We start from the raw sequence: 269870 nt of genomic DNA on the forward strand, positions 1-269870 counted from the left end.
TGGAGCACAAACCCGGGAGGAGATTTAAGAGTCTCCTGAAATTAGTGTCCCTCACTGCAGTGTAGCCGGGAGTGGGCCTAATCCTTGGTGACCTCCTAGTCCTGGCACTGTTGGCACAGTCTGCTATTCATGGGAACATACATCTGTCTGTGCCGGCCGGACTCCATGGAAAGGTTGTGGGTGCTCAGTCTGTAGCAGCTCTGGAACTGTTGGTATCTGGGGTCTGGTAGATTCTCCAGGTATGGGCGAAGTTTGTAGTCTCTCTGAAGACTCTGGTAGATGGTCAGCTTCTGGGATCACTCTATGTGGTCCTATAGTCACTGACATGTTCCTCCTTGGCCTTGTTTATCAGCCTTGATTGGTCCATGTTTGTGTCTGGCTGTGTTTGGATTCCCAAGTTTCCAGGAACCCCTGCTGCTGCAATGCTTTATGGTGGAAGTAACCTGAATTGCTGTTCTATGGGTGAGACAGGAATGATAGTGCCTCTTCTGGACTGTATATTTTCTATTATCTTTTAGAAAGGCATCCAGCACTCATAGGGTCCAATCGAAACAGCTTTATTCCATTAAAATCCGCAGAACATACATGGGTGCAGAGTTATTAGTCAAACTTTAGTCGCAGGTTCCTTAATTACGCGTTTCGCTATAGAAGCTTAATCATAGTCTGATCCAGACCATGACTTAGCTTCTATAGCGAAACGTGTAGGTCAGAAACCTGTGCCTAAAATTTTACTAATATCTCTGCACCCATGTATGTTCTGCGGACTTTTTACTTTACAAATCTTCTATTATCTATCTAGTTATCTATATATAATCTACTTTATATTTATGCATCTATAAATCTATCTATCATCTGTCTATAAATTTATATCATCTTTCATATTTATCTTCTATCATCTTTCTACCTATCATCTGACTCCCATAAGATTCTCCTACAGTCCCATGTTACAGATTGTCTTACCATACTGCTGTTTGGAAAGTATTATTAATGTGCAAAAGAGAGAGCATTAAGACTAAAGAGAGCATCTTTCTGAATGTGACTGATAATAAAATAGCTTTATTTTGGGGTTTCCCTTTTAGTTTTGCCTAAAAACCAATCCTAAAACCGATCTAAAACCGATCCTAGGCGTATGGTCTTAATTTTGTAGACACATGAGGTGCATTCATCAATTTTGGTTCAAGGTGCATGTTTTTGGTGAACAATAATTTAGACTGGGATGTTAGAGAATTTAATGAGTTGGTGCACGACTGAAAGGGTTCTGAACTTTTTCCACATTCATGAAGGTGAAATAGAACTCCGTAGAGCAGCTTTTTGCAGCTCTAAATGTGCCAAAAAAAAGTGCCGGGAAACTAGAAGCACAGGAAAAAAGTTGGGATTCAGCGTGGGGGGCAAAACCCACCAAGTGGGCCCCCAATCCAGGTATACCGGTATTGGCACCATACAGTAATCATATATTGCAGATACTGGTTCTGCATTTTATACATTTATACAATCACAGTAGTGGATTATAATAAATTCTGTTTGGGCGGTAGCCCAGGGCTAACAAATGTTATTCTCAGAAGAACCTTCAACAATAAAATCCTCACACATCTGTTCTTGCTCTCAATACACATGTACACAAGATTCATTTCAGCACCTTTGAAGGTTCTCCAAAGGTCCTGGAAACAGAGTTTGAAAGCAGGTAGAAGGTATGTATCCGGTCTTGTAGGGGCTATAATATTCATACAGCCCAGGGCCCATGGCATTCATTACAGATATGAAAATAAAATCTTCCATTTATATCTATCAACCTGACATTCTTATTATTATAACTATGCAGTGCCCATACATACAGGATAGGAGTAGTAGTACTATGCTATGCACATAAATACATGATATAAATAATATCACTTTGCTGTGCCCATGTATACAGGATAGTTGTAGTGATAGCAGGATAGGAAGAGTAGTTCTGTGCTGTGCCCATATATACAGGATAGGGGTAGTAGTTCTGTGCAATAGCCCAAAGTAAGATTAGTGCAGTAGTGATGTTCTATGCCAAAAATAGAAAGAGTTACAAAGCGCTCAACTTACTAAGACTTTGCCAATTAATGACCTAACCCTACTTAAAATATGTGAAATGTAGCCAACACAAATTTCTTTAAGCCTGGGTTCACATTAGGTTTTTGTGCACACGTTGTAAGGACACGTCAAGTGGATTCTGATGTGTCCTTAAACATATGGCACAGATGTATCCCACTGTATCCTCATTCCTCGTGACATCATCGGGGGAGCAGTGCTCCATTGCTATGGCAGCCTCGGGTCACACAAAGACCCAAAGCTGTCTTGTTTCAAACCATTTATTTAAATGTGCAATTTGCACATTGTAGTAGATGATGTGGAAAATCCCCATACACTGGCATTCTGTAGTATGGCAGTATATGGTAGGATAAATCAGGGGTTTGAAAATTTGTAAAAAAAATAAATTTAAAAAGTTACAAAATAAATTAAATAAAAAACTTTACATTTGAAAACACTTTTTCCCCTAGAACTGATATAAATAAACAGTAAAAACATAAACATGTTAGGTATAGCCACATCCCAAAAAGTCCAATCTATACCCCATAAGGGAAAATAGCGCCCAAATTCAAAAATGCCAATTTTGAAAAATAATTTTTTGAAGAAAAAAAAATTCTATAAAAAGTGATCAAAAGGCAGTACAGTCACAGCATTAGAAAGGTTGAGAACCACTGATCTAGAGTCTAAGGCTCCACCTCGTTCAGTGGACTCACTAGGTGTAGTTTTGTGACATTTGCACCTTTATTAAGTTTTATTGTAATGCTTGGGAAAAAATAAGAGTCTAATATTTGTAAGCTGTTGTCACCTTCCACCATCCCAGTACTTTTACCCCCTGTTGCCTTTTTTCTACATTGGGAGAAAGCTGTCATACAGCAGCATGAGCGGACAGATCCAAAATTAATTAACACATATATTACAGATGATGAAGCTATATCGAAAATATATAGCAATATAAACATTTAAGCACTTGATCTACTTTACTAAATTACTCTGAATAAAGTAATAATAATAATAACGATAAGACTTTATTATCCCCTAATGGAAAATCGTAGTGTCAAGACAGCTCAAATAAACAATACATCACATAAAAACATACATTAAAAAACATAGACACAAGTATAAGTCACACGAGCCTAACACTATAAGACACCCTCCTTTTTTTGCAACATGTTCATGTGTCTTATAGCCATTGGAATAAAAGAACCTTACATCTCAATTGAATTCACCTTCCACTAAAAGAAATTTGTAGACTTTCTACAACATTATGAAATGTACTTATTATTTTCCTAGAACAAATGATTACCCTCCTAACCAACATAATGTCCCAAATTACTCTCCACAACACTTATAAAAATCCACTAATAATCTATTAAAAACATTAAAAGATTGTGTTCTTAATAAATATAATCTACTTGCACTCTTTTTTAGCTGAGCATTTATATGATGACAGTTTAATTTTTTTTTATCTACATGGATCCCCAAGTACCTAAATTCAGAAACCACCTCTATTGCTTTTCCATTTATTTACAACTCGACCGCCTAAATTGCATGTTTTTTCTTAATCATCTCTTAATTTGTGAGGTTGCCAATATTACAGTATAGCTTGTTTAAGTTTACTTCCCTTATTGACAGTGGGTACGGAAATTATTCAGACCCCTTTAGATTTTTCAGTCTTTGGGGGACATCTAACATTATTTCTGCTAGTCAAATTATCTCATTTTTGTGACTTTTGTCGTATTTTTGATTTTTTTCACTTATGTATCACTTTTTTTGCTTATTTTTGGGACTTTTTAGGCACTAATCTGCATCTGGTCCAGGGCAGGTGCAAAGGAAGGGTTTTTTTTTCATGGACCCTATTTTAACATGTAAATTGGAATTATTTCCCATGCATTAAATGTTTAACATTTTGCACATTTTAACCTGTTTTTTGAGAATTTAGACATTTTTGCATTAACAAAAGGGTGAGGTCACACGTAGCATTTTAATTGTATTTTGAAACTTATTACAACAGCTGCCTGTTAGCAATTGCGTTTACTAAGCGCAATATATAAACGCAATGTCTCAAGTCACATGACCTGAAGCTGCTGGATTCCTACAATGGATGCCTCCTGTGAGTTATGCTGGGGGATGTTTTACACAGAAGATTTAATAGTGTGTGTGGGGGGCAGAGGGGATGGAGAGCTGATGGTGTGTAAGGGAGCAGAGGGGATGGGGAGCTGATGATGTGTGGGGGCTGAGGGGATGGGGAGCTGATGGTGTGTAAGGGAGAAGGGGGGATGGGGCGTTGATGATGTGTGGGGAGGGCAGAGGGGATAGGGAGCTGTTGATGTGTGGGGAGCAGTGGGGATAGGGAGCTGATGATGTGTGGGGGAGCAGAGGGGATGGGGAGCTGATGGTGTTTGGGGGCGCTGAGGAGATGGGGAGCTGATGATGTGTGGGGGGGGCTGAAGGGAAAGGGAGCTGAGGATATGTGGGGGGTGAGGGGATAGGGAGCTAAAGAAAGGAAATATTACATTTGAACTGAGATGGAAGCGACAGGGGCAGAACTGGACAGTGAAAATAATGGTGGAGGATGGCATTAATCCAATGTGGGAGCAAATTAATGAGTGCTAAATTTAAAAAATAGTGGGACACTAAAGTCCCAAGATTGCAGAGGGTGTACTCACCTTATGATGCAGGGGTTAACTAAATTTTGGTAGTTGGGGGCCCCTTTAAGAATTTTGTCCCGGGGCCCAGTGGACTCTAGTTACTCCACTGATACTGCCACCACCATGTTTCACTGTTGACATTGGGGCAAATTTATCAAGCTGTCTGAAAGTCAGAATATTTCTAGTTGCACATGGCAACCAATCACAGCTCCCCATTAAAATATTCATGAGCTATGGAAAAATGAAAGCTGAGCTGTGATTGGTTGCCATGGGCAACTAGACATATTCTGACTTTCAGACAGCTTGATAAATTTGCCCCATTGTATTTGATAGGTGATGTGCAATGTTTGGGTTTCCACACACATACAGCTTAGAATTAACACCATAAAGTTCGATATTCATTTCATCAGACCAAAGAATCTTATTTCTCATAGTCTGGGCATTCTTCGTGTGGTTTTTTTGCAAACTGTATGTGGCTTTCATGTGTTTTGCACTGAGGACATAGGCACACTCTGCCATAAAGCCCTGACTGGTGGATGGCTGCAGTGATAGTTGACTTTGTAGAGCTTTCTCTATCTTTCTACTGAATCTCTGGAGCTCAGCCTCAGTGCTCTGATGGTTATTCTTTACCTCTCTCACCAAGGTTCTTCTCCCATGATTGCTTAGTTTGGCTGGATGGCCAGGATGAGGAAGAGTGTTGTCCCAAACTTCTTTGTTTAGGGATTATGAAGGCCACTAAGCTCCTAGGAACCTTGGCAAAATCTGTGCCTTGCCACAATTCTGTCTCTGAGCTTCTTGGGCAGTTCCTTAGAACTCTTGATTCTCATGTGTTCTGACATGCAATGTGAGCTCTGAGGTCTTATATAGACAGCTTTCCTAATGATATCCAATCAGTTTAATTAAATACAGATGGATTCTAATAAAGGAGTATAACCATCTCATGACAATATGATATTTAAATTTTTCTTGTTTTATAATTTTGCAAAAATATCTACATTTCAGTTTTTTTCTGTGAAAATGGGACGCAGAGTGTCAATTAATGACCAAATAAATAAGTTTTGTTTGATCTTACAACTTTTCTGCAATGAAACAAAGAGTTAAAAATTTAAATGGGGTCTGAATACTTTTCGTATCCACTGTACAACAATAGCAATGTTGTTTAAATGCATTTAGATAGCTGCAGAGCTAGAATATTTGCCATGTAACAGAAACTCTTTGCTTTTTAATCAGATCAAAACACTTTGACACGCCAGCTGTGTGAAGCCATAATAAATGAATACTAAGGGAGAGCAATATAGTTGTCAGGTGACACAAAAAGGGACATTCATCCTCTCCTTGTAATGTGCTTTGAAGTACTACGTTGTGTGCAGAATGGATTTCATGATCACCATTCTTTCTGCCCAGCCATGTTTTCTTCTTACTTTCATTCCATTAGTCTTGTTGCAAGAAGACTTGTTATAAATTGATAAAATTGTACAGCAACAGAGAGAAGTGAATAAAAGGTATCATTTTATATTTGGTAGGTGGTAAATGTCAGGTTATTCAGGATCTTCTGAATATGTCTGGGCAGTGTCTCAGCACACCAGACAGTCTGTCAGCAGTTACTGTCTCCATTTCTTCACCTCAGTTCAGCTTTGAGGTGAATCTGAACAATTTGCATTCTTTGAACATTTTGCGAAACAGAAAGAAGTCATTGTTGTAATAATCATGAGCCTTTCTTGAATGCAAATATGATTGTACCTGGGTTAGGTTAAGATAAAAAAATGTTTGTAACTTTCTCTTAGCCTACTCTCCAATTCTCCTAGCTTTGTAAAAGCTGTTGTTTCATTAAAGGGAAATTATCGCCAATTTTCTTTTTTACTTTTTTACTTTTAAAACCAGATCATTTATATATGTTAATAAAAAAAAAGTTTCAGTCTGATATTTAGGCTAACGGCCAACTGTGGACGGTCCATCAATCATGTTTACAGTTCAGTGCTACTGTTTTGTAGGTTCTATACCTGGCATTGTTGTCTATGTCATTAAGATACAGATGCTATTGATCGGCTACAATACAGGCCATGGACGAGTTATATAGACACTGGGCCCTAATGATAAACCCACTTTACAGCTGTCCCTTTCTATTGCCTGTTCCACCAAAGTTGGGTGTAGACAACTTGAAGACATTCCCTCCCTAAACCAAATTGTAGAACAAAACAAGACAGACAGCACAAACACTGAAGAATTGTCGCAGTAGAGATAGCAATAAAAAACCAAATCGCATAAGAAGACGGGTGGTCAAGCAATCAAATATATACTAAAACCTGAACTGAATGTAAACCAAACATATACACTCACCGGCCACTTTATTAGGTACACCATGCTAGTAACGGGTTGGACCCCCTTTTGCCTTCAGAACTGCCTCAATTCTTCTTGGCATAGATTCGACAAGGTGCTGGAAGCATTCCTCAGAGATTTTGGTCCATATTGACATGATGGCATCACACAGTTGCCGCAGATTTGTCGGCTGCACATCCATGATGCGAATCTCCCGTTCCACCACATCCCAAAGATGCTCTATTGGATTGAGATCTGGTGACTGTGGAGGCCATTTGAGTACAGTGAACTCATTGTCATGTTCAAGAAACCAGTCTGAGATGATTCCAGCTTTATGACATGGCGCATTATCCTGCTGAAAGTAGCCATCAGATGTTGGGTACATTGTGGTCATAAAGGGATGGACATGGTCAGCAACAATACTCAGGTAGGCTGTGGCGTTGCAACGATGCTCAATTGGTACCAAGGGGCCAAGAGTGCCAAGAAAATATTCCCCACACCATGACACCACCACCACCAGCCTCAACCGTTGATATAAGGCAGGATGGATCCATGCTTTCATGTTGTTGACGCCAAATTCTGACCCTACCATCCAAATGTTGCAGCAGAAATCGAGACTCATTAGACCAGGCAACGTTTTTCCAATCTTCTACTGTCCAATTTCGATGAGCTTGTGCAAATTGTAGCCTCAGTTTCCTGTTCTTATCTGAAAGGAGTGGCACCCGGTGTGGTCTTCTGCTGCTGTAGCCCATCTGCCTCAAAGTTCGACGTACTGTGCGTTCAGAGATGCTCTTCTGCCAACCTTGGTTGTAACGGGTGGCGATTTGAGTCACTGTTGCCTTTCTATCAGATCGAACCAGTCTGCCCATTCTCCTCTGACCTCTGGCATCAACAAGGCATTTCCGCCCACAGAACTGCCGCTCACTGGATGTTTTTTCTTTTTCGGACCATTCTCTGTAAACCCTAGAGATGGTTGTGGATGAAAATCCCAGTAGATCAGCAGTTTCTGAAATACTCAGACCAGCCCTTCTGGCACCAACAACCATGCCACGTTCAAAGGCACTCAAATCACCCTTCTTCCCCACAATGATGCTCGGTTTGAACTTCAGGAGATTGTCTTGACCATGTCTACATGCCTAAATGAACTGAGTTGCCGCCATGTGATTGGCTGATTAGAAATTAAGTGTTAACGAACAGTTGGACAGGTGTACCTAATAAAGTGGCCGGTGAGTGTATAATAGACTAAAACCACTGCTTCGGGCAATTGAAACAGAACTATTGCTAGACCTGAGCAGACTACAGGAGGATAAGGCTAAGTGCACGTTTACGGCTAGCTTCATGGGGCATTTCATCAGAAGGGGCTAACTGAAAAAACGTCAATACAACTTTAACACTGTTTGATGTGTATTAAAAAGTATACTTCCCTTGACTAAATTCTAAATTCTAAATTTTCTACAATGTTTTCAACACATAGTCATAACACCAAAATATTTTGATAACTAACATTTACCGAATGTTTGCTTTATGTTGGAATGTTTTTTTATGGTTCCTCCCATTTTTGTAGGATGTTATGAAGGTTAGAACTTTAGGTGTGATTTTTCACATTTTCATTCAAAAAGCAAAATCATGCTTTTGAGGGACCTGCTCAGCTTTTGAGTGATGGTGAGAGGCCTAAATAATAGTAAAACCCCATAAAGTACCATCATTATAGAAACTACACCCTCAATGTATGTAAACCAACTTTTATCAAGTTTGTTAACTTTTATGAAGTTTCAAAAAAGTTACACAATTGCAATGGATAAAACAATGTTTGATACCCAATTTCTTCTGAGTATGCTAATTCTCTATATGTGGTGGTAAACTACTGTATGGGTACAGGCCATGACATTGAAGTGAAGCTGCGCCATTCAGATCAATTTTTTGGCAATTTGGCCATTTGAGGGCTTATTTTTTGTGGAATGATATGTACTTTACAAATACTTCATTTTTGAACAGCTATATGATTAAATTTCAGCGCTGGGGACTTGCATACTAGTCCCAGGTCAACATCTGCAAAGAGTTGTATGTTCTCTCCGTGTTTGCGTGGGTATCCTCCGGAGTCTCTGGTTTTCTCCCACACACCAAAACATACTGGTAAGTTGATTAGCTTGTGAGACCCATGGGAACAGGGACCGATTTGGCAAGCTCTGTGCAGCGCTGCGTGATCTGTGTGGGCTATATAAATAAAGGAATTATTATTATTATTATTATTATTAACTCTTTAATATGTGGAAAAAAGAAAATCATCTATTCTTGTTTCAGATTTTTAGCATTCTTTGGGGGGGGGGGGCTGTTCAATGTACCATAAAATTAAAATATACCAGGCAGGTGCAGGACATGTGATGTGGACATGTGACCGGCTGCCATCTTCTGTCCTGTGTCTCCTCCAAAGAGACAATCACGTGACTGATTTAAAGGGCCGGTAGCATTTTCATTCTCCATTATATTGTATGTCCACAGCATTTTTCTGCTATGGGGAGCAAAATGTTAAAGCGTGACTGTAAAGTTATAATGACTTTACCAAATTATTATATGTGATTCCTTATTTAAAATCAAACAGAACAATGCCCATATTCTGTTGCTCACCCTTTTCTTTCCAAAGTTATAGCATTTTTCGTTCTGAAAGTGTTGACAAAAATCTTTCTCACCAGAGGTAAAGTGGGTAGAAACTAATGTCTGTCTGTGTATGCCCTCAAGGCCAGTAAGCTTGCCCACAGATCCCATGATGCCAGACTAAATTCATTTAGTTTTCCACAAGTAAATCCACTTAACACTGCACAGTGATGTATAATGTACAGGATTTATATGGTGACAGCCGGGCAGCTTCCTTCACATGGAGGAGCAGGGAACATGTAATATGTGGAAGAAATCATAAGTAAACCAGTTACATGAAGTCTATAGCCTGTGCTGTGTGAGCAATAAGGGTTAGTAGCTTCTCTGCACAGAGCTGATAGGGCTGATGACAAGGTGGGGGAGGAAAGCAGCATGAGGTGCAGGTAGAGACAGAGAAGGTTTATAGAATCACAGACTGGGATGTAGGGACTGATAGGGAACAGGGGAGATCTTGTGCCTCACTATTCTGTGCAGGAGACATCTGTATCCACTGTTCTGAACAGCTTTGTCACATGACCTTCTCCTCGGTGAGCAGGGAGCAGAAGCCCCTCCCCTCCCATGAAACAGACAGTTAAACTATAAACAAACTATGGACTCACAAAGCTTATCAGCACAGACAGAGGAACCAGATACTGCAGCGATTGGATAATCTGAGGGGTGTAGCAAAGAAACTACTGGACATAGTTGACAAAGATTATAGTCAAAGTTGTTCTTCATCCCAACAGCTAGTGATTTGAGGGGAAAATAAATTACAGTTACTCTTTAGAGTCAATAAACATTTATTGAAACATACAAAATACAGTAAACCAAAACACAGTTTGTCATAAAATGGAAGCAAATGCAATATGAATTATACAGACGATTGGCGGCCCGGAATCATATGAGCAGTGGAATGACAGGCCACCTGAACCAGATTACATAGAGTCAATTAACATGCGAAATCTAATCATGGCCATAATGCTTCCAAAAAACAGTTTGACGGCAAAGACATAGGGGTAGGGTAGCACGAGAGGCCATAAAACAAAAAGGATAGGAATGGGTATTTGGTAGGAAAGCATAGAAGAAGTAAGTTAAGGAGAAGGGGGTAAAAGATAAGAATAAAGAGAGACCTGTGTCAGGCCACCTCAGGAAATGGCTCCGGATGTGATCCATGCAGAGAAGGACGGAGACTCCCTGAAGGTCACACATGGTGACCATGTACTATGGAACTGCGTGATTCTGACGTTGTCAATAGCCCTCAATTCTTCCATTCTAAATATGTGGTTCAGGGCAGCCACTCAGTCAGCTCTGGAAGGAGGAGTTGAGGATCTTCAATAGCAGGGAATAATCTGGCGAGTAGCCACCAGGAAATGTCTCAGTAAGCCCATTTTGATTTTAGAGATAGGTCCTGGGAGGGCAGAGAGAAGGGCTTGTTCCAGAGTGAATGTTATCTGGGATTTGCTCAATACATTATATAGCTGTTTAACATTCTGCCACAGGAGGGCAATGAGAGGGCAGCTCCACCAAATATGTAGCATGGAGCCAATATCGCCCTCACAACGCCAGCACTGGTCTGTAATCTGAGGATCAATTTGTCTCAGTTAAACCGGAGTGCGGTACCATTGTGAGAGTATCTTAAAGTTCCGTTCCTGGAGTCTGCAGGAGGAAGAAAGAACATGAGTTAGCAGAAATACGTTAGACCACTGCTCCGTGGTCAGTTTTTTATCCAGAGCCGTTTCCCACGCCCTGGAGTAGTACGGCTTTGAGTCCCCTGTCTCCTTCGCCAAACAACAAGCCGTACAAAAGTGAAATGGTATGAGTCAGCTGAGTGCTAGTGAGGCATAGCTCTTCAAATGTGGTGAGAGTGGCTGTGAGAGTTGATATGGGTGCCAGAGACGATATGAAATGTCGGAGTTGTAGGTAAGTGAGTCAAGATCCTGGCGTGTTCCCAGTGCCTATTTCCACAAGGGGACAGAGCCTGTTTTCATCCACCACATCTCTGATTCTAGGTAATGCACTATCCATCCCCAAGAGGGACCGGGCACTGAGCCCCGAAGGGAATTGTGGATTGCCCAGAATTGGAGTCATAGGGCCCGGTACGGCTACTATTTGCAGTTTAAATGCAAATTTTCTCCAAATCTGTAGGATAGTCTTGAGAGCATATGGTAAGTGAAGAGATTTCAAAGTAACGGATTGTGGTAACCTAAACGAGCCCAACGCCTGTGGGGGGAGAGATCTCCAGTTCTGATTTGACCCTTAATTTCCTTGTTTTGTGATGGAAAAGATCCAAAAAACACGTACCTATGGCTGCTCTATGATTGGATATAAAATCTAGCATCCCCATCCCTCCGTTTATTTTGGGTCGTACAAGAAGAGTTCTTCTTATACCGGGTAAGGAACCCCGCCATACAAAGTGGCGAGCAATTTTTTGGAGGGATATAAAATAAGATCGGAGTATATCCCAGGGAACAGTCTGGAAAAGGTACAAAAGTCGGGGGAGGATGTCCATTTTTAGCACATTGATTCTCCCAAACCAGGATAGGGCCAATGGTTGCATTTTAGTCAGATCAGCCGCTATGGCTTTCAACAGTGGTTCATGATTGAGAGAGTATAAGCGGGAAAGATGCAAGGGAATGTGGACACCCAAATACTTAATGGACGTATCCATCCAGCGGAAAGGAAACACCGATGCCAAGTGTGAAGCCTCCACTTGGGGAAGTGACACATTCAGCATCTCCGACTTCTGTAGATTAACTTTGAAATTACTGAGTCTTCCAAAGGCGTCAAATTCTTTCAGTATTGCTGGGAGAGAAATTCAACGGTTGGTGACATAGAGGAGCAAGTCGTCCGCGAACAGGAACATTTTATGATGGGTCTGTCCTATCTGTAATCCCTGTACGTCAGGATTGTTACGAAGCACAACGGCCAGGGACTCCATTACTAGGAGATATAGAAACGGCGACAGGGGGCATCCCTGTCTTGGCCCGTTGGATATGGACAGTGGCAATGAAAGTGCACCGTTGACCTTAACCCTGGCCAATGGGTTTCGATATAGGGCCATGATTCTTCCTCTCATGTGAAGGCCGAGGCCAACTGAGCAGAAGGTCGCCTCCAGGAACCCCCAGTGTACTCGATCAAAAGCTAGAAGCTTGGAAAATATTTTGGTGTCCACATTCAACAAGGATATCCGGCGGAAATTCCCACAATGTGTCTGGTCCCTTCCTAGTTTAGGGATCACTGTGATGTAAGCTTGTATGGCTTGACTCGAAAGGGGGCAATTCTCAGAGATGGTGTTAAAGGCTTTGGTTAATAGGGGAACCAACTCTAATTTACACTTTTTGTAAAATCTATGTGTGAAGCCGTCTGGGCCTGGGCTTTTACCGGGTTTAAGGTTCTTAATGACATATGCCACTTCCTCTTTTCCGAGAAATCCTCCTCATGGGATGAAGGCCTCAGTATCTGGGATAGTGGGTAAAGAATTTGTTTCTAAGTAACTGTCAACTGCCTCTGTGGAGGATTTGGAGGACCCGAGTTGGCTGTCTCCAATGTTATACAACTCGGAATAGAATTTGGAAAATTCATCTAGAATTCCTAGTGTACTAGTCCCTTTTCCGGGGAGTTTATAGTAAAAATGTGAGTGGTCGGATTGCGGGGATGGAGTGCTTTGGCCAACCAGGCTCCGCATTTGTCGCCATATTCGAAGAAGCCCCTCTGCATCCGTTCCCTAGCACAACGATACTTTTGGTCAAGGATGGACAAAATCTCCTGGCGGATGGAGGAGATAACAGCACAGTTACTCTTTAAATATCAACTAATGAAATATTAGCTAATGTTTTAATGACACATTTGAATATGAAACTTTATGAATCACTATGTTTACAGTGATACCTCATTTATACAGTTTATTTAATATTTGTCTAGTTTTACTGAAGAAACACTACAATTGAGACTTTTACGTTTGTTTTTGCATTGACATTTTCTCAGAGGCATAACTTTTCAAAATTTTTTTTGTTGACAGAGCTGATTGAGCGTTTTTCTTTTGCTTGGAAAGTTGTTCTTTTCAGTGGTACCATTTTGCTGCTCATTACTTTGCCTTAACCCCTTAAAAGGGTTTGCCCATGAAAGAAAATTAGCAAATTTCAATCCCCTAGTGATGTTTACACAGGAAAAATCATTTTTAACCCTTTACTTTACAATTTTATTCAGTTTTATTGCTGTTTTAGCTCCTATCCCTCCATAGGCTGGTCAGTGTAGAATTCTAAATGGTGAATTTAGCAGTGAGCATGGTATGGGAAACTGCAAATATTTTTAGACACCATGTTCTGCATTGGCTAAGCCTCTGACAATAGGCGGAAAAAGTTTGGGCAACGATTTTACTTTTGGAAGGCGGTAGCTTTAAATCAATGCTGCACATCTCAACAAAGACACAGGGGCACATTTACTAAGGGTCCGCAGACGCGAATCCGTCTGGTTTTTCCCGAATATTTCCACTTTGCGCTGTATTTCACGGGATTGTGGCGCATGCGATCGATTTTTGGCGCAATCGCGCCAACTTCCGCACGACAGAAATCGGGGGCCGTGGCCACCGGACAATCCGAAGGATTCGGAAAAACCGCAGAATTTAAAAAGCCATTTGTGTCGCAAGATCAAGCACTCACATACACCAGAAAAAAGCAGGTGAACTTCGGCGGACCTCGGCGCAGCAGCGACACCTGGTGAATATCAGCGCACGGACCTTAGTGAATCCCGGCAGAACCCGAATCAGCATCAGAGAACCCGCCGCTGGATCGCGACTGGACCGGGTAAGTAAATGTGCCCCACAGTGTGGGGTGAGGTGAGTTTGGTTAATTGAACCTGGTCTTCATGACAAGTTAACCTTTTACAAGTCAACCTTAAAGGTTTTGTTAAGAGGGTTCATGGGCACATTGTGGGTGTTAACCATTTAATTGCTGTAAAAAATAAAAGTTCAAATCAACCTTTCCCTAGAACACATATAAAAATAATTAACTCCTCTCTGCTCGCCCGCTGACTTTAGACGTCAGCAGGCACAGGTCCGGGGCTTTAGATGCTGCTGCAGTTATCTACTGCTCCCCTGCCAACCACGGGAGCAGGACCCATTCTCCGGGTGTCAAAGGCACCCGAAGTCCCTAGGGAGAAGGGAGATGTGGTTCATTACCGCTTCTCTCTTCTCCACTGTTCACAGCATCACGCTGAATGAACGTGATGCAAAGAAGAGCTGAGCTGGTGCGCCTGCATAGACTCGGCGGTCACGTCAACGCCGGGTCTAAAGGGGTTAAACAGAGCTGCTGGGTATAATTAGAAAAAATTTGAAAAATTGTCAAAAGTAAAATAATTAAAAAAAATTATGACAAAAATTATGACACTTGCTCTATGTGTCCCGGAAAAAAACACTGCAAAAGTTTTAAAGGTAGTATGCCAAAAAATAAAGTTATAGCCCTTAAACCTGTGCTTACGAAAATTCTCTGAAAATGCCCAGTCAGGCAGTCACTATAGCCTTTTTCGGCTGCTTCACTAAGGGGTTAAACAAATAAAATCAGAAACAAGTAAGGTTGGGTTCACATTGGTTTATGTATACGTTCAGCAGAAAGGCACAGTTTTTTGCCTCATCTGACCACTATGGGGCACACTTACTAAGGGTCACACGCTGCACTCTTGTCGAACTGTAAAAAGGACATAGCAGCATTAAAGGAAACCTAGCACCAAGGATCTAGCTTTTAAGGTAAATCGGGTGGTAGATGCCTCTATTGTACGTGATTATAGCCCTTTTAGGGGCTAATCCTCACGTCCCCTGTATCTCTTTACGGCTTTCACTGTGCGCCCCAAATGACATGTCCACTTTATTCTTTGGGACAGTACGATCACGGGGATAACAAATTTGTATAGGTTTTAAAATGTTTTCATACATTTAAAAAAATTAAAACCTCCTGTACAAAAATTTTTTTTATTTATTTTGCCATCTTCTGGCGGCAATAACTTTTTCATACTTTGGTGTACAGAGCTGCGGGTGGTGTCATTTTTTGCAACTTTTGATGGCGTTTTCATTGCTATCATTTTTAGGACTGTGCGACCTTTTGATCACTTTTTATTATTTTTTTTATATTTTTCAAAATGGCAAAAAAATTTAATTTTTGACTTTGGGCGCTATTTTCCGTTACGGGGTTAAACGCAGTGAAAAACCGTTATTATATTTTGATAGATAGGACATTTTCGGACACGGCGATACCTAATGTGTTTACGATTTTTACTGTTTATTAATATTAATATAAGTTCTAGGGAAAGGGGGGTGCTTTGAAATTTTAGGTTTTTTATTATAATTTTTTTTTTTTTTTACTTTTTTTTACTTTTACTATTTATCAGACTCCCTAGGGTACTTTAACCCTAGGTTGTCTGATCGATCCTACCATATACTGCCATACTACTGTATAACAGTATATGGGGATTTTCCTCCTCATTCATTATAATGTGCTGATAGCACATTGTAATGAATGGGTTAAAACGAGACAGCTGCGGGCCTTCGTGAGACCCGAAGCTGTCATGGCAACGAATCCCCGCTCCCCGTGACGTCATCGGGGGAGCGAAGATCTGCGGCAAGATGGCGGCGCCCATGCGGCGCCACCTTTCTGAAGCCTCCGGCAGCATTGCCGGCGGCGAAAGCCGTGAAAGCACCCACGATCGGTGCTAGCACCGTTTGCGGGTGTTACCGGAAGCCTTTGCTGCAATATATATCGCGGGCCGAGCCCTCTTCTTGCACCGGGACCCGGCGTGCGCCGTACTAGTACGGCACGCGTCGGGAAGGGGTTAAGTATCACATGCATAGGAAGATATTTCTGAAGTTTGCATTTTAAAAGAATGTTGCAAGGTTAATTTATCAATTTATTAGTGATTTTGTGTCATTACATGAAACAATAAGGTTACTAAATGTTAACCCCTTAAGGATGTAGCCATTTTGTAGCTTAAAGGAAACCTACCACTTCGGGTAGGGCTTATAAGCAGGGTGAGCTGGTGCCGGCGCTTATCTCCGTTATGTTTGAAAGTGTTTTAACAGTTTATTAATGTTTATATCCTTACTATCTTCCCCGCACCGGGGTCCGCGCTCGGCGCACCATGCGCACCATGCGCGCTACCACTTCCTATTCAGATGCACGCACGGTCGCGCGCATGGTGCGCCGAGCGCGGACCCCGGTGCGGGGAAGATAGTAAGGATATAAACATTAATAAACTTGATATAAAAGTGATTATAAGTAGTACAGTTTGGTTGATATGTTTAGCATTTATTTTTGTAAAAATAAAACCACACACATTTTCTTAAAATTAAGAAAAAATAATTAATTTCAAAATTATAAATAATCTCTTTTACAGACAGTTTTACCACCCAAATTAGTTACCAACTAACATTTCCCACATTTCTGCTTTTATGTTTATGAATTGCTTTCACCGATTTTCTAGATTTTCAAATAGATTTCAGAATTCACTTTTTGGGGATCATTTTTGTTTTAAATGAACTTTAAAATATATCATATTAGAGTATTACCCATATTAAGGGGTTAAGGTCATTTTTAGTATGTGCCTGTTCATTAAAAAAAAACTTTACATGAGTTGTCTACTTGTTTATATGATTCTAAAACAAGTCATGACAATTTGGTGCCAGCACTGGGCATACCTGGGAAAGTGGCGAGGCCCAGAGCTGCTTGGGGGGCCCACAAAAGACTGTACATAAGGAATCTATGGAGGTTAGGGGGGGTTATATATAAAGAATCCATAGGGTGTGATGGGGGGCTTATATAAAACAACCATGAGGCAGTTGTTTTGTATGATAAACTAGGGAACAGGAGACTGTTTTAGTTTGTGACTTTGCCACACTAGTTCACTCCAAAGGGGCCTACTGAAGCCTGAAGCCAACCCTGCAATTTGGGAATGTGTTTATGATATAATTCCTAACAGTACCACTAAATAGAGGGGAGGAAATAAACCACCCAAAATTAATAATAATAACAATAAAAATATTTATTAATTCATCTTATTAAAATATGTACATTAAACAATACCAATTGCCTTTTGCCAATTTTGCAACCAGTTAATTCCTTAACTACTTCCATAACTAGGGTACACCAAAAGGCTTGGAAAAGATACAAAACAAATAGAAAACACTAGTAAAATGATATACTTTATTGAAACAGAATATAATAACAAAAAAGAACAATAATGATGGACCACAATGGACTTAAAAAGCGTTTGTACAATGTGACAGTCTGTGGGTAGAAGGTAGGTGAACAGTCAATTAGAAAGTAGAGTCACTTTGGAAATAAATAAGTACATAGCAGCAATGAATCAAATGAGGGGACCCGATAGGGCCACCAACACAGCCCCACATCAAAGACTAAAATACCATACCAGTATGCAAGAAACCCCGACACGTGTTTCGCTATCGCTTCATCAAGGGGAGTGTCTAGAATGAGAAACAATCGCTTTTTATACTGTCGCAGACCAATAGTAAAGGACCTACCATGTTAATCAGCTGGTCCCCTGGATGCTAAGGTGAGCATCAGCATAGTGTGCGCATCATGGCGCCTGAAATTGGCGTCTAGGAAGACACTGACAGCCTGTCCGGATGTGAAAGTCCACTGCGCATGCGTGAGAAGGTGATGGTCTTGCAGGACCATCAGCTGCCGGAGACGCAATCAGGCCAAGGTAATGAGAGTGCACCAGAGTTGACACCGTACTACGACTGCGCATGCGTATACAGCGCAGAGGTGAATCCAACCATGGCAGACAGATAAGTAGAAATGAGAAATATTGCATGATCCCGGAGCAAGAAAATAGATATTGCACGCAAGAAAATAATTCATACCACATCAGCCCCGCTACTCAAGTAAAATGTAAATCTGTATCCTAACAATACAGGTATGTAAAGGGACATAGTGTAATGATCACAGTGAACATGGCATACAGAAATATGAAAAAAATAAATAAATAAAATACATCATTAAAAATAGTGCATAATAGTACAAATAGTGATACATGTGTATAAAGTGACCTAGTGTAATAAGCATTGCATGCAAGTATCAAAAAGATTACATCAATAAAATACATCAATAAGACTAACCAAATGATACATGTGAAATCTGGCAATGATAAACAGGTCCCAGGTAAATTACAGAATAAAATGTAAATGTGATATGAATACAGGTATCAAATAACACTATAAAATTATGAGAATAAAAAAGTATTTAAAAAGGTGAAGCAAACGTGAGTGAAAGTGCAACCCAGTGCAAGGTGACCACACAGTGCATAAAAATAATTGAACGCAGGACGGAGGGCTAGCCATGGACAAATAACTCATAACTTACATAACTAGTAGGAGGCTATTACTGCCGAAAAAATCAAGAAGGCATCAGTGTATAGGTAAATTTTGTCCTCTGTCCCTGCAACTCCAAAGCCAACAACGTCCTTATTTCTTCTAACCTGTACACATATGCTAGGGCAAAGAGTAAGGCTACATTCACATAACCATGGGCCCGCCATACCAGGCAGGGCCTGGCATAGAGATAAACGCTGTGCAGGTCCCTGACGGAGGCCGAAGCCTCTTGATATATCCGGCTGCGCCCGCTGGAGCATTGGCTGGCCTATCGTACCTATGAAAAATAACCCCCAATGTTTGTATCAACTACATTATTATTGTATCAAATATTTTTTTTCCTGCAATAACATGCACATTTTTTTTTTTTACAAATCATACAATGTGATTTTAGAAGAAATAGTATTTTGTTTCCTCTCTTAGTTTCTAGACCAGTAGGAGAGATGCCCTCTTAAGTATGTCAACATGAAAATTTCCCCAGGTCAACACTATGGTCTCTAATTTGTAGATGCTATACAGGCGGATACAAGAAGTTTTGGGGGAAAACAAGTAATATGGATTCCAACATATGGTACAGTTTTAAACTGTCATTGAAATGGAAATTTCATGGATCATAAAGGGTGGTGGTGCATTTCGAGAGCAACTCCAAGCATTTGAAATCCCGTAATAGATGCTACCCTACTGATACTGAGGTTGTTGCAGTTTTCCAAAAAGCCATCCTCACACCACGATGATGACCCAAATGACAACCTAATTAGTATATTGGGTACTGAAACTACTCTAAAACTATACTAATTAGTTTTTCTACTGTGGACTGATCCCACGCTAGAGCATAATGTTGGGCACCATCCAAATATAATGTAATTGATTTCTCAGGACAGTGGGGGCTACAGGGGCAATTACAAATGTCATACAATCAGTGGGACAGTGACTGCAAATTAAATGACTAGTAGGCCTGGAGATGCCCCTGGCTGTCACTGTAACTTATTACTTTGGCGAGGATGGCAATCATTCCCGATATGGTGATGCCTATGCATCTCAACTATTTAGGTGCTTTGGTAGCATTTGATTGCAAATGTTAAAAAGTTAAAGCTACAACCTTATCACTTCTTCCATATAAGACTATATGATTGTATTCATCTGATTACTTAACACATTCAATTCTGACACCTGTTCCGTATTTTAAATACCTCATACTAAAAAGTCAGCATAGCAGCAATAATAATATAACATAAACTATATTTGTATGCAGGAGCTAAGTGTATCATAAGAATGTTGGTAAAGTATGGAAGCGCTATTTTACATCATTTACCACTCATACTAATGACACCTAAATTAAAATAAGGAACTTGGGACCAATTTTTGCATATGCAGTTACAAACTATATTTGATTATATTCATTTAAATATTAAAGTTACTTCAGAAAATTCATACCTTGAAGATGGTGAAGCAGCCTTTGCAGAAAATGACAATTTAAATGTAGCACCTCAGCACTTCTACATATGCATGAACTTCATATAATTATCTTTATGAATTATATTAAATCCTATGATGGTTTGCTGGCTGGCTGATTCTTATATAATCACTCTAGTGACAATTTAATGCCACGCTTTCTATATAAGAAATAAAATATGTTTCTGTATTTAAAATATGTCACATTTTTTATCAACAGACAATATATGCCAATACTGCTGTGATCACATGACTTTGTAAGCCATTAAGTTCCTACCATAGATGCATACATAGGGGGTCATTTACTAAGGGCCTGATTCGCGTTTTCCCAACGTGTTACCCCTATATTTGCGCCGATTTCCCCTGAATTGCCCCGGGATTTTGGCGCACGCGATCAGATTGTGGCGCATCGGCGCTGGCATGCACGCGACGGAAATCAGGGGGCGTGGCCAAACAAAAACCTGACGGATTCGGAAAAACCGCCGCATTTAAAAAAAAAATGTGTCGCAGATCTTGCACTTACCTTCACTCAGCCCAGCTCGGTGTACTCCAGTGCGTTCCGATGCTCTTCAGCGCAGCAGCACCACCTGGTGGACGGCGGAGGAACTACCTTAATGAATCCCAGCCGGACCTGAATCCACCGCAGAGAACGCGCCGCTGGATCGCGAATGGACCGGGTAAGTAAATCTGCCCCATAGTGTTTAATTTCTTATTGGGTAGGTTAGTAATATTATTTTAACCCGTTAACGACACGTGACGATCTACCCAAGAAACAGGGGCATAACTACAGGGGTTGCAGCCATAGCAGCATCTATGGGGCCCTCAGTATCAGGGGGCCCCAGCATCTGATATATTTGGTGTGTATATGCTGTATGTGTGTGTATATGCTGTATGTCTGTATATGGTATTGTATGTATCTGTGTATTTGTGTATGTATATGTGTGTATATTCTGTATATCTGTATATATAATGCATGGGTGTATTTGGTACTGAATGCATGTATATATGGTGTGTATATATTGTGTCTGATTGTAACTCACATGTGTAAGTATGCAAATATGTATATTTTTTAAGGGGGAAGGGGCCCCATTCATAAGTCTGCTATGGGGCCCTACATCTCATGGTTATCCATGGTAAAGTCTAGCATTAAATTGAGATAGCCACACAGTATCTTAGGGGTAATATCGACCAGACATTTTGAGAGGTGTCCCTCTTGGCCCTTGTTAGGTACATAAACATGAACAATGGTAAAGGTGTGACCACTAATTTCAACAGTTAAAAGAACGTATCTGATGGTGGGATCCACCATACAGTCTACTACTTAATGGGGGAGGGATTTGTGAATGGCTATTGACTTGCCACGGGAGTGGAATTGAGGGTTATTTGCAAAGTGCCTCAATATATAATATTTGCCTTTGAAAGTAGGGGTGTGCCAAGTCTTAAAGGGAACTTGTCACCAGACCCATTTTTAGCACCCCCCTAGAGCATCAGAGTTTTTGTATACAAAATAGCTGTTACAAAAAAAAAAGATATGTTATATAGTAGCTTTTAATGCCATATGCTCTGTGACTAGGTATTTGTCCCCTGGGAGTGGCTATAGAGGAGCAGGGGGCGTTGCTAAGCCGGGTGGCGTTTTCATATATTTGAAAAGGACACACAGAGGTATCCTCTATAGCTCCTCTATAGCCACTCCCAGGGGAAAAGTGCCTATTCACAGAGCACATGGCATTGAAAGTTACTGTATAACATGTCTTTTTTTCCATTAAACTTATTTTTTATACAAAAACTCTTTGGTGGTTGCTAGAATGGGTCTCCTGGTGACAGACTCCCTTTAAAGTGTGTTTCCTGTAAGCAAAGAATTTGTACCTTATGTCTGTAAAAATGATGAAGTACCTGTGCTCTCTTCACCGGGGAGTTCTGTCCCTGACCATTGAAGGTAGTTATCTCCCACACTGGTGCATGAGACAATGGGTATGGAAGGTCCTCTATGACCCGAGAACTAGAGAGAGAGATAAAGAGGGAAGGAGAAGATGGAAGTAAAATAAGGGAGGGAAGAGAAAAAAAAGAGATAAGAAATAAAATCAAACACCAGCGACATAAACAAGGAGCTGGAGCTTAAATTATGTAGCAACAGCTATAGAGGATATCCGGCAGACAGCTTGTGTCGTCCGAAATCCACAAACTACTGGGGGGGTGAAGTATGAGGTCAGGTAAGTCATATCTGATAGCACTATCATTAGAGTACGGTAAATGAGGTGCATTCATTACAGAAGCAGCTAAGGTGGTCCCGAGGTCCCGAGAGGTCCTTAGAGAGAGAGAGAGCAGCAAGCAGATCAATCAGGGGTGAGATAGCTGGGGAAGGGTGGAGGGACAATGGTCAGAACATCATTAAAGCAGCTCAAGCAAAGAGGCCTCCTCGGCTTCAATTCTGCAAGTATTGGTCTCAGTATGTCAGACAGAAGGCAGAAACTCTTGGAAGCCTAGAATGTAGGAACGTTTTCTAGGGCTTCTTCTTGATAGGCCTAATGGTGTCAGGTTAGCTGAGGATGGACTGATGCCTCTTTTAGGTGGGTGTACAAAGGAGTGCCATGCAGAGAGTTGTAATGCAGGTAGATTTAAATTACGTAGGAGTGAAGGTAGGTCTTCAGGGGTAGAGGGTGAATTCTTTGCCAAACCTGGAGCATGGCCTCTGGTGGGTATTTATTGGTGTGATAGGTGCTAGCCTGGAAAGATTTCTAGGACACCCTGCATGAATGGCTTAAGTGGTATTAGTATGTGATCTGTATATAGTATGTGATACTATATACAATGGTCTCCCTTTTCAGATATCGTCACACTGTCTGTTATTTTTTTTTCTTTTTATTTGTGTCACTTAATGGGGTGTTCAATGTATTAATAAAGATTGGATTTTTGTACCAGATTATGTAAAAAATTGAAATAATTGTGTGTTCTGACAAGGTTGGATAAGGTAGTGTTTCGGTTTTCAGCTTCTCTTTCTACAGAGCTGAATTGTTTCTAATATAGGATTAATTCAATTTGCAGTGGTTGATGTTATTTTGGTATTCATGTTGTTGGATTTTAGTAGGGCCTCTATTGGTGGGTTTCCCTGTATTGAGAAGCAGGTGGTCTGTGAATTAGAAGGGGAGCAATCTTCCATAGCTGGCCACACGCCCCTCAAAGAGCCAATTGTTTAATGATTGCTAGTGTTTTTCAGCATCAGACTTACCTTTCCCAGAAATATTCTTCTGCCAGATGATTACATTTCCTTGCATTTATTCTATTTATAAAGTGATGGATATTTTGCTTAATAAATCTCAGCCATATGAAATGTGTTCTACATTAAGTTGACTATCGGATTTCTCTTCCTGGGCTTGCCATTTAAAAACCAGAACACCTCATACAATATGTATAGTCCACAGTTCAATGCTTCTAAGCAGACGATTAAAGCCAAGGGCACAGAGAACTGTTTGTTCCTGTTTACTTATACCTGAAAAAGACGAGTCAGTTTACTTACCCCTACCAGCTCAAAGCTTCGGCAGTGTCATACTATGAGCTATGGCCCACATTTATTTAAGCGTTTGCGACAGTATTCTGCCTGACTTTGCACTGAAAAGAACGTGCAAACTGCATGTTTGTGTCGCAGCTGTGCTGAGTCAGACAAGACAGAAAAAATGTGCACCTTAAAGAGAACCCGTCAGGCAAATTAACCCTCTAAACTAAATATATTTTCATAAACTGCCATTAGAGAGCATTGCCTCTATCCCTTCATTGTCCCTCTACATGCCTGTAAACTTAAGCAATGAGGTCCTAAAGCTGTATGCAAATGACCTGTGAAATGTCCAGTGAGTCATTATCATATTCAAGCTGTCCAGCTTATTCATGATTGGGAGGCACAGCCACACCCCCAGTGCTTGACTGACAGCCTGTATAATGGTGTGAGGTTTAATGGTGTAATGGCTCCTCCATGTGCTCCTTGTTGCTGGTGGCCCCTGCAGCCTGTGTGTGTGTATGATATACTCCTATACACATGACTGACAGCCTGTATAATGGTGTGAGGTATATTGGTATAATGGCTTCTCCATGTGCTTCCTGGTGCTGGTGGCCCCTGCAGCCTGTGTGTATGAGATACTCCTATAAACATGACTGACAGCCTGTATAATGGTGTGAGGTTTAATGGTGTAATGGCTCCTCCATGTGCTCCCTGTTGCTGGTGGCCCCTGCAGCCTGTGTGTGTGTATGAGATACTCCTATACACATGACTGACAGCCTGTATAATGGTGTGAGATATAATGGTGTAATGGCTCCTCCATGTGCTTCCTGCAGCCTGTGTGTGTATAGCAGAAATGCAACAGCTCCAGGCAGCCATATTATAGCAGAACATGTCAGGTACTTGTGTAGCTGATGTCTGTGTATCACACATGTGTATTAGGAGGGAGAGCATGTCAGCAGGTAAAGCACAGACACTAGCAATGCTTTACTAGACATTTCACACGGACCAGAGCAGGGGGAGGAGAGGGGAGGGGTAACAAGGGTGACATCACTGCCTCTGACCATGTGAACAGCCTCATTTACATAATAAAGAAAATATGATTTTATAATGATTAATGTATGAATTGACTAGATAAAAGGTTGGGTTGGAATCCTTGTGAGCTGCTCCGACAGGTAGAGGTGATAGAAATAGTGACAGAGACCTGATGACAGGTGTCCTTTAAGGGGCGAGTTTGTGTTTAGTTGTACCGCAATTCTGTAACATAATCTAAGAGCACAAAAAAAGGTGCCAACTTCCCGGGCAGTGCAGCTTGCACCAGTTTTGATTTGGCGCACTCTCCACACTACTTTTGATAAATGTGGGCCATTGTCTTATGCATAGGGTCCTGAAGTGACGGTAGAAGATATGTTACAGTGCAGTGCTATCCTGGTTTGCTATATAAATTTAAATTTATATTGCTTAACCTTCTTAAGTCTATTATTGCATCAATATCTGTACCCACCAGAGGATCATATAATACTGAACTGCCTGTTAAATACAAAGGGGGAATTTATCATACATCAGAGCTCCGTGTGGCCACAATGCCAGGCAATTCTATGCCAAGTTTTGTCTGGCGTAGTTTTGGTGTAAAACCTGTGAGTGCACAGGTGCGGGCTGGGAACGGCCCATGTCAGCCCACTTTGATGCTGGCCCTGCCTCCTCCATAGATAGAGGCGGCTTTCAAAAAATTTTTTAAAAGTGATTGAATATAAAACAGTCTTTTAGGGAAGGGGTCTTCTGGAGAGGTTAACAATAAAGCTTAATTGCAGACACATTTTATAACTCCTACAGCTCATTATTATATCCTAGGGCTAAAGTACATTGAATTACCAACATCCAGAGGTCCGTTTGTAACTAGGGGTCATCTGTAAGTCGAGTGTTCTTAAGTAGGGGACAGCCTGTATATTTATATGTGTACAAATACTGTGATGTTGCCATGTGTTCATCTTTTTATTCCTATGTAGGTGTTTTAAAGTGTAGGTGTACATGTTATAAGTGTGTTCACACTTATCATTATATTATTATAATAATGCACCAAAACAGCTGAGAAGAGGAGATTTGCCTCATTACATAGCTGTTAACATTGCGTTAAAGTTATGATAAAACTATTTTACCATACATTAACATATGTGTTAGCATTGTGTTAACACATGTATTTTTTAAACAAAATGTTAACATATATGTAATCAGGCAAGTCTCCTCTTTTCAGCTGCTCTGATGCGATTATGATGTAGTAAATAGCTGTATGATTCAGCGATCCAGTTCTCTGTGTCTCCCCTGCCTTCCTCTGCACTAGATCTCTGTACAATCAGTAGCACGGATTGGCTGAGCGGTTTGTGCACGTTCTTGTGGTTGCCCTGAGTGATATAGGCATCATTGCCCATAGCTGATGTCAGGAAGTCCTGTCCACTTCAGGAATGGCTGAGAGTGTTTTATAGATAGCCTCATATATCTATCAGCCCTATATCTCAGGATAGGAAGAAGCCAGAAGCAGGATATAGGAATTGTTGTCAGAGGCTCTCTCCAGCTGTGCTAAAACTATTTTTGGCAGAAACCTTACAGTTACTCTTTAACCCTTTTCTGACAAGGCCTTGAAAGGCTTTACTGACTGGAGAATTTCTAACAAATTTTCCTACCTATTGGTTTAAGGGCCATAACTTCTTTCTTTGTGTAATACTGTAAACATAGTTTAAAAAGTTAACAAAATTTAAGTTTTTTGGGAAGTTTAAAGTTACTATATATATATATATATATATATATATATATATATATATATATGTATTTAGTTATATTTTTTAAGTTTTCAAATTAACTCAAAAACGACCATTTTGACCATTCATTCCCTAGTGTGTGACCGTTGTTTTGATATATAAAATGTATAGTCTGGGGCAAATGAGGTGACTCGGGCAATGTTTTTTATAGTGCAGCAGGGGATTATTTTATTTTATTGGGAAATATTAATGTTTATTTTTACATATTTATTTATGAGTAATAAGTGTATGTGTGTTTTAACTTTATTTGTCCACCAAAAGGTCACAAAAGATTTTTACTTTAAAAAACACCTTTTTTAACTTTTATTAAATTCTGTTTTTCACCTGTAACTGGGGTATCTTTTTTGTCTTAGAAAAAGATGGTGTAATTTTGGAACGTGGTTTGAGGTTAGTCAGTGGTGGTTTAATGGGTTGTGGTCCCACTATATTCTCATCTTCTAGAGTCACTAGGGCTTCCAAGGCTAATGTCACACTTTGTGCAGCCTTTTTATTTTCAGTGTCCTCCTCTTTATGCAATTTACGAAGTGCTAATTTGCTAGCGAAAAGGTTAACATTCTTGATCCACAAGAGGCCCTTCTGTAAGAGACTCAAAGTATTGGTGTCCATTAATAAAGAGGAAAGATTGATTACGCTGTTATCAATGTGATTGAGCTCAGGGTTAGGAGCAGAAGGGATCATTTCCCTTTGTAACCCCATTATTCTCGGTCCCTTAATTGGACTCCAGGATTTGGCAGAGGTGTGCCTAAAAAAGGTGTTTGTGATGAAACATGCGGGAGAGTGGTTGTGAAGTGGGGTAATAAACCGGTCCTGCTCCTGCAAACTCGGGACCCGTGCCTGCTAACATCTTTTGTCAGTGGGCAGTTGGGGACAAGTTTATAAATTTGGTGTATGTATAGGAAGCGCCAGTCTAAATAAATCTATCTCACCCATTGTAAAACTGATGGCGCTGATGCCACTATGTTATAGATTGGTGCTATATGAACAGTGGAAAATAAATACAAAGTTGTTACATAGAATTTCTGACATTCCTATTCCCATATTAATCATTGAGATATTAAAATATGTTCTAACTCTCTGCATGTTGTAATATATTCTGATGACCAAACTTCAAGTACTTCTGCGGTTTATCTCCGTGTGATCTGTACAGATGCCTCAATTTGGAGGTGAGAATAGATCTGACACATTTTCCCTTTAATCAGGATCTTGTGCTATGAAGTTACAAACATGTGCAGACTTAAACATGTCTTTTGTAAGCACTAATAAAAAGCAATCTGACAAAAGTGATGAAGAGAAACCTGCAGCAGCAAATATGTAAAATGCATACTTAGCATCTGAATTAGCTACTTATAAATGTCAAAAAACACACAAAGCCAGGCAAAGATGGATGCCCGTCAGACGTAACGGTTGCCCCACTGGAAGTGTCCCTGGGCTTTCAACTTCCACCAATATTGTATAATACTAACATAGCACGTGCTATGTTAGTATTATAAATGTCACCCAGCATACATTATTCCAGCTTTATTGTGTTTGTATTACAGTTAATGGTTAAAATGTAACCACAAGCCAAGGATAGAGCATTCTGGGCATGGAGAGATACCATGGTGGCATCCATGACTATAGGCTGAGCTCTTCCACCACATAGAGGGGGGAATGTCAATGCCTGTCCTAGGGCACGCGGTACAGATTTTATATTGGGGTCTAAAAGTGTAAAGGGCTTTCTAAGATAGGTCAGAAATATCAGATCAGTAAAGGTCTATCACACCAAACTCCTGCTTATCAACTGATGCAGGCAGCAGTGCAGAGCTTAGCTCCTATTGAAATGAGACTGCTTGTACTAACTAACTTATAGTAAGAGACTTCTACCACTCTTATATTCATCACTTATACTGTGGAAAGGTCATCAGTATCATGATCTCAGAAAACCCCTTTAAAGGTAACCTGTCAAAAGGATGCTCATTTTTCAACAGTGTCAGGTTCCCAGAGCCCATAACATAACAATAGTTACAAGGCTGTTCGTATCAAATTTCTGAATAGTGTAGTTTCTTTATAATCAATTACTTTTGTTTAGATTGTTTCCTTTCTAGAATCAAGTGCTGAGTACCGGGGAAGGGGCCTGCTACTGGATCCCATTCCTGCACTTGCACATTCTCTATCATGCACACTGAGAAGTAAAGACATGTTGCTCCAACTACACTCTCCGTACCTATATCTTGCCCTACACGTCCGGTTGCTAGACAGTGAGTAGTTACACAAACTCTGTAGTGAGTTGTGTATCTTGAATTAATGCACTGAGAGTGTTGACTTCCCCATAATTCAAACTCTGCAAGTGCAGGAGTAGCTTGCTGCATGAGCTGACGTTAGCGACGAGAGGGAGCATTAGAGAGCCTGTGTGAGGAAGAGGGAGGGCCTGGAGCATGTAAGAACAGAGGAAGGACCCTGGAACCAACAGCTGTTTAGTTTTGAACAACCCCCCCCCCCCCCCGGGACTCAGCAGTGACAGGTTCCCTTTAACTAACAAGCATGATTACAGATATCACAATGGACATCAATTACGTTTGAAATGGAGGTCTGCTGTCATACTCTTACAGGAAATCAATGGGATCATTTATCTTTAGTCAGGACATTTGTTTTTTCGGGGGGGGGGGTGGACTTGTCTGATTTATCTTAAAAAATACTACATTTGACATTTGAGTTTGATGATTTTTGCATCTTCTTTTAAAAAAAGTTGTACAAGAGTCTTGAGCCACCTATACCATTCTATTGCTTGTGTCTGCTTGGGCTGGAGTTTTTTTTTAGAAAAACTTGTGAATTTTTAAAAATCCACATCTAGATTTTCATGATATATGAGGTGCAACACTGAAAAAAGGTTGTGGCGAACTTTGCTATGTGGCTAAAAAATACAAAAATCTTTGCAAAAATATTCACATGTGACTTCACGTAAACCCCCTCACTTAAAGAGGACCTGTCACCCCACGAAAAATACCCCCACCAAATATGTTCCCCCTAATTCTTACAGGTCCCTGTCTGACAGGGGCGTAAAGGGGGTTTGTCGGCCGGCCCCTCATGAATACGGCCCACTGCTAGGGGACCTGTACGACGATCCGACCTTGATTAAAACTAAGTTTGCACACACAAATTTTAATAAAAATTTAATAAATATAAAGGGGCTGGGGACAGGATTAGGGGGAACATATTTGGTGGGGGTATTTTTTGTGGGTGACAGGTCCTCTTTAATGCCTTAAGAGCAAATCACACATGCACTATGATTTGTATGTTGCTCAACTGAAGAGTATAATGGAAACTAAATCCCGAAGGTGAATGGAAGGTGCTCTATTTCCCATGGAGGTATATTTATGGAAGGGTAGCTTCTCAGGATTCCATTATTTATGGTGGGAAAAAGTAATGTCAGCTGAAGCACTTCTATTTCCTCTATTACGAAATGACATAAATGGGAATGACAGAAATGTGATACAGATGTAAAGTTACATTGCACTGTTATCTACCTGTACTACATGTACTAGCTATACTGCTTAGAGCAGACTGCTATACTACACATCCTGCAATGATACATCTACTTTATTCTTTGGTTCGGTACGATCATGATGATACCAAATTTATATAGGTTTTATTGTGTTTTAATACATTTTCAAAAATGAAAACAATGTATATGAAAAAATGTTGTTTTGCCATCTTCTGACACTATTAACTTTTGCATAATTTGGTGTACGTAGCCGTGCAAAATGTAATTTTTTGCGAGACGATGTTTTCATTGCTACTATTTTGAAGACTGTGTGATCTTTTTATCACTTTTTATTACATTTTAATGTGATATAAAATGTGGTGTAATAGTTGCATTTCAGACATTTAGGCGGTATTTTCTGTTAAGGGGTTCACCGCCATCTGTAACCATTTTTATATTTTGATAGAATGGGCATTTTGGGATACCGTGTTTGTGATTTTTACTGTTTATTTAGTTTTAATCAGTTCCAGGGAAAGGGGGGTGATTTGAATTTTTATTTTTAACAATTTTTTTAGACCTTCTAGGGTACTTTAACTATAGACAGTCTGATCGTTCCTACCATATACAGCAATATTTCTCTATTGCAGTATGTGGTGTTCTTACACAGTATTCATTACAATGTGCCACTGGCACATTGTAACAAATCTGTAGAAGCCATACAGCTTCGGGTATTACATAGACTAACTTCTGCTCCCCAATGACGTCATGTTGAGCGACAATCTCAACAAAGATGGCACCGCCCATGCCTCTTAAATGTCACCGGTGGCTCCGCCAGCAGTGATTAAGTAGTTAACACTCGGAATTGGTGGGAATTAAAGGTGGGTGTTCGCAGCAAACACCACCTCTGTATGAAGAGTATACAGTATTAACAGCTCGGAACGCTAAGAGGTTAAATCTCATTAACTATTTCTCTGCCCATTCCTCCAGCTTCCACAAATCAAATGCCTTGGAAAAGTCTTGATACACAACATCCACAGCCTCCTCCAAGGTACAGACTAGAACTATCCTCCTCCTAGAAGCCAATCAGATTAGTCTGACAGGACTGATTACTCATAAAACCATGCTGATGCTTGGTTATAAGACAGTACAGTGAGATACTCCAGGATACTCTCCTCAAATATTTTCCCCACGACCGAAGTTAAGCTCACAGGTCTGTAGTTTCCAGGATCGTTTTTTGATACTTTTTTGGCACCATTTGCTATACGCCAGTACTTTGGAACAGAACCTGTCCTTAAGGAATCTTCAAATATTAAAAATAACGGTTTGTCAATCCCAGTACATAATTCATGCAGTACACGGGGGTGTATGCCATCTGGTCCTGGCGGTTTGTCTATTTTAGTGGTTGTGAGGAGGCAATGTACCTTTTCCTGGGTTAATTTACATTATTTCTTATCATGTCTTCCAACAGGGGATTTTCCTGGGTAAAGACAGTTGAGAAGGCGACATTCAATAGATTTTCCCTTTCCGCATCTCCCTTCACCAAGACCCCCAAGTACAAGTTAACCACATTGGCATTTTCTTGTCTCTCTTATGCTTTTCTCTGTATGGTATGTGTTTTTCACAGGACTTTCACAGAACGAATCACAAAAATATGAGTCCATTGTACCCCTGTTGTACCCCAGATGAACAGAGCATCTAGGCACACATGCACCAGCTTGGAGATAGCCAAGTACAGTGCTGGGCTATCACCATCAGCGCCATAGAGATAAATTGGCTTGGTTCTATTTTCATATACTTTGCTGGGCTCCCATGCTTCATTTACTTACTGAATTGGGTTTTGGTGCTGCTTTTTCCTTCTGATCACAGTTCTAGTGCTGTTGTTATGTAATGAACTTGGTTCTGGTTCTACAAATAAATAAGAACTTGATTTATGTGCTGTATTTATTGTAAGTACTTGGCTTGATTCTGGTGCTGTATTTATGTTTAGTACTTGGTCATGCGACTGTATTTCTGCTATGATTTTGGCTCTGGTGCTACGTTTAACTTGATTTTGATGTTGTTAGTGTTCTACCGTCTAGATCTATGCAGTTGACACAACATTTTAGTATTTATTGTTTGGTAAAGGGACTGTCTTTGTCTATATATGAATTAATTTGTTAATGAAATAATTTTAGATACAAAATGGTTAATTTAAATAGTAGTGTATTTTAAGTGCATAAATATTGTAATTGTTAATTTGAATAGGTGTAATTCTTTCTCATGCTACACTAACGGATGGACTTTTCACTCCAAAATTAGGGAGCTTGTTGTTAAAAATTGAAATCCCACCCCTGTATATATTTTACTTGTTTTATTTGTCTGCATTTATTTTACTGCTCATTACTATGGACACACATACTGCCTTCTGCTCTATACATGGATGATCTCCACCTCTGGACACCAGGTCAAGGAAGCTCTACTGCTGGTACAATAGGGCCTTGGTGACACTCCTGTTCTTTACATCAAATGTGATTTTTCAGCATAACATTCTGATTTGTGTTTTCTATATTACCTTTTAATGTTTTTCTGGCTTTAAAACATTTTCCTGCTTTCTATAGAGCTATGGGCTTAGCTCTAAATGGTTGTCCTGAGCGAATTTTATTATAATTTGAAAGATACGTGGGATTTGACTTAATCCTGTGTTACTCATGACATCAATAAGAATAAAGAGAATGGAATGATAAGGTCTTAAATTAAAGGTTGACAGTCTGACTATTGCAAGGACTGACAACATATAACTAGAACTATTATCATGCTCCTGACATGAGCTTTAGAGGCATGTAGCTAGGCTTGATCTAACGTTTCCAGCTGTGAATCAGAGACTTTGATGATTACAGAATCTCTCAGTCATTTCTAGTGACGGGACACATATTCAGTGCACCATAGTAACAGTATGCTAATACAGTTCTCCTATGGCTCTTTTTTCTCTTTCAGTCAATCGCATCTCAATGATTACTACTCCCAAGTTAATCTTTTTGCATCAAGTCAACCAACATTTTAGGATATTTTGCTCACCTGCAACCAATTTTCTATTTTAGTGGTGTTATTGGTGAATGTTTTTGTACAATATATTGAAGCTGATGGGCTCCAATGCAAAGTCTGTGCAGGGCCCATGACTACCTTATGGGCTCCCTAAGCCTTTTGGGCACAGTTGCACACTCTGCACTCCCTCAAGTTACACCCATGGTAATTGTTATATGCCAGTGTTTTTGACTCAATTTTTACTAAGATCTGTAATTTTTATCAAAATAAAATCTATAGACAAATTCTGTTGAGAAATATCATTGCTGATGGTTGAAGTCAAAGACTTCAAGAACATCATACATAAGTGTAGAGCAAAGTAACAAAGTGAAGGGGAGAAAAGAGGAAAATAATTCTTTGGCAAATTCAAGTACCTATTCTGTGTCCCCCTTGAGGCAAGTAGATTGCACTTTGTTTCATTTTGTAGACAGCATGTACAATGGCTGATTTAACTTGGCATGTTATGGAGACTTTGCCTTTGAAGCCATTGATGTGGAGATGTACAGCCATTGTAAGTTCTCTGGGGAGTTCTGGGAAATATGAAATAATATATATGAAATTATAAATATGAAAATTATTTTCCAGGAAGGGATAAGGAAATATTGCATATTTGCAACCTTGTAAGGCAGCCACCTCTAACATTGAGCATGGCTTTAAAAAAAAAAAAAAAAAAAAAAAAAGGCCTAATGACATGATGCGGGCTAATAGCCAAACCAGTATATCTATTTCATAAGGAATAGACACCCACCTTTAGAGAGCGCTGTTTCAATGCAGTTGTTTCAAGCTGCAATGTTTCCTTATCCCATTCTGTAAAACATAATTGCCTCTTTCCCAGTGGAGCATCAATCTCCACACACCTGCAGAAGTGATCTTCAATGGCAAAGTCTCCATAAAGAGTACCTCTCTGACCTCCCACTTGGCCAAACCAATTACCTACATTGTGCTGAAGAGACGAACCACATTGAAACAGCTCTGTGCACAGGTGGAAATCTGTTCCTTAGGGAATAGATATGATGGTTTGTCTATTATTCTGCATCATGTCTTTAGGCCTTATGAAAAGTCATACTTGACAGTAAAGAAGGCTGGCTTACAAGGTAGCTAAGAGGCAGTATTTTCCTTATCTCTTCCTGGAAAATGTATTTGCTTCTTCCAACTAGGCATGGCAGATACATCAGGAGATGCTAGAAAAAAGGTGTGACTCTTCTCCGTCAGAGTAAAAAATTGTGAAGTGAAATGGGCCACCAAGATGACTGTGCTTACCTGGTTTGGGGCCCTGTATCACAAGGACATGATGCTGGTTTTCAATTTTGTATACACTTTGAATTAATCTCGACTATAATAGATTCTGATATTGAAGCCCTAGAACTAGTAAGGCATATTTCAGATTCTTCACTTTGGCTTTGAGAAGACTAAAAGGACAAAAATGTTGTAGGCCTACAGCAAGTCTGCATTATACTGGATTCAATTCTGTGTGCTAAATATACTGACAAACCTATAATATGTTAGCTTCTAGTTTATCAATGGAGGTGAAATATGCCATACTACAGGAATGGGGGCAATGAATTCCCAGAACAGAACAATATCTCTTAATGGCTATGCAGCATGGTTATTTCCTCTTAATATTTCTACTCAATAAGTGTTATTAATGATGTGGAAAATACTGGATAGTACTGTATCGGCACAGGACGATGATGTGATTTTCTACTCGAATATAGTGACAAAGGTGGGCCTAGTGAAGCATAACATATTGCATTAAAATGTACAAATTTCACAACCTTGTAACATACCGTATCTGAAACATACCGTATCTGAAACAAATCTCAGGAATAATAATTCTTATATTCACTTTCAGACATTTCAAGGAGAAATGTTAACATGTACAATTTCTTATAACAGAAATTATTTCAACAAAATGTTTCATCCTTGAAGCTATGGCCACCTAATACATATTTTAATAACAAGATATCTTGGGTTATCTTATTGGTTAATCTGAGAGTGCAACATCATTGTTTGTGCCTTTCTGCATTTTTTGTGTTCTTTTCAATTGAATGGATATTTTTAGAGTTATATTTATAAGCAAAAATATGCAGCTTTCCGCAAGAATTGTGCCCAATAACAGACTGCACAACTGTTCAGAAAATGACTGACATATCCAGAAATCTGGCCAATGATAGACTATATAGCATATATGATTAGCCTTTCCTAAGTTTCTATGAGAGTAAATATGCAACTAGCCATGAATTTTATAAGTTATATAAATTTAAGGGGTTCTCCAGTGATATGCAAGTTAGCACCTATCCACAGGATGTTGCTAACCTGCTGGTCGGTGGGGTCTCAGTTATGAGACCCCCATGGATCACAAGAATGAGGGTCTGTTGTACCCTGTCACATCCCGAGATGGGGAGAGCAGCTGGTTGTGCATGCTCTGGCTGCTCTATTCCTTGCTATGGTGCTGACAGAAATTGCTAGGTACAACGCTTAGCAAATTCCATCAGCGCCATAGAGATTAGCCGACCAGCAGGGGTACAATATACCCATTACTGAGACCCCCCAACAATCAGTAAGTTAGCCCCATGTGATATAAAATAGTTTTACTGTAAAGCCAAATTTAAAGTTACTATTTTTGACTCAACCAACTCCAGATCTCAGTTTCCAACATGGCCAGGACTTATAACGCCACCCACACCAGTTAAGAGAATAAGGCACTGTTCAGACCTTTGTCGCAATGGGTTTTTTCCTACTCCAGACTATATTTGACCTATACAGATAATCTTTGGAACAATTTCTACAGAGGATATTGAGAATACATAGCAGAACTCGCATAGTATAAAATCTTTTTAAGGGGTTGTCAAAGGTTTGATAAACATGGTTGCTTTCTCCCAAAAACAGTGCCACATCTGATCAAGGGTAGTACTTGGTAGGTCAAATAAGCTCCATTTATTTCTATACAGTTGAGCTGCAATACCAGCACTAACCATGGTCATGTGTGCCACAGTTTTTGGAAGAAAGCAGCCATGTTTTTAAAAAAAAACAGGACAACCCCTTTAATGTATTTTACTTAGGATTTTATGTGATTAAGGCTACATTCACACGACCGTATGATTTCTCCAGTCCTGTATTTACAGGCCGTATGAGCCCGTATATACGTGACGTTTTTCATCCGTATACAGCACGTATTTAACCCGTATTTTAAGGGCATACAGAACTGAAATACGGGAGAAAATAGGACATGCTCTATATTTTTATACGGCCAGTATACGATACGTACACTCCAGTGTCAAAAACGGCAATATAAATGGTTGAACGTATTGTCCATTGAAATGAATGTGGCCGTATGTAACCCGTAAAAAAACGGTACGTATACAGCCGTTTTTATACGTCCGTGTGAATGTAGCCTAACATTGTTGAAATGCAAGTAAAATGCTTTAAAAGTATTTTGTACTGTGCTATATTCTATGTAATTTTGGTATCCTCCATAGACATTACACCTGCAGTCATCCATATAAGTAAAACATGATGGCCGAAGGAATATATAAGCTCCATCTGAAGGTTTTCATGTGACAAGATTTTAATTTTTAACAGTGGGAATACAGGGGCTTGTATGTTCTCCTGTGCGTTCAACTGTTTTCTTAAAAATATTACAATATTTACATTGATCGGCCGTAAACGGATGTATGCAGAGGGCTCATGGACATGGCCCTCGCCATACTCGGTGGTTATCAGCTGTATTACATAGCTGACAGCTGACGGAACTTGCCATGTGGGCACCGATCGGGGCAGTTAATATATCAGTTTTTAAAAATATGAAAAATCATGTCACCCCTCCTTTCCCTAGAACACATATTAAAATAAATTTTTATTTAAAGTAAAATCATAAACAATAACTGAAAATAGTGCCTAAATGTCTGAATTGCAACTTTTTTGCCATTTTGGCTCCAATAAAATTTAAATTAAAAAGTGATCAAAAGGTTGTACAGTGCAAACCTCCCAACTTACCGCACACATTGACACCTTATCCGGCTGCGTACACCAAGGTATAACTTTACAGTGGGTATTGAAAGCATTAAGACCCCTTTAAATTTTCCACTATTTCTTTCATTACAGCCAATTGCGAGAGAGGGGTGGGTAATAGGATAAATGCACTACCACACTCTATTCAATAAAAATGCACATTTATTGTCTAAAATACAATCAGGGTTGGATCGACCCACTGGTGGACCAGTGGTTCCACCCGTGGGCCATGATTCCTGTCCCGACAGTGAGCCCTGGCAGAGGCCTGTGCCCTATCCCTGTGCCAAACAGGCAATGCATCTACTTCCTTAAGACACAACTGCATTATCAGTGAGTGTGAAGTGGACAGAAGACTTCCTGGCACACATCACACTCTGACCAGAGATGCACACCCACACGATGACATCATCAGGCGGCTGCACTTCCTGTTCCCTTCTGTCCAGCTGCAACGAGGAGGAAAGAATGCAGGAGCCGACTGAGGTGAGTAAATGTTTTTATTGTTTTTAACAGGCACAGTTTGGGGGTCTTACCTTAGAAACTTTTACTGCTGTGTGGTAAAGGGGGCCTAAATGAAAAATAACAATTTGGGGGGTCTACATGTAATGAACTAATATGGAGTGGGGGCTATGTATGTAACGTGTTAACTTTGGGGGGCTATATGCAATGTAACAAATTTGGGAGGCTTATTTGTATTGTAACAATTTGGGGGCCTATATGTAATGAACTAACTTGGGAGTGAACTATATATCATGTATAAATTGTATGTATAACTCTTGGAGGCTTTATATGTAATGTAACAATTTTGGGGGAGTCTTATTTTTTATGTAATGATTTGGGGGCTTACATGTAATGATATTTTGTAGAGGGCTATATGTAATGTACTAATTTGAGGGGGCCTAAATATAAATGTAATGATTTGGGGGGCCTATATGTAATGTATTAATTTGAAGGGGCCTTTATGTAATGTACTAATGTGGTGGGGGCTATATGTATAGTATTGATTTTTTTTTTGGGGGGGGGGGTGAATTAACATTTTGGAGGGAGCTATATTTTTGGTGCTGCCAACCTGCCTTTGATCGTCAGTTTAATCCAAGTTGCATTTTTTCAATAATTTCACTTAATTTGAATTTTTCCCTGCTTCCCAGTACACGGCATGGAATATTAAATACCGTCACTATGATGTGCAATTTGCTACTCAGAAAACAAGCCCACATACAGCTCTTTACTTTAAAAATAACAAAGTTCTAGATTTTGAAGGTGGAGAGTAAAAAAAGAAAACTCAAAAACCAAAAGTCGTTAGACATAATAGTTATTAATGGTGGCAAAATCTCTAAAAATAATATTTAAATGGATTGCAGCCATTTTACATAAAATAATTGTCAGAAGTGCAATATCTATTAAAAAGAATATGGGATTATCTTAAACATTAATTTTTAGGGGGCTTTATATAAATTAAATAATTCATTAACATATATTGAGGGTTGATGCTGCCCCCACCATGTTTCACTAATGGGATTGTATTTGGTAGGTGATGAGCAATGCTTGGTTTTCTACACACATACCGCTTAGAATTAACACCAAATAGTTCAATTTGAGAATGTTATTTTTATTGCCTGGGAGTCCTTCATGCGTTTTTATGCAAACTGCATGCAGGGTTTTATATGTCTTACGCTGATGAGAGGCTTCCATCGGCACACTCTGCCATAAAGCCCAAACTGATAGAGGGCTGCAGTGATAATTGCCTTTGTGGAACTTTCTCCCATCTCCCTACTGCATCTTTGGAGCTCAGCCACAGTGATCATGGGGTTCTTCTTTACCTTTCACCAAGGCTCTTCTTGCACAATTGCTTAGTGTGGCTTAATTGCAAAGTCGAGGAAGAGTTGTGGTTGTCCCAAATATCTTCCATTTAAGGATTATGGAGGCCATTGTTCTCTTAGAAACCTTGTCTTCTGCAGAAATTCTTTTACAACCTTGGCCAGACATGTCCCTTACCACAATTCTGTCTCTGAGCTCCTCGGCCAGTTCCTTAGACCTCATGACTCGCACTGTGAGGATTGGTGCGTGCCTTTCCTAATCAATTGCAATCAGTTTAATTAAACACAGCTAGACTTCAATGAAGGAGTAGAACTGTCTCAAGGAGGATCAAAAGGAAATGGACAGCATGTGGGTTAAATGTAAGTGTCATAGGAAAGGGTGTGAATACTTATGACCATGCAAAATTTAAGTTTTTCTTGTTTAACAAATTAGCAAACATATCTACATTTCTGTTTTTTTTTCTGTTGGGTGCAGTGTGTAGATTAACAAACAAAAAAACATTTTTGATCTTTCCTATTGGCTGCAATGAAACAAAGAGTGAAAAATTTATTAAAAAAAAATCTGAAATTATTTTTAGCTTTCCAGTACATCACACAGTACAGTTGTTTCACAGATAACAAGCCCACATATAAGAATTTTAAATGAAAAAAATATATATATATACATGGCTAGTGAATGGACCGAAAAGCAAAAAATCCAGGTTTTGAAGGGGTTTCCCATAAAAAAACAAACAACCAAAAGGTAGACTGAATTCCTATTAACAATGATATTTCTTCAGTCCATGTCTCAAGATACAGAAATAAGCACACTGTAAGCACAGTTTGGTATTGAACTCAATCATGACAATCTCTGTGCAGAACTGAGGAATATGAATTGGAAATAAATGACATCTAATGTCTACCTCATCTGTAAAGATACTTTTAATTGTTGCTTACTGTATCTTTAAATTACACATTTGGCTTGGAAAAAATGACAAAAAGAAAATGTCAAAATATATAATAAATAATGGAACATGATTTAATCAATTAACAAAAAAAAAAAATTTGTTCAATTGTGTAAAGAGTTCAGCTGCAGTAGTAGAAGTGACATCATAACATTTCACAAAGTACATGAAGTAGTACCGGTGACCACAGAGCAGTACCTTAATTCTAAAAATAGAATTGCACATTAAATGCAAGTTTGGCAAGTATGTATAGCTTTATAAAGTAGTGCAACAATACAATGCATATTGACAAATGACAGCAGATGGTCTTCACAATACATTAACTCAACTAATAGCTTCTTGTGCTTAAACAGTTTGGCACATAAGACTCCTTTTTGCTGTTTAATGTTCTTTTAACATACTTGATAGAAGACTTTCTTCCAGAATAACATACACAAGCGATAATAAATTATAGCAGTATTTATTTATTTTTAAAATAACCAGTGCCTTATTCTTGCCATGAAAGTGCTGGTATTGTATCTTGCTACAACGAATGACAAAATTATGACAATATTTGATCTGTCTGAGCAGTCAGAGCATACATTTTTGTTTAAAGAAGGACCAGGCAAATAAGCCCATGGCAGTCAAATGGTAAAAAGGCCATAATTATAATTTTCTTGTTACTGTATAAGGCTACATTCACAAGAACGTATGGGGGATGTATATACAGCGTATATATACGCCCCCCATACACTTCTATGGCCGCACAATGTCGTATGGAAGCGTAGCCCGTAGAAAGATAGGACATCTATCCCCCGCGGGCATACAACGTGTGAATGTAGCCTTAGTGAGGATTGTTTAGGTCTAAAGTTGATGGTTTATACTTCGAAACATACCCAATATATCAATAGGTATTGTCCAAATCTTGTACCAAGCAATCTTGTACATGCACCAGAATTGTGTACATGTACAATAGCACAAACAGTGTAAGTTTACATTTAAAGGGAACCTGTCACAATATAAATCCAATCCAATCTGCAGGGAGCATCTTATAGAGTAGCAGGTGCTGAGCTGTATTTTAGTGGTGTCACATATGTCCTATGTTATCAAAATCAGAAAAATTTCAGCAAACATATTTTTCAATATTTCCATAGAAATTGCCCTTCCCCTGGGAAAGAAAACTAAGTTGTTGTCTTATTCAAAGACAGTACCTAATTTATTCAATGTACGGGTTTAAAAGGATTAATATTAAGTCTAAAATTCAGTGCAGCATAATTTAGTATGTTATTGAGCGGACATTTAACTAGTCACTGACAGCCCATTGACTAAAGACGTCAGTGGGAACGGGCCCCGAGTCCCGAGTTTCTCTTTCTGCTTTGTTGATTGTGGGAGCAGGACCTGTTCTCCATTTGTAAGACAGCCAGAGACTCTTGAGAAAAGTTTGTTATCACTTCTCCCTTCACTGCATAGCACTAAAGTAGCATTGCCTCTGGGTCTGAAAGAGTAAAGCAGAGCTACCGTTTCAGACGTTTCCCCCCCACAGGACAAAGTTTTCCCCAGTGGTAAACTTGTAAGATTAAAAAAATCCCCCCAAAAAACCACCTATTAAAATGTTAATAAATATTTAAAATGAAACAATAATATTTCAATACATATATAATAAAAAAAATTCCTCTCTACACTATAAAAAAACATCGCCATAGTTGTTTTGTTTGCCTGAGACTACTCATATATCCCAACATTTTTGTGGTGTTTTTCTCATGACACATAGGGCTAGTTAAAAATTGAAAAATGTTAAAAGCCTATTTTTTTTTTTTTGGGGGGGGGGGGGGAGTTTATAGATACAAGTAGTATAAACAACCATCACACACTTGGGATTTTAATTTATAATTAATTTATGATAATTTATGCTATTTGTATCTTAACCCCCCCAAAAAAAAAATTAAATAAGGCTTTTAACATTTTTCATTTTTTTTTAACTAACCCTATGTGTCATGAGAAAAACACCACAAAAGTTTTTAAGTTATTGAACAAAAAAAAGAAGTTATGGCCCTCCGACCAATATGCATGAAAATTCATTAAAATGTCCATGCATTAAAGACTTTTAAGGCCTGGTACTCTGTGGTGCTAGGGAAGCAGCCGCTACCCAGGAGAGGAAAGCACAGGTATTTATACTAATATGCAAAAGATATATTCCAACTTAAATCCACCGAACATAGGCGTCAGTTTAACTTCATGTTAAAATCATGGACAATTACATGATTTTAACATGAAGTAAATAAAGAAAACATTTTTTTACTGATGCCTATGTTCGGTGGATTTGAGCTGGAGTATATTGTTTGCATGTTTGTCACGCTCAAGTGGAGTGAGGACCCCTTGACCCCCCTCTCCCCGCCAGGCGTTTTCACGTGGGGGAAGCTGAGAATTTATCCAGTGGCATTTATACCTATATACCTGAAGTATGAAATGCTCATGAATATTAAATGTAAATGTGCAAATGCATACCTATATACAGCCTAAAATCTGCAATTTGTAACAATGAAATGCATAAGAGAAAAAACTATGAGCTCAAGCACCAGGGGATGTTCATGTATATCTGATTCATTGTAACTGAACCTGAAAAATCCCTTCCATAGAACCATATGGGACTATTTCTGCATCCTACATTTCTACAACCCCCATACAGATAATATAATACATGGTAAGTGATTGAACTTATACAATTATGTTCAGACTAGCTGGCCAGTGTCTCCCTATTTTTGAAATACTTTTTTTTATAAATAAACTTACGTAAAGTACAGGAGAAAACACTACCTGTACTTATGGTAGTCTCAGGAGGGGATATATTTGCAGGATATTTGAAAAGAAAAAACAATAATTCACTTAGTCGAAGAGTGAGAATAAACAGTTGGCACTAACCAGGAAGTTTGTTCACTCACTCACATGGATGTTTTGCGCATGATTGTTTGAGCAAGTGTACTGGCATAAAATGATCCATTTCTGAGGCATGACTGGCAGTGTGCTGCTTGTTGAAATAAAACAAAATGAAATCTTAATAAGAGAAACTGAACAAGAAGTCCACTAAGTGTCACTGGTCCCTAAGACTAAATAAACGTTTTTCTCTCAACATTGGTCAGCACCTATTTGATTACATTATTTGGCATTAATACACAATTTTTCAAGGTGCACTTAATGTGTGAAATGAATGGAGCAACTGATTTTCTTCTTTCTTTCGTCAAGATGATCAAATTGACTAAAAACTGGGCACTGTTTTTTAAGAGACGTTGAGGTCATTAATCTTTAGTCTTGACATCTGAATCTGTCTTTTGTTTGTTTGTTTTTTTATGTTTTGAACTTGTGTGATTTATATAAGAGGGTGATATATCAATAATGTGAGTCCGTTGGATTTCGAAAAAAAAGGTACCATAAAAGTTTAAAAACTTCCTCTGCAATCCCTTCTTTTCCTACATTTGCTTGGGAGCGGAGTAAATTTTTAAATACACAACAGCTGTATTCTAAAGATATATTAAGTACAACATTAAAAAACTTGAAAGAACTTTGCTAGGTGAGTGAAAATGTGGGTGCAAATATGCAAATGCACAAAAGAATTGCAAAAAAAAAAAACACACAAAAAAAGAAGAATAGATAAATGACCGCATAGTTTATCATAAGAAAGAAGGAAGAGAAGGACAAATTTAGGGTGCAAATAATTGGCTGCTCATTCATCTAGAGGTGTGCAACTTTAATTAAACCAGGTACAGTTCTCCTCGTCTTCCCCCTACAAACATACACCACTATGTGAAATACACCTTTCTTAGTAAGTGTGGGCCTTGACTGCCTGTCAATAGCAAGCATAACCTGTGCTTTAGAAATGTCATATTTTCTGGTGCTGTGCAATCTTAAAATGAACCTTTTCTCAAAGAGACTTTAACAATTTTTTAGTACAAAATAAGCAAACAAAACAACTCAGATTTACATATCTCTTAGTAGTCTATGCAGCATTTCTCCTCTGTGGATATGCTGGATGTAAACAAAGACATCAAAGCCTGTAGATTCTGTCCTTGAAATGTCTCCTAGGGACCAAATTGCTGCAGGATAATATTCCAGACAATGTCTATCCTACAATATGTCAGGGAACAGCAACTGTAGAGTCTTTAGAGTCTGCACATGAATTTATTTACAGCTTTTTATCTGCTAATACCTATTCTCAATTGGTGAGTCAAAAGCTATGTGATGGTGGCTAAATTCATATGCATTCTATGACATCAATGTGACATGATCAGTAAAAGTATAGAGGACCTGCCAGGGCGATGTGGGACCTTATGAACCAGTGGTTTAGTGTCCTAAAACGCCCTTTACCAAGTCCCTCTATGGCCACTATAAAAAACAAAAAACAAAAATGTTATACCTACCTAGAGATGAGCCCGGCATGAACTTCACAGTTCTTAAAAAAAAAGCTGGACCACTATATCCTGGCTTCATTGTGCAAGCGCTGGCACATGTCCAATTAAACCGGGGTGTAGTACGCCAAAATAGTAACAAAATGATGACTCCAGTGTTGATGCAAAAAATATCAGGACAAAATAAGAAAGAACATTAAAATCTAACTTTTAATGGAAGCCGTTAAAAAGCCATGTGCACATAAAAGGAAAAGGGTAGAAGCCATTGATGCATTTCAGAACTCATCCTTAGTCATAGTGGAGTGTACAAATGGAGGAGCAGAAGACATTTAACAAGTAAAGAATGCCCATGAAGGGAGGACCTAGAAACTGATGTGATAAAGGGAAGGTCACAAACCAAAAGGAAAACAAGCAAATGGAAATTGAAAAAAAAGAGGAAAACCAAATTGAAAAACATGCAATATGTAGTGAAGGAAACTATGTTACAGATGACCAATTTAAATATTAATAAAAATGCATTAAATCGGATCTGAGACTCAAGGCTTGTATTTAAGGTACGTATCCAAAAGGCTTCATGGGTGAGCAGTATTTTTCTCCACTCTCCCCCACGCTTTGGTGCAAATACTTTTTCTATAATTATTGCATACATATGATTAGATGAAATGTTTAGCTACATTGGACATATTACGAAAAGATGTTTTGTTTACATCATTCTATGTTCATACAAACGGGTCTTGAATTTTCTGACTGTACAGCCCATATACTAAACATGACACTGGGTGCTGCTAATGAGGTATACTACATGGTGACTATTGCAATTGACATATTTGTTTATACTGTAAGGAGTACGGTTGGGAGTAGTGTAAATATAAAACGTGGTCATTTTTTGCATGGATTTGCATGAACTGCATCTGTGTTGACCACATTTATAGTTGCCTTTAAGATGTAACCATGTATTTGTGCTTTTACTGTATATTCATTATTAGATGATATAATGTTTCCGATAGTGGGGGCTCGTTTAGCAACGTATTGCACACCATTAGCCAAAATTTGTTTAACAATGGGATCTTGATAAAGAAGTGGCAAATTATTTTGAATGATATTTTTAATCATCAAAAAATCAGAACTATATGTGGTGCTAAAAACAACACCTCTGGATGTAGAGACACATTGCAGACTGTTGCAATTTTTCCTGAGAAAAAAGATTTTCAGAGATGGTTTGGATGCTACTATGTTTTTACCTTGTTCTAATGTATATGTGCCATAGCCCCTGTCCCTTAGGGGATTGTCCATGGTGTTAATTTCTGCTGTGTAGGATTCTAATGTGGAGCAGGAGCGGCATGCTCTGATATATGTGCCTACCTGTAAGTTTCTAGGATGTGTTTGTGGCGGCATGACATAGCATGGAGGGTGGTGTTTCCTGATGTGGGTTTTCGGTACAGATTTGTATAAACTGAATGAGAAGAGCTGTGACCAGTTAGCGTGATGTCTAAGAAATTAATGTTTTTGGTATCAAAATGGTAGGTAAACAAAAGGTTTAGAGTATTGTTGTTAGTGTAGTCTATAAATTTGGAAATATTGGAAACAACATCAGACCACACCAGAATGCAATCATCAATATGTCTTTCATACCATTTGATAGAATTTACATAGGGGTTTAGATTAGAAAAAAATAAAAGATTACTGCCACCATGCCATATAAAGGTTGACCAATGATGGAGAGAATTTATCCCCCATTGGACAACCTTGTACCTGCAAGTAAAAATTGTTATTGAATGCAAAGAAATGATGTGACAAAAAAAATCTAAATACCTCAAGAATGAACTCCTGTAAAATTCGAGTATCTCATCCTGTAGATATAGCTAAAGCCTTTAGTGAATTTTACACCTAAAAGAAGACCCCAACACGACAGCTCCTGAACCCGCACTAATTAATGAATTCCTTCAAAAGATCATATTCCACCAACTTCTGAACCACAACTCCAATCTCTAAACTCCCCTATTACAGAAGAAGAATTACATAAAATCATCCTTCTTACCAAGAAACAAAAACAGGTTCCTTAATGAATATTACTAGCATTTTAACAACCCATTTCTTTCCCAAATACATAAGCACCAAACCAAGACATTTCAACAGGGAAACTACCAGCAGAAAAGCTGCAAGCTACCGTAGTAGCTATTCCAAAATCCAACAAAGAAACCAACACCCTGACTAACTTCCGTCCTATTTAACCAAAATATATGCTAAGTCTCATAGACTTTTAGACGTTATACTGATGTTAATAAATAATGAACAGGTCGGATTTACCAAAGGAAGACATGCAACAGATGGCACAAGGCGCATGATAGACCTGATAAGTGTCATGGAGTCCTTTCGGATGCCTTCCCTGCTCCTTACCATGGAAGCGGAGAAGGCAATCGACAGGATAAATTGGAATTTCGCTTTCTTCACTCTAGAAAAATTTGGCTTTTCAGCAAACATTTTATCAGCTATTAAAGCTCTAAATGGAACACCATCAACTAGAATTTTAATAAATGGCACTATTTCAAATCCCTTTACCATCACCAATGGAACCTGACAGGGCTGCTCCCTCTCCCCGCTCATATTTATCTTAATAGTAGAAACCTTTGCAGAACTAATCAGGACTAATCGTAAAATAAATCGTATATCAGCAGGCACATGTCAGCATAAAATAGGATTATTTGCAGACAATACCATCTTATCCCTCACCAACTCATTGTCTTCTCTTAGAGAAGTGATGGAAATAATCAAAAGATTTGTGGAAGTTTCTTACTATAATATAAATGTCACCAAATCATTACTCCTGAGATTTAGTATCCCCCTTTATTAAAACAACAAATTTCCCAAGAATTCCCATTCAAATGGGAAACAGAAGCAATTCCCTACCTGGGTATAAAGCTTACAAACCCTATTAAAAATCTAGTGAAAATCAACATGAATTGTATCTCCTAACTAACCTTCTCTCATGGATGGGAAGAATAATAATCTATGAAATGCTTATACTACCCAAAATTGTATACCAGTTTAGAACCATATTCACCCCAATTCCAAAACTTTACATATCTAAACTACAGAAACAAATGCTTTGGGAGCCAAAAAACCCAGAATCTCCACAACGATTCTCCACTCCAAAGGAGGTTTAGTAATATCTAATCTCATGAGATATACAACAGATTTAAACAACAATTATCACCAAAAGAAATTTAATGTCAACCACAGATATTATGACCTCTTTTCAGCTCCCAGATTATATGAAAAATCCCATAACACAATTTAGGAAACCATATTAAATTTCTCATTACAAAATCCACAAGTACCTACCTCAAACACAAGCAAACACACAATCTTCTTAAAACTAAAAAAATTTCTATTCTCAGTTTTGTTGGAAAACTTTGCTGAGGTACCACTAAAGAGTTTGCACCTAATAAAATGGGAGCAGGATTTCAATGTGAACATCCCATGGGAACAATGGGAAGAAGCATTCTTGTGGGCATCTAAAGCTTCTAAATGTGCAAACCTATGGGAGGTTCATGTAAAAATTCTTTCCAGATGGTACTACAATCCCGGCCATTCAGCAAGAACATTCCAAGGCACTTCAGACAGATGCTGGAGGCCCTGTGGACATAAAGGTCCCCTACTACATATATTTGGTACATGCCCTATTGTTCAGCAATTTTGGAAAAGAGTTTTTAACATCACATCCATTACAATGGAAAATCAAACACAACCTGATATGGCTTTAGCTATTTTAAGGCAAGGCATAAACAAAATTCCCCTCAGATGCCATAATTTAGAAGGGTATATTCTGTGAGCAACAAAACTCCTAATAGCTAGAGCATGGAAATCTCCTCAATCCCGGAACATAACTGACCTATATGAACTCTTGCTCTCACAAATAAAACCCTAAGGAACCACTGTAAAATGTTTGGATTCATGATACAAAAACACTGGTTTGAACCCGGATTGAGGTCAGACTTTATTCTTCAATACTGTATTCCCCACATCCCTCCTACCTCACTTTATCCACAATAAGGAATATACATCATTCCCTGAACATTACTGGCACTATTTACCCAACTGTTGTTGTTGTTGTTAAGATGTTGTAGCTTTCTTTATGTTAATATCAACATTTTCGGATAATACCTTTAAATGTAAAATGAGTCTAATGATTTACACTAAATGAATATTTGTAAAATTTAATGTATGACTCAAAAGAAATATTTGAAAGAGAAGAATGAACTCCTGCAGTTCTGATGAATTATTGCTATATTTACACATATGGTGGCATACCGCTATAATAGCTAAGTTGTGAGGAAAAGATGTATAAAGGGAAGATGCATCACATGTCGCCCAACATAAACTATTTTCCCATTGAAAATTGGTCATGATTTTAAGTACTTCTTGGCTATTCTTAATGTAGCCTGGGATACGTTATGGTACCCATACATTAGAATGAGCTAGACACATAGTAGCTTCCAAACCACGCTCTGAATATCTTTTCTCTCAGAAAAATCACAACAGTTTGCATATGAATGTATCTCTACATCCAGAGGTGTTGTTTTTAGCAACACATATAGTTCTGATTTTTTGATGATTAAAAACATAATTCAATAATTTGCCACTTCTTTATCAAGATCCCATTGTGAAACAAATTTTGGCTAATGGTGTGCAATATTTTGCTAAACAAGCCCCCACCATCGGAAACATTATATCATCTAATAATGAATATACAGTAAAAGCACAAATACTTGGTTAAATCTTAAAGGCAACTATAAATGTGGTCAACACAGATGCAGTTCTTGCAAATTCATGCAAAAAATGATGTTTTATATTTACACTACTCCCAACCGTACTCCTTACAGTATAAACAAATATGTCAATTGCAATAGTCACCATGCAGTATACCTCATTAGCACCACCCAGTGTCGTGTTTAGTATATGGGCTGTACAGTCAGAAAATTCAAGACCCGTTTGTATGAACACAGAATGATGTAAACAAAACATCTTTTCGTAATATGTCCAATGTAGCTAAACATTTCATTTAATCATATGTATGCAATAATTATAGAAAAAGTATTTGCACCAAAACGTGGGGGAGAGTGTAGAAAATATTGCTCACCTGTGAAGCCTTTTGGATACTTACCTTTAATACTAGCCATCCACATGGCTTGAATCTCAGATCCAATTTAATGCAGTTTTATTAATATTTACACCAGTCATCTGTAGTCATCTTCACTACTTATTGCATGTTTTTCTCTCATTATCCATTTGTTTGTTTTCCTTTTGGTTTGTGTCCTTCCCATCAGTTCCTAAGTCCTCCCTTTGTGGGCGTTCTTTACCTGGTAAATGTCTTCTGCTCCTCCACATGTACACTCCACTATGGCTAAGGATTAGTTCCGAAACATGTCAGTGGCTTCCCCCCTTTTCCATAGACACATGGATTTTTAACAGCTTCCATTAAAAGTTAGGTTTTAAAGTTTTTTTCTTATTTTTTCTTGATCAATGCTATAGTCATCATTTTGTTACTATTTCCCTCATCTCGGAGCGGCCTGACCTCTTTTTATGCTATTTCTGTAGTACGCTGACTTCACTGCATGGGGAGCACTGGATTAAGATGAACATTTTTTATATTATTATCGGCCACATAGAGACTTGGTAAAGAATGATTTGAGACACTAAACCACTGGTCCATAAGCTGTTTATTTAAGCTGGTTTGCGATGTACTCTGAATAAGAATGAGCCGGATCAAAATGAATAGGTATCGTCAGTGTGACCAAGACGTCTTCACAGCTTTTTAAACTACTATGAAAATAAAGTTTCGATGTTTTATGGAAGTGCCGCAGCTCAAGGCACATTTTTTTGAGATGTACATTATGATATATATATGTTAGGATGTGAGAGCCATGGCCACTCATTCTAAGCCCGGAGTTAAAAGAAGGTGCAGCACAGTGTAAAAAATGGACTTCAATCAAAAGCCTTTGACACCACATCTCAGCAGGGTTGTGCTCCTGCATGAAACCGACCTATGTCCTATCATGTATCAGCATTTGACTGGATACTAACCAGGTCCAGTCTAACCCTATTCTTATGGAGAATTATAGAACAAGGTCATTGATTATCATTATGCTATGTCACCTATGCGCATGTTAAATTATTCACTTATATTTTGTAAAGATGGCTTAGGTCAATGTTATCATGATGCCCTTGCAGCTAGGTTCGGAGGATAGAGCAGACTGGCTTATCTGGGAGTGACCATAATTAGGTGGCAGATGGCATGCTGTTATTTTGTGCTTTAAAGAATTATTTAATGCCTTCTTCATGCTACCCAGAATGGCGAAGCTTTCTCTAAACAGCACAGCAACAAATCATTTGGAAATAAATGACACTTTAAAGAGGCCATTTACTCTTCTATTCTCATCTATGAAACTAGGTCACATTTGAGCACTGGCACTGAGACCAATTCATAAAAAATACAGGACATTATTTAGTATATAATATACAGTAGACTGAGCTGATGTAGACCCCAAATCATGTGCAGTAATGGCAGGTATTTTACATACAATGTAAAATGTACAGTAAATATCAGCTTTTCTAGAGGAAATTAAGCTATTATAAAATATGTGCTTTGTGCAGGATTAAATGGAATATAATGGAACCCATTTGATTGCTTGGATAACTACAGGATGAGCTAAGCATAAACATGTAAGTTAAAAAAACAAACAAACATATAACTAGGGCCTTTGCATGTGATGTGAGTAACTGTCCTCTATATTTCATTTAAGTTGAAAGAAGGATTGGAATGGTGCATAAATAAGAGAAACATTCTCAAAGGAATATTCCACCCACCTTTCAATCCACAATGGTGTATGGAAGAAAAGAGTCCTGAACGTGATGAATTAATACCTGACACTGTACTATTTATATACTTCGTTGAGGAGAAGTCAGGTGTCACATGCTGTAAGGCAAATCAGACAATCACATTGTATGCTATTATAAACATGTTTTTAGAAAATATCCTTATGATTTCTGGGAATTCCTCCACACACAGAACAGGGAAATGCCCATTTGCACATGACATTGTGGCCAAGAATTTTATATCTGCTAATATTTTGAAGGTTTTATCTCATGGAATACTCTTCTACTGAGCAGTGTTGACCTCTAAATCATGTCCTGTGCCTACTGGCTTCTGGTGGTCCACACACTACCTTTTTACAGCAGTCCAATGCACACCCCTTCAACCACTGATATGGGAGTGGTTACAATGTTGGAGGTGTTCATACAGTAATGTCACAAAAGTCCAGAATCCTGGTAAAGTTTCGTTTTCTGGCAAACTAAAACCAGGAAAGTGTTACTATTATAAACTCTGTCATATTACTGTAATATCTGGCTACCGTCTGCTAATTGCATTTTTAACAGTAAAGGACAGACAGTTGAACTGCTGCACAGAAACTTTAAAGGGGTTGTCCACTTTCAGAAAATAATTGATATGGTTTGTATAAGGAAAAATTATGCAATTTTCCAATATACTTTCTGTATTGATTCCTTGTGGTTTTCTATGTCTCTGCTTGCTGTACTTTTTAGAAAGCTTAAATGTTTACTTCCAGGGGATAGACCTGTCCATGGTCATGTGATGGACACGCAGGTGCACGAGTTGTTAGTGTAACAGGTCTCTGCTTACTCTCTGTGAAATGAGCGGCTTGTGCATCTGCATGTTCATCACATGACCATTGACATATTTATATCCACTAAAAGTAGACATAGAAGTTTTCTATAGAAGGACAGCAAGCAGAGAACTACAAAACTGCAAGGAACTGATACAGTATAGTATATTGCAAAATTTAATTTCACAAACAATATCAATGATTTGTTGAAAGTGGACAACCCATTTAAGGCACATTTTATATAAGATAACCACATCTTTTTGGAACTATTATTTTGATTGTTTTCAGAAGATCGGTTACCTAAACTGTTTCCATTTTTTTAGGGAAGGTTCAACCCTTGCAAAACAAATGACACTGGTTGAAGCACTAGAGTAAAAAGTTCAGTGTACCTCTCCTCTGTAGCTTTTAAGCCCTCTAAGAAGCTGCGTATGATAGTTTGATCCCACCCAGAATCATAAAAATATATATTTTTAATACACCCCCATCATAGTGTATTTCTCCTAAATAGCTAGTGGAATGACTATATAAATATGATTAATGTAGAAATGTTGACTGTGCCATAAACCGCTTTGCCATAACTGCACCCTCTTCGTAAATGACAGTAGAAAAGTTGTCAATCTATTTGCCAGTTCTATGCTATACAGCAGAGTGCTGCTCAGTGTGCAAGTCAAGCACAGTAACAAATACAATAGGGCATTTACAACAGTGCTGGCGTTTTTGTATATAGCGCATGAAAATGACATTGACTTCCTTCAAATAAATTATTGCTGCATGACCCTCAATGACGCATTCCTTTTACCTCTATGCATGTAAAAGTGCATGCAGTAGTGTAAACTTAACTGTAGCAATGTTAGTTAATATTAATTCTGTGTTTCTGTATACCTATAAAAGAACCTGCAGAAATTTGCTCCAAAAATCCCTCTTTAAGACCTCTTGTTTTCTGGGATAATATGTCATATAGTACTATAATAGTATTTTATTCCAACATTACCATTTCCATATTAATGAAAATGGAAGAAATATTCTGAATTTGAATCACTGTAATTGAGTGTGTGAGATTTGTGCTGAAATCTATACTGCTTCCTCATTATAGAATATAATACTTCAATTTAGACTCTTGTCGATTACATCACATTGCATTGTAAAAAATAATGTGACTATGTGACACATAAGCTGCCAAAAAGGTAATGTCCTTTAAAAATACTACTAGATGTCCAGTGTAAGCCCGGACTGTCAGAGAACTATTGTGGCCAGTTAGCAGCCTGGGGCCAGCCACAAAAAATGCTCAACTTTCTCACAAATACAACACAGAAGGGTGATTATGTGATTAATTACCAATAGGAAAATAAAGGTCTTTCTTCTTAAAAAAAAATATTGAAAATAGCATGTGAATCTAAAACAAACATTAGGTCACATCTGATCAATATGATCGTAAAAGTGAGACTTCTAAATACAGAACCACATTGTGAGATTGTTTCAAAGGTGAGAAATGGCTTAAAAGTGTTACTTGCAGGCTCAGCTGATCCTAGGAAAACAGGAAAATGAGATGAAAAATCTACATGTCTCTGAAAAAGTTACACGTCTCTTATTTCTCACCCCGTAATGTTTTTGTTCTTCCAACTCAACATTATGGATGTGTAGCTCTTGAAATGTGTCATTATACTCTCCAGATGGATTTCATGACACCCACATGACAATGATGGAGAGCAGAATCTGCTACATACAGTAATATGGAGACTAAGTTCTCTAAAAAGGAGTTATGTAATATGGTTAATGCTCAGAGTAAGGAACTCCCTTTGATGTAGAGAAATTGCTGCTACATGTGGAGTGTCAGAAAAAGATGATACTGATGCTGGAAAGAGATTTTCATGTCTGACAAAGTTTATGTTAAATTATGCATTCAACAGAGCAGTAAACGGTGAGACAAAGCAGTAAATTTTTATCTTGATGCAAGTAACTGTTGTAATGTCATCCCAGAAAGTGCTTGAACATGAAAGGGGAGGCTTAGTTCCAAAACCACTTCTCCAAATTACTGACAGATTTGTACTCCCGGTGTCTTTTAACATGGTCACATGCTAGGCAAGCATGAGATTCCCAGAAATGGGACAAGTTCACGGTGTAGTGTTTCCTCCAGTTAAAATATGCCAGGTACCGCTCAGTATCTTTGTTCAGCATTAACAGATAATCTGCCAACTCTCTTGGAGAAAGAAAATCTTCAACGTGAATAAAAGAATCTGCTGGTATGTAGTTTTCGTAGTTTTCCCTTGAAGGTCCCAGCACAATAGGCACAGATCCAGCAAGTAGTGCATTGTAAAGTTTCTCAGTAATATAGTCTTTGTGGATAGAGTTTTCAAAGGACAAATAAAATTTACAAGCAGAGATGGTTGGAATCAAGCTTTTATCATTCAAGTATTCACCAAATGCCTGGCCATACGTTAGAATTTCAATGTATTTGGTAAGTTCATTATAGTACTTTACTCTAACATGATCTGGATTCCAGTTGCTTACAACCCAACAGACCAGCTTATCTTTGCTTGGCACTTCAAATTCAAAGGGTTTTGTGCTTACGACCATAAAGCCATAAGGCACTTGAATGTCTGAGTCACGTCTGTAAGTTAATGTTAGATTAAATAAATGTTCAATGCCACTTTTTTGAGGTGTGTGAGTTGGAGATTCGAGATTCATCCAAATCCATTTCTGGAAGGGTGGCCTTGTTTGCACTGGTAGATTAGTCAGATCCCAGTTTATGTCTCTGTGATGTATTAACACTGCGTGGGATTTATTGTACAGAGCACGATCTGTCGTCAGATGGCACCCATGGATATTAAAAAGAGACTCGCAGGACTGCAATTCAAATGTCTGTCCAAAAGGCCACACCCAAATGAGAATGATGGTATCATTATAATAATCTTTTTTTGAGGAAAAAAAATTCTTCATTTTCAGCACAGAATTAGCCGACTCAATAGGACTGGAGATCCAGTTGTTTGTTGGTTTGACATATATCAGCAAACATACTGTGAAGCAAATCAACACAATGCAGACAACTAGAAATGGTCTGAAGATGCCTTTAGATGTTGATGTCATAATTTGCCCTGAAAAACAAAAAATACAAAATTGTATTTATGCCTGTTACATAACTATATTCAATACATCAAGAAATAGTATAGGTTCCAAGTGTTTGTATAAATCATGTATATATCTAATGGAAATCAGGATCAAGTATTGTACACCAAACACTTACATGCCGGTGTATGACCCTTTGGCAGGATCTGCACTTTTTAAGCTTCTTATGCCATTGTTTTTTAAGAAAAAAGGCTTTAAAGTTATTCAAATGAGCCTGAGAGACTCCATAACGTGACTCCATAAACACCTGTGGAGCCCGGATCCCTCAGGCTATTATGCATAATTTTAAAAACCTTTTTGTAAAAAAAAATAGGCATAAGAAGCTAAAAGAAGAGGGGATCCTGAGAGAGGGGGCATACACCAGTATGTCATTGTGCTTAGGTTCCAATCCTGGATCCTAGTAGTAGATGTTCTTTAACATTATTTTAAACTTTTTGATTGGTGATTTACCATACATTCATTTTTCAGTTTTCATACTGGCTACTAGAGCAGTCACACCAAGCTGACTGATTTCTACAGCTTAGGCTAGATTCTCACTTGTGCTGAGCGGGTTCTGTTCCCCCTTCCATTATCAAATAGCAGAAAAAATATTGTAGAAGAATCCACTCTTAATAACAGAAAGTTTATCAGTACAAATATCATATAACAGTGGTGGCGAACCTATGGCACGGGTGCCAGAGGTGGCACTCGGAGCCCTGTCTGTGGGCACTCGGGCCATCACCAAAGAGGACACAAGGTATCTTCATGGATTCCCAGACAGCCCAGGACTTCCTGCGCTCAGTGCTTTCTTAAAGCGACATTGCTGCCTGTGACTACAGGAGGAATGGGAAGGTGTGGGCAGATCTGGATGATCATTGTAACTTCAGCTCCAGGCACGAAAATGTCCCCCTGGTCATCATGCCCCTTTTCATTTTGCCCATAGTCATTTATTCTTCTCTCATTATGCCACTGCTCATTGTAAGTTTGTGCAAGTTTAAAAATAAATTATGCTCACCTCCTTTCCCCTGATGCGTCCCCTGATGCGTCTCCTTTTCTGACGTCTGCTGTGCAGTAAGGCGCTCAGCTCCAGTGACGCAATGACTGCATTGTGCCACCTGCGCCGAGTGCGGTTAACTACATATTGGCAGAACGGGAACTATTGCCATAGAACACTGGCAAAGGGATGCAGAGCTCTTAGGTAGCTAGTTAGCTGCAGAAACAGTGTGAACCCGGAGCAATGCATCTGACTCATTTGCTACTACAGGGGCCTATGGCTGTCACGGAAACATAACAGCCGCAGGCCCTTCGCTACCAACCGGACCGCACAACCTGTGACCGCGATGGTTTCACCTCTGGTTAAAGTCCAGCTCTCCCTGCATCAGAATGTCCTCTTCACTGTAACTGGTGGTCCTACGTACAACAACCAAACCTCCCAAATTCTGGTGCATGACATCAATCAAAGTGGAGGGGGCATTGGAATACTGGGCAGCTTGACTTCATTGCTAAACTCTCTGCTTCTGTGACCTTATACAACCAATTCAAAATCAACATCAAAGTTGATTTTCTGGATGATTCCACCAAACTTGCCATGAAATACATGATCTGAAGATGTTAAGCTACTTGACAACATTGGTTTATTAGGTGAATTTCTTCTGGTAGGTATAATAAGTTAATTGCCAAAACACTATTCAAGACACCATATAAGAGACATTATACAATCCATAAATAGATAGACAATATATATATATATATATATATATATATATATATATATATATATATATATATAATATACCAAATCTATAGAAAATATTTCTGTCCATCTTATCCTGTCCAAAGAAATAAGGAATCCTCACCAGAATTATGTATTACTTTATAATGAATTGTCTTCTATACCGATTAGAATAAGACCTTAAGGTACAGTAAAAACAGAGTCTCAGGAATATTCTTATGTGCAAATGTAATGATATAAAGAAAGTGAAGGGGATGCCTAGGTAAGGCTACCATTCTACTGCTGTTTTCTAACACCAGACTATATATGGTACACATGGTACTTTAATATACAGAACTTTGTAAAGTGTCATTTTTTTTGCAGAAGAAGGCAGCCTCTTTAAAACCTGTTGGATTCAGTCTGCTGCTATCTGGGATACCGTATACTTGGGCATCTAAATCAATCTATTTTGAAATGTGTGAAAATAAAATGTTTGACTTTTTAAAAGAAAGGAGACACTATGTTTTGTGTGGTTTTTATGACTGTAAGTGATCATTGAGATTACCATTGCCATTCTCTGCAATTTATGGACTTTATTGAGTTGGTCATTTTCTTCTCAGCCTTACTGTGGTCCGATTTTTATGTTTGTTTAGTTCTAGATGTGACTTTTATAATAAATATAGATTTTTACTTCTAGAGTATGAGCTCTCCTGCGGTATAATGGGACATCTCTATATCATACATCCTTTTTTGTAGATACATACATTTTCTCTCTGTTACTATCTGGAGAAGAGATAGCAGCAAGCTTCCATCTTAAGCACATACAGAGCTAGATTGAATCAGCCAGAGATAAAGAATTTCATAACACAAAGCCTCATATCTCACTTTTGCGAAAGACTTAGGAAAAGATGTTACAGACTTAAAAAATAACCTGCTGACAAGGATTTTAAATTACTTCAGAATGTGGGAAGGCAAAAAATTGTACAAATATTATAGTATGATTATATCAAGGTAGTAATAACAGTATTTTAAAGATGGACAAATTAATATACCGTAGTTTCTTGACGGTTATGATTAAATAATGCATGGCATTTTTAAAGAGAAATGTACACACTATTTATGGTTTAATAAACCTATTCATTTTATAATTTTCGTTAGCATCTGCTGCCTTGGATTGCCATGTCTAAAGCTTTTGGTTTCCTATCGAATACATACAATTGATTTCTCTATTTTACATTCCGTTCCTACATACCTTAATTTCCTGTTGCAAATGAAATGTCTATTTTTTCCAATGCATAAAAATTGTAGGTGATGTCATAATTCCCTAGAGTTTCAGTTCTATTAAGAAGCACAAAAGGGATAAATTCTCAATGACACATAAGGTATGTTACCTTCTCAATACCGCTAAATAATCTTTATTTAAGATATAACTTTATAATCCAGTGGATAGTGGGTAAAACAAATAAACTAAATGTTATTCCCTGTAGCTTTAGTTTAAAATGTTTTAGTGCATCAATCTAAGCTAGAAGTTGGGTGAAACACTAGACAAATATTGCTTCATGCTCAAATACTGCCAGATTCCTCCCTTCCGTCCCCATTTACCTTGTCTCAAATTAATACTCCTCTTAGTTAACTTTTGCAGGTTATGATTAATGTGTAACTGAATAATGTTCAATCTTGTTCAGACATGATCTAATGGTATCAAAATCTATCTGTTACTGTGCATTAACAGCACGGGGGACTAGAATAGTAACAAAACTCTGTACAAGCTATTGTTATTATTATTTATTGTTTTTTCCATGAAAATGATTACAGGCGGTCCCCTACTTAAGGACACCCGACATAAAGACAACCCATAGTTACAGACGGACCCCTCTGCCCACTGTGACCTCTTGTGAAGCTCTCTGGATGCTATTACTATAGTCCCAGACTGCAATAATCAGCTGTACGGTGTCTGTAATGAAGCTTTATTGTTAATCCTTGGTCCAATTACAGCAAAAATTTTGAAACTCCAATTGTCACTGGGACAAAAGAAAAAAATTTCTCTAGAACTTCACTTATAAAATATACAGTTTCGACTTGCATAAATTCAACTTAAGAACAAACCTCCGGACCCTATCTTGTATGTAACCCGGGGACTGCCTGTACATTATATGTAATGATATGTCAATACTGAGTATTGTGCATGTGCATCAATAAAACACATTTTAAACAAGCAAATACTGCTAGATTCTGGACATAAGGTGCAGTAACAGAACATCAAGTGAGCTACATGTGCAGCTGTACACCAAGGTAAGTATAAGTGTTTATTTTTTTAAATTGCAAATCCTAGAGGTGATATAGGGCGAGGTGGGACACTAAACCCCAGTTCCATAAGGCCACGAGGATGGTATGGTTTCCCAAATCGCCATGACAGGAAACAAGCAGCTGTTTCCACAACTTCCATTTGTTTCCTCTTTAAATGTTTGGTATGTTGTAGTCACTACCTCCCATTTTCCTGTTCTCTACCCAGGTGTGGATCTTAGAGTTGAGTAGATATGCCGAAAATATAATAGGTGAGTATACCTGTTAAACACGGTGTATAAAGTTCAGCCTAATGAACAGATAACATTAATCGATACCAATAAGTCAAATATAGTTCACTATAAAGGGCCTTCAATAACCACGGCCAGAGGTGGCACTCAGAGCCATTTCTGTGGGCACTCAGACCATCACCCCAGGACAGAGTTCACCAAATAGGACCAAATCTTCCTGCAGTCCCAGGCAACTTTAGTGACACTTCTTTGGAACTGCGGGAAAAGTGAGAAGGTGTTGACAGAACTGCAATGTCTTTGGAGGTCATCCAACTGGACCCATCATTCTTTATCTACAGAGAGACCCTGGAGGGAAGCTACAGGGTCTCTTTCAGCTGTATTGGTGGCCTCAGGGGGCCAATACAATTAAAATATGTGGAAGAACGGGTAGCAATGTCATGCCATGTTGGCACTTCACAGTAAATAAGTGGATTTTGGTTGTACTTTGGGCACTTGGTCCCCAAAAGGTCCGCCATCACTGATCTATAAGATAACAAAATGAAATCTAATGGTAACTGCCCAAGAATTACATGCCTTTGTCTCAAACACAAACCTCTATCACACTGATACTTACAATGATGATTTTACAGGCTTCTGACACACAGTTATTAAGTGCAGTATCTCTGAATCTCAATACTTCTGATCTAAAAATTTTTTTAGGAGACTATAAAAAAGGATAGCTACTGTCCTGCTAGCAGACGTAGTTTGTACTGTCTTAAGCTGTCAAACTGCCCAGTTATGGACCTGGCTGACTGCCTAGCAACACTGCATGATATGTGGCACATGCACAGATAGCAGTGGAGACCTGCCGGCTGTCTACACTGTATCTGTGAAAAGAGGAAACAGAGGCGGGGGCAAGGAGTGACTGGAAAGAGGATGCAGAGGAGTAGGAGTATGGCTAAATACGCCATAGGGACCTTGTACAGGGGCTGTTAGGAAGAAAGGTAAACTTTAATATATGTTATCATTGTAACTACAAATGCAGAAATGTTATAAAAAACTGTTAAGGGACATGCTATTTATTGTTTGTATACTCACATTTAATTTAACCCCTTAACGCCGAAGCCACTTTTCACCTTCCTGACACGGCCCATTTTTTCAAATCTGCCCTTTGTCACTATAAGTGGTTATAACTTTGGAACGCTTTAACATATCCAAGTGGTTTTGAAATTGTTTTCTCGTGACACATTGTACTTCATGTTAGTTAAAAAATTTTGGTGGAATGTTTTGCATTTATTTATGAGAAAATCATATATTTGGTGAAAATTTGGAAAAATTCGCAATTTTCGAAATTCAAAATGTTCTACTTTTTCCACACATGAGTTATAACACCAAAAAACGTAATAACTAACATTCACGAATGTCTTCTTTATGCCTCAGTGCTTTTTTATGCATAGTCTCATTTTTGTAAGATGTTATGGGGCTTTGAACGTCAGGTGCAATTTTTCACAATTTCATAAAAAAAGCTAAATCCTTTGAAAGGCCAAAATAAAAGTAAAACCCCATAAATTACTCCATTATAGAAACTACACACCTCAACGTACGTAAAACAACTTTTATGAAGTTTGTTAACCCTTTAATTGGTTTACAGGGGTTAAAACAAAATCGGATGCAATTTCGAAATTACATTTTTTTTGGCTAAATGAAAGTGTGTTTCAAAAAATGTACAAATTCTCAGTGGATAAAATACCAAAACGCTCCACAAAATTTGATACCCAATCCCTCCCCCGTATAACAATACCACATATGTGGTGTCCACCGGCTGTATGGGCACACGCCAGGGCATTGAGGGGGGAGCTGCGCCGTTCAGAGCAGATAATGCATTGTCACATTATAATGGCTAAACAATCTTTATTTTTTTTGGCAATTTGGACATATAAGGGCTTATTTTTTGCGACATGCACTTTACAAATACTTCATTTAAGTGGGGCTGCAGCTTTTTGATGAGATTTTATTAACTCTTTAATGTATGGAGGAAAACAAAATTGGGTTTCTTTATTTTTGTATATTTTGGGGGTCGTACACCATACACTAAAAATACTATAATATTTTTATTCTATAGATCACTACGATTACGGTGATACCTAATTTATATAGTTCTAGTTTACAGGAAAAAAACGAATATAAAGAAAATCTCATTTGTTTTTGCATCGCCATCTTTTCAGAGATATAACTTTAATATTTTTTGGTTGACAAAGCTGGTTTAAGGCTTATTTTTTACGTGTTGAGTTGTCGTTTTCAGTGGTACCATTTTGGTGCACATTACTTTTTTTTATCACTTTTTGGAACATTTTTGTAAAGGGATTTTATGAAAATTAAAATTTTTGGCAAGTTTTTCAGGTTTTGTGTTTACGGCGTTCACTGTACGGGTCCAATAATGTTTCTGACTAATTGTAAAGATTGTTACGGACGCGGCGATACCAAATATGTGGGGGTTTTGGTGATTTTCCGTTTTTTTTTTTTACTTTATTAGATGTGTATAGGGAATGTTTGTGTTTAGGGGACTTTATTTAATTAATTCTTTTTATTAAAAAGTGTGTTGATTTAGTGCTTTTAACAATTTTTTTTACTTTACTTTCACAGGTTAGCTTGAACAAGCGATCCACTGGTTGCTTGTTCAAGCTATTCTTCACCTAATACAGTGTAATACAGATGTATTACACTGGCACAAGTACATAAAGACAAAAAAGGCAAAATCCAGCTCACCAGTCAGACGACATCTTCCAGCGCACGGGCATAAGGAGATCCCCCATGGACTCGGGGCAATGGCACATTTGTAGAAAAGACCAGCGCTTCAGAAGAACGTAGCAGTAAAAATAGTAATTTCTTTATTCGTACCTCTTTAAAAGCATAAGTGGTGGCAGAGTGCACAGCACAATGGAAACACAGGGTAAATCCAACGCGTTTCGCTCAAATGAGCTTAGTATCCATGACTAAGCTCATTTGAGCGAAACGCGTTGGATGTGCTTTTAAAGAGGTACGAATAAAGAAATTACTATTTTTACTGCTACGTTCTTCTGAAGCGCTGGTCTTTTCTACAGATGTATTACACTGTATTATGTGACACACTGAGCATGCTGCGCATGCTCAGTGTGTCACAGCCGGGTCCTGCCAGAAGGCAGGACCCGGCTCCCCGGAAGGAGATCGCGCAGTCCCGGGGCTGCGATCGGAGGCACTTACACCCCCCCGGTAAGCGCTGCGGGGGGAACCGATTACAGTCAAATGCCCCTGACAAGCCGTGGTCAGCGCGACAGCGGAGAAATCTCTGATCGCGGGTGTTAGAGACGGGAGTTGGCTATAGTATATAGCCGACACCCGCAGCTTCTGGCGTGTGCTCCGTTTAGGAGCCGGCGCCAGAAGCATGGCGTACTATTACTGCATTTTGCGGGAACGCACCTCCCGCCATGTAGTAATAGTACTCCAAATGTCGGGAAGGAGTTAAAGAAAATCTAGCATCAAAATGAAAGGGGCATTCCGGGAATATGAACGTCTGATACAAAAACCCATAATGATATAAATGAATACAGCAAAAAGTAACACAAAAGATGGCCACCACTGGAAATTACAAGTCCAATGATCCTTTACTTCTCAGTAACTTCTCCTCCTTCTTATGCTCTGATGATATAACAGACTTTCTTGCTCTGTTACTATAGCAATGATGTGCATAACTGCCATTACCTCACTGAGATGACATCTCACCACAATACTGGCCATACTGGATGCAATGCAACTAACCAAATACAGCCAAATGTAGTGATGATCACATGACCTGCCCAGGCAAGTGCAGGACATGTGATGTGGACATGTGACCAGCGGCCATCTTCTGTCCTGTGGCTGCTCCGTGCGGAGAAAGTAAACAAACTGATTAACCCCTACGGGACTCAGCCTCTTTTGGCCTTTAGGACGCGGTCCCATTATTCAAATCTGGCCTGTGTCACTATAAGTGGTTATAGCTTTGGAACGATATAAAATATCCAAGGGATTTTGAAATTGTTTTCTCGTGACACATTGTACTTCAAATTAGTTTAAAAATTTGGACCATATCTTTTGTGGTTAGTTATGAAAAAAAAACTAAATTTGGCAAAAATTTGGAAAAATTCTTTATTTTCAAAGTTCTAAATTCTCTACTTTTGATGCAGATAGTCACAGCACCCAAATAAATTCATAACTTACATTTCCCAAATGCCTGCTTTATGTTGGCATGGTTTTTTAAGATTCCACATATTTTACTAGAATGTTATGAGGCTCAGAATTTGGGTGCTATTTTTCAAATTTTTGGGAAAATCACCAAAACTAATATTTAGATGGACCTGCTCAACTTTTAATCGACTGTGAGAGGCCTAAGTAATAGGTAGGATTGTGAATGACCCTATTATGGAAACTACACCCCTCAACGTATGAAAAAGCACTTTTAAGAAGTTTGTTAACACTTTAGGTGTTTTATAGGGGTTAAAACAAAATGGAGGTGTGGTCTACAAATTGTAATATTTTTTGACAATACATTCATTTTGGGTGGGAAATTAAACATATGTAATGGATTAAATGAAAAAAGGCTCCACAAAGTTTGATACCCAATTTCTCCCGAGTACACCGATACCCTATATGTGGTGGTAACCTGCTGTATGGGCACACGGCCGGGCATAGAAGGGAAGGAGGCGCCATACAGAGCAGATTTGCTATGTCACATTGTACAGGCTATAATTTTTTTTGTTTTTTTATTGTGGACCTATAGGGGCTTATTTTTTTGCCACATGAGATGCACTTTTCTGGTACATAATTTTGGGGCATCTATAGCTAATTGGTGAGATTTTATTAACTCTTTGTTGGTGGAGGAAATGAAAATCATCAATTTTTAGGAAATTTTTTTCTGTTTTTTTTTTTGGCCGTTTACCATACCGTAAAATAGTATATTATTTTTATTCTATGGGTCTCCATGATTCCGAAAAGACCTTTTTTATATATAGATTTTTTTTTAAAAATGTTCCCATTTTACTGAATAAAAAGTAATTAGGCAAAAATGTAAATTTTAGCATCACCGACTTTCATATGCATAACTTTTTTATTTTTTGTCTTAGAAATCTGGTTAGGGGCTTATTTTTTGCGAGAAGGATTGTTCAGAGCATTTTTTAAAGGGTATTAATTAAAAATCATCTTTTTTTGGAGAGTTTTTTGAGGTTGTTTTTTACGGGGTTCACTTTACAGGTCCAATAACGATTCTGTTTTATTATGCAGATTGTCACGGATGTAGCGATACCAAATATATGGGGGTTTTGTGCATTTTATTCAATTTTACTGAATAAAAACTAATTTGGAGACAATTTTATTCATTTTAGCATCACCATCTTTTCATATGCATAACTTTTTTATTTTTTGGCTGACGAATCTGGTTAGAGTAGTTCTTTTTAGTGATTTTATTTTAGGGTGCGTAACTTTTTTTTATCCCTTTTTAGAGCATTTTTTAAAGGTATTAATTCAAAATTATCTTTTTTCGGAACGTTTTTTGTGCCCCCCCCCCCCCGTGTTTACCAGCAGGTCCAGTAACAATTCTGTTTTATTATACAGACTGCTACAGACGCGGCAATACCAAATATGTGGCCTTTTTTTGTGTGTTTCTGTTTTTTATACTTTATTAAGTGTTTTTATGGGAAAGTGTCATTTTAGGGGCTTATATTTTTATGTATTTATTTTTTATTTATTCTAATGTGTTAACTGATCGCTGGTTCAAGTCCAATACATTGCTCTACAATACTTTTTCATTGTAGAGCAGTGTGAACTGTCTGAGCATGCAGAGCATGCGCAGACAGTTTACAGTCAGACCCGGTAGGGATCTGACTGCCAGGGACATCGGGCAGCCCTGGAGCAGTAGGCAGACTTCGGGGCTGCCGAGAAGTGGATCGGATCCCCCGGTAAGCGGCATGGGGGATCCGATCCATAGCAGGAACGCCCTTACAAGGGGTTAACACCCGTGATCGGAGTCGGCTCGGTGTTACAGCGCGGTGTCAGCTGTGATAGACAGCTGAAAGCCGCAGATTCTGGTGCCAGCTCCATTCGTGAGCCGGTCCCAGAAGCTGGACGTTATACTACGTCCCGGGGCGCTTAGCATCTAGCCGCAGGGACGTAGTATAATGTCCTGGTGCGCCTAAGGGTTAAAGGGCCAGTAGCATTTAAATTCTTCATTGCAGTGTATGTCAGCAGCATTTTTCTGCTAAGGGGAGCAAAATTTTAAATAACAACTAATTACTCTTTAGCTTATATTTTGATGAATCATTTGTACATGAATTGTGCTTATTCTTGGAATACCCCTTTAAGCATGATAAACCAGGGACACTTGCTAATAGAACAAATCACAATGCAAGCAATAGATTTTTTATATCCTTTTGTGAAAAATATCATAAAATACAAAAATGCTTTTACTTCTTATTAATCAATTTATCGATTTTTTACATAACGATCCACAGTCCATTTGAGTCATACGCTTTAGGAAGCACATTATACTGCATTCAGTCGGTGAATTAGCTTCTTAATCTTCATTTTTTTGAAAGGTATTGCAGCCTATAGTCAGGTATGTTGAATCAGAGTGGATAACGGGCAAAGACATTACACAAGACGAGTCCTGAGGTCTATAGTGTGAGCTGTGTCCTGTGACGTTTCGGGGGGACGGCCCCCTTCCTCAGACATACTCAATAGTTAACCTCTCAGCTAGTTATACACATTGTGCCAGAAACACACCTGTGTATAACAATGTTCTACATTAAAAACAATAGCAGAAATATTAGCAACATTTTACAATATAAAACCTCACACATAGACATTAAAGTTACAATTTTTGGTCATCCCTTTATCCAATATCCAATATACTTTGCGCTCCAACAAACAATTGGCTATTTGACTCTCTTTACATCCCACTATTTCTTGTAATACTAACCACTGTAAATCCGATAGCCGATCAGATAGCCGAGGTAAATCTGTAGCCGATCGAATAATTCGAGCAGGCATGGCTCACGCTATGGTACTGGTCTTGTGTAATGTCGACATACCTAACTATAGGAAGACTGCAATACCTTTCAAAGAAAGAAGATTAAGAAGCTAATTCACCGACTGAATGCAGTTTAATGTGCTTCTATGATTAAAATGGACTGTGGATCGTTATGTAAACAGTATAAATAAATAAGAAGATCTGTGATCTGTTTGGGTTTTTGCAACAGCTATTTTCGTTTGCTATATCTAATAATTGATGGACGCAGTAAAATTTCAGGATTGAAATGAGGTTTATTGTACAGAATATGTGCAATATACATTAAAACTAAATTTGACAGTTACAAAAGTATGGGCACCTCAACAGAAAAGTGACATTAATATTTAGTAGATCCTCCTTTTGCAAAAATAACAGCCTCTAGTCACTTCCTGTAGCTTTTAATGAGTTCCTGGTTGAAGGTATTTATGACCATTCCTCTTTACAAAACAATTCCAGTTCAGTTAAGTTTGATGGTCGCCGAGCATGGACAGCCCGCTTCAAATCATCCCACAGATGTTCCATGATATTCAGGTCTGGGGACTGGGATGGCCATTCCAGAACATTGTAATTGTTTCTCTGCATGAATGCATGGGTAGATTTGGAGCGGTGTTTTGGATCATTGTCTTGCTGAAATATCCATCCCCGGCATAACTTCAACTTCGTCACTGATTCTTGAACATTATTCTCAATAATCTGCTGATACTGAGAGGAATCCATGCGACCCTCAACTTTAACAAGATCCCCGATGTCGGCATTGGCCTTGGCCACAAAGCCCCAAAGCATGATGGAACCTCCAACAAATTTTACAGTAGGAAGCAAGTGTTTTTCTTGGAATGCTGTGTTTTTTGGCCGCCATGCATAACGCCTTTTTGTATGACCAAACAACTCAATCTTGGGCCTTTGTCCAAATGTTCTTTTGCATAACTCAGACGACTCTGTTTGTGACGTGCTTGCAAAAATGGCTTTTTTCGCATCACTCTCCCATACAGCTTCTACTTGTGCAAAGTGTCCTGTATTGTTGACTGATGTACAGTGACACCATCTGCACCAAGATGATGCTGCAGGTCTTTGGAGGTGGTCTGTGGATTGTCCTTGACTGTTCTCATCATTCTTCTTCTCTGCCTTTCTGATATTTTTCTTGGCCTGCCACTTCTCTGGTCCGGTCTCCTGCCACTCCTCTGGTCTTCCATTTCCTTACTTTGTTCCTCAAAGTGGAAACTGAAGGGTTAAATCTCTGAGACAACTTTTTGTATCCTTCCCATGAACAACTATCTTTGTTTTCAGATCATTTGGGAGTTGTTTTGAGGATCCCATGATGCCGCTCCTCAGAGGAGATTCAAATAGGAGAACAACTTGCAAGTGGCCACCTTAAATACCTTTTCTCATGATTGGATACACCTGGCTATGAAGTTCAAAGCTCAATGAGGTTACCAAACCAATTTAGTGCTTCAGTAAGTCAGTAAAAAGTAGGTAGGAGTATTCAAATCAAGCAAATGATAAGGATACCCATACTTTTGCACCTGTCAAATTTTGTTTTAATTCATATTGTACATTTTCTGTTAGTACAATAAACCTAATTTCAATCCTGAAATAGTACTGTGTCCATCAATTATTCAATATATATAACTGAAATAGCTGTAGCAAAAACCCAAATTTTGATAACTAAAAATGATTAAGATTAATAGGGGTTCCCTAACTTTTTCATATGACTGTATACCCAAGATTTTGACTAAACACTTGCTCATAGATCCAGGCACAGTGAATGTGGTAATCTTATTATATTTGTTATCCTTGGCTTCCCTCCTTCTAAAATCAGCTTTTACGATCATGCTAATGAGCCTGAGGGGCCTTGGTGGGTATTTCCAGAGCCCCTCAGTGATGTCTTTTCATTCATTATTACTATGAGCAGTGTAGGGCGAGGGTGAGACATGTTCTGCTCATTGTAATAGAATGTGACGCTGTGGCACTGAGGGGCGCTGGAAACACCCACCAAAGCCCCTCAGGCTTATTAACCTAATTTAAGATTGAAGGAGGACATGGATAAAAAATATAAAAAGAATACCTCAGTCACAGTGGATGGATCTATGAGTAAGTGCTCCTGGTCTATCATGCTTGATTTTGATGCTAGATTCCCTTTAATTCATCTGCCTTATAGAAAAATTTCTTCAGCTTAATGCTATTAAAATAATGTACCTGTGTGAAGATAGTTACCCCTATATGTAGCCATGTTGTCCCTTAGAAACGAGATTCTTGTTCTTGAATACGACCACCGCCGATGCAGTTATTGTACAAAGAAACAGATAGCTTTTGCAAATGAAATGTCTGGGAATTACTGCATGTCCCACAGCTGTCCTGTAGTAATGATACCTGAATTGAGGTGGTCGGGTTCCTCAATATTATATGCATGGCCATCTCTGCGAGAGTGCAGGGTGGGCCGTATCCATTGACAGCTATCTCATTTCTAAAGGTCAACATTTATAGTGAATTATATTCACACATGAAATGTTTTTAATAATATGTAATTGAAGAAATGTTTTAATATGTCAGATGAATACCCTTTTAAGCATATACATGGTGGGAGCATACAGGTAAAACAGAATTCTGCAGCCAAAATCCATTTAGAAGTAGTTCTTTTTCGGTTTATAATTGTGTAATTTCAGGAACAGGAATCGTATGAAGTTACTCTAATGAAGATATGCAGTAGGTGGTCTAAGGAGAGCTAGAATAAGAAAATAATATTCCAAGCTAAATTTAATTCAGCATAGGTATATTAAATGCTACAAGGATGAAGACTATAGACCTCTAGAAAAAGAATGTTGCAAAAGGTATATTTTTTAAAATTTGTTACAATGTTTCAATGATATGCATAACAATATAAAGTGCAAATAGATATTATACAGCCCATAGAGGGAAACCAGTTGGCTGCATGGTGCAGTGAAATATCTAAATGTTCTGCAGTTACATAATATTTGGAATCCTTATCAGCTTCTGGAATGTACAGAAGACATTAGTCACTTTATACTGCTGCCTCAGCCCATGCTTCAATGTCATCATGTTGAACCCGCCAGGAAAGAGCTATAAAGATTTCACAATAAATTATTGTTTTGGGAAAGTTGCATAATGATTTCAATACTGTCAAGTCAAGATGAAGGAAGATTATAAACTTACAACTTGAAATGTTAATGTTTCGAATATTTAAAGGTTTCTTGTATGGTTGCCAGCCTGAACTACTCTTACTGTTGCTATATATTATCCATGATGTTAATGGTGATTAGATGTGTTAATGTCTTTTCCAGGATCAGAAGATGAGACATTAGCTTCAATCGTAAAAGAAAATATTCATCATGTCTTACTAATCATCTCTTCTACTGCCCCAGATGGGCTTTAGTCTACTTATTTTTGTTCTAAAATCTAATGAGAGCACAACTGCTGCTAAAGCAAAACTGGCATGCTGCTCTTTGTGGAGTAGGGCACTGGTTGCATGCGGTTGTCTTGGTCTTGTTTGTTTTATCCATCTGTACTGTATTAAACATATTACAATATCTGTAAACAACCTATGAATATACTTTATAGATACCTTGGCTTCTCATTACAATATAGCGCTGTCCATGGAGGGCATTCAATTTCAGTGCTTAATGTGAGGGAAGGCACCTTAGTGATAAACTTTCTTTATAAGGCAGATGCCGTGCAAAGCTTGAGATACAGCAAACTTAAGAGGGACCTGGCGGCAGGGATAGGGTCCCTAAACCAGTAGCAAGTAATCTTCTTATAACAAACTGTGGATGGAGTAACTGGATGGGTGCACCATTTCATTCACCCCTATCTTATTATGGTACCATTATGATACTATTTTGGTAACATACACTACCGCTCAAAGGTTTGGGGTCAATCTTGTGTTTACCATTTAAACACATACTTCTATTTTTCAAATGAGTTTTAAAAAATAGAAAATATAGTATAGACATTGACAAGGTTTGAAAGATTTTTTTTTTTCATTTGAAATAATAAAGAGAATGCTCTCTTTTCTGCAATTACAGCATTTCAGACCTTGGCATTCTAGATGTTAATTTGCTGAGGTAATCTGGAGAAATTTCACTCAATGCTTTCAAAAGTCCCACCCACAATTTAAATTGACTCGATGGGCACTTTTTGCTCCATTACATATAGAATAACAGCTGCCTGCTTCTTTCCTATATAGTTCTTGTATAATTTATATCCTGTTGTAGGATGAGATTGGTTCCAATCAAGCGCTGTCTGGCATGCCATTGCAAAATTTTGGCCTATGGACACATACAGACAGTTTTTTTTTCTTCCTGGCTTCAGTGATTTTTTTCCCATTCTGACCCATTCTTCTCATGGACTTTTTCACACTTCAGTTTTTCCACTGATCCACAGTGAACACAAAAAGAACAGGTTGTAAACTGACCACTGATGTGAAATGTGAAAAAGCACATTGGTTTTCTCCTCCTGGCTGATGCCTTACCGACTCATTCTTTTCAATGTGCTTTTTCACACTTCAGTTCACACGCGTTTCGTCTGTGTGATCACCCCTGAGGAAGCCTGCTTGCACAGGTGGAACGCGTGGGGATTCCTTCTTAGTACCTTCTATGACCAACCAACCTTGATTATGTAGGTAATATTGGCTCCATGACTGTCCTTATACTTATTATGTAACCTATATCACTTGAGATGAATTAATGCTCATGTTACCTATTTGATCTCAACTTTGGACATACTGTCTACTTTTGCCTTGTTACTGTATCACTTGACCGACTTGTTTATGTACACCGGGACTATTGTTTTGTCCTTTGTCTTATGCACTATGAGGGCTTTTTAACTGTTTTTAATCATGTTATTTAGTTATTTAATAAAGACTTATGAAATTGTACCATGGACACCCTCTTGTACTTACTTTTTGTTTTAAGTATAAGATATCAGTGGCAACTGTTGACATAATTCTATTCTCACAATGATTTAGCATTGCTATTTCTAGAAACAAGGTACTTGCATATTACAGTGTTTGGAACAGCTTCCTCTCTGTAGGTACAAAAGGCCTATGTAAAGGGATTGCATTGTACTTCGACAGTGTGCTGAAGTTGTCTAGACTCCTACTGCTCATGGTAGATTCAATAGGGGGATCTTTCAAAATTTTGATCATCTGTGCATCTCATCCTCTTCACCTCTAGTGTTAAAAAGTTCTAGAAAAGTACCACCAAGGGAGGGAGTCATTCCTCAAAGGTTGCATAATGGGTAACTCTATGACACTGGTATAGGGGACTCCAGACATAGTCCTACACATATATCAGACAAAGACTGGTATTTACCTTTGTACTATGAGCTACTCTACAATTCACAGTCCCCTTGTTCATCCTAGAGCACTCCAATATTGGAGAAAACATGGATGATTCCCCACAAGCCTCTCGCCCCTCAACAATCACCTGTGCCCACATATGCTGCTCTGTGAGGAGTGAGTGCAGGCTTGTTACAATTTTTTGAACTGGGATGTACTGCGCACTGAAAACCTCACTTTTGGTTAATAAAGGTGTAACATATTAAAAAGAATGAAGAAAAGCATTGAAGAAAAAGAATGAACATTAAAACCAATTAATAGAGATACAATTAGGTTCTTATGCTTCATACACGGGGGATGAGCATACAGTATGTATAGATTATGGTGGAATAAACATATATTACACATATTTAGCTGTGTACAGAATTCCCTGAGCGTCCTAGATGGGGAATGAACACGTTGAATGTATAGATTTTAGTGGAAACAACACATAGAGCTGTGTACTAAATTCCCTGAGCATCGAAGATGGAGAAGGAACACAATTTTGCTGCATAAATTCGAACCTCCCATGCACGTATCCAGGACTTCTCCTGAGTTGCACCAATTCTCTGGAATGCCCTTCCCCAGACTCTGAGACTAATACCCACCCTCCAAAGCTTCAAACGTGCTCTTAAAACCCATCTCTTTAGGCAAGCCTATCACACTCGCTAACTGCATGAAATGTCTACTCTCCCTTTACTAATCCATCCTATGTCCTATCTCCCATCTGTTATCTGGCAAACAGCTGATATATACCAAGCTCCAGGCTTCTCTGCAGTCTTTTTCACCTAGGACCCTGTAAATAAGATGGTGACTGATGGCTGGTTCAAGCAGCAACATCGTTGTTTAGTAAATTATTTATTAAATCATTTTATATTGTTCCCTTATAAAGAATGGCTGGACCATTATACAACCTCTTGTGTCACCCCCTCATCCTCATAGTCTGTAAGCTCTTGTGAGCAGGGCCCTCACTCCTATTGTTCCATATGACTGTTTGTTCTTTGTAATGTAATATAGTTGTATATGCCCCCTATGATTTGTAAAGCGCTATGGAATTTGATGGCGCTATATAAATAAAGATTATTATTATTATTATAAATTATAGTCCTCATGCATATGAACATGTGCATATTACGGGCCACAAAAAATGGACCCAAGGTGTCATGTTTGCGGCCTATGGGTTATTGGCTTTGAGGTCCATTCATGTGCAGATAACAAGAGAAGAGTGCATAAGTTGTAAACAAAATGTATATGTTAACAAATGAGTTAAAACAGCATGTGTTTTGTTACCACAATGTTAACAGCTATATAATCAGGCATGCATTAATGCCATGTGTGAACGCACCCTGAAACCTCTCCTGAAGACCACCTCTCTGAGAGGACTCCTCCCTAAAATACTGTTTTTATTCAATCACTGCTCTATTTTATTGCCAGTATGATCTATGGAAGCTGCCTCCTATCTGCAGACCACCCATTTCCCGTACAAAGAGATCTGCTCAAAGCAGTAGCACTGTATGTACACTTTGCTGTGCAGGATCTGATTAATTCATTGAACTGATTACATACACATTTATACTATATTCAAACTTTCATACATACACATTTATACTATATTCAAACTTTCAAATACAAAAAGCTCTGCTACATACCATTCCTGGTATGTAATTGGAAGTCCTGTAGCATGTGATTAGTCACATGCTTATGACAACACTGCAGGTCCTGGAGTGTTTTGCATTCAGTCGGGACTGATATTTCTCTGCTACTGATCATGAATGCAAAGTTATAATAATATCCAAAACCTATTATTGATAGTGTTTGCTATCAAATTATCTCAAGTGTAATTTGTCATACTATCAAAAAAAAATCACATGGCTAATCAACCTAAGCTGTAAAAAGAACGATTGATTAGATGTGGTTTATAAGCGAGAAGAGATGCAGGCTATTCTCTAAAAGTCATGTAACAACTAAATAGGCCAGATAAGGTTCCAGGAATCTTATCTGACCCAAACACACCAACTTAAACAAAGTGACACTTCAAAAACAGTGTTGTGATCAGGATATCCTCAAAGCCTTGAATGGTCCATTCTGAAATTGTGGACTGGATAGCCAAGGGTTCATAGGCGCACAAGGAGTTCACCAAGTGGAGAACCTCTGTCATGTGTGGATAAATAGGATCTTTTAATTGGCAAGTAATAATTATCTTAGATGGCTATAAATACTTTTAGATCATCAAACTGTATATCTCTTTTTTGTTTTATTGTACTGTAATCAACATTTTCTTACTATAAATATTCGGGACAGATATAATAGGATGCAAGGTTCCTGTAAGTTATTTGGATACAATCTAAGTGCAACCAATTTCTGCAGCTACAACAAAATACAATTTTGTCTCAGAAGTTGCTGTGACAGTTTTCAGTTAGACATTTAGTCCATGTGCCATGGGCATTCATAAGACTTTTAAGTAATCAATCAATGGTCTTTCAGCAAGCTTTATGTAATGGTCTAAATTTTTTAAGACCTATCCAATTTTCCAAAATTGACAGTTTGATTCTTCAAAGACTTTATGCAGAATTTTTGCTGGGTAAGATTTACACCTATCCACAGTCTAGCACAGTGATGGCATAACCTTTATAGGTTGAGTGCCCAAAATGACACCCAAAACACACTAGCTTTTCCCAAAGTGCCAACTAGGCAATTTAAGCAGTAACAAACTTACTGCTACTAGAATCAATCGCTGATATCCGAACCTGTCCATACATTCTCACTCTTCAGATGGGACCAGGCAGCACAAGATGGGTCTCTTGAAAATAATAGGACACTACCTGGACACCCTGAAATAGCAGGAAGATTCCTTGTCTGAAAACCTCTATGCCTGGTAGACAGCCTGCATGCCCACAGAGAGGTCTCTGAGTGTCATCTGTGGCACCATTGCCATAGGTTCGCCACCAATGCAATCATGAAAGGGTTAAATACTACAATACAATTCTCTATTGCAGCCACACATGCCATAGTTTGTATAGGATATAACGGGTGCTTCCGCGATCCATGTCATGGATCGCAGGTGCACCCGTGCTCCGCTGGCTGCCTGTCCCCATCCTCCTGCCCGCACTTACCTCTCCTGGCTGTGTCCTGGGTCCCGGCGTGCAGGCTGCATGCCTCCTGTCTCCAGGCCACGCTCCCTGAACTTAAAGGGCCAGCGTCCTTCCCATTGGCGCTGGTCACTTTTGGGTTTCCTATATAACCCGGCTGCTTCCTTCACTCCCTGACGGATCTTCAAGTCTTCCCACTGAAGTGAAAGCCTCATGTGTGTATCCCAAGGTCCTGTTCCTGTGAGTTTTCCGAGGTCCTGTTTCCCGTGCGTTTCCAGATGCCTCCGTGTTCCTGTGAGTTTCCAGACATGTCCTGTGGTGCATATCCTGTGGCCCGTGTCCGGTGGTCCATATTCTGTGGTCCGTGTCCTGTGGTTCATATCCTGTGGTCCAGGTCCAGTGGTCCCTGTCCGGTGGTCTGTATCCTGTGGTCCGTGTCCTGTGGTGCATATCCTGTGGCCCATGTCCGGTGGTCCATATCCTTTGGTCCGTGTCCTGTGGTTCATATCCTGTGGTCCAGGTCCAGTGGTCCCTGTCCGGTGGTCTTAATCCTGTGGTCCGTGTCCGGTGGTCCATATCCTGTGGTCCGTGTCCTGTGGTTCATATCCTGTGGTCCAGGTCCAGTGGTCCCTGTCCGGTGGTCTGTATCCTGTGGTCCGTGTCCTGTGGTCCATATCCTGTGGTCTGTGTCCGGTGCTCTGTGTTTCCTGCATCTGTTGCCTTGGCAGCCACCGCAGTGGTCCAGAGGGTCCACAGACTCTTCCCTCAGAGACTCCTGTTTCCTGTGCGTTTCCAGATGCCTCCGTGTTCCTGATGCCTCCGTGTTCCTGTGAGTTTCCAGACGTGTCCTGTGGTGCATATCCTATGGCCCGTGTCCGGTGGTCCATATCCTGTGGTCCGTGTCCTGTGGGTCATATCCTGTGGTCCAGGTCCAGTGGTCCCTGTCCGGTGGTCTGTATCCTGTGGTCCGTGTCCTGTGGTCCATATCCTGTGGTCCGTGTCCGGTGGTCTGTGTTTCCTGCATCTGTTGCCTTGGCAGCCACCGCGGTGGTCCAGAGGGTCCACAGACTCTTCCCTCAGAGACTCCTGTTTCCTGTGCGTTTCCATTTGCCTCCGTGTTCCTGTGAGTTTCCAGACGTGTCCTGTGGTGCATATCCTGTGGTCCGTGTCCTGTGGTTCATATCCTGTGGTCCAGGTCCGGTGGTCCGTAGCCTGTGGTCGGTGTCCGGTGGTCCATGTCCGGTGGTTCATAGCCTGTGGTTCGTGTCTGGTGGTACGTATCCTGTGGTCCGTGTCCTGTGGTTCATAGCCTGTGGTCCATGTCCGGTGGTCCGCATCCTGTGGTCCGTGTCCTGTGGTTCGTATCCTGGGGTTTGTGTCCGGTGGTGCATATCCTGTGGTCCGTTCCTGTACAACTGTGCTCCTGCTGTGCCATCCAGGGTTCCAGCCCAGTGGTGACCTCCTGCCTTCCTGTGCTTCCGCCGTGCCTTCTGTGTTTCCTGCATCTGTTGCCTTGGCAGCCACCGCGGTGGTCCAGAGAGTCCACAGGCTCTTCCCTCAGAGACTCTTCCCGCGCCCCCGTGCGTGACATAGGATCAGCCATATTTAAAAACATTTGCAACATCTCCCTACCCGCATTGTACTTCTAAAAAAAAAATAAAGGAAAATACGTGGAATCATTGCTAAAAAATTTAATTTCATTAAAAATGAAAGTTTTTATCTTGTATGGTAAATGCTAAATACACAATGGTCTCAAGACCCCCTTTTCCAGGAAAAGAAATGTAAGAATAAACATAATTATAAACATGTATTATAGTGTCCCAGTATACCATACAGTGAATCCTGTAACAGAAATAGCATCCTAATGTCTGAATGGACAATTTTCTCTACTATGCAAGACCTAAAGAAAGTTCTGGATGGTCAATGATTATAAAGCTTTATCACTCCATGGGGGGATATATCACATTCTGTTCTCTGTTTTGTACTTTTCTTCGCATTTTCTTGGGTGTGTGGATTGCACCTTTATACCTGTCCAGCAAAGTACAACACAACCAAGCTTTCCAGTGTTGGGCCTGATTTATCTTTGAAATCCAGGTGTCGATGTTTAGAAATGTCACACAATTTTGCACAAAAAACTCCATTCTTCTTCGGGCATAGTAAAAATATTAAAATGGGTTGCTCAAAAATTGGCAACTTTTGTGCAACTTTTTAAAAAGTCACAAAAAAACAACAGACTTAGATGCCAGTTTTAACATCCTCCAAGGTAAATCAAACAAGCACAAACTAAAAGCCCTCCCCACTAAAAAAATAAAACACAGATGCAAATTTCCAAACCAAAGATAAATGAGCCTCAATGTTCCTATGAGTTGGACCACATTTCTCCATAGAGGGCATCTAACTATTTTACTTTTCTACCATGGGCATATGTGAAACTAAAAATGAATATCATGCTGTAGAATTAGTATTGTACCTCAAGTGTACTAATAAAACGATTATTCATTTTGAATCTTTGCCATACAATAAGTCCCTTTTTTAGCAGTAAGATGCCGTGCATTATGCCTACACTGGGTTTCTCTTGAGAGGAGACGATCTATGCTACATTTCACTGCTTCTTCACATTACTTACAGCATAGTGCACCAGCTCTGGCTGGAAAATCACACCTCTTGATGCCCTGATAATATGACAAGGAAACATGAACCTTATGACTGCTAGTCACAAGTCCTACAGTTTCCCATTACAACACTAGAGAGGCCAGGTATTATGTATGACAATAAACTTAGCTCTGATCACATCATTTCATTTACTAGGAAGACTCTGGGTGCATATATACACAGCAAGATTATAGACAATATGAGAACAATTGTTAAGGATTTGAAATAATTCCACTCACATAAACACACTGTCTAAAGACCAAGAAAGGCAGATGGATAGACAGATGCTTACAAGAGCAAAATGTCAAAGTTCTAAGAGCGTTCCACACTATTTGTCTCTTCTGTCACAGTTGTATTTCTTTAAAATAATTGTTTAGTAGTTGTTTCAATTATAATAGTATTAGATTGTTTAAAATTAAATGAATATTTATTATATGTGCAATTTAAAGTAAATATATTTATATTAATTTAACCCCTTAACAACCTGACCCTTTTTTGTTTTTGTGTTTCCGTTTTTTTTTCTCCCCAACTTTCAAAATCCATGACTTTTTTATTTTTATTTATTTTTCTGTATACACACCAGTATGAGGGCTTGTCTTCTGCGTAACAAATTGTACTCCCTAGTATAAATATTTTATATTTCATCCAGTGTACTGGGAACCGGGAAAAAGTTCCATATGAGGTGCAATTGAAAAAAAAAGTGTTTGTTCCATATTCTTGTGGGTTCTGTTTTTATAGTTTTCACTTTGCGGTTCACCTCTTCTATATTCTTTGGCTCGGCATGATCATGGTGGTACCAAATTTATAAAGGTTTTATTAGGTTTTAGTAGATTTAAAAAAATGAAAACCTTGTGCACAAAAACAATTTCTTACATTAAGATATTGTAGCATATTCATGTAACTACTAACTTTTTCATACAACAGCATACAGACCTGTGTAAGGTGCCTTTTTATTCGGGACGTGATGATGCTTTATTTTAGGGAATGTACGACTTTTGAACACTTTTTATTTCAATTTGTATGAGTTATGAAAACGTGTCAATTTAGACATTGGGGAACTATTTTCCGTTACAGGTTTCATAGTTTCTGCCAAATACTGAAATACTATTATATACGGTAGTTTTACTACTGATATCAAAGCATCCGCCTCTGGCAAATGCTTAAATATCAAGCAGTATGACACACAGAGGCTCCAAGCTGTCATAGTAACCGTTATCCCTCTGCTGAACCTTAACAGCAATACCGCACATCTCCCATGGTCAGGAAAGGAGTCATTTCTTGAAGAAAGTAGCCATGTTTTTCAACCTCCAGACAACCCCTTTAAACCAGATAGTGAAAGCTATTCTGTTTTAGTTATGTTTTTCACTTTCTGTATATTTTAATATACAGTACATGATTATAAAGAAAAGCTATTTGGCCTCAGCCACTGTTATCAACATGTAGGGGGTATGACTTTTGCCACAAGGTGCAAAGTCAGAAAATGTTCAGAGACAGCCATGGTAAGGTTAATAAAGGAGTAGATAGGCTATTGACCATTACCTATTGATTAGGGTATATTCTGAGAGGTGCAATCTTTCATTGTCTGTGATAATAATATTTGACTGCTGAAATATGAAGGTTCAAACTATAATTTGGTCTCATGCACAAGTTAAAAAAAGTATCAGATTTCTTTTGAAAACTATACATGTTGACAAGCATCGTACCCCCGAAGAAGCCTACGAGTTAGGCGATACGCGTGGGGCGTTTTTCTCTGTGCTGGACGATCACTGGTAACATCTTTTATGTACTAAGCTTTATAGCAAAGTTTTATTGCCTATGTGTTGTTTCCATCCATAAGTGTGTTACTGAAATTGTCTGGGTTCAACTTTAATATACTGTTTGGCATTTATCCCTATATAATACTTACCATTCATACACTTACAAGGTCTTTCCCCTCACACAATTTCAATTTTTAGACCTGTTACCTTGCTTTTGTACATGGAGCACACATTTTATAATGGTTTTTTCTATCATGTACACTCGTCTATCATGTACACTCATGCACAGTGGGTATTTTTACCACAATTTATGTTTTTAATTGTTTTTAATTCTGTCTATTATAATAATGAGCTGCTGTAATATGAACGGAACAAAAACCAAACTATTTTAGGTTTAGTGTTACAGAACTACAGGATCATAACAAACATTTAGATAATGACACCAAAAATAAAATTAAATATCACCAAAAAGCCTTCTAAGTTGTCAATTTAAAATCTGTGAAGGTCCACAAAAGTAACCTTTTTTTAATCATGACGACCATGCACAGTGATATAATTCATTAAATGCAGGTTTAATAAAACAGGCTATCAGGACAAAATACCTTTGCAAAACGGATACTGGCCCACATTTATCAAAGACAGTGCAAACAGCACCTAGTGCAGTTTGCAGGGTGCACCAGATTCATGAATTGTGTCTCACGTTCTTCATGAAACTGGTGCACCCTGCACTGCTCTGACAGAGTGCACCAACTTTTTTTGTTGCACCTTTAACATAGAACATGCAACATAACTCTGCATGATAAATGTTTTGCATGGGCTGACAGTGCACCAGAACGCCCCTTTTGTGTCTTGTGGGGAATAGTGCAGCCGCAACACATGTGTATCATGAACAATTCTTAAATACATGTGCAAGCAGTATGAACTGAAAACAATGTGCAGAGAGTCAGACAGAAAACTAGCGCAGGGACTTCAATAAATCTGAACCTCTCTCTACTACTTTCTCCATGGTCTGTTTAGCCTCCTCAATGCCAAGGTTGCATCCCTGGTGACCATCAGACTAGTAACTGCTATCCTGGGATGGATATAAAAGGTTGTAAAGGTCCAATATAAAGTTGCATGATGAGACTGACTGATTTACACGAAATGGCACAGAACGTATGGGTATTTTGAAAATCTTGCAAATAAGCTTTAGAATCCTTACTACCTTACCCTAGTACAGTTCCATACACTGTACTGAAGATACGCAACTACGTCGAAACAGTGCTGTCTATAGTTGGAAATCTGGAATGGATATACTGGTTTGGCATACAATAATGTATGTCAGGAGAGTATAGAGCAATATAATACAATATTGCTTTACAATGTATGAGGTCTTTATATTGCAGTTTATGTGAATACATCTTATAAAGTAGACTTAATAAGTATGTATTGTACTATATTTGTATACAGTATGTAGCCATTACTGTATGTAAGTACAGTTAATAGCAGTATACATTTTGTTCTGTTGTAGTATGTGAAGAAAAACTAATAATCCTGCACAGAGGTCCATGAAGCCTATAGCAGGCTTCAGCTATTAAATAATAAAGCATTAGAAATGCACAGATTGGAGGGGTTCTGTCAGTGAAATCTGTGCTCTCTACATTTGCTACCCAATTGCCAGTTAATACAGATATGCTACAGATCCCTGAAGGGAAGCATCAGACGGAGTAGACATTTGGTAGCTCCTCTGTGAAGAACAGGTTTTGATTCAGTAATTCTAAATTCTTATGTGATATTATCTTTTCTGTGGTCTCTGGACAGTAAGAAAAATCTCTTTACCAGTTTTCCATAAAGCTTCATGTACATGCTGTAATACAGATCTGTGTTGTACATAGGTGTTTCATATACCTTTAGTCAGTGGTGGCGAACCTATGGCACGGGTGCCAGAAGTGGCACTCAGAGCCCTTTCTGTGGGCACCCAGGCCTTCACCCCAGCACAGAATTTGCTAGTTGTGACTAATGGGTTTCTCCTGCAGTCCAAGCCATGCTAAAGTGACACTTCCTTGGCTGCCAGGACTACACAAGAAGCGAGAAGGTGTGGACAGAGATGGATTATCATTGGAGCTCCTGCTCTGGATCCCCTAATTGTTTCTCTGCAGGGGAACCTGGAAGGAAGCTATAATTTCTCCATCTTCTTTCTGTTGCATTGGTGTCTTCAGGAAGCCAATACGATTGAAACTTGTGATACAGCTGGGATCAATAGGTTACTGCTTAAATTGTCATGTAGGCACTTTGCGACATAAAAGTAGGTTTTGGTTGTAGGTTGGGCACTCTGTCTCTAAAAGGTTTGCCATCAATGCCTTTAGTGCTGCACCAATAGCATCTTACAAAAGTTTTTCCTTGGATATTCTCTAAATCCATGACAATCCTGTCTCCTCCGGTGATTAAAAATGTTCTGAAAAACCTCACTTCGGCTTATACACGAGTCAAGAAAAAATAAAAAAACGTAATGTTTGAATGTTCTCTTTTTATCACTGTTAACTGTAGCTGTAAGCCATACTCGGTGTAATCTAGCCCGTATATATTTGTTACAGTATCTGATCCCAGTCTATACCTTGTAGTGCGGTTCAGAATTTTGGGAAATTAGCCTTCTTAAAACATCATGTTTTTTATTTTCCCGCATGGTTTTGCTTTTTACAGTCTAAGAGGAAAATAATTATTGTATGATCGCTCTTCTCAAGGGTTTCCTGGATACTGACATTTTGAACAATCTATTTATTATTAGAAATCACAAGGTCCACCAAAGCATCACCTTTTGTGGGATCTTCTAAAAGCTGCACCATAAAATTATCCTGCAGAAAGTTGATAGAATGTCACCTTCACAGATGAAGAAGAACCCTGACCCCAATTAATATTTGGAAAGTCTCTCATGATCACCACTTCCCCTTTGGTGCTTCATTTGGTTACATAGGTGACCATCTATTTCCTTAGAGATATTGGGGGGTCTATACAGAGCCGGATTAAAGGGGGGGCGCACGGGGCGAGTGAACCGGGGCCCCCACCACTTCACCCCCTAAAATGGGCCCCCACCAAGTGTGGCGATTTGGGCGGCCCCATTGCCCGGAATCGCCCACTCGGTGCTCCGATATTTATACCGCTTGCCGCGCGGTAGCGGCGGCTGCCAGTACATGTGTGTCTATGGCAGCCGCCATAAAACACAGCGCACAGGATGTCAGCTTTGCTGTGCGGGCGGCCGGCAGGAGGATGCAGATATCCCGTGCGCTGTGTTTTATGGCAGCTGCCATAGACACACATGTACTGGCGGCATCCCGAAAGAGGAGCAGGAGGTCGCCGCGCATCGTGGGAACGGGAGGTAAGTACAGATTTATTATTTTACTGGGGACTTGTTATGAATTATGGGGCGCTGTATTTATAACTGCTGGGCTGTATATTCATGGGAGGCTACTGTATATTCATGGGGGGGGGGGTGCTGTATATTATTGGGGGGCTGTATATTCTTGGGTGGCTACTGTATATCATTCGGGGACTGTATGTATGACTTGGGCTGTTTATTCATGGGGGGCATGCTGTATATTATTAGGGGTTTATGTATAACTGGGGGGTCTCTATATTTATGGGGGGCTGTAGGTATAACTGGGGGCTGTATATTCACAGGGGGATGCTGTATACTATTGGGGGGCTGTAATTATAACTGTGGGGGCTTTATATATCACCAGAGGGCTGTATAAATAACAGCAGGCTATATATTTATATATAACTTGGGGGCTGCATATATAACTTGGGGACTGTATATATTAATTACTGAGGGATGTATGTTTATGAATTACTCTGGGTTGTATCTATTAATTACTGGGGACTTTATATCTAATGCTGGGGGATGTATATATTATTACAAGGGACTGTATATCTATTAATTACTGGGGGAATGTATACAATAATTACTGTGGAATGTACATTTATATATTACTGGGGGCTGTAGACATGTCAAATTGTGCGATCATGGACCCATTTACATTTTTGTGCATGATGCCTAAGGGGGAAACGTGTCTTACATGGATTACTGACTAAGGGGGGACCCTACCTTTTCTATGGATGCTAAATGTGTACCCTGTCTGGGCTATATTCTGTAGAGGGGCCCCCACCAGGTTTTGCGCCCAGGGGCCCCCACCAATCTTAATCCAGCCCTGGGTCTATAAATTAAACCACAAATCATCTCCTAGGGCTGCAATTCCTGACACAAATATCCTTACATCATTGCACAATTTTGCAATTTTGCTTTGGTGTTAAGAGGCAGAATTGGCCTTCCTTTTTTGGGTCCCCTTTCTACCCCCTATATCTGCAGTAAACCTGCTACCTAACCGGCCCTCCAGGGTTTTTACTCCATCATCCACATTTATCCTGCTTATTGCTCGCGAGTAAGACAAGTAATATACTCTTCCAGATTACTAACACAAGCTTCCAGATGAAAAATATGGGCACATCTGTCGCAGCGGTATTCACCCTGGAACTCCTGCTCCAGCAATGTATACATACAGCAAAGTGTGCATTGGAGCATACCACCAATCTTGCTAACCATATCCTAGTTACAAAACTCTGAAGAAATCAAGAGATAGACAATGCAAATTACTTACAGTTCAGTGAAATCCTCTTTTTTGAACTCCACTTATTTCCACAAGCAAAAAATGGATTTTCATATTCCCCATTAATTTTAGTCGGCAGTGATTTAAATTAGTATAAATATCTCATTATTCATGAGATCATGGGCATCCCTGCTGCAGTATTTTATCTAATCTGTTCAGGTTGAGACCTAAAATACTGAAAGTGGCTATTAACATGATAGTATGGATCAGGCTGCTGGATTTCAACATGCCTGATCCATTAGTCCTAAGTGAATGAACTGTATGCTTCCTCATTATAGCAGAAGTTTACTTTAGAATACATTCACACTTAGCTTCTGTGTGTGTGGAGGAGTAGGGGTGGTCCATTATATCATATGAGGAACAATCTCCACCATGGACCAAGCATGAAGACTAATGAACAATGTTGAGATGGCTCCACAAAATATAAATCTGGTCTGAGTAGCATACTGTACTCACATCAGGTATATGTTTTTATATAGTTTTTGTGTTACTTTGTAGCATCTTGGAAATGGTAAGACTTCTAAAGATATGTCTCTGTTTTTTTTCAAATATTGTATTGTATCTTTCTAATAACTGTCTAAAGAAAATCAATGTCAACGTAAATTGCTTTCATGTGTGAACATGCCTATTTCTCCATTACAGCGGGTCCTGATGATTGAACTAGTCATGCATGCAGCCCCTTTTGTTTTTCCTGCACAGTAATATATTATCTGAATAAAAGAGCTTGAAATGTGTAGAGATGGTGCCTATTAATAACAACTGTGCTATTGATTAGTAAGATACCCGATAAAATCCATGGAAATCTCGTAAAGGTCAGCAAAAGGCTAAGAATTACAATGCCTGCTGTATTTAAAGGACATTCATGTCTTTTCTATTGATGAAATTTTATATTATATGATGCTGCTTAGGATACAATGCTCACAATATTATAGCTATTAGGGGTTATTACTGTAGAAAAAAAATAAAAAGTGCCTCTAGGTGCACAACAATGACTAAATATAACTATATAAAATTATAGTGGAAAGATGTTTACCTTCAGGGCTGATTCTAGCCTGTTTGCTGCCTGAGCGCATAACCAAAATGACGCCCCTTGCCCCATATTAATCTCTACATTAAACTATTGTTCTCTTCAAAGGTTGTGATCTAGACTAACAAATTATCCTTTAAATTGTCCTTAACTGATGTGGTGAGGAACAGTACAAGCCCCATGCATCACCGCGCCATGAACATGCCAGTCTTTTTGGGTCTCACACGCCAATGTCAATCAGCATTGAAGTGGTACAAAGCCAATACATCCCATATACGGATAGTGATTGCCTGTGGCCAAACCTTCCTTAAGCAGATATCTATCTCTCAGATCACCCTCATACACATGCCTGATCAGCTTGGTTCGAACATGCATGTATAATAACTGGAGAGAAAGCTGGCAAAACAGCGTCAGAACATTAGTATTGGACAGTTGAAATCCAGCTTACCTAATACTTATTGACTTATTTGAGAGGGAGTTTGGAGACCCCACACATATTAGATGTGTCACGGGTGCTCCCGCGATCCATGTCGTGGATCTCAGCTGCACCCGTGCCACGCTGCTTGCCGGTCCCTGTCCCCCTGCCCTCACTTACCTCTCTTGTCCTCACGGCTCTTCTTCTGTCTTCTCTCTGCTGGCTAATACAGCATAGAGAAGACAGAAGAGGAGCGGCCAGGTGCCGCACCAAGCATTGGGAGCCGGGCCGAGCATAGGGGCATCGGAGGGTGAGTTTGTAAGTTTTTTTATTGACTCGTGTATAAGCCGAGATGAGGTTTTTCAGCACATTTTTTGGCTTATACATGAGTATATACGGTACACATTTCTTCCATAAACACAGATATATATTTATCCATTATACATACACACACACACATATATATATATATACATGCATGTTTATTCCATATTCATTCCATATACATTTATTCCACTGTTTCATGCAGGAGATTTATCTGCGTGTGGCCATGGCAGGTACATTGTGAGGCTCCAACCTTGTGGCTGGCGAACAAACTATGCCTGGTCTGACCTGGTGTAGTTCTGCATACAATCCTGTGAACATTCATCAGTGAAGGTTCACAGGTTTTTAAGAAGTCGGCACAGGGCCCCCTATGCTTCAAATTTCACAATACTATATATGACAATACTAACATTTTAACCCCTTACCTACATGTGACGTATTAGTACGTCACATGCCGGGTCCCGGTACATAGCCGGTAAGACTTTGCTGCATATTGCAGCAAAGGCTTACCGGTAATACCCATGATCGGTGCCAGCACCCATTGCGGGTGTCTTCCTACTGATTGCCGCCGGCGCCGCCATCTTTCCGAGGATCATCGCTCCCCGTGACGTCATCGGGGAGTGGCGATCCATCGCCATGGTAGCGTCGGGTCTTAACCCATGCATTACAATGTGCTATCATAAATAGATGTATAAATTGTTTGAACATGTTTTTATGTAGTGTTTCCGCCAGTACTGTGTCACAGCTGCACTATGCACGATACAATACAATGCCAAAAGAGGAATTCCGTGGAGCATTTGGACCATGCACCACATTTATGTAGGCAAGTCAGACATAATTCTGGTGCACGCCTTTTAAACTGAATGCACCAGAAAAAAACTGGGGCACGTTTACTTACCCGTCCCCGCACGATCCCCGAGGTGCGTTGTCCGATGAACCTGCATAGCTGCCGCGATTCACAAAGATTGTGCGCCCGAGATCCTGCATGTGTGCTTCCCCCATTCTGGTCCGCCAGAGTTCACCTTCTTCTTCCTGGTGCATGTAAGTGCTTGGCTTTCAAAACAATTGTAAATGTTAAATCCTGCGCGTTGTCCGATTCCTTCGGATTGCCCATCGGCCCGGCCCCCGATTTGTGTCGCATGAAAGCCGTTGCTATTGCAGCACAATTATTGATTGTTTGGTTTGCTCAAAGACCTACCAGAGATTTTATATAAGAAAACTAGAAGAGATATTATTGGATTTTACATGTAACATGTGAAAAGCATCAGATCTTTTATTTTCAATTGAAACCAGCAAACTGTTAATATTGTTAAATGTATCCAACGGCTCTATTTACAATGGTTAGAAATCAATAGTCAATTGTGAAAAATTTTTTGCACAGCCCTCATAGGGATTTTTGAAAAAATACACAACTCTACCAAAGCTTTCTCCAATCACAGCTAGGCTTTCCTTTACCTTAAAGGAAACCTACCACTTGTAGTGGCAGGTTTCCGATGGAAATACCGGGCACCAGCTCAGGGTGAGCTGGTGCCGGAGCTTATTTTAGTTAGTGTTTTAAACCGCGGTATCGCGGTTTAAAACACTTTTTAAACGTTATAGCCGGCGCAGGCAGGTACGCGCTCGGCGCTGACCGTGCACGCGGCTCTCATTCACTTCCTATGTAGCCGCGTGCACGGTAAGCGCCGAGCGCGTACCTGCCTGCGCCGGCTATAAAGTTTAAAAAGTGTTTTAAACCGTGATACCGCGGTTTAAAACACTAACTAAAATAAGCTCCGGCACCAGCTCACCCTGAGCTGGTGCCCGGTATTGCCATCGGAAACCTGCCACTACAAGTGGTAGGTTTCCTTTAAAAGGAAACCTGTCTGGACACTTTGGGACACTAAACGGCTCAAAGATCCTTATGGACCAGTGGTTTAGAGTCCCAAATCACCCTGTAAAAATGTTTACATATTTGCATAAAAAATTAAGTAACGGGGCTGTATGTCACTCCACTTAGAAGCAAATTTTCAACGGTGCTCCATCCTTCAAGCTAGTATAGAGTAAACTCGGCACTCGTAGCATAGATGCAAATAATCTTTAGAATAAGTTACACAGCAATCCAATGGATGTGTAACGTTTTGGGTCTCAACATAGACCTTCATCAGACACAAAAAAAAATAAAAACATAACAAGAAATCAGATCCAAAGCAATGGAGGTACATAGGCAATAAGTAATACATATGCATTCATGTAACCTACTATTTATATAACCTTTAATGTTCCTTCTTGTTACATTTCTGCATATGAATGACTTATTTCCTATGTACCTCCATTGTTTTGTATCTGAATTCTTGTTATCTGTATATATTTTTTAGTGTCTGATGTTGTGACCGAAATGTTACACATACTTTGGATTGCTGTGCAACTTATTCTAGATAAATACTTTGATTTTTGCATCTATGCCACAAGTGCTGAGTTTACTCTATACTTGCATAAAAAAATCAAACATTTATCCTTATCTGCATTGCAGCAAGTAGAGTGTTCTACAACCCGGTTTCACTGCACAGTCACTTCCTTTGCTGTAGCATTAGAGGAAGCGCCTGAGCGGGATCTTCAGATGTGAGCCGGTTGTACCTCATAGGACTCACATCTAGGTGAGTATAAGTGTTTGTTTCTTTTAATTGCGGCCACATAGTGGTCGATTTGGGACCCTAAACCACAGTCCATACGGACTGCCAGGGGTTAAGTGTCCCAAATCAACCTGACAGGTTCTCTCAAATTCAGTTTGTTTCCCTAGCCCTATATTTATAGTAGAGACCAAAATATTTAAACAATTTGTGACATTTGTGACACTCAAAAGCTTACACAATTTGGGTGTCACCACAAATAAACTGAAGTATTCCAGGGACATGTGTGCCATGTCCTGTGCTATGCCCTAAACCTCACCATTGAGGGCAAAAGCTAATATTAGATGTTATGCTTAGTGCAGAATCCCAGATTTCATAAGTTTCTTTCATTTTAATACACTAAGCACATCATATGTTCCTTTCAGCAGCAGGGGAAATGATGAATTACAGACCCATAAAAAAAACTACTTTATTTCCAGATAGATCTCTGAAGCTCCTTATGAAAGGGGGTTTCCCATGACACAAGTTAGGCCCTATCCACATATATGTGAGATGTCAACTATAGACACTGCAGATGACCATCATTCTAAGTAACTCAATGACAGTATCCTCCACAAGCAGAACCGGTACCAGTGAGGTTGTGGGCATTGGAACATTAAGATTTACAGTATGGTGGAGACTGCCAGGATTCTGTTGTTTTGATGGAACCCTAATGGAATGTCGGAGCACAGAACTAATAAGCACAGATATACTTATAGTTATCTTTATAAAAAAAAAAAAAAAAAAAACTAGCCCAGGGGTGCACAGCAGGAACCGGTGATACCAGGCTGATGTGAACATTGCATTAGCGTCTATGACAAATCTTGTGATCACAGCAGCCGCCTAAGCCAATTATCCAGCATCATTTTATGTTCTATGGTATCACAAGAAAGAATAATAAAGTGCTTTCATCCTCTACAGGAAAAACAAGAGTCTGTAATAAAACAAGAAAGTAACACTCTCCCCATAGACATCTGTAGGAAATGTATATGTTAAGTTGTGCTTATGTTCCTGGGTGCTTTTAATATCATTCTGATTTATCCAGTTTTCATAAGGGTAGGCCTCATAAGAAGTTCTCTGCTACAAATGAATGGTTATTTATGAAGGTAGCTATAGCACACACTATATGCTAATCTCAAAGAGGTCAGCAGGAGATGCACATCTGAGGAGAACATCAAGCTAAGATAAATTGAATACAAGAGATAGCTCCTTATTGAATATGTATTCAGTGCTCCTTGCTCATCTCTTCTGCAAAATTATGTAAATACCATTGAAGCTCATAACACTACTGGCAGCAACAAATTAGAGAAAATTATTTTTCACATTCAATGCAATTTATTCAAATGAACCAGAATATAAGCAGATTGAAAGCAGACTCTATAAGACTGGTATGCTACATCTGTTTTCCTTTAATTCCTTGAAGTTTTTTTTTTTATTTCTAAGGCCAATATAAATGCTCCAATGTATAAATGATATGAATACACACAAATACAAAATTACTTTGACGTAAAACTGATGCCAATGCTGGGAGGGGGGCTGTGCCCCCAAAAATCAGTACTTCTCTGTGTCCAGATATTTCAGAAAGTCAAAGATATCAAAACCTTTTGCTGCACAGAATAGAATGATGTAATTAGAAGGCGGCTCTGCAATCTCTTAACTGTACTGATCACAAATGTTAGTGCAGAAACATGCAAGCACCTTCAATATATTTCTCCAATGAATGTACGAAAGTAGATAGGGACAGATTTGTGTCTATGTTGAGCCAGGACTGTTATTGGTGAAACTACAGGACTATGTGGGTAACAGGGCATCACTTTGGCCAGCACTAGCTCCTCAGAGATCAGCTTAACCCCTTGTGTCCAAAGCCACTTTTCACGATCCTCACACGGCGCATGTTTTCAAATCTGACATGTTTCAATAGAAGTGGTTATAATCTTGGAACACTTTAACATATCCAGGTGATTTTGAAATAGTTTTCTCATGACACATAGGAGCAAATTTACTTACCCGGTCCATTCGCGATCCAACCCAATAAATTACATTATAGAAACTACAACTTTTATGAAGTTTGTTAACCCTTTGATTGTTTTATAGGGCTTAAAACAAAATCGGGTGCAATTGTGAAATTTAATTTTTTTTGCAAAATAAATGTATTATTTTTATGGGCATACCCCCAGACAAAGCTATCTTGTGGCGAAACACGTGTTGGGGCTGGTTCTCATTGCTCGTGGTCGGTATACATGATTTATTCATGTTCCCTTTCATGTGACATTGACAGATATAGGAGAAGAAAAAAAGGGAGGAGGGAAGGGGGGGGGGCTGTGCAATTTCAGCTATCTAGATTCCGCTGCTGGGCCCACTAAGTATCCCATAGCTCCCATACCTTATTAAGGGTGGGGACAGTATTGTTTAGAGATGCTGTCAGACTTTCCATGCCACGGACCTCCTGGATCCCAGACTGGAGTTCAAGCATTGTCGGTAGAGGTGTCTATTTCCAGTGACTCGCTATAAGGCAGCTTGCCGCTGGGGGCCAAAATGGGGGACAAACACATGCGGACATTGTGCAATGTGTAAAAACATCATAAGATGTACCACTTTTTCCAATTAAACACGCGAGAGTACAAAATCGTGCACAACATAACATGCAATACGGTGGGCGTCATTTATTTGGCTGAATGCCCCTGTAACCAACTTTATTTTGGTATGACCACTCAAGCCCTAAAAGTAAGGGCGTTGGAGCACATCAGTCGCATTTTGAGGGCATCCCAGGCTGAACGTGTAGATCTATTGGACACAATACCCTGACATTTTCGCGAACATCATTCCTGCAACCCAAAAGGTTTCAGGGTTCGGGGCATTGACAGAGTGTATTTGGGGTGGCGAGGGGGAGACCTCAAAAGTGCCCTTTTGCAAAAAGAGACCAAATGGATAGTAGCCCTTAATACACATTCTCCTTCTGGTCTCAACGAATCCGTGAGCTTTAGATCATTTCTGTGAAGTTTCTGCCACAAAAAATCTTTTCTTACAGCTTCATTCCTGATTAGTGTTATGTTTTAACATGTATAATAATTTTTTTAAAAAAGTCTTTTGTCTTTTTTCGGAAGTATATTTTTTGTTCGTTTGACTGCATGTTGATATTTCTATCTTTTTAGGTTGTTTTTTGTTCATATTGGAGCCACACAATAATAGCCATTTCTATGATGCATAGAATTATATCTGGATTCAGAATGTTCCCGAATATGAGAAGCCTATAAATATATATATTATCGGTGCTAACAGGAAGAGGACCAATATATCATAAGGAACTATTACTACTACAGCAATAATTATGCTTACAGTTGATCTTTTCATTATTATATGACACTTTTTCTTTGCACATTGCAAAAAAAAATTTTTTTCTTAGTTTTTTTCTTGTACTTTTGCACTTTCATTTTTGTATACTATGGTTTGTACATAATGAATTGTTATTCCCTATTAGTCATACATGAATCCCTTGTATTTAGCACACATGCTATGCACTTTTGCACTTGCTCTGACTTTAATGTATTTTTACTATGTTATATATGTAATCGTTTGTGTATATATGCACATTATGCACTATTTGCACTTTATTTCTACTATAATAATTATAATGAACTATTATATATTGTTTGGTTTTATATGAAATCGCTCACGGTAACATATTAAATTATATCCTTTACTCCTGTGTGCATTAAAGATCGGCTTAATATTTGTTCCTCTTCTGGACAACCATCTCGGGAGTTCTGTATTCTGTAATTTATTATTTTTGTCTTGTCTATATATTAACTTGTCTGGTTGTAACACAAACTCTGTTGGTGATGAGCGCGCTCTGCACGTGTGCTGTCCGGGGTCCCGTCCTCTTTCTGCGCCACTTACCATTTTTGCCGGGTTACACCTTGTGACATCATCTGGGGGCCGGCCTTAGTTCCGGTCATGTGCGCGGTCATGTGACTGGATCCGGACATCACAGCGGAAGTGCGCCATATTATCCCAGCACAGGGTAGTGCATTTCTCAATCTACTCCGATTTTATTTTCATTATATGCCTCCTGACGAAGCCGCAGGGTGAAACGTACGTCGAGGTTCTTGGACCGCGGCGTGTCTGTGGTTCTTCTGGCAAGATGACGCAAGGTATACATAGGTTTGATTATAGTGTTTGATTTCGGGATATACTCTCTTATCATGAGACTTTTCCCTCTTCCCCATTCCCAGCCTATTAGATCATCATTTAGTTCCTGTGGGTAATTCTTGGACTATGCATTGGTATCATAGATGCTGGTAGTGTTATATTCCATTGTCCTATGTTTCACTTTTGCCATTGTTATACATTCACTTTTTACCTATGAAGACATGTTATAACTGGCATTGTCCTCATAGTCTTTTGGCCTCAGTCTCTTGCCAGTTACACATTCACGCTGTGGTAGCTTCTACATCTACCCATTTTTAGCCAGTCATTGTTAGTGTGATTTGTTTCATGGTCTCTACTTATGATATGTGCTTTTTTCATTTCTATGTTTACATTCATGGTCTTGTACTATTATCATGCTTTAATAAAATATTGATAGTTTTTATTGATTACATGGTTGTTGTACTCTCGCCTTTTATCGGTATATATGTTTAGTGGTATCTGCAGAGAAGAGACTGAGTGAATGATATCTTGAACTTCTCTCCAGAAATGTTGCACTAGTGAGCATGACCAAAAAATGTGTTGTAGGGTGCCTCCCGGAACCCAACATTGTCAACAAATTATGTAATTGCAATGGTGAGTGGTACCAGTGGTACAGTAACTTGTACAGACACATAAAAATTTTGGCTGCCTTATGCTAGATTTAATGCCAGGTCTCCTGCTCGATGGGCGCTCCAATTATGGCCTCTCACTTGGCCATGTAGGGATGCGAAATTGGGGCATCTGGTAGGGGGTGAAGAAGTAGAGTATGGATATCTGAGATCAGGCCAGCCGTATGCTTACTCATCTTGCAGATATGTTCAAATGAGGTGGGTTCAGATATCTCATCTGCATTCCCCAGAGACTGCAGGAAGTGGCGAATTTGCAGATAGCTATAATGAGCAGTGTTTGGCACGGAGAATCCTGTAGGTATTGAAAAGGGTATCTTCGTGGTTTTATAATCTACTATATGTGCGAATCTAAATAAACAGCAGTCGTGCCAGGGTTTGATTTCTGGACCTTAAAAGCTTCTGAGAGGGCTGGTGTATGTAAAAAAGATTGCATGGGGGAACACTTAGACACCAGGGGGAATCTATCAGTACAGACTTGCCATATTTTATAGGTGAAGCCTAGTAATGATTGCCAGGGTGGGGATGCCATAATGTTCCATAGGAAGGAATTGGGGTAGACGGGTACCATCCACAGGTTCTCGACCTCCAATAATATTTGATCAGGTCCGGGACTGACAAGCCTCCTTTGCTTTTGTGTGCAAACAGGACTGATTTAGAAGCTCTATGGCGCTTGTGGGCGCATATAAAATGAAGTAGTGAGGCCTGTAAGGAGCATAGGGCGCTAAGGGCGAACGGCACTGGGAGGGTCTCGAAACGATACAGGAATCTAGGCAAGATTGACATCTTTATTGCATTAATCCTGTTGTGCCTATCAAGGAGAGATCTAATTTATCTAAACAGTTGAGTATAATTGTGTGTATACAGTAGAGGGTTGCATAGGAGGATTTAATGTATATGCCTAGTTATTTGAGTGAATTGTACCACCACTGAAAGTCGAAATTGGCTTGGAGCCGAGTCAGGCTTGAGGGGGGGAGATTGATGTAAGGCTTCCGTTTTAGTGTTGTTGACTTTGTAGCCAGATAATTTCCCAAATTATGTTAAGCAGGCTTGCAGATTAGGTAGGGAAATTAAGGTCTGGGTTAAGGTAATTTGAATCCTCTGTCTCCGATCTTGACACCATGTATACTGTGGTCTTTGCGTATTATGACCGCTAATAGCTCAATGCAGAGGACAAATAAAAAGGGAGACAAGGGGAAACCCTGTTGCGATCCGTTTCAGATAGGTATCGGGTGTGAGGGAGCAGGGGGCAATTTGATGGTAGCAGTGGTTCCCTGTAGTGAACAAACATAAGGTCCCTGGAATCCCATTGAGTCGAGGACCTAAAACATGAAAGGCCAGGTGAGGCGGTCAAAGGCCTTCTCTGCATCGAGACTGAGACGAAGGGCTTGATCGTCCATCCTATTAACTGCGTCAGTGAGGTCTAGTTGGGGAATCCATTGTAACATGGAATTTGCCAATAGTTTGGTAAAGATCTTAAGATCTGCATTGAGAAGCGCAATTGGCCTATAGTTTGCCCACTTCAGGGGGTCCTTCCCGGGTTTTGGGAACAAGGTAAAGTGGTGGGAGGCGTTTCACCTTGCAGGTAGGCATTTTACAGAATTGTCATGTAGGGAATCAATGTTTCGGAGTAGGTCTGGTAGTAAAAATATTTGAAACCATCTGGTTTGGGTGATTTCCCACTTAATGAGCGTTTTAATGACTTCTTGCAGCTCGCCTGGGATTATGGGATTGTTTAGAGTTTTTAAGAAGCCCTGAGGGAGTTAAGGCAGGTAACAAGAGTTTAGGAAATTCTCTAATTTGAGCAGTCCTATCGACAGGGACATCAGACATATGTGCTTCAATTTGAACTAGCTTTTGCTACAATTCTTTCTCTGAGTGTGACCTATCTTTCGCTTTCCAACTACCGATGTGTATGCAATGCCAGCCTATTACAGCTTTATGTGCTTCCCACAGTGTAGCTATAGATGGTACTGAATCCTTGTTCAAGGTGAAATAGTCGGACAAAGCATTATTGATCTCATCTTTTAATTGAGGGTTTTTGAGCAAGGATTCATTGAGCAGCCAGTGACAGACTCCTGTGGGATGGGAGTTGTTCTTAAGACTAATCATTAAGGTAGTGTGGTCAGACCACGAGATGACACCCACACCACTCATCATGCGTAGGGTAGGGGTGTTGTCAAAGAAATAGTCAATCCGAGTATGTGTGCCATGTGGAGCGGAGTAATAAGTGTACAATCTGTCGGTCAGGTGATCAACCTTACCCCTGAGGAGGTCTCCCAATCTCCACCATCCTGAACTGATGCTGTGATTCTCTTTCACTTTACCTTACTTACCGCTGCCCCAATTGTAATGTATAATAGGGCTATTTATTTGTGATTATGGCTTTTTTTTTTTTTACCTTGCCTGCCAAGCCTTATCATATATTTTGTGTTTGACTTTTCATTTAGTGGCTTGCCAGCAAGCTTTGCACTTTAGCGGTTCTATTTAGATTGTGAATACTTACATTACTTTTACTCCAGGATGGTGAGGGTCTAATTTTGACCCTAATAGGAGGTGTTTTGTTGCTTCTGCGTACCCAGTTGGAGCAACCTGTGCTTTTGGAGGTACTTCGGTACATTTTAATTGCTTTTAACATTGTCCATGTGGTGCAGTTTTTTGGGTCTTTCTCTAATAAACTTTATTATCCATTATCTTGCCTTGTGACACATAGCGCTTTTTCTTGTGTTTCATATTCATTTTTGTGTGTTGGCATTATGTATATTGTTACAATGGTTGTGCAAGGTAAAATTTTTTTGCTCTTGAAAGTGATCAATCCGCCACAGATCAAACAGTGAAAACTGCCTAATGAGCTTGAGAGGTGCTGTGTTTGGGTATTAGCAGGAGCACCTCCCTGTACCCTATAAGGAGAGCAGGGGGTAGTCTGTGCAGTTTATTATTTACTAAGGTAAGGAAGCAGACTTGATCGTATAGACATTGCAGAGCAGGATAGGGTTACCACACATGGTTCCCTGAAGTATTAGGTACCGCCCCCAGGGATCTGTGTGTATGGAGGAAATCTGAATTGGGCACCTAGTGGATATTAAAATGGCTACAGCTGCTTTCTTGCGGGGGTTGGATGCTGAATACGATAAAGGATGTAAGTGGAGTGTGAAGGCAAAGGAGACGGTACTGTAAAAGTGAGTTTTTTGTATAAAGGCAATACTGGCCCTCTGTGTACACAATTCATTTAGTGTCGATTTCCGCTTCCTGTTAGAACCTTGACATTGAGAGATACTATTTTAACCATATTGGGGGTGTGCAGGGTGTTCTTCTAGAGCCTCATTAATTACCGAGCAGGAGACCAATTGGGCTGAGAGCAAGCAGTGAAACCAGTTATCCTAGGAAAGATCAAAGGGGAAACACACTAGGGGCTGTAGGGAAGACAAACACAATGTAGACAGTACAATCCAGACACTAAAAAGACACTTCAAAACAGGTAGTCAAACTCTTTAACCAAGTAAACTGTGACCTTGTTGGGGCAACAACTACTAGGAGAGTCCTAGTCTCTCCTTTCCCTAAGAAAAAATAGGGGAGGGGGCAAGAAGAGAAAACAGGTCGTCCCACAATCTCTCAAGGTAAAATAGGTGTGCCAATCAGTACACCTAAGTAACGATCAAAAAAATAAACAGAGAAGTCAAATCTGTCTATTGAGCACCGATGACCCATAGTCCAATATAGAAACCAAGTAGGTATAAAGCCCTATATGAGCAACTATAACAGATCATTATCACATCATAATAGCCCGTATTGGCAAGATGGAAGTCAGATAAATCAGGCAGAATAGCTTGGGCCCATATTAACTATGCAAAGGATATATAGAGAGCAATGATACAGGTCACTTCGGGGAGCCCCGGGTGGAGCGCTGAGACTCTAGTCGTCTACTTGACAATACTCGGTCTCCATATCTGTGGGGGGGGGGAGTGGGGGGCAGGAGATGCTATTTCTTGCTCCCAGTCCATCATAGTCGGGATTGGTAAGTCCAAGACGGAGCAGAAGGGTTCCAGGTCTTCAATGATGCGGATTTTCCATCTTTGCTGTCAACGCAAACGGAAAGCCCCAGTGGTATAAGATCCCGTTCTTCTGCAGGGTATCTAGGAGAGGCCATAGGAGACGCCTTTTCTGCAGTGTAAGCCATGACAGTTCCTGGTACAACATGACTCTACATCCCTCAAAGTTGAAGTCTTGTTGTTTCCATACTGCAACATAATTCGTCCCTTGAGTTCGAAGTCTGGAAGACAGCAGATAATGTCCCTAGGGCAATTAAAGGATTTGGGCCATAGTGCCCTTTGAGCTCAAACTAGGCTCAACTAGAATGTTAGAAAAGAGGGAATTCAGTGTCTGGCGTACATCTTCTCTGCCATCCACTTCAGGGATGCCCCAGACCCGGATGCTCAGTCCAGGGAAGGTGCCACGTGGGAGTCAGGAGCGCTGTGAGTGCGCCAAAAGCGAACCAGCAAGAATATCGCTTCCACAGCCGCTGCTGGGGTTGTGGTGGGTTTTGTTTCCCTTTTGGGGCCTTTTTTCAACTTTGGGGCCAGGGTGGCAGCAAATTTAAAGGCCAGATGAGCATCAGGTAGATGGAGCTCCGTTACTGCGTGGCTATTTTGGTCGGCAGCCGGACATGCCCCCTCTTTTGGGCAATTTTGACATATAAGGGCTTATTTGCTGCGAGATTAGATGCACTTTACAAATACTTCATGTTAGTGGGTCTTTAGCTTATTGATGAGATTTTATTAACTCTTGTATGTATGGAGGAAAAAAAGTAATTTTTTTTAGGCCGTTCACTGTAACATAAAAATAATATTGTAGAAAAGAAGAACGGTCTGGCACTCCAGCATCAGGATAAAATTCTTCCTTTTTTTAATAATATCATTTAAAACAGGGCAATGATACAAAGCACCACAAGCAGCACATGACCAATGTGGTTCTACAGGCACTGTCTTTGTCAAGATCTGGCTAACACACATTGCTCCATTTAAAACAGGTGTGAAAATGGGCACATGAGAACAAAAGGTCATATGACTTAATTCACACTACTAAAAACAAATAGAAGTAGTAATAGTGTGTTATTAGACTATAAGTAGATCTATCACATGAAACATATTAGTACACACGGGACTGAGATGGCATACAATCATATATCAGAAAATAAATATAATAGATTGGCATAAAGGAGGAAATACAAACATCAAAAAAATATATATTCCTTTTTCTCTTTGTTTTTGCTTCTCCATAAAAATCCAATGGGATTCTCTACTGTATAGTTTATTATGTGATCACCCCCTCTTAATTTCCTCACTACTTTTTCAATGCCTTGCCATCTAAAGTGTGTGACACATTTTTTTATGAACCACTCTGAAATGTCTAGATAAAGCAGAAACATTCACTTAGTTGTGCTGTTTGCACAATGTGCAGGTCACCAGGTATACAGAATGTGTAGTAGTACAGTTCATATAGGTTTTCACAGGGTAATTACCAATACCAGGTACCAGTAGTTGTTGAAGACAAATAGTCATTTCTATTAGTGTGACTACAAGCTATACACCTGGTATGTCCTCACCCGAATGAGCCGGCAATTTGTGAGCCAAAACAAACTTGGAGAAAGATCTTATGGTCGGGGCTCTTTTAGTAGAGAACCTAATCCCATTTGTTAAAATGTCAAACATTGCTGAATCTTATTGCAAAATATTTTCTGATTATATGTGTAATTTTAATGTATTGTTTACTATAAGTTGTATAAAGCGTAATTTAATTGTGTTTGCGCAAACCTTCATTCTTATTACGATCTTTCAGCACGCTCTGTGGCGCGCTCCATTTGATTGACTTTGTTATATGGGAAAGGGGATAATAGTGTCTATCTACTAATCTTTGTTTTAGAAGAGATGCTTCCTGGTCAAAAACTTTTTTGACTGTACAATTATGTTACAGTATGTTTATGATTGCATGATCTATCAGAGAGAAGAGAATTACCAGCAGGTTCTTTTCTGTAAGGAATAATAGCCAATCGTCCATGACAATTATAAATTACAAATTCCAATCATTATCAATTGCTATAAATCATGAGTTTATGAAAATAAGCCTCTGTAACCGTGCATGCTCACGCCTGATCGTCTATGAATCGAGCCATCCAACCCACATGCTGGAGAAAAGGATTATTCATAAAGAATATAAATGTATCTAAAAATAAAAATCCACATTCTGCATAACCATGGAGTGTAAGGGGTTAATACCCGCCATCGGAGGAATGTATATATACACTATCTATACTGCCGAATGTGATATACTGCCCAACGTGACATACTACTTCGTCCAATGCCGGAAATGCTCCAAGGGGTCTTCCCATTTCAGGAAATAATTGCCACTGTTTGTATGATGAAAAGTTATAGAACTTTCCAATATGGTTTTTGAATCTATTCCTCAGTTTTATAGATTTCTGCTTGCTGTCATCTTATAGAGAACTTCTATGTTTACTTCAAATGGACAGAAATCCGTCCATGGTTACACAGGTACATGGCCTGTTATGACATACAGCTGCAATATCTCTGACATAGTAACACGCTAACTGCTTTGTGACTAGGCTGAACAAAGATAACAGTCAGGAAAAGATACTTAATAGTGTTTAAATATCCCTCATTGTATAGTTTATTGAAAGACCAATTATTGCCAAAACTCCCCAACTAGTGGACTGGCCTCTAAGTAGATAGGGCACAAACTCCAACAGTTTGGACCAATAGACTAGGTCTCTGCTGGTTTTCTGATGGAGATTATAGTAAATCTGGAAGGTTGGGCATAATAAAACTTTTACATTTATGATAATCACACATGTTCACACATGTACGAAATGTTCGGAAATCAAAATAAACACATAGACATATGGTTGATGCCTGGGTATCAAATTTTGCAGCACTGTATTTCCAAGGCCAGGCAAAGAAGAGGAAGGTAACCACCTAGGAGACCACCTATGCTAGGGCTGGGGGGAGGGAGTACAGGATGCAGGTTTAAATGTCACTGAAGTCAGTGTAACCGCAGTGCTCAGGCAGCACGGTCATCATCATCAGTGCCTGTACAGCATACTGCTGTGCTTCAATTCTGCTGAGCAGAATACATGATACATGAAATACGTGATACAGCCCCCTGTACGGGGGAAGGGAGCTCAGGTACTTGAGTAACTGCTGCCTTGTTTCTCTCACAGGCAACAGATAAAATAACTACTAATGCAATGCAATACGCTACATTACATAGAGAAAAGACCAAGGGGAAGATATGGCTCAACTTCCTCTCTTCAGAGCGGAACAATTCAGGTCAATAAGATACATTTTGGGATAGAAGACATGTGAGCTGCTCAAAAACTAGTGATGTTAGAATTAGTGACTGAGGACAGACGACAGGTTTTCTTTAAACTTGTCTCTTTTCTTCCCTCTGGTCCAGCGTGGCGCGTTTACAAACAGTAGCTACAGCCGCACAGATGCTGGTGCCTACAACTGCATTCAAACCAATGTTATTGAATCTGTCCAATATATTTATATTAGCATGTGTAAGTATACAAATAGGACACTTAATGCATACATGTGAGACTACAGGATAGGGGATAAATTCAGGATCGCAGGGGGAAGGTGGCAGGATTCTCAGCTGTTGGACCCCTACAATCGGCAAAATGGTGGGACAGCAGTTATGGTGCAAATTGTACTATGGACTTCCAGGTTTCAACTTGGCTAAGAACAGAGTTCCATCCAGTGCTCTATTGACTTGACAATTAAATAGGCCTACAGCAAGGCAGAAACCCCTACAGAGTTACAGAGCAGATCAGGGGAACTAACGATGCCCCATTCTGCTCATTGTGGGGTAGTCCAACAGCTGTGGATAGGGGATCATTATTATTTATAAAACAACTTACTTCAGTAATTGCACTTTATGTTAGTTCCGTAAATATCCATTTAATTATGATAAGCTGTATTTGCTACAGTATGCTCTTTATGTTGTGGTAAAGTTAAAGGGGTATTCCAGGAATCAGCATAATTCATATACAAATGGGTCCTTAAAATATAAGCTAATATGTAATTAGTTGTTATTTAAAATTTTTCCCCCCTTAGCAGAAATATTGACATAGAATGTAATGAAGAATTAAAATGCAACTGGCCCTTTAATCAGTCCGTTAATTTTCTCTGCGCGGTCCGTTGCGGAGCAGACACAGGACAGAAGAAGGCCGCTGGTCATATGTCCACATCACATGTCCTGCACCTGCCTGGGCAGGTCATGTTATCACCGCTACATTTGGCTGTAGTTGGTTGGTTGCAGTGCATCCAGTATGGACAGTGTTATGGTGATGGCAGTTACAATTCATTACAAGAAAACCTATTAGATCATCACTGGGAGCAGATCATAAGAGGTAGGAGGAGTTACTGAGAACTAAAGGATCATGAGACTTGTAATTTCCAGTGGCGGCCATCTTGGTGATAACTTTAAAGAGGCCATAAAATTTTGTGAATCATAAAATCAAACTAATTATCTCCATTTCGTGACTAATGACATTGAGTTGTGTTACATTCATTTATTTATAGCACCATGGGTTTTTGTATCAGACGTTCATATTCCCGGAATACCCCTTTGAAGGCTATTAGCGACATTTATCCCTTTACATCTTACTGTATAGTACAATCTGTAATAGAGCCTAGGTGTAGGGGCATACGGGGTTGAAACATACGAGGAGAAAATCATTGCAGGAGGTATTATTGTTGGAATGCAAGCATTAGGCGTGTTTGTGGTAGTGGAAAGATATTGTTGGTGGAAGACTGCATGGGGTGAGGGCACACTAGGGCACCAGAATGGCTTGTACCAGCCCTGTGTATTTATAATGAAGTGGAGTGTAAAGTGTAAATGTTTGTTATCTTACTGTAATCAGTGACATTTGCTTTCTCAGAATTATGGGCTCATGAGATACACCTATTATTATAAAAGGACATTTTATTCCACCAAGATAATAATATAGAAATATGACTTATTTTACAAAAATGGCTTTGATTTTACTTTAATTGTGCTATGTAATTGGCCTCCACAAGAACATGGAGATCTGGCGTGGTTACTCTGGTGATCCATCTGTTGCTAGGAAACAACACAGACATGAATATCTTCAATCTTTTCCTACCATTAGGTAAAATAACAGTAGCTAGATCCTTTTTGCTGCCTTCTAGGTGGGACTGGCCACTGGTTATCTTCTAATGTGACAAAAGAAAGAATACCTGCTAGTGTGTATACCCACTAGTATTGCTGGGTGACAACCCTAGTCAGATACAACAAAGAGGAACTGATATTGTCACCTAAACTAAGTTGCTAGGCAACATACTTTCATTTAAAACCTCAAGGTCCTTCTCACCTGTTAAGAATAAAATCAAAAAACATTTTTGATCCTCACCCTCCAAGCACCATGCCTTTCTTACAATCCCATCTATATAGCCACATAAGATCTTGTTTCTGTAACAAGTCATTTTTTTCCAATGCAAATAATTGTAGCATGGCATATTTGGAGAAACTGAAGAACTGAAGAAATTCTTCCATTGTTTTATTTGGTTTCAAAATTTGTATGTTAACCTTATACAGAAGGTCAGTACAATGAAGGTGATACCAAATTAATACACAGTAGGTGTGAGTTTTATCAGCACTTCTATGCCAGTTTCTGGTGTAGAAGCCCTGAAATAATTGCAGTTTCTTGCCCACTGCAAGAAATTGTGATTGTATTTGTGATTATGCCACTCCATGCCATGTGGGCATGGAAGGGCACGACCGGCAGTAGTGTGGGAGGGCATGGGTCATTACTGAACATTTGCAGGTTTTTCCACTAAAGTACACCAGGTCGGACCTGGTTTATCCATGCTTGATTTTGATAGATTTCTTTTATAACTAAAAATGTATAAAAACCATATTTTCTACAGAATTCACTATACAGGAGGTACCATATTTTCTGATTATAAGACACATGTCAAGGGTGCCCCCGCGACTCATGTCACGGATTATGGGTACACCCGTGCTCCTCTCCATGGCACTGCTCCCCCCAGGCCGCATTCATCTACCCAAGCTCCTCCTCCGTCTCGGCTAGGGCGCACCGGGACTTGAGGATTTAAAGGGCCAGCGAACTGCTGATTGTCGCTGGCACTTCCGGGTTTCCCATAAAGACTGGCGGCTCCCATCACTCCCTGCTGGATCTTTGCGCTCATATGCCATAGAGAATAGAGAAAGCTTCCCTTGCATTCCTTGCTGTTGTTCCCGTTCTTGTCCTCATTGATCTCCTGTTGTGACCTCAGACCTGACCTCTGCCTCTCTGCCGCCTGCCCTGACTGCCTGCCTGTGCCTGACCTGGACTGTGATTCAGTACTTCGATCTTGGCTGCTGTACTTCGATCTTGGTTGCCACCGCAGGCTAGTCGCACCTGTGGAATGACCTGGTGGCACCCTGCTGCAGCAAGACCATCCCGCTTTGCACAGCTTCTGATGAAGACCAGGTCCCAGGTATCGGCTGGTACCATTTCCCGCAGTGGTCCACTGACCCCGAACCCTGACAACATACTTTTTGGAAAGAGAAAGGGTCACAAGACCCTGAAGCAGAGCATGGCCCTGTGTTCTGCTGCTACACTGCAGTAGGCAGGGCTGCATGCAAGCTGGGGTGCTCTGTAGGAGAAGTGGAGACTGGTAATATTGATGATGATGCTCGCAATGTTGAGCTGAATGGAGCTATGCAGGATATATAGAGGGTGATTATACAGAGGGGATGAGGAGCTGGAAGGAACTGTGCAGAAGTAAGGCGGCTGGTATACAGAGTGGATGAGGAGATGGAGGGAACTGTGCAGGAAGTGGAGGCAGGTTATACAAGCAGATATGCCTATTTGTCTTGCCTAATATTATGTTATTTTAGTAGTTCTCTCATTTATAGCAGTACAGATTATATTTATTTAAATCTATATTTATTACAGTTATTATATTTTTAGAAACCGCATTAAACCTATTAATTGTTCATATGAATAGTTAAATAAAATACAGTAATTTAGAAAGTCAAAAAATCAATTATTATCAGATACTGTAAAGTATGTTGTTCCATTTTAAATTTAGACTATAAAGAAAAAATAATTATACAAAACTCTATAAAACCATATATTCTCTGAAAACAGACACTTGTCCCATTTTCAAAATTGCATTAAGGCTTTTATATATATGGGCACCTTATTGCAGTTCATGCAATAAAAATTTACTTTGATGGCAAACAATGTGCACGAAGCAAAAAATTATTTCCTTCAAATATCCTAAATGTAAAAGATGAACATGTGTAGAGTTCATAGATACCTCCTAGCCATATTTTTATACAATTTTACTGAAGAAAAACTAATATAGAGAAAATCTCATTTATTTTCGTATTGCCATCTTCTATATTTTTTGGTTGACAGAGCGGGTTTAGGGCTTTTTCTTTACGTGTTGAGTTGTCATTTTCAGTGGTACCATTTTGGTGCACATTTTTGTAAAGAGATTTTATGAAAAATTTACATTTTTGTCATGTTTTTCGGGCTTTGTTTTTATGGCGTTCACTGAGCAAGTCTAATAATGTTAATACAGGCAGTCCCCGGGTTACATACAAGATAGGGTCTGCAGGTGTGTTCTTAAGTTGAGTTTGTATGTAAGTCGGAACCGTATACTTTATTATTGTAACCCCAGTCAAAATTTTTTTGGTCTCTGTGACAATCTGAGCTTAAAAATGTTGGATTGTCATAAGAACCAGTATTAACAATAAAACTGCATATCAGACACCTGTGATAATTGTTATAGCTGTTTATTGTAGCCTAGGACTAAAGTACAGTAAATTACCAAAATCCCGAGGTCCGTAACTAGGGGTCGTATGTAAGTCAGGTGTTCTTAAGTAGGGGACCGTCTGGAATCTATTGTACAGATTATTACGGATGCAGCGATATAAATATATGGGTTTTTTCCATGATTTTGTGTTTTTTGTACTATGTCAATAGAATGTTGGTGTTTATGGGACTTTCACTTTATTCAATTAATTTATTTTTATTAAAAAATGTTTTAACTACCGTAAGTGTAGGTAGATGTGTAGATTTTTTTTTTTAACTTTCACAGGTTGTCTTGAACAAGCGATGCTATGATCGCTTGTTCTAGCACTTATTCCTATAACACAGTGTAATACAGATGACATACTTACCTGCCGCTCGTGATGTAGTACTATGTCCAATGTCGGTAAGGGGTTAAAACTGAAATACCGCAAAATCTGCTTTTCAACTTGAAATTATAATAAGCCAGTAAATGCTTCCATAAAACGTTTACATTTTTTGAAAGCAGACATCCTGTCATTTGAATTTGTCTTGATTAACAGTACCACCCTTATGCAAGTTTGCGACAAAAACAAATTATTGAAGCAAAAAATGCATGAAACACATATACGATCCCAAAGACGGCAATGACGCCCGGGTGTGGTACGGTGCCACACATAAGTACACCGAGCTTCACCTCGATATATTATTGTACACTCCTTACACAACAGTAACCCAAATAAAAAACGATATATCCATAAACCAAACTAATGAGACAAGGAGGGCACTTTTAGCTAGGTGTAATACGTAAACAATAACAGAACCTTTCGATGTTCATAAGAATTTGATTTAGAAGATCACAATGTAGGTATAAAAATTAAGGGCCGGTGTGAAATAAAAACCTTAATCAAGAATATGTAAGTGTTTCATGTGTCACATGCAACTTTTTTAAAAAGTTCTGGGTCGCTATCATAATGTAGCCAGATTATGTGGAGAGGATCAAATGTTCATCGTCTTCCTTCTTTCATAAAAAAAATTCACTCATGAACAAGTGTGATTGTTTTGGGTTGGAGAGGGTTAACATGACTATAAGTTCATGTTTTCCCTTTCCAAAATTTAGCTACAGATCAATATTTAATGTATCTGTGAGCTAGGAGAAGCTTCTCTCTGCATTCCTCTTCTTCTTCCTGCAGCCTGCCAGCTAAAAGGCTGGAAGGGGGGCACATTTTAGAGGCTATAATTTTGGATTTCTGGCACCAACTGTTTTTTATCTAGATTTTCTCTGGATTATTGGCACCTAGAAACAGATTCTAGGTGACGGGATGCAAAGTTATGGCTCCTAGAATCCTAGAAATATCTTATACGTCCTTGACCACTGAGGTGCCACCATGTGAGGATGTATGAGATACTTCCTTGTCGAAAAAAGGGCTATCCTTAAAAGGGGTTGTCCACTTTCAGCAAATATTTAGTATGGTTTGTGTAAGGAAAAGTTAGACAATTTTCCACTATACTTTCTGCATCAATTCCTCACTGTTTTCAAGATCTCTACTTGCTGTTCTGCTATAAAAGCTTCCAGTGAATAGAAATCAGTCTATGTGATGTGTTGGACAGGCTGGTGCACGAGCCGTTAGTATCACACAGTTCTTATTAATTTCCATGATAATAACGGCTTGTGCACCTGCATGACCATCGCATCACATGGACAGATTTCTATCCACTGGTAAACAAGGTAAACAAAGAAGCTTTCTATAGCAGTACAGCAAGCAGAGATCTAGAAAACCATGAGGAATTGATACATAAAGTAAATTGGAAAATTGGATAACTTTTCAGAGCATATCAAATATTTGCTGAAAGTGGACAACCTCTTTAATACTCACAACTGGAGATAGCTCCAATCGTGCATATTAACCCCTTCAAGCATGACCGCAGTGTGTATGGGGAATGTTCCTAATCTATCCTGGATCAGACCCCCCATGCCACTTACCAGGGGGATCCTATTCTATTATGGCAACCCCAGGGTCTGATGAGTGCCCCCGGGTTTCCCAATGCCCTCACACATAAAGTTCAGCTTCCAGGAATGACATGACAATAACTAACTGAGCATTTGTCAGCATGCACAGTCAATTACATCACACACTGGAATACATTTGTATTGTAGTGCATGTCCAAGTCAAGCTGTGGGAAAAAATATTAAAGTTAAAAAAACTGTAAATAATAAATGTAATAATAAATAGAAATAAATACATAAACAAAGTCTCAAAAATACAACTATTACAAATACAAATGTTATTGCTGCATCTGTAACAATTTGTACCTACTCCATGGACAATTTAAAAAAATGTAAAAACTTGGCAAAAAAAAATTCACTTCACAAAAAGTCACTTCACAAATAAGTGTTCCAAAAAGTGTTCAAAACAGTCAAGTGGACCGAAATGATACCACTAATAAAAATAACTTGTGACACAAAAAATCCTTTATTCAGTAAAATTAGCCAACAATAAAAGAAATAAGGTAATAGGGTTTTACTATTATTTAGGCCTCTTGATCCCTTAACCCCTTTCCGATATTTGACGTAATAGTACTGCATCGCGGGAGGTGCGTTCCCACAAAATGCAGTACAATTACGTCAAACTTCTGGCCCCGGGGCCAGAAGCTGCGGGTGTCGGCTGTAATATACAGCCAACACCCGCCTCTAACACCCGCGATCGGAGATTTCTCCGATCGCAGGTGTTAACCCCTAACACACCTCAGTCTCGTTGACCGCGGCGTGTTAGGGGCATTTCACAAGAATCGGACATTCCCCCCTCCCCCCCCCGAGGCTGCACGATCAGTGTGTTACATTGCACAGTTCAAGCTAACCTAAAAAAGGTCAATAAAAAAAGTTAAAAACATTAAATAAAAACATTTTTTAATAAAAAGAATTAATTAATTAAAGTTAAAGTCCCCTAAACACAAACAATCCCTATACACATATAATAAAGTTAAAAAAACCCACAAAATCGCCGAAAACCCCCACATATGTGGTATCGCTGCATCCGTAACAATCCGTACAATAACTCAGAAACATTATTGGGCCCGCTCGGTGAACGCCGTAAAAGCAAAACATGAAAACTCGCCAAAAGTTTACATTTTTCATAAAATCTCTTCACAAAAATGTTCTAAAAAGTGATCAAAAAAAGTTATGTGCGCCAAAATGGTACCAATTGAAAGGACAAATGAGATTTCCTCTATATTAGTTTTTTTACTTCAACTAACATGAAGTACAATGTGTCACGAGAAAACAATTTTAAAATCACTTGGATATGTTAAAGCGTTTCAAAGTTATAACCATTTATAGTGACACAGGGCAGATTTGAAAAAAAATGGGCCGTGTCAGGAAGGTGAAAAGTGGCTTCGGCTAACGACCAGGCCCTTTTTCGTTTTTGCAATTTTATTTTTCAATCCCCACCTTCATCTTTTCCATGGAAAGAACTCTATGATGGCTTGTTCTGCGTAACAAATTAAAAATCATAGTGACGGTATTTAATATTCATTGCCATGTACTGGGAAGCAGGAAAAAAATTCCAAATCCAGTGAAAATTATGAAAAAAAGCATTTGCACCATTTTGTTGTGGGCTTGAATTTTTTGGTTTGAACTGTGCACCATAAATGACATGTCTACTATATTCTTTGGGTCGGTAATGTCGCAGGGATACCATATTTGTATAGGTTTTATAATGTTTTCATGTATTTACAAAAATTAAAACCAAAACCTTCTGTACAACCCCGTGTCTTCTGGCGCTAATACCTTTTTCATACTACAGTGTACGGAGCTGTGGGTGGAGTAATTTTTTATGACTTTTGATGATGATTCCAATGCTATCATTTTGAGGACCATTTTTTTATTTTTTTTATAATTTTTCAGACCCCCTAGGGTACTTTAACCCTAGGTTGTCTGATTGATCTTACCATATGGGGATTTTACACATCATCTATTAAACAGTGCAAATCGGCACACAGTAATAGCCTATAACATGACAGCCTCTGGTCTTTGTGTGAGCCGAGGTTGTCATTGCAATGGATCGCCACTCCCCGATGATGTCCTGGGGAGCAACGATCCGATCCAAGATCAAAAAAATGCCAATATTTAAGCAGAATAATATAGCTTTGAAAATTAGATTTAAAAAAAAAATTTTAACCAAATTTCCCTTTTTTTTCATAACTTAACACAAAAGTTATCACCAACATTCTTCAACTAACTTGAAGTACTATGTGTCACAAGAAAGCAGTCTCAAAATCTCCTGGATATGTTAAAGCGTTTTAAAGTTATTCCGATTATAGTGACACTTGTCAGATTTTAAAAATAGGGCTTTGGTCAAGAAGGTGAAAACGGGTTCAGGAGACATGGGGTAAAATCACTACATCTGAAAATTCACTCAAAAACTAATTACAGCCTTTTCAGGACTTGTCATTAAGAGGTTAATGCCTTTCTATAAAAACAGTGGCTGCAAACAAGGGGAGATAATAAGCACATCTATTCACTAATTGTCCATATATACTTCACTGTATAGGAAGATTATACAGAGCTATTTAAAGAAATACTATGTAAGCAAGTTTGCACAAAATTACACATAAACAAATCGGATATAACAGTGTGTTTAACAGAACTATTTGTGTAAATAAAAGTATCATAACTAGAAAATTACATCAATATGCATTTTACGCCTTTATACCACTCTGTTTAAATTGCATCTCTGAAGTGGTTACCCAAACAGATTCTAGGTGACAGGGATCCAAAGTTATGGCTCCTAGAATTATATCTATAACGTCCTTGACCACTGTGGTGCCATCTTGTGAGGATGTATGAGATACGTCCTTGTTGAAAAAGGGTTAACCCCTTCCCACTGCGAGATGTAATAGTACTGCGTGGGCAGAGGTGACTAGCCGACCCATGCAGTACTATTACATCAAGCTTCAGAACCTGCGAGTGTCATCTGTATATCACAACTGGAGATAGCTCCAATCGTGCGTATTAACCCTTTCAAGCATGACCACAGCATGTATGGGGAATGTTACTAATCTATCCTGGATCAGACCCCCCTATGCCACTTACCAAGAGGATCCAATACCACAAAGGCAACCCCAGGGTCTGATGAGTGCCCCCAGGCTTCATGATGCCCTTGCACATAAAGTCCTGCTTCCATGCATGACCTGACTGTAACTAACTGAGCCACTTTGTTGTACCTCTGAAGTGGTTACCCCAAATTATACTTTTCTAGAATGTATCAAGAGATAAGATTGATGATAATGATGGGTGACCATTAGAGATGAGCGAGTATACTCATCCGAGTATACTGCTCGGTCGAGTATTAGCATACTCGGACCGGCTCGTTACTCGGACGAGTATCTCGCCGGCTCAAGATCGAGCATTAAATTAAGTGAAGAACAGTATTTTTATTACATAATAAAATATCCCAGATGTTTACTGATGTTTTGCTTGTAAGAACACATTGAAATAACACTATTCTTCACTTTCCAGGTGTTCGCGCGTCTCCCGCTAAGTTAGGAGATGTTCGGAACATCTGGAATGTGAAGAATAGTGTTCTTTCAATGTGTCCTGCACTTAAATGTTCGTGTTTTCACTGTTTTTAATGTTTTAATTCTATTCTTCACTTTGCAGCTGTGCGCGCGTATCTCCGAACCTATCGGGAGATACGCGCACACCTGCAATGTGAAGAATAGAATTAAAACATTAAAAACAGTGAAAACACGAACATTTAAGTGCAGAACACATTTAAATAACACTATTCTTCACATTGCTGATGTGCGCGCACATCTCCGACATTATCGTAAGACACGCGCTAACATCTGCAAAGTGAAGAATAGAATTAAAACATTAAAAACTGTGAATACAGGACCATTTAAGTGCAGAACACATTGAAAGAACACTATTCTTCACATTCCAGATGTTCTCCTAACTTAGCGGGAGACACGCGCGAACACCTGGAAAGTGAAGAATAGTGTTACTTCAATGTGTTCTTACAAGCAAAACATCAGTAAACATCTGGGATATTTTATTCTGCACTGTTCTTTTAATGTTCTCTTTTACTAAAAAAATGCTCGGGTCTCCCATTGACTTTAATGGGGTTCGTTATTCGATACGAGCACCCGAGCATCGGGAAAAGCTCGTATCGAATAACGAGCACCCGAGCATTTTAGTGCTCGCTCATCTCTAGTGACCATGTATTTGTGGAAAATTCCACTAGATTGTAATACTTGAGCTAATTTTTACAGGGTCAAGGAGGGTATTAAAATGTGAATTAAATTATTTCATGATGACTACCTTTTTCACCAAGGAACTCTACTGCTAGTCTTAAACATGTGCCCTTTAGTAGTTTTATTTTGGAGTAACAAGTATGGTAGCATTATAGTCATCTTTACACATTTAAAATTTGAGTTACCTTCAGTTTTGTTCTTACTTCTGAGTCATTTGTTTAAACAAACCCAAATGGATAGTACAGGACTCAGGTTGGACAACAATTACAACTCTGGACATTGTAATTGATATTCTCCAATCAAGACTCATTACAAAGCCTGTAATGTGTTATAGCCTAAAAGAAAAAGAGAAATATGTCTATAATGAAATGTAGTTGTTAATGCACTAGTATCATCCCATATCTCCCTGTGTGCTGGCAATGTTGGTAAGAAATCGACTGCCACCACTAGATTTGCAGTATTTCGTGTGATTCAGAAGTTTTCAACATGCAAAGTTGCAATAACAACCAGAAACGTTTCCTATGATGCACAGCTATGTGATACGTTTTCGATGGTGCTGAACACAAAGCTGAAAGAGCTGGACCCAATCATTATGAACTCATATAAGAATATATGGAGAATCTATGTATTGCACTTTTGAACCACAAGAGATATTGAAAATCTGATTCCATCAACAAATTTCTGCAATTTCTTTATAGCAAATGGTAGAGATTTTTTAGAAAAAAAAATCATGGGTTAAATATACAACAGTGCAAGCACAATTTTTGGAGAATCTGCAGTTGCAAAGGAATCCAAATAATGGAGTATGTAGTAAAAATGTTGGCTACAAATGTCCATTGATCACTTATCTGTAGGAAAAGCCATCCAAATCAAATTGGTGGGTGTTGGACAACCAGGACCCTCGCCAATCAGCTGTTTAACCTGATGTAAAGACAAACAAGTACACTAAGGATCTTCTGTAGCAGCTTGTGGCTCTATGCTCTGTGCTTATGCTGGGCCAAAATGGCTGATTGCAAGGGACATGTGTCAGTTGGCTTCTGATCATATAATGACAGCCTATCCCGCAGATACTGCCATAGATACAGCTGTTTGGTATTGCCCTCTTCACTTGAATGGAAATGAGCTATAAACAGGTCTATGACAGAATACTGGAGACAATTTCACTTGAAATGCTGTGTATCACATTTATTGAGGGTTTTAGACCCTTTTTAGGCATCTTCCTGACTTGTGTGAAAAGGGAGCTTCACTTTGGTAAAAGGGGCATCGTCACTCATCACTAAAAATAGCCTGTACGACAGAAAATTCAATATTGTGGTGCAGCAAACTAGACCAACTAATGTGAGGTGCAATTCACCAGTCTTATACTGCACCATATTAATCATCCAGCATCAGACACAACAAAAAAAACTGGTGCAGCAGAGAACTGTCTAGTTATATTCTGCACTGGTCTAAAGACTGACATAATTAATACATCTCTCCCTGTGTCTATGTGGTCGCTCTAAGCTATTTGGAGCTTAGTATCAGATAAAGAAAACTATAAGGATATATTATAAAATGAATAATCACATAGTACTGCACCTAAAATTAAATAGCAGGTGAGCATTCACTTTGAGGTCCTTTTTATTATTCTTCCTATTTATCTACTTAAGGGAGCCTATGCTTTTTCTTTTTTAAAACGTGAAAACAACTTTATAGACCTTACCACACACTACTCATCTTAATGCAATACTCAATACTTTAGCATAGCAGTTCCATGAGAAACTGAAGTAGTACACCAGTATAAAAATACTGAATGCTGATAAGGGATTTCTAACTAAAATGCAGTCCTTCATGTTTATCCTCATCAAGGAAATCATAATTGCATTCCAATACACGGCAGTGAGTAACCTTGAAGAAACCATTAAACTGCTGGTAGCTCGGGCATTAACATTGTATTGTAAAATCAGTGAGCTATTGATTCATCATATCCTCTGTCAGCAGTATGTTAAATTAATGTCAGCTCTGAAACTTCTTATATGTAAATGATAAAGTGGCCATTTATGTGCAGGAGACTAAAAAATGGGAATAATAAAAAGATTTCTCAAACCTATAACATTAGAGGACCAAACTGTTAAATGTGTAATTATTAAAATACAATGTGTCTCAGAAATCCTGCTTTTAGAGTATCTACTAAAGCAGGGGTCGGGAGCTTTTTTGGCTGAGAGAGCCATGAACGCCAAATATTTTAAAATGTTATTCCATAAGAGCCATACCACATGCACATGCCCCCCAGTAGATAGGTAGTCCCAGTGTCACGGGTGCCCCTGCTATCTACATCTCGGATCGCAGGCACACCCGGGCCCCTCTCCGTGGTGATGCCCCTTTCCAAACTCAACTCACCACTTTCCGGCTCCCATCTCAGTTATTCAGTAACTATTTTTGTTTTTTGCAGATCTCCTCTTCCCAGGCTGGTGCAGATCTACAATTTTATATCTGGTGTCCTGCAACAGCTCTTTGGTCTTTACCATGGTGGAGTTTGGAGTGTGACTGTTTGTGGTTTTGAATGGGTGTCTTTTATAGTGATAATAAATTCAAATATGAGCCATTACTTCAGGTAATGAGTGGAAGATAGAGGAGACTCTTATAGTAGAAGTTACATGTCTGTTAGAGACAGAAATCTTGCTTGTTTGTAGGTGACCAAAAACTAATTTTCCACCATAATTTGCAAATAAAATCAACAATCATAATGTGATTTTCTGGATTTTTTTCACATTTTGTCTCTGATAGTTGAGGTCTATCTATGATGTCAATTACAGGCCTCTCACATCACAATTGATGGATGACTAAGTACTTTTTTCCCCACTGTATATCCTATATACATATATAGGATACTGTATATACTTCTTTGTATTCCTTTTATAATAATATTTACGTGATTTAAGTCGTTTTATGTTCCGTCACATGACATGCTTTGAGCCATTGTTAGCAGCTAAAGCTGTCACCCCTTCCCAGTCAGTTGACCATAAGGCAAAGTTATACAGAACTGATTATCCTTTTGATTGATGTACCCGGCCATGCACTACATATTTGTTTCCAATAATTATTTGGTTTAACGCCATTTCAATGGATGAGTATTTGAGAAGTGATCTGCTTCTGCCTCTTCCTTCCACACTGTACAACTCTACAATGAATATATTCAGCGCCACGTGCAGCAACACATAAATACAGGCAGTCCCCGGGTTACATACAAGATAGGGTCTGTAGGTTTGTTCTTAAGTTGTATTTGTATGTAAGTCGGAACTGAATACTTTATAATTGTAGCCCCAGCCAGAATTTTTGGGTCTCTGTCACAAATGTATTTTAAAAATGTTGGGTTATCATAAGAACCAGGATTATCACTAAAGCTTCATTGCAGACATCATTTATAACTGTTATAGCTGTTTATTGTAACCTAGGACTAAAGTACAGTAAATTACCAAAATCCAGAGGTCCGTTTGTAACTAGGGTTCTTCTGTAAGTCGGGTGTTCTTAAGTAGGGGACCCCCTGTATATGTATATAGCACCACCCCTAGTAACACATACATGTATACACAGCTCCCCATAACACACAGATACACAGCCTCCCCCCAGTAACACATAGATATATACACAGCCCCCCCCACCAACATATAGATATACAGTCTCCCCCAGTAACACATAGATATATACAGCCCCACCAGTAACATATAGATATGTACATAGCACCCAATGATATATAGATGTATACACAGCCACCCCAATAATACATTGATATAAACACAGCCCCCGGATAATACATAGATGTATACACAGACAACCCAAATATATATATATATATTTATATATATATATATATATATATAGTACAGACAAAAAGTTTGGACACACCATCTCATTCAAAACTATAAATTAACATAAGTGGTATTATATACTTAACAAAAACATTGTGAAACAACTGAATGTCTTATATTTTAGATTCTTCAAGGTAGCCATTTTTTTCTTTGATTACTACTTTGCACACCCTTGGCATTCTCTTGTTGAACTTCAAGAGGTAGTCACCTGAAATTTTCAGTCTTCCAACAGTCTTGAAGGAGTTCTCACAGATGCTTAGCACTTGTTGGCCCTTTTGCCTTCACTCTGCGGTACAGCTCACCCCAAACCATCTCAATTTCGTTTAGGTCTGATGACTCTGGAGGCCAGGTCATCTGGTGTTGCACTCCATCACTTTCTGTCTTGGTCAAATAGTTATTACACAGCCTGGAGGTGTGTTTGGGGTCATTGTCCTGTTGTATGCTGGTTGAGTATACCTTCAATTTGGAATAAATACCCAATAGTGTCACCAGCAAAGCATCCCCACACCATCACACCTCCTCCTCCCTGCTTCACGGTGGGAACCAGGCACGTAGAGTCCATTTGTTCACCTTTTCTGCATCACACAAAGACACAGTGGTTGGAACCAGAGTCAAATTTGGACTCATCAGAGCAAAGCACAGATTTCCACTGGTCTGATGTCCATCCTTGTGTTCTTTACCCCAAACAAGTCTATTCTGCTTGTTGCCTGTCTTTAGCAGTGGTTTCCTAGCAGCTATTTTACCATGAAGGCTGCTGCACACAGTATCCTCCTGTAGAGATTTGTCTGCTGCTAGAACGTTGTGTGGCATTGACCTCGTCTCTATCTGAGCTGCTGCTAACCTCTGATTTCTGAGGCTGGTGACTTGGATGAACTCATCCTCCTCAGGTGATTTTTGGTCTTCCTTTACTGGGGCGGTACTCATGTGAACAAGTTTCTTTGTAGTGCTTGATGGTTTTTGCAACTGCACTTGGGGACATTTTCAAAGTTTTTCCAATTTTTTGGACTGATTGACCATTTCTTAACGTAATGATGGCCACTTGTTTTTCTTTACTTAACTGTTTTATTCCAGCAATAATACAAATTCTACCAGTCTATTCAGTAGGACTGTCAGCTGTGTATCCACCTGACTTCTGCACAACACAACTGATGGTCCCAACCCAAACTATAAGGCAAGAAATCCCACTTATTAAACCTGAAAGGGCAGACCTGTGATGTGAAAACATTTTCTGGTGACTACCTCTTGAAGCTCATCAAGAGAATGCCCAGAATGTGCAAAGCGGTAATCAGAGCAAAAGGTGGCTACTTTGAAGAACCTAGAATATAAGACATATTTTCAGTTGATGCCTTCAGTGTGACAATTTTTATAGTCATGAAAATACAAAAAAACTCTTTGAATAAGAAGGTGTGTCCTAACTGTTTGTCTTTACGGTATATACATATATAGATATATACACAGCCCTGATTTTCCTCTTCACCCTTCTCTCCATCTCTGTCCAGAGCTGCCCTGCTGTTGACGCTGTCCAATCAACCAGAAAGTAGCAGCACTGATTGATACTGCCACTTTCTAGACATAATAATAAGCTCTCCTCCAAAATAGAGGGGTGATAATTATTGGTATGTGCCATCAGCTGAAGCTTCTTCCTCAGAACCTACATACAGCATAACAGAGTGGACTTGAATCGCCCGCTGTGTTCTGTTGTATTAGGGACAATATCAGCTGCAGGTCCTTGGCTACTGTAGGTTTGGCACCATTATTTGGACCTGTAGTTCTGGTGGAGGTCCTCCCTGTCTCCAAAGTGGTGCATTTATCCACATTGAACCTCATTTGCCAAGTGGATGACCAAACACTCAGTTTGTCCAAGTCACCCTGCAGCCTCCATAGACTTTATTACACAAAATAGCTTGGTGTCATCTGCAAAAATAAACACAGTGCTATTCATTCCTACCTCTATATAATTAATAAATAAATTAAATCATAGTGGGTCTAGCACAGGACCCTGGGGTACACCACTTATAACTGGTGAGTAGGAACGATTGACCACAACTCTCTGGATAAGATCTTCCGGCGCGATTGTGACAAAATCCCATCGTGTGCAACACAATATCCGTTTAAATGCGGCGCAAATTGGTAATTGTCGGAATATCCGACGTGTGTGTGGTCCACGGACCCTTAGTACATGAGCCCCATTATGCCTTAGGCTATATTCACACTGCCGTTGCCCGCCCGTACCGTACCGTAGCACGTGTGCAGCACCGTACCGCTCCCGTAGGGTGCCGTGCGCCCATAGAAGTGTATGGGGGACGTATATCGGCCGTATATACGTCGGCCGTATATACGTCCCCCATACGTTAGTGTGAATGTAGCCATAATGTGAGGTTCTCAGCAAGTTATCAATATTATAGGCTATTCTGCATTCCTCTGGGAAATCTCAGATAACGTGTGAAAATGATGAGCTTAACACCAATAAATGCTTAAATGATAGATTAACACCAATATTAATCTATTGATGTGGAATATAATTACATAAATTGCCATTTAAAGTACAAAAATGACAAATGTAGAAGGCACAAATACACATCAGAAAAAGAGATATTAGTTGTATTTGTGCATTTGAGTACTCTAACCTAAAGTATACTCATCACAGGTAACACATGTTAATCAAAGATTCTTTGCCAATTTTGTTTGATTCTTCCTCTTAAAAACCACCAGACTAGATACCAGCAGGGGGTCACAGAGGATAAGAACCAGAAAACAGAAAGGCAGAATAAAAATCAGCAGAGCAGAGCATAGGAATTAGAGCTTCTGATAAGACACAGTCTGGTGGATGCAAAGCATCAATTTTCTAAACTACTATTAGAATAAACATGTACTTGCTATATTTTAGTAAAGCATCAACAAAAGTTATGAAAAAAATGTATTCATTTCTGCATGTTAGTGACTTATCGGTCATTGCACTTATCGTATATTTAAATTCAAAATCAAATACTGTTGATTCTTTCATATTGATCCCTTAAATGCAGGTTTCCAATGCATTACAAAATTACTGCGCTTTACAGATAATGACATTACACATTCATTTAAATATGAAAATAATTATCCCACATGGTTAATGGCATAATGGAAAAAAAATTCAACATGCCTGGATTGACACTTTTTACAGTTTTGTATCCCACCAATATACTGAAAAGCAAGTGATGAAGCAGTTCTGTATATGTAACCTTTTGGGGTTATGTTAAATTAATGATGTATTCCCATAACCATACTGTCCCATAGAGAAACACTTCCACGTCATTTATACTGTAAAATGAAATCTGTCTGATTTTGGTTAGATTACTATGGATATCTGTAGAGTATTATATCTGTGATGAATTCAACAGCTCTGAGTATTGTTAAAATGAGTATGAATGATAGTTAAGCTTGCCATACACAGGCCAACAGTTATCTCTCCCATACAACCTTATACAGATATATGCTTGTGACTCAGACAGCATGTTCTTTTTCAACAGCTAGAAGGTACAAAACCATTGCAAAGTAACTCTACTACTGTTTATACAACAAAATAACAAAGGAGAACACATATTAAAAACATGATAACAGAAAAGACATGACAATATTGATGTCTTAAACTGTAGATAGATGATTAATCTCAAGTTAGACCCACACCCAGGTTCTTCATTATGCTGTTTTGTTTAATTAAATGAAATGCCGATATAACAGGATGTGTGCCAATCTTGTAGAATAATTATGCCAGCCATAGTAAATACAACATGTAAACAAACCCCCAATGACTTGAGTTGGGGGTCAGATCAAGAATCTCAACCATATTGTCAATACTCTTTTGTAAAAGCAGCAAACAATAAAATATTTCTTATGAATCTAGCAGTTTCTGTAAACTCTATCGATTTTTCTCAATGTTTTGCGTGAATGCCCCCAGCAACCTGTCAACCTAAGATGTGCCGTGACAGCACAAATGCACTTTCACCAAACTCAAATCATTGTTGTGCCGTTCTTCCGCAGTGTTTGTGGTTGAAAGCTAAACCGTCTGCTTACAGCATTGCCTCATACTAATTGGATAAATCTTCTAATGCTACAGAGGAAAGCTCAGGATTTGCGCAGGATTCTTAAGCTTGTCTTAAAGTGTGCTCAACAGCCATGCAATTCCATGGCAGACTTTTCAGATCATTTAACCCTTCCAATCAGTACTCTCCTAAAGAAAAAGAAGTAAACAATTCTAAAGTATGTATGTTTCTGTTTCTAATATATATATATATATATATATATATATATATATAGAGAGAGAGAGAGAGAGAGGATATTTATATATAATTGGCAATCATTTTATAAAGTATATTATTTTGATGGTTTTACAAGTTTATTAAGTGTATATATAAACCGTGTTGGTAGCCACAATGCTTGACTTCTAAGCTGATAGATTATATATTTAAATTAGTATCTTGTTGGTAGATTATTTTTAAAGCTGTCATCACTGTGACAAATAATCCTAATAATTTCATAAAAAATTAGAGTTTATGCTCTAAAAACTTACCTAACATTCCATAAACCTAGCTAGGAGTACATTGCGTACATGAGAAATAATCATATTCCTGACCATTATTTGAATTCATAGCAAAATTGTAGGTAAAGTTTGTTGAAAATTTCATGACCATTCCATTCCTACCAATAAAAAGAATGATGCAAATAACAAGAACCCCTGCCCTGTTTTCAGTTCAGTCATTCATTTATCAAACTTCCATCATTAAAATGATTCCCTACCTATCACATAGTCATTTAGATCCCCACATTATATACAGTAGGATGAAGGTTTTCTTTTATTTTTCTATCTATAGTTTTTCCCCATCTAATCTTACACTGATCACTGGTTATGATAGCTATGTAAGAGTATGAAATGCATGAAATAAAATACAATTTTAGCGTTCTAAGTAATCCAAAAATAAAGGTAGACTATGACATAAAGTGACATTTTCATCATGATAATCTTTAGAATGTATTTTCCCTAAAGCACATAAACCCCTGTTTCCAAAAATAGGTAACCTAACACTAAATAAATATCACAAATTCTTCCTTCAAACTAAAAACTGTAAAGAAATTGGCAAGAATTTGGTTTATCTATTTATGGTGTAAGTACACAGGCTTCATTGTACATATGAAATAGGGAATTGCTTTAAGAAGGCCCCAGAAACAGCACCATAAAATGATTGACTTTGGCATTTCCAAAATTATGAAATTTTAATTTCCAAAATTTTAACAATGGATATCAAGGTTTTTGATTCCCACTTTTTCACCTGTTGACTATTTGAATAATGCCTCTTCAAAGTGTCCCAGTATATTTTCATATTCCATAGAGTATTCACCTCGTGTGGGTATGCCATAAATGCTAATGCCCATTGAGGGTCATGTTGTTAGGAAGCATAACTACGAGCAACATCTAGTCACCGCCAACAATAAGTTTGCTGTCTTTTCTTTGTTGTCTAGAACATTAGGTATCTTTCAATGTTGTATTTTATTATTAATAGATATATATATATATATATATATATATATATATATATATATATATATAAGCTAACTCCAGTTGTACTTTACTATTAATCCATTTATATAAGCTAACTCCTAATGTATTTTATTATTAATAGATGTATATATATAAGTCAACTCCTGTTGTACTTTATTATTAATCTAATATATATATATATATATATATATATATATATATATATATATATATATGCTAACTCCTGTTGTACTTTATTATTAATCTAATATATATATATATATATATATATATATATATATATATATATATATATGCTAACTCCTGTTGTACTTTATTATTAATCTATATATATAAGCCAACTCCTGTTGTACTATATATATATGACAATTGGAGTTTAAACATTTTTTGCTGTAATGGAACCAAGGATTAAAGGATTATCAATAAAGCTTCATTACAGACACCTTACAGCTGATTATTGCAATCTGGGACTAAAAAGCATTCAGAAAGCTTCACCAGAGGTCAGAGGGGTCTGTCTGTAACTATGGGTTGTCTGTAAGTCAGGGGGTGTCCTTAAGTAGGGGACCGCCTGTATTCTGTAAATATATATATATATATATATATATATATAAAAAATAAAAAGTTCATTATTACAAATTAAGTATTACATAATCACCATGCCTTAAGTAGGTATATATATATATATATATATATATATATATATATATATATATATATACTCACCGGCCACTTTATTAGATACACCTGTCCAACTGCTCGTTAACACTTAATTTCTAATCAGCCAATCACATGGCGGCAACTCAGTGCATTTAGGCATGTAGACATGGTCAAGACAATCTCCTGCAGTTCAAACCGAGTATCAGTATGGGGAAGAAAGGTGATTTGAGTGCCTTTGAACGTGGCATGGTTATTGGTGCCAGAAGGGTTGGTCTGAGTATTTCAGAAACTGCTGATCTACCGGGATTTTCACGCACAACCATCTCTAGGGTTTACAGAGAATGGTCCGAAAAAGAAAAAACATCCAGTGAGCGGCAGTTCTGTGGGGGGAAATGCCTTGTTGATGCCAGAGGTCAGAGGAGAAAGGGCAGACTGGTTCGAGCTGATAGAAAGGCAACAGTGACTCAAATCGCCACCCGTTACAACAAAGGTAGGCAGAAGAGCATCTCTGAACGCACAGTACGTCGAACTTTGAGGCAGATGGGCTACAGCAGCAGAAGACCACACCGGGTGCCACTCCTTTCAGCTAAGAACAGGAAACTGAGGCTACAATTTGCACAAGCTCATCGAAATTGGACAGTAGAAGATTGGAAAAATGGTGCCTGGTCTGATGAGTCTCGATTTCTGCTGCAACATTCGGATGGTAGGGTCAGAATTTGGCGTCAACAACATGAAAGCATGGATCCATCCTGCCTTGTATCAACGGTTCAGGCTGGTGGTGGTGGTGTCATGGTGTGGGGAATATTTTCTTGGCACTCTTTGGGCCCCTTGGTACCAATTGAGCATCGTTGCAACGCCACAGCCTACCTGAGTATTGTTGCTGACCATGTCCATCCCTTTATGACCACAATGTACCCAACATCTGATGGCTACTTTCAGCAGGATAATGCGCCATGTCATAAAGCTGGAATCATCTCAGACTGGTTTCTTGAACATGGCAATGAGTTCACTGTACTCAAATGGACTCCACAGTCACCAGATCTCAATCCAATAGAGCATCTTTGGGATGTGGTGGAACGGGAGATTCGCATCATGGATGTGCAGCCGACAAATCTGCGGCAACTGTGTGATGCCATCATGTCAATATGGACCAAAATCTCTGAGGAATGCTTCCAGCACCTTGTTGAATCTATGCCACGAAGAATTGAGGCAGTTCTGAAGGTAAAAGGGGGTCCAACCCGTTACTACCATGGTGTACCTAATAAAGTGGCCGGTGAGTGTATATGCCTACTTAAGGCATGGTGATTATGTAATACTTAATTTGTAATAATGAACTTTTTATTTTTTTTTACTCGACCTAAAGTGTGAAAGTTTACAAGAAAATTTAATTAACATAATGTCCAGCATCATTATTGAGAAATGTATCACTACAGGCTCAACACCTATTAACTACAGAAACGATCATGGGGAAATGAGTTCCTCAAGCCATCTATTATGTTGTGAAAAACACTGTTAGAATAATCTCCCTCTTTTAGAAAGCAGTGGAAGACATGTGAATGCATTTTTTTTTAAAAAAAAGAGTAATACTTTGGAGTACCTGTTATGTGACCAAATTAAAATAAAAAATGACTGTTTTCTGTTCATTCACATGCTTCCTATAGACGGAGAATCCCAGATATATGGGAAGAGAATGTATGTGCTTCCATAACTTACGCCTCATATATTCTGGGATGTGTGCCACAAGATTACCAGCTTTTAATAAAACAAGATTTTGTGATACTTGGTCTGTCAAATGTATATCATTTATTTATAAATAGTCATAAGAAAAAATACACCCCATTTAACCCCTTAACGACCTGGCCTTTTTTTTGTTTTTTCATTTCTATTCTTCACTTCCCACTTTAAAAACCGATAACTTTATTTTTCCATGTACAGAGCTGTGTGACGGCTTACTTTCTGTGTAACAAATTGCACTTCATATTAATATAAAATATTCCATGCCGTGTACTGGGAAGGGGGAACAAATTCCAAATGCAGAAAAAATGGTGAAAAAATGCATTTGCGCCGTGTTCTTGTGGGCTTGGATTTTACAGCTTTCACTGTGTGCCACAAATGACATGTCTACTTTATTCTTTGGGTCGTTGCGATTATGGGGATAACAAATTTTTATAGGTTTTATAATGTTTTCATACATTTACAAAAATTAAAACCTCCTATACAAAAAAAACTTTTCTGGGTTTTTCCATCTTCTGGCACTAATAACTTTTTTATACTTTGGTGTACAGAGCTGTGGGTGGTGTAATTTTTTGCGACTTTTGATGACATTTTAAATGTTATCATTTTTAGGACTGTACAACCTTTTGATGACTTTTTATAGAATTTTTTATATTTTTTAAAATGGCAAAAAAGTGGCATTTACGCTTTTGGGTGCTCTTTTCCGCTACGGGGTTAAATGTATTAAAAAAAGTTATTATATTTTGATAGATCGGGCATTTTTGGACGCCTTTGGATACCTAATGTGTTTATGATTTTTACTGTTTATTTACATTTATATCAGTTCTAGGGAAAGGGGGGTGATTTGAATTTTTATGATTTTTTTATTATAATTTTTTTTAACTTTTTTAATTATTATTTTTACTATTTTTCAGACTCACTAGGGTACTTTAACCCTAGTTTGTTTGATCGATCCTTCCATTAACGAGACAGCCTTGGGTCTTCGGCAGACCTAATGGCGACGAATCGCCGCTCCCCGATGACATCACGGGGAGTGACGATCCTTGGCAAGATAGTGGCGCCCATGCTCGCGAGTCCTCCCCATGTACCCGCACCCGGCATGTGACGTAATACGTCACGTGGGTAAGGGGTTAATCTGGAACAACTTTCCACCATATTTTTTGTATGGATGTATAAATAAATCTAATTATTTTAATCTTTAATCATAACTTAGACCCTCCAACCCCTTATCATTTTTGTGGCTCTTAGCTTCCAGCTCCAGAGCATCCTTTTTATGGACAAGTTCCCTAGAACTGGACAGCATATTCCAGTTGAGGCCGAACCAGTGCCTTGTATAGTGGTAATATTACATCCCTATCACTAGAGTCCATACCACTTTTGACACACAACAAGATCTTGCTGGCTTTAGAGGAAGCTGATTGACATTGCATGCTGTTATTTAATTTATGATCCACTAGTACCCCCAGGTCCTTCTCAACAAGAGACTCTCCCAGATTTACTCCCACAAGGACATATGTTGCATGTGGATTATTAGCCTCCAGGTGCATAACCTTACATTTATACACATTCAACAGGGCAGCATGGTTGCTGAGTGGGTAGCACTTCTGTCTGGCAGCGCTGGAGTCCTGGGCTTTAGTCACACCCAGGTCAACATCTGCAAAGAGTTGTATGTTCTTTCTGTCTTTTTGTGGGTTTCCTCCGGGTACTCTGGTTTCCTCCCACACTCCAAAACATACTGCTAGGTTGTTTAGATTTTGCCCACTGCACCCCTAGATAAATTATTTGAGGGGTGTAGTTTCCAAAATGGTGTCACCTTTGGGGGTTTTCTATTGTACTGATACTTTACGAGTTCTGCAAGTACTTTGTTGCACTTGAAAACACTTGAGGCCAAAATGATCCACCAAAGACCCAATAGCGCTAATTCCCTTCTGCACATAACTATGCACAGAAACAGCAGTTGACATCCACATTTGAGGTATTTCCTTACTCTGGAAAAACAGTCCACAAATTTTTGACGTGAATTTTTACCTCTAATAGCTCCTAATTGTGTACATTTTAGGCTAAATGAGAATATTTTATTATATAATTGAAATGTAAAAATTTGCACTCCATTTTTGTTTTATTCCTGAGAAAAAAAATTGCAGAAAGGGTTAACAGACTTCCCAAATGATTATTTTAATAGTTTGAGATGTAAAGTTCATACAATTGTGTTACTTGTGGAGGTTTATTGTACACAAGCCTGTTTAAGGCACTTGCAAACTAAATTGGTCACCAAAAAATATAGCTTTTTTAAAGACCCTTGAAAATCTGAGAACTTGTTAATAAAACTATAAATCTTCCACAATTAAATTTTCTACTAAAAACATCTGTAAAAAATAACCAAACGTAAAAAAAATCTGGAAATAGAAATATGAGAAATGGCAAAAGTTTTCTACAAAAAGTATTTTGGTATGTCTTTTTTCTAAAAAGTAGAAATTTTGAAAACTGTTAATTGTTTTTTATTTTTACTAAATTGTTGACTTTTTACCACCCAAAAATCTAAACGTTCAGCAAAATGATACTATTAACATAAACTACAATGTGGCACAATAAAACGATCTCAAAATCACTTAGATAAGTTATTAACATAGGAAGAGACGCTGGTCAGATTTAGCTTTTTAACCCCTTAACAAACAGGCTCTTTTTCGTTTTTTCAATCCCCACCTTCAAAACTTTTTTTTATTTTTCCATGTAAAGAGCTGTGTGAGTGCTTGTTTTCTGCATAACGAATTGCAATTCCTAGTGACAGTTTTTAATATTTCATGCCGTGTACTGGGAAGCAGGAAAAAAATTCTGAATGCAGCGAAAATGATGTAAAATTGCATTTGTACCATATTGTTGTGGGCTTGTATTTTATGGCTTTAACTGTGCACCATAAATGACAAGTGTACTTTATTCTTTGGATCGGTACAATCACAGGGATACCATGTGTATAGGTTTTACAATGTTTTCATGCATTTACAAAAATTAAAACCTCCTGGCATTAATAACTTTTTCATACTTCAATGTACAGAGCTGTGGGTGGTGTCCTTTTTTGTGACTTTTGACGACTCTTTCTGTACTATACTATTTTAAGGACTGCATGGCCTTTTGATCATTTTCTTAATAGAATTTCTTAAGTTTTGCAAAATGGCTAAAAAGTGGCATTTTTTACTTTGGGCACTTTTATTCGTTGCAGGGTTAAACGCTGGGAATAACCATTATTATATTTTGATCGATTGGACCTTCTGGAATGCCTCTAATTCTAACATGTTTACCATTTTTACTGTTACTGTTTATATTTATATCAGTTCTAGGGAAAGGGGGTGATTTGAATTTTTTTTTAATTTATTTTTTACTATTTCATTTTTTTTTATATATTTTTCAGATTCCCTAGGGTACTTTAACCCTAGGTTGTCTGATTGATCCTAACATACACTGCCATACTACAGTATGGCAGTATATGGGTATTTTGCACATCATCTATTACAATGTGCAAATCGCACATTGCAATAGATGGCCTAAAACATGACAGCCCAGGTGTGTGCCCTTTGTGTGACCTGAGGCTATCGTGGCAACAGATCACCGCTCCATGATGATGTCACGGGGAGCATTGATCCGAGCCAAGATGGCTCTTTAATGCCACCAGCAGGTTTACAGGTGGCAATCAAGGGGTTAAAACCTGCAGGTGTTAGTGACAGTGTTTGCTGCATTTTCCACTACCAGACTAGGAACGTCCAAATGCAGTAAGGGGTTAAGGAATCAGCTCATTTTGACCTTAAGGACGGGGCCCGAATTTTTAAATCTGCCATGTATCACTGTATGCTACTATAACAATTTTCACACGCTATGTGGCATTTGCTGAGCCTATAAAATACCAGAACAAGAGAAACCCCTAAAATCTGACCCTTAAAACTAAACCCCTCAAGGAATATAGTAGCATTATATTGGGGTGTCTATACCCCATTGATTATATTTTATTAACTTTCTTGGTGGGAATGCAAAAAAAAAAAATCTATTCTGATACAGATTTTTTTTTTTACTTTTATTTTTTGTTTTATAAACCATATGGCATAGATATCATGTTATTTATGGTCTATGGGTCAGTATGATTATGATGAAATCCCATTTACAAAGCTTTTTTATGTGTGAATGATTTTTCAGAATAAAAATGCATTTGGAGAGAAAAATTTACTTGCTTCAAATGTGGCGTAACATTTAGAATTTTTTGCTGATTGAACTGTATTAGTGTTTAATTTTTGCAGAATGAGTTTAACTTAACTTAAAGTATCGTTGTGATGTAAATGTGACATTTTAATCACTCATTTTTTATTGCTTTTTTGTTTGGAGGCATATGCAAAAATCCACATTTTTGGCAGGCATTTCATTTTTTTTATGGTATTCACCGTACAGGTTAAGTAATGATTTTATTTTATTGTACTGGTTGTTCAAATGAGGCAATACCATATATGTGTGGATTGTTTGCAAATTTTCAATGTGGGAGTTTTATCATTTTTTTTAATATATGTAAAAAATTTTATCACTTTTTTTACATTTTTTTTACTGTCCCATTTTGGACTTGAACAAGCGATCAAACACGCTTCTTCAAACTAATACCCTGCAATACTAACGTATGGTGGTATATTAGAGTAGTCAGGCTATGCAGATGCATATGTCCAGGTGGGTGAACTAGACGCCGTCCTAGACATACATTTTCATCCAGGGTCGTTAAGCAGTTAAAAAGAAAAGGATGAGTCTTAATGTACAACTTGGCTGGGTCCTGAAGGGGTTAATAAAGCCGAACCATTTCACTCATTTTGTATTAGATATTGGAAAAAACACAGACCGTTGTACGTTATGGCTAAATGATCTCCACATCATCATCATTGCAATAACAATGTAAAATCGTTCCAAATCACATGAGTAAGCAACAACAGCAAAGAAAGGTACTACAGTTTAATGTACTCTCAATTGGGCTGCCTTGAAGGCCATCATCTTATTTTGATTGCCTCACAAATCACAACTTCGAAAAGTTCTGGAGACAAAAATGAAAGACCATTAATCTCAAGGAGCTGCAGGTTTAGAGAGACAGTACCACAATTATTAAAGGCAGATTTCTAGAAAGTTTCAGTGTTCACAAAACAGACAGTGCTTGGCAACTTGAGTATATACACAGCTCCTAATACAGAGCAAGGATAGATATGTAAAGAATAGTTACAATACACATATTTCCAATGATATTCCGACTGCAAGACGTTAATCTTGAATGGTCACTTAATTTTTTGCCATCTAAGCAGTATTCCGTAGTGTACGTTGTCAGTTGCCAGTAATGAATTGCTACACGAATACATACTGTACTATAAAAGGTAAGTAGGCATAGAAATCAGTGTGGGGATGTATCGCTATTCTGTACCACTAGCTGGGGTTTGTTTTTTGTCACTATTAAGGTGCAAGTTCAAATTGTCAGGGTATAAAGAATTACCATCACAATGCAAGTAAAGAAATGCAATGCATTGGTATTCGGCTAAAAAGTTGCACAGTAGTGGAGTGCATCTGAAAAAGTGCATGGCAATGAAGTGCATCTGAAAAGGTGCATGTTGCGGCTGTGAGCCTGAAAACTTGCACAAGACAGCCAAAAAGCTAGACAGAAAAATGATATATTCCCCGCTAGTGAATACGAATACCAAAGGAAACGTATTTCATATACATCTCAATTCATCAACGAGAAGTTTTTCATGTGGCCACTGAATGCGGTTATGGCACTGAACTAGTAACTTTACTGTAGCACAGTGACACTTGCATCAGTTTCTATTGAGCCTTTATGACATGCTATTACAGCAGTTTTAACATATTCATACTAACTGACCAGGTTTTCTGTTTTGTCCAACAGAAAAGTAGCCTTTTCTACTGGTTTACACTAGGCCACGGTCCTAGTAATGGGTGTAAGCCGAGTTTTGCGTTAAAAAAAAAAATATTTTTTTAGAAAATATATTTATTTAAAATAACACCCTTGTCATCCATTTTGTTTAAAATAATTATCCAGGCCATGGATGTAGTCCATCAAATCAGGTGGAGTCTGCATCATTGACACACACACTAACATATATATATATATATATATATATATATATATATATATATATATATATGTATTTATATATATATATATATATATATATATATACACACCCAGGCAAAAGTCTGCTATGGGGCCCACTCATTCCTAGTTACGCCACTGGGCACACACACAGCACATACACTTACACCGGACATACACACACAGCCCATACACACACAGCACATACACACACACACACAGCACATACACTCACAAGGCACACACACAGCACGCACACACAAACAATATGCACAACACAGTACATACACGCATACAGCACACACACGTACACAGCACATACACGTACACAGCATATTCATACACTCACAGGGCACACACACAACACGCACACACACACCATATACACAACACAGCACATGCACACACACAGCGGAGGATCGGGCGGGTGCTCAGGAGTCCGTGCCTTTGGGTGGACGGCGCATCCAGGAGTCGGTCGGCTGTGTCGTTCCGTTGGGGGGGGGGGGTACAGGGAAAGTGGAGAGATAGGGGAAGGGCGGCCAGCATTGTAAGCGGGGAGAAGGGAGAGTGGCCGGCTGTGGCGCTGGCCTGTGGGGGAGGACGGCTGGCTGTACAGTCAGGAAGGAGGGTTGTGTGGGCAGGAGGGAGGGTGGCTTGGCAGGCGTATGGTCTGGGTGGGCAGGTCGGCCTCGGATGGGATGGGCAAGCCGGGAGGATGGGTGGGCGGGAACAAATGACATTGCTGGCCGCAGATGGGATAGGCGGGCGGCCACAGTTGGTGAAGTCGGGCTCCTGTGCCATGCGGCTACGGCTGCTCTTACACCTCGGACTGCGGGTCCCCGACCTGCTTACGCCACTGCTTTCCTGTTGCAGCTCAGCTCTGATTCCAAATGCCAGCACATACAACGAACGTGGGACACAGAGGACAGGGGGAGATGGAGGCGAGAAGTAGCTGCAGTGTCATGCATAGAGAAGAAGAGGAACCAGGAAAGGAGAGGATTTATTTTATTTGTATGATCTGGGGGTCTCCAGTATAAGTAGTTTTATGCATTGGGGTCTCCAATATTATCATCTGATATCGGGTCTTCAGTATTTGGTAAATAGTAAACGAGGTTAGAAAAAGATATAAATCAATCAAGTCCAACCTATTCATTCTACATTATAGTGTTGATATAGAGGAAAGCATAATCCCTGCAAGGCTGATATCAATTTTCCCAAATTCCCAACCCCCTAATATGTTTGCCCTGGGGGTCTTTAGTATTAGTAGTTTTATGCTCTGGGGGTCTCCAGTATTATTATCTACTATAGGGTCATCAGTATTTGTCTGTTCTATGGGTCTCCAGTATTATTATTGCCTACTCTGGGGGTCTCTCCATTATTCAAGTCTGTACTGGGGTCTCTAGTATTATTGTTTGCTCTAAATGCAATATTTGCTTTCTTGGGTGATATTTATTGCTGTACTGTTGTATTCAGAGCCGGATCACCATTGGCGCTATTGGAGCGCTAGCGCCGGGCCCCCGGATCCGGCTTTATTGGTTGGGGGCCCCCGGCCTGGCGCTCCAATAGCGCCGATGTTCATGCTGCTGTTGGGGCCCCGCGGGCCACAACACTCGCCTCGGCAGTCGGGCAGGGGCCTCCGTCAGTCCGGACCGGAAGCTCCTGCCCGTCCCTGTAAAGTGTTCGATGCGGCCGTTTCCGGCCGCTCGAGCACTATTACTGGAGCGATGTGGCCGGAAGAGCACCCCGGCGCACATCGCTCCAGGAACTTGGATGCGCGGCCGTGTGATGACGTCATCACGCGGCCGCGCACCACTTCCTGTCCGCCCGCGGCAAGAAGAATGAAGACGCGGGACCCGAGGTGAGTATAAGGTTGTTTTTTGTTTTTTTGTTTTTTAAATCAAATAGCATTCAAAGATGGTGGGGGTCAGGATATTTAAAATAATTAATTGGGGAGGGCATCATATCAAAAAGTTAACTGTGGGGGAGCAGCAAATTAATTAGTTAATTATAGGGGACAGCATATTAAATAGTTAATCATAGGGGGGCAGCATATTTAATAGTTAACTATGGGGGGCAGCATATTAAATAGTTAATTATGGGGGGGCAGCATATTAAATAGTTAATTATGGGGGGGCAGCATATTAAATAGTTAATTATGGGGGGGCAGCATATTAAATAGTTAATCATAGGGGGCAGCATATTTAATAGTTAATCATAGGGGGCAGCATATTAAATAGGTAACTATGGGGGGCAGCATATTAAATAGTTAATTATGGGGGGGGCAGCATATTAGTTAATTATGGGGGGGGGGCTGCATAGTAAATTGTGTGTGTTTGGGGGGTACAATATTAACTCCCCAACGCTCTGAGGCTTACATGTACGGAGCAGAGGTGCGGGACCTATATGAAGAGGGCTCACGAGTTGAGCCCTCTTAATACAGAGGTGGGGTTTGCTGCATATTGCAGCAAACGCCCACCACTAATACACGCGATGGGTGCTAAAGCCGACATTTAAAGGACGGTGGCACATTGGCGCCGCCATCTTTGTTCTGATCGTTACTCACTCCCTGGGATGTCATGGGGGGGGGGGGGGCAGCGATCAGTTGCCATGACAGCCTTGGGTCTTTGTCAAGACTGCATGGCATCTGCAGTTTCGTTACAATGTGCCAGTGGCTCATTGTAATGAAAACTGTGTAAAAATTCCATATACTGCAATACCATAGTATTGCAGAATATGGTAGGAACAATCAGACCATCTAGGGTTAAAGTACTCTAAAAAAAATAGTAAAAAAAATAAATCACCCCCTTTCCCTAGAACTGCTACTAATTTACTAAACAGTAAAAATCACAAACACGTTAGGTATCGCCGCATCTCAAAATATCTGATTTATCAAAATGTAAAAATGGTTATTGCTGGTGTTGAACCACATAACGGAAAATAACGCCCAAATGTCCGAAATGCAACTTTTACACCATTTTACATAACATAAAAAATGTGATAAAAACTGATCAAAAGGCCTCACAGTCCTCAAAATGGTAGCAATGAAAACGTCGGCTCATCCCGCCAAAAAATAACTCCTCACGCATCTCAGTACCTTATATACTCAAGTATAAGGCAACCCTTATATAGCCAACACCTGCCCCTGATATAGCTCTCCTCCTGCTCCTGTATATAGCCTTCCTCCTGCCCCTATATAGACAGCCAGCCCCCAAATATACCCAGCACCTCCCCATTATACAGCCTACCCCTGCCCCCGAATATAGCCAGCTCCTGCCCCGATATATCCTTCCCACGTATATAGCCAGCTCCTGCCCCGATATATCCTTCCCATGTATATAGCCAGCTCCTGCCCTTGTATATAGCCAGCTCCTGCCCTTGTATATAGCCAGCTCCTGCCCACGTATATAGCCCGCTCCTGCCCCTGTATATAGCCAGCTGCTGCCCCTGTATATAGCCAGCTGCTGCCCCTGTATATAGTCAGCTCCTGCCCCCGTATATAGCCAGCTCCTGCCCCTGAATATAGCCAGCTCCTGCCCCTGAATATAGCCAGCTCCTGCCCCTGTATGTAGCCAGCTGCTGCCCCTGTTTATAGCCAGCTGCTGCCCCTATATATAGCCAGCTCCTGCCCCTGTATATAGCCAGCTGCTGCCCCTGTATATAGCCAGCTGCTGCCCCTGTATATAGCCAGCTCCTGCCCCTGTATATAGCCAGCTGCTGTCCCTGTATATAGCCATCTGCTGCCCCTGTATATAGCCAGCTGCTGCCCCTGTATATAGTCAGCTCCTGCCCCTGTATATAGCCAGCTCATGCCCCCGTATATAGCCAGCTCCTGCCCCTCAATATAGCCAGCTCCTGCCCCTGGTAGCAAAAGAAAGTCAAAACTCACCTTTCCAGCGTCCCACGAAGGTCTTCTCTTGTTCCGTCGGCAGTGTGTACAGATCTGCCGCTGCCGATGGAAGAAGAGAAGACCTGCGGGGGCGCAGGAAAGGTGAGTTTTGACTTTCTTTTTTCTCTTCACTTCAGTATAAGCCAAGTTTGAAGTTTTTAGCACATTTTTTGTGCTGAAAAACGCGGTATATACTCGAGTATGTATGCTATGAAAAAGTTATTAGCGTCAGAAGAAGACAAAACCTCTTTTTTTTCGTGATGAGGTTTTAATTTTTTAAAATGTATTAAAACTCAATAAAACCTGTATAAATTTAGTTTCCTTGTGATCATACTGAACCAAAAAGTGAAGTGTACAGAATATAAAATAATTTACAGAGGAAGCCAGTGTATGAAGTTTATTGGGGGTGAGGCCTAGCATGTAAAATAGTTCATAGGGTGGGAGCTGTATATCATATAACTAAATGGGGGGACAGTATATTAGAGGCCAGCCTCTAAAATTCATGTGGCACCCCAGTATATTAGAAAGGGCCATAAATAGGTAAATTAATTCATTAAACGGGGCAATATATAAATGAAGTCATGGGGGAACCATTGGCTAATTGGTGGGTGACACATATAATTAGGGGTACAGTATTCAGGGTCTGTAGTATAGTAATATATGCAGGGGACACAGAGGTTTTATTATGGGGTATATTTTGGGGGGGCATATTTCTGTTATCAAGGTGATATTATACTGTAACTGTGGTATTTTTAGTTTCACAGTGTGGGGCAGGTACAGTGTGGTCAGTTGTGGTGTGAGGGGTATATATGATATATGTGGGGGCACAGTGTGATCAGTTGTGGTTTGAGGGGTATATATGATATATAAGGGGCACAGTGTGGACAGTTGTGTGAGGGGTATATATGATATATATTGGGTACAGTGTGGTCAGTTGTGGTGTGAGGGGTATATATGATATATGTGGGGGTACAGTGTGGTTAGTTGTGGTGTGAGGGGTATATATGATATATATGGGGTACAGTGTGGTTAGTTGTGGTGTGAGGGGTATATATGATATATAAGGGGCACAGTGTGGTCAGTTGTGGTGTGAGGGGTATATATGATATATAAGGGGCACAGTGTGGACAGTTGTGTGAGGGGTATATATGATATATATTGGGTACAGTGTGGTCAGTTGTGGTGTGAGGGGTATATATGATATATGTGGGGGTACAGTGTGGTTAGTTGTGGTGTGAGGGGTATATATAATATATGTGGGGGTACAGTGTGGTTAGTTGTGGTGTGAGGGGTATATATGATATATGTGGGGAGCACAGTGTGGTCAGTTGTGGTGTGAGGGGTATATATGATATATGGGGGGCACAGTGTGGTCAGTTGTGGCGTGAGAGGAATATATGATATATGTGGGGGTACAGTGTGGTCAGTTGTGGTGTGAGGGGTATATATGATATATGTGAGGGCACAGTGTGGTCAGTTGTGGTGTGAGGGGTATATATGATATATGTGGGAGCACAGTGTAGTCAGTTGTGGTGTGAGGGGTATATATGATATATGTGGGGGCACAGTGTGGTCAGTTGTGGTGTGAGGTGTATGTATGATATATGTGGGGGCACAGTGTGATCAGTTGTTGTTTGAGGGGTATATATGATATATGTGGGGGTACAGTGTGGTCAGTTTTGTATGTGAGGGTCAGGTGTGAGGAGAATATGGGACGATGCCAACCATATCTGTTTTATAAACCCGCAGAGAGTCATGGATGGAAGAAGTCTCCTGGAAGATAAGACAGAAGAGAGGAGACAGCATCAGGGACGTCACCTGTAAGTCATTGGATGACACTGCGGCCTCTGTGCAGGACTGGTATCTACTACTATATGGTCACTATATGCTGGTACATACTGGTCTGTGTGTAGGTTATTATATAGTATTGCAGTATTATCCAGTCATTATGTAGTGGTGATAATCATGATGTAATGTTATTATTTGGGCCTAGCACAGAGGTGTCATTAGTGATATTGCATTGTGTTCGGTGGTGTTTGTATAATAACAATATGGCGGTAAAGATCATCAGTAAATGGAGTTTATAGTTGGTAAATTATTGGTAATACTGGTCATGTTGTGGTAATCCTGTGGGTCAGTTTCGAGGGATCATTTGTAAATTGTAGCGCTATTGTTTGGAATATTGGTCTTATGGTACTTTTATTTGGTAACAGTTTTGTCTTATGATTATTCAGTAATAATATGGCGGGAGTATTTTTTAGTTTGTCATGGAACAAAATTGGAAATGGTTTAGTAAGTAGGAATTTATCTAAAACTAAAGATACCATTGTTTCTAATATCTCTAGAGCTTGGGAACTGTGTAACTATGTTATATCTTTTTACATATATTGTTGTGGGAGGGGGCCCAACGTTGGCTGCCGAGCTGGGGGGGCCCCATCATAAATGAGGTGCTCCATACCACTGGGACCCTTAATCTGGCCCTGGTTGTATTTATGATTTCTGGGTTGGCATTTTGTGTTGTACTGTAGTTGTTGGTGCATAGTGGGTACTTATCACTGATGTGGCCACTTAAAGTTGAACACTATGACAAAGTGGCCCTTGAACTAATAAATGTTGTTCACCCCTGTCATAAATCCTTAGATCAGTAATAAAACAGACATTTCAAGGAAATTTCATATTTTTATAATTTATTATGTGTATGTAGTCAGAGTCGTTCCCTTTTATCACAACTTGGACTCGGACATTCTTACTGAAATTCTTGTGCCACATGTGCCACAATTCTCTCCAACATGCACCACAATTGTGTCTGTGCCATAACTCTGCAGCATGAACAAAGTGCATCAAGAAAAGAAATGGTAGCATTCTGTAGGAGCAGTGCAGGGGGCGCCAGATTCATGAAGAACGTGCACCCTGCACACTTCACAGGCAAACTGCACAAAATTTAGTTAAAACTGTTTTTGATAAATGCGGATCATAGCTTTTATTTTAACATTTCCCACTTTAACATTTAACATTACCTTTAAATCCCTTACTGACGTGTGACGTATTAGTACGTCACACGTTGGCTGCGGGTGTATGGAGAGGGATCACGGGCTGAGCTCTCTCCATAAAAGGTGAGATTTTGCTGCATATTGCAGCAAACACCCACTGGTAACACCCGCAATCATGCTAGTCCACAAGAAAATGGCGCAAATCCGTTTTCACACCAATTTCACTGCATTTGGTATTTCTTCATGCTTCCCAGTACACGCCATGGAATATTAAATACCGTCACTATGAAGTGGATTTTTTTTACGAAGAAAACAAGCCCAAGCTTTACATGGAAAAATTTACAGATTTTTGAAGGTGGAGAGTGAAAAATGGAAATGTAAAAACAAAAAAGGGCCTAGCTGTTAAGGGGTTAATATACATGGCCATGACCAAGGACGCACAGTGTGTTTGAAACATGTTGGCAAGCTCAAGCTGTTGCAATAAGAAAGATCTTCAGCAGGGAGTGCACCCCACATGCTGACAGGCCTGGTGAGCAGACTTTATACTTACCTTTTCTGGTGACCTTATCAAGAATTCCAGGAATGTGCAAAGCAGTAATAAAAAAAAAAACAGGTGGCTACTTTGAAAAACCTAGAACAGTGGTGGCGAACCTTTTAGCGACCAAGTGCCCAAACTGCAACCCAAAGTCCCCTTTATTTATCCCAAGGTGCCAACCAAAAATTAAAGAAGTATCACTTTAAAATATCACTGAAAGCAGCATATTTCAAGTTGCTTGGAACTGCAAGTAGATTCTTTAAGTACTGTCTGATGTGCTGGGGTGGTGGCCTGGGTGCCCACAGAAAGAGCCCTGAGTGCCGCCTCTGGCACCCGTTCGCCACCACTGACCTAGAATATAAGACATATTCAGTTGTTTCTCACTTTTTTGTTAAGTATATATTTCCACATCTGTTAATTCACAATTTTGATTCATTCAGTGTGAAACTACATTTTTTATAGTCATGAAAATATAGTCATGAAAGAGAAGGTAGGCCCTAACTTTTGGTCTATACTACAAATTATTATTGCAAATTTTTAATTTTCATGCAATTTTTTTCATTTTATCACACTTTACTCCAAAGCTGCATTAAGGTGATTTTGTGTATTAATTATAAGTTACATTTTTTAACATGGTAGGCTGTGGTTTCTGAAAAAATATTTTGACAGGATGGGAGCTTTTGACTTTGTGCGTTATATAAATTTTGTTATCAAATTTGTGGATTGGAAGCAAACATTGCATGGTTTTTGCCGTAGAAATTTTGCTATTGTAAATTCTTGTTGATGTTGTTTACTGTGGTACAGATAAATCTGCTCAATTTGATTTATTATTTTACATTCGTATTTGTGTATAAACCTCTGCTTTGATGTAAGCTTTATGCAAAAATGTATGTTTTCATGTATTTTTAAAAATAATTTGTTTGACATAAAGTTGCATGAGGATGGAACTACGTGTCAACTGTTAATCAAGACAAATGCAATCAGCAGATTTTCTGCTTTCAAAAAAATATATAGGTGTGTTTTTATTTTTTAATCTGTTTAATCACTATATTTTGCAGGTAGCGACTGCAGCTATTTAGTTATTTCAGTTTTAATAATTTTATAAATATTTATTTTACTATGAGGTTTCTATGAACTCTATACATGTCTATCTATTACATTTAGCAAACTATTTTCTGTTTGGGGTACACTTTTTTATCACCAAAGTAAATGCTTTATAAAAAAAAAATGTTTGCATTTTTAATACAATTTTACACTTTGCATCAAAATTGCATGAATGTCCCTATGTTTATAAACTCAGCAAAACAATTAGGACAAGTATCTACTTTCAGAAAACATATGGTTTGTTTTATTTATTTTCTGTACGCTTTGACTCATTCTCATGGGTCAAAGATGTGCATCTATTTGCAAGAAAGCTAAAGTGGAGGAAATTCTACAAATGTAATGATCGGAAGAGATGCATTGAACTAGGGGTGAATGAATCGGATCTGGGGGACTTTGATACTATGATGGATCTACTCGGAGAATCCGAGAGAGAACCAGGCCTAGGCCCATTCACTTCCCTCAAAGAGAGAAGCCTCAAATACCCAGCTGTGGAATCCACACATATTGATGTATTTGTGGATCTTGTCACTGAGGAACTGAAAAATCTTGAAGGTGACATACACAACCCCTTTAATAATCTGAGTTCCAAGGAAAGAGTGGCCCTGTCGAACCTAGAAAGGAACGACAGGATCATTATAAAACCCTCGGATAAAGGGGGTAACATAGTTCTGCTTGAAAGGGCAGACTATGTTAATATTTGTGAAAACACGATAATGAGGGCTATCGACTCCTTCCATCAAATCCCACAGCCAAATTTTCAAGGGAACTCAAGAGGATTCTGGATGAGGCTTTACACTATCATCTGATTAGCCAACAAGAACATGAGTTTCTTCTCCCTAAGTTCCCCACTACCGCAACCTTCTATGGCTTGCCTAAAGTCCATAAGGGGTTTCCCCCCTTGAAAGGATGACCCATTGTGTCTGGGATTAATAGCCTCACTCAAAATATTAGCCTCTACGTGGACCAAATTTTGAGACCTTTTGTCACGAGCCTTCCATCCTATGTTCGTGACACCACCGATGTCCTCAAACAGATCGAAGGGATCACGGTAGATGAGAACACCTATCTGGCTAGCCTGGACGTGGAGGCCCTCTACTCCTCCATCCCTCATGATAAGGGATGTGAGGCGGTGGAGGCGTTTTTGAGCACTAGAGGCAATCAATTTAACAGACACAATGGTTTTGTGGGGACTCTTCTCAAATTCATACTGGAGAAGAATATATTCCTCTTTGAGGGTAAGCTCTTCCACCAGCTGAGGGGGACAGCTATGGGGAGCCCGATAACCCCCAGCTACGCTAATCTCTACCTCGGCTGGTGGGAGGACCGTATAGTTTTCTCAGAGGAACTAGCCAGATGGACACGTTATATCTCCATATGGCTTCGTTATATAGACGACGTGCTCATCCTATGGTCGTCCTCCCCCTCAAATTTTGAAAAATTTGTCCAGGCTTTAAACGTGAATGATTTGGGTCTCAGATTTATGAGTGAAATCCAGGAACAATCTATTGCGTTTCTGGACATCCGCATCTCTAAAACAACTGGCGGTCATTTACAGACTAGAGTCCACAGGAAAGACACGGCGACCAACAGCTTGCTGCGCTGGGAAAGCTGTCATCCTTTTCCCCTCAAAAGAGGGATACCAAAGGGACAGTTTCTCAGACTACGACGTAACTGTAGCCATGTCGAGGATTTTCGGTTGCAAGCTAGGGACCTGAGTGACAGGTTTATACAGAGGGGCTTTCCCAGAAGGACAATAACAAAAGCCTTCCAAAACGCCTTGAATTCCAGACGTGAAGACCTCCTAGTCCCGAAAACCCGGGAAAGTGACAATACTCTACGCCTGATCGGGACCTTCGATGTGCAGGCAAATTCAGTTAAAAAGATCCTTGAAAAATATTGGCGGATCCTAAGACAGGATCCCGATTTGAGAGATGTGCTCCTCCCTTTTCCATCAGTCACTTATCGTCGGGGTAAAAATCTATGTGACAGGCTGGTCCATCTGGAATCGTCACGATCACCCCGTACGTGGCTCTCAGAGAGGACAGGGACCTTTAGGTGTGGCAACTGTAATGTGTGCCAGCTGGTCCTAGGGGGGAACACTTTCCAAAGCGCCAGTAATGGAAGAAGTTTCTCCATACGAGACTATGCGAATTGTAGGACGGAAGGAGCTGTCTATATGCTGACATGCCCATGTCCTCTCAATTATGTGGGCAAAACCTATCGCCCCATTAAAGTTAGGATTCAAGAGCATGCTGGGGACATTAGAAATCAACGGACTACTACAGTGGCTAGACATTTTGCAATCCAAGTCATAGAAAAAGTGAGACCACCCAAACGGGGGGGGGGGGGGGGCAACTGGGACAGGCTCATCCAACAAAAGGAGACCAAATGGATCTTCACCCTGGACACAGTTGACCCCAAGGGACTTAACGAAAGCATGTCTTTCGTTAGCTTTCTATGACCAACTTAGTTCTCTGCTACAGTAATATAACCTTTCTGGGAGGAGTATCCCCTCCCTCCCCCTGATCGTCTTTAAAAATCCGTGTCTCTACATCTTATTTCCCCTGTCTCTACCTTCTCTCTCTGAATGTCCATATCCCGTTGTTATTCATCCCCCCACTAAAAAATCATAAATGTTCCTCAACGATGATAAATATCTGGAATTTCCAACGGTTGGATGACTCCTCCTACCAGTACTCTTGCTGTCCCAGCTTATCTCCTGCTTATCCTTTATTTTATTTTATCTATCCATGTCTTTGTGAATGGGTGTACGCAATACTTACCGGCCTGGTACACTTAAAGACGAGTGTATTTTTAATTTCCTCTTGTCATCCTGCACCCCTCCCCTTCTGCCCGCATTAACTAGGCAGGATTGGTCCCTCATCTGTGTGTATATTCTTTTGCCCCCGAGCAGCCAATGGGAGTTTTTGTCGCGCGATCGGGGCGGTCCCTTTGACCTTCACTCTGACGCGCGACCACATGACCGGACTTGGCCCCACCTCCGATCATGTGATCGGAGGCGTTCTCGGCTCCCGGTCTCTCCATTGGCCGCAACGTCAAATGACAACAAGGGGGCGTACTAATGCGGGGAGGCCCGTTCCCCTGGGTGCACCCGCATTGGTTAGTGACCAATCTGTGATGTCACCAGGGAGGTAGGGGTTTAAGCATTAAATATCCGGCGTTCCCCGCGGGCGATTGCCGTTGATATCATAGCGGGGACACGCTATCTATATGTGTCAGACCTACCATGTGGTCAACCACATAACTGCATCTACAATATGTGGATGAATATGTTGATCACAATATCCACTATCAGATCCCTGATGAATGTTATCAGGAAACACGTCGGATCGCAACAGTATCTAGAGGAGTGCTAGCATAGACAGAGACTGTATCATATAGCCTAGCGGTTTGAGTGCTTGATCTAGGCACCAGCATTAGAAAAGGTTAGGGTCTCTGTCTCATTGTATTGCTGTAAAAGCCTCCCAGCAATATCTGTTAGATCCTAGCAGTTCTCGACTCTCATTAGTTTGTTGTTAGGGTCGTAGCTCCCCTTTTTTAACATTTATATAGTTTAGGATTGTGTATCATTTTATCTTTATATACAATAAAGGTTATGTTTTATTACCAGATATAATCTCGTGACCCCCACAGTGAATTTGTTTTATTTACAGTTTTATTTTTACATGTCAAAATTCTAAAAATTGCTCTGGCCAATAACACAACTAAATTTCCTGAGACGCCTATCAATGAAAGGTTAAATAAAATCTACTACGTAACATGTCCTTTTTGTGATAGACCTTTTGCACTGAAGCTTCGTCACTGTGAACACCAAGATCTTCTGGGTTAATCTGAAAATAACTGAAAACATGTATTTTTTTTCAGCTGCAAAGACTTTAATGGAGATGTTGGGGATTCTCCAGAAAAAAAAAAGCTTGTCTTTTTAGTTGTTGGCTTCACTTGTCTATAAACCAATAGTCTGCAATGAAAATCTATTTCAATTAATTTGCCACAACAAGAAGACTTAAGTTCTTTCTCTTTGCACAATTTTGACGAAGCAGAAATCCCATCTGAGTATTAATGGTGAAGTCTATTAATAATAATAATGTATTTTTGTGGGTAATGATCCATTGTTAAACAGAAAAAGCAGGAAATACTACCTTATGGCAATGACTGGGGTTAAGCTGTGTAATGTTAGATCTTTATCTCCCAAGGGAGCTTTCTATGGAAGTGAAAGTCACAGTGTCAATTGTTCATCATAAGCTTTGAGAATTGCATCAAATAAAATTATAGTGGCATTTATGTCGGCATACTTCCACACAACCTGCTCTGAAAAGCAGCACAATGTCGCACAGCTGTGCTTATAACAATTCACTATTACAATATTTGGTTGTAGGAAGATGACGAATTCTTGCAGCAGTCGTTTATTGATTTGCTAGCATTTTACTTTTGTATGTGTATTCGAGCCTGGAAATGACTCAGAAAATGTTGATTCAAAGTTGGACATCTGTATTCCAGAATAAAAGAACCAGTGATGCCTGATTCTGAGTCACTGAACCACAACTGCTAATTTTCTTTAATTTGGTGCTTTACATGCAAATTATTCTGTGGATGTTGCAGATTTTAACTGCAAATGCAAAAATGAAGACATTTAAAAACAAATAGCAAAGAATTGTACAAACCCAACAGTAAGGTGAGCCAGCTCTGTGCTTGGTAATAAACCCATCTGTAAGCCATTCAACTCCAGGCAACATAAGCAAGGTCCAAAATACACTAAGCCATCTGTTGGGCAAATCTGAAATGCACTAATTTAGCGCTGCAGTAAAGTAAATGCACTGACAGCACTCACATCCCGCAATGTAATGGGAATCTGTCATTTGTTTATGCTGTCCTTTCTGTAGTAATGACAGAGACTTTGATTTCAGCCCTGCGCTGCTACATGAGCCACGAACCCAGCAGGACAACACTGGGGGGAGTTTTGAACACCAGTCTTAATATCCCACAATTACCCCCCCCCCCCCCTTCCCTGGGCTGACATGCTAAGACGGAGAAAGCATAGCATATTCCCCCCCCACTGTTCTTTGTGAACTTTTAAAATTGTTTATTCATTAATGACTCTTATCCTCTGATCTCCAGATAGAAAATAAGGGTCTGATTACTGGAATCCCCAAAGACTTTAAGAAGAGAGGTCCTCAAGCTCTCCATGTGATTTTGATGCGATACACAGAGGTGAATACTGCGGTGATTACTCATGCAAACAACTACTGTGTTAAAAAGGCTCAATCGGGGGACCTCCATAAGAGTTTCCAGAAGCCAGACTTCTGCATTTAGATTTATGGTTTGGCTAACAAAAAAATGTTATGGGTAAGAAAAAACTCCTTTAAGAGAAAAAACACATGGGATGCAAGCGCTGCATAAAGTCTAAAGCAGCCATAACATAGCAACTCTAGTCCCACTGAGAGCAGCGTTTTAATGAAGGTGCTTGTAGTGGAGTCCTCCCTTTTCATTGCAAAAGCTGATATCTGTATGTCCCATCATAAAGAGAGAGCATGTGGCTGGGATCATTTTTCATCCAAGAACAGTACAATGACCAACCAAACAGTAACTTCAGTAATTGTATGCCAATCGTGAACTCGAACATTGCATTCTTGAAATGATAAGGACATAGTTGAACACACTAGCAACCCATGTACTGATATGTTGTGACTGACGTTCAAGTAAGGTTGTCAGATCCACTTAAAGAAAGATTGATTGGAATACAGTTCATACATGTACAGTACAGCACATAAATTTTACATCCCTCTCAAAAAAAATGTAATATAAAATTTGACATATAAAACAAAAAATGTTACTCTTCAATTATAATTAAACTGGATGTATAGTAAGGAAAAATTATCTAACCATTTTTAACATCTTTACTTAATGACTGCTATAATATTATTGCTAAGTCATTTGGGTCATACTAAAGGTTACCAAGGGCAGATTTGATCTTGAATTTGCTCTTCTCGACATGTAAGCATTTTGTCCTAAGTAATTCATCATATCCACTTAAGTTCACATTTAGTTTTATCTGTATATTATCTAGTAGCCTCAGTGGTTAGGTTATGGTTGCATATCTGGTCTTCTAATACCATATTCTAATATATATGTATATTATATTATATTAATATATATTATATTAATACCATATATTCTAATAATATATGTTTAGTTTTAGCTCTATGACTTTCTAACAGAGAGATCATGTTGAAAAAATGTTATGTCAGATCTGTCTATTCTCTGTAAATTCATCCATCATAGTAATAATAAGTATAACATAAACCTTCTCCACAGTCTCTCTCTCTCTCCAATAAGAATCTTGTATTCATTGTGTCACATGAAGCCTGAGATGTGCAATCATTTAGTTTACGCCTAACAGTGTTTGAAAAGTCATATTCTTGTCCACCTGTCCAACCATAATGGAAGGCTTCACAGCAATAACATGTTTCTTTTAAAAACAACATTATACAGTGTCAAGGTAATTACGTGGCTCATCTTTATCTGTCAAGGCACTTCAGCAGTAAAATTTTTCTTTATGATTGTGTTCTCTACATAAGAGGGAAGGTGGCCAGAATGCACCACAAGCTCTTCTTGATAACCAGTTACTAGGTAGCTAAGCTACTAAGAAATATTGGCACCTTCCTGTCTTTACCTTTCTTTTTTAGTCTTTTTACCTAATCTTCAATTATCATCACATCAAGTCTCCACTCCATCTCTTTGATCTCTTATCCACAAATATTATTTTCATACAAGTGCTGCCCAAGTCTATAACTAGCCTATTGTGTTATGCACACATCAGATGTTTTTCACATCTGTGATGTTTGTTGATCCGGTTCTATCATAGGAAAACGCAGCATGTACTATACTTTGTTCTGAATCATGTGTGAAAGTTGTCGATTGAATGGCCCACATTTACTAACATGATTGCAACTCGGCCTTTGCACATTCTTTTCAGTGCTAACTGCTTGTACTTAAGAATTTAAGTATTTAAGAAGAGCCCACGCCATACATGTTGCATTCAACTCTTTTGTGTGGCAGCTGCCCTATTGTTCATGTAACACAAATTTCTGCACTAAAGGGGGCGTTCCAGTGCTCACATTCATCATGCAAAGTCCGACAGAAGTGTGTTGCACACCCCATGTAAAAGGTGCACCAAAAAAAAGTGGTGCACTCTGTTGTAGCAATACAGAGAGAGCCAGATTCATGAAAAACGGGCGCCACAATTCATGAATCCAGAGCACTCTGCTCACTACACAGACAAACTGCACATGTAAATGTGAGCCATTGAGTGCGTGAAAAAAAAGGCCAACACTAGGATGCTAGTGGGGTCAGTTTTTCATGCACATGTTTGAAGGAGGAAGCACAGATTGAATGTTCTTTTCCAACAAGGCAGCCTATCATCCAAGCCCAGGGCATCGTCTATGCCCATCTGGGTACTTCAGAGACACATTGATATACTTTATCTGGATGCCCCATTCTTTAGCAAAATGTAGAAATGGCAGCAAAATAAGTGTTTTGATTTAAAGCTGTAGAAAACTATTTTAATAAGATTTTATAAGGTTTAGTTAATCATCCAAATTCAGGCACTAAGAGCTGTGCTGTACACTGGAGAATATGAGGCTGCTAGATATATCTGTATGAATTTGAATATTTGCTACTGGCATTGGCAAAGTGATGAAAGATACCATATAAATAGCACAATTTATTGATTACAATAATCAGCGATAGAGACATGATTTTCGAGGTGTAGCAATTATGTAAATGAAATACAGCTTAGTTTCAACTACATGGCAGTGAGCATGGTTATATTTGCTTTATTTGCTGGCTACATGGTTGGAAAAATACATTTAAAACAAAAACACACATTTCTACACTGAATCACAGTGGCAATGTTTCCTTGCTGAGCAGCTCCTGTCATACATTTTTTTACATTATCTTTGATTTTTGATGTACCGGAGCTTACAGTCGTTTTTCTTTAGTGCACGTGTATAAATAATATAAGTATGGAAAGCACATGCTAGCAGATTAGTGGTTCTAATTTTTGAAGCTAACATAGGCTATATGTTATTTGGGCATTGCTTGGTACATTATTACAGCTTCTGCAAATGACAATATTGTTTGGATTTATACATTTTATCACAGGGATGTGAGGTATTGAGGTAGTTAAACACTTCCCTAGAATGGAACACCACTTGTAGAGTTCTCCCCATGGGAATAATTGGTTTTAAGAGGTTTTCAAGGATAATGAAATTGATGACCTTTTCACAAGACAGACTATCAATATCAGATCGGTAGATGTCTAACACTCTGAAACTTCACCAATCAGCTGATACCCGCAGCTTCCTGATGCCATTACAATGGCAGGGAATGGAGCGTGATGCCCAGCTTCCTTCACAGTATAGTGGTTGGTACTAAGAACAGCAGCTCAGCTACGATTCACTTGTGTAAAAGCTCAGCTTCAAGATTCCTGGATTTAGCCTCAATTTCATTATACAGTAGTTTTAAATAATCGAACACAGGGACCAGAACATGTTATAATTTGATTACTTGCAAAATACGCTGTCAGTGTTACTGAAAGCTTATTAGAACCTGTCCTGGGACCTTCATTGGGCCCAAGCTGTCCTTGATTGCAGACGGCACCGTGTGATCACGCTAAGGACTTACCTCTATTATGCAACTTATTTTGATGCTGTGGTTGCTATGACTGAAACACCTTAACTGCAAACCACATGTTTGACTCTCCTAACCGTCTCTCTGCACCCTGTTAGCATTGTACTAGTAACAGGTAGGGAGCCAGGTTGAATAGTGGATAGATTGGACCAGGCTATTACGACGTGAATAGTAAACACAGCGGAGCCAAGCAGTGAAGTATTTGAGGAGGTAATGCAAGGGTTAGCAATAAAGATGAGAAGTGCTCATTACTCGGGTCAAACTTTTCCCGATGCTCGAGTGCTCGTATCGAATAATGAGCCCCATTGAAGTCAATGGGAGACTCAAGCATTTTTCACTAAAAGAACACATTGAAAGAACACTAAAGAAGAACACATTGCAGATGTTTTCACTGAAAGAACACATTGAAAGAACACATGGTGAAAACACATTGCAGATGTTCTGCAAATATGCTAACTTATCGGAAGACGAGTGCGCCGAACGGTGTTCTTCACAATAGTATATGAAGAACAATATGTGTGAAGAACACATTGCAGATGTTTCCATACATTTGCAATGTGTTCTTTACACATAATGTTCTTCACATACTATTGTGAAGAACACAGTTCGGCACTCGTGTCTTCCGATAAGTGAGCAGATGTTTGGAACATCTGCAATGTGTTCTTCACTGGGTTCTTTCTATGCTCGGGCTGGGCTGTGATGTGATCAGGGTTGGACTGCTGGTTCTGCTCCAGCCCGCTCCGCTCCAGCGTCCACTTCAGCCCCCGCTCCTCTCCTCCATGCCCACTCCGTTTCGCTCCAGTCCCCGCTCCGCTCCTCCATGCCCGCTTCAGTCACGCTCCGCTCCTCCATGCCCGCTCCAGCCCCACTCCGCTCCTCCATGCCCGCTCTGCCATGCCCGCTATAGCCCCGCTCAGCTTCTCCATGCCCGCTCCAGCCCCCGCTCTGCTCCTCCATGCCCACTCCAGCCCCGCTCCGCTCCTCAATGCCCACTCCACTCCTCTATGCCCGCTCTAGCCCCCGCTCCCCTTCAGCCTCCGCTCCATGATGCCCGCTCCATTTCGCTCCAGCCCCTGCTCCTCCACCGTTTGGCACTCGTGTCTTCGGCTAAGTTAGCAGATGTTCTGCAATGTGTTCTTCACTGTGTTCTTTCACTGTGTTCTTCACTTAATTGATCCTGTGTTCACTGGGTTCACATTTTAATTGTATTCTTCACTGTTCTTCACTGTCTTTTCTCAATTAAATGCTCGATCTCGAGCAGGGGAAATACTTGTCTGAGCAACAAGTACTCTAATGCTCGGACGAGTATACTCGCTCATCTCTAGTTAGCAACTTTCAACATTGCAACTGTTCTTAGCAATTCCCAACATGCTTCCTTCATGACAAATGCAGCTTTAAGAATGGTTCATCTGGTGTGCTGACCACTGAAATTGTACTTTAGAGTTAGATAAGTCATTACTCTTTCTTCATGTAAAGTTCTGTATAGTCGGCCTTTTGGTAGTTATTATATTGTGGGTTGCTGCAATTATTGTACTGTCTATGCAATTGTAAATGACATTTAGAATCTGTAAATTCAGTCTATAAGAATCTCTATCAAGGGTGAGAGAGTTTTACATTGCTAACATTAATTCAAAACACTGAAAAAACTATCTTGCTTAAACACATAAAAGTTGATAACCAGAATTAAAAAAATAGTTTCTAAAACAGTACCACATGGTATCTGATTTACATATCAGTACCATACATATAATTGAGGCAGAGCAGCAATACCAGATGAACCCCTTAGACAAGAGTGGCACACATTAGAAACAGAAAACATAATTCTTCATCTATCCTTAAAACCCATTGAAAGGGAACCTGTCACCAGTCCTGACCTCACATCTGCACTGAAAAAATGTCTTTCTGTCTTTGCTATATTTCATTACAATGGTTTGCATGCATTTAAAAAAAACAACTCATGACTTGTCTGTGCTGCAGACTCTTCAGCTCTTAGCCCCCACATCCTTTGCTCCTGTACAGCTACACCCACCCCCTCCCCCCACTGATGTCAGCTCAACAGGCTGTAAGCTCTGTTCCTTTGCAGGAGTACAAAGGTGGGGGCTGAGAGCTGAGGAGCAGTGGTGTAACTTGAAGTTGACGGGCCCCATTGCAAAGTCTGTACCAGGCCCCCTAAGATAATCTATGGTTTATAATACTAGTCTCCCCATATGGGAAAGTAGCAGCTTTATGCCCCCCTAAGCCTCTTGGGCCCGGTTGCGACCGCACCCTGTGCACCCCCTCAAGTTACGCCCCTGCTGAGGAGTGTGGAGCACACACAAGTCACATGTTGTTTTTTAAATGTATGCAAGCCAAAGCCAACCCCTGGGAGAAGGATTTTGTCAGGTAGCCAGGTAAGTTAAAATACACAATTATATTGTAATGCAAACGCTTAGAGAAAGTAGAAAGGCAGTGCAGGTGTGATGGGTTTCTGTAGCCTGTATTATTTGAAAATGAGGTCACTGCTGACAGGTTCCCTTTAAAAATATTTATACTTGTTTCTATGTATGTATAGAATTCATAATGATATGATCTGTTTCTTCACTACTATACTATAATTTGAAGACAATGAGGTTATTTATCATTGGTTTTCCTGGGGTTTTATTTTGCAAAAAAATGCTCCAAGAAGTTGCATTGAGGTTTGTTGACACTTTTCACTGCTAAAAAGTCCTGCAAGGCTATTTGAACCTTTTCATTAACCCCTTCAAGCTATGAAGGGTGTATGAAGAGGGCTCACAGGCTAAGCCCTCTTCATACAGAGATGGGCTTTAATGCCCATTGCAGCAAAGACCCATTGCTAACACCCGTGGTTAGTGCTTGCACCGATCGCAGGTGTTAACCTTTTCTTTGCCGCTGGCAAAGTCGCCGGCGGCACTGGAAGCATGGCGCCGCCATCTTACCTCCGATCGTCGCTCCCCCGATCGACGCTCACCCGTGGGCTGAATGGCTTCTGCCTATCCATTACAATGAGCCAGTGGCTCATATACTGCGATACAGTTGTATTGCAGTATATGGTAGGAAGGATCTGACTATCTAGGGTTAACGTACCCTAGATGGTCTAAGAAATAGTGAAAAAAAAAGAAAAAAAAAGTTTAAAAAATGTAAAAAGAAATAATAAAATATTAAAAGTTAAAATCACCCCCCTTTCCCTAGAACTGATATAAAACATAATAAACAGTAAAAATTACAGACACATTAGGTATCGCTGCATCCCAAAATTTCCGATCTATCAAAATATAAAAACGGTTATTGGCGGCGGTGACCTCCGAGACGGGAAATGGCACCCAAATGTCCGAAATGCGACTTTTACACCTTTTTACATGACATAAAAAATTAGCAAAATGTCGCACAGTCCTCAAAATGGTAGCAATGAAAACGTCGGCTCATTTTGCAAAAAAATGACATCACACAGCTCCGTACTCCAAAGTAAGTTATTAGCGTAAGAAGATGGCAAAAAAATTTTTTTCTTTTTTTGTACACATTCGTTTAATTTTTGAAAATGTATTAAAATGCAATAAAACCTGTATACTTTTGGTATTAACACGATCGTACCGAACCAAAGAATAAAGTAGAGGTGTTATTTGGAGCGCAGAGTGAAAATCGTAAAAACTGAGCCCACAAGAACTTGACGCACACACGTTTTTTTTTTTCAATTTTTCCACATTTGTAATTTTTTTTACGGCTTCCCACTACATGGCTGGGAATAATAAATAACATCACAGGAAAGTTAAATTTGTTACGCACAAAATAAGCCCTCACACAGCCCTGTACACTGAAAAATAAAAAAGTTATGGATTTTTAAAGATGGAGAGCGAGAAATGAGCGAAAATACCCTGCGTCCTCAAGGGGTTAATCTGGAGTAAACAAAGAACTACTGAAAGCGCAATACACTACAAAGCCAGATTCATGACTTGAGACTTTTGCAGACATTTTTGGGACATTTTGAAAAAGAAAATCCCAGTAAGAATTATTAAAGGCCAAAGACACTTACATGAATTTCATGGATAATTTGAGCTCCAAAAATAGACATACAATTCTTCCAAGGAGCTTGCCTAATGATAAATAACCCCCATTACGTCAGTTTAGTAAAGTTTACCAAATACATTTACAGTATAGCACATAAGCCTACTGTTAAAAAATATATATACAATTGGAAGAGTCCAGAGCAGCACAGCCCCTAGTGAGTACAAAGCTGTAGATCACATATAAATCCAATGAAGAGGCAGCACTCCAATGTAAGTGAAAGATGGGTGTAGTTTTATTCCATTTCAGTGACGTTTTGGTGTAGTGTAGTGCTGCCTTTTCATTGGATTTAAAAAAATATATATCTATATTTCAAAAATCACTATACTGTACTGTTAATGTTGGGTTCCTTTAACCTTCTCATATCATTGTTTGTTTTCATATATGATAGATTTGCTAGATTAACCCATTAACGAGCCTAAACAAAAATGTACATCTAAATGGACGTACAACTGTCAACGTTGACAGCAGTGCAGGAGCCTGGCAGTATGCAAAAGTTGGGCTTCCGTGGTAACGTCTGAGATTATGATAGCTGTGATCCCAGCTGTTTAGCCCTTTTGGCGTTGCGGTCAAACATGACCATGGCGCCTATAGGGCTTCTATGTGTGCCCCCATCACGATCACCCGCCCTGCATCAGTTTCAGTGGGTTCTGGTCATCTTTATGGCAGCCCCAGGGTCCGTACATGGACACCTTAGCTGCCTGCAGCAGAATAATTACATTGTGACATTGTGACGCGACATTACTGAAATAACTAAAAGCTTGGGGATGCACTACCACTATGGACACATAAATAGCGTGCACTCATTTTGAATGTTGGGGTTTCACCAACAAAAAATAAATCTTGGAGCATATAAATCAAAACCTGGCACTGCAATAGATGGAACTGTGGAATATTAACAACATGAAATACATGAATTAATAAAATAATTTAAAATATAATATGTCTTGGGTGTGTCTTGGGTGCTCTTGGGTGCTCCTGCAACCCATGTCCGGGGTCTCACCCGTGTACCTCCCTGTGCCCCAGTACGGCTGTGGCGGGCCGACTTACCTTCCCGCAGTCCTCTGATGGTTCCTGTGTTAAGTTGCGTGCGTCCCCGCCTCCTAGGGCGAGCGTGCCGCAGCTCTCTGAAATTTAAAGGGCCAGCACCCCGCTAACTGGCACTGGTCATCCGCTAATCTAATAAATGACCTGCCTCTTTCTGTCCCCCCTGCCGGATCTTCATGCTCTTATGCCTCTGAGAAAGCGTTCCAAACTGTATACTCTCCATTGTGACCTCCTGCTACGCTCCTGACCCCAATTCTCTGCCGCCTGCCCTGACCTTCTGCTACATCCCCGACTCCGGTCCTGTTCCGCCTGTCCCCACCTTCTGTCTGAACACTACTATGATTTTGCCTGCTGACTCTGTACCTCCCCTTGGATGCCACAGCAAGCAAAGTCGCGCCTGTGGAGTGACATGGTGCTATCCCGTCGCAGCAAGTCCAACCCGCTTTGAGACAGGCTCTGGTGTAAACCGGGTGCCAGCTAGACTCCGCTCCCAGGTGTTGGCTTATGTCATCGCTCGCAGTGGTCCACTACTCCTGACCCTGACAACATGGTATAAAAGATATCCCTTGCAAAGCATCTAAATGCTATGGGGCACATTTACTAAGGGCTTTGTGCCAGTTTTCTGTCTGTTTGGCTCCATTATGCCTCATGTGTTCCACTGACATCTTGTGCACCACGCCGGACGCTAAGCGCAGCATCTGGCGTTTCTAAGTCCAGGCACCTATGGTCCTTGCCAACCATTCTTTGGAACGGACCCTCTTGATCCGGCCACTGCCCTAATTTATCTCAAGATTATTTAACACCATTTTGCTGTCTTCAGCCGAGACATCTATATAGGCTTTTGAAGCAGGTTATTCTGGTCTCCTTTTGCCCCTGATGAGCCCAATTGAAGAGGCGAAACATGACATGTAGGGTTCTCAAGACCAGATGTGACCCTGCAGCTACACATTTTTTACCTGCCTATTGCCATTAATACCCACCATTTTCACAATAGAGGACACATCTATCTTTCCCCTCTAGATAGGTCGGGTACTTGTTGCATCACAAGAGACTCTTTTCTGGACACCTCCTTCCCCCCCCCTCCTCCCCCCTCCCCTGTATTAGGGTCAGAGGGCCGTTGGTAGGGATAGGCTCCAGACGGGGCGGCAGCCATCTAGGGCTGCGGCTCCGTGGCGAGGTTCGAAGGGTCGGACAGGGACCACTCATCTTTAATACTAGGGTCTTATAGGGTACCCCGCACTCTACACCCTGGAGTGCCCCACCCCCACCCCTTCTTACCATTGTCTCATTCTCTCGGAGTTTCCGCACCACACATCTTCTTTAAGCATCGATACATTATCACAGACGGTATCTTTTCTGCATGACATTCGGCATCCCGCAATGGGATAACCTCTGCAGAAACACATATACCCAGAAAATTGTGAGTGCCACTCTGCATCATCGGTGCCTACACCCATTATACGGCATCATCCTCACGAACACTGGTAACTGACACATCTATTTTTGTATTTAACATTTTTAAGGATATTTTGCATTAAAAGATAAGTTTTATATTGGTCCTCCACTTTCCTTGTACTCTCAGTTTTCTGTCAGACACATTTTTTTTAGGTGTAAACTGCTAGCACAGGTATTAAAGAAGTGTCTGCACCACTATTGAGTCGCATGCAACCCTTTTGTGGAACAGATGCGCTAGTAACCATGCAACACAAGTTAGGGGGTGTTCTGGTGTTCAGTCGGACCGTGGGCTGGATTTAACTTGCAAAGTCTGTTGCACGCCCTATGTTAAAGGTGCACCACAAAAAAGTTGGTAACTCTGTCGGGCACAAGCTACTCTAATACACCACCATACGTCAGTATTGCAGTGTATTAGTTTGAAAAAGCAATGAGATGATCAATTGTTCAAGTCCAAGTCTAATTTTACAAATGAAAGATTAAAAAAGATAAAAGTCCCTTAAAAGCCCCATATATTATAAAACTCCCACATATAATATAAAGTGAAAATCAAAACAATCCACACATATATGGTTTTGTTGCATCCATAACAACCAGTACAGACAGTACAAGATAGGTTCCATAGGTTTGTTCTTAAGTTGAATTTGTATGCAAGTCAGAACTGTATATTTTATAATTGTAGTTCCAGACAAAAAAATGTTTTTCCCCAGAGACAATTGGAGTTTCAAATTTTTTTTCTATAATGAGACCAAGGATGACCAATAAAGCTTAATTACAGACACCGTACAGCTGATCAATGCAGTCTGAGACTATAGTAAAGCATTCAGAGAGCTTCATCAGATGTCACCGTGGGCAGAGGGGTCCATCTTTAACTAGGGGTCATCTGTAAGTCGAGTGTCCTTAAGTAGGGGACCCCCTGTACAATAAAATAAAATGTACAGTGAATCCTGTAAAAACTAGGATTTTTGCATATCCATCCACCTACACCAAAGTGATTCCATTACAAAATACAACTCATAACACAAAAAAGCCCTATTACAGCTCAATAAAAAATAAATCTAAATGTTATGCAACTTATTTATTTATATCTTCAAACATAAAAAAGCTATACAAATGGGATACCGCCGTATTTGTACTGACCCATGGGGGGAGATTTATCAGAAGAGTCTGAGAGTATATCTGTTCTAGTTGACCATGCCAACCAATCAGAGCTTTTATTTTCCCACAGCTGTATATAAAATACAAGATGAGCTCTGATTGGTTTCCACAGGCAACTAGAACAGTTTTATCTCAGAAGCTTCTGGTAAATCTCCCCCATAGGACAAAAATAACATGATATGTATGCCATACAGTGTATAAAACAAAAAATTAAAAATCTGTATCAGAATAGATTTTTTTTGCATGCCCGCCAAGAAAGTGAATAAAATATTATATATAACCCAAAATAGTGTTACTATGCTCCTTGAGGCATTAAGTTTCAAATGTGGTAACTTTTTAGACTTTATTAGGGGTTTCTCTTGTTCTGGCATGTTACAGGCTCAGCAAATGCCACATAGCACATGAAATTAGTTTCCTTTCTGCGCCCTGTAAAGGGTCCATAAAGTGGTTTACATCCACATGCAGCATATTGCTAGACTCGAGAGAAACTGCACTACAAAATCTGAAATGTATTTTCTCATTTTATATTTTATAGGTAAATTTTAGGGCTTAATAAACATTTCATTGTCAAAATTTGAAATTGAACAAGATTAACAAAGGCTGTTTTGAATAGTTTGCGGGGTGCTATTTAAAAAGGTGGTACTATGTATGGAGTTTCTAATAAATTTAAAACCCCTATAAATATGAACAGGCCTCTTAAATAATTGAATCTTAAATTTTTGTGCAAATCTGTAAAATTGCGACTGATTTGTACGCCTCCTAGTAGTATAGATTTGTACCGTGTTTGCCATGGAGAGCAAAAGAAGAGTGAAGAATTCAGGCGATACCTTTTTGAGGCTAACTGAGTATATTTGGATAGAGAGCTTTCGAGAATACTAGTTCTCTTTGTCAGACATGATGTTATGCATGGAACAGAATTTTCACAGCATTTTATACACACTAGGCAGGGATCATCAAAGCCTATTAAATGAAAAACATTGCAACCAAATTATATTACTAAGGTGAAGTACAACATGTCACGGAAAAAAACTATCTGAAAATCACCTTGTTAAAGTGCTAAAGTGCTTTAACCCCTTTCCGAACCTTGACGTGATTCTACGTCATAGTATGCGGGTCGTTCCCGCACCTTGACGTAGAATCACGTCTGAGCCCGGGTGATCGCCGCAGTGCGCGTTAGCCGGGATCCCGCAGTAACAGCCGGGATCGCGACTATGGCGATCCTGACTGTTTAACTGTATAGACGCCACGGTCATAGTGACAACAGCGTCTATGGTGCATTGGCGCGAGCGGAGGTGCCGATCGTTACCATGGAAACCCTGAGTTCCGATAAGGACCCCAGGGCTGCCTATAGTAGCTGCCTGCTAGGATGCATGGACTATGGAATATGCTGCAATACATTAGTATTGCAGTATATTACAATGAACAAGTGATCAAATGAGCACTTGTTCATGTCCCACCCTAGGACAAAATAAAATAGTAAAATAAAAGTTTAAAAAAAAAGTGCGACTAAAAAAAATTTATAAAAAAGAATAAAAGTCAAAATACAACATGTTGGGTATCACAACGTCCATAACAACCCGTACAATAAAATAAAATTGTCACTGAACCCGTACGGTGAACACTGTAAAAAAAACACACAAAAAACCTCACAAAAATTATCAAATTTTCACCTCTGACCGCATAAAAAACGTATAAAAAGTGATCAAAAAGTAAAATTTACCCCAACATGATACCAAGAAAAAGTACTGCAAAAACTAAGCTCTAAACCAGCTCTGTAAACAAAAAATTATAAATGTTCTGCCCATTGTTACATGGCGATACAAAAACCAGCAAAATTAGTTCTATAGTCTGCAAAACAAGTTAACCATAAAAAAGCTATGTAAATGGGGTATCGCTGTAATCGTGATAACCCATAGAATAAAGATAACACATTATTTTTATGGTATGGTGAACATCCGGCGAAAAAAGTGCTAAAAACCATAAACAAGAATTAATGATTTTTTTAACCATCACCAAGAAAGAGTTAATTATTAGCTATTGATCCCCCCCCGTACATGATGTACTTGAAAAGTGGATCTTATCCACACAAAAAATAATCTCCCATATGTCCAAATTACAAAAAAATAAACATTTTATAGCCTGTAAAATGTGACATTGCAGATCTGCTCTGAATGCCGCAGCTTCCCTTCTATGCCCGGTCATGTGCCAATACAGCAATTACAACCACATATGGGGCATCCTCATACTTGGGACAAATTAGGCATCAAACTTTGTGGAGTTTTTTGTCATTTAATACTTTGTGACTGTTTAATTTTTGGCCAAAATTAATATATTGTCTAAAAAAAAATTACAGCTTGTAAATGACACCTGCATTTTGTTTCAACCCCTGTGAAGCATCTAAAGCAGGGGTCTCAAACTCGCGGCCCGCGGGACAACATTTTGCGGCCCCCACCTGGAAAAGCACCGCCCGCCGTGTATTCACGGCGGCGGTCGGGTCGCGCTGCATGGAGAGGGCTCACGGGCTGAGCCCTCTCCATAGCCGGTAAGTCTTTGCTGCATATTGCAGCAAAGGCTTACCGGTAACACCCGCGATCGGTGCCAGCACCGATCGCGGGTGCTTTCACAGCGATGGCTGCCGGCAAAGCTGCCGGCAGCCTCAAAAAGATAGCGGCGCATGGGCGCCGCCATCTTACCTGGGATCGCCGCTCCCCCGGGGGCAGTGATCTGTCTCCATGGTAGCCTCGGGTCTTCCGAAGACCCGAGGCTATTTCGTTTTAACCCCTTCATTACAATGTGCTGATAGCACATTTAATGAATGAGGAGGAAAATCCCCTTATACTGCCATACTGTAGTATGGCAGTATATGATAGGATCGATCAGACAACCTAGGGTTAAAGTACCCTAGGGAGTCTGAAAAATAGTATAAATAAAAATAAAAAAAAGTTTTTAAAAAAAAAATTAGAATAAAAAAAACATTAAATTTCAAATTACCCCCCTTTCCCTAGAACTGACATAAATATAAATAAACAGTAAAAATCATAAACACATCAGGTATCGACGCGTCCGAAAATGCCCGATCTATCAAAATATGATAACGTTTTTTACAATGCGTTTAACCCCGTTACGGAAAATAGCGCCCAAAGTCGAAAATGGCACTTTTTTGCCATTTTGAAAAATATAAAAAAATCTATAAAAAAGTGATCAAAAGGTCGTACAGTCCTAAAAATGATATCATTGAACATATTATCAAATTTCGCAAAAAATGACACCACCCACAGCTCCGTACACCAAAGTATAAAAAAGTTATTAGCGCCAGAATTTGGCAAAATCAAAAAAAATAATTTTTGTACAGGAGGTTTTAATTTTTGTAAATGTATGAAAACATTATAAAACCTATACAAATTTGGTATCCCCTTAATCGTACCGACCCAATGAATAAAGTAGACATGTCATTTGGGGCGCTCAGTGAAAGACGTAATATCCAAGCCCACAAGAAAATGGCGCAAATGCATTTTCATTGCATTTGGAATTTTTTTCCCACTTCCGAGTACATGGCATGTAATATTTAATACCATCACTATGAAGTGCAATTTGTTAAGCAGAAAACAAGCCATCACACAGCTCTTTACGTGTAAAAATAAAAAAGTTATAGATTTTTGAAGGTGGGGAGTGAAAAATGGACATGAAAAAACAGGAAAGGGCCCGTAACCGGTTAATCCCCTTCCCTCCGGTACTTGAAGAAGATGAAGTCGCCGCTCTGAACGCACTTGGTGCAGGTCAGAGCGGCGACTTCATCTTCTTCGATGGGAGGGACACGGGGAGGCAAGTACCGGGGGGGGAGGGGGGGATGGAGTGTCCCTGACTGGGCTCAGTGCGGTAGGAGCTTGGGACCCCTCGGAGCACAGGACGCGTTCATAGAGAAAACACGTCTCCCCGGTCGGGGCTTTCCTTGCGCTGGGAGACGCCATGACATTTGAATCTGAATAATGATATTTTGTAAGCGCATTTTGTGTGGAAAACTTGATGCGGCCCAGCCTTACCCATAATCTACCTCCAGCGGCCCCCAGGTAAATTGAGTTTGAGACCCCTGATCTAAAGGGTCTAAAGCAGGAGTAGGGAACCTATGGCTTGGGAGCCAGATATGGCTCTTTTGTTGGCTGCATCTGGCTCTCAGGCAGATCTTTAATAAATAGTGATGGCTGCCGTGCCTCTTAGACTGATCACTGGACACAGGAAGCGATGTTACCGCTGCCTACATCCCTTGTATGACCCAGTAGTGAGTGGAATAGTGGAGTAGTGAAGCCCTACTGCGGACGATGATGTAAGCAGACACCTGGGACTGGAGTCTGAGTGACAACCGGTCTTCACCAGAGCCCACAGAAAGCAGGATTGTCTTGTCCACGTTGGCAGCCAAAGTCGAGGTACATTTTCACTAGGCAATCTCGTGGTCAGGAACAGGCAGACAGGTCAGGCAGCAATGATGTGAGGTCGGGGACGGACCAAGAGGTCAGGGCTGGCAGCGAAGGAGCAGAATCAGGAACAGGTCCAGGGTCACAACGGGAGGTCAACACTTAGGAAGGAAACACTGTGGAAAGCTTCCTCATAGAAGCACTAAGATCTGGGGGGGAAATGCTGGGAGCCACCGGTCTCTACAGGAACCCGGGAAGTGGGTTGCACTAATCAGCGCTGGCCAGACGGGAGCAGGAACGTGGAGAGGTGAGTGAGCTCGGAAAGGGGCACCACCACGGACAGGGGCATGGGTGTGCCTGCGATCCGAGACGTAGATGAACCCGGGAACCCGGGAAGTGGGTTGCACTAATCAGCGCTGGCCAGACAGGAGCAGGAACGTGGAGAGGTGAGTGAGCTCGGAAAGGGGCACCACCACGGACAGGGGCATGGGTGTGCCTGCGATCCGAGACGTAGATCGCAGGGGCACCCATGACACTGGGACTACCTATCTACTTGGGGGCATGTGCATATTGTACGGCTCTTACAGAATAACTTTTTAAAATATGTGGGGTTCATGGCTCTCTCAGCCAAAAAGGTTCCTGACCCCTGGTCTAAAGGATTAACACACTTCTTAAAGTTGATTTTTTTACACATTGAGGGGTGCAATTTCTAAAATGGCATAATTTATGGGGTTTTACTGCTATTTAGGCCTGTCACAGTCACTTAAAGCTGAGCACGTGCCTCTAAATAAGGGTTTTGGCTATTTTCATAAAAATGAGAAAAATTGCACCCACAATTCTGAACCTCCTAACAACCTAAAAAAGAGAGAGGATGCATAAAACCCTAAAGCAGAAAATTTTAAACTTTGAAAATGAATAATTTTTAGAATTTTTTGCCAAATTAAAATTTTTTTCATAACTAAACACAAAAGATATCATCCAATTTTTTCTATTTACTTTGAAGTTCAATGTGTGATGAGAAAACCATCTCAAAATCCCCTGGATATGTTAATGCATCACAAAGTTATAACCTCCTATAACAGGGCAAATTTAAAAAATCAGGCCTGGTCCTAAAGGTCTAAAATGGCTTAGACAAAAGGGGTTAAAGTTATAATAGCATATAGTGACAAATGGCAGATTTGAAAAATAGGGCCACGTCCTTAAAGGGGTTGGCCACTCTAACCTAAATTGCCTATGTGCTTTTTCCTACCTTAATAATATTTCCTGAATGCTCACCAATTGATTCATCATCCCTTATGCTTGCTTTATTGCTGTGTGCAGACTCTGCATAGACATGTAAACAAACAACCTACACTGATAAATAGGGGGGGGGGGGCATCATAGATGTACTGAAGAAGTTAGAAAAAGGAAGTTGTGTAGAGATGCAGAGTGCAGCATGTGGATAACGGCTGAGGCTCTTACAGAAGGCAAAAGGTACAATACAGACCAAAAGTTTGGACACACCTTCTCATTCAAAGAGTTTTTTGTATTTTCATGACTATAAAAATTGTAGATTCACACAGAAGGCATCAAAACCTAACATGTGGAATTACCGTATATAATTAACAAAAAAGTGTGAAAAAACTAGAAATATGTCTTATATACTAGGTCAGCGATGGCGAACCTTTTAGAACTCAAGTGCCCAAACTGCAAGCCTACACCCACTTATCTATCGCAAAGTGCCAGCATGGTAATTTAGACCAATAATACCCACAATAACACTATTTAAACGCCAAATAATACTGGCACATGATGAGCATCACTATTACAACATAAATGGAATCATGCTTAATATTACCGTCATACAGTAATTGCTTTTAATGCCAGTGATGAACATTGGCGCCATATAGTGATAATTATCCCCGCCATACAGTGAAGATATGGCATCATGTAAAAGGACACCAATGCTACTGCTACACCAGTAGATATGCATTTCTATGCAAGTGCATTAGATCGTCAACTAGCACCCAGTGTCTCTATCTCAATCACAAGAATTTAGGTTTAAGGCCCCCTTCACGCTTGCGAGTGTGATGCGCTGAACTCTCAGCATGTGCTGCCTGGATCTCCTGGCCCGAACGCTGCAAACTGGACCTGAATTCAGCAGGTCAGTGCAGCTCTGGTTTGCAGCATTCGGCCCGGGCAATCCAGCGCATGCAAGTTCAGCACATCACACTCACAAGTCTGAAAGGGGCCTTAATCTGTAAAAATTTAGAAGGTGAAAGCAGCACTGTGGGAGAGGATAACAGGGGCAGGGACTGAATGTGCCAGGAAAAGTGACTAAATGAGGTCCAAATCCAACCTAGTTAAATAAAAACAAACTAGCAGGGCACTGCTTCATTCCCTTATCTTCGTTGTCAATCATCTCGCTGCTGCTGTGCACTCCTGGCTGCCGGCTTCTGTCTTCCCGGGCTCAGGTTCGGTGAGGAGGAGGAGGGGGAGGGAGCAAAGAGGGAGGCAGTGACCCGCTGCTGCTCCACAAGTGATGGCAGGACAGGACAGCTGCAGCCTGAACTGGGAAGCTTACAGCCCGTCAGCTGAGTTGTGTAGCAGAGCAGAGAGTGTGTTACTCTCTGCTCTGCCTCTCCGATGCACAGAGAAGCACTGGAGCTCCGGCACGCAGCAGCAGCAGCTTGTGGTGTGGCCGGAGCTCCATTAATGAAGCACACACAGTGGAGGACCATGGCATGCGTGCCAGCAGAGAGGGCTCTGCGTGCCAGCAGAGAGTCTGGCACGCGTGCCATAGGTTCGCCACCACTGTTCTAGGTTCTTGAAAGTAGCCACATTTTGCTTTGATTATTGCTTTGCATACCCTTGGCATTCTGTTGATGAAAAAAGGAAAGGTGTGCCCTGTCAGGGTTTAATAATGGGATTCCTTGCCTTATAAATGGGGTTGGGGACATCACTTGCATTGTGCAGAAGTCAGGTGGATATACAGCTGATAGTCCTACTGAATAGACCGTTACAATTTGTATTATGGCTAGAAAATAGCGGATAAGTAAAGAAAAATGACTGGCCATCATTACTTTAAGAAATGAAGGTCAGTCTGAAAAGTTGGGAAAACTTTGAACAGAGTCACCAGCCTCAGAAATCACAGGTAAACAGCACCTCAGATTAGAGACCTAGTCAATGGCGCACACAGTTCTAGCAGCAGACACATCTCTACAACTACTGTTAAGAGGAGTCTGTGTGCAGCAGCCTTCATGGTAAAAAGCTTATAGGAAACCACTGATAGGTACAGGCAACAAGCAGAACAGATTTGTTTGGGCTAAAGAACAGATGGAATGGACTTAAGACCAGTGGAAATCTGTGCTTTGGTCTGATGAGTCCAAATTTGAGATCTTCAGTTCCAACTACTGTGTCTTTGTGTGACGCAGAAAAGGTGAACAAATGGACTCTATATGCCTGGTTTCCCCCATGAAGCATGGAGGAGAGGGGTGGGATGCTTTTCTGGTGACACTGTTGGGTATTTATACAAAAGTGAAGGTATAGTGAACCAGCTTGGTTACCACAACATCTTGCAGCGGCATGCTATTCAATCTAGTTTGCGTTTAGTTGGACCACCATTTATTTTTCAACAGGACAATGACCCCAAACATACCTCCAGGCTGTGTAAGGGCTATTTGACCAAGAAGGAGAATGATGGGGTGCTACAGTCCACAGTCACCAGACCTGAACCAAATCGATACGGTTTGGGGTGAGCTGGACTGCAGAGTGAAGGCAAAAGGGCCAACAAGTGCTAAGCATCCCTGTGAACTCCTTCAAGACTATTATAAACACATTTCAGGTGACTACCTCTTGAAGCTCATCAAGAGAATGCCAAAAGTGTGCAAAGCAGTAATCAAAGCAAAAGGTGGCTACTTTGAAGAAACTAGAATATAAGACATATTTTCACTTGTTAACACTTTTTTGTTAAGTATATAAATCCACATATGTTAATTCAAAGTTTTGATGCCTTTACTGTGAATCTACAATTTTTATAGTCATGAAAATACAGAAAATTTTTTGAATGAGAAGGTATGTCTAGACTTTTAGGTGGATATTTATCATACACTGGCGCTCGTGTGCCAGCGTATGATAGCCCCGCCGCTGCAAATTCGCAGCCTGATACATGAAGAGGCTTCTGCCTCTTCATGTATCGGGCTGCCAGTTGTGCAGCGCTTATCCTACGCCAGGCAGGGCCTGGCGTAGAAAAAAAACGCCACCGGCGACTTTTCACGTATGAAAAGTCGCCGGCAGCAGCGAGTGGGAAAATAATCGCAAAAGCTAGCAATAAGCTAGCATTTGCGATTATTTCAGGGCCACTGCGCCACTGGCGGTGCGCAGAGGTCCTGATAAATATCCCTCTTAGTCTGTACTGTATATATGCAGATACACGTCTAATGGATGAGATTTATTGAAAAGTGGCCAACCCCTTTAAGGTGAATATGAGCTGGGTCGTCAAAGGGTTAAAGAGAACCTGTCACCATGAAAATGCAGACACAATGCAGACAGAATTTTATAGAGCAGACAGAATGTTATAGGGCAGTGGTGGCGAACCTATGGCACGGGTGCCAGAGGTGGCACTCAGAGCCCTTTCTGTGGGCACTCAGACCATCACTCCAGGACAGAGTTCACCAAATAAAGCTACACTTCATTGACTGTTTGGAACTGGGAAAAAGAGAAAAGGTGTTGACAGAACTGCAATATCTTTAGAGGTTGCCATTCTGGACCCACCATTCTTCCTGTACAGAGAGACCCAGGTGAGAAGCTACAAAGAGAGTCAGAATTTGCCCTCCTTTCAACTCTATTGGTTGCCTCAGGGGGCCAATACGATTGACAGATGTGGAAGAACAGATAGCAAAAGGTTACTGCTTAAAATGCCATGTTGGCACTTCACGGTAAATAAGTGGATTTTGGTTGTAGTTTGGGCACTCGGTCTCCAAAAGGTTCGCCATCGCTGTTATAGAGCAACGGAGCTGAGCAGAACGCTATATGGGTTTGTTGCACAACTTCTCATTTATAACTCTGCTTTTCTCTGCTGTGTTTAGAAGCAGACATCTAGATATGGGAACGGTCCTATGAGTCTTCATATGAAATCACAGTCATTTATGGAGGGCTTACAAGTCCAACCCTAAGCATAGAAATAGCAGAGATATAATAAAAATAACAGGCTATAATGATTTTTCTCTTTGGATATGGCTTCCTTTTTTAAAATAAAAATCAGAGTATTCATCTTTATCATAATCAGTACTACAGCTAATTTAGATTTCTATCACAGATCATTATGGATTGCTGCTGACTTCTGCATAATCTTTTAATCCTTTTATGAGATTAAATGATTAGAATGCGGAAGGATGCGTATAAAACAATCTTTCTCAGTGTTTTTAAAAGGGACTTTTTCCTTACTTTTCCAATGTTTATGGTTCGTTTACATTATAGAAATAATTAACATTGTTATACAAATATAGTCATTAAACATTTATTTCCATCTTAAACTTTTTGGCACATCCGGACAGTTGGGGAATCCACTTCTGGGAGAACAGGATCCCAACATCCCTATTAATTTGATTTGTATAAAAAAAGCAGCTTAACTTGTCTTGCCATGATTTCATGCAATGACTACTGGAACTGAAACAGGTGGCTGTATATATTCTATCTGCTTTCTGCAAAGATAGAAGGGGTGTTTGCTGGGTTGGATTTTGAGTCAGGAGACCAAATCCACTTAAAGGACACCTGTCATCTAAGGTCTCTGTCACTAGTCCTGTCCCCACTACCTGTTGGAGCAGCTCACAAGGATCCCATCACAGCCTTTATCTAGTTATTTCATACATTAATCATTGTAAAATCATCTATTCTTTATCATGTAAATGAGGCTGGTCACATGGTCAGAGGCAGTGATGTCACCCCTGTTACCCCTCCCCTCTCCTCCCCCTGCTCATGTCTGTGTATAATGTATAGTAAAGCATACATAAAGCAGGGAGCTCATTTTCACTAAAGACAGGTTGCAGAAGCCCTTCACACCTGCAGTGCAAATCTGTCTTTCTGCCTTTTCTAAGCATTTGCATTACAATATAATTGTGAGTTATAACTTACCTTGCTCCCTGACAAAATCCTGGGGTAGTCACAGGGGCTGGACTTTGGTTTGGATGCATCTCAAAAAACAACATGTGACTTGTCTGTTACTCACTCCTCAGAGCTTGGCCCCCACCTTTGTGCTCCTGTCTAGCTCCACCTCCTGCTTCTTCTCAGAGGTCAGGCTGACCAGGCTGTGACATCAGTGGGGGAGGGACAAGCTGTACAGGAGCACAAACATGGAGACAGCCAGCAGCTCAAACAGGTCACATGTTGTTTTTTGAAATACATGCAAACCAAAGTCCAGCCCCTGTGACTACCCCAGGATTTTGTCAGGATGCAAGAGTAAGTTATAACACACAATTATATTGTAATGCAAATGCTTAGAAAAGGCAGAAAGACAGATTTGCACTGCAGGTGTCATGGGCTTTTACAATCTGTCTTTAGTGAAAAATGAGATCCCTGGTGACAGGTTCCCTTTAAACACCAGGAAGTATGCATCTTATCAAATCATAAGTGATGGTACTTTAAAGTAATGGAAATGACAATTGACTATTGAACACTCTAAATATTCTGTGAATTGTAAGTCGCTTTGTTGCAGTGAAGTCATAGGTGAGAAACATTAACTAATTTTTTGTGATATTATCAGGATCCCATGAAAACCATAAAATGACAACTGGTTAAATATTTTACTTCTAGAACTATTACTTCACATTATGTGAAATGTAGTTACTGGCATTTCAAGATTCAAAAATGTATTTTGAATATAAACAATTAAAACAATTGTGCAAGTTTAGTTGCGCCTGTGAGCAGGGAATTTATTTGAATAAAAAAGTCAAAAGATTGACAGTTGTCAATATTGTATAAATGAACATGTCATCTAATCCTGGAAAAAATTAAGATACCCAGTTCTGTACACTTAAAGGGGTTTTCACATTTTAGCATATTAATGTTTTTATGATAAAATATTATAAAATTTTCCAATATACTTTCTGAATCAGTTCCTCACAATTTTCTAGATCTCTGCTTGCTGTCCTTGTATAGGAAGCTTCTATATCAAGTGGACAGAAATCTGACCATGGTCACACATGTGCATAGCTCGTTATGTCACAGAGAGCAATCCGATGTGTGCGTTACAATGAGTTGTGTACCTGGGTCCCCATGGTCAGATTTTTGTCCACTGGATGTAGACGCGGAAGCTTTCTATAACAGCAGGGTGATGTTTACAGTAATTTAACATGGCCCTGCGACGTTTGGAGAGGGAATTAAATCCCCTTACATTATGGGATAACGACAAAAAGTGTATGAGGAATAAACATTACCAGGTTAGACATTCCATCTTCTAGTGCTTACTAACCCACCTTGTGTGCAATTCAACCTTACTGTGGATATGCAGAGAAAAAGGGATGGGGACAGAGAGAAAAAGCGCTACCTAGTGCGAGATTATCCTTGGTTAGTTCCGGGGTGCTCTTGAGGAAGAGGTGCTCTTGGGTGAAATTAGGTACTCACCTTTGCTGGTTGTGCTAGAGACAGGCACAACGCTGGGTCAGGCATATGTGATAAGTAACCGCTGCCGAGGCCCCACCCTTGCCCAAAGGTTGGGTAACAAGGGCGTATAGCAAATGGGCTGGAGGGTAGGTCACTGGTTGTGCCACCCTATGTGTAAAAATGGGACGTCAGAAAGGCGCTGGTCATCAGGGGTAAAAGGTTTCCTTTTATTCAGAGATATTTTGGACAACGCATTTCGCACTACAACTAGTGCTTCCTCAGGAATGCCTCCTGTATAGATCTCAGGAAGCTCTCAGTGGCCATAGGAGTCAGCTGGGATGCTGGAGGTAGACGGCGAGGTAAGAGGTAGGAGTCTACTTGCAGCCTGGAGTTGTTGCTGGGGGTTAGAAATAGAAGGGCCAAATAGTGATGGATCCTTCTTGCACTTGGGTCTAGTCATTTCTTTATGTTGAGATGATGCGAGATGTGCCGTGGAGCTGGGTTGTAGCTGGGCGATGTCCGGTCGCAGTTACCCTGGGCATGGAGCTTGATTTGCATCATCAAAGCAGCTGGGCATCACATATAAAGGATGTCTGTTTCTGGAGTGTTGACAGGGTGACCGTGCACCAGTTGTTGTGAAGATGAATAATGCACTGGACCTTTAAGTGCCGGGTGCTATGGTGGAGATGGGTCAGACGCAGGTCCCGGATGCCCTTACCATGTGTTGGTGTAATGGGGCATCCCCGGACCCAGCTGTGCAGTCAGACGGTGCAGGGTCAGGACAGGTGCAGATCTGTTAGCGTCTGCCCTTGTGCCAGGGGCATAATGCTGGGGAGGCAGGGGGTAAGCAGCCCGCACAGTACCTTAGATAGGTCCTCCAGAAGTCCCCAAGAGGGGGTTATTCCTGCTGCAGGTTGGGCCTTGGTTCTGGAGTTGGCCCCAGGGGAAGCAAGGTTGGCGCCTGTGCCTTGAGCTGGTATCTGGGTTTCGCATCTGCTCCAGGCCGTGGCTTCTCCTAGTTGATAGACCCTGGGTGGTCAGAGGCTGTGCTATTCTCCCTGGTGGACTGGATGGGGGTTCTGGGTGTCACAGGCTGGCTTTAGGCTCCTGGTGGGTGCCTTATATGGTGTGAGGCGTATGGTGGGACATGGACCTGTGCTTCACTTGCCACTCTAGGCTCGGGCTACTCTCGACTGGTAGTCCTTGGAGTGAAGGAGGCTTTTCTGGGCCTTCTGTCGCTGCCAACCCGCTCCCTCCGTGGGTCAGGGGATCGGAGGTCTACTTAAACTGTTTTAGGGAATTTAGGCCCAGAATGGACCCCTGGAAAGCTCCGGGGGACGGTGGTGGAAGGGCCGCCGGGCGTGATGTTAAATTGAGGCCCCGGCTTTGTAGCGGGTGAAAGGCAGCACTAAGCCTTGGGCCTGATTTTGCCTCCATAAGGTCCAAGGGGTTCAGGGAGTGAGCTAGCCACTGCTCTGGGGCATTGGGATGCTGAGATGGGCCTGCTATCAGTGAGGATGGGCTCGGATTTGATTATCCAAAACGAAGCATCCTGGAGACGAGTCTGGCTCGCTCAATGGCTAGGCCCTGCCCTCATCCGGTAATCACTGTAGAACGCTTTAACTTACCAAAGTGTTTTTGAGAAATTTTGGTTGATATTTTTTATTTTATGAAAAAGGTGAATTTTGTAAAAATTTTTAAAAAATTAGCTATTTTCAAAATCCAAAATGTACTGTTTTTCAAACGCATAGGCTTATTACCAAAATTATTTACTAACTAATATTTACCATATCTCAGCTTTGTATTGGCATCATTTTATTATTATTGTTAACCCTTAAAGTATTTTACAGAACTTCCAAAAAAATGAAGGTTTGATTTGGAATTCACTAATATTTATCATTAATATGTTCATTAAGCCCTAACATTTACCCACATTAACTGAATAAAAGTAGGAAATGCATCTACAAATATATTGCACAGTTTCTTTTGAGTAAGAGGATACCCCGTAACCTGCCGTCTGGGCACATGGCGGAGTGCAGAAAGGAAGTGGCACCATCACACTTTTGTGGGGCAGATTTTGATAGAATAGTTTTCAGAATGTCATGACGTGTTAGCAGAGCCCTTAAGGCCACGTTCACATGTGCCATTTTGGTTGCTTTTTGAAGCCCAATCCAAAGGCTCCACTTGTGATCAGATTTTGAGGCAAGATTGCATTTCCTTTGCGTTTAGGTAGCGTGTTGGAATCACAATGTTACCAAAACATGTGATCACCAGTGGAGCCTTTGGATTGTATTTCAAAACGCAACCAAAATGCCACGCGCATTAAAATTGACAAGAAACTGCATTTGCGACATTTTCTTGTGGGCTCTGATTTTACTTCTTTCAAATGTCATCTCAAATATATTCTTTGGTTCGGGACAATCACAGGGATACCAAATTTATATAGTTTTTGTCAGGTGTTAATAGTTTGTGTTTTATTTAAATTAAAACATTTTGCCATATTCTGACTCCAAGGAGTTGGCTAAGGTATCATTTTTTCCGGGAAGAGCTGACCTTTTATTTGTTACCATTTTGGGGACTGTGCAACCTATGTGTTGGAAGACGGCAAAAAGGTGGCAATTCAGACATTTTGCCACATTTTTCCGTAGCAGAGTTCACCACCATAAATAACTGTTTTTATATTTTTCTGTATACATATATAGGTTTCTAGATAGGGAATTTTGGTACGCGGTGATACCAGATATGTTGTGTTTTTTTTTATTTACTTTTTTGTCAACTTTTTAAACATTATATATTGTTTTATATCTATGTGTTTGGGGCTTTTGGGACATTGAAATGAACTTTATTTTTAATTTATATTTTCTTTTTTTATTTTTACATTACCAGCATATGAACTAGTGAGCATGTGATCACTAGTTCATACTAATGCACTGCAACGTATTAGGCAAACTGCTCAGTCCAGTCACGGCAGACGGCATCCCGCGATCACATCATGGGGAGCCAGGAGGAGAGGGAGGGTACATAGATCCCGCAGTCAGAGAATTGACCTCGGGATTTAAACAGTTAAACAGGCCAGATCGAAACTCATTCTGATCTGAACTGTTAGAGCAGGGGACCCGTGCAGAACTTGAGTTAGGCCGATGGTATGGTATGAGACAATCGCTGCACCTTAAAGAGAACCCGTCAGACAAATTAACCCCCAAAACTAAATATATTTTCATAAACTGCCATTAGAAAACATTGCCCTTATCCCTACATTGTCCCTCTACATGTCTGTAAAATTAAACAAGCAGGTACTAAATCTGTATGCAAATGACCTGAGAGAGGTCCACTGAATCATTATCATATTCAGCAGTCCAGGGGGGCACAGTAACACCCCCAGTGCTTGACTGACGGCCTGTATAATGATGTGACACTACTAGTGCCGGCTGCCTCTCTATACTTCCTGGTGCTGGCATCTGCTCCAAGATGCAGCCATGTGTATAGCAGAACATGTCAGGCACTTATTTATCTGATGTCTGTGTCTCACACATGTATATAGCAGAACACAGCATACCAGCAGATAAAGCACAGACACTAGCAATGCTTTACTATACATTACACACAGACATGAGCAGGGGGAGGAGAGGAGAGGGGAGTGGTAACCGGGATGACACCACTTTCTTTCTTCATGTGCTCAGCCATATTTACATAATAAATAAATGATGATTTTAGAATGAGTAATGTATGAATTAACTAGATAAAGGCTGGGATGGGACCCTTGTGAGCGGCTCCAACAGGTAGTGGTGACAGAAATAGTTACAGAGACCTGATGACAGGTGTCCTTTAAGCATGTCCTCATCACCCAGAAAATGGAATTTTATAGCTTGTCCCCTCTCCTTGTCCCTGGCACTTATAAGTCCTCCTTTACATCATACATCATAGCTCTGTACCGAAACTCTGTGCCATTATTTGCACTGTACATAAAGATTAAAGAAATGCTTAATAGCTTTTTCCACATTTAAATAAAAAACATGCCCGTTTTCTTCAGAAAATAGCACCACACCAGTCTACAGTGTGGTCTTGCAGTTCTGCCTTTGACTTTTAATAGAGCTGATCTGCAATAACAGAAAGGTTTTTTGGCAAGAATTCAGCCATGTTTAAATTACAAACAATCCCTTCAAATATAAAAATAGAGAATTCTGTAAGCTGTATATTACAGACGACCCCTAGTTACAAACGGACCTCTGGATTTTGGTAATTTACTGTCCTTTAGTCCTAGGCTACAATAAACAGCTGTTACAGTTATCACATGTGTCTGCTATGAAGGTTTATTGTTAATCCTGGTTCTTATGACAACACAACATTTTTAAAATCCAATTGTCACAGAGACCCAAAAAATTTTGACTGGGGTTACAATAATAAAGTATACAGTTCCGACTTACATACAAACTCAACTTAAGAACAAACCTACAGACCCTATCTTGTGTGTAACCCGGGGACTGCCTGTAGTACACAGAGGAACAAAAAAACTGTAGAGTATAAATACAGTAGAAGAGCTTTTAGGTCTGATGTATAATATCAACACTAGCTGATGTGATGTTGTGTATGTACTGTATATAAGACCTCATATTCCTCACTCTTCTTTTTCTGCCATCCTAGGTTTGATAAATGTGGTCTTCTATGTGAATCTTTAATCAAGAGCTAATGTAGGGTTATTTTGGTCTCTCACATGTGGCTTCGTTTCCCTGGTATTCTTTTGGTAACAGTTCAAGTGTGTGTGGTTTTGCTATGGTTTTTTTTTGCTTTCTGGGTTAAATAAGGTCTTACTTTTTTAAGAATGAGAAAACAAGAAACTGCAGGGCTCATTTTACATGCCTATTATACCTGAATCTTTTATATCCAGAAGAGAAATAATAGCCATTGTGAATACAAAATGCTGTTAATTTAAAGTTTGTGCTTAAGGTGAATGTCAGTTTTAGCTGGTGACGGGTTCCAATGGACTCTGTTATACTGATTTTAAAAATGCCCTTTTCAGCATTCTGAATCATTTCAGTACTATATAAAACTTTTTTCATTACCTGGCTCTCTGACAGCAGCATGTAGTGAGTCCTGGGGTAGGGGTGGAAGCTGAAGACTGTGTGCATGTATCTCTGTTTTGTCATGCATTATTCCTCTGCTCCACACCATCACCCTCCTTCCACTGCCTTCTCATTGTACATAACAGAAAGTGGGTAGGAGACTGGAAGAGAGGAGACTGAGACACAGGCACAAAGCCTGCTGTCTACCCCTCCCACCACACTACTTCACATTATCTGGTTCCCTGACAGCAAAGTTTTATAAAGTACTGAAACGAGTCAGAATGCTGACAAAGGCATTTTTAAAATTAGCATAGCATAGGCTATTGGAACCTGTCACCAGCTAAACATCACATTCCTAGTGACAGTTTCACTTTCCATTATCTATTATTATTGCTAGAATTTTTACCACAAAATATCATCACCTGTTTATGGAAGGAAGCAGACATGTTTTTCAAATCAGAGACAACCCCTTTAAATCCACCAACAAACAAATAAATCCCCTTCCCATCATACATATAAGGTATTCCCTGAATCCTTCCAACATAGTCCCATGTAAATACACCCCTTCTGTCCTTTCAGCACCAATAAATGACATCACTATTATCCATTCACCCTGAATATTCAGTCCTGTCCAGCCTCAAAATACCTTCACTACCATGAACTGACCCCCTCACCACAGATCCAAGTTTTTTCCACTCCTTGATGAGGGCTCTGTCCTCTAGTATTGACAGGCCCTAACGCCTGGGAAATGCCAGAAAATCGAACCCACTGCAAGCAACCAACTACAGCCTAACATACTGATCATCACATGACTTGCCCAGGCAGGTGCAGGACATGTGATATAGACATGTGACGGGCCGCCATCTTCTGACCTGTGTCTGCTCCACTGGGACAAAATACACTGACTGATTAAAGGCTCAGTACAATTACTGGCCCACTAATTCTTTATTATAGTGTATCTCCACATTTTTCTGCTAAGGGGAGCAAAACTTCAAAACTTAACTTCAAAAGGTTTTATTAGCCAAATAAAGATACCATACAGGTAGCAAAATTTTAAATAACAATTAGCTTATATTTTAATGATCTGTTTGAATATAAATTGTGCTTATTCCTGGAATACCCCTTTAATGTCTAAACCATTGGCAACAAAAGTAAATACACCCCTAAGTGAAAATGGGCAAATATGTGCACATTTTCTCTCCCCAATGTCATGTTAGGTGTGAATGTGGAGCAGGTGTGGTAAATTTGGTGCTACTGCTCTTTCTTGTCATTGCAAAGAAGGATCTGAAAAATAAACTGTTGCTCTACATGGCATTGGACTAGGTTATCAAAAAGGGGGGGGGGGCTTGTATGGGAATCAATACATTATTCATGCTATCTATGTCTAAAAGATCTACTAAAAACACATAAATATGCCTTGTTTAATAACTTTCAATCAGCATATGTAATAATATTCATCTCCAAAGCAGCCAGTAATCATTCGGTGATATACTGTATATGTCACATGTAATAGACTGAAACACCCTAGTGGTTACCCACTAATAGAAAGTACCAGTCACAAAAGAATATTCCAGTGTAGAAATTGTAATGGATGTTCCTCTTACAGAGCACAATGGATACTTTCTTTTGAAGCCAAAATAGAATAATAGCAGGTTCCAGCTAAAGAAACCATTGACTAACATAAACTCTTATCTTCCCTCTGGACCTCAAGACAATCAACAACTTAATTAAACCCTTTATTTAATATAGTTTTAAAAAATAGACATACAAAAGTATTACAATCTGAAAAAAAGATTTCTATTCAGCACCCATCTAATGGACAGCATGCACCAATCCCACAACCTTAATAACAGCAGATTGTAATCTGAGACCGAAACCTCACTGCAACCAACTACCAATATAAAAGAATGAAGGTAGAAGTATATAATAGAATCAGCTCACAATATGTGCAATGATATGAACATTATCCAACGAGATAGGATAGAAATGAATATTGACTATTCTGCAATATATAGAAGAGACAGAATACAGAGTTTGTACTTACAAGACTTCATTGTCTAGCAGAAAATGATTAATTGGCTTAAGTAGCTATCAGTACCAATGGGGACAGCAGTGTGGCCACAAAACAACCAACAATGGTGTCATTTAGCCAAAGTCCAGCATCTTGCAGCAGAAACGAAAAGCAATTTCTTTTGATTATAATATGTTCCATACTTTATTATGTCACCTAATGCTAGATACCTAGCACAGTATTAGACACGCTTCATACAACACAGAGTGTTACAAGGACATTCCCTATGAATTTGGGATATAATACAGGTCCTGCACACAGATTTCTTGTGTTCCATAGTCCAGACTCACTGAACCGTTTGTCTGCACTGACTGCTCATCTCACCCACACAGATGGAAATATACCAACTTAGGCTGTGACTTGCAGTAAAGTGTGCTGTGCATATAAAAATAAGATATTCTCACTGCAAGCCTTTGTACATTGAGGTGAAATTGTACATGTAAAACATATACCACATATATAAATATACATGTTTATTCTATTAATAGTAATACTATTTACTTCAATAACAGTAATAGAACTAGGGTCATATCTATTCTATATACAACATTTCTTTGAAGTTCCATACACGTCCTTATAAAATGCATACCCTGTTGCCTAACAGTGCATATTTATGTTAAGCTTTGCATGGAAACCTTTGGGTAAAATATCTCATGTAGCATAATCATAGTGGAAACTGCATAAGCAAATAATAAAAGTAACAAAAAACACAAAAAGGCAATAAACATGAAAGGCTGTGAACTATGTGTTACCAGTGCAGCAATGGGCACATATCATGGCAGCCCATGCTGGGTACATGCACCTGCTCTGATGTTGAAGGACCAGGAATGAGAAGATACCAGGAATCATATCCAGCTATGAGGAGGACATCTCATGGACTAGACACATGGATATAAACTAAACTACAACACTCCAGCCACCTACAATGGAGGAGCTCACATAGGTCCATGTAGGTCCATTCAACCAGTCACTGCCATTTGCCTCTGCAGAGGTGGCTTCCATATACTCTACATGATAGAGGGTACACTCTCTATGACATGTACCCCCTCGCCAGGTGCAGACAAAGCCTGCTACATATGAGCCCAGCTCGTGTGCCCATCATTACCCTAATAGTCCTGATACCTGCTAGGTCCCAGCATGACTGTAATGAGGTGGCACTGCAGCCCTGTCCATGCTCTATTCATAGACCTGCTGCCACTGAGGTGTAGGCTGGCACGGACTTACCTCTGACGAGAGCTGCTGTCTTCTGCTTCATGCTCGGCGTCAGCGGGCTCTCAGCTCCCAGAGGTCAGCGCTACCTCCATCTCTCCCTCATCCAGAAACCGAGAGGCTGCAGCCAGGACTCAAGCGAGCGGCGAAGACGTGAGGACCTGGAGGAGGGAGGAGGACGCGGGGGCGCGCTCTGGCACAGCGCGGGCGGCGGGGGCGCGCATCCCCCCAAATGGGAGCTCTCGGGGAGGCATACATGACAGGGCTCCGGGCACTAGGCTGATGCGGCTCATGGCAGTCACACGCTGGAGCCTGTGGACCGACAGTCATATGTGCCACTCTGACATTAGCTGTCCGTGTGCCATTGTCTCGTATACACTGTGCCTGTTCCAATACACGGGTAATGTATTGGTGCTAATCAGACAGCGTCTAACAATGATGCCAAAGCAGCCATTACTTATACAGAATCTGTGAGTGTGAATATTAGTTTCCCCTTGTGGGTATAAATGCCACAGCGGCCTCTAGTGCCAGGCAGATAGTGTGTGCAGCGCCTCCTGGGGCTAGGCAGAGTTATAACATTCAGCCCAGCTTTTGGGATGCTGAAAGGGGGGCATGTGTCCTGCCCCTTAACCCCACCCCTAATGTCCCTCCAAAGTTAATAGAATGCCCCTCTTAGTGGCCCATGCATTGTAAAATACCTGTGACACACCACTCTGTTTAGTGCACACTAAGGTGACCCAGTAATAATGCCTTCCTTCCTTTTGTCCCTTACTTCTATGGCCACCTATCCAAAATAAACTCCAATGTATAATATTCCCATTTTCTGTAGCACCCTACTTATAATGCCCTTCTTTCTGTAGCCCCCCGATTTATGCCCCCTTTCCTAAAGCACCATTTATAATACCTCCATCTTTGTAGCACTCCCTACTTTGTTGCTTAAAGGGGTATTATCGTCTGGGCATTTACATTCAGTTCAATTAATCTGCCATACATAAACATTTCTTCAATTAGATGTTATTAAAAAAAATGTACCTGTGTGAAGATAATTTTTTGTGAAGATAAAATGTAGTCTTATGGTCCCTTAGCAACAAGACTGGGTCCTTAGATACAACCACCTCTGCTGGAGAAATTGCCCAAAGAAACAAAAAGTTTTTGTATATGAAATGTCCGCAGTTACTGTATGTCCCCTAGCCGTTCTATGGTAATGAACCCTGAATCCAGATGGTCAGGCAGGACTCAATCGAGCATGTCTGGCCATTGCTGTCAAAATGTGAGGTGGTCACTATCACGTTTCTAAGGGACAACATGGCTACATTTATGAGAAATTATCTTCACATGGAAACATCAAATTGAAGAAATGTTTACAAATGGCAAATGAACTACATTAAATGTAAATGACCAGGTGGGAATACCCCTTTAAGGCTCAGCCAGAGCCGGATCATCATTGGCGCTATTGGAGCGCTAGCGCCGGGCCCCCGGATCCGGATTTATTGGTTGGGGGCCCCCGGCCTGGCGCTCCAATAGCGCCGATATTCATGCTCCTGCTGGGGCCCCGGCAGGCCCCGACACTCTCCACGGTAGACGGGCAGGGACCTCCGTCCGTCCGGACCGGAAGCTCCTGCCCGTCACTGTATAGTGCTCGATGCGGCCGGAAACGGCCGCTCGAGCACTATTACTGGAGCGATGTGCGCCGGGGTTGTCTTCCGGCCACATCGCTCCATGAATTAGGATGCGCGGCCGCGCGATGACGTCATCACGCGGCCGCGCACCCTTTCCTGCCTGGCCGCGGGCTGAACAAAGAAGATGTGGGAGCCTAAGGTGAGTACGAATTTTTTTTTTTTTTAAATCAAATAGCAGTAAAAACATGGTGGGGGCTTATTAAAACATGGTGGGGGCAGAACATTATATAATTCATGGTGGGGGAGGAGGCAGCATATTAAATAATTCAGTGTGGAGGGGCAGCATATCATTTTATTCCATTGGGGGGGGGGGCAGCATATCATTTTATTCCATTGGGGGGGGCAGCATATCATTTTATTCCATTGGGGGGGGGGCAGCATATCATTTATTCCATTGTGGGGGGGGGGGGGCAGCACATCATTTAATCCATTGTGGGGGGGGGCAGCATATCATTTAATTCATTGTGGGGGGGGCAGCACATCATTTATTCCATTGTGGGAGGGGGCAGCATATAATTTAATTCATTGTGGGGGGGGGCAGCATATCATTTATTCCATTGGGGGGGGGGGGCAGCATATCATTTAATCCATTGTGGGGGGGGGGCAGCATATCATTTAATTCATTGTGGGGGGGCAGCACATCATTTAATCCATTGTGGGGGGGGGGCAGCATATCATTTATTCCATTGTGGGGGGGGCAGCATATCATTTATTCCATTGTGGGGGGCAGCATATTATTTAATCCATTGTGGGGGGGGGGCAGCATATCATTTAATTCATTGTGGGGGGGGGGCAGCATATCATTTATTCCATTGTGGGGGGGGGCAGCATATCATTTAATCCATTGTGGGGGGGGGCAGCATATCATTTAATTCATTGTGGGGGGGGCAGCACATCATTTAATCCATTGTGGGGGGGGGCAGCATATCATTTATTCCATTGTGGGGGGCAGCATATTATTTAATCCATTGTGGGGGGGGGGCAGCATATTATTTAATCCATTGTGGGGGGCAGCATATCATTTAATTCATTGTGGGGGGGCAGCACATCATTTAATTCATTGTGGGGGGGCAGCACATAATTTATTCCATTGTGGGGGGGCAGCACATAATTTAATCCATTGTGGGGGGCAGCATATCATTTATTCCATTGTGGGGGGCAGCATATCATTTATTCCATTGTGGGGGGCAGCATATCATTTATTCCATTGTGGGGGGCAGCATATTATTTAATCCATTGTGGGGGGGGGGCAGCATATTATTTAATCCATTGTGGGGGGCAGCATATTATTTAATCCATTGTGGGGGGGGGGGGCGGCATATCATTTAATTCATTGTGGGGGCGGCATATCATTTAATCCATTGTGGGGGGGGCAGCATATCATTTATTCCATTGTGGGGGGGCAGCATATCATTTATTCCATTGTGGGGGGGCAGCATATCATTTATTCCATTGTGGGGGGCAGCATATCATTTATTCCATTGTGGGGGGGGCGGCATATTATTTATTCCATTGTGGGTGGGCAGCATATCATTTATTCCATTGTGGGGGGGCAGCATATCATTTATTCCATTGTGGGGGGCAGCATATCATTTATTCCATTGTGGGGGGGCAGCATATCATTTATTCCATTGTGGGGGGGGGCAGCATATCATTTATTCCATTGTGGGGGGCAGCATATCATTTATTCCATTGTGGGGGGGCAGCATATCATTTATTCCATTGTGGGGGGGGGGGCATCATATCATTTATTCCATTGTGGGGGGCAGCATATCATTTATTCCATTGTGGGGGGCAGCATATCATTTAATCCACTGTGGGGGGGGGGAAGCATATCATTTATTCCATTGTGGGGGGGCAGCATATCATTTATTCCATTGTGGGGGGGGGCAGCATATCATTTATTCCATTGTGGGGGGCAGCATATCATTTATTCCATTGTGGGGGGCAGCATATCATTTAATCCACTGTGGGGGGGGGGGGAAGCATATCATTTATTCCATTGTGGGGGGCAGCATATCATTTAATCCACTGTGGGGGGGGGAAGCATATCAATTAATCCATTGTGGGGGGCAGCATATCATTTAATTTATTGTGGGGGGGGGCAGCATATCATTTAATTCATTGTGGGGGGCGGCATATCATTTAATTCATTGTGGGGGGCGGCATATCATTTAATTCATTGTGGGGGGGCAGCATATCATTTAATTTATTGTGGGGGGCGGCATATCATTTCATTCCTTGTGGGGGAGGGGGCGGCATATCATTTTATTCATTGTGGGGGGCGGTATATCATTTCATTCCTTGTGGGGGGCAGCATATCAAATAAATCATTGTGGGGGGGGCAGCATATCAAATAATTAATTGTGGGGGGGCAGCATATCAAATAATTCATTGTGGGGGGGACATGTCATACAATTTATTATTAGTATTCCAATATTCATTCTAGTATATTAAATTCTGAACGCTCCACGCTGTACTATTACGGCATGGAGTTTTTAAGCATTTATCAGGAGGGATCACAGAGCGAGGTCTCGTCATACAGACAAGGGTTTTGCTGCATATTGCTGCAAACACCCACTGCTAACACCCACAAACGGTACAAATATGCGGGTGTTAACCCCTTGATCATAGCTGGCAAAGCCGCCAGTGGTAGTCAAAAGATGAGAGGACGCCCCCTTCTTTGTTTCGATCATTGCTCCCCATGACGTCATTGGGGAGCAACAATCCATTGCGGTGACAGCCTGGGGTCTTTACAAGGCCCGAAGCTGTTACATTCCTGCTAATTTATTACAATGTACAATTTGCATATTGTAATAGATTATATGGAAAATCCCCATATACTGCCATACCGTAGTATGGCAGTATATGATAGGATCAATCAGACAACCTAGGGTTAAAGTACCCTAGTGGGTCTGAAAAGTTGAAAAAAATATATGAAAAAGGGGAAAAAAATAAAACCTAAAAGTTCAAATCACCCTCTTTTCCTAGAACTGATATAAAAGTAAACAAGTAAAATCATAAACGTATTAGCTATCACCTCATTCCAAAATGTTTGATCTATCAAAATATAATAACGGTTATTCACGGTGTTGAACCCCATAACGGATAACAGCGCTCAAATGTCTGAAACGCCACTTTTTCACTATTTTGCAACATATAAAAAATTTTACAAAAAATGACCAAAAGGTTGTACAGTCCTGAACAGTGTCCTGCACAGTAACAGTGGTAGCAAAGAAAACGTCCGCTCATCCCGCAAAAATCCTGCAGTATATTACATAATTCATTGATGGGGGCAGTACATTAAGTAAATGGGGGGCCATATATTAAATAATTTCTTGAGGTGACCAGCATCTAAAATGCATGGGGCACCCCAGTATATTTGAGAGGGCTATAAATAGGTAAATTAATTAATTAAAGGGGGCCTTATAAATTAAGGCATCAATTGGGGGGCAACATATATAATTAGGGGTACAGTATTATTTATTCAAGGGCTGTAGTATAGTAATATATTGGGGGTCGCAATGTGTTCTTTGATATATGCAGTATATTTGGGGGGGGGGCATTTTTCTGTTATCCAGGTGACATTATACTGTGAGTAACTGTGGTATTTTTAGGTGCACAGTGTGGGGCATGTGCTGCCGGAAGCTGAAGACATCTGCTGCAAAATTCTTCAGCCACAAGTTATGTCGATTCTGACCCTGAAGGAGAAGACATGTCACATGTGAGGTACTAGAAGCCACTTCTGCAGTATTGTACTCACAGATTAACCTTCTAGTGTGAGACAGCTCTCAGTTTGTACTGTACATGTCCTGATATATTCATAGTGTCCATAGAGAGCCAGCAATGGGGTGTGGGGTTATTGTCATCCGTAATTGTTATGCTTTCTCTTATTGATAACGTTGGTGCTGTGTCATCACTTTGTGTATTTGCCCCCTGTTCTGTGACATCACTGTGTGTGTTAACCCTCTGTGTTGTGACATAACTGTGTTAGTGTATCAGCCCACTGTGCTGTGACATCACTGTGTGTGTGTATTAACCCCATGTGCTGTGACATCACTGTGTGTGTGTATTAACCCCATGTGTTGTGACATCACTGTGTGTGTGTATTAACCCCATGTGCTGTGACATCACTGTGTGTGTGTATTAACCCCCTGTGCTGTGACATCACTGTGTGTGTATTAACCCTGTGCCTAATAAATTCCTAAGGGGGGCTTACCTAATGATTTATTAAAGGAGAGCCCTGCCTAATAAATTTCTAAGGGAGAGGCCTACCTAATGAAGCTCTATGGGGAACCCTTTGTCTAGCATTATGGGTGCACAGTGTGGACAGTTGTGGTGTGAGGGGTATATATGATATATGTGGGGTACAGTGTGGTCAGTTGTGGTATGAGGGGTATATATGATATATGTGGGGGTACAGTGTGGTCAGTTGTGGTATGAGGGGTATATATGATATATGTGGGGGTACAGTGTGGTCAGTTGTGGTGTGAGGGGTATATATGATATATGTGGGGGCACAGTGTAGTCAGTTGTGGTGTGAGGGGTATATATGATATATGTGGGGGCACAGTGTGGTCAGTTGTGGTATGAGGGGTATATATGATATATGTGGGGGTACAGTGTGGTCAGTTGTGGTATGAGGGGTATATATGATATATGTGGGGGCACAGTGTAGTCAGTTGTGGTGTGAGGGGTATATATGATATATGTGGGGGCACAGTGTGGTCAGTTGTAGTGTGAGGGGTATATATGATATATATGTGGGGGCACAGTGTGGTCAGTTGTAGTGTGAGGGGTATATATGATATATATGTGGGGGCACAGTGTGGTCAGTTGTGGTGTGAGGGGTATATATGATATATGTGGGGGCACAGTGTGGTCAGTTGTGGTGTGAGGGGTATATATGATATATGTGGGGACACAGTGTGATCAGTTGTGGTGTGAGGGGTATATATGATATATGTGGGGGCACAGTGTGGTCAGTTGTGGTGTGATCGGTATATATGATATATGTGGGGGCACAGTGTGATCAGTTGTGGTGTGAGGGGTATATATGATATATGTGGGAGCACAGTGTGGTCAGTTGTGGTGTGAGGGGTATATATGATATATGTGGGGGCACAGTGTAGTCAGTTGTGGTGTGAGGGGTATATATGATATATGTGGGGGCACAGTGTGGTCAGTTGTAGTGTGAGGGGTATATATGATATATATGTGGGGGCACAGTGTGGTCAGTTGTGGTGTGAGGGGTATATATGATATATGTGGGGGCACAGTGTGGTCAGTTGTGGTGTGAGGGGTATATATGATATATGTGGGGACACAGTGTGATCAGTTGTGGTGTGAGGGGTATATATGATATATGTGGGGGCACAGTGTGGTCAGTTGTGGTGTGAGGGGTATATATGATATATATGTGGGGGCACAGTGTGGTCAGTTGTAGTGTGAGGGGTATATATGATATATATGTGGGGGCACAGTGTGGTCAGTTGTGGTGTGAGGGGTATATATGATATATGTGGGGGCACAGTGTGGTCAGTTGTGGTGTGAGGGGTATATATGATATATGTGGGGGCACAGTGTGGTCAGTTGTGGTGTGAGGGGTATATATGATATATGTGGGGACACAGTGTGATCAGTTGTGGTGTGAGGGGTATATATGATATATGTGGGGGCACAGTGTGGTCAGTTGTGGTGTGAGGGGTATATATGATATATGTGGGGGCACAGTGTGATCAGTTGTGGTGTGAGGGGTATATATGATATATGTGGGAGCACAGTGTGGTCAGTTGTGGTGTGAGGGGTATATATGATATATGTGGGGGCACAGTGTAGTCAGTTGTGGTGTGAGGGGTATATATGATATATGTGGGGGCACAGTGTGGTCAGTTGTAGTGTGAGGGGTATATATGATATATATGTGGGGGCACAGTGTGGTCAGTTGTAGTGTGAGGGGTATATATGATATATATGTGGGGGCACAGTGTGGTCAGTTGTGGTGTGAGGGGTATATATGATATATGTGGGGGCACAGTGTGGTCAGTTGTGGTGTGAGGGGTATATATGATATATGTGGGGACACAGTGTGATCAGTTGTGGTGTGAGGGGTATATATGATATATGTGGGGGCACAGTGTGGTCAGTTGTGGTGTGAGGGGTATATATGATATATGTGGGGGCACAGTGTGATCAGTTGTGGTGTGAGGGGTATATATGATATATGTGGGAGCACAGTGTGGTCAGTTGTGGTGTGAGGGGTATATATGATATATGTGGGGGCACAGTGTAGTCAGTTGTGGTGTGAGGGGTATATATGATATATGTGGGGGCACAGTGTGGTCAGTTGTAGTGTGAGGGGTATATATGATATATATGTGGGGGCACAGTGTGGTCAGTTGTAGTGTGAGGGGTATATATGATATATATGTGGGGGCACAGTGTGGTCAGTTGTGGTGTGAGGGGTATATATGATATATGTGGGGGCACAGTGTGGTCAGTTGTGGTGTGAGGGGTATATATGATATATGTGGGGACACAGTGTGATCAGTTGTGGTGTGAGGGGTATATATGATATATGTGGGGGCACAGTGTGGTCAGTTGTGGTGTGAGGGGTATATATGATATATATGTGGGGGCACAGTGTGGTCAGTTGTAGTGTGAGGGGTATATATGATATATATGTGGGGGCACAGTGTGGTCAGTTGTGGTGTGAGGGGTATATATGATATATGTGGGGGCACAGTGTGGTCAGTTGTGGTGTGAGGGGTATATATGATATATGTGGGGGCACAGTGTGGTCAGTTGTGGTGTGAGGGGTATATATGATATATGTGGGGACACAGTGTGATCAATTGTGGTGTGAGGGGTATATATGATATATGTGGGGGCACAGTGTGGTCAGTTGTGGTGTGAGGGGTATATATGATATATGTGGGGGCACAGTGTGATCAGTTGTGGTGTGAGGGGTATATATGATATATGTGGGAGCACAGTGTGGTCAGTTGTGGTGTGAGGGGTATATATGATATATGTGGGGGCACAGTGTAGTCAGTTGTGGTGTGAGGGGTATATATGATATATGTGGGGGCACAGTGTGGTCAGTTGTAGTGTGAGGGGTATATATGATATATATGTGGGGGCACAGTGTGGTCAGTTGTAGTGTGAGGGGTATATATGATATATATGTGGGGGCACAGTGTGGTCAGTTGTGGTGTGAGGGGTATATATGATATATGTGGGGGCACAGTGTGGTCAGTTGTGGTGTGAGGGGTATATATGATATATGTGGGGACACAGTGTGATCAGTTGTGGTGTGAGGGGTATATATGATATATGTGGGGGCACAGTGTGGTCAGTTGTGGTGTGAGGGGTATATATGATATATGTGGGGGCACAGTGTGATCAGTTGTGGTGTGAGGGGTATATATGATATATGTGGGAGCACAGTGTGGTCAGTTGTGGTGTGAGGGGTATATATGATATATGTGGGGGTACAGTGTGGTCAGTTGTGGTATGAGGGGTATATATGATATATGTGGGGGCACAGTGTGGTCAGTTGTGGTGTGAGGGGTATATATGATATATGTGGGGGCACATAGTGGTCAGTTGTGGTGTGAGGGGTATATATGATATATGTGGTGGGCACAGTGTGGACAGTTGTGGTGTGAGGGGTATATATGATATATGTGGGGGCACAGTGTGGTCAGTTGTGGTATGAGGGGTATATATGATAAATGTGGGGGCACAGTGTGGTCAGTTGTGGTATGAGGGGTATATATGATATATGTGGGGTACAGTGTGGTCAGTTGTGGTATGAGGGGTATATATGATATATGTGGGGGCACAGTGTGGTCAGTTGTGGTATGAGGGGTATATATGATAAATGTGGGGGCACAGTGTGGTCAGTTGTGGTATGAGGGGTTTATATGATAAATGTGGGGGCACAGTGTGGTCAGTTGTGGTGTGAGGTGTATATAGCATGATGTCAACTATGTTTGTTTTATAAACCTGCACAGATGAGTCATGGATGGAAGAAGTCTACAGGAAGATCAGAAAGAAGGGAAGAGACAACATGAGGACGTCACCTGTAAGTGATTGGATGACACTGCGGCCTCTGTGCAGGACTGGTATATACTACTATATGGTCACTATATGGTGGTATATACTGGTCTGTGTGTAGGTTATTATATATTATTGCAGTATTATCCAGTTATTATGTAGGGGTGATAATCATGATGCAATGATATTATTTGGGCCTGGTAAGAGGTGCTATTAGTGATATTGTCCTCTGCTCGGTGGTGTTTGTATAATAACAATATGGTGGTAAAGATCATCAATAAATTGAGTTTATATGTGGTAAATGATTGGTAATACTGGTCTGTGTATAGAGTCTTGTGCTCATTATCAGGATGTTGGTACTATCTTTATGTTGTGGTGATGCTGCATTTTGGAGGGATCATTTATAAATAGTTGCGCTATTGTTTGGAATACTGGTCTTATGGTAGTTTTAATTGGTTACAGTATTGTGGTATCATTTTAAAATAGTATGGCGGGACTATTTTTTGGTTTCTACTATCTCTAGAGCTTTTAAACAGTCTAACTATGTGGTACCTTTTTACTTATATCGTTGTGGGAGGGGGCCCCACATTGGCTGCAGAGCTGGGGGGGCCCCATCCTAAAGGAGGTGCTCCATACCACTGGGACCCTTAATCTGGCCCTGGGCTCAGCCCCATTTTTTGGATTCTGACCTCCATCGCTTTATATGGTTATAACTTTTGAACACTGTAACTTATCAAAGCAATTCTGAGATTTTTTTTCCTTACATGTTGTACTTCATTTTAGTACTAAATTTTGGCTGATAAGTTTTGAGCTTATTTACAAAAAAAAGAAAAAAATTATGAATTTTTTTCAAAAATGGTACATTTTCGAAATTCAAAATCATCGCGCTTTCAGGCATACAGATTTATCACCTAAATAAGTTGCTGAATAACATTTCCCATTTGTCTACTTTACATTTTCATAATTTTTGAAATGTCTGGATAATTTATTTTGATGTCACGCAGCTTACAAATCAAATATTGGTTTTCCGAATATTCAGAATTGACCATTTTGGGGATAAATACAGTTTTGAATGAAATTTTACATATAAAAAAATACATTTTAAAAAACCCTGTATAATAAACCCATTTTCAAATCTGCAGCCATCAAACTATCAGAAACTTTTAGGAAGATTGTTAACCCCTTGAGATCTTCATAGTAATTCAATCAAAATGGAGGTGAAATTAAGAACGGTCAAATTTTGTCAGTTAAACGTTTATTTAGCCATAAAATGTGCACGTTTCCAAAAGATAAAAATACAAAACTCATCTTATGGGCATTTTTATTGATTTATCAATTTATTTTTTATTGAGCAACATTTTTTTTAACTTTTTTATTTCTTCCACCATGGGACATGAACAAGCAATCATCTGATTTCTTGTTCATGATAATACCCTGCAATAGTCATGTATTGCAGGGTTTTAACAGTGTCAGCTTATGCAATACGATCGTCAGAGACGGCATCTTACAGGCACTTCCTGCAGGCAGTCCTGATCGGACCCCAGGGCTGACAGGGTAACGAACGGCACCCCCCTGGGGGGCCATCGTTGGGTAAAAGTCCCCCAAAAGGGAGTTTAAATGCTGCGGTCATGCTGACAGCGGCATTTAACGGGTTAAACACCCACAAACAGGCATCAGCTCAGCTAGTACTACGCTGAGCGCTAATAGTGGGAGCCTGCGCAGTACTAGTACGCTGCTGAGTGGCAAAGGGTTAAGCTCCTCACACTCCCCACAAACCTCTGTCTTTTTTGCTGTGAAAAAGAAAAATTGATACTCACCTTTCCACATACCTCCACAGCAGCTATTTTGTCTTTTCTACCACTGCAGTGTGCGGCTGTGAAGCCGGCAGGTACAATGATGTCATGTCATCACACCTGAGAGCCTCTGCCACACACTGACCGCATCCTTCTTCACCACTGCATCCCGGAGCTAGATCCCCTTTAACACCTTAAGGTCAAGGTCTATTTTGGCCTTCAGGATGGAGCGCTTTTTTCATTTTCTCCATTGTCAAGTTTCAGATTCCATTACTTTTTTTTTATTATTCGTCTGACAGGCATGTGAGGCTTGATTTTTTCTCATAAGAGTTATATTTTCCAATAGCTTAATTTGTAGGGTAAAATAGCTCCCTAAACTTCTTATACAATAATCCTGTGGGAAAACAAAATAAAACAGCTACTTTTTTTTTAAATTAAAACATTTATGCAGTTGACCCTACGGTACATGAAGATTGTGAAATTAATTTGTGGGTTACTATGATTAAGGAGACACCAAATTCCTAAAGGTTTTCTTTTGTTTTACTAATTTCAAAGATAAAAACACCTGTTTGAGGAGAGCATATTTATGTGTCGCCATATTCTGAGAGCTAAAATGTTTTAATTAATAAAAAAGGTAGTATTAAAGGGAACTTGTCATCAGAAATTGGCCTAATAAACTACTATCAGTATTCTTTTAAGCAGCTGAACAGCTTCTGATCATGTTTCTCTCATGCTTCTGTGTAATGGCATCATCTGGAAAATCAACTTTGAATTGAGATGTAATTGAGATGTTTTATAAAGTCAAGGAGGTGGAGAGTTTAATACTGAAGTCAAGCTTTTCCTGCACTAGAACACTCACTTCACTGTAATTGATGTCCCTGCATCCAGGGAAATCACTGATCTAATCTCCTGAAGTCCAGTGCATGAGGAGGTGTTCAGAGGCAGAGAGAGCTTGACTTCAGTGTTAAACTGTACTAGGGCTGCAAACAGAAATTTTTTACTGAGTCATATATTCACAAAATGGTCCGTGTGTTATCTATTTTTGTGGATCCTTAAAAAAAAAAAAAAAGGTCAGCAAATGTAGCCACTAGCTTATCCCAACATCTTTAAAAGGCACATGATTGCTAACAGTTGTCTGAGATCAGTTGCCCACATAAGATTTTCTCATATGAGTGCAGACCTACTCTATACCCATTGTGCTATGTCTGTTGAGCTTATCCTCTTAGACAAAAACACAAAATGCGACTACTGATCCATACTGAAACTCGCCCATTATAGCCAATATCATTAGGCCGACTCCTTGGAACAGTTCTATGACTGCCTTTGGAGCTCCATTGCCTAAAACATTTATTAAAATGACTTTTGCCATAAGTCATAAATCTGGCTTTATTTGGCATTGCATTAGAGATGTTTAAGCCACTATTTTTGAGTGCTATAAAAATCCCATTTTTAACACTAAAGAGTAACAAAAAACCACAATGCAATTTTTTTGCCACTTTTTAAAGCCAAAGAGTGAAGATAATCCTGTGGTAAATGAAAGAAAACCTATCCCACAGGAATGACAGTAGGAGTACAAAAATGGATTGGTGAATAGTAATAGGATAGCACTATGAAAACACCAAGATTGAAAATCAATGTTATTTTGAGGTAAGAAGGCATCTAGAACCTTTTTTGAAGCTCTCTGCTGTCCCTGCTGTGACCAGCGCCTAAGGCAGGTTATTCCACAGATTCACAATTCTTACTGTAAAATGCCTTGACGCCTTTGAAGATAAAATGAAATCTACTATTTGGAATCTACTTTTCTTGGTAGTTCCAGAAATAGATTCCGTATGCTTTCTTCTGTGTTTATTCTTGTGATGTTTTATAAAAATTTAAATTGATAATTTTAACCCTTTCAGGACCTGACCCTTTTTTGTTTTTTCATTTTCATTTTTTACTCCCCATGATCAAAAATCCATAACTTTTTTATTTTTCCATGTACAGAGCTGTGTGACGGCTTATTTTCTGCGTAACAAATTGCACTTCATAGAGATGGTATTGAAAATTCCATGCCGTGTACTAGGAAGCGGGATAAAAATTCCAAATGCAGTGAAATTGGTAAAAAAACGCATTTGTGCCGCCTTCTTGTGGGTTTGGATCTTACGGATTTCACTGTGCGCCCCAAATGACATGTCCACTTTATTCTTTGGGTCGGTACGATTATGGGGATACCAAATTTGTATAGGTTTTATAATGTTTTCATACATTTAAAAAAATTAAAACCTCCTGTACAAAATTTTTTTGGGGGATTTTGCCATCTTCTGGCGCTAATAACTTTTTTATACTTTGGTGTACTGAGCTGTGGGTGGTGTCGTTTTTTGCGGATTTTGATGACGTTTACAATGTTATCAATTTTAGGACTGTTCGACCTTGTGATCACTTTTTATAGAATTTTAAAATTTTTTTAAATGACAAAAAAAGTGCCATTTTCGACTTTGGGCGCGATTTTTCCGTTACGGGATTAAACGCAGTGAAAAACCGTTATCATATTTTGATAGATCGGGCATTTTCGGACGCGGCGATACCTAATGTGTTTATGATTTTTACAGTTTATTTATATTTATATCAGTTCTATGGAAAGGGGGGTGATTTGAGTTTTTAGGGTTTTTTATTATAATTTTTTTTTTTTAAACTTTTTTTTATTTTTATTTTTGTACTTTTCAGACTCCCTAGGGTACTTTAACCCTAGGGGGTCTGCACAATCCTATCATATACTGCCATACTACAGTATGGGGATTTTACTACTCATACATTACAATGTGCTGATAGCACATTGTAATGCATGGGTTAACCCGAAGTAGCCTCGGGTCTTCGCGAGACCCGAGGTTACTATGGCGACGGATCGCCGCTCCCCGATGACGTCACGGGGAGCGGCGATCCTCAAAATTGCTGGCGGCGATCGAAGTGAAAACACCCGCGATCGGTGCTAGCACGTCACGGGTCGTGAAAGGGTTAAAAACAATTTTAAAAACTGGTACTTGCAGTTGATCAAAAATCTGCAGATTATCCGTTGTGCAACTTCTGGCATTGTGGAATTTATAAATGATACTTGGTATACAAAATAAAATGGGCACACACAAGGATCTATACACAATTTGAACAGACGTTGAATAGCGTTTCTCAAGACTTTCTTGCTCTGTTTTCTTCATCATTCACACAGATCTCTGAAAAACACATTAATGTGCACGGGCTCATTTAAATGTGTGAGTGTGCCATTTGTGAAAAAAAAATAATAATTTATAGCACTCGGGCAAAAACAATGGGGGTTATTTACTAAGTGCCCGATTCGCATTTTCCCGACGTGTTACCCGAATATTTCCGATTTGCGGCGATTTCCCCTGAATTGCCCAGGGATTTTGGCGCACGCGATTGGATTGTGGCGCATCGGCACTGGCATGCACGCGTGACGGAAATCGGGGGTCGTGGCCAAACGAAAACCCGACGGATTCGGAAAAACCGCCGCATTTAAAAAAAAAGTGTTGCGGAACTTGCACTTACCTTCACTAGGAATAGGCCGGTGAACTTGAGTGCATTTCGGCGGGCCTCGGGGAACTTCAGCGCAGCAGCGCCACCTGGTGGGCGTCAGAGGTACTACCTTAGTGAATCCCAGCCCTACCCGGATCCGCCGCAGAGAACGCGCCGCTGGATCGCGAATGGACCGGGTAAGTAAATTTGCCCCAATGTTTGTTTGCATGTAACCTTAGGGCAGTTGTAAACATAAGATTTTATCATAACAGTGCAGTCTCTGTGGTGTCTCCATTTTTCTTCCATTTTGTCTCAGTGATGTATCAGTTTTGTCTCCGTGTCCGAAAAAAAAACTGAAGGTTTAACCGGTTAATGATGTAGCCAGTTTATAGCTTAACCCCTTCACGCTCCGTGACGGACATATCCGCCACGGAGCTGTGAAGGTTGTATGAAGAAGGCTCACGGGCTGAGCCTTCTTCATACAGAGATGGGCTTTGCTGCATATCGCAGCAAAGACCCATCGCTATCACCCGCGGTCGGTGCTTGCACCGATCGCGGGTGTTAACCTTTTCTTTGCCGCCGGCAAAGTCGCCGGCGGGACTTTAAATTTGGCGGCGCATGGGCGCCGCCATCTTACCTCCGATCGCCGCTCCCCCGAACGTCATCGGGGGGCGGCGATCGGTTGCCATGGTAGCCTCGGGTCTTCCTTTGACCCGAGGATACATGGCTTCTGCATATGCATTACAATGAGCCTGTGGCTCATTGTAATGTATAGTGAGCAGAAATGCCATATACTGCGATACAGCAGTATTGCAGTATATGGCAGGAGCGATCAGACCATCTAGGGTTAATGTACCCTAGAGGGTCTAAGAAATAGTGGGAAAAAAAAGAAAAAAAAAAGTTTAAAAAATGTAAAAAAATAATAAAATATTAAAAGTTCAAATCACCCCCCTTTCCCTAGAACTGATATAAAATATAATAAATAGTAAAAATCACAGACACATTAGGTATCGCCGCGTCCCAAAATGCCCGATCTATCAAAATATAAAAACGGTTATTGACGGCGGTGACCTCCGGAACGGCAAATGGCGCCCAAATGTCCAAAGCGCGACTTTTACACCTTTTTAGATGACATAAAAAATGTAATTAAAAATTATCAAAATGTCGCACAGTCCTCAAAACGGTAGCAATGAGAACGTTGGCTCATTTCGCAAAAAATGACACCTCACACAGCTCCATGCGCCAAAGTATGAAAAAGTTATTCGCGTCAGAAGATGACAAAAATTTTTTTTTCTTTTTTGTACACATTCGTTTAATTTTTGAAAATGTATTAAAACGCAATACAACCTATATAAATTTGGTATCACCGCGATCGCACCGAACCAAAGAATAAAGTAGAGGTGTTATTTGGAGCGCAGAGTGAAAGTCGTAAAAACTGAGCCCACAAGAACATGACGCACATGCAGTTTTTTTCAATTTTTCCACATTTGGAATTTTTTTGCGGCTTCCCACTACATGGCATGGAATAATAAATAACATCATGGGAAAGTAAAATTTGTTACGCACAAAATAAGCCCTCAATCAGCTCTGTACACGGAAAAATGAAAAAGTTATGGATTTTTGAAGATGGAGAGCGAGAAATTAGCGAAAATACCCTGCGTCCTTAAGGGGTTAAGGACCAGATTTGATTTTTAGAATCTGACATTTGTCACAATATTTGGTTATAAATTCGGAACGCTTTAATATATACAGGTGGTTTTCTCATGACACATGTTAGTTGTAAAATATAAGTTTTGTGTTTTGTTCTGAAAAAAAAATCTAAATTTGGCAAAAATTCATAAAAGTTCTTCATTTTCAAAGTTTGAAATGTTCTGCATTCCAGAGAGGAAGTAAAACTACCCAAAAAGCTAGATTACTAACATTTCCGGAATGTCTGCTTTATGTTGAAATGATATTTTATGTGTCCTCTCATTTTTCTAGGATGTTTTGAGGCGCAGAACTTTAAATGCAATTTCTCAAATTTTGAGGGACAACTCAGCTTTCAAGTGACTTTGAATGGCCTATATAACAGTAAAACCCCATAAATCACTATAGAAACTACACCTCTCATATAACATCATATAACTACACCCCTCATATAAAATAACTTAGTTAAGTCTATTAACCCTTTAAGTGTTTCACATGGGTTAAAACAATATGGACTTGCGATTTAGAAACTTTTGAATTTTTCTGTAAAATACATTCATTTAGTCCAAAACTGACAGAAAGCAGCGCCATTTAGAGCAGATGTGTATTGTCACAATGTACAGGCTATAACATTAAAATTTTCTTGGTAATGCGAACATGAGGGCTTATTATTTGCAGGGTGAAATACACTTGAATAAATAATTCATTTTGGACTTCTTTAGCTTATTCATGAGATTTTATTAACTCTTTAAAGGGAGACACAAAGAAAATCATCAATTTTTATTTAGGATTTTTAGCGCTAGTCTAGGCTCTAATGTCACAGCTCAACACTGGCACTTGCAGGATCCGATGTCCCAAATCTTCTTGTTAGCCATTAAGTGGCTAACATTGCTTTGAAAACATCACACCTGGCTTTTCAGCCTCATCAGTGCTGGGTTGACTACTACTAGTTGTCAGGGTCGCTAGAGAGAATGCTGGGACTTCTGGTTCTTCTTCTGGTGCCAGCAGCGTTCTCCGAACCTGGTGCGTATCCGCGCAAACTCCACCTCTCGTCCCGGGCAGCGGCTGCTAAGATCTCGCGCTGTCTAGGAGTTGTGTTCGGAACTGCTGGGACTTGTGGTACCTCTGCATGATGCCTGGTTGTTCTGCACCATGAGGGGTTAATTCCCAGAAGCTGTCCAGCTCCTATCAGGTTCTGGAGGTGTAGTGAAGCTGCAATTTATGCAGCCAGAACTCATCACCTGTGCCAGTGTTTGAAATCCCTTCATCACTCGCTTGCTGCATTAGGTTGTATTGCTCTGTATTTGTATCTGTATCGTTGTGACCTCGGCTAGTTTTTGACATTGACTCTTTGCTTACTGATTTTGCTCTTGACGTACCCTCTCGTTGTTACTCCGGCTAGTTTACCATTCTTTTGTGTTTTATGTTTGTCAGTCTGTTTGTGTTTCCCTTCCCACACTTATTCAGTGTATTTTGAGTCTTCAAGTAGTCGCCCCACGGTTTGGCGTTGGGGGGGGGGGCTATAGGAAGGGACAGAGGTTGGGACAAGCTCAGGGCACACTATCCCCTGTCTTCTGTGTTACCCAACCCTAACAGAAACACTGGCCCACACATAGGTCTGCATCCTGTATATGACCTGCTACATTCACTCCTTCCATGGAGCCTTTGTCAGCTGTGGTCGCTCAGGTCCAGATCTTAACTAAGCATGTTCAGAGTCTGTCTGCCCGTCTTCAAATGCAGGTTTCGGGGCAGACAACACCGCAGGCTCCACCACCACATGCACCAGAACCTAAGGTTCCTCTCCCTGACTTACTTTTTGGTGACCGTAAGAAATTTTTTTCATTTAGGGAGGGATGTAAATTTTATTTTTCTTTACGCTCTCACTCATCGGGCACCGAGACACAAAGGGTGGGCGTGGTCATTTCTCTTTTGCGCGGTGATCCGCAAAATTGGGCCTTTTCTCTCCCACCTGACTCTCCATCCCGCTCTTCTCTTGACGCTTTGTTTTCTGCATTAGGCCAGATTTATGACGAACCTGACCGCCGAGCACTGGCAGTTTCCCACCTTAGATCTCTGTGTCAGGGAAAATTGACGGCGGAAGATTATTGTGCCCAATTCAGACAGTATGTGACTGACTCGCAATGGAACGACTGTGCCCTAAAAGACCAATTTATGTCCGGACTGTCAGACCGAGTACAGGACTTAGTCTTAGCTTATGCCGAACCACAGACATTAGATGAAGCTATGACTCTGGTCGCCCGAGTTGATCGTCGCCTAAGATCCAGGCAATCACCTCGGGTGTCCCCTGACTGTCAGCCAGCGGCCAGTCTGTCTCCAGGCCGTCAAGAATTGGAATCCATGGAGCTGGATAGCATCTCTCCTGCACAGCGGAAGCAACATCGAATAAGACGCCATCTTTGTTTCTGCTGTGGAAGTCCTGATCATCAGATACACACCTGTTCCAAGAGGCAGCAGCAGGAAAAACTTCCGCTCCTAAGCAGTAATCAAGGGGACTGTTTAGGAGCTCAGGTACTCCCAGTTGTGTCTAGAATGTATTTACCTTGTACGGTTAAATTTCAATCTGTTTCCTGTACTGGTCGTGCCTTCTTGGATTCAGGCGCTGCAACTAATTTAATTGATTATAATTTTGTCTCTCAGTTTTGTATGTCATTGATTCCATTGTCCACTCCTATCCAGATGTCAGGTGCGGATTTGACCCCTCTACAGGCAGGGTTGATTAAATTCCGAACCCCGCAGATAAAGCTTATGGTAGGAGCTATGCATGAAGAATGGTGTTCTTTCCTAGTTATGGAAAATTTGTCTGAAAATGTCATTCTTGGCTCCGGATCCATAATCCGGTAATTAATTGGGAAACTCTGGAGCTGGTTCACTGGGGTCCTCACTGTAAGGATCACCTGACCAGAGTTTCATTATGTACAGTAGTGGCGGAAGATCAGAGTCTTCCAGGTTTTCTCTCTGATTACTCAGATGTGTTTTCAAAACCCTTGTCCCAAGTCCTTCCTCCTCACAGGGAGTTTGATTGTAAAATTGACCTTCTTCCTGATGCTAGATTGCCAAAGGGTCGTATATATAACCTGTCGGTACCAGAACGGGAGTCACTGAAGAGTTATATTGATGAGAGTTTGGCAATTGGACATATCCGTCCCTCTGAGTCGCCCACTGGTGCCGGGTTCTTTTTTGTTGAGAAGAAAGATGGTGGTTTACGGCCGTGTAGTGATTATCGAGAATTAAATAAGATAACGGTAAAAAACTCAGGTCCTCTCCCCTTGATCCCGGATCTCTTAAATCAGGTTTTTGGGGCCCAAGTTTTCTCTAAATTAGATCTCAGAGGGGCTTATAACCTGATTCGGATCCAGGAAGGGGATGAGTGGAAGACCGCATTTAATACACCTTTGGGACACTTTGAATACCTGGTTATGCCCTTTGGTTTGAGTAATGCCCCAGCGGTGTTCCAAGGGTTTATGAACTCCATCTTTCATGATTACATTGGTGTGTTTATGGTGGTGTATCTAGACGATATTTTGATTTTCTCTCCCGATATCATTTCTCACCAGCAACATCTCCGCCAAGTACTTACCAGGTTGCGCAAAAACCACCTCTTCGCTAAGCTGGAAAAGTGTGTTTTTTGCGGTAGACCCTCAGTACTAATTAATGCAGTAACATGGTTGTGTATTATGATTGTTCTCCTATACTTTTGGTACTTTCAGTACATTAACAAGATACATATGACTAGAAAAAAAATATTTTAGTAAAGTATATTGATTCTTTTGCTTGTTTTGTTTCTTTCAAACCATTGCTAACAATTTTAAGCTTTGTAGCTCATAATGTCACACATGATGGAAGAGGCAAAAGTTAGGAATCAAAACGAATTTATGGAGGGTACAAGTATTTGATATAGGTGATGTCAGGATAGCGGACAGGTCCTCTTTAAAGAGAGGCTGGTGAAGTTGTTGCTATGGTCATCTGGTTTTAAGGCAAAAGTGCCGTACATATACTGTACATGAATTTTAGTAGTAATATTATTTAAAACTTCTGTGATATTCTGAGGGTTGACAGTCACCACATTGTTCTTGTTTTAATTTTTACTAACATTTGAATAATTAGTGTATTATTCTGTCACTATATAACTAGTTTTAGAAATGTCTTTTCATTGACTTTAAAAACATGGCATATTTTAGCACCATTAACATAATATTAGATGAAAGGTTCACTCTCTGGATGAACAATCCCCTGCATGTAGAACAGTTTACAAACAGTTTAAAATGTTGACTGAATGCTCCAGCATTTGGTCACCATGGAAACAGTGAAAGTTGTTATGTACAAATACTGAGGCCTTATCCAAAAGCAAATAGATATTTCTATCATAACTTTTAGTTTTTGTGCAACCTTCCCCTTCTACATTCCATTCTTTAGTGATTGGAAAGTGTTAAAAATATAGAATAAAGGGTTCTGTAAAATAATAGGGTTAAAGAACATAGATAGATATCTGTGTAAAGGTGGAAGTACTGTTAGGATCAGTGGATCCTCTGGACCACCGCGGGAGATGTAACTAGCCAACACCCGGAACTTGAGCCTAGCGGCACCTGGTATTCACCAGAGCCCGCCGCAAAGCGGGTTGGACTTGCTGCGGCAGGATACCACTAGGTCGTTCCCAGGTGTGACTAGCCCACGGTGGCAGCCGAGGTCGAGGTACCTTAGCGGATGACAATCTCGTAGTCAGGTCCAGGCACAGGGTCAGGGCAGTCGGCAGAGATGCAACGTCAGGTTCAAGTCCGAGGTCAGCAACAGGAGGTCCAGGCAGGTGGGAACGGGAACACAGGCACACAGCCACAGGGAGGAACTCAGGTAACACGGCAACACAGGACTCAGGAACGGGAACACACAGGAATACACAGGAATACAGGAATACGCAGGAACACAGGAATACTCGCTTGGAAGCTTTCTCTAAGGCTAAGAGGCACAAAGATCCGGCAGGAAATGATTGGAAACAAAGGGTTAAATACAAGACAGGAAATGACCATTACCAATCACCTGTGCGCTGGCTCTTTAGATCTTGAGGCAGTGCCGCGCACGCGCCCTAGGGAGCGGGGCCGCGCGCGAGACCTAGTCCGGACGGGAGCGGGAGCCAGGAGGGGTGAGTGCACAGGAGCGGGACCGGGGCAGCGGAGAGAGGCACGGGTGCACCCGCGATCCGCGATATGGATCGCGGGGGTGCCCGCAACGGAGGCACGGGTGCACCCGCGAACCGTGGTATGGATCGCGGGGGTGCCCGTAACAGTACCCCCCCCCTTCGGCCTCCCTCTCTTCTTCTTGGTCCCAAGAAACCTCTGGAGGAGAGTCCGATCAAAAATATTCTCTTCAGGCTCCCAGGATCTCTCCTCAGGCCCGAACCCCTTCCAATCTACAAGGAAGAACCGCTTACCCCTTACGAACTTCATGTCCAGAACCTCCTTGACTTCATATACATCTGGAGAATCAGCCTCAGGAGCCGGAGGAGGGGATTGCTGGGTGAAGCGGTTCAAGACGACTGGCTTCAGGAGGGATACATGAAAGGAGTTCGGGATGCGCATAGATGGAGGAAGGCGGAGCTTGTATGCCACTTGATTAATGCGCTTGATTACCTCAAAGGGGCCAAGGAACCGGGGCCCAAGTTTATAGCTGGGTATCTTAAGCCGGACGTATCTGGAGGATAGCCAGGAGAGAAGACAGGAGGAGCTCGACGTCTTTTATCAGCCTGGGTCTTGGTACGGTCTGTAGCTCGTAGAAGGGACTGGCGGGTCTGGTCCCAAACAGCCTTGAGATCCTGCACCAGATCCTCCACCGCAGGGACAACAGAGGGAGTAGACAGCGGGAGAGGTGGGCGAGGAATACGTCCATAGACCACAAAGAACGGAGCCGAACCAGTAGATCCTGAGTCCAGAGAATTGTAAGAGAACTCAGCCCAAGGTAGAAGGTCAGTCCAATTGTCTTGACGGGCTGAGACGAAGTGGCGCAAGTAGCAGCCCAAAGTCTGGTTCACCCTCTCTACTTGACCATTCGACTGAGGGTGGTAAGCAGAAGAAAAGTCAAGGATGACCTGCAGTTGGTTACATAAAGAACGCCAGAATTTTGACACAAACTGGACTCCTCGATCGGACACAATGTGAAGCGGAAGGCCATGCAGATGGAAGATATGTTTGAAGAACAAACTGGCAAGCTGTGGTGAAGACGGAAGACCTGGAAGGGGAACAAAATGGGACATTTTGGAAAACCGGTCCGTCACCACCCAGATGACAGTATTGCCCGAGGAGACAGGCAGATCAGTAACAAAGTCCATTGCCACGTGAGACCACGGGCGACTGGGTATCGGCAACGGGAGTAACAGTCCAGCCGGTTTGAGACGAGAGGCTTTATTGCGGGCACAGGAGGAGCAGGATCCTACAAACTCCCGAACATCTTTGACCAGGTCTGGCCACCAATAATAGCGGGAGATGAGGGCCAAGGAGCGTTGCACCCCGGGGTGCCCAGCCAGACGAGAAGAATGTCCCCAAGACAGAATCCTCTTCCTGAGAGCAGGTCTAACATACGTCTTGCCAGGAGGCAGCTGCCGAAGGTCCACCGGAGCTGCAACAACAAGCTGATCAGGAGAAATTATATGCCGAGGAACTGGTTCATCTCCAACAACATCTGAAGAACGGGACAGAGCATCAGCCTTGACATTCTTGTCTGCCGGACGAAAATGAATCAGCAAGTCAAAGCGGGAGAAGAACAAAGACCACCGGGCTTGCCTGGGATTCAGGCGCTGGGCTGTCTGGAGGTACAGAAGATTCTTGTGGTCAGTGAACACACAAACAGGATGGAGAGCTCCCTCCAGAAGATACCGCCAATCTTCAAGAGCAAGTTTGATGGCTAATAGTTCTCTGTCTCCAATGGAATAATTTCTCTCAGCTGGGGAAAAAGTCTTGGAAAAGAAACCGCAAGTCAAAGTTCGGCCCTTGGGCCCTTTCTGAGTGAGCACCGCTCCAGCTCCTATGGTGGATGCGTCCACCTCCAGAAGAAAGGGTTTGTCCGTATCTGGCCTAGAGAGTACGGGAGCCGAGGAAAAAGCAGACTATAACTTGGAGAAGGCCATTTCAGCAGCTGGAGACCAGGCACGTGGATTGGCACCCTTCTTGGTGAGCGCCACGATGGGGGACACCAGAGTGGAGAAATGGGGAATAAACTGACGGTAATAGTTCGCAAACCCCAGGAACCTCTGTATGGCTCGGAGGCCCTCTGGACGTGGCCACTGAAGAACTGCAGACAGCTTCGCGGGATCCATCTGGAGGCCTCTGTCGGAAATTATGTAACCGAGGAAAGGAAGGCAGTGCTGGTGAAACAGGCATTTTTCTAACTTGGCATAGAGGTGATTGGCACGAAGTCGACCTAGAACTTGTCGTACGTGTGCTTGGTGGGACTCAAGGTCTGGAGAGTACACCAAGATGTCATCGAGGTAGACCAAGACACATGTATAAAGAAGGTCCCGAAAAATGTCGTTCACAAACTCCTGAAAAACAGCAGGGGCATTACACAGTCCAAAGGGCATTACTAGATACTCAAAGTGCCCGTCACGGGTGTTAAACGCCGTCTTCCACTCGTCACCTTTGCGGATCCGGATGAGATTGTAAGCACCACGGAGGTCCAGCTTGGAGAACACCTTGGAACTACGTAGGCGATCAAAGAGTTCTGTAATCAACGGCAGGGGGTAACGGTTTTTTACCGTGATCTTATTCAGCCCACGATAGTCTATACAGGGACGTAGGGAGCCGTCCTTCTTGGTAACGAAGAAGAAACCTGCGCCAGCCGGAGAGGAGGACTTGCGTATAAAACCCCTCTGCAGATTCTCCTTGATGTAGTCGGACATGGCTAGAGACTCAGGTACAGAAAGAGGATAGACACGACCTCTGGGAGGAGTGGCGCCAGGAAGAAGATCCACAGGGCAATCATAGGGACGATGTGGTGGTAGAATCTCCGCCTGCTTCTTGGAGAAAACATCCGAAAAGTCCCGATAACAAGCTGGCAGACCCTCCAGAGACTTGGGAGCCAGAGTCGAAGTCCTCACAGGTAGCGGACGGGGAATCTGCATACAACGTGAAGCACAGTTCGGTCCCCAACGGAGGATTTGCCCGGAGGACCAGTCCAGTACAGGGGCATGAAGCTGCAACCAGGGGAGACCCAGCAGTAGAGCAGATGTGCTCTGGGGCAGCGCAAAAAAAGAAAGTCTCTCTTGATGTAGGGCACCAACTTGCAGAAGCAGGGGCTCCGTGCGAAACCAGATGGGCACGGAGAGAATCTGACCATTGACCGAGGCAATAGACAATGGCTTCTCGAGACGAACCACCGGGAAGTGATGCTGAGAGACCAAGGTTGCATCCACGAAGTTCGCTGTAGAGCCCGAGTCCAGGAAGGCAGTAACCTGGATTTGGGTACCGGTGCCAACGCTGAGGAGCACGGGAAGAGTCAGACGTGGAGAAGCTGTACTTACACCTAGGGACGCTTCTCCCAAGAAGCCTAGGTGCTGGCGTTTCCCGGACGTTGAGGACGGACAGGACAGGAACCGATGAAGTGCTCTGGGCTGGCACAGTACAGACAGAGGTTCTCCTGTCGGCGTCTTGAACGCTCTTGTAGAGTGAGCCGGGTTAGGTCAACCTGCATGGGTTCCTCAGCAGAAGATTCAGGCGGGACCTGGAGCGGCCTTTGGAAGACTGGCGCCAGGCGAGGAATGCGTCTAACTCGGCCTTGGGGATACTCGGAGCGTAGTTCCTCAACTCGCTCCTTAAACCGAACATCAATTCGAGTGGCCAAGGTGATGAGGTCACTCAGAGTAGATGGAAGATCCCGAGCTGCCAGTGCGTCCTTGACCTGCGCAGAGAGCCCTTTCTTAAATGTAGTGATGAGGGCTGCATCGTTCCAAGCAAGTTCAGAAGCCAGGGTGCGGAATTGAACTGCGTACTCTCCCACCGATGAGTTGCCCTGACGCAAGTTCAACAATGCAGACTCCGCAGAGGAGGCTCGTGCTGGTTCCTCGAAGACTGACCGGAACGCAGTGAGGCTAGACACAACCGGGTCATCTCTGTCCCAAACCGGAGTAGCCCAGGCTAGGGCTTTCCCGGAAAGAAGGCTGAGGACAAATGCCACCTTGGACCGCTCTGTGGCAAATTGCGACGGCATGAGTTCTATGTGCAAGGAGTACTGGGTTATGAAGCCCCTGCACATCTTTGGATCTCCATCATACTTGCCGGGCAAAGAGAGGCGTAGGCTGGGTTCAGCAGCAGGAAGATAAGCCGGGGTAGCAGGGGTCGCAGCGGCCGCTTCAGGAGACTGTTGCTGATGTTGGGTAGCAAGTAGTTGTTGTAGCATGGCGGTGACTTGCTCTAGCTGATTCCGCTGTGCTGCAATCTGCCGGGACTGGTGGATCACGATGGTGGCGAGATCAGGCTGACTGGGAGAAGGAGCCTCGGCGGGATCCATGGCCGGATCTTACTGTTAGGATCAGTGGATCCTCTGGACCACCGCGGGAGATGTAACTAGCCAACACACGGAACCGGAGCCTAGCGGCACCTGGTATTCACCAGAGCCCGCCGCAAAGCGGGTTGGACTTGCTGCGGCAGGATACCACTAGGTTGTTCCCAGGTGTGACTAGCCCACGGTGGCAGCCGAGGTCGAGGTACCTTAGCGGATGACAATCTCGTAGTCAGGTCCAGGCACAGGGTCAGGGCAGGCGGCAGAGATGCAATGTCAGGTTCAAGTCCGGGGTCAGCAACAGGAGGTCCAGGCAGGTGGGAACGGGAACACAGGCACACAGCAACAGGAAGGAACTCAGGTAACACGGCAACACAGGACTCAGGAACGGGAACACACAGGAATACACAGGAACGCAGGAATACAGGAATACGCAGGAACACAGGAATACTCGCTTGGAAGCTTTCTCTAAGGCTAAGAGGCACTAAGATCCGGCAGGGAATGATGGGAAACAAAGGGTTAAATACAAGACAGGAAATGACCACTACCAATCACCTGTGCGCTGGCCCTTTAAATCTCAAGACAGTGCCGCGCGCGGCCCCGCTCCCTAGTACGGACGGGAGCGGGAGCCAGGAGAGGTGAGTGCACAGGACCGGGGCAGCGGAGAGAGGCACAGGTGCACCCGCGATCCGTGGTATGGATCGCGGGGGTGCCCGTGACAAGTACTTTTATTACACAAAAAAAAACTGAAAACCCCTTCCCCAAAATGCACATCTAACCGTAAACCAATCAGCAGAGAAAACAAAAAAAAATTAAAGGAAAAGAGGCAAAAGTAGGTAAACAATAATCTAGCGCCAGCACATTTTGGAATTCATCAAGAGAACAATAAACATAAGGATACAGATAGGGTACCCACCACAGAATGGAAAATATCCAGTTACTACAATCATTGAAAAGAGAGAAGATCCGGGAGCGCCTCCCTAAGACTGGGGACATTAAACAGGGTATTTAGGAGCCCACAAGGAGCCCCACACTTTCTGGAATTTTTCAGGACAGCCACCGTGTTTGTGAACTATATTCTCATAGGGCACGGTCAGATCAACTAGCTTCTTCCACTGGGAAACAGTCAGAGGACATCTATCATATAGCAATTACCTTATGAGTTGAAAACAGTACTTCCTTCAGAAAAATAGCTTCATATTGAGACCAGTCATCTTCCCTGGTAATACCCAATAGTCACAAGGCCAGGGAAGCTAGGATCGTGTTATTCAGGATAGCAGATAGCAGAAAAATTACTTCCCTCAAGAATTCAGCTACATAGTCACAGGTCCATAGCGTGAGACCAAGCCTGTCTAGCTATCCTATGAATGGGGAGGGGGGATTGTTAGGTTTATGATAAAAAATGTTCCACTATAGGTCTCAGGGAGCTCAGGCAAAGGAAGATAGCACTGTGGCATTCAGCATCCGGCATCTGACCAACTAAGAATATAATGGAGCTGACCCACTGGGTAATACAAAAAGGAATCTGGCAAAACAGCCCTGGCCTGTGCCCTAGGACGAAGCAAGGTGGACAGACAAAGTTTTGCCAAGCCTCTACCCCAAATGAAAGAGGTAAACAAAGAATCCAGTTGAGAGAAAAAGAGTCTGGGCACCAGAATATCTTCTTGCTCCAGAGTGTACAATAGTATGGGCAATGCAATCATTTTAAGCAATTTTATGTGTCTGGCTACAGACACTGGCAGAAGCTTCCAAGCTTCTAAGAGAGAAGGAGCGAGAAATACCCCACACAATGTGTGTCTGCCTTCTGGAGACCACAGAACTCAGAGCCCCATCCATAGCCCAAAGTATTGGAGTAAGGAAGGACTTGGTCCATGGGGAGGCCCAAGAAGTCTCCAAATAAAATTATAATTGAAATAACCCTAGGCAGAGTAGTGACAGGGATAGCCATGTACAGTACATCTGCATTAGAGGAACTATACAATATGGACACCGACTTAATGAATTTAGGCTCATATCCAAACCTGTCAAGTACTGCCAGCATATGGCCATTCTACAGAATCAAAGGCCTTGGCCGAGTTATGTTAGAGGAAGGCCCAGTCCTGTTGTTCCCACCTGAGATAACTTGAGCCAACCGGATATAACCTGATCTGAATGTATAATTTTAGTTGTTACCCTAATCAAGTGATTGGCCAGAATTTTAGTCTGTACTTTGCAATTATTATTGAGGAGCAAGGTAGGTATATTCAAACTGCACTCTTCCGGGTCTTTGCCCGGCTTCAAAAGTACTATGATATTGGTGTCATTCAGTGAGGCTGGAAGGCAACCTCTGGATCAGTGGGGCTCTGGACAAAACTAAAAAGTGGGGCCCAAAACTATTTTATAAACAGTCACATCCAGTAAGAGGCTCCCTTTAGCCCTGAACAACAATAGCACTTTGTAGTTTACAAACAGTAGTATGGTAAGACAATATGTAATATGGGACTGTAGGAGAATTTTATAGGAGATAGTCAGATGATAGGTAGAATAATGATAGGAGATAAATATGAAAGATGATATAACTTTATAGCTGCATAAATAGGAAGTAGATTATAAGAAGATAGATAGATATGAGAGATAAATACAGTAGAAGAGAGATAGAAGATAGATGGGTAAATAGAAGGTTTAGAGATTACTAGACAAAAAGCTAGATAGATAAATGGCTAGACAAATAGATATATAGATAGGAATTGACAAATAATAGGAGGTAGATAACTAGACAGAAATGTGATAATCATCTTCACCTGGGAATTCAACAAGGGAGCTGTCACGATCAGAGGTAATGGATCCTCTGTACCACTGGGGGCGATGAAGTAAGCCGACACCTGGGACCGGAGTGTAAGTGGTACCCGGTTTTCACCAGAGGCCGCTGCAAAGCAGGTTGGACTCTTTGCAGCGTGGTATCACCAGGTCGTTCCACAGGCGAGACTTTGCCCGCGGTGGCAGCCAAGGCGTAGTGCAGAATCGTGAGGCAAACTCGGGAACAGACAGCACAGGATCGGAGTTGGGGACGTAGCAATAGGTCAGGACAGGCAGCACGAAATCAGAGTCAGGAACGGAATCGACGTCACAATGGGAAATCTGAATAATGGAAGCACATGGGTTCCAGGAGCACTCGTGACAGGAGCATTACATCCTATGCACACTAGTCCACATGCAGGGAACCCCTTTAGGACAGAGGGTCCTGGGCAAATGCCCAGTTTGCCGCACTCTAGCCCTGGCCCTGCAAGTGCCGCACAGTACATGGTGAACAGGTGAGGGTGAGAGATACTGCATACTATAAATAGACCTCCAGAGGAAGGCCATCAGAACCAGAGGCCTTACCCTTAGACATAGACTAGACAGTCTCAAGAATCTAATTTTTAGTTATAGGGGTCTCTAGCAATTAAATGTTCTCAGGAGAAAGACAAGAAAGAGTTCAGTAGGCATCTAGGAGAATCTAGACGTGTAAAACTCACTATGGAAATCAGCAAATTCCAAAGAATACCTTTGGAGGACAATCCCAATAAACCTGAAGGGGATCTGATACTCAGTAACGGGGGCGAAGGAGGAATCTTTCTTCGCTAGCCAAGCCAGAAATTTACCTGGTTGATTACCCTTTTTGAAATTATGACTGTTTTGGAATTATAACCTCCTGGCCCCCTTTTCCTTTACCACCTTAAGGTAATCCCTCCCCAAAGGTAGCTAGCGCTCCCTGTTTGCCACCTCAGGGTTCCTAACAAAGGCCACCCTCCGTCTCTCTACATGCCCTAGTTCCTCCTCATGCAGTGCAGAAGATCTTTTAATGAAAGAAATGTAGTAGCGTAAGCAGACCGAAAATAAGTCTTCAAGGTGTCCCATATCATCCATATCTCTATTATGTTACTCAAAGAAAAGACACAGTTGATCAGGAATTTTGTCAGTGACCACAGCAAGATTATGTCATAATGGATAAATCTGAGTACTCAATATCTTTCCCTCCACCTCCCACGATAGATTGAGGAAAATAGGACTGTGATCTAACAGACAGTGGGGCAAACGGATAGATGTATCGGCATGAAAACCAGGGGTGCCAAACATAAAATCAATCCTAGATAAAGCATGACATCTAACTGTGGGGCATGTGAATTCTTGTAGAGCCAGATAGAAGGATCTCCACAGATCCATCCAACCAATCTCTGCTATGGACTTGGCCAGTTGTGAGGAGCCTGGAGAATGGCTAGAGCCAGACCCTGCAGAGAAGTCAACTATATGGGGATACATTACCAAATTAAAATCTCCCATAAGTAAAAATTCAGCTCCTTGGTCCAGAGATGTAAAAGTGACTGCATCCTGAAGGATCTGTAGGGAGCCAGGGGGAGGATTATACAAACCCATGAGTACTATTGGTCTAGATCAGTGATGGCGAACCTTTTAGCGATCGAGTGCCCAAACTGCAAGCCAAAACCCACTTATCTACCGCAAAGTGCCAACATGGTAATTTAGAGCAATATTACCTACATAAGGGCCAAATAAAACTACCACATGTTTACCACCACTATTAGTATGCATAACACAGACATATACAGTGCACACACATATACAGTATGCATAACACAGACCTATACAGTGCACACATATATACAGTATGCATAATACAGACATATACAGTGCACACATATATACAGTATGCATAACACAGACATATACAGTACACATATATACACAGTATGCATAACACAGACATATACAGTGCACACATATATACAGTATGCATAAACCAGACATATACAGTGCACACATATATACAGTATGCATAATACAGACATATACAGTGCACACATATATACAGTATGCATAACACAGACATACATTACACACATATATACAGTATGCATAAACCAGACATATACAGTGCACACATATATACAGTACACATAACACAGACATACAGTACACACATATATACAGAATGCATAACAGAGACAAATACAGTGCACACGTATATACAGTATGCATAACACAGACATACAGTGCACACATATATACAGTATGCATAACAAAGACATACAGTGCACACATATATACAGTATGCATAACACAGACATATACAGTACATGCATGGCACATATATATACACATATACACATAACACACACACGCATGTGCATAACAAAGACATATTATATATCTGTGTTATGCATATGTGTGTAAATGTCACATACACACACATATATGCATTGCACAGGTATATATGTATGTGAACTGTATAAACAAATTTTAGACACTGTACAACTTACAGTTATCTATGAGGAAGGCACACAGCAGCCTCTGGATGTTCCCGGGGCACAGCATCCCCCTCCCCCTCTCTCTCTGTCCCGGCTCCACTGTAGGTCTCCTAGTAGGAGGGGGAGGTACAAGCTTCACCCACGCTGCTTCCTGCTCCCAGCGCTGCACTGGGAACTTCTAATAAACATTTAGAGCACAGACAGGAGCACAGACATTGTCCTGCACCCGGCTGTGTGCTGTATCTGAGGGGCCAGCAGGTCCTCAGTTTAGAAGAACTGCATCTACCCGGTGCAGTGTGACCTGTCTGCTCTGTATCTGAGCGCAAGGGGCAGATGCTGTTCTTCTAAACTGAAGACCTGCGTGCCTCTCTCTCTCAAGGGCCCAGTCGCAAGTGCAGTCCCTGCCACTGCACACGATGGAGGATGATGGCGTGCATGCCAGCAGAGAGGGCTCTGCGTGCCCTGTCTGGCACGCGTGCCATGGGTTCGCCACCAATGGTCTAGATAGTAGTAGTTCATAAACGAAGATATAGTGACCCTCAGGGTCTATTTGTACTCTGAGGATCCCAATAAAGTGTGCATTAACAAAGAGACACTCTGAGAGTATGAAATATGGCAAGAACTTTTAACCCATTGCGACCAGGGTTTATTAAGAGATTAGGGGTTATTTATCAGGACTTCTATGCTACAAATGCTAGTGTATTGCTATCAATTGCAATTATTTTCCCCTTTCCGCAACCTTAATGCCAATGGGGCAGGGAGGGGCATGAAAAAGGGCATGGCAGGATGGGGGGTGGTCCCTGTTCCAGCGCAATTGCTACGGCTAGTGACTTTTACACATGAAAAGTCGCTGGCTGCGCTTACTTCTACACCAGGAAGGAATAAGCATCTTGATGGGCAGCAAGGCTGTAACATACTTTCTTTTTTCTATGTACTACAAACCAGTATTATAGAGGCCTATAGCAGTGATGGCAAACCTTTTAGAGACCTGGTGCCCAAACTACAACCAACACCCACTTATTTACCATCAAGTGCCAATATGACTATTTATACAGTAATTAATTGCTACCTGTTCTTCCACAACATTCAATCGTTTGGCTCCCTCAGGACTCTAATACAGCTGAAAGCAGGAGGGCAAATTCAGACATTGGGGCAGATTTATCAAGCAGTCTGAAAGTCAGAATATTTCCAGTTGCCCATGGCAACCAATCACAGCTTAGCTTTCATTTCACCAGTGCTCATGAATATTTTAAAGGGGAGCTGTGATTGGTTGCCATGGGCAATTGGAAATATTCTGACTTTCAGACTGCTTGATAAATCTGCCCCATTATTGTAGCTTCTCTCCAGGGTCTCTCTATACAGGAAGAATCATGGGGCATGAAAAAGGACATGGCAGGATGGGGGGTGGTCCCTGTTCCAGCGCAATTGCTACGGCTAGTGACTTTTACACATGAAAAGTCGCTGGCTGCGCTTACTTCTACACCAGGAAGGAATAAGCATCTTGATGGGCAGCAAGGCTGTAACATACTTTCTTTTTTCTATGTACTACAAACCAGTATTATAGAGGCCTATAGCAGTGATGGCAAACCTTTTAGAGACCTGGTGCCCAAACTACAACCAACACCCACTTATTTACCATCAAGTGCCAATATGACTATTTATACAGTAATTAATTGCTACCTGTTCTTCCACAACATTCAATCGTTTGGCTCCCTCAGGACTCTAATACAGCTGAAAGCAGGAGGGCAAATTCAGACATTGGGGCAGATTTATCAAGCAGTCTGAAAGTCAGAATATTTCCAGTTGCCCATGGCAACCAATCACAGCTCAGCTTTCATTTCACCAGTGCTCATGAATATTTTAAAGGGGAGCTGTGATTGGTTGCCATGGGCAATTGGAAATATTCTGACTTTCAGACTGCTTGATAAATCTGCCCCATTATTGTAGCTTCTCTCCAGGGTCTCTCTATACAGGAAGAATCATGGGGCATGAAAAAGGACATGGCAGGATGGGGGGTGGTCCCTGTTCCAGCGCAATTGCTACGGCTAGTGACTTTTACACATGAAAAGTCGCTGGCTGCGCTTACTTCTACACCAGGAAGGAATAAGCATCTTGATGGGCAGCAAGGCTGTAACATACTTTCTTTTTTCTATGTACTACAAACCAGTATTATAGAGGCCTATAGCAGTGATGGCAAACCTTTTAGAGACCTGGTGCCCAAACTACAACCAACACCCACTTATTTACCATCAAGTGCCAATATGACAATTTATACAGTAATTAATTGCTACCTGTTCTTCCACAACATTCAATCGTTTGGCTCCCTCAGGACTCTAATACAGCTGAAAGCAGGAGGGCAAATTCAGACATTATTGTAGCTTCTCTCCAGGGTCTCTCTATACAGGAAGAATCATGGGGCCAGCAACGATAATCCGACCCTGTTCACACCTTCTCGCCCTTCCTGCAGTTCCAATCAGTCAAGGATGTGTCACCTTAAAAGATCATTGGGAGCAGCAACTCAAGTTGTCTGGGACTGCAGGAAGATTCAAGTCCTTTCTGGTGACCTTTGCCCTCGGGAGACAACCTGGGTGCCCACAGAAAGGACTCCGAGTGCCACCTCTGGCACCCATGCCATAGGTTCGCCATCACTGGCCTATAGTAAAAACAACAACTTGCACGTTTGCCTTCCCTGGATTTTCGCCTCACTTACGGCAAATGTTGGGCATGCCCCGGAAGAAACAAAGAGTGTTGTGAAACCTAGGGTCAGGCAAGGACGCCAGGCATGCAAGTGTTTTTACTGTGGGTCTTTTTAATACAGATTTGTAGTAAGTAGAACAAATAAAGTGCATGAATTATACACATTTACACATTTAATATTCCTGATAGAGATTTCCTAGTGGAAGGGACTTTACAGGGTGAACTATTGTGAACTGGATAACGCAGCTCATCTCTCTCAGAAGCGGAGGCCGGTGATGGAGGCAATGCAGCAGAAGGGCGATCGGAGCTAGACCCAACTCGAGTGCAATGTGGATTAAAGCCACGGGCAAATCCTTTCAGATTATCTGCGGTGCCAGTAATTGCATTAAGCATCAGTTATGTGGATGGTTGTACTTTAGGCGTATCAACATTATTTTTAATTTATTTTGCCTCATAATGCTTGGTATTCCCTAACTATAAAGTGTTCCACATTCTGCGCATTGAATGATTTACTTATGATTTAATCATTCACTCTACTAAACCAAGATTACATTACATTGTAAAGCAGATTAAACTTTGTTTTCTTATTCACATGTTTAGAGTGTAACCACCCACATAGGTATTTTTAGCATGCTTAGCCTATGTCAAACAGTCAACTTAAAGGGTTGGCCACTCTTAATTTACACACCAATGATTAGTTTGGTAAGTAATTTGCTCATTTTGCATTGTGTTTCTAAGTGGCTTGTGAACATAAGTGGAGTTAAAACAAGATTTTGTGTAGCTTAGAGTGAATCTGTGGTTTGTGTGATTGTGGATGGAGTAGATAAGGCACTTTTCTTTGTGTCAAAATTTAAATAGTTTTTTTTTTCATTTTCTTGCTTGGTCTGCTAATTGGGAGGAGGGATTAGTGTGCTCAACTGATAAATTAAGGGATTGCAACTCAGTTTTTAGCTTGCTCATTTTGGCTTGTGTTTCTAAGTGGTTTGTGAACATAAGTGGAGTTAAATGATTAAATGGTTAAAATGATTTTATATCATTTTATATGTCTTGATTTATACACTCCTCACAGTTTTAAACAAAAGAAATAAGGAACAGCACCGCGTTGAGGAGAGAAAAACTCGTGTGCAGGTCTTCACAGCGAGGTCCACTAGGGGCCCCTTGTATCCAAGAAAGAAGAAAATACTGAAGCAGTACTCCGTACATGTGTTTTTATTCCACCTTCATGATGCGACGTTTCGTCTATTCAATCAAGACATTTTCAAGCATGCTTGAAAATGTCTTGATTGAATAGACGAAACGTCGCATCATGAAGGTGGAATAAAAACACATGTACGGAGTGTGAATAGACGTTTCGTCTATTCAATCAAGACATTTTCAAGCATGCTTGAAAATGTCTTGATTGAATAGACGAAACGTCGCATCATGAAGGTGGAATAAAAACACATGTACGGAGTGCTGCTTCAGTATTTTCTTCTTTCTCCTCACAGTTTTGTAACTTGGATATGGCTAGCAAGATTGGTAGTATGATCCAGTGCACACTCTGTCATATGAGATGCACTGCTGGAGCAGGAGTTCCAGGGTGAATATCGCTGCAACAGATGTGACCATGTTTTTCTCCGGGAAGCTCGTGTTGGAGATCTGGAGAAAGATATTGCACGTCTGCGAGCAATTGACAATCTTGAGAGGAGTATGCTGTTCACTGGATAGAAGCAGGATAGAAGGTGGAAGGTGGAGAGGAAAGCCAGCAGGGCCAGGTGGGTAGCTGGGTTACTGTAAATAGAAGGGGCAGAAAGGGGTCCAAGAAAAGAAAAGCCAATTTTGACTCTGAACATCCGAATGATGTAAGGACATCAGTGTGAGAAATGGCAGCCCTAGCAAATCCTGCTCTCCCTAACAGGCGGGGGAGCAGACCAGCTAGTAGTAGGGTGGATGGGAGTGCAGGTAAGCCAAGGCAGCTAGTGATTGTAGGGGACTTCATAATCAGGAAGATGGATAGAATAATTTGTCACCAAGACCTCCTCAATCAAATGTTTTGCTGTCTCCCTGGTGCCAGGTTTCGGCATGTGGTGGAAAGGGTGGATAAATTACTTGGAGGGACTGGGGATGACCCAGCTGTCGTGGTTCATGTTGATACCAATGACAGAATAGATGGTAGGTGGAGGAGCCTGAAGAATAGTTTTAAAAAATTAGGTTAAAAACTTCCAGGGTAGTATTCTCCGGAATATTACCAGTGCTATGTGCTACACAGAGAAGACAGCAGGAGCTCAAGGAGTTAAATGCATGGCTCAGATCCTGGTGTAGAGCAGAGGGATTTGGGGTCATAGAGCACTCGGCTGACTTTTCATTGGGGTACAAGCTGTTTTCCGCAGATAACTTGCACCTAAATGGAAGGGGGGCCTGGCAGGGGTGGCAGCGTATTTAAACTAGGATCGGGGAAGGAGGAAAGGGAAGACACAAAAAGGGGTAGACAGGTTAGAGGGGACAGATTACGTTGGTGGGTGGTGAAGTGGGTGATGTATGGGGGAGTAAGGCAGTGAATAAGGAGACCCGTAAGTTGCGAAACAATAGTGAGGATATATGCGCCAGTAAAATTACTAAAAAATAAATAACTGTGGAAAATTAAACCGTATGTTCACAAATGCCGGAAGTATCACAGGCAAAATGGGTGAGCTTGAGGCTATGGTATTAGAGTAACATTAGAGATTGTTGGTGTAGCGGAGACATGGCTCGATGCAGCACTTGATTGGGGTGTTAATATTCAAGGTTTTATACTCTTTCGGAAAGACAGGGCAAATAGGAGGGGAGGTGGTGTATGTCTGTATGTCAGAAGAGACTTAAAAGCGATTGTGAATGAAACAGTGGTCTCAGAAGAGTGTGAGAAGGCTTTGTGGGTTGAATTTCAAAGCCAGGAGTGCTTTGAGAAAATTATTTTTATTGTAATTTATAGACCTTTTAATATCTCTGAATGGAAGGTCACCTATATAAACAGATGGAGCGGGCTGCACAGGAGGGGACAGTAGTGATAATGGGAGACTTTAACTTTCCAAATATACATTGGGGCCAGGGCTTTTCTTCATCTGTGAAGGTGAGACATTTTATCAACTTTCTGCAGGATAATTTTATGGTGCAGCTTGTAGAAGATCCCACATGAGGTGATGCATTATTGGACCTTGTGATTTCAACAATGCGGAAATTGTCCAAAATGTCAATGTCCGGGAAAACCTTGGTAACAGTGATCATAACATAATTATTTTCCTCTTAAACTGTAAAAAGCAAGAACAGGTGGGAAAATCGAAAACATAAAATTTTAAGAAGGCTAATTTCTTGCCTAGGCTCTGGTGCCGGGATGACAGGAGCAATCGCAGGGGTAGTTGCTGGAACTGCCGCAGGAGTAGTCACAGTGGTCTGATGCTGAGGCCGGGAGTCAAGCAGCTGTTGGAAAGTGGAAGCAACTTGGCCTAAAAGTTCTCCTTGGGCAGCAATCTGCTGTGACTCTCTGGCGACAACACCGGAAAGTTCTGTCAGTATCTGACGTGGCTCCTTGAGGGGGTCCATGGCCGGATCTTACTGTCAGGGCTGGGAGTCTGTGCACCCCGTTTTCACTAAAGCCCCCCGCAAAGCGGGATAGGCTTGCTGCGGCGGGTTACCACCAGGTCGTTCCACAGGTGTGACTAGCCCACGGTGGCTGCCAAGGTAGTAATACAGGAGACAGTCTTTACAGGGGTGACGGCAGGAGAATAGCACAGGAAGGCACACTAGGACTCACGTCAGGAATCGCAGGAGATGGCACGCAGGTCAGGAACACAGGAACGGACTAGCACACAGGAATGCAGGAATCACAGGATACACAGGAATCACAGGGCAGCTTTCTCTTCAGGGGAAGGCTTGAAGATCCAGCAAAGGTCACAGGAAGGAGCAGGAATTTATATGCAGTCCAGCGCCAATTATCGGCGCGCTGGCCCTTTAAATCTTAGCGCACGCCTAGGAGACAGGGCCACACGCACCGAGCCGCGGGAGCAGCGGAGATCGCCGCTGGAGCCAGGGGAGGTAAGAGGGCCCCGGGGGCACACGGAGAGACACGGGTAAGCCCGCGATCCGAGACAGGGATCGCGGGAGCACCTGTAACAAAGGTAGCCAAAGATAAAAACATTTCTTAGTATTTGTTTTGATAAGTATATCAATGCGAAAGATATGGGTCAGAGCAGGTTGGACCCCTTTATTCTGAAAATGGGGCATCAGGGACTGGAGACCAAGAGAAGGCAGAGATACTAAATGGGTTTTTTTTTAGCTCCGTTTATACAATAGAATAAATAACTTCTGACGTCGGTGTGGGTCATGCATCCTGTAATATACTAGACTGGCTGAATGTAGACATGATCCAATTTAAGCTCAATAAAATCAATGTGTACAAGGCTCCTGGACCAGATGGGTTACACCCCAGAGTTTTTACAACAAGAACTCAGTTCTGTTGATGTACCACTGCCTAAAATCTTCATTAGGGGATTCCATAATGTCTGGTACAGTGCCAAGTGACTGGCGCAAGGCTCTAGACCTTTGCCAGGCAATTACTGGCCTGTAAGCTTATCTTTTATTATGGGGAAAATTTTGTAAGGGTTAGTAAAAGACTATATACTGGAGAATGTGACATCAAATAGCATAATAAGTGACAGCCAGCATGGGTTTAGTAAGGATAGAAGTTGTTAGACTAACCTGATCTGCTTCTATGAAGAGGTGAGCAGATGCCTGGATAGAGGAGCTGCTGTGTATATTGTGTTCTCGGACTTTGTTTATTGTGCAAAGGCATTTGACACTGTCCCTCATAGACACCGGATGGTTAAAATAAGGTCTATTGGTTTGGCCGGAATCATTTGCAATTGGATTGAAAACTGGCTGAGGGATCGTATCCAGAGAGTTGTGGTCAATGATTCCTACTCAGAACGTTCACCAGTTATAAGTGGTGTACCCCAGGGTTTAATACAGTCTGTGTAGTAATACAGTGTGTAGTTTAATACAGTCTATGGAGGATGTTCATAGGCTGCAGGGTGACTTGGATAAACCGAATGTTTGGTCATCCACTTGGCAAATGAGGTTCAATGTGAATAAATGTAAGATTATGAACCTGGGTGCCAATAATCCACAGGCAGCATATGTCCTTGGGGGAGTAAATCTGAGAGAGTCGCTTCTTCAGAAGGACCTGGATGTACTAGTAGATCATAAATTAAATAACAGCATGCAATGTCAATCAGCTGCCTCTAAAGCCAGCAAGATCTTGTCATGTATCAAAAGTGGTATGGAGTCTCGGGATAGGGATGCAATATTACCACTGTAAGAGGCATTGGTTCGGCCTCACCTGAATATCCTGTGATGTTCTGGGCTCCTGTCCTTAAAAAAGATGCCCTGAAGCTGGAGAGGGTTTAACAAAGAGCCACAAAAATGATAAGGGTTATGAGGAAAGATTAAAACAACTAGTTTTTTTAGTCTCGAAAAGAGACGACTACGAGGGGACATGATTAATTTATATAAATATATACGTGGTCCATACGAAAAATATGGTGGTAAGTTGTTCCAGATTAGAGGGCACTGTCTCAGACTGAAACAGAGAGCTTCAAGAAGGGTCTAGATGCCTTTTTACACCTAAGTAACAATGATGAATATGTTATATAGAATTTTTTCCCTTAAATCTTTTCCTCATCCGATCCCTTCCCTTCCTTAGTTGAACTTAATGGACATGTGTCTTTTTTCGACCGTATAAACTATGAGGTATGGTCTGTTGAAACATATGACCCAAATATTACAACAACACCAAAAGGATACAAAAGGGTATTCCAATAAATGCCAAAGAACCTAAGATGATAAGATCCCACAAGATTTAGGAAAATCAAAATAGAATTTTCAAATAAAAAGTGCTAAATGTGTAAAATCTTTTTTAAAGGCATCATTGATATGTATGGGAATAACTTTTGTATCCACTCTTTCTTTAGGGTTCAGACCCTGCTGTAAACTGCACAGTATTTGTAATATGGCCATTGTTACTCAACTGTTAATATGGCAAGCAATCCAGGACACCCATGTATATAACATAGCATGTGACGCTGCAGAACCTGTCCATCGGTGGTCTCTACTAAATAACACTGCTATGATGAGGAACAGCTGTACATAACAGTATTGTAAATGCATTTCTACAATTAACTATAATGTGTGACAGTGGGTGCTCTTGAACAAGGAGAAAACATTCCCTTTAACCCCTTAAATGACCAGGCCCTATTCAGTTTTTTGGGGTTTCTGTTTTTCACTTCCCGCATTCCAAAAGCAATATATTTTTATTTTCTAATTTACAGAGCCATGAGGGCTTGCTACCTTCAGTTGTTACCTGCACCATTTCTTTGCAATCTATTGGAAATATTGAAAAAAATTCCAAAGCTAGCGGAATATAATGCTCTTCTTCTCCCTCATGCAGTAATAAGAAAATGTCATTTGATCATGGCAGCCGATCAGTGCTCCCTAATGCTGCTGCAGAGGTGGCGTTCTAGGGTTTGGCCATGCCACATAAAAGGTTCCCTGCCTCACTGATTTCCAGCACCGAATGTGGCGGTTAAGGGCAGATATCTGATGTATGATATAGCAAACACCTCCTCAGTATGAAGAGTGCTCACCCCTTTCTATACACCCTTAATGGCACCATGGCATACATTTATGTCATGATGTGTGAAGGGTATAAATATAAACAGGTATTCAATATATACACTCACCGGCCACTTTATTAGGTACACCTGTCCAACTGCTCGTTAACACTTAATTTCTAATCAGCCAATCACATAGCGGCAACTCAGTGCATTTAGGCATGTAGACATGGTCAAGAAAATCTCCTGCAGTTCAAACAGAGCATCAGTATGGGGAAGAAAGGTGATTTGAGTGCCTTTGAACGTGGCATGGTTATTGGTGCCAGAAGGGCTGGTCTGAGTATTTTAGAAACTGCTGATCTACTGGGATTTTCGCGCACAACCATCTCTAGGGTTTACAGAGAATGGTCCGAAAAAGAAAAAACATCCAGTGAGCGGCAGTTCTGTGGGCGGAAATGACTTGTTGATGCCAGAGGTCAGAGGAGAATGGGCAGACTGGTTCGAGCTGATAGAAAGGCAACAGTGGCTCAAATCGCCACCCGTTACAACCAAGGTAGGCAGAAGAGCATCTCTGAACGCACAGTACGTCGAACTTTGAGGCAGATGGGCTACAGCAGCAGAAGACCACACCGAGTGCCACTCCTTTCAGCTAAGAACAGGAAACTGAGGCTACAATTTGCACAAGTTCATCGAAATTGGACAGTAGAAGATTGGAAAAACGTTGCGTGGTCTGATGAGTCTCGATTTCTGCTGCGACATTCGGATGGTAGGGTCAGAATTTGGCGTCAACAACATGAAAGCATGGATCCATCCTGCCTTGTATCAACGGTTCAGGCTGGTGTTGGTGGTGTCATGTTGGAAATATTGGTGTGGGAAAATATTTTCTTGCCATTCTTTGGGCCCCTTGGTACCAATTGAGCATCGTTGCAACGCCACAGCCTACCTGAGTATTGTTGCTGACCATGTCCATCCCTTTATGACCACAATGTACCCAACATCTGATGGCTACTTTCAGCAGGATAATGCGCCATGTCATAAAGCTGGAATCATCTCAGACTGGTTTCTTGAACATGCCAATGAGTTCACTGTATTCAAATGGCCTCCACAGTCACCAGATCTCAATCCAATAGAGCATCTTTGGGATGTGGTGGAATGGGAGATTCGCATAATGGATGTGCAGCCGACAAATCTGCGGCAACTGTGTGATGCCATCATGTCAATATGGACCAAAATCTCTGAGGAATGCTTCCAGCACCTTGTTGAATCAATGCTACAAAGAATTGAGGCAGTTCTGAAGGCAAAAGGGGGTCCAACCCATTACTAGCATGGTGTACCTAATAAAGTGGCTGGTGAGTGTATATACTATAGATAAACAGTACTGTTCACAGAAAATGTATATATATTATATATATTTATACTATAAACAAATAACCATATACACAAATAGTATGTATTAGTTATTCAAAAGTTTAACTAAAATATAGCTTCATTAATGCCAAACTGTTTTTCTACAGTCAAATAATCAGCAGTTCCTTATCAGTCTTACTTTAAATTAATTACATGACCAAATGACCCTTCACACTTGGTAACAAATTTACTTTAACTGATGATGTCTGTAGAAAAAGAGATAATGCTGAAGCGCCAATAAAATCTGATTAGCATTTTAGTAGATTGTTATCATGATTATTACCCTAGACAGATGAAAAAACTATGCCTAACATTTTAGCTTTATATTTAAAAATGTTATATTGTTGAATGAGAAAAAAAGAAAATCATGCCTGAGTGTTTTTTCCTATTATCTTGTTTCCATTTGGTTCCAGTATTCATACTGTATTGGTTGTCATTGGTGTTTATTTACTTGAAGAGGCTAATTAGTGTTATAGATGGGATTTAGGAGATACCTAATTTGCAAATTAGGTTCTGTATTGATAGTTACAAAGTAAGGTTGAAAATAGACAAAGGTCCATCCAACCTATACAGTACAGACCAAAAGTTTGGACACACCTTCTCATTTTCATGACTATAAAAATTGTATATTCACATTGAAGGCATCAAAACCGTAAGTGAACTCATGTGGAATTATAAACTTAACAAAAGAGTGTGAAATAACTGAAAATAAGCTCATTGAGAGAATATAAGTATCAAGTATATAATACTTCAGTGTAAAACTCCAATTTTTATAGTCATGAAAATACAGAAAGCTCTTTGAATGAGGTGTGTCCAAACTTTTGGTCTGTACTGTATTTTTCTACATTGGCAAAAACCCAGATAGGATGATCATCATTTATCTTATAATAGAGGAATTATTCATTCTCGACTCCAACATGGCACTCAGAATAATCCCTTGGTTAACATTTGCTCCAGACATTCTACTCCCATAGATTGTCACTACGAAGTCCAAAAGAATGTTCTCGGACAGGAGTAGGATGGTGTGAGGTGACCAGAGAATGCTGTAGTGCATTGCAAACGTTGGGTACAGCATCAGGACAGCATTTATCAGCAGATATAGCAGCCATGCTTAGCCACTCAGTTAAACTATACAGCAGTATTGTCCACCTAGATGCAATAAGTAAACAAGTAAAAATAAAACCCATGTAGTATTATGTCAAAACATACATATGCAGATGGTGAGCTGTAGTTAATACATCTGGGTCATGCTGGCCTTAATTCCCTGCTTACAACTCTAAAACACTGCAGTGTTTTGTTTTTTTTGCTGAGCAATTTTGCAAAATATTCTAACACAGAAAATGCTCACAAAAGCTTTTACATCTCTACTTTGATATCATCACATCTACATGAGCATAATTTGGTCGTAAAGTCCTGCCCAAAGTAATTATCATCCCCAACACTCAGATCACCACTAACAGTCCCCTCACCCTCCAAATCATAGCAAAACAATCTTCAACCTTTTCCTAAGGCTGCATTCACACAAACGTATGTCCGCCGTGCATACGTTCACCATGTAGGAGAGGAGGAGGGGTGACCCTTTCCTTAGGACATGTCCTATTTTTTCCCCGTGTATGGAGCAGTACGGTGCTGCACCTTATCGCTCTGTGCACTAATTGCCGGTCTATGGGGAACATACACTCACCGGCCACTTTATTAGGTACACCTGTCCAACTGCTCATTAACACTTATTTTCTAATCAGCCAATCACATAGCGGCAACTCAGTGCATTTAGGCATGTAGACATGGTCAAGGCAATCTCCTGCAGTTCAAACCGAGCATCAGTATGGGGAAGAAAGGTGATTTGAGTGCCTTTGAACGTGGCATGATTGTTGGTGCCAGAAGGGCTGGTCTGAGTATTTCAGAAACTGCTGATCTACTGGGATTTTCACGCACAACCATCTCTAGGGTTTACAGAGAATGGTCCGAAAAAGAAAAAACATCCAGTGAGCGGCAGTTCTGTGGGCGGAAATGCCTTGTTGATGCCAGAGGTCAGAGGAGAATGGGCAGACTGGTTCGAGCTGATAGAAAGGCAACAGTGACTCAAATCGCCACCCGTTACAACCAAGGTAGGCAGAAGAGCATCTCTGAACGCACAGTACGTCGAACTTTGAGGCAGATGGGCTACAGCAGCAGAAGACCACACTGGGTTCCACTCCTTTCAGCTAAGAACAGGAAACTGAAGCTACAATTTGCACAAGCTCATCGAAATTGGACAGTAGAAGATTGGAAAAACGTTGCCTGGTCTAATGAGTCTCGATTTCTGCTGCGACATTCGGATGGTAGGGTCAGAATTTGGCGTCAACAACATGAAAGCATGGATCCATCCTGCCTTGTATCAACGGTTCAGGCTGGTGGTGGTGGTGTCATGGTGTGGGGAATATTTTCTTGGCACTCTTTGGGCCCCTTGGTACCAATTGAGCATCGTTGAAACGCCACAGCCTACCTGAGTATTGTTGCTGACCATGTCCATCCCTTTATGACCACAATGTACCCTGTAACATCTGATGGCTACTTTCAGCAGGATAATGCGCCATGTCATAAAGCTGGAATCATCTCAGACTGGTTTCTTGAACATGACAATGAGTTCACTGTACTCAAATGGCCTCCACAGTCACCAGATCTCAATGCAATAGAGCATCTTTGGGATGTGGTGGAACGGGAGATTCGCATCATGGATGTGCAGCCGACAAATCTGCGGCAACTGTGTGATGCCATCATGTCAATATGGACCAAAATCTCTGAGGAATGCTTCCAGCACCTTGTTGAATCTATGCCACAAAGAATTGAGGCAGTTCAGAAGGCAAAAGGGGGTCCAACCCGTTACTAGCATGGTGTACCTAATAAAGTGGCCAGTGAGTGTATATATGGCTGCAAGCTTGCGGCCGTATACACGCTCCCCAAAGGTCATGTGAATGTAGCCTTAGTTACTCGTCTCTTGGAATAAATAAGGCAGTGAAGATGAAGGATGCTAGTAAAATGATGTGCTGCTACAGCAGCAACAGAGGAGGAGTGCAATGCAATGAACACTGTATTACTGTAAGAGATAGCATCATTATATTAGTGACATGAAAATAATGTTATGTAAAATATCCAGTTTGCAGTTTCCTGCTATTGGCTCATTCTGAATGTGGTGCTGCTGTATCTACTTACACTTAAACCAAACATATTAGCACTCACTTGGTTCTTAGTAAAAAAAAAAGTGGTGTTATTGTCTGCTATACTATATATTTCTCAAATGCACATACCAGCAGTGAATAACTGTCTGGTGTCCTCTACTTTGCCACAAACAATACACTACACAAATATATGTAGCAGCAGTGAATTGCTGCATGGAGTCTGGAAATGTTTCCTACATACACTATGGCAGTGTATGTAGCTGTACAGAAGCACAAAGGTGTGGGCTAAGAGCTGAAGAGTCTGCAGTAAAGACAAATCACATGTTCCCTTTTGAAATGCATCCAAATCAAAGCCCAACCCCTGGGACTAAACAGATGATTCTGTAATAGTCCAAGGCAAGTTAAAACACACAATTATATTGTCATGCATTGAAGAAAAGGCAGAAAGGCATACTTGAAATACATTCTGTAATGCACTTCTGCAACTTGTCTTTAGTGAAAATGAGGTCCCTTGTGACAAGTTCCCTTTAATGGAAGCAAAGTTATAAACTGTGGAATTTGCGGTGTGTTGTTCATCTGAAGTAACATTTACCCAATTTTAACACCACAGAATATTGTGCATACCTTCTTTTTATTGTGGCCTTATATATTTAGCTGTGGTATTGGATGAATTGTAGTTACTAAGTTGTAACAAAAACAATAAGTAGGATGTATTTTTATATAAAAAGTAAATTGTAATGCAAATGTATCAGAGGTTCACAATGATTTAAAAATGGGTCAAATCCATCTAGAAGGCTGCTAATCATGTCTTATGAAGGCAGAAATAATGCTTCCCTTGGAGCACATTTCAAAGATGGTTTATAAACTTTTTGCATTTCAGCTGTACAAACCTTCTGGGGACGTGACTGGTGGGAAAGCTCCTGTTTAGCTTAACTGAGAATGGAGAACTTTCCCCATAGGTACAGTATAGGTTTGTCTGCAAATTACTCACATTTTTAAATCATCTTGTATAACCAATACACTTTATTTTCAAAGACACTTCACATTGTAGACTGTGTTTTAATAAAGGTAATATTTTATTTTACCAAGATCCAAGGTAATTTTATTACATCTTTTTATCAATTACTCTGAAAATAACATCATACTTTTCACTGTGGAAAAAAAATAAAATTAAAATATTCCGAAGCTAAGATGTAAGTGCAGCACTTAAGACTTTTATTGAAAATTACAATTGATTTCCAGCATTTGATGGAAATATTTTATAGAATAGCAGAGATACTATTAAAGAACATTAAAGCCAGCCATAAACCACTGTTCTTTTCTAAGTCTTTATAGTTTGATAGCATTTTATTAAGTTTTTATGCCAATTTGTGCCAAGCCATACAAAATATTAATTTTAATGCAGTCAACAAAAGGCTTTTATAATTTTGTCAGCAAAATAGCAAAGTAATAGCAGATAACATTATGAGTAAAGTGAAAAAAACTGAGTGTGAAGACAAACTATTTTTCTAGTATAGACAGCAAATACTGCAATAGCTATTTGATGCCAAATGTATTAATTGATGGTTCAAAAGCTTTTCAAGTGTTTAAAAAGAGGGTTAGTCATACGTCAAGTTGATATATCTCCACCCAGAAAGAGATTACCTTCATCAGACAGCTTGGGAGTGTGAGGGGTATTTTCTTTTAAAGAATGGGGCACTGCATATAATTTTAATTTATTTGGGGGCAAACCATGCATTTTATTTGGATGTCGCTGCCTGTTTATTATTTGGAGGCACTGAATGTATAAATAATTTGGTGGTTCTGCATGTATATGATTTTGGGCAGCAGCCCTGTGAAAGGGTAAGTGAAAGTAAGTGAGCGGGGCCCAGTTAAAATGGGAATTTTTGTTGTGTAAAATTATACTTACATGTTTGTAAATGAATTTTATGAGCAACCGGGAGCATACAAAGCTGCGGGCAGTGTTAGGTATCAGCCCTGGAATACCCCGGCTGCTGTTCACTCCTCCCCCTGCATTAAGGGTGCAGGAGGGGTCCCAAGGTGACGTATCCGACTATATAAGCATACAGTATGGCCTGTGCCATACGTTGTAAGAATATGTCAGAGATCCGCCCAATGTGTCCACACAACGTATGGAAAAAAAGTAATTAGTCATTAGGCAGCCAGGCTGGCACAGCAAAGTCTTCTTTATAGTATAATATATACATTTTAGCAGATTCTAATTAGATTGGGTTGCAATTGAGGATTATACGGTCAATTTCTCCAAAAGAGGGTGACACCCCCAGTGTACACCACCTTTAGTAGCAATATTAAATAGGGAAAGAAGGAAAAGTTAGGGGTGTTTAAAATGTAACTTTTGTTTAATATTTAAAAATTATTGTGCTGTGTCTTGTACACTTAAAGCTTCTTTTAATATTATTGGCAAATAAATGTTAAACATCCAGTCTACCCTTTATTCAGGTATAAATTTATAATGGGAATGTGTCCCCAATTTGCTCCTAAAATAAAAAGGTCCTGTGCAGTAATATAACCTTGTGTGTCTCTATGGGTAAGTATTCTAAATACAGCGCTCGTGTCGATACTGTCACATCTTAGGGTAGGTAATGAGATGTGCACTTCATGAAAGAGTGGTCTCGTAGTATAAAGTGATCTATTGTACCACTTCAGTATATCTACATTTCCCTTTTCCCATTTATTAAATACCTCTGTCTCTGCTTCACAAGTGTTTTGTATATTTCTGTCATGAAGACGCACCGTTTTTTATATTCTGGTAATATTGGAGGATTAGTATTAAATGTGGATTTATCCTATTTATGTGCATACATCATGAGGGCAGTATTGGAAAAGCGATGTACGGTGGAGTGACACTACCCTGCCATCTCCCTTTAAGTGACATGTCAGCTGGCATGTGAGTGCAGGTTGACAAACATCAATCCTCTCTGGAGGAGATGGCAGTCATTGCAATGCCCGCCAACTCGTGTAAATCCCTAGAGAGGAAAGCAAAAAAAAACCACTGCCTGCGTGTGTGCAGACGCTGCCAGACGGGATAAGAGCGGTGTTAAGTGATTATAACAATTACAATGATATTGTGAGAGGCTGCGCTATCTGACTGGATGTCTATAAAAACCCCTTAACGACGTGCGCCATAATAGTACGACGTGCGTCGGGTGCATGGAGAAGGCTCAGGGGCTGAGCCCTCTCCATAGCCGGTAAAACCTGCGATCGGTGCTAGCATGGGCGCCACCATCTTGGTGACGATCATCGCTCCCTGTTACGTCATTGGGCAGCAGCGATCAGTCGCCATGACAGCCTCGGGTCTTTTGAAGATCCGAGGATGTCTCGTTTTAACCATTTCATTACAATGTAGGATCAATCAGAAAACCTATGTTTAAAGAACCCTATGGGGTCTGAAAAATAGTAAAAGTAAAAATAAAAAAAGTAGAAAAAAAAAGAAATAATAAAAAAACCCTAGAAATTCGAATCACCCCCTTTCCCTAGAACTGATATAAATAGAAATAAACAGTAAAAATCATAAACACATTAGGTATCTCCGCAACTGAAAATGCCTGATCAAAATATAATAACGGTTTTTCACTGCGTTTAACACCGTAAGAGAAAATAGCACCCAAAGTTGAAAATGTTACTTTTCTGCCATTTTGAAAAATAGAAAAAATTCAATAAAAAGTGATACAAGGGTTGTACAGTCAGAAAAATGGTAGCATTGAAAATGTCATCAAAAATCGCAAAAAATTACACCATCACAGCTCCGTACACCGAAGTATGAAAAAGTTATTAGCGCCAAAAGATGGCAAAATCGTCCCCTAATGTATGAAAACATTATTAAACCTATACAAATTTGGTATCCCAGTGATTCTACCGATCCAAAGAATAAAGTGGATGTGTCATTTGGGAAATATAGTGAAAGCTGTAAAATCCAAGCCCACAAGAAAATGGTGCAAATTTTTCACCATTTTCACTTCATTTGGAATTTTTTCCCGATTCCCAGTGTATGGCATTGAATAATAGATACCGTCACTATGAAGTGCAATTTGTTACGCAGTAAACAAGCCCTCACATAGCTCTTTATGCGCAAAAATAAAAAAGTTTGATTTTTGAAGGGTGTGAAAAATTTAAATGAAAAAACTAAAAAGGGCCCGGTCGTTAAAGGGTTAACCAAGTCCCTATGCTGCATTTCTCACTTGGCAAAACGCAGCGTAGGGATCTAGTTAATAGACATCCAGCCTTTCACAATATTATGAAGCGGTAAAATAGATCACTCTGTACTATGAGACCATTCTTTCATGAAGTACACATGGAAGTTTGTGTCCATCTCATTACCTACTCTATGATGTGATAGGATTGACACAAGCTCTGTATTTAGAGTAATTACCCATAGAGGCAAACAAGGTTATATTACTGTACAAGACCTTGTCATTTCAGGAGCATATATCTCAAATTTGGGACACATTCCCATTATAAATCTATACCTGGAATAAGGGTAGACAGATGTTTAAAGTTTTTTTGCCAATAATATTAAAAGAAGCTTCAAGTGTACAAGACACAACACAATAATTTTAAAATATTAAATAGAAGTTATGTTTTAGACACCCCTAACTTTTCCTTCTTTCCAAATTCAATATCCAATTAGATTGGGCCAGACAGGTATCAAAACATGCACCCTGTAATTTCTCTTGATTCCTCTGCAACCCATTGGGAACCATAACAGCTTAACAGGAAGTAATAAAACAGCAATGGGGAGAAAGGGGTTCAAGATTATGTTAATATTTTTATTGTTAAAATTCACTTAGTTAAAATGAAAAACATTTTTACGGCTACGTTTTTATAAAAATATCAATATTTTTTTTCTCTACAGCCTGCATATGGTCTTATTTAGTTCATTGTATTAAATGAATAATCCATCAGAAAGACTGTCAGACACCACTTTTTTATCACCTTGTGTTTATATAATGTAAATTATTAGTGTAAATAACAATGGCATTACTTGTAGTATCCTTTTTCTCTGCTATTTAGACCTGTCTTACATTGTCGAAAGTATTTGGCACAAACTGCCCTTGTAGGCAAACCTAAAAACTGGTGCATATCCAAAACACAGTAGAGTAAAAGAAAAAAAAAACGCTGTTAAATAAAATATTTTACAAATCAAAGAGCAACACATGGAAAAATATATAAAAACTGTTAAAAACAAAAAAAGCTTACGACAATAAGGGGTTAAACGTGCATTTACCCAAAATACCACAGGCTTTAGATTTTTCTTTGGAATGCATTAAGATTTCCTTCCATGTACATTATTTCCTATTTTATGTGTGCATATTATTAGTGTGCCCTGCAAGGAAATACTGCTCTTCTTAGAAACCGTCAGAAGAACAGATTAAATGTAGTCTATAATATGAAATGTAATAAATAAGAATGCTAGTATTGCTAGATCCTTTATGTCCTTAATAAGCAGACAGCCTCTGTCAGTGCCAGTATAATTTATCAGGCTGGAGTCTGAGCATTGTGAATCAGTGCAGAGTTCCAAGCTTACCTGGAGCTACAGTAGAGCTAAATTATTATGTCTAGCAGCTTCAGGAAAACTGGATTAATTAACCAATCTGCTCATTCTGTTGCTGAGCTGAAGGAGCAAGGTCAGCTAAAAGGGAAAAGGTGCAAATCTACATGTTGCTGTGAAGAGGAATGACTGCTTAAATTTAGCTTTTCTGCAAGATATGCCCACTGCTACTGGCCTTTTGAAAAAAACACTTTACTAAAGGTAATGGTACAGAGTTCACAGATAAATAATTAATACAATGAGAATACCTCTTAATATTTGCATTACAAGTGTAATATTTGCTGTCCAGCAAAAGGGCAACCACAACAGGCTGTCAGACTGGGTAAGTGGTGGCAAACTAACCCTGAAACATCCCTGTGGGCTATGGCCCTGCCTACATCAGATAAACCCACCCTGAGTAGGGGGAACCACTCGCAGGAACTTAAATAACAGCCCCTGAGAGACCCTTCTTACTTCGGGTAGCAGCTGCTGAATGGTGGGGCGGATAAGTGACAGGAAATCAGAGATAGACCAATGTTCACACCAGTATACAGAAAATTGTCACGCCAAAAATAAAAAAGTCTGAGACAAGGAAAGCACCCTGGTAGAAACACTGATGGACAAACAACAGACACAGACAGACAAGCGGAGCTGGACAGAACCAGGAGAAGACTGTATAACAAGCAGCCTCTAAGGGACTGGGCAGAATTTAAAGGGAGTAATGGACACTATCTCCAGCACTCACTGGTTCAGCTGTCCATCACTCAAGCAACAGCTGCACACAAAACAAGTTCAAACCCAGCTTTCCCTAAGGAAAGATCCTGAAAAGGAGATGTCAATCAAGGCAGCTTTTCAAGCATATAAGCCTGAAATTTGATCCAATTCAGAGCAATTCAGAGTTCTGACAACAAGTTTGTAGTCAAGGCGATTGAATGCAACGGGTAATAATAACATCAACCTATTTGTCTAATAGAAAGGGCTTCCAAATGAAACACATATAGATAAGATTTAGTAAATATGTTATTTATGAACCTAAAAAAAATCTCCCCAATAACCTTTGCAGTTGAGCACAAATAATAATGTCCTCATGGCAGATTTTGACACAGATCTCCTCTGCATATGGGCTCCCACAGACCTCCATGGTTGGTCTCTAAATTACGGACCCCTCCCCTTTCCATAGAAATGCATGGCGTACTGCCATAACACGGGGAAAGATAGGATATGTCCTATCTTTTCCCCATGTAGGGAGTGGCACATGTGGCACCGTGTCGATCCGTGCAGCCATTTCCATCTATGGGGGCGTATGTATGTATGACTTATGTCCCCCATACGGTCGTGTGAATGTAGCCTAACCATGCATAACATATAATGACTATGGCAGTCCATGATTCATGCACCAACTATGGCAGTGTAAAAGAGCCTGTAATCTATGTCAGGCCTTTTTCCTCTGCCCTTCTCAGGATACATTCACACATTATAGTATATTTATCAGGGACTCTATGCCACATCAGTGGAAGGAAGCCCTGAAACAATCGCAAATGTTAGGTCATAGCTAGCACTTGCGATTATTTTCCCCTATCCACCACCACGCCAGGGGGTGTGGAGGGGCTTGAAGGTAGTGGGGAGCAACAAAATGTCCTTAGATGTTTCCGGTTGCACCAAAACAATGGGGGGGGTTATCATACGCCGCCGCACGAGTGCCGCCGTATGATGAATAACTCCCATTATGTTCAAACAGTGTTTTTGAATGCTTTTGCATACAAATAAAAACACATCTGGTTTGCCAGAAGTGCATTCATTTCATCAATTCTTAAAATAGAAATGATTCTCTGTCTATATTGTCTTCAGGTGAAAAACTAAAATACTGGGATTTTTTTTTTTTAATTCCCCTGATTACAAAAGAAATCTCAATTGTGAAATTCAATGCACCTATACTGTTTCCACTGAAATTATATATATATGCCCCACATAATTAGGGAAGTGCCTTTTGTTTGCTCCTTCTTTCTCCTGTGGTGAGCAGTGTATTTACAGTCTTTTATATTCTTTTAATGTCTTTTATAAAGTCTTTTCTTTCTACACCTAAATAATATTTCCTATTAATTCTGATGATTTGACTTACTCATGAGATTAGACTATTCAGTGACTGTAAAAAGTTAAGTAATTAGTAACATAATCAGGTTTTTTTTATCTCTGAGCTGTCAGTAGGATAACATACAGAAAGCAGATTTACACAGCGGATTAGAAGCCCTGAAATAATCACAAATGCTAGCTTATAGCTAGCACATCATTCTCCCCTACGCACCTCCACCAGGAGGGCGTTGAGGGGCATGAAGGGAGGGGGGCGCGGGAGGGCGACAAAATGTATCTAGATGTATCTGGTTGCATCCGAACAATGGCGGTCTATTATATGCCGTAGCACGAGCGTCGCCGTATGTTAAATAACCCCCATTCTGTTCAAATAGCGGTTTCAAATGCAACTGATTTATATGGAGGCTGCTGTATTTGTCATTTTACTTAAAATGTAGTGGTACACTAATTATAGTCTGAAGAACAGGCAAAATATATAGAATAGATAGCATAAAAGGCAAATAACAGCTATTTTCTACAACTTTATACAACTTTCTAATATATACCTGTCCATAGTAGTTTTTTATTTGCACCCAGGCTGTTCATATAAATGTATACAATCGATAATAAACCACTATGGAAGCCTTCTTATCATTTATTCTAAATATTTTTCTAGGGCCTTTTGGTACACATGCGTAATTTTTTTAATACAAATTGTTTAAAAAAAACAAGACTATAAAATGGATTTATGCACATAATATAAACTACTCCAAAGGGATATTAATATGAATTTCATTAAACAGATGAAGCAGGAAGATGCCTCTTGTGAACTTGCTTTGTACTTAGTGCTAAAAATTTAATTGATTTTCAACATTGCTGTCAGAATGGATATAAAATGATGTTTTTCCATGGGAGACCATTTTTGTGAATAATAGTTTCTAGCTAATTTTCTCTCTCTCCACATGATTGTCTGAAAAGCATATGGCTGTTTATAGTCACATTTACTGTTATTAAGAAAGAATTGATTTCCATGCTTTCTAGTTAGACATCATAAAAATAGAGTATAAAATGGGATAATGACAGAGCACCATCACATTTTTAATTGGTACAATTCAAAATACACTAAAGGTATTTATACTTATTACCCATATAGAATGTAATCTGCTCACATGGACAGTACTTTAAACCACCAAACTTCACTAAATTAAATTCTAAAGCATAAGAAACTGGGAAGGGTTTCTCATTCAAATCATGTTTTTTCATAGATATACTGTATATTTTTATCATATTCCTCGACCAAAATATTTACGTAGCTGACTACTACAAGAGTATACTGTACAAAACAAACAAAGTTAAAAGGTCAGGAAAGTTATACCATATTTTGAGCATGCCTTTCTTTCCATATACTTTTATTGACTTTTATTTAAATATTTGCTGTATATATTTGAGTATAAGTCAAGTTTTTCAGCCACAAAATTATGCCCCACATATACTCGAGAATATAAAATAGTAAATAGTTAATTTTTTTTTTACTGGGGGAGGCTTCTGGGCATTTTATTACTGGGGAGGCTATTGGGCATTTTATTAGTGAGGGTAAGCTTAGCAATTCATTACGGGAAGCTGCAGTGCATTTCATTAGTTGGGGAAGGAGCTAGATATTTCATTAGTGGGTGAGGGATCTGGGTAGTTCATTACTGAGGGAGGCTGCTGGGTATTTTATTACTGGGGGAGGCTTCTGAGCATTACATTACTAGGGAGGCTACTTGGCATTTCATCAGTGGGGGAGGGTACTGGACATTTCATTAGTGAGGGGAAGCTGCTGGGCATTTTATTAGTGGGGGGAGGCTGCTAGAGATTTTACTAGTGAGGGGAGGCTGTGATGTATATACTTTCCGTCTTAGGCTTATACTCGAGTCAATAAGTGTTCCCAATTTTTGTGGTAAAATTAGGAGAATAGGAGACTTTATAATGTAAAAAAATTAGGAACCTCTAGGTTTGAATGTGGGTTTGTATTAATTACAAAAGAATTCATACATAAAAGACAATAAGATAAAACATACCAGTTAGTACGACACCACACCAGCCAGCCCCGACACGTGTTTCGCAATACGCTCCCTCTGGGGGGAGTGTGACACACTAGCCCCCAGAGGAAGCGTATTGCGCCACATGTGTTGGGGCTGGCTGGTGTGGTGTCCTATTTACTGGTATGTTTTATCCCATTGTTTTTTATGTATGAATTCTTTTGTTATTAATACAAACCCAAGTGACTAGGTATGTCCTGTTAGAATATATTTTGTACTTTGGGTTAATTAATAATATGGATTGTAACACACACCATTTTAATTTTGTTGGCTCTCTTTGCCAATGGCTACATTTTAATCATGTTTGGTGAATTAAATAAAGATTTGAAGTTAAACTATGTTTTTCGGTGCAATTTTTCTGATTTACAATTTTTTGGTTATCATTAATTGTTTAACTGGGGGTAAATTTGTTTATTTCTTACCCTTACCACCCTGTTATACACTTTTGGATAATCTATTTACAGTATAGGATGCATTGATATTGTGTTATTGTTTATTGTCTCATTATGATTTTTATATGTAAATGAGATAATAGCTGTAAAGAAATCCACTATTATTAGGCCTAGTCGACTGAGTGACTAAGTTGTAGTTCTTTTTATTTAAATAACATTTTGACATGGAATCTCCTTAGCATAAAAAATGTATATGGCAGAAAAAATTACTGTTGATTTACATGCACAGTGCAACTTCCAAGCTTTATTCAGCAATATTAGGTAATGTGAAATTAAAAATATTGCAGATTTCATCTAATTTAGCTGATTAAATAAAAGTCAGAATAATTATAGCTCTAATGGAACCAAAGTTAAATGTCATTTAGACTTATGCAATTATCAATCAACTTCTAGAAAACAGACTCTAGTAGCCTCCAAATAGGGGTTGCCTTTTGCTGTACCTCTGAGTTTCAGTACTGAATTAGAGCCTGGGCCCAACGGAGGATCCTCTGGTACTCTGGTGGCCCAGTACAACACTGGATATTGGAATATAATCTATTGAATATCGTATCCCTTCTAAATAGACTCATAATTGAATATATATATATTACATATTTCGATGATCTATGTAATAAACTGCATAGATAAATATTTATAAATTAATGTGTGGCATTACATCTAATAACATACACATAAAAATCATCCTTATTGATTAGTGTGCATTGTATTTAAAACAACATAATTAAAATTTTGTAATGTACTGTGCAAACTTCTATAATTTAACTTCTATATAAAGCAAGGCTTTCTTTTTACAACTTAAGGGGTGAAATTATGTTTGGTGTTTGAGTTCAAATATAAGTGAAGCTCATGTATAAGGGTAGAGAACCTTCAGGGGAAGAAAGTTGCCATTTTAAGCGTTACAGTATTTTCATAAAGATTTTATGGTGTCCCATTCTAAATACATGGTTGTTGCATTTGAATTTTCCTCCCCCTCCCTTTTTCACTTGCAGCTAAAACAGCTTCCAACATTCAAGATTTTGAGATGTGTGAATGCTTGGTGCCTTTTGCAACCCAGCTGTCAGCTCCATGCACCACTCCATAAAGCTGGAGACACTGTGACATCATTACATGGTGCATCCTGCTCTGAGCAGATTAATACAGTTGGCGGTAACAGGAGGCACGATACAATGACATCCCCACAGCGCACACTACACATAGAGAAGAGACAGTAGTAAAGAGAGAAAACAGGTGAATATTAGAGTTTATTTTTATTTTTATGACATAGGGTGAGAGGGAAAGCGCAAGGGACCAAGGGGGACATTATATACTGGAGGTGTAGGGGACACTGGGATCGCAAAGAGCCAACACGGCTATTTAGCCTAAAATTACAGACAATACCACTTTATGAGGGACATATAATAATGCAGTATGATGACCATTACAACAAGAAAAATACCACAATGCTGATAATAAACAGACCACTAAAGAACGACCAACATCAGCAATTATATCACAAAGCAGAAGAAAATACAGTGAGGAACACTACTGCCATACAGTGAGAAACACTACCCCCCATGCAGTGAAGAACACTTCCCCCATACAGTAAGGAACACTACCTCCATACAGTGAGGAACCCTACCTCCATACTGTGAGGAACCCTACCTCCATACAGTGAGGAAAACTACGGCCATACAGTGAGGAACACTACCGCCATACAGTGAGGAACACTACCCCCATACAGTGAGGAATACTACCGCCATACAGTGAGGAAAACTACCCCCATTCAGTGAGGAATACTACCTCCATACAGTGAGGAACACTACACCCATACAGTGAGGAACACTACCGCCATACAGTGAGGAACACTAGCCCCATAAGTGAGGAATACTACCGCCATACAGTGATGAACACTACCACCATACAGTGAGGGACACTACAGCCATACAGTGAGGAACACTACCGCCATACAGTGAGGGACACTGCTGCCATACAGAGAGGGACACTACCCCCATACAGAAAGGAACACTACCGCCATACAGTGAGGAACACTTCCCCCATACAATGAGGAATACTACCGCCATACAGTGAGAAAAACTACCCCCATTCAGTGAGGAACACTACCTCCATACAGTGAGGAACACTACACCCATACAGTGAGGAACACTACCACCATACAGTGAGGAATGCAGCCATACAGTGAGGAACACTACTCCCATACAGTGAGGAACACTACCGCCATACAGTGAGGAACATTGCCCCCATACAGTGAGGGACATTACCGCCATACAGTGAGGAACACTACCGCCATACAGTGAGGAACACTACCGCCACACAGTGAGGGACACTTCAGCCTTACAGTGAGGAACATTATCCCCATACAGTGAGGAACACTACCCCCATACAGTGAGGAACACTAACCCCATACAGTGAGGAACACTACCGCCACACAGTGAGGGACACTACCCCCATACAGTGAGGAACACTACCTCCATACAGTGAGGAACACTACACCCATACAGTGAGGAACACTACCACCATACAGTGAGGAATGCAGCCATACAGTGAGGAACACTACTCCCATACAGTGAGGAACACTACCGCCATACAGTGAGGAACATTGCCCCCATACAGTGAGGGACATTACCGCCATACAGTGAGGAACACTACCGCCACATAGTGAGGGACACTTCAGCCTTACAGTGAGGAACATTATCCCCATACAGTGAGGAACACAACCACCATACAGTGAGGAACACTACCACCATACAGTTAGGAACACTACCACCATACAGTTAGGAACACTACTCCTATACAGTGAGGAACACTACCACCATACAGCGAGGAAAACTTCCCCCATACAGTGAGGGACACTATCACCATACAGTGAGGAGAACTACCCCCATACAGTGAGGAACACTACCTCCATACAGTGAAAAATACAGCCATACAGTGAGGAATACTACCGCCATGCAGTGAGGAATACTACCGCCATACAGTGAGGGACACTACCCCCATATAGTGAGGAACACTACCGCCATACAGCGAGGGACACTACCCACATACAGCAAGGAACACTACCTCTATACATTGAAGAATACAGCCATACAGTGAGGAACAGTACCCCCCTATAGTTAGAAACATTACCGCCATACAGTGAGGGACACTACCCACATACAGCGAGGAACACTACCCCATACAGCGAGGAACTCTACCCCCATACAGTGAGGGACACTACGCCCATATAGTGAGGAACACTACCTCCATACAGAGAAGAATACAGCCATACAGTGAGGAACACTACCGCCGTATAGTGAGGAACACTACCCACATACATTGAGGGACACTAACATCATACAGTGACGGACACTACCGCCATACAGTGAAGAATACAGCCATACAGTGAGGAATGCTACCGCCTTACAGTGAGGGACACTACCCCCATATAGAGAGGAACACTACCTCCATACAGTAAAGAATACTGCCATACAGTGAGGAACACTACCGTCATAGTGAGGAACACTGCCGCCATACAGTGAGGGATACTACCCTCATACAGTGAGGAACATTACCGCCATGCAGTGAGGAACACTACCGCCATACAGTGAGGGACAATACCCCCATACAGTGAGGGACTCTACCCCCATACAGTGAGGGACGCTAGCCCCATACAGTGAGAGACACTACCCACATACAGTAAGGGACACTACCATCATACAGTGCGGGACACTACCTCCATACAGTGAGGAACACTACCGCCATACAGTGAAGTATGCAGCCATACAGTGAGGAAAACTACCCCCATACAGTGAGGAACACTACCCCCATACAGTGAGGAACACTACCTCCATACAGTGAGGGACACTGCGCCCCATATAGTGAGGAACACTACCTCCATACAGTGAAGAATACAGCCATATAGTGAAGAACACTACTGCCGTATAGTGAGGAACACTACCCACATACATTGAGGGACACTACCATCATACAGTGATGGACACTACCGCCATACAGTGAAGAATACAGCCATACAGTAAGGAATACTACCGCCTTACAGTGAGGGACACTACCCCCATATAGAGAGGAACACTACCTCCATACAGTGAAGAATACAGCCATACAGTGAGGAACACTACCATCATAGTGAGGAACACTACCGCCATACAGTGAGGGACAATACCCCCATACAGTGAGGGACTCTACCCCCATACAGTGAGGGACGCTAGCCCCATACAGTGAGAGACACTACCCACATACATTGAGGGACACTACCATCATACAGTGTGGGACACTACCGCCATACAGTGAGGAACACTACCTCCATACAGTGAGGGACACTGCCACCATACAGTGAAGTATGCAGCCATACAGTGAGGAACACTACCTCCATACAGTGAGGAACACTACCACCATACAGTGAGGAATACTACCCCCATACAGTGAGGAACACTACTCCCATACAGTGAGGAACACTACTCCCATACAGTGAGGAACACTACCTCCATACAGTGAGGGACACTACCACCATACAATGATGAATACTAACCCCATACAGTGAGGAACACTTCCACCGTACAGCGAGGAAAACTGCCCCCATATACTGAGGGACACTACCACCATACAGTGAAGGAAACTACCCCCATACAGTGAGGAATACTACCGCCATATAGTGAGAAACACTACCACCATACAGTGAGGAACACTACCCCCATATAGTGAGGTACACTACCGCCATACAGTGAGGGACACTACCCCCATACAGCGAGGAACACTACCCCCATACAGTGAGGGACACTACCCCCATACATTGAGGAACACTACCCCCATACAGTGAGGAACACTACCCCCATACAGCGAGGAACACTACCTCCATGCAGTGAGGAATACTACCACCATACATTGAGGAATACTACCGCTATACAGTGAGGAACACTACCACCATACAGTGAGGAACACTACCCCCATATAGTGAGGAACACTACCGCCATACAGTGAGGGACACTACCCCCATACAGTGAGGGACACTATCGCCATACAGTGAGGAACACTATCGCCATACCGTGAGTAACACTACTGCTACACTGTGAGGGACACTACAGCCATACAGTGAGGAACACTATCCCCATACAATGAGGAACACTACCGCCATACAGTGAGGGACACTACCACCATACAGTGAAGAACACTACCCCCACACAGTGAGGAACACATTTTCTGCTTTTCCGGCAGATAGTCATAGCACCCAATCAACTCTATAACTAACATTTCCCAAATTTCTTCTTTACATTGGCATGGCTTTTTATGCTTCCTCTCTTTTTTCTAGGTTGCTAGGAGGTTCAGAATTTGGGTGCAATTTTCTCATTTTTATTAAAAACTCCAAAACCTGTATTTAGCGGCACCTGCTCAGCTTTAAGTGACTTTGAAAGGTCTAAATAGCAGTAATACCCCATAAATTAAATCCACAAAGTTTGATACACATATTCTTCCGAGTATGAGGATGCCCCATATGTGGTAGCAAACTGTTTTATGGGCACTTGGCCGGTCAGTGAGGGACACTGCCACCATACAGTGAAGTATGCAGCCATTCAGTGAGGAAAACTACCCCCATACAGTGAGGAACACTACCCCCATACAGTGAGGAACACTACCTCCATACAGTGAGGGACACTGCGCCCCATATAGTGAGGAACACTACCTCCATACAGTGAAGAATACAGCCATATAGTGAAGAACACTACTGCCGTATAGTGAGGAACACTACCCACATACATTGAGGGACACTACCATCATACAGTGATGGACACTACCGCCATACAGTGAAGAATACAGCCATACAGTAAGGAATACTACCGCCTTACAGTGAGGTACACTACCACCATACAGTGAAGGAAACTACCCCCATACAGTGAGGAATACTACCGCCATATAGTGAGAAACACTACCACCATACAGTGAAGAACACTACCCCCACACAGTGAGGAACACATTTTCTGCTTTTCCGGCAGATAGTCATAGCACTCAATCAACTCTATAACTAACATTTCCCAAATTTCTTCTTTACATTGGCATGGCTTTTTATGCTTCCTCTCTTTTTTCTAGGTTGCTAGGAGGTTCAGAATTTGGGTGCAATTTTCTCATTTTTATTAAAAACTCCAAAACCTGTATTTAGCGGCACCTGCTCAGCTTTAAGTGACTTTGAAAGGTCTAAATAGCAGTAATACCCCATAAATTAAATCCACAAAGTTTGATACACATATTCTTCCGAGTATGAGGATGCCCCATATGCGGTAGCAAACTGTTTTATGGGCACTTGGCCGGGCATAGAATGGAAGGAGCACCATTCAGAGCAGATCTGCATTGTCACATTTTCCTGGATATAAAATGTTTATTTTTTTGTAATTAAGACCTATGGGGGATTATTTTTTGCGGGATGAGATTCGCTTTTCAGGTATATCATTTAAGGGGTTTAAATGGCTAATTGATGTGATTTTCTTGGTGGTGATTAAAAAAATCATTAATTTTGGTATAGGTTTTAAATTTTTTTTTCCCGGCCTTATCATAGAAATGATATACTATCTAAATTCTACGGGTCACCACGATTATGACGATTCCAATTTACATAGCTTTTTTTATGGTTTACTTGTTTTGCAGAATATATGATGCATTCTGCATCGGCTGACAGTGGCACTGTTAGACCTCATGCACACCACATGGTCTTTTATGTTCTGTATATACAGCTGTATTCTGGCCGGAAATACGGGACGTATTTCAACAATATGGAAACGTACTGCGCGTATCTGTGCAGTATCCATATAAAGTACATTGGGCTGGTACGTATTTAGCCACGTATTTCCCATTGACTTCTATGGGCCATATGGAACAGAAATACGGTGGAAAATAGGACATGTTCTATATTTTTATACGGCTCGCTTATGGTACGGTACGGTGGACAATCCATTTACATGGCCGTATTGCCCATTGGAATGCATGGGGCCGTATAACAGCTGTATAAATGGCCATTTTTATATGGTTGTGTAGATGCGGCCTTGGATCTATCAGGCATTTACTTCCGGCAGCCCTTGGGTCCTTTATTGGACCTCAGGGCTGCCATAGCAATGATTGTGATCCCGACTTTCATATGCTGTCGAGTTCCCTTGGTAAATGCCAGTGCCCGGGCAATCACTATGATATTATGACGTACAGTAAAGGTGCGGGAAGTGGTTAATTTGGTGACAGATTCCCTCTAAAATATGTACTGAGGGGGATACAGAAAAGGCAATTCATAGAAATAGCAGGTGTCCAACTTCTGAGCCATCAGTTTGCACAATAAATTCTTTAGAGAAGTCAATTTTACAAATAGCTAAGGCTATAAAAACTTATAGATCAATATTTACAAAATTATGGGACAAATTTAACTGAAAACCACATTTTTAATGTGACAACCTCAGTAAGGGAGCCTGTGTGTTAAAATAAAAAAGAATTCTCATTATTTACAACAATATTTCAACATGTCTACAGCTGTTGCATCTGATGTCAATGTGATAAAATTAAATTCAATATAGAATATAATGTGCAGAGATATTTAAGAAACTAAAGATAGCATATTTTTCAATTAAAAATTATTAGCATAGGGAGGAATAAGCTCTAGAAAATTGAGCAAAAAAATATATATTTTAATTCTAATCCATAGGAAGAGTTAAAATTTACTCATAGCACACTTAAATTGCACAAGTGCTATAATAACAACAATACCATCAATGTACTGTATGGATTCGCATAGAGGTTGTCATGGAGAGCACAGTTAGAGGGCATATGTGTGTAAGCCACAAATAGCTATGTGATTAAATTGTGGCTTCTCTGAAAGGTAAACTATGGATCATTAATCTATAGTGATGAAAAGGTCAAAAGCCATTAATGTTTTCTGCAGACATCATGTACTACAAAATGCATCTTTTTATCTATTTATTTTTTATTAATTTTAAGTCAATTTGCCTAGAATCTTAATCTAATTAATTAATCTAAAAAAATGCAAAAAAACAAAAAATGCATAGCATCAATTTTAATGTCAGTTTTGCCAGAATATACATTGCTCCAGTTTGCAGAAAATGTATAAAATTTACATTATTTCTTAAATACCAAAAGGGGTGGTTTGAGATAAATACATCAGACATTGCTATCAGCCTCTAAACACCAACTACTTTTTTACTCTGGGAGATTTCACATTATGTTGATCTGTATTGAAAAAATTGGAAAAAAATCTATTGACTCAAGTATAAGCCGAGGCTGGGAAATGCATTGGTCATATCCTCCCCAGTACATAGCCTGCCAGCACCCTATAGTATATAGCCTGCCAGCCCCCTGACGTCATGATCCCTACGATGGACGGGGCAGAGACACGGAGCCGATGCCGGAGCATCGCTATATAGAAGAGGACCTGTTGGTGGGCTTCGGAATGTGAGTACACAATTTTTTTTCTTGACTTTGGTATAAGCCGAGCTTATACTCGAGTATATATACGGTAGCATAAATAGAGATACAAATCCACCAATTGGTGCGAATGTGAAGTCGGGGAAGGGAAGCAGAGTTAGCTTGTACCTGAGATAAAAGGAGCAGTCAGCTTGTGTCCACCAATAATGGCTGGAACACTGAGGGGGAAGAACTATTGGGCATAATCAGAGAGAGTATTGGGGGGTTTGTGAAGAGAGAAGGTTTGAGATACCAATAATGTATGTTGGAATTTTTTTCAAGCTTCCCAGTACGCAGCATAGAATAATAAATAAAGTCACTGAGAAGTAAAAATTGTTATGCAGAAAATAAGTCCTAACACAGCTCTGTACACAGAAAAATGAAAATGGTATATCTCTTTGAAGGCGGGGAGCAAAGAATTAACAAAAAAACTCTGCGACACAAAGTGGTTAATAACTGGTAAGTGCACTTTTTTGGACCTAAATACTTTGTTACGTGTTCCCTTTAAGTGTACAGGTAAAATAAAAAAATAATTTAAAAAAAACCACACAGTGCAAAAATAAGCCAAATGGAACGAAGGAACAAAGGAGATGTAAGATACAATAACGTGACCACAATGTTAATCATGTTTACAAAATCAATTTAATCGGCACACAGTATTTTCCTACTACAGTACTTACAGATAATACCAGTTATAACATATCCGAAAGACTAAAAGATGTATATAACAGAATCCGAAGAAGAAGAAATCCAACCTTAAAACATACATACAACAACAGAAAGCAGCTCAGTATAAGTGATAACTACAGCTGATTGATGGAAGGGTATGATGGGTGTCACTCAACAAAACTAGATTAGCAATACGCATGATTTCTTCTGAACATACAGAGAATTCAATACTGATATGTCACATTCAGCAGGAGAATATAGGCTGAAACAATTTAAAATGTTGTAGAACATAATGCAAATAAATAGTCCCTGGCACAGAGTCACAGGTAGATTCACTCAAAAGTACCACAAAAGACAATCAGATGTTTACTACACTAACCTTATAACCCCCCCCCCCCCCCATAATAAGTTCAAGAAAAGACTCACTTACCAAGGTCTGCTGTCGAGTGAAGGGTCAGGCTGGATAAAATCAGTAAAAATGTTATTTAGTTAACGTTTGTCAGACTTTGTAGAACATTACATCTAGGTTTGTTATTTTTTTTATTAATGGAAAAACTAGAATCCTTTCTCTTGGAATTGTGTACGAAGGAGGTGATTGCCATTTAAAAGGCAAAGTGAAAAGGCTCATCTTTTTTGAGTATGTACTGTAGGTAAAAAAAAGGGAAAACACTGGTTACTTAATTATAGGGGGTGGACACTTTATAATAGACTTGCACCGTATGCAGTTTTTAGTCACTACTTACAAATTAGAGATAAGCAAATAGAATTTGACAAAGTGACATTCATGATAACAAAACTTTTTTAAAAGGGCAACTAACATGCATTTGCATGAGGAAATAAAAAGCCCAGAAACACATAGAGGCACTTATTAGTGCTTCTGCAGACCTGGCATAGTTTTGCCCAGCAGTGTGGCTGCCCCACGGATAAATCAATAGGTCTATAACTCTTGATGTATCTTTCGCAACAGGGGGAGTGTAGTCTTCACACGCTGGCACATGAGCACCGACTTATGACAAATTCCCCCCATAAAGTAGAAATAGCTAACCCAGGCCCTGCAATGCCACTGGCCCTTTTAAAGCCGGTTCCTGCACAATCTGCAACAATTGCTTGCTAACTGAGTACAGTGAGAAATGCTGTGCGAAGGGACAGAGCGGGCTAGTGCAGCGATAGCAAACGGCAGCTGTTAGGGGAAGAACAGGGACAGTGTCTTAGGGAATTGTATTGTCTTGTTCAGGGTCAACAGTAATGGTTGCCATTGATTGTTTAGAGACTCAGTGCAGCTGCTGATTTTGGAGATCTATTTGCTACTTTGCTCGTTGCTGGGTTGTCTGAGCTGTGTAATCCATATATATTGGGACAGATTTATCAAGCTGTCGAAAAGTCTGAATATTTCTAATTGCCCATGGCAACCAATCACAGCTCCCCTTTAAAATATTCTAGAGCACTGGTCAAATGAAAGCTGAGCTGTGATTGGTTGCCATGGGCAACTAGAAATATTCTGACTTTCAGACAGCTTGATAAATCTGCCCCAATGTTTGTCATCTGCCTTAAAGGAAACCTACCACTTGTAGTGGCAGGTTTCCGATGGCAATACCGAGCACCAGCTCAGGGTGAGCTGGTGCCGGAGCTTATTTTAGTTAGTGTTTTAAACCGCGGTATCGCGGTTTAAAACACTTTTTAAACTTTATAGCCGGCGCATACCTCCTGAGCTGGTGCTCGGTATTGCCATCGGAAACCTGCCACTTCAAGTGGTAGGTTTCCTTTAATATCCTGCATTTGGTTTAGTATGGTTTAAGGTCACTAAAATACACTATTGTATCAGTCGGGGTAGAATCTATACCAAATTACTTGCTCTTGACTGAATATAACTTAGGGTCAACTTATAGACTCTTGCATGAACCTGGGTATAATCTATACCAAATTATGTGCAATTGACTGACTATATTTGGGGTCACCTTACATTTTTACATGATTGCATCCACCTGGGTAGAATCTATACCAAATAACTTGCAATAACTTGTCTAAATATATTTTAGGATAACCTTACCCTTAAGATATTTTCAAATACACTGTTCCATCAGCTACTATCCTCCTAGCTGCCTCCTGTAGCCAGTAGTCACACAGCCTCCAATAGTTAAGTAGTCCCCACTAGCCAATAGTCACCTTGCTTCAGTAGCCATTAGTGACAGAGCCCCCAGCAGCCAAAACTCACAGAGCCTCTAGTAGTCACTGTCTGACCCTAGTCAATAGCCTCTAACACAGCCAAACAGTTCTCTACGATGTACTGAGGAGACTAAACCAGGTCGAAACAGTGCTGTCTATAGTTGGGAGTCTGTTCCTGCTGGAATAGATATACTGGTTTGGCTTAACCCCACATAATGTTTTTAGACTTCTTGTAGGTCATACTTGGTGTTAAGGGGGCTGCCTTTCAAGGTAGCAAAAGGAGTCATTGTTTTCCATTTAACACTTTGGAAAACATATTTGCATACTTCCCAGAGCCCCTAGTAGTCAATTATCACATGTCCCCAGTAGTCAAAAGTCAAGGAGTCAATAGTCATGAAGCCTACAGTCGTGAAGCCTCCAGTAGCCAATAATCCCATCGCCCCCCAGTAACCAATAGTGACAAAGCCTCCATTAGACAATAGTCACAAAGACACTAGTAGCTAATAGTCACATTGTCCCGAGTAGCCAATAGTCATTTAGCCCCCATTAGTCAATGGTCGTATTGCCCAATTAGACAAGAGTCACACAGCCCCCAGTAGCCAAGAGTCACAAAGTCCCCAGTAGCCAATAGTCACTGGGCACCCATTAGTCAATGGTCATGTTGCTCCAGTAGCCTATAGTCACACAAACCATGGTAGCAAATAGTCACAGCCCAAGTAGAAAATCAACACAAAGCCTCCAGTAGCTTATAGCCATGCAGCTGCAAGTATCCAATAGTCACACAGCCCATCCAACGATAAGCTTTGTTCAGTGATGAATACTACCCTTCCATCCTATCTCACAAGATATGAACCTCAATATGTAGGTAGTGCTTGTGATAAAGGAGGCTGGCTCTTGAGGAAGCATAAATGAGGAAATAATCACAATTACTGGTGGCTTCATGGCTTCTATGCCCGATTACTGGTGTACAACCCCTGATAAATCTTCCCCATTTTCACAAAAGTCAATCACTGGCCTCTGCGGTACACTGGCCTGACAGGCCTTTGTGGTGCCCTATACTGCTGAGACAAGTCATTGACTGCCGCTGTGTGTGTACTGTCAGGATCAGAGGTAGTGGATCCTCTAAACCATTGCAGATGATGACACAAGCCAACACCTGGGACCGGAGTCTAAGTGGCACCCGGTCTTCACTAGAGCCCACTGCCGCGTACCATCAGCTTGTTCCACAGGCGTGACTTGTCCGCGCTGGCAGCCAAAAGAGGGGTACAAGAACGGCAGGCAATCTCGTAGTCAGGAAAAGGAAGGAGGTCAGGACGGGCAGCACGGGATCAGAGTCAGGGACGTAGCAATAGGTTAAGGCAGGCAGTGAAGGAGCATAGTCAGGAACGGAACCAGTGTCACAACAGAAAATCACAATAACAGCACTGGGCATTAGACCAAGCTTTTTTTAAGGCAGAAGGCACGAAGGTCCGGCAGGGTGTGCAGGGAGAGGCAGGTTTAAAAAGATTTCTGGGAAATGGCAAGCGCCAATTAACAGTGTGCTGGCCCTTAAAATTTCCTGAAGTCTGTGCGCGTGTGGACCTTGGACGGGAATCAGGAACGGGGTGAGCAGCGCCAGCGCCTCGTCTGCAAACATGGAGGGGTACGGGTGAGCCCGCAACCCGCAAGATGGGTCGCAGGAGCACCCGTAACCCCCGTGACAGTACCCCCTCTTCGTCCTCCCCCTCTTCTTAGGCTGGAGAAATCTCTGCAGGAGACCATGGTCCAGGATATTGTCCTCAGGCTCCCATGATCTCTACTCAGGCCCAAACCCCTTCCAGTCAACAAGGAAGAACTGCTTACCTCTCACTGTCTTCATATCCAGGACCTCTTTTACCTCAAAGACATTGGTGGAATCAGCCTCAGGAGCAGGAGAAGGCACTTGCCGAGAGTAGAGGTTCTGGATGACTGGTTTCAAGAGAGAGACGTGGAAGGAGTTCGGGATTCACATGGAGGGAGGAACGCAAAGTTTGTATGCCTCAGGGTTTACGCGTTTCACTACCTTAAAAAGGCCACAGCTTGTAGCTGGGGATTTTCAGCCTAACGTATCTGGATGAAAGCCACACCTTGTAATCCGGATAGTAGACTTGTCGGAGGCCTGTGTTTCTTATCGTCCTGAGTCTTGGTCCGGGCAGACGCCCGAAGTAGAGACTGACAAGTCTGTTAGCAGATAGACCTGATGTCCTGTGACTTTTTACTCTCAACTTTTACATCTGGAATCAGGTGATAATTCAGAGAACATTGCAGAAAACTAGAGGGAGGTTGTCTTAGGTGTAACAGTGCACATGTGCCACAAAAAGTCACTAAAAGAGAATAAAAAGGTCAAGCCAAAACAAAGATACACGTGCTCCCATGTGTAACAATCACTGACCAGCCTTTTGTCTTTCATGTCCGGCAGTGTCAGGAGATTAAAGGGGGAGGAGGAAATCACATGGCATTATTTTCTGACATGAGCTGTGCAGTGTGCATGGTGATTTTGTGATGTCCATGGTTTCCAGACATTAATTTAGTTATGGTAACTTTAATTTGTCCAATTACTTTTGAGCCCCTGAAATGAGGCTTCATAGAAAAATGGTTGGAAATCCTAAATGTGGTGGCAAGCAAAGCATAAATCATGAATATTGTTTCACTATCTGTATATCCATAACCTTTTAATAGGGTTGATCTATTTCACATAATGGTGGGACTCGCACTCTGGACTCCAATGGTGAGCTACGACTGCCAGAAATAATGGACAGCGCAACTGAAAAAAACATCAGCATTCACAATGAAAAGTCTGGGACAGGTAACTGCATCTCAGAACAAAATTGTTGAATAATTTGTTGTCTTACTTGACCTCAAATTCGACATAAGCCTGATAAGTTTGCTAGGAGAGGGATATGGTACAATGGTAATCTTGCATTAGAGAAAGTTAAAAAAAAATTTCAAAGGAAATCAAAATCAAGCATGATAAACCAGGGACACTTACTGATAGATCCAGGCACTGTTCTTGTGGTAATATTCTTAGATTTTTTTTCATGGCTTGCTTCCTTCCTTATAAAATCAACTTTTTAAAACCATGCAAATGCGCACATGACAAAAAAATTGTTATCACTTTACAAATCATTAGGATGCATATTAAATACAATGGGGGAAAGTAATTAGTCAGGGACCAATTGTGCAAGTTCTCCCACTTAATAAGATGACAGAGGCCTGTAATTTACATCATAGATAGAGATTAACTATGAGACAAAATGTGAAAATCCAGAAAGTCACATTGTTAGATTGAAAAAAAAATGTGTTTGCAAATTATGGTGGAAAGTAAGTATTTGGTCAATAACAAAAGTTCATCTCAACACTTTGTAATATATATATAAATTCTTTGTTGGCAATGACCGAGGTCAATGTTTCTTGTAAGTCTTTACAAGATCGGCACACACGGTTAGTGGTGTATTGGCCCATTCCTCCATGCAGATCTGCCATGAATCTAATACCTCTGCACATGACCTGGCAGCAGTGTCAGACTGGCCCACCAGAGTACCAGAGGATCCTCCGGTGGGCCCTGGCTTAACCCAATACTGAACCCCAGAGGTCCATTAGAAAACAATACAATTTGGAGGCTACTAGAGTATATTTGTTGGGGGATAATGAAGAGTTGGTCCCCAGATTGTTTTTCTCTGGTGGGCCTAAGGAAACCCAGTCTGACACTGCCTGGCAGAGTTCACAATCCAAAATCCAAAACAGGAAAGCAGCACTCCGTGAAAACTAGTGTTTATTTCACACGTGGGAAAATACAATGTTTCAGCTATCTCAATGTAGCCATTTTCAAGTATAAAGTGTGAACATACAAGGCGGGTTTATATCCCCCGCAGGATGTGACATCATCAAAAAGAAATCAACATGTGCAATTAAGACATATATGACAATATAGTTACATAGTGTCAACACACTTCATATTTATGTTAATACATCCAGTGCTATATTGATGCAAACAAGTGTTGTTACAAAAAAGTGTAACATAGTACCCGACAATCAACCCAGCGCGCCGCCGCGCCAGTGTTTGTCAACAAACCCACAGCGCATGTCAATGTTGTTGCTAAGCAACCCGATTAGAGCAGGACGCCTTCTCCACAAATCATAAAGTATAGTAGGGCTAGAGTACGTCTAAGAGCACCACTTCACTGATTATAGGCAAACCTCAGCCATGGTGGGAACAGCAATCCGAGTGGACTCACTGAGACGTTGTGATCGCATTGCTAGCTGTGTCCAGCATTGCCGCGGTCTATTACGTCATGCAGTATCGTCACTGTCTCGGAACTGCCTCAACTCTCACGAGATTTCGCCCCAGCATAGGGGCAGCCATCTCAGATGTGGGCATGCGTACATTTTGCCCATAGGAGAATGAATGTGGAAAGAAGGTTGTCAAAGACTGGGAAGGTTATCCAGCAAACAGTAAAACCTCTTGATTGGAGGCAGGATAATCAGGGTCCACCCAGTCACGGTGAACTTCTACGTTTGTCGCTGTATCCATCAGGAATATCCATGTCTCCGTTGTGCTTCTTGGTCAAATTCTTCCAGTATAGAGAAATAAAGTGGCAATCTTGTGGGTCATAAAAAATAAATATAAAAAGGGAAAATATCGGCGTGTGATCTGTGAATATAAAGAGAACAAAATTAATGTCAAGATGTACAGAGTTATTAATTCGACTTCCTTACATCGTAGTATGTATAATCAGTATCAATGGAAAGAATCATAGGATGAAAAATACTAAATCACAGTGTTCACGTTAAACTCGATATTTGTATGGACTTGGGCCTATGAATCCATTCGGTTTCACGTTTCTTTAGAACTTTTTGTCTATCCCCTCCACGCCTAAGGGGTGGTACATGGTCAATAATGCAAAATTTTAGTTGATGCATTAAGTGACCATATTCTGCAAAATGTCGGGGAACAGGTAGGTCCAATTTGGACGTCCTGATGGATGATCTGTGGTTGTGCAGTCTCAATCTGCATTCTGTAGTGGTCTCCCCCACATATAATTTTGGGCAAGGGCAAATCAGGATATAAATTACGTGGTCGGTTCTACAGGTCAAGTAATGTCTGATATCATATTTCCGACCTGTTATCGGATGAATAAAGGAGCCGCCTTTCAACATGTAGCTGCACTTTTCACAGTTCATGCAGGGAAAGCAACCAGGTTTCAAACTGGTTGCCAAATTTGGTTTCTTATCACTAGGACCAATATCACCCTTGACCAGTCTGTCCCTCAAATTTGTTGGTCTCCTGTAGGAAAAAAGGGGAGGGACCTGAAACTCCTTAATGTCATGATGATATCAGGATAGTGTAGACCAATGTCTATGAATCAACTTAGAAATGAACTGACTATGTAGGCCATAGGTAGCCACAAAAGGAATTCTATCAGATTTTGTGTGTTCCTTAGACCTAGGGGTTAGTAGAGAAGACTTCTCCAGATTCAAGGCTTTTGTCCTATGTCTGTGGACCAACTTCGTGGGGTAACCCCTGGCAAGGAATTTATCAGACATTTCATTGAGTCTGATGGTCAGAGTCATCAACAATTCTACGGACCCTAATCATCTGACTATAAGGAAGAGAGTCCAAATTTCGTTTAGGGTGAGCACTGTCGTATCTCAACAAATTGTTGCGATCAGTGCTCTTAACAAATAAATCTGTTAGGAGTCTGTTCCTCTCGATGTACACATTGGTGTCTAGAAATTGTATATTCATTACAGAATGGGACATGGTGAATTTGAAATCTGAGTCCATCTGGTTTAAGAAGTCAAAAAAAGTATGCAATGTGTCCACATTATCAGTCCAGATCAGGAAGATATCGTCGATATACCGCCACCACTTCAGTACATGTACAAAAAAGGTGGGGACGTGTATATCGACGTCTCCTCCAGGTCTGCCATGACCATATTCGCATAAGTAGGGGCCATATTGACCCCATTGCTGTCCCACGTAATTGCAAAAAGTAATCATCCCCAAACAAGAAATAATTACATGTCAGAATAATATCCAGTAGCTCTGCAACAAATGACTGACATTCATTGGAAAAATGTGTGGTGGAGAGAGCTTTCCTAACGCACATCATCCCTCTCTCATGGTTGATGCTTGTATATAGGCTGGTCACGTCAAACGAAGCTAGAATAGCATTGGGAGGAAGCTCAACATCCTGTAATCTAGTAAGGAAATCTGAGGTGTCCCGGATATAAGATTTAGCAGACACTGCAAAATTATGTAAAAATTTCTCCACAAAGATGGCCACCTGGGAGAAGATCGAATTTCTACCCAACACAATAGATCTGCCGTGGGGATCTGTCAGCCTCTTGTGGATTTTCGGTAAGCAATATAGTACTGGAGTGATAGGTTTATCAGGAATCAAAAACTTATGTGTAGCTTTATCTATCACATCATTGGCATATGCATTGTTGACAAGTAGTCTGAGCCTCTTAGTGATCCATGGCAATGGGTTTTCAGACAGCTTACAATAAACCTGTGTGTCAGCCAGTTGTCTTTGAATCTCACTTAGATAGCTGTCACGATCCATGACGACAATTGCACCTCCTCTGTCGGCAGGTTTTATCACCAATTTGTCGTCATGGACCAGTTCAGCTAATGCAGCCCTCGCTGCCTTGAATAGATTATTGCGGACAACCGGTTGATCTGTGTGACCCCATTGTGATTGTAAAAGAGTGATATCATGTTTGACTGATGAAATGAACGTCTCAACTGCACATGAATTTACAAGTGGCAAAAACTCACAATTGTTATAAAGGCCCATATCCTTTAAACATACCTCAGGTATGGGTTGACACGGGTTATTGACAGTGACTGGCAGGGCCGCATCTGCCATGAGGCGAGATGAAAATCTCGCCTCAGGCGGCAGAATGCGGGTCCCTGTAAAGGGCGGCGAAATTTGCCGCTCTAAAGTGGGCGATTCGGGCGTCCATTAACGCCCGAATCGCCCACCAGCTATAATAAATCGCGCCTGTCTCTTTAAGACACAGACGCGATTTATATGCGGAGTGACGCAGCGCCTTTCCGGCAGCTGCGTCGCTCCGTTCTAAGCAGTGACACAGGCGTCATGACGTCACGCGCCTGTGTCACCGTGCGGAGCCGCGGCTCACAGGAGAGCCGCGTGAACACCGAAGCCGAGGGAGCATCTGCCTGCAGGTGAGTATGATTTTATTATTTTTCATGTACTTTCATTAAATGTGGGGAGGTTTCATGTTATACTGGGAGGGGGGCTACTATATAGGGCTAGAAAACGTTTAATACGGGGGGGGGGCGCTATAGATATCATATGGGGCCATAATTATTTTATACTGGGCGGGGGGTGTGCTATATATATTATTTGGGGCCATAATTATTTTATACTAAGGGGGGGGGGATGCTATATGTATTATTTGGGGCCATAATTATTTTATACTAGGGGGGGTGCCATATATATTATTTGGGGCCATAATTATTTTATACTAGGGGGGGGGGGGGTGCCATATATATTATTTGGGGCCATAATTATTTTATACTAGGGGGGGGGGTGCTATATATATTATTTGGGGCCATAATTATTTTATATTAGGGGGGGGTGCTATATGTATTATTTGGGGCCATAATTATTTTATACTAGGGGGGGGTGCTATATATTATATATCACTATATCACTAAGCTGGGGGGCTGTATATGGGATACAGTATATTACTAAGCTGGGGGGCTGTATATGGGATACAGTATATTACTAAGCTGGGAGGGGACTGTATATCGGGTACAGCATATTACTAAGCTGGGGGGCTGTATATGGGATACAGTATATTACTAAGCTGGGAGAGGACTGTATATCGGGTACAGCATATTACTAAGCTGGGGGGCTGTATATGGGATACAGTATATTACTAAGCTGGGAGGGGACTGTATATCGGGTACAGCATATTACTAAGCTGGGGGGATGTATATGGGGTACAGTATATTACTAAGCTGGGGGGCTGTATATGGGATGCCGTATATCACTAAGCTGGGGGGCTGTATATGGGATACAGTATATTACTAAGCTGGGGGACTGTATATAGGATACAGTATATTACTAAGCTGGGGGCTGTATATGGGATACAGTATATTACTAAGCTGGGGGCTGTATATGGGATACAGTATATTACTAAGCTGGGGGGATGTATATGGGATACAGTATATTACTAACCTGGGGGGCTGTATATGGGATACAGTATATTACTAAGCTGGGAGGCTGTATATGGGATACAGTATATTACTAAGCTGGGGGGATGTATATGGGATACAGTATATTACTAAGCTGGGGGGATGTATATGGGATACAGTATATTACTAAGCTGGGGGGATGTATATGGGATACAGTATATTACTAAGCTGGGGGGATGTATATGGGATACAGTATATTACTATATATTATTTGGGGCCAAAATTATTTTATACTAAGGGGGGGGGGATGCTATATGTATTATTTGGGGCCATAATTATTTTATACTAGGGGGGGTGCCATATATATTATTTGGGGCCATAATTATTTTATACTAGGGGGGGGGGGTGCCATATATATTATTTGGGGCCATAATTATTTTATACTAGGGGGGGGTGCCATATATATTATTTGGGGCCATAATTATTTTATACTAGGGGGGGGGGGGAATGCTATATGTATTATTTGGGGCCATAATTATTTTATACTAGAGGGGGGGGGGTGCTATATATATTATTTGGGGCCATAATTATTTTATATTAGGGGGGGGTGCTATATGTATTATTTGGGGCCATAATTATTTTATACTAGGGGGGGGGGGTGCTATATATTATATATCACTATATCACTAAGCTGGGGGGCTGTATATGGGATACAGTATATTACTAAGCTGGGGGGCTGTATATGGGATACAGTATATTACTAAGCTGGGAGGGGACTGTATATCGGGTACAGCATATTACTAAGCTGGGGGGCTGTATATGGGATACAGTATATTACTAAGCTGGGAGGGGACTGTATATCGGGTACAGCATATTACTAAGCTGGGGGGCTGTATATGGGATACAGTATATTACTAAGCTGGGAGGGGACTGTATATCGGGTACAGCATATTACTAAGCTGGGGGGATGTATATGGGGTACAGTATATTACTAAGCTGGGGGGCTGTATATGGGATGCCGTATATCACTAAGCTGGGGGGCTGTATATGGGATACAGTATATTACTAAGCTGGGGGACTGTATATAGGATACAGTATATTACTAAGCTGGGGGCTGTATATGGGATACAGTATATTACTAAGCTGGGGGGCTGTATATGGGATACAGTATATTACTAAGCTGGGGGGATGTATATGGGATACAGTATATTACTAACCTGGGGGGCTGTATATGGGATACAGTATATTACTAAGCTGGGAGGCTGTATATGGGATACAGTATATTACTAAGCTGGGGGGATGTATATGGGATACAGTATATTACTAAGCTGGGGGGATGTATATGGGATACAGTATATTACTAAGCTGGGGGGATGTATATGGGATACAGTATATTACTAAGCTGGGGGGATGTATATGGGATACAGTATATTACTAAGCTGGGAGGGCTGTATATGGGATACAGTATATTACTAAGCTGGGGGGCTGTATATGGGATACAGTATATTACTAAGCTGCGGGGCTGTATATGGGATACAGTATATTACTAAGCTGGGAGGCTGTATATGGGATACAGTATATTACTAAGCTGGGGGGATGTATATGGGATACAGTATATTACTAAGCTGGGGGGATGTATATGGGATACAGTATATTACTAAGCTGGGGGGCTGTATATGGGATACAGTATATTACTAAGCTGGGGGGATGTATATGGGATACAGTATATTACTAAGCTGGGGGGATGTATATGGGATACAGTATATTACTAAGCTGGGGGGCTGTATATGGGATACAGTATATTGCTAAGCTGGGGGCTGTATATGGGATACAGTATATTACTAAGGTGGGGGGCTGTATATGGGATACAGTATATTACTAAGCTGAGGGGGGGCTGTATATGGGATACAGTATATTACTAAGCTGGGGGCTGTATATGGGATACAGTATATTACTAAGCTGGGGGGCTGTATATGGGATACAGTATATTACTAAGCTGGGGGCATGTATATTGGATACAGTATATTACTAAGCTGGGGGGATGTATATGGGATACAGTATATTACTAAGCTGGGGGCCTGTATATGGGATACAGTATATTACTAAGCTGGGGGGCTGTATATGGGATACAGTTAGAGATGAGCGAGCACTAAAATGCTCGGGTACTCGTTATTCGAGACGAACTTTTCCCGATGCTCGAGTGCTCGTTTCAAGTAACGAGCCCCATTGAAGTCAATGGGAGACTCGAGCATTTTTCAAGGGGACCAAGGCTCTGCACAGGGAAGCTTGGCCAAACACCTGGGAACCTCAGAAAAGGATGGAAAGACCACGGAAATGGACAGGAAACAGCAGGGGCAGCATGCATGGATGCCTCTGAGGCTGCTTAAATGCACCATTATGCCAAAATTATGGGCAACAGCATGGCCATGACAGAGTGACAGAATGAAGCTAGATAGCATCTAAAACATCCAATAATTGACCCTGACACTATAGGGGACGGCATGCAGAGGCAGCGGCAGCAGCGGAAGGCTAGAGAGTGGCATGGCGACATACCCTAAATGGACTCAGGCTTCAAACCAATGGGTAGCAGAGAGGAACCAAAGGAGGTGAGCAAGAAGCGCTCAAATAATATTGGTACATGATAAAAGTTTGCCAGTATATTTTGTGGATTACACAGCAGGGTGGCGACAAAGTTAACATGGAAGCCATGAAAACAATCCAAAATTCTGCCTGACACAGCTCGTTTGATAAGGGGACGATGTATGGAGGCAGTGAACTAGTAGTAGATTAAAGGTGCTGCAGTTAAAACTATGTTAGTTGGTTCTTGGCATGGAGCTGGCGCTCCGCTGCCAGGCGAGCTTTCGCCAATCCAAGCCCCTGTCTCTAGGCTACTCCCCAAACAGCACTTCTAAGAACCTTTCGGATAAGATCAAGTGTAGTAGCGTTCTTATAAGTTTGGGATATGGCGGGTGAGGGGAATGTAAACATCTGCACAAGAAGCGCTGAAATAATATCCGTAAATGAAAAAAGTTTTCCAGTATATTTTGTGGCTTACACAGCAGGGTGGCGACAAAGTTAACAAGTTTGATGTGGAATGCCCTGCAATAGCTCTTGGGCGGTGTGCCTTTTATCACCTAGGCTCAGCAGTTTGAGCACCGCCTGCTGTCGCTTAGCAACGGCACTGCTGCTGTGCCTAGAGCTACCGACTGATGGCGCCATGCCTACGGATGGTAATTCGGAGGAGGAGGAGGTGGAGGAGGGGTGGGAGGAGGAGGAGGCATAGTAGGCCTCAAACACCTGGACCGAGGTAGGCCCCGCAATCCTCGGCGTCGGCAGTATATGACCAGCCGCAGGGTCACACTCGGTCCCAGCCTCCACCAAGTTAACCCAATGTGCCGTCAGAGATATATAGTGGCCCTGCCCGGCAGCACTCGTCCACGTGTCCGTGGTCAGGTGGACCTTGTCAGAAACGGCGTTGGTCAGGGCACGGATTATGTTGTCTGACACGTGCTGGTGCAGGGCTGGGACGGCACATCGGGAAAAGTAGTGGCGGCTGGGGACCGAATACCGAGGCGGCGGCCGCCGCCATGAGGCTACGAAAGGCCTCGGTCTCTACTAGCCTATAGGGCAGCATCTCCAGGCTTAGCAATCTGGAAATGTGCACATTAAGGGCTTGGGCGTGCGGGTGGGTTGCACTATATTTGCGTTTCCGCTCCAGCGTCTGGGGTATGGAGAGCTGAACGCTGGTGGATGCTGTGGAGGATCGTGGAGGTGACGATGGGGTTTTTGTGGCAGGGTCCTGGGCAGGGGGCTGACTATCAGCTGACACAGGGGAAGGAGCAGTGGTGTGCACGGCCGGAGGTGAACGCGCTTGTTGCCACTGAGTGGGGTGTTTAGCATTCATATGCCTGCGCATACTGGTGGTAGTTAAGCTAGTAGTGGTGGAACCCCTGCTGATCCTGGTTTGGCAAATGTGGCACACCACAGTCCGTCGGTCATCCGGTGTTTCCTTAAAGAACCTCCAGACTTCTGAAAATCTAGCCCTCGCCGCAGGAGCCCTCGCCACGGGAGCTTCACTAGTTGACACATTTGGCGCTGATGCACCAGCTCTGGCCCTGCCTCTCCGTCTGGCCCCACCACTGCCTCTTCCAACCTGTTCTGGTCGAGGACTCTCCTCCGTCTCAGAAGCACTGTGTTCACCCGGCCTCTCAACCCAGCTTGGGTCTGTCACCTCATCATCCTCCGATCCCTCAGTCTGCTCCCCCCTCGGACTTCCTGCCCTGACAACAACTTCCCCACTGTCTGACAACCGTGTCTCCTCATCGTCGGACACCTCTTTACACACTTCTTCCACTACGTCAACAAGGTCATCATCACCCACAGACTGCGACTGGTGGAAAACCTGGGCATCGGAAAATTGCTCATCAGCAACCGGACAAGTGGTTTGTGACTGTGGGAAGGGTCCAGAAAACAGTTCCTCAGAGTATGCCGGTTCAAATGGCAAATTTTGCTGGGAGGGGGCAGACTGGGGGGGAGGAGGCTGAGGTGCAGGAGCTGGAGGAGTGCCGATTTCGGTGACATGGGTGGACTGCGTGGAAGACTGACTGGTGGACAAATTGCTCGAAGCATTGTCGGCAATCCACGACATCACCTGTTCGCACTGTTCTGGCCTCAACAGTGCTCTACCACGAGTCCCAGTAACTTCAGACATGAACCTAGGGAGTGTAGCTCTGCGGCGTTCCCCTGCTCCCTCATAAGCAGGTGGTGTCTCACCCCGCCCAGGACCACGGCCTCTGACCCCTGCAGTAGTTGGACGCCCACGTCCCCGCCCTCGTCCTCTACCCCTAGCCCTCGGGTTAAACATTTTGAAAATGAGAGTTATAACTTGTATTTTTTTTTTAACTTTTTTTTTTTTTTTTTTTTTTGTGTTTTTTAGTTTTTAAAACCAAACGATGCTATCCTATTGCTATGGCTATTTTCTAGCCAAGTATTACAGCACACTACTATGCCAGATGAGATGACGCTGAGTTATGAAAAAAATAAACGTAAAATAAAAAAGGAAATGGCAGACTGTGCCTAGTTGAAATACAACCCCGGGCCCTAATAAATTTTCCCACTTCGGTCTTTGCGATGGATATGTGCGTCACTAAAACACAGTGGTCGCAAGTCTGACTCCAAATTGCTCCCAATTTGATAGTAGATGCACTGCAGCAAGTACAGCCACCAGCAGATCAACCAGAAATCAAATATATATAACGCTACTGTAGGCGTAATTAAGACGTTTGTATTCTCCTATGGCTATTTTCTATAGCCAAGTATAACAGCACACTACTATGCCAGATGAGATGACGCTGAGTTATGAAAAAAATAAATGTAAAATAAAAAAGGAAATGGCAGACTGTGCCTAATTGAAATACAACCCCGGGCCCTAATAAATTTTCCCACTTCGGTCTTTGCGATGGATATGTGCGTCACTAAAACACAGTGGTCACAAGTCTGACTCCAAATTGCTCCCAATTTGATAGTAGATGCACTGCAGCAAGTACAGCCACCAGCAGATCAACCAGAAATCAATATATATAACGCTACTGTAGGCGTAATTAAGACGTTTGTATTCTCCTATGGCTATTTTCTAGCCCAAGTATTACAGCACACTACTATGCCAGATGAGATGACGCTGAGTTATGAAAAAAATAAACGTAAAATAAAAAGAAACTGGCAGACTGTGCCTAATTGAAATACAACCCCGGGCCCTAATAAATTTTCCCACTTCGGTCTTTGCGATGGATATGTGCGTCACTAAAACACAGTGGTCGCAAGTCTGACTCCAAATTGCTCCCAATTTGATAGTAGATGCACTGCAGCAAGTACAGCCACCAGCAGATCAACCAGAAATCAAATATATATAACGCTACTGTAGGCGTAATTAAGACGTTTGTATTCTCCTATGGCTATTTTCTAGCCAAGTATTACAGCACACTACTATGCCAGATGAGATGACGCTGAGTTATGAAAAAAATAAACGTAAAATAAAAAGAAACTGGCAGACTGTGCCTAATTGAAATACAACCCCGGGCCCTAATAAATTTTCCCACTTCGGTCTTTGCGATGGATATGTGCGTCACTAAAACACAGTGGTCGCAAGTCTGACTCCAAATTGCTCCCAATTTGATAGTAGATGCACTGCAGCAAGTACAGCCACCAGCAGATCAACCAGAAATCAAATATATATAACGCTACTGTAGGCGTAATTAAGACGTTTGTATTCTCCTATGGCTATTTTCTAGCCAAGTATTACAGCACACTACTATGCCAGATGAGATGACGCTGAGTTATGAAAAAAATAAACGTAAAATAAAAAGAAACTGGCAGACTGTGCCTAATTGAAATACAACCCCGGGCCCTAATAAATTTTCCCACTTCGGTCTTTGCGATGGATATGTGCGTCACTAAAACACAGTGGTCGCAAGTCTGACTCCAAATTGCTCCCAATTTGATAGTAGATGCACTGCAGCAAGTACAGCCACCAGCAGATCAACCAGAAATCAAATATATATAACGCTACTGTAGGCGTAATTAAGACGTTTGTATTCTCCTATGGCTATTTTCTAGCCAAGTATTACAGCACACTACTATGACAGATGAGATGACGCTGAGTTATGAAAAAAATAAACGTAAAATAAAAAGAAACTGGCAGACTGTGCCTAATTCTACTCAAACCCCTAATAAATTTTCCCACTTTGGTGTTTGAGGTGGATATGTGTGTCACTAAGAGCTAAACACAACGGTAGCAAGTCCCCCTGCTAATTCCTCACAATATGGTACTAGCTGCAAATAAAAAAAAAAAAAATTATAACGTTATTGTAGCCCTAAGAAGGGCTGTTGGGTTCTTTAAGAATCACTCCTGCCTAACAGTAAGCTAATAGAACACCCTAACGCTTTCCTTGAGCAGCAGCAGCTCTCTCCCTAGCGGCATCCAGACAGAGAATGATCCGAGCAGCGCGGGCAGCGGCTAGTCTATCCCAGGGTCACCTGATCTGGCCAGCCAACCACTGCTATCTACGTGTAAGGGTACCACGTCATGCTGGGTGGAGTGCAGAGTCTCCTGGCTTGTGATTGGCTCTGTTTCTGGCCGCCAAAAAGCAAAACGGCGGGAGCTGCCATTTTCTCGAGCGGGCGAAATACTCGTCCGAGCAACGAGCAGTTACGAGTACGCTAATGCTCGATCGAGCATCAAGCTCGGACGAGTATGTTCGCTCATCTCTAGATACAGTATATTACTAAGCTGGGGGGATGTATATGGGATACAGTATATTACTAAGCTGGGGGGATGTATATGGGATACAGTATATTACTAAGCTGGGAGGGCTGTATATGGGATACAGTATATTACTAAGCTGGGGGGCTGTATATGGGATACAGTATATTACTAAGCTGCGGGGCTGTATATGGGATACAGTATATTACTAAGCTGGGGGATGTATATGGGATACAGTATATTACTAAGCTGGGGGGATGTATATGGGATACAGTATATTACTAAGCTGGGAGGGCTGTATATGGGATACAGTATATTACTAAGCTGGGGGGCTGTATATGGGATACAGTATATTACTAAGCTGCGGGGCTGTATATGGGATACAGTATATTACTAAGCTGGGGGATGTATATGGGATACAGTATATTACTAAGCTGGGGGGATGTATATGGGATACAGTATATTACTAAGCTGGGAGGGCTGTATATGGGATACAGTATATTACTAAGCTGGGGGGCTGTATATGGGATACAGTATATTACTAAGCTGCGGGGCTGTATATGGGATACAGTATATTACTAAGCTGGGAGGCTGTATATGGGATACAGTATATTACTAAGCTGGGGGGATGTATATGGGATACAGTATATTACTAAGCTGGGGGTCTGCATATGGGATACAGTATATTACTAAGCTGGGGGGCTGTATATGGGATACAGTATATTACTAAGCTGGGGGGGCTGTATATGGGATACAGTATATTACTAAGCTGGTAGGCTGTATATGGGATACAGTATATTACTAAGCTGGGAGGCTGTATATGGGATACAGTATATTACTAAGCTGGGGGGATGTATATGGGATACAGTATATTACTAAGCTGGGGGGATGTATATGGGATACAGTATATTACTAAGCTGGGGGGCTGTATATGGGATACAGTATATTACTAAGCTGGGGGGGATGTATATGGGATACAGTATATTACTAAGCTGGGGGGATGTATATGGGATACAGTATATTACTAAGCTGGGGGGCTGTATATGGGATACAGTATATTACTAAGCTGGGGGCTGTATATGGGATACAGTATATTACTAAGCTGGGGGGCTGTATATGGGATACAGTATATTACTAAGCTGAGGGGGGGCTGTATATGGGATACAGTATATTACTAAGCTGGGGGCTGTATATGGGATACAGTATATTACTAAGCTGGGGGGCTGTATATGGGATACAGTATATTACTAAGCTGGGGGGATGTATATTGGATACAGTATATTACTAAGCTGGGGGGATGTATATGGGATACAGTATATTACTAAGCTGGGGGCCTGTATATGGGATACAGTATATTACTAAGCTGGGGGGCTGTATATGGGATACAGTATATTACTAAGCTGGGGGGATGTATATGGGATACAGTATATTACTAAGCTGGGGGGATGTATATGGGATACAGTATATTACTAAGCTGGGGGGCTGTATATGGGATACAGTATATTACTAAGCTGGGGGGATGTATATGGGATACAGTATATTACTAAGCTGGGGGGATGTATATGGGATACAGTTTATTACTAAGCTGGGGGGGATGTATATGGGATACAGTATATTACTAAGCTGGGGGGCTGTATATGGGATACAGCATATTACTAAGCTGGGGGGATGTATATGGGATACAGTATATTACTAAGCTGGGGGGCTGTATATGGGGTACAGTATATTACTAAGCTGGGGGGGGCTGTATATGTGGGGCAAGATTTTATTTAAGCTGTAGGGGATCTGTATATAATTTAATTGGGTGGTGAATAACGAGGCCTTTAAATATATGAGAGCTGGGCTATATAAAAATAAATTTATTATATATATATATTCATTAGGGGGTGCTATATATTTATTAATTATAGGATACAGATTACTTTGCATCATGTAAACCAAATGTTGGGGGGGTCTGTAATAATAAATTGGGGGTGTTATATTGATTGGTATATTGATTGGTGCTTAGCATGCTATAATTCCAGTAGACTAATATATATGTATACAAAATGAAGGGATGTGTTATATGTGGGGAGAGTGCGGTCAGTTGTGTTGTGAGGGGTATATATTATTTAGGAGCACAGTGTTGTTATCCAGGAGACTTTATACTGTAAGTGACTGTGGTATTTTTAGGGACGCCGGGTGGAAATGCTGCACGGAGCTGAAGATATCTAGCCATGAATTCAGCAGTGATACGTCGTGGATTGGAGAACCCGGAATAAAGTCCTACTGATGGAAGAGATTGTCATCTATAAGGTACTAGATGCCACTAATGACTCCCAGAACCTGTAGTCAGTCACACAGTGTCAGGGAGCTGTCTGTAGGGTTGTTAATTGTTAGTAACGTTTTCAGCATTTACTTAACAGGGAGCGTGGGGGGGGCAGCATTTTAATATTCGCCTCAGGCAGCAAATATGCTAGAATCGGCCCTGGTGACTGGAACCTGTTGTTGGGAAAACCACACTTTTAATTTGATTGACCTAAAGAAACGGGCTAATTCTGCCTTGAATCTAAGCCAATCAATATTATTTGTCGGACAAAAGGATAGTCCTTTACTCAAAAGTTCAAGTTGCATATTTGTCAAAGAATGAGATGAGATATTTACCACTAAACCGGTGTTTGGAGAGTTCACTTCTTCTGTGTCGTTGCTTTCAATATTTTTGCGCTTCTCGTCATGGGGCTGTTTTCTATGGAGCTTGCCGCCACGCTGGACGTTTCTCCTCCTCCTTTCTGTCGGACATCGCCAGCTTCCAAAAAAGGCAGTGAGGGATTTTGTTGGGCAGTGGTATTTGTTCTCTGGTGTTGTGCCGTTTGGGGTTTTGTGCCTTTTTTAAGGACTTTATGGTTCTGTGACCTTTTCTCAATCCTATCTTCTTGTTGCCAATTGTAGATTTTACCGGACTTCTAATCCTCCGAGTCTATATGCCATTTATGTCTTTTTGTTTCTTCTTGTTCATGCTTAAATTTTAAAAGTATTTGTGTAGATCTTTCTTTATACGATGTGAATTCGGTTGGTTCCATTAGCTGTTGTAGCTGCATTTCGTGTGGAGTGACCTTAGCAGAGGTTGCTACGATCTCTTTCTGTAAGAAATCAATGTTTAATAGGATAACGTCAAATGCATACTTAATAGTCAGTCCCTCAAATGTGTGGCAGAAATCCGGGTTGTTTGAAAAAAGGTTTGGTCTCAAATTTGGCCTTAAGCCCCAAGGAATCATCTTATTTTTGTAGTATTCACCCAGTAAGGATAGATGTAGTTTCAATGTAATCAATCTCCTGGATTCTGCTTCAAATAGCCGTTTAACATCAATTTTCGATGGAACACTTAGAAATGAAGTATCACCTAAGGATCCCCCAAGGATACGATTAATATCATCTTCGGTGTAGAAGAACACCACCGGTGATGGAAATTCAGTGCGTAAAACATATAAATTCTCGCTCATGTGCACAACTCCTGAGTCCATCATGTACAATAAGAGAATAGAGCAGCACTGTGAAAATCGGATTCAAATCCGTGTGGGTGCAGGCTTCTAGGGGTCCAACTCACGATCCCAAGGTCCACAATCCAAAACAGGGAAGCAGCACTCCGTGAAAACTAGTGTTTATTTCACCAGTGGGAAAATACAACGTTTCAGCTATTTCAATGTAGCCATTTTCAAGTATAAAGTGTGAACATACAAGGCGGGTTTATATCCCCTGCAGGGCACAAAAATATTGAAAGCAACGACACAGAAGAAGTGAACTCTCCAAACACCGATTTAGTGGTAAATATCTCATCTCATTCTTTGACAAATATGCAACTTGAACTTTTGAGTAAAGGACTATCCTTTTGTCCGACAAATAATATTGACTGGCTTAGATTCGAGGCAGAATTAGCCCGTTTCTTTAATTAAAAGTGTGGTTTTCCCAACAACAGGTTCCAGTCACTGTCAATAACCCGTGTCAACCCATACCTGAGGTATGTTTAAAGGATATGGGCCTTTATAACAAGAGTGAGTTTTTGCCATTTGTAAATTCATGTGCAGTTGAGACGTTCATTTCGTCAGTCAAACATGATATCACTCTTTTACAATCACAATTGGGTCACACAGATCAACCAGTTGTCCGCAATAATCGATCCAAGGCAGCGAGGGCTGCTTTAGCTGAACTGGTCCATGACGACAAATTGGTGATAAAACCTGCCGACAAAGGAGGTGCAATTGTCGTCATGGATCGTGACAACTATCTAAGCGAGATTCAAAGACAACTGGCTGACACACAGGTTTATTGTAAACTGTCTGAAAACCCATTGCCATGGATCACTAAGAGGCTCAGACTACTTGTCGACAATGCATATGCCAATGATGTGATAGATAAAGCTACACATACGTTTTTGATTCCTGATAAACCTATCACTCCAGTACTATATTGCTTACCGAAAATCCACAAGAGGCTGACCGATCCCCCCGGCAGACCTATTGGGTCGGGTAGAAATTCGATCTTCTCCCAGGTGGCCATCTTTGTGGAGAAATTTTTACATAATTTAGCAGTTTCTGCTAAATCTTATATCCGGGACACCTCGGATTTCCTTACTAGATTACAGGATGTTGAGCTTCCTCCCAATGCTATTCTAGCTTCGTTTGACGTGACCAGCCTATATACAAGCATCAACCATGAGAGAGGGATGATGTGCGTTAGAGTTACTGGATATTATTCTGACATGTAATTATTTCTTGTTTGGGGATGATTACTTTTTGCAATTACGTGGGACAGCAATGGGGGCCAATATGGCCCCTACTTATGCGAATATGGTCATATGGAGGAGACGTCGATATACACGTCCCCACTTTTTGTACACGTACTGAAGTGTTGGCGGTATATCAACGATATCTTCCTGATCTGGACTGATAATGTGGACACATTGCATACTTTTTTGGACTTCTTAAACCAGATGGACTCAGATATCAAATTCACCATGTCCCATTCTTTAATGAATATACAATTTCTAAACACCAATGTGTACATCGAGGGGAACAGACTGCTAACAGATTTATTTGTTAAGAGCACTGATCGCAACAATTTGTTGAGATACGACAGTGCTCACCCTAAACAAATTTTGGACTCTCTTCCTTATAGTCAGATGATTAGGGTCCGTAGAATTGTTGATGACTCTGACCGTGTGAATATAAGACTCAATGAAATGTCTGATAAATTCCTTGCCAGGGGTTACCCCATGCAGTTGGTCCACAGACATAGGACAAAAGCCTTGAATCTGGAGAAGTCTTCTCTACTAACCCCTAGGTCTAAGGAACACACAAAATCTGATAGAATTCCTTTTGTGGCTACCTATGGCCCACATAGTCAGTTTATTTCTAAGTTGATTCATAGACATTGGTCTACACTATCCCGATATCATCATGACATTAAGGAGTTTCAGGTCCCTCCCCTTTTTTCCTACAGGAGACCAACAAATTTGAGGGACAGACTGGTCAAGGGCGATATTGGTCCTAGTGATAAGAAACCAAATTTGGCAACCAGTTTGAAACCTGGTTGCTTTCCCTGCATGAACTGTGAAAACTGCAGCTACATGTTGAAAGGCGGCTCCTTTATTCATCCGATAACGGGTCGGAAATATGATATCAGACATCACTTGACCTGTAGAACTGACCACGTAATTTATATCCTGATTTGCCCTTGCCCAAAATTATATGTGGGGGAGACCACTACAGAGTGCAGATTGAGACTGCACAACCACAGATCATCCATCAGGACGTCCAAATTAGACCTACCTGCTCCCCGACATTTTGTAAAATATGGTTACTCAATACATCAACTAAAATTTTGCATTATTGACCTCTTTATATTCACAGATCACAACCTTCTTTCCCTTTGGAATATGGCCCACGCCGATATTTCCCCTTTTTATATTTATTTTTTATGACCCACAACATTGCCACTTTATTTCTCTATACTGGAAAAATTTGACCAAGAAGCACAACAGAGACATGGATATTCCTGATGGATACAGCGACAAATGTAGAAGTTCACCGTGACTGGGTGGACCCTGATTATCCTACCTCCAATCAAGAGGTTTTACCGTTTGCTGGATAACCTTCCCAGTCTTTGACAACCTTCTTTCCACATTCATTCTCCTATGGGCAAAATGTACGCATGCCCACATCTGAGATGGCTGCCGCTATGCTGGGGCGAAATCTCGTGAGAGTTGAGGCAGTTCCGAGACAGTGACGATACTGCATGACGTAATAGACCGCGGCGATGCTGGACACAGCTAGCAACGCAATCACACTCGGTTTGCTGTTCCCACCATGGCTGAGGTATGCCTATAATCAGTGAAGTGGTGCTCTTAGACGTACTCTAGCCCTACTATACTTTATGATTTGTGGAGAAGGCGTCTTGCTCTAATTGGGTTGCTTAGCAACAACATTGACATGCGCTGTGGGTTTGTTGACAAACACTGGCGTGACGGCGCGCTGGGTTGATTGTCCGGTACTATGTTACACTTTTTTGTAACAACACTTGTTTGCATCAATATAGCACTGGATGTATTAACATAAATATGAAGTTTGTTGACACTATGTAACTATATTGTCATATATGTCTTAATTGCACATGTTGATTTCTCTTTGATGATGTCACATCATGCGGGGGATATAAACTCGCCTTGTATGTTCACACTTTATACTTGAAAATGGCTACATTGAGATAGCTGAAACGTTGTATTCTCCCACTGGTGAAATAAACACTAGTTTTCACGGAGTGCTGCTTCCCTATTTTGGATTGTGGACCTTGGGATCGTGAGTTGGACCCCTAGAAGCCTGCACCCACACGGATTTGAATCCGATTTTCACAGTGCTGCTCTGTTCTCTTATTGTGCCTGGCAGAGTTCATATATGACATCCCTATCAGGCAGAACGCATATAATACATCCCTATCAGGAAGAGTGCATATATTACATCACAATCCGACAGAGAACATATATTACATAGCTCTCAGGCAAATAATCAGGAAGAGTACATATATTATGTACCTTTAAGAAGCATCAGAAGTTTCTCAGAGACCATGTCTCCTATTTAAATGAGCTCCTCAGCTTTACTAATTATGCAGTTCATTACACTGGAACATGGTTGCATGAAAACTATCTAACTATACAATCGCTCTTTAATAGCTGCATTGTTCAGTTCAATTACACTGGCCCTTGGAACAAACTACTTGATTTGGTTTGTGTAGCATGAGAACCTACATTAAGACATTAAAGTGAAAACCAGCATAATCATATTATGCCAATATTAAACAGATTTACATTGTCTGCAGTCAACATGCAATTAACTTTCATTAAATCTGTACAACATAATTCCAGGGCATTGCTTTAATAAAATATCAGAAACTACTTTAATGGGATTTTAATTCTAGGCACTGCTATGGGGTGAGCTTCCAAATCACTTAAGTAAAGAAATGTAACTCTAATCACTGGAAGTAGATATTTTATATTAATCAATTTTAATTAACTGTGGAAATTTTCCCACTTTTTTTTACTGATTAATCAATAGATAGATATATATTTTCAATTACCACAAGGAATTATCACCTCATTTTGTTTTACCAATATCATTGATTATACTGGCCTGCAAACTACACTATTTGATAATACATATCTAGCTATCTATTTGAATCTATAAAGTTCATTTTAACATTATTTTTGTGTTTGGGATAATTTTGTATACATAAAAAACTTAGAGAACACTTCTCTTAGGAATTACATAGACACAACCTGGGACAACCTCCAAATGATACATTAATTTTATTGAGCAGATTGACAGCTAAGAAGTAATTTATCCCATTAGTCCTAAAAGATATAAATAGAAATAGCTCTCAGCCATTCAAGAACAAGTACTGCGCTAAGCAAGGTCTAATCTCTAAAAGCAGTAAGGTCTAGCTATTATTTATCTGTTTTTGCCACTCCAAATGCCATATTAATGAGACTGTACTCTCTTTTTTATTATTTGAAATAATAACTTCAAACTTTGCTTTCATCATAGAATGCTCCCTTTGCTGCAATGACATAATTGCAGACCTTAGGCTTTTTAGGTGTTATTTGCTTAGGTAATCTGGAGACAATTTACCAAATGCTACCAGAAGCCCCTCCTAAAAGTTGGATTGGCTTGATGGGCACTTTATGCGTACCATACAGTCAAGCTGCTCCCACAACAGCTAAATGGGGCTGAGATCTGGTGACTGGACTGGCCACACCATTACAGAAAGAATACCAGCATGATTTGGAGGTGCTTTTGGTCATTGTCCTGTTGTAGAAGGAAATTGGCTCCAATCAAGCGCTGTCCACAGAGTATGGCATGGTGTTGCAAAATGGAGTGATAGCCTTCCTTATTCAAAATCCTCACTTTACCAGCACCAAAGCAACCCCAGACAATCAATTTAGCTCCACCATGCTTGACAGATGGCTTTTTAGTTGTTCTAAACAGTTGTTTCCAGTCAATTTAAACATCTCAAACATAGATTTGTCTGTCCATAACACCTTTTCCCAATCTTCCTCTGTCCAATGTCTGTGTTCTTTGGCTAATAAAAGGTAAAGATTAATATGGGCAAGTCTCAGGCTTTTTCTTTGCCACTCTGCCATGAAGGCCAGCATCCTGGAGTCTCTTCTTCACTGAAAAGGTTGACACCGGTGGGTTTGGTGGGTACTATTTAATGAAGCTGCTAGTTGAGGACCTGTGAGGCATCGGTTTCTCAAACTAGATACTCTAAATGTACTTGTGTTGTTGCTAGGCTGTGCAGCGGGGCACACTCTGAAGGGATTAGTACACACCGTTGTAGGGAACCTTCAGTTTCTTGGCAATTTGTCACACGGAATGGCTTTCATTTCTAAGATTAAGAATATACTGTTGAGTTTCACATGAAAATTCTTTTTTTCTAGCCATAGGGAGAATTTCATATAACAAACAAATGTGATGCTTCAAATTCTCAGCCAGCTCAAAGGAAGGTCAGTTTTATAGCTTCTCTAATTATCCAAACTGTTTCCCCTGAGGAAGCCTGCTTGAGTGGCGATACGCATGGGGCTTATGTCCTCCCCACCCAATGGTGCTTCAAACTTGTTAATGTAATCGTGTACATGGTTGTATTAAGAGACCTACAGAGCTTGGACTATTGGACATTTGTATTTGTGGGACCTCATTTATTTTTCTTTTTAAATGCTTGTGACTTATGTACCTAAGATAGTGTTAGTCGTATAAAATTAACGTGATGCATGGCCTCTGTAAGATTTCTGTCACACAACCAGAGGTAATGCCTATGGAGTAGGAAGGCAGGTTACAAGTGCTTCAGATGGCGGTTATAAACAGAGAACCTGGAGCCTGGGCTCTGGTAACAACCCCCAAAGCACTTGTGCGTCATTTATTTATAAAATAAACTTTTATATTTATGCAAAGTACAGGAGCAAAGCTCCTAGTAAACATATTGTTGTATCCATGCTGCTAAGAGGAACCGAGGAGCATTAATGCTGAACATAGCTGTAAATGAATGGTACATTGTAGTTGGTGGTGAATACTTTGAAGTTTGTTTTAAAAGAAGATGCTTCCAAAAAATGATATACTCACTTTTCCTGCTTCCTGAAACTGTAGATTTTCCTTTATCACAAGTGCTCTGGCAGTCTTGCTTTTCATTAATAATACTAAAAGGATAGTTATAATACATATAAAAAAAATCCTGTCCATCTTTTGAGAAATCACAATGAATGCTGGAACATTGAGCTATGGTTTTCAGACTACAAAATGCAAGCAACAAAAATATATAGGCTTCTCAAAGACTAAAGATGTATCATTTTAATGTTCCTGTGAGTTGCCTGGAAACTCTTATGCTGTAAGAATATGATTTTGGATGGTTATTTGTCATGTAACTTTTAAGCATGCTCAAAGGGTTTCCATTAAAACTTTTCAATATACAACTGTTTTTCGATACATTGAGTCTTCAGCTTTACCTTGAAAAATACTATTAGTTTGCTCCTGTCTTAAGTATGGAGAAATAGGATACTTTGGGGCACATGTATCATAGTTTGGTCTCACTGAGGTGAATTTTAGAGACATTCGGCGGCTCTTTTTTGCTTGTGATACATGTTCAGCTTTTCCTATCCTGGCAGACGCCAATTTTGGCTACTTTTTGAGACTTTTTTGTGTTAACGTGGCGTTTATATTGCGTTTTGTAAACGCAAATGTTAACAGTAATGAAATAAGGCAAATCACCTCCCATCAGCTGTTGTAATTAGTTTCAAAATGCATTATAAATGCAATAAAACTGTGTGACCTCACCCTTAGAAGTAACCAATAAAAAAAAAAAAAAGCAAAAATTGTAAAATTTTGACAAAAGAGGTTACTGTGCAAAATGTTAAACAGTTATGTGAAATAATTCCAATTTACATGTTAAAATCAGGTCCATGAAAAAAAAAATTCCTTTGCACCTGCCCTCGACCAGGTGCAGAATTGTGCCAAAATTGGCGCGCAAATTGCGCAAAAACGGCAAAATGTTGCACGGAACATATGGAAAACAAAAATACATAAGGCACACTGCACAAGGTGCAGACCAAGGCGTACTTGAAAAAGAACAGAGTTAAAAGTCACAAAATTGCCGCAAAAAGGGCAAAAGTCATTAAAATTAGACAATTTGGCTAGCTGAAACTATGATACATGTGCCCCTTTGAATACTTGCACTGAATTGTAAAAGTGTATTTATTCTCCATATCTACTCTTATCTTGTAACATCTATTGTAAAAGCCCGTGCAGAATGGCAATTTATGGTCACCAAAAGCACCTACTGAGTTGTCATTATATCACAGTTTATGGCATCTGTTATTTGAAGTTCACACTGGCAAATGCAAATATAAACCCAAGTGTGACAGGTCAAGGAGTCGAATGTATGCTTCTAGTTTACATAATTAATGTTTAGTTTATTGACTACTAGGTTTTTCAGGACCAATTTTTATTTTGATATATTCACAGTTTTCCTCTGCTATATAATGTTGAAATGCTCAGAATATAGTCTTTTCTTCAAATTAGCTCCACATAGAAACACAAATATGTATCAGAGTGGACATATCTAGGTTATGTTCTATCCCTTCAAGCAACTGTAATGTCAGCAACTCTCTGAAGGATAAAATTATAATTTGCAAATCCATTTTGCATTTCAAAAATTATCTGAATGTGTCTAATTCTGAAGATATTAGAGTCCTAAAAACCAAATATTGGACCTCGAAGGTTACATCCAATATAACTTGACTTTACATTGAACATAACTCTTCAAGTCTAATTTTACAGAAGAATCTATTTTATTATTAAAGGGAACCTGTCACCAGGAGACCCATTTTTAGCACTCCCCCAGTCCCCACAGAGCATAGTACATACACGGCCAAAGTGTTTTTGTATTAAAAATAGGTTTTACAGAAAAAAGATATGTTATATTGTACCTTTCATTAGCATCTGCTGTGTGACTAGGCAGTTGGCTATTGGGAGGAACTGGAAAGGAGCAGTTCCCCCCCCCACCCTTAGGGAACAGCTACTCCATGTGACCTTTTCAAATATATGAAAACATCCATGACTGGGCTTAGCGACGCCCCCTGCTCCTCTACAGCCAATCCCGAGTGTGGGGAGTTATTCATATATTTGAAAAGGTCACATGTTTCCCAAGGGTGGGGGGAACTGCTCCTTTCCAGCCCCTCCCAATTGGCAACTGCTTAGTCACACAGCAGATGCTAATGAAAGGTACAATATAACATATCTTTCTTTCTGTAAAACCTATTTTTTTATTAAAAAAAAAACACTTTGGCAGTGTATGTACTATGCTCTGTGTGGACTGGGGGAGTGCTAAAAATGGGTCTCCTGGTGACAGGTTCCCTTTAAGCGTGTCATTTACAGGCTTTTTTTTATGTACATTTGTAATATATAATTAATCTATCAAATTAGTACTAAATAAAAATAATCTTAATAAAATTACCAGGTTTTAAGAAGTTTAGACTTTTAAGCACAATATTGAGCACAATCTAGGAAAACCAGGTTGTCCACATATGGAAAATTGGTAACAAAAAATATAAAATTTAAAGATAAAAAATGACAATTAAAGCCAGTAGCAGCAGCTGAAAAATGTTCTAAACAGTGAGCACCAAAATGTTGCCACTAAAATAACAACTTGTCTGCAAAAAATAAGCCCACAGCCAGCTTTGTCAGCCAAAAAATACTAAACTTATGCTGCAAAAATGCTAAAACAAATGCAATTAATTTCTATTCACGTTTTTCTTCAATAAAATTGGAGAAACAAAAATAAAACTATATAAATGAGGTATTAAATACCAAGAAATACTAACAATCCGAAACAAGAATTGATGATTTTATTTTCCACCACACGTAAAGAGTTCATCAAATGTCATCAATAGGCTAAATACCCACTAAAATGAAGGGTTTTTTTTACAGTGCATCTTGTTTCACAAAAAACAAGCCCTTATTTGTCCAAATTGCCAAAAAAATAAAGAATGTATAGCCTATTAAACCCCTTCCCAACTCGCACTGTAATAGAACGGTGCGACGGGAAGTCAATTGCCAACATGGTTCAGACACAGTGATCGGGGCAAGATGGCGGCTGTTCCTCACTGCCATCCATCCCGCCCCGTGGACCAGAGGGGTTTCGCTGCCCCCCTCCCCCCAACTCATGATCACTCCAATTGGCTCATCAATGCAGACCAGTCAATAGCAGTGATTTTACTTATGACGTCAGTAATACCAATACTATGCCCCACTGCCCCCAGGCCACAGAAATACATGGGTGGGTTTGATTTGTAAGACCAGGTGCTGAGACCATACAGCACCCTACAGAAAATGAAGATGTGGTACAAAAGCGCTGGCCGTGTACATTGTACAGATGATCCTGTAAAACTCTTACTCTTTGTTCCAATGTGCCGGTCATGTGTATCATTTCTCCATTTTCAAGAAAAAAGATATTAGGAAACTAATATTTGGACAAGAAGGACGGGGCCACAGTACCTTAGGATTAGATGCCCCCCTGTTTCTCCAGCACAGCATTTTCCTGGTGAATTCTAAAGGAAG

General features: G+C 40.7%; 1 protein-coding gene across 5 annotated transcripts; it reads right to left on the reverse strand.

The window, feature by feature from the left end:
* Window positions 1–52015: 52015 nt before the first annotated feature.
* On the reverse strand, window positions 52016–174666 carry FUT9 (fucosyltransferase 9). 5 transcript variants are annotated; one of them, XM_072141933.1, is made up of 3 exons: window positions 174494–174645; window positions 111507–111656; window positions 52016–55220 (listed from the first exon to the last, which is right to left on the reverse strand). In XM_072141933.1, exon 3 carries the CDS (start codon window positions 55210–55212, stop codon window positions 54133–54135), a length of 1080 nt encoding a protein of 359 aa, XP_071998034.1. In that variant the 5' UTR covers window positions 55213–55220; window positions 111507–111656; window positions 174494–174645; the 3' UTR covers window positions 52016–54132. The 5 variants fall into 5 exon arrangements, 4 of the variants coding, with proteins under 4 accessions (XP_071998034.1, XP_071998036.1, XP_071998032.1 ...); XM_072141935.1 differs by lacking the exons at window positions 111507–111656; window positions 174494–174645 and adding exons at window positions 58194–58279; window positions 60089–60266; XR_011854205.1 differs by lacking the exon at window positions 52016–55220 and adding an exon at window positions 97221–97491 and having other exon boundaries at window positions 174494–174666.
* Between the last annotated feature and the right edge of the window lie 95204 nt (window positions 174667–269870).

This window comes from Engystomops pustulosus, chromosome 3 (genome assembly GCF_040894005.1).
Source record: "Engystomops pustulosus chromosome 3, aEngPut4.maternal, whole genome shotgun sequence".
In the NCBI taxonomy this organism is placed as follows: Eukaryota; Metazoa; Chordata; class Amphibia; order Anura; family Leptodactylidae; genus Engystomops; species Engystomops pustulosus.

Bases quoted from the DNA above. Each gene is read 5' to 3' on its own strand.
- FUT9 (XM_072141931.1), bottom strand. From the start codon at position 174,524: ATGAAGCAGAAGACAGCAGCTCTCGTCAGAG. The intron at 55,221-174,493 runs GTAAGTCCGTGC...TTTGTTTTTCAG, and splicing joins GACAGCAGCTCTCGTCAGAG to GGCAAATTATGACATCAACA.